At 46.0% G+C, this 228,482-nt stretch overlaps 5 protein-coding genes, 1 long non-coding RNA gene and 1 pseudogene across 8 annotated transcripts; 4 read left to right on the top strand and 3 right to left on the bottom strand.

Annotated features, from left to right (window-relative positions):
• Positions 1-72,084: 72,084 nt before the first annotated feature.
• Positions 72,085-83,606, bottom strand: LOC146178532 (uncharacterized). The gene is made up of 3 exons (XM_084578349.1): positions 83,350-83,606; positions 77,066-77,411; positions 72,085-73,322 (listed from the first exon to the last, which is right to left on the bottom strand). Exons 2-3 carry the CDS (start codon positions 77,357-77,359, stop codon positions 72,144-72,146), a joined length of 1,473 nt encoding a protein of 490 aa, XP_084434475.1. The 5' UTR covers positions 77,360-77,411; positions 83,350-83,606; the 3' UTR covers positions 72,085-72,143.
• A 3,168-nt stretch (positions 83,607-86,774) lies between these two features.
• Positions 86,775-116,216, bottom strand: LOC146178530 (histone deacetylase 1-like). Its single transcript, XM_084578351.1, has 13 exons — positions 116,134-116,216; positions 113,093-113,205; positions 110,274-110,391; positions 106,441-106,515; positions 105,724-105,862; positions 101,514-101,655; positions 99,201-99,293; positions 98,444-98,693; positions 96,479-96,587; positions 96,313-96,371; positions 95,252-95,623; positions 90,086-90,148; positions 86,775-87,190 (listed from the first exon to the last, which is right to left on the bottom strand). Exons 1-12 carry the CDS (start codon positions 116,180-116,182, stop codon positions 90,093-90,095), a joined length of 1,575 nt encoding a protein of 524 aa, XP_084434477.1. The 5' UTR covers positions 116,183-116,216; the 3' UTR covers positions 86,775-87,190; positions 90,086-90,092.
• On the top strand, positions 107,503-110,176 carry LOC146178531 (uncharacterized; annotated as a pseudogene).
• Positions 116,217-116,562: 346 nt separating the features above from the next.
• Src64B (Tyrosine-protein kinase Src64B) lies at positions 116,563-148,637 on the top strand. The gene is made up of 12 exons (XM_084578348.1): positions 116,563-116,881; positions 121,050-121,195; positions 126,665-126,982; positions 129,455-129,548; positions 129,718-129,816; positions 130,332-130,435; positions 133,164-133,313; positions 136,244-136,408; positions 137,606-137,865; positions 139,661-139,814; positions 141,463-141,594; positions 142,847-148,637. The coding sequence occupies exons 3-12, from the start codon at positions 126,712-126,714 to the stop codon at positions 143,059-143,061; spliced, it is 1,644 nt and encodes a 547-aa protein (XP_084434474.1). The 5' UTR covers positions 116,563-116,881; positions 121,050-121,195; positions 126,665-126,711; the 3' UTR covers positions 143,062-148,637.
• A 5,744-nt stretch (positions 148,638-154,381) lies between these two features.
• Positions 154,382-188,952, bottom strand: LOC146178528 (uncharacterized). Of its 3 annotated transcripts, none has more exons than XM_084579775.1 (10): positions 188,904-188,952; positions 181,157-181,255; positions 174,743-174,781; positions 173,701-173,941; positions 171,704-171,866; positions 169,092-169,237; positions 163,513-163,642; positions 160,252-160,407; positions 157,519-157,638; positions 154,382-154,698 (listed from the first exon to the last, which is right to left on the bottom strand). In XM_084579775.1, the coding sequence occupies exons 1-10, from the start codon at positions 188,917-188,919 to the stop codon at positions 154,540-154,542; spliced, it is 1,269 nt and encodes a 422-aa protein (XP_084435901.1). In that variant the 5' UTR covers positions 188,920-188,952; the 3' UTR covers positions 154,382-154,539. The 3 variants fall into 3 exon arrangements, with proteins under 3 accessions (XP_084435901.1, XP_084435900.1, XP_084435902.1); XM_084579774.1 differs by lacking the exon at positions 188,904-188,952 and adding an exon at positions 182,120-182,354; XM_084579776.1 differs by lacking the exon at positions 188,904-188,952 and adding an exon at positions 176,648-176,745 and having other exon boundaries at positions 181,157-181,256.
• Positions 188,953-204,311: 15,359 nt separating this feature from the next.
• LOC146178527 (uncharacterized) lies at positions 204,312-219,793 on the top strand. Its single transcript, XM_084579990.1, has 5 exons — positions 204,312-204,319; positions 205,263-206,093; positions 206,552-206,807; positions 214,923-215,266; positions 219,742-219,793. Exons 1-5 carry the CDS (start codon positions 204,312-204,314, stop codon positions 219,791-219,793), a joined length of 1,491 nt encoding a protein of 496 aa, XP_084436116.1.
• A 781-nt stretch (positions 219,794-220,574) lies between these two features.
• Positions 220,575-226,298, top strand: LOC146178526 (uncharacterized). Its single transcript, XR_014700868.1, has 3 exons — positions 220,575-220,667; positions 222,198-222,229; positions 226,143-226,298. It is a non-coding gene; the product is annotated as an uncharacterized LOC146178526 (long non-coding RNA).
• The last annotated feature ends 2,184 nt before the right edge of the window (positions 226,299-228,482 follow it).

Raw genomic sequence — 228,482 nt, 5'->3', positions numbered from 1 at the left:
TCAATCAAGAGCAGATAAAGTTGTAAAGGCATCGATTTCTTACCCCAGAATATGCGCCATTTCCGTGAAAATGCCGCGAATGCATCACCTGCTTCGCTCTGGCTGGCTTGCCAATCCGCTGTTCCTTCCCACAAAGTTATCTCCTCTTCGGGGGGCTGAAAGCAGAAAAGCAATGGAATAATAGCTCATTGCGTGTACACCACCTTTGCGGGCAAAACTCAGGTTGAGCAGTAAGGTCGAGCATTCTTTCTGTGGCAATGCTCCCGGGACAACCAACGAAAGTTCTTGATATGAAGCACTGAAAGGCCGCAGTGCGAATCTTTCGGACGAGTTCTCAGTCGAAGGGATCGCGGTGCGGACGCAGTGGACGTAAATGGCGCGAAAATTGCCAATTTGTTTTCAGTTTCATCGGAAAATTACAACAAATCTGTGTATGCCGACCACTCGCGAAAGAGCGCGGCTTCACGGCCTGGCAAACCTTCTTAGCTTAGTTCACAAACAGCCGCAGCAAGGCATTCACTTCGTTAAAATTGCCAATAGGTTCAACACTATATAGCCGTCGCAAAGGTTGTTCTTTTCCCTTGCTGTTAAACATAGGTTTACTTTCGATCACCATAAATCACACCGCCACTATCGATTCTGATGTACTGTCTATAGGTTCCACGAAGAGGCGTTGCGATTCCGCCTCCAGTTGCATGGCGGGTCAGTTCACGTGATCAGATAATCAGATATGGATAAAATATTTTCCGTTCAGTCTTTTCCCCAGCTCTTCGCAGTCCAATTCCATCCTCTTTAAATGTTTTGTGAATACGGGGTCAATAACCGAGGGCCGATTTTGTTTTTGTCACCGGCTTGATTGGCAGGCTTCCTGAAAGTTATCTTATTCTCCCCTGCGATTTGCTCGGTATAATAGTACTCACGAAGTAAAAGTTTGGCACCAATTTGGGCTTTATTTAGGCTGCCTAAAATTTTTTTGTGTACGGTGTTCTTGAGGTATGGATAATATAGGCCTGGTTAAGGAACGACGATGAAGTTGTAGTTCCTTGAGACCTACACTTCTCGCTTTTGAGGCTTTCACTTTGCAGGAGCTTCAGCCAACATATTGCTATAATGCTGCCACTTCCTATCCTGCGATGAAAAGCCGGCTTCCTTTTGTAGCTGGCGCATTCACTGATGCCAGAATTTCTAACACACGTCAAATGACGACTTATACTCATTGGTTGGCAGACCGGGTCCGTGTATGCTCCTACATTTTCTTTGATATTCGGCGAAGCTAAACTGTTGCCCAGGTTCAGGACAATGAAGAATCATTCATCGCTTTTTAGGTACGTTTGAGAAGCACCACAAATGCTTATTTCCGGTTAATACCGCGGCCATGGGGTACTTTGCAGCACGCCCAGAAATATACAAACTGACTTCGACACCGGATAATCAGAGCAGTGCCGGAGACCAATGTTTCGCTCGTGGTCCCAGAGTGGCATAGCCACTGCACCACCAGTGAGGCTACACAATGCGTGCAACATTCATACGGGCCTCGCACAGACGCTCTCTCTCTCACACACACACGTAACAGCACACACACACACACACGCGAACACGCAAGAAATTATTTCGTTGAACCGCGTTAGGGCAGAAAAACTGTGCTTAACGCAGTCCGGCCCCACTTTAGTCCGCGTTCCAGCCTCTAGCCGTGCTACTCTACTGGCCTCTGCGTGAGTGACACAGAGCGCAAGTAAGGCCAACACTGCATCGCACTTAGCGGAAACGAGAGCACCCAGGTAACGACTTAAATAAAAACGCGCAGTAAATGTCAGGTACAACATCTGCCCCCAAACATCTGCGAGCATTTAAGAAGAAGTAAGATTACAGAAAACCTCATTACGGTTTTCTGTAATCTTACTTCTTCTTAAATGCTCGGATGTTTGGGGGCAGATGCTGTAAAAACGAAAGAAAAAGGACGCCTGTCACAATAGCACAAGAACTATTTGAAATCGCGGATGCATTTAAAGGGAGGAATTAAGCAGAGCGTCACGCAGTCTTCGCGTAAACTCGACGCGATAAAACGTGCTTCGCAAAAGCAAATTAAAAGGATATAAAAAAAAAAGCAACAACGGGCACTCACGGATGACATCTTTCCGCGCTCTTTTTTTTTTCCTTGAATGTGCTTGCTTAAACAGAAATCAACGAAGCGCACACCGCTCCGTCCTCTGTATGCATATATAGATAGATAGGCACACACGCGGCACACATGGTCGCTGACACGGTTCTTTCCGCACCTTCCACGCGCACCACTGACGCAAGTCTGCGCTGCTGCCGAGCACGGTTCGGTGCGAAAACGGGTGCACTTCGGTACTCCGGCGTAGTTTACGGCAGCCGGCGTGTGCCAAGCACCCGCTTCTGCGCTACGAGGCAGAGCTGCAGGCAGCAGCTGAGGGTTAAAAGGAGTCCGTCTTCCATCAACCATGGAGAGCGTTGCGCATGTAAGGTTATAGGCGAGCAAAGAGGGGCGAGGTCGCAACAACAACAACAACGTGAAAAGAAGATACAACCAAATCCGGGAAATTAAAAGCGCGAGCGACTGCGACGCTGCAGTGGGCTAACCGCCCCATTCGAAGATGCTTTTTTATTTGTTTTTTTTTTCTTCCTCGGGGAGCTTCGCCATGCATGGAAAATGCTTTCTGCTCACTGTGCAGCCGGGCTTTTCCATGCGTTGCGCGCACTGCAATGCTGGCAGGTCTGAGGACGTTGTCCATTCGTCTATCTCGTGGTCCTCATATGACGACCCGTGGTGCGTGACCCATGGGTAGCCTGCGCCCTGCCCTTGAACGAGCGACGGTGTACGCGTCGCTAATTTGTGATCTCGTTTTCCTGGCCCACTTTTTTTATGGCGATGACCAGTTGGATTTCTACAAACGCTGTTTATCTTAAGGTGATAACGATAATGATTCGCTTCTTCCCGATGCAAGGTCGTTTAAACTGGTTCGTTATTCGTGGACTATACCAGTGCATGACCTGTTAGCAGTGATAACTGCGGGGGTCACTGGTGGGTCCCTATTCCGAGTATTTAGGTGGGGTTGAGTCTACATCCTTCGTGCGTGCTGTACGGTCAGCTGCAAAAACGCCGGCGCGCGGGACGCACGTGACCTCAAACGCAAGGTCGTCGGTTGTTGCTCCGGTGATTTTCGGGCCGTGAAAATTGACAATTATGCATGTAACCCACTTTTCATTTCCGTTATTAACTGGCCTGTAGCGGCACCGAGAGACGCGCGTGCATTAGTAGTAGCTTGCGCCCCTTTGGCAGCACCGTTCAAAATGTATACAGAAATTATATGTTTTAAATGCTTATTTCGCCTTCCAGCTTAATATCTGCTACGCTGTGTCATCATTTTATTGTACGCCCCTTCTTTATTTTTTTCTTTGTACGGTTCACGCTTCCTAAATTCCATTTGTCCTATGTTTCTTTTTTTGTTTGTCTAGAAAATACAAGCAATGAAGGTAGCGTTAGGTATTTCCATCCTGCCCCCTCGTCTCCTATTTGCGTACTCATTCTTTTTGAAGCTACAAAGCATACTTAATTTGGTTTCACCAAGAATGTAACCTAGAAAATGAGGAAAGTGCAAGAATATATGACTGAACAAAGAACAAACGGTTTCTCTGTGTCAGTCGGAAAAAACTACAGAAAATTTTGTGTTGTTACGACAGAATTTCTGTATGGTTTTTGACGGGAAACATGTTATGACATCAGAACGTTCTGTAGTAACATCAGAAATTTCTGTAGTTACAACAAAAAAGTGCTACAGAACTACAGACAACAGAAATATACTACAGAAAAACTACAGAATCACAGAAAAGCACTACGGAAGTACAGAATACTTTGTCGTATTTTTGACACGGTTCTGTAATTTTTTTTTTCGGCGTTTAAAAGTGCTTCAACAAAATCAAAACAAAAACGGCAGTGCAGAATGGTCGCCCGTGACTCGGTCACGAAATCTGCCCGGTATTTTCGTGCATAAATTAAAGTTTTGCGCGCACTCAGTGTACTCCACATTCAGGTGAGATGTTCATAGTTTTCGTAGCCGTGATATTCAGTGCGTTGCCTTCACCGATTGCTGGATTTAACGCTGTTTAATTATACGCAACCTTTTAATAACCACGCCTTCTGTAAATATTGACCATCCAATTCCAAGAGGAATAACTACAATGATTTTTCAAACGAAGAGAAATGAGTCATTCTTTATTCTGACCCGGCGTAGCCCTTCCGCCATAACGCGGTAGGATGATGCATGAAAATGAAATCATGGTTTCGTTTCGTTAAACGATGACCGATGTTATATAACTCGGACCGTAAGCTATAAATACAAGTAGCTGATTTCAAAAATTGCTAAGTCATCACGTTCAACTACTCAGTTGGTCAACTACGCAGTTAGTGACGTGCGTTGTAGTACTGAGTGTACCATTAAATCACTGAGTCCAATATGCTGCAGTACTTTTTTTCTGTTCTATTTACTCGTCAGCAGAGAACGCAATGATGAGTAACAGAGATATCAACTGCATAGCCTGATTGCCCACGGTGCATCGCATTTAGATTAAACTTCTTCAGGGAGGCGAGGGTATTTATGTGCTGTAGCTGGGGGCATCAACTTTCATCGTGAGTCAATTGAGGAATTGTGTAAGATACCGTTACGAACATAATAAAAGTTTTGTAACCTTCCGGTACGCAGCCAAGTGTTTCTTTTGAAGTTTTCCGTTCGCTCATATCTAGTAGTTCAGACTTCCATAAAAAGCGAATGACGAATGAAGGCTTTTGACGATAGAATATAAGTTAATAGCAAACTCTTATAGGCCTCTGCGGGTATACTGATTAGGGAGACCTACAGGTATATTGATTTTTTAGTGTTACCATTTGATAAGCGAAACACTTGCCATCATACGTAGCTTACCGTTGCAAAATTCTCTTGTTCAGAATTTATTCAAACGAAGCAACTGCCTGTTAAAATTTGGTTCTTAATGCAATGATAAACGAGCTGAATGCTTGGACGTAGCCTGTGCACTACGTCTGCGCATACTATCGTTGCAGTGTGCTTATGAGCAACCTTCCGCACACTGCCAGTAGAAGGGTTTTACATATAATACATCCAGATTCACCTGGTCATATAATGCGGCCTTCTCTCGGGAGTGATTCCTATAACGCTATGTACTTCCCTCCCAAACAATGACAGACTACAGTGTAAGAAAGGCTCTCAAGCATTCCTTCGATGTAGCGTGATAAAACAGTCCTTGAAGGCAAATAACTACTTGCAGTCGGCGGCGCTTACTCGTACCGGCCGGTATACACAATACGATTGTGCCATATACTCTCTGCAAGGAGCAGCTTTGAAAGTATAGGCGTATTTTAAATGACTCCAACAACCCTGTGCGAGGCACTAAATGGGTGCGCACTTTTGAGAGAGAGAGTACTTTCACTCGACGTTCTCAAATGAGATTCCTTGCACACCCTTTTACGAGTGGTTTCCATAGCCTCTTATTTGGAAGCGCGTTAGTTCTAGGCTATATTTCGCTGTAATCGTGGCACGCCTCATAAGGAATGAGCTGTAGGCTGGGAACATAGCGAGATAAATGAGGCATGAATGAGGCAACCATATTTTATCTGTCGACGTGTGCACTGTCAGGATAAGTATTGCTCATTGAATTCGGCAAGAATATGCTCTCTCTTCTAGAACAATATCGCAGCCTGTTCCCAGTACCAACGTACTCTACATGTAAACAAATTTCTCAGGCAGCTTCTTTGCATTGTTAGTTCACATAGTTGTAGAGGATGAGGTTTAATGGTTACTTCATAGACGGTGGCCGTTGCATGAGCATTAACGCTACATGTAGTTAATCACTGCGTTACTAGTTCCTCGCATAGTTTCGAAGTAAGTTCCCATACCACTAGTGACCGCAGACATAGTAGAGGACGGTCTAGTTGCGTAGCGTGTGCAATAATCTCCAGTAGAAAGTAAGCATGTGGAAAATGCTCGCTTGGGAAACCAGACATCTAGAACATTCGATATACAAGATACACATCATTAATAACTGAAAAGGATTGTCCCTGATGCACGAATGGAAGGTAAAGTTTAATTTATAGCAGCTCACGTTGAACATCATTAGTTACGAAATAGCCAACGTGCGCGCCCCTCGTTAAGAAGCTGAGGGAGTACTGCGGAACACATTAAAAGAAGTCTTGCCGGCAGGTGTCGGCAGTCCGTACGCTGAAGTCCTTGTTACAGTTTTGGTTGGAAAGGAGAGTTCAGTTAGTGTTCACTACTGTCAAGGGCGTCTGTGCAAATAAAATAAGGTTTTCTAAACGAAATAGGCATCCGCTAAGGGCTGCAGTGCGCTAAAAATCGATTTGCAAGTACTTCGTTTCTATGATATCAAATTAATCTGCCATCGATTCCACTTCATTCTTACTGTTCTCTGTGCGTGCAATTTGACGTCGTTTGAAGAAACTTCAGCAGAACTGGAAAAGAATTTCCATGTCTAGACGAACTCGATACACCTTCGCGCATATGACTACTCTCTGTAGTAATGGCTGCGCCTTTTAATTAATGGCTTTTAATCTTAAACGAAGAAAGCCTCTAAGCCTACCATTAACATTTGGTCCAAAATTTATATCCCCGAATGGTGAAGGAAAGGATTGCTTAAACCTAGAAAATAAAAGCAGGATACAAGTACACCTTTTGACAATGTTCAGTTGCTGTTTCTTCTCCGTTCTTTTTTTTTTTTCTCTTCATGGATGTAATTATATGCAAAGCAATATAGAAACCTTCTCTAATTTAGGAGCGTAGTCTCTTATACAATGGCCAGTTACATTCGTCATTGTAAGGAACTGCTGCAAGGGCAGGAAAAAGTTATAACGAGCACCCTACATGTGGAGCCAAACGAACATGAAGTCCCTTATTGTTGGCTGCTCAAAAGTATAATCCCGCCCAATGAGTTCAGTTTTGGTTTACAGGGTTTAATGTCTACATATCCCTCAACTTATGAGAAACGTCGTACTGGAGATCGCCGAAAATTTCGGCCATCTGGGGCACTTAACCTTGCCCTGACATCGCACAGTATGCACCTTTTCACCGGGGAAGGGGATCTGGAAACGCCTCCTCTCGGGACTGCAGTAAAACTGCAGTAAATCTGCTTCCATCCTGCTAGTGCAAAGCGCAAAATGCAGTCCGGTGAGCAATATGGCGACGCGCCCAGTGACCAATTATTGAAAAGGTGTATGCAAGCGCCTTGCTTTTCTCCTCCGCAGAAAAGAGGCCGCTGCGGTCGGAATTAGATCCCACGTCCGTGTGTTCAGCAGTCGAGCCCGCGGCCACCACAGTCGGGTCATAGAAGAACGTATAGGCGAGCGTACCTCTCGGAAAATTCTACCAAGGAACTGCATAATGTGAGTAAACAACCAACATTGATAGGCAATCACAGCCTAAATAAAGGATACCTATTTACACGTTGTATCTGGACTGCGTTGATTATCTTATTCGGCACGACCACTTTGCCAGGTGGTAGAAAACAGCATTTGGAGACACTTAAGCCCCGGTCTGTGCCAATGGCTTCAGTCTGAGGACTGCCTTGCGGATCCTGGTTCGAGTACATGAACTTTGCCAGCCTCCTAACCATCTAATCTCTTAATATCTGGCTATATTATCACACGAATGCTCATTAGCATACAGCTGTCAGCTACAACATTACGTAAAAGATGAGGCGACAATATATGCGTATGAAACCTCACTCTAACCATGTCACACGAACGTGCCTGTGCATGGCCTAGAGTAGATTGCCTGTCTGGCCATGTCACCCTGCGCTCTTTAACCACCAGGCCAAGTTGGCAGGTCCTACCAAGATGGTAATATGTCTTATGGGCCCGTGACGTCACGCAACTCGACGGCCAATAGGCTATTTCACCTGTCAACTACCAGCTGCCAGAGGCATGTTGGATATTCAAGAGGATGCAGCCTTTAAAGTTGCCGCGTCAAAATGGAAAAGACAACGGCTTAGCACTACCTGTGCCATGGCCAAGCTGCAAGCCATTTCTCGTGCAAGTACCTTCAGCGAAGACCCATAGAGCATCAAAATGAAAACATAGGGAAATGCGGGCAGCGACATCGTCTGTAAACTGGGAACTGCCTTTTCACCCGTGTATGTTCGCCAAATGTGCTGTCTATATTTAGGCGCCAGTTCTGGCAAACATTTCCCTTCCCGTAGTATTTAAAATACCCCCTTTGTCAACTTTCTCTCCCCAGATAAAAAACGTCGGTGATGACCATACAGCGCGCGCACGCACGCACGCACGCGGACACACACACACACACACACACACACACACACACACACACACACACACACACACACACACACACACACACACACACACACACACACACACACACACACACACACACACACACACACACACACACACACACACACACACACACACACACACACACACACACACACACACACACTGATATTGCAATTACTGGTGCAACTATGTTTCTCTGTCATTACTTCTGTTATTGCAGCTCTGATCCCCTTTTGAAAATATGACTTCTCTCACTTTTAAAACTACAGAGCCGATCAGCCTAGAGCGCTCGAGATTTTTGGTCTGTAGCAAATTAAGTCAAATCGTAAAGTAGAAGCTTTGTTAAGAACAGCCCACTGGGTGGTCGGACAAATTTACGGCTGCGCTTAAGCTCAATTATTAGGAGTTGACTACCTGGCTTAGGATTTCACCTTACTTCCAACACAGCATTGTTCGAGCGCTCTAGTGGTCGGCTCTGTACTATCTTCCTAATACTACTGCAAGCAACTAGCATTGTTTATGCTATCAAGCTACATCTGCCATTTGTTGTAGTGCTACCATAGCTGTGCGATGTCAGCGCACGTTAAAAAACCCCAGGTGGTGGAAATTACTCCGGAGCCCTCCACTACGGCATTTCTCATAACCTGAGTTGCTTTGGGACGTTCGTTAAACCTCAGAAACATACCAATCAACAACTAAAGCTGCATTAGTAGCGTAGTTATTTGTCGCCTAATTATGCGACTAGTAACTGCAACTACGTGCTTCGATAGCTCGTACCTTAGGTATACTGCAATTACTGCGGGCATAGCGCTATTACTGCGGCTACATGAAGGATAACGTCCTCAAACCTGCCTATAATGACCGTCGCTGAGGCAACTGTACTGCCGACGTTGAAGATAATGGTGCTAATACTCAACTTTCAAGCCTCTCAATTCGAAAAAATGTCTGCGACCGCAAAGGTGGCATTTGCTTGCCTTTTTCCTCCTCCATAGATGGCAAAAAAAAAAAAAAAAACACCGCCACGTTTCTTTGAAACATCGCGTACATTGCACCCTCCATTTCGCAGAGTGACGAACTAGGCAGGCGCGCACCTTTCAGGTCGTCAGCTCCTGAGCAGCGGTTCATTGCAATGAGTCACCTCACCCCATCGTGGCGTAGGCAGGAGGAGCAAAAAGGCACACACACCCAAAAACCGCACGCCGCACCGCTTAAGGCTCACAACATTAGACAAACAGGCGCCGGCACCCCGCAAAAATGTCATCGAAAGCCAGCGCGCCCAGACAACCGCTCAGCCCACTTTATTCCGTGCAGTGCAATTGATTGCAATACCAGCCGCCGCTCGAACAGTAAAACAGCGGAGTATACTTCAAGCACTACAATGCACTCAACTCTGATAACTGGACTTTGAGGCGACGATTATAGGCAGGTTCGCTTCGAGTTGCTTGGAAGTGCTACAGTGACGACGGGAATTGAGATTGAGATCCACCTCACAAGCTCAACAAGTAACAAATTCGGTTGCTTGGCACAAGGTTGCGGGTGCGAATTCCAGGACTGCAGGACAGCATTTCGCTGCAGCTGAGTTCCAGAAAAAGCATCCTCCTCCTCCTTAGTATTCCGCTTTCATCTTTTCCCTCAAGGCGTGGTTGAGGCACCTACTGGAAAGTGAGACAGTTACTACCGCCCTTTCCTTATGGAACACTTTCATGTGCCATGGCACAAGCATTCAATCGAAACAAGTGAGACTGTCACAGCAGTTAGAATTGCGTTGCCGACACCACGAATAAGGCCATTCATTTAAAGACGAAGTGCAGCTCCCTCGCAGCCCAGACACAAAGCGGCGTAAGCCACACCTCGGTCTTCACGATGGATGGATGGATGGATGGATGGATGGATGGATGGATGGATGGATGGATGGATGGACTAAACTTTAATGTACAACAGATAAGGTGATCTACCCACCCCCCGACACGCAGGTCAAGGGGCGGGTGCCGCCGCCTCAGAGGTAGGCCGGAAGGTCTTGGGTCCCAGCAGCCTCTTCAGCCAGTTGGACGAGTAGGAGCTGGAGCTCAGGGTCCGAGCTGCGCAGCAGGGTCTCCCAGGTGGCTCTACCGAAGAATATTCATACGTTTTGTGGAGCTGTGATGCATATGGCACCTTTTGCTTTTGTGTTAGCTTATCGGTTGTTCACAGTTAAATTACCCACGTTCTCGGTCACATCGATCATAGGTTGAAACCCAAGCACCAGCTGGCAGTAAAGTATTTTCTTCCTTAGGCATCCTTTTTTTTTTTTTTTTGCAACGCTGTACACAACTGAGCTGCTGCGACACACGTTGCCAACAAAAAAACAGCACTAAAAGAGAAGAGTATGAAGATGAACGAGCGCGTCCTCGAACGCCTGCATGCCTCTCAACAGTGGGGAACGGGATACAGGTCATTGTTCTTTCGCCACCGCGAGACGACGCGAGGAAGAATGTATTCACGGAGTGCGCTCTTCTGGAGAATCCTGGGGCCTGTAGCAAAGTTCGGTGTGGGCGACGTGTATATGGGCGCTTGACAGCAGTCGCGTGCGCCGTCTTATGCCGGTGGCCTTAATTTACTTCGGCCCGTCGCGTGTGGTGCCTCTTTCATCCGCTCGGTTGCGACATCATCACCCCCCCCCCTTTCCTCTTTACCCCCACATTCTCGGTGTGTGAGCCGGCTGTGTGTTTTCCCCATGGAGCGAATACGGTCTCCCAGCAAACACCGAGTTGTCCTTCGACATGGTTGGAGCACTACCGAGTCACCGTGCATATTAATGGACCTTTGCAGGCAGATGTCGTTTACTCGTTTAGGTCTGACTCATTGCTTCAGAATGTGTGTCTCAGGAGTTCATATACACGTACATGTACATTCTAGAATGTTTAAGTCAGGCGTCGGAACGCGCTTAAGTAAATTGGGATGACCTCCTCTCCGGGAAAACCCACGTGTAAGACGGCCTAACTTGTCATCAAAGCAAATAAGGTCAGCTCACACTTCACCCCCAGCCAGACAAAGGAAGATTACAACACGTAGGATTATGGAGCAGGAGCAGTTAGATATGTTGGCTGGAGTTTACAGTAGGGAGTGGATGTGAACAGGACTGACGAAAGCAAGACTGAAAGTTATCAGTTATCAGTCTTCGTCCGTCAGTGTGCTCAGCTCCGCCCACGACTACTGACCAAGGTAATGATGTTTTCAACGACAATGATGTCCTTAATTATGGCGGTTATCGCTTGTGAATCTTTTTCACGATTCTCGAAGCACGAGGCTTAGAACTATGAAAACTCCTTTTGGTATCCCCTTGCCTAAATCTTATTAGAGTCTCTGAATGCAAGCTTGTTACAGACATGGTCTCAGCTGCTCAGGGCTTTGTAAAAAGTATCTTAACAACACTACTCGTGGGGAGACAGATCTTGCTATGATCGACACGGCAGTGTGTACCGGAGATGCGTGGAGCGTCTCTAACATACTCACTTTCAAACACTGGCGTAATATTAGATAAAGGCGCTGTGTGGCATGGCTGACAAACACATTATAGATACATTGCCGTGTATTTGAGTCTTGTCAGTGCCTAACAAACCACGATAAGCCGTGTCATGAGTTATTGTGTTATATCGCTTTTTCAATAACCAATATGGGGTTTTTGACAGAAATCATTTCTTCTAACGAGCTTCTTGGTACCACCTTTAATCGAATGGACTCGCATATAAATAAATTTGTGTAATCCCCTTGCAGCAATTTGCTACAGAACGCTTGCACTTCGGCGGCCGCTACGTAAGGGGCGACTAGGAGATTGATCCGTCGATAGCGTCGATTAAAACGCTGGCCCTTCATCTTGCTTGTTTTCCCGTTTGTCGACCTTTCACACTTCTTGCAGCGGGAGAGCTATTATAGTGCTGCTGCTATTCACATAGCGGCATACCGATTAGCCCCAGCGAATAACCTTTGCACAAGTAGCGAGCGGTGGCCCTGGCCCCAAGACCTCCATCCCGTATACATCTATCCGTGACCGCTGCAAAGTTTCCTTTGGGGCGCGCGCGCAATCCACTCGCACACGGTCAGGCAAATGCCAACTTTATTATCGTCGCCAAGCAGAAAAATACCAGAAACGAAAAGTATTCAGTGGGGAAGATTCTTGAAGACGTCTGTGTAGACACGGATGTCGTTTTTTCAGTGGCGGCTCACACAAAGGACAAGCTGTAAAGAAAAGCCGGGGAACGACGTCATCACCCTGAGTGTTTTACGCGCAGCTTCGGCTTGCTATTTTTCTTTCTCGTAGAATGAACTGCCGAAAAGAGACAAATGTAAAGGGCACTATGCATTGCACGTAAGGAAACGCAGCCAAGACCCCCAGCCTCCGCTTCCTTGCCTTTCTTTCTTTCCGTTTTTTGAGATGCGCTCAAAGCGTGCGTCGTGGTGTTGCCTCAAAAGCAACGCCGACGTCATCGGCTAGCTTTAGAATAAAAGCTGCCGTCGCCTGTCGATCGGCAGACGCGGCCACAGAAATGCTTAGTCGGAGGGCTAAGCGTTTGTTGCTACGTTCAATAGTGGATCCACCTTATGGCCAGGTTGTGCAACGAAACATAGGCGCGTGGAACGGCAGAGAAATTAAATTATGCGTACGACAAAGCAACAATGTTAGTGAACGCGTTCACCCTGAGCGAGGAAGGGACTTTCACCTTCTAATCTCCGGCCATTGAAAGGAAACTAAAAATAAAATGACCATAAATGGAAACAGTAGCACTGCTGAAGACGGGCGAGGAGTAGATGACTCTATGAAGCTTTTGTGGATTGCATGCTGGGGCTTGGTCAATAAAATTTAACTGTGCAATCATTTCTCTACCAGTGATAGAAATATTGGCTTCTCTATTTTCACGTGAAAGGCCCGCGGAGCGCACGCCTCGTCTTGTAGTCTGCATCGACTCCTGTGTGTTTTCTGCATAACTAGAAGCTTGTCCTTACTACCTTCGCCGCATTTGTGTTTGGCAGTTTGTTGGGCATTATGTTAAAACAGCGCTCGAAACACGGGCAGATAGAAACACAAACACAAATTGCGCTGATGTGTGTTTGCCTGTCTATCTGTCCGTGTTTCTAGCACTGTTTTAACATAAGGTCTGGTTTAGTTTTTAGGTTTAACATCCCAAAGCGGCTCAGGCTATGAGAGACGCCGTAGTGGAGGGCTCCGGAATTTTCGACCACCTAGGGTTACGTGCACAGATATCGCACAGCACACGGGCGCCTAGCTTTGCGCCTCCGTCGAAAAGCGGTCGCCAAGGCCAGGATTAGATCTCCCGTCCTTGGGCTCAGTAGTCGAGCGCCCTAACCACTGCGCCACCCCGGCGTGGCCGTTTGTGTTTCATTTATCCGCGCCAATGCAATGACAGGGATATGTATGTATGTATGTATGTATGTATGTATGTATGTATGTATGTATGTATGTATGTATGTATGTATGTATGTATGTATGTATGTATGTATGTATGTATGTATGTATGTATGTATGTATGTATGTATGTATGTATGTATGTATGTATGTATGTATGTATGTATGTATGTATGTATGTATGTATGTATGTATGTATGTATGTATGTATGTATTTACAGAGTCGTCCACCTCTAGCTATAACACAGTTACTGCTTTCAAATCAAATCGCGTCCGACGCAAGCCCATATCGAAGCAAGGCGATACAAGCACAGAGGGACCAGGAGGTGACCCTTCGCATGGTCCGCCACTTAGCTTATGGCAGGGTTGGACGAAATGGCGCCCTGAAAGCAGGGATCATGTTATAGCTAGAAGTGGACTGCCATGCCGTACCATACCATACCATGTCTTACTCCACCATATCACAAAATTTATTTCCTTGTTTCTTATAGGTGTATGTGTTTAACGAGTTGGAGCGCCCAAATACACCCCGCAATAAGCGTTCATACACGCGATCCCTAAATTATTCATACGTGTAAATCTGCAACAAACGACTCGTAGTTGAACGGAACGTTTAACAATTTACTTGTACGTTTTGTGCAAATAGGACGAACATTTGGTGCAAATTCAATGAAGCTACGTCCATCAACTTTATGAAAAGCAAAATAAGTTCAGTATACTGAGATGTGATACTGAGATATGTGATACTGAGGACACTGAGAAGTGAGTATACTGAATGAAAAGCAAATAAGTGAGAAAAATTTTGGATCAATGCGCAATTGGCTACAAGATCCGCTCGCATGAGCAGGAAGCGATCATATCGAGGAAGAATTAGAGGCGAAGGTGGCACGACCGGAAAACCGCCGCGACGCGCTCTATACCTCCGGATTCCACCGGGGAAGGTGGCGGCTTCGGTGAGCGCATGCGCAATGCGCCGATGCCGGTTTCCTTTTCGAAAACCATCGCCTCGTCATGTGCTCCGACAGCAGTGGTCTCCAAGAAGGCGACCACAACGTTTAAAAAGCTGTACGTTTGCGCGTACGGATCTTGCAGAACGTTCATTTTAAAACGACGATTTGTTTGCTTGAATATGGTTTGCAAATAATTGGTAAGGGAAGAATAAACAAATCTGAATTTGTTACTCTTGTCTTTTTTCCTCTTGTTTTACTTGCTGTTTCTATTTTGTGTTTTTATCTTATCTTATCTTGTTATTTTCTATATATATATATATATATATATATATATATATATATATATTTTTTTTTTTTTTCTATACTTCTATATTACTTTTATATTTATGATCATGTATGACTGCTGAACAACCCTGTACCACCCCCCCCCCCCTTATGTAATGTCCCGAACGGGACCTTTAAGGGTTAATAAATGATGATGATGATGAAGAAGGCATGAAAATTATCCGGAAGAAACGTGAAAATGATGTGTTGGGTTGTAAAAATTCTATATGCATCCTCATGCAAGGCAGGTTAAAGGTATGCCTAACATAGTAATGTTCAGAGTAGAGATCGGCGACTAATGTGTGCTTGACCCCGATGCGGATACTTTGAAATACGCTAAGAAATTATATGATGCCCAGTGAATTATTTTCAGACTGTGTATATCAAGTGCAAGATGCTGAGAAAGATAAAAATTTGATCGCATGTCGAAGAACCCAGAAAGTAGGGCTATTTGATGCAAGCTCATTCTTAAAGCAGCTCCAAGGACGGGAAGTCCGCCCGGATTTTAAGCTGCTTTCTGAATTCAAGAGCTCTACATTATTTCCGAACAGGAGAATTGTTATCATTGCATTGTACGATGCACCCGTTTCTAGGGAAACAACCGTCTATACACGTTGGCGTCTATACAAAATTAGTCGAAGTTGTCACGAGATGAAATAAAAACGCAGAAAAGCAAGCAAACAAGCAATACATTCAAGAAATAAATGAAGAGAAAACAAAAGGAAAGCTAGGAAAAAAAAAAGAAACACGTTGGTGTAACAGTGGTAACGATGACTCACCTAATGCTGTTGCATCAGACCTACTAGGAAGGTACGCCGAAAGCACCCACTGTCGCGAGAGAAACAGCATTAAGCACACGTCGCTGCAATGGGAGCAGGAGCATTAACCACAACAGTTCACGCATACAGCTTTATACACCGAAGAGCACAGTGCCCTTGCAGGCCACGCTCCAAAGCACCGAGGCGCCCGTTACTGCGAGCGAACATTATACATTCATGCGTAACCCACACCCCGAAACCACCCGCTTAACACCACCACCACACCGCCCGAAGAGGTTGCTCATTAGGAACGCATCACTCGGTTATATAAACAGACGCAAGAGAAGCTCAGGTGGAGTTGGCAACCGGGTTGGTCGCGGTGAATCCCTTCACCTCTTTTTTTTTTTCTTCACATTATTTGGCTCTGAGTCGAGTACGTGCCCTGGCAGGATCTGCCGGAGCATGTAGGGGGTACATGTGCCCAAGTAGACGGAACTCACTCAGCGCGTGTAACGCGTCTCGCTCGGCGAAGCGACGGCGCCCGCAATTTCCATATGACGGGTCAAGTTCGCACGCGTTCGCTCGCGCCCCCGCGGCACTACCAAAGGCGCCGTCATCGTTGTCGCCACCGCCTTCGCCAAGACGAGAGTTGGCGTTCGCGTATCTTCCGTTTCTCTGTGTGTATGTAGTGTACGCCCGGTGTTTTCAGTTTTTGCTAAAACTTGTTCCGCACACATACTTGACGCGAAGCGTACTGCGCTCGTTACGCCGAAAAACCAACGCCGTACCATGACTGTACCCCTGTTTGAAAAGGAGCTTTCAAGGACGAGCCAAAGTGAGTGGCGCCGTCATGCAATGCGGCAGCCATCGGAACTATAAGTCTGATACGCATGTCGACTAAGGTAGATGGCGCCTTCGCGTTCTGGTGTATCATCCTCAAGCAGCGTCTCTTAATCAAGGTCAAGTCGAAAGAGAGGAGAGAAAAATGATAGACGCGTTTAACGAAACCAGCGTGGTGAAGACAAATGATCTCGTGTGCGTGTAGCTTAATTTGAACACGCGTGATGACCCGCGGCTGATAATACTGCGACAACATTGTCTAGTACTGTACCAGGCGCGTGTATAGTGCGGAGCTTCGTTTGAGAATGTGTCTTGTCGTAATGCTGTTGCTCGGTGACGACTCGTAAGACGGATACCGAGAAGGTGGAGAAGAACGGTTGGCGTGAGAGAGCTATATGGTTGACGCGAAGGCGGGATGCCGACGGTACGAACGTTGGAAATAGATTCGAAACGCGTTAAGTGTGCGAAAAGGCCGAGCTGGAACGACAGCCAGCTGCCGGAGATCAAACGCAGGGCTGAAGAATTGGTCCGTTAAGCCAAAGATGTTAAGCTGAAACGTGATCGTCGTTTAGAATAGGGGCATAAGCGGGTGTGATCGCAGTGTGACGTCAGGGCAGCCATAAAGGAGGCAATGAGTGCGTACGCTATCCCGTTTACCTTTAAGGCTAAACTTAGGCCTACATATCCTCCTATATAACCTATTCTAGTACTTGTCCCTTACCCTGTTTTTATTTCTCTAGGCCGCATTTTTTGTTGGTCTCGGCCTGGTGCAGGCGATGAGATTGTTGCACAGTGTTTTTTTTTTCTTTATATTGTTCATTTGTTTTCTTTGCGTTCCTCAATTCGTTAAAGTGGTCCCAATCATTTGGACGCTATAGAACCTGAGAAAAACTGCCTCAGAATTACGTAAGCCCGCTGAATAACTCTATTCATCGCACGCGTAAAACGACGATTCGTTCGCCGCAATGGTGTGCGATATCAAAATTAATCGCCATCGAAAAGAAGACCCTACTGTACGAGCAAGCCTCTGATCATTACTGATATCATCCCGGGAGTAGCAGCGACAACAGAAACGGGATTTAAAGCTACAAAGGATGGCGGCCTCTAGCATGACCTCCCTTTAGCCATTTTCTGAACAACCTGTCGTGCTATCAAAGCCGTCTCCCAACTACACCTCACACCCTTATACTTCCGAATATGTATATTTTTTCTTACTCTTCCCGTTAAGTCTTACTCTCTCAACTTTATCTGTTTTCCTTACGTTCATCCCGTTAAGAGCTGTTCCGTTGTCATTTGTACCCAAGATTATACTCTTTACCTTTTTTTGGTAGTGAATTCCTCTCTGTTATATTTAATTAGATTATTTCCATTAACTGCGTTACGTCAATGGAGCTACAGTGGTGTTCTTCTATCGACCTCTACTAGCAATGCGATTGATCGTAATACGATTTTGCTCATTACATTCAAGTCATGCCATGACCGCGCCAAAGGGAATGAGGTGCGGCGGTCGCCACGCCGAAACCCACCGAGCGTTTCCCCAGATATATTTTGATCACAATCACATATTCGAATTTTTTCGTTTGCGCAATCAACTGTGGGTTTCGTCGATCTTTACGAGGTACCATACGCGACGAATGTGCCAATACTTTTACAGCACGCCGCTACCCTCTTACGAGTATCCTAACGCCATTCCTGACCTCCTCCCTCGTATATTTCTTCGCGTTCGCTTCTGGGCCGCGCTCGTGACTCATCATGTATCCCCAGTGTGCAAAATGTCTTGAATGCGAAATATGTTCTCGTTCTTACCGTTTCGAAGCAATATGAGCTGTTGCAGACAGATATGGACATCCACGAGGGTGAACCCTCATGAGGACGTTCTCATCCTCACCTCATGAGAATTTGACTCTGTGAGGTAAGGTTGGGGGAGGTAAAAATACAGCGTTTGATGGCGAGGGCAAATGCTCCACAAGAGCCGTAGTTGTTGCAGCAACAACATGTACGCGATGAACACGAAAGGCACGGATGGCCAGCACTCTTTCTCCTCCAATGGGAAAGTGTTGCATAGAAAACAGATATAATGGAACGGGAAGCGCTACAGTTAGACAGCAGGGAAAAGAAATACACCAGAAACGACGAAGGAACAGGAACTAAAGTCATAAAACAACCCCTGCGCTCGTGGTGAAGAAAATCTTAATAACGACCGTTCTGATATACACCGACCCAACATTACAAAACAACACAACAAAAGATTCATAACCTGTATAAATATCGCTTGAATACCCGTGTTAAACTAGAAACACGTTAAAATGTAAGTTATATACGCAACCTTGCAGAACTGAACACCCGAGAAAAACGTTATGCGACAAGGCAATGCAGAGACTTGTATAGTGCCGACCCCGTGAACAAATTCAGGTACAAAACGCCTGAAATTGGCTCTTCCCTTTTGAACGAGTATGAATATAATAATTTTGACCTGTTTAGTTGTCCGAAATATCTTTGCGTGCTATGTACGTTAATATGTAGAATTTCTTCCTATCTCCTATCTTTATTTTTCCTTTTTGCTGCATCCGCATTTGTCCACTGTGATATCGTCTTAGTTTTGCATAACGTTGTTTCGTTTTCTTGCGCACATGTTCACAATTGCACATCTGTTTATTACGCTGTGCGATTGCCTATATGTTTTCTTAAGCCTTGTTGCAGGCCGCGTCTGACAGCTTTTTCTCCTTCTCCGCTGTCTGTAACTTTACAAAACAGAAATAAATGAATTTCAATTTGAATTTGAACATCGAGCTGCAGGGAGTGACCGAGAGCGATGTCGCTGTTTCCGGCCTCACGGAACACGACGGAAACGGCTAAGTATTGTCGTGACGCTGGGGCTATGGCGACCCGGCCTTCACTTGGTAGCGTGCAGAGACTCCGGGTTGAAGAAGGACTGAATCTTCGAAGTTGGTAAAATATGTACAAGCAGGTTTACTGGCACTTTGAGAAAACGTATTTACAAGAATATTTACATGAAGAAGAAGGGTACATCAGCAAAATGACAAGCGTTAAGAGTTCCTAGCGAGAAGCGACTGGATGAGCCGTTTACCCAGGGCCCAGAGCCATTTCGTGCTCTGCAGCGTCCTTAAAAACCCCCTATGTCCAGCCCCTCTCTGAAGATGCTGACCAACCAAATCCAGGGCACGCCCCTCAGGTATCGGCATCCAATCGAACACATCACTGCACTGATGGTCTGAAGCACTGACTGGTCCGGCATTCATTCGTTGGGCGTGATCACTTGTTGGCGGGAAAGCTTGGGAACGGCGAGGAGAGGAGGTACATTTCTATTCTTCAGCAAAGAAACCACAGGCTGGTTCTGGGGTTTTTACTTCTCAGAAACCCGAGTGCACGTGGCGCCGCATAGGGCTCCCAACATGGTCCCTTTTCGACAATTGCAAATCTTTCCTGCATTCCCGGGAAATCACTTAATGGCCGTATGAGTCATGCTCTTCTCTTGTCCTGCACGTCAGCGGACATGTCACTCTGTCGTCTCCTTTGGATAGGAGGCATTCATCACTGGAGGATAACACTTCTCGACTGGAAGGGTGAACAAAAGAAAGCACTTCCTGCTATTTCCCGCAGGGGGACGTTTCTTTGTGTTTTTCCAGACGTTCTCTTGACAGGGCCAATTTGGCATTTGCAGGTTGTCCACAAAGCAAAACATGCTTACAAAACAGGATTCCTGGAAACAGGCTCACTTAGAGCCAATGGACCATCACCACATATTCACAAAACTTTTCCATGCCCACAGGCGAACAATAGAGCGCGCAAATGCGGATGCTTGGTCGTAACAGCCTCCTCCCCCGCCAGAAGAGACTCGGAGGGCAGCAACCGCAGCTGCTGCATGAAGAGACGACTTAATGGCCTGCACGTGAACGCTTGAAGCTCGCTGTTGCATGTCGCGTTGTCTTGATTGTTGTAGGCCAAATTGCTTGAGCTATCTGAAACTCAACCACATGTCGAAGCAAGCACTCAGCTCCCGTCTGAAGAGACCAGGTCAAAAGAAAACTGCCATTGTTGTTCGAGAAAAGCCCACTCTCAAGACGTTCAGGACCCACGTATGCCTCGAAAACCAAACGTGCTGCTTTACATAGTCATCTATATTCAAGCGCACGAAAAAAAAAAAAAACCTGATTATCAATTTGGATACATGGTGAGGAACATCTCGGACCGCTTAGAAAGAGCGGCTAAGCGCGTCCGCATTCCCATTTAACTTCCCCTTTTTGTATCTTATTTCAAAATTGTACTGCTGTAAAATCAAGCTCCACCTAAGAAGGCGACTGTTCTTCGATGTCGCAGTTTGCAGCCAAGCCAGGGGACAATGGTCCGTCTCTACGGTGAATTTGGCCCCTCCAAGATAGCACTGCAATTTTTGAATGGCCCATACAATGCAAGCGCATTCCTTCTCTGACGCGCAATAAGCCCTCTCTCTAGAACTCAGTTTTCTGCTCAAGTAGAGCACGGGGTGCTCATTACCGTCGTCATCTCTCTGGCAGAGAACAGCACCTAACCCTCGATCACTGGCATCACACTGGACCGTGAATTCTCGGCCATAGTCTGGAGCTCGCAATACCGGACGGCTAATCAGCACAGCCTTCAGGTTTACGAAGGAGGCTTCCTTTTGTTCGTCCCAGACTACATTTGTCGGTTCTGTCTTGCGGAGAGCGTCGGTCAGAGGGCTAGCCAAAGCTGAATAGTTAGGGATGTAGTGATTGTAGTACCCAGTCAGACCCAGGAATGCTCGAATTTCCGTCTTCGTGCTCGGCCGCGGGTAGTCTGCTACCGCAGAAATCTTAATCTCGCTGGGTTTCCTGAAACCTTGACCTACATTGTGACCCAAGTAGTCCACGGTCGCCCTTGCCAGGCAACATTTCTCGGCCTTTACGGTTAGTCCAGCTTGACGCAAAAGGCTCAGTACAGCTCTTAGATGTACCATATGGTCCGCCCATGAGTCGGAAAAAACCGCAATGTCGTCTAAATAAGGCACCGCGAATGTTTCACACCCCTTTAAAACCCTATCCATGAGTCGGGAAAAACAAAATGGAGCATTTTTGAGCCCGAAACTCATCATTGTTGGCTGGTAGCTGCCCGTCGGAGTGACGAAAGCCGCGTATCTGCTGGCGCGTTCAGTGAGCGGTACTTGCCAGTATCCTCGAGTAAGGTCCAGCGTAGTCACATATGCCGCTCTACTGACCTGTTCTACTCTCTCCTCAATATTCGGAATAGGATACACTTGATCCCTGGTGAGAGAATTTAGCTTTCGGTAGTCTACCACAGGCCTAGGGTCTTTACCTGGAGCTTCTACTAAGATCATAGGCGAAGCATAATCGCTTTCCGAGGGTTTTATTACTCCCAATTCCAGCATGCGAGTTACTTCCCTATCCAGAATTTCTCTTTGCCTTGGAGAAAATCGGTAGCACCTTGATCGCACTGGCACGTCTGAAGTCAGCTCAATATCGTGCTCAGTCAAATCAGTTCTGCCTGGCCTGTCCACGAAGCAGGCCTCAAACTCTGTTATTATCTCGCCCAGATCGGACAGCTGGGATTTCTTTAGTTCTCCTCTCTGCTCCGTCTTTTTGAGAAGCTCCTGAGCGTTGCTTCCTTTTCCGCTGAGGCAAATCAAGTTGTCCCCCATCTCCTCGGGAAGGTTTAACGTTAGATTTACCACGGCTTCCCTCTGCACATAAGGCTTCATAAGATTGCAATGATAAATGCGCACTTCTTTACGCCTACCGGGAATTTTCACTGCGTAGTTAGTGTTAGAAAGCTTTGCAACGACTTCAGCCGGTCCTTCCCACTGTACTTCGAGCTTATTCTGCCTTGAACTTCTCAGCAACATCACCTGGTCCCCGATACAAAACGTCCTTTGACGGGCTGACTTATCATAGTACACCTTGGAACGAGCCTGGGCTGACTTCATGCTGGCCTCAACGAGTTCCTTAGTGTTATGTAAGCGATTCAAGAGGTTCAGAATGAATTCTACTACTGTTGGGTCTTCTCCGCGCCCCTCCCAGGCTTCGCGCACCATTCGCAAAGGTGAGCGCAGTGACCTTCCGTACACCAACTCGGCTGGGCTAAATCCAGTGGATTCGTGCGGCACTGACCGCAAAGCGAAAAGCGCTGCAGGCAGGCAGGTATCCCATTCGCGCTTGTTTTCATAGCACAGTCCCCTCAGGACTCGTTTGAGAACAGAGTGCCATCTTTCTACGCTGTTGCTCTGCGGATGATGGATCGAGCTATGCACTACCTTAATGCCGCATCGCTCGAGAAATGAGGTGGTGAGGACACTCGTGAAAACGCTACCCTGATCACTTTGTACCTCGGAAGGGAATCCAACTCGTGCAAACACTGACAGCAGCGAATCCACTACACTCTCGGACGTCACCTCGCGCAGCGGAACAGCCTCTGGAAACTTTGTGGCTGGGCATAACATAGTGAGGATATAACGGTACCCTGACTCGGTCACAGGAAGTGGCCCAACTATATCTATTACTAACCGGTGAAACGGCTCGGTAATGATTGGTACTAACACCATCGGAGCTTTCCACTTATCTTGCGCCTTTCCAACCCGCTGGCACGTGTCGCATGACCGTACAAAATTTTCCGTGTCCTTAAAACATCCAGGCCAATAGTATTCTTGCAACAGCCTCTGCTTTGTTTTCTTTATTCCAAGGTGACATGACCACGAGCTGCCATGGGAAAGTCGCAGTAAGTCTCCGCGGTACTTTTGGGGAACGACTAATTGGTCCCGCTCTACTCCGCGCTTATCCTTGAATAAGCGATACAGCACTCCCTTTCTCATCTCGAAAGAAATATTGTTTGCTGTCTTAGTGGCGCGGTGGCGCTCCCTTATCTCCTGTATATTGGGATCATTGGCTTGCTCTATAGCTAAGTCCTCTCGGGTTCCACTTAAAAGTCTCGTGAGATTACTAGACACTGGCGGCAAGAGGTTACTCTCAAGAACGTCCTCATTCCGCGTCTCATCAAGCTCACTTTCAAGTTGACTTATCTGAGATGCCTCGCTCTCAAAGTTTTCTGACCTGCTATCTTCCGCATTTACCATTGTTTTAACTGCCGTTTCCTCCGCTGTGGATTTTTCTGGAATGAGCAGTGTAGCTAGTTCTCGCGCCTTTGAACGTGTTAAGGCTTGCACAACTCTGTCTCCGAAAAGGATGCCCCTCTTTCGCAGCAGCATGTCCGATTTGTTGGAGAACAAATACGGATAGCACTTAGGAAGCTTTCCTGAAACGGCAGCCTCGGTTGTTAATTCGCCGAAAGGGCCCTCGATGACCACGTTCGCGATCGGCAAGCACACACTCTGTTCCTCAACTACCTGTCGGATCCATGCACACTGTCCTGTATAGTCGGAAGGCGATACATACGCCGGATGGACAACATCCATCGTTGCGGCCGAATCGCGCAGTACCTTGCAAGGCTTCCCGTTGACTACTAGGTCATGCAGGTAGGGTTCTAAAAGCTGCATATTTTCATCGCAGTCCCTGACATACGAGAAAGCAATCTTTTCTTTCCGGCAGTTGACGGCAATGTGACCCTGCTCATTACACCTAAAGCATGTGAGCGGCTTCCTAGCCTCAAGCTTATTCTTTGTGTTCTGCACGTTGGTCACTTCCCCACTTTTCTCACTGCCGTCCTTTCTAGGGAATTTGCCTGAAGAAACCTTCATTTCTTCGTTTCCAACTCTAGCAAAGTGCCTTTCCTGACGGTTTTTCATACTGAACTTGGGATTGCGGGGCCTATCCACTGCTGGGTTGCTGAATTGTCGGCGCGAAGCATACTCCTCAATAAGTTCGGCAGCTTCAGTTGCCGACTTAATTTCGCCTCGGTCCTGTAACCAATTTCTTTCTTTTTCTGGGAGGCAGTTATAAAACTGCTCCAAAAGAATTTGCTCGACTACAGCGTCCCTATCACTGTAGGAATCTGTGCTCTTTAGCCACTCGCCCAAATTAACTCTTAAATTGTACAGGAATTCAGGGTAACTCTCGTCCCTGGACTTAGTAGCTTTCCGAAAACGTTGTCTGAACGCCTCGGCGCTAAGCCTATACTTTCTCAGAAGGCAAGCTTTGACCTTCTCGTAGTTGTCCGCGTCCTCCTTGCTTAGCCGCGCGACAACCTCCGCTGCCTCGCAGGGCAGAACCGTCAATAATCTCTGAGACCAAGTGTCTCGCTGGAAGGACAGTTTTTCGCAGGTTCGCTCAAAGTTAGCCAGATACAGACCGATATCCCCTGATATCACATATGGCTGCATGTACTTTGACATCTTGAAATCTGCCTCCTTGTTGAGAAGAGGTACCGCTAGCTGGGGACAATTGCCCGACCTCTTGCTCAACTCTAGTTCTAATTTCCGGAGCTCAATTTCTTGGTCCAGCTTTTTTGCTTCTCTTTCACGCTTCTTTTCCTCTTTTTCCCACTCACGTTCGCGCTCCCTTTCCTCTTTTTCCCTCTCAAGTTCACGCTCACGCCTCTTTTCCTCTTTTTCCCGCTCTTTCTGCTCTTTTTCCCGCTCCTTCTGCTGTCTGAGCTGTTCCTTTTTTTGACCGATGAGGTTCCATGCTTCACTGAGCTCCTCATCATCGGCTCCCAAATCTGTGATTGCCTTTATAATCAAAGGTTTTCGTGCCAAACCACTTGTATCAATTCCCAATTCCTCACACAATTGCAACAGTTCCGGTTTCTGCAGCTTTTGTAGGTCCATGATCGCTCCGAGTGTCGGCTACTTCCAAAACAACAGTGCAAACTACCAAACCTAAAGGCGTTTCCACACTCTCTTTACCAGTTCTAAAATCTAACCCTGTTCTAGAACCTGGTCCACATCAGAAGAAAAGCCAAGCACTCACCCACACATGCGATCGATGTTCCGAGCTGCCCTCTTGTTGGCCGATTGTTGCTCCTGCTTGTTGCTTGAGATGCCACCTCCGATCACAAGGTGTTGTGGCTTGTAGCTTCAGATCCACCTCCAATCACCAGATGTTGTGGCTTGTAGATTCAGATCCCACCGCTGGTCACCAGTTGTCGTGACGCTGGGGCTATGGCGACCCGGCCTTCACTTGGTAGCGTGCAGAGACTCCGGGTTGAAGAAGGACTGAATCTTCGAAGTTGGTAAAATATGTACAAGCAGGTTTACTGGCACTTTGAGAAAACGTATTTACAAGAATATTTACATGAAGAAGAAGGGTACATCAGCAAAATGACAAGCGTTAAGAGTTCCTAGCGAGAAGCGACTGGATGAGCCGTTTACCCAGGGCCCAGAGCCATTTCGTGCTCTGCAGCGTCCTTAAAAACCCCCTATGTCCAGCCCCTCTCTGAAGATGCTGACCAACCAAATCCAGGGCACGCCCCTCAGGTATCGGCATCCAATCGAACACATCACTGCACTGATGGTCTGAAGCACTGACTGGTCCGGCATTCATTCGTTGGGCGTGATCACTTGTTGGCGGGAAAGCTTGGGAACGGCGAGGAGAGGAGGTACATTTCTATTCTTCAGCAAAGAAACCACAGGCTGGTTCTGGGGTTTTTACTTCTCAGAAACCCGAGTGCACGTGGCGCCGCATAGGGCTCCCAACATGGTCCCTTTTCGACAATTGCAAATCTTTCCTGCATTCCCGGGAAATCACTTAATGGCCGTATGAGTCATGCTCTTCTCTTGTCCTGCACGTCAGCGGACATGTCACTCTGTCGTCTCCTTTGGATAGGAGGCATTCATCACTGGAGGATAACACTTCTCGACTGGAAGGGTGAACAAAAGAAAGCACTTCCTGCTATTTCCCGCAGGGGGACGTTTCTTTGTGTTTTTCCAGACGTTCTCTTGACAGGGCCAATTTGGCATTTGCAGGTTGTCCACAAAGCAAAACATGCTTACAAAACAGGATTCCTGGAAACAGGCTCACTTAGAGCCAATGGACCATCACCACATATTCACAAAACTTTTCCATGCCCACAGGCGAACAATAGAGCGCGCAAATGCGGATGCTTGGTCGTAACAGTATAAATGACCTCTATTTCTGACCACCAGCGTTCCTTTGGCACTTATTGAAACAATGAATGCAGCAAGTTCAGCAAATAAAAAATAAAAAGCTCGCAAATAAAATAAACAAACTCGTCCAAAAGAGAGGGGACGCGCAAAAGAAACGTTGTACACAAAAGACGGAGGTCGCGTGATCTTATCTGCGGCGACCATGTCGGGCGTTTGTTTTGTTGTTTTTTTCCTCCCTCGTCGGGACTAGTAGTCGTGCATAATCGATGACGAACAAATGGAACTGCAGCGGCAAAGTCAAAGCAAAGTTTCTTCACACTTCTGTAATACACGTGTTCCTGTCCTGCCTAATAAGATGTTTCTCCCTCGTCTGGACTAGCTAGTCGTGCATAATCTATGACGAACAAATGGAACTGCAGCGGCATAGTCAAAGTTTGTTCACATCTTTATGATACACGTCCTGACCAGCCTAATAAGATGTTGCTTGACTGTCTGGGCAGCAAAGTGGTATATTTCTCTTACACTAGTTGTTTAAATCACAGTTCGCCGCAAAACCAATGAAAAATGAACAAACAGCAATGCACTTGGGCTGATAAAAGTATTATTAAAATGAACGACTGTTCAACCCCCGATGCAATCTTTGCCATATGTTTACAGAGATAAGCAGAATTTTGCATTTCTTTTGCTACTTTTCGCTTTGCTGTTAACTGGCAAAAAATAACGACGCTCACAAGGGCCACCTTAGCTTGCACAGCCGTACACGTGGAAATGAGTCGAAAACTCGCTGGACCAATCCATGAATGGCTCTGTTCAAAAAAAAAAATGCAATTGTGGCTCGACATAAAGATCAGTGTATTTGAGAGATAATCGAGGCTATAAAACCTGCTCGTGCAGGAGAAGGGTGTTTAAGCGTGCCGTCACTTATAATGAACTAGAAAGAGCTTACATGGTAGTCTTACATGGCTGGTGATTAGGACCCTGTTTCTATCATGTATGAACTGACATCTGTGTTGGTTTCTCGTTTTCCCAATTGGCTCTTCGTTTCGGTATAACTAAGCGTGGACTGGATTTGATACATTTATTTCGATAAAAAAGGCAAAATGCAGATGTTATGTGCTAAGTTGCCATCAGTCCACGGCTGACAGCGACCTGAGTAGCTCATTCATTGACCCGGATTTGAACTACCAGGTCTAAGCTGATTAACACGGCCTCCCATTGCTCGAAACTAGGAACTTGCATTAGATATTCCGAGGGCGGCTACTCTTTACAATTAAATCCACAATATGTGATCATAAGTGGCTATTTGGCCACACTGTGTATATTCCGGGTCGTAATATTACCACGGTAGAGTTTTGACAACGGGTAAGGAGTCATGAAGGATCGCGTCTGGAGTCGCCTCCAGGCGGTCTCCTGCTCCTCATCTAAGGCTTCAACTGGAGGTAGAAATATTCTCTTTTCAAGCCTTAAATGAATAGTAATGTCGTGAAATAATGTAGGCCGTCTTTCCAAAAACTCTCAGCAACTATCGCGTCCCCTGCCGCTTCGTTACCAGGGTTCCTCGAGTGAGCCGGGACCCATATCAATTCAATAGTTATGTCTAAGTGTTCGGTTTGACCCAATATGTTCACTGCTACCTGAGCAATTCTGCCCGTGGCATAGTTTCATTTGACGAATTTAGAGTCGCTGAGTATATAATTAGCGTCTATGTTAAAGATGGCACGTGCGATTGTCGCCTCTTCTGCCGTTTCCGAGGGTCTCGTTTTTGTAATGCCGGAGACTATCAGTCTAGCCTGCGTGTCCACCGCCGCTAGAGCGAAAACATTTTTCTGTGGATATAATGCGGCATGTACATATTCATAATGTTCATCTTGGCTGCATATGCTGTTTAGAGTTTTTCCCCTTGCTCTCCTTCTCCCCTCGTAGAGAGCAGGATGCGTGGCATCTTCAGCAAAATAAACGGTTGAAAATCAGCGCTCTTGTCCCTGGATCTTTGTTGCCTTCCTTTCGGTACTCAGTTCGCACTGCTACACAAGGTGCTTTTGGTCACTTCGTTTTCGACGAAGACTGTAGATATCCAAATGGTGCATGATTTTTGGTTTCGGCTGCCCTTGTAAGAGTTCTGAGCGCAGTTATGTAACGATTTCAAGCGGTGTTAGTTTGCGGATGCCGAACCCGTGACGGGATGCTTCCCCCTGGATGTTTGATCTCATCTCCGCAGTAAAAAAGATATTCACGGGTTGCTTGTTCCGACTTCACCGAGACGGCCAGTTTAACGGGCGACGGGGAGGATTCATGCGTGTCCATAATTCTGTTATTGCCGCCAGCATCGTAGAATAAATACCTAGGTATTGTGTGGCCATGGTATGATTTTCCTCATGCAGTAAGCAGTTCGAATGGGGCTACCAACACAGCGAACATTTTTACATCATAGGGGGAGCACAAATCTTGCATTTTTCTCACACCCGGCCCTATTGAAAACCTATATAATTATGTGCGATTTTATAGGTCCTTTATGAAATAATGTAGGAGTATATAGGAGCCGATGTGAAGCATAACGGACCCATAAAGAAACACGCAGGACTAATAGGAGTATGCACAGGATATGCGTATAGGCTCTGTGTTCTCCATAAGAGGCTCCTGGAACCCCTGTACATCGCGTGTTCAGTTCAGTTTATTACCTTAAAGGTAATAATGCGTCATCCAGTGAGTGTCTGGTCATGTCATGTGCAAGCTGCCTCTTTCCAGAGCCATGTTCGCGATGTTTTGCTCATAACGCCACATTTTCTTGAGAACGATACCTTTAACGCCATCGAATTAAAACAGTCAAACACTATTATAAACGTTAGGATCTACAAATATGTAGTCCTTACTGCTAACAAAGAAAGTCAGTCAGAACTATATGTATAGAATTAAAGCAGCCAGAGCCAAAACGCCCCACAAAGTCACGACGGCAGACTTGGCTGATATAACTGGCCAAAGCTGCACTGTATGCTCCTACGCTCATCGTCTGCTCGCCGAGGGTCGCAGACGACGCAGACGAAACCGGTTAGCAGCCGCAGACGCACGCAGTGCGTGTGCGTATTTTGGTTCGTGAAAGGGAACTGCCATAGCCCGCGCACGCGCTCTGTTGGTTCTGAAGCGCCTGCGACGCACAGAAGGTACCGTGACTAAAGTGAAAGGCTCCGCGGCAATGACGTCCGCTTGAGCCATTGACTGATGAGTGACAAGCGTTGAAGCTACCCGCCAAAACGCGCAAATTATTTCCTCGAATAAAATCCCGATGTATAGATTAGTTCCGCTGACCTTACCGCTGCAGTAGCGCCCGCCCGCTTCAAACTCTGACCGGATATACCGACGAATAATGGGCAACTAGCAGTCGCATTCGCCCTCTATAGAGGACTAAAAACAAAGTCCATAAACCTTTAACGTTACTTCTGGAATTATACGTTAAACGTCTTCATAAAGGCGACTAAAAAAAGTTCATTGAAAACTTCGCTGTTTTGGGCCAATTAGCGTCTTGATATTTTTGCGCATGCATTTACGGAATGGACAGGTTTTGGAATGAACAGGTTTTGCTGATTACGCAAGTAAGACAATTTTACTTTCGTCCAATGGCCCCCGCCATCTTGAAATGATCAGAAGAAATCTTTGCTACCTGTTGCCCATCAATGAGTAGCGCTGCAGGTAATCTAAAAAGAGCAAAATTATCTCACAGAATTGTTTGACCTGCGCAAACATGTCACGTTAGCGCGGTCCATTTAACCAGAGAGTTTTTGTTGCGGATGTTCAGCGTCTTGAAAAGGGCGACCCACGACCAATATTAAGATGGTTCACGAGCATGCGGTCATTGCGGAGCTGACGTCTCTGCTCAGACAGCGAGAATCATCTGCAACAGCTAGCGGAAGAGTTCCTCGAGTAAACAGACGATTGGATAGATAATAATCCCGAAAGCCGGAAGCGGGGGCGCATGGATGCCGGAAACAATAACTACTTTACGAACGGAGCCGACGACATTCGGAAATGGCTCCTTGTCTTCTCTGCCCATAAGAGGCGCGTGCATAAATGCAACCATTCGTGTCGGTAAGTAAATATGCGCAAACACGCGTTCCACACCAATGGATGTGCAGAAGAAAGTGTGTCATAGGACCCGCAAACGGAAATAAGGAGTGAATGGAGCGTGTGCCTAGCGAGGTCTTCCAGATCGACCCGTACCTCTTGCGTAATTGGCATCGGTGAGATAAACGGCAACTTCCGCGTCAAGCGCATGCATGTGGGGAAGCTGAGGACCTCCTTCCAGCGAAGACATTAAAGTGACTTATAGATGAGAAGATAAAGTGGGCCTTTTTAGACAAATATCAATATTGCCTTCACTGGAAGCTGTGTGTTTGTACACTAGAAAGCGCCTGATAATGAAATACAGGAAAGTATGGTGCGCCGACACAAATACTTAACCGAAGATCTCAGAGGCTGTGCTAAACAGTGATTCAATTTATGTTGGTTATCACGGAGTTCCTTGCAGCGTAGACGCCACGAGGTTGGTTCTAGTGGAGGTATTTTACTGCTCGAGAGGCATGAACATTTCTAAAAGAGCCACGCTATCACGTTTTACTAGAATTGAACACTTTAAACAAAAAACAGCGAGTCAGACAGACTGCTGGTAAGAGGTGTTGTGAAGAGTAGGCGACGTGGCAAGTATGCAGACTTAGAGGTTGCGGGGGTGATGCCCCCCCCCTCCGTCCCCCCCCCCCCCCCTGCTTTAACGTATCCTCCGCTATCACTGTGTACTCTAAGAAAGCAAGCTATTCTCATTTTCTTGTCAAGTTTTCTTGCGCTAAATTATATCAGTAGTCACTACCGGAGTTCTGTTTTAGAATTTGGGCTGAAAATTTCTTCGAACGCTGCACTGTGTCTGCTTCCAGTAAGCACACTTCTCACGGCCAGCATATGTTGCCATGCCTGCCGACTGGCTTTGTAGCATTCCTTTTCGCTGATGCTAGTAAAGTAAGGCGATGGACCCGGCTGCCCCACTAGCGACTCGATGGACTGGATACAAAAACAGAAAATATTCACTGTTGACGCTGGCACAAGTAATGCGCCGAATTGAATGCGTTGTGGCCGCACTTTGTACAAGAGCTGGAGCAACAGTTTTTGTCATACTCTTGGTTACTCCCGCTGACATGGTAATCACTTAGCCTAAAAACTATTATTTTAAAACAAAATTGGTAATTTAAAGTGTGTTGTGTGTCTCGCATAACTTCATCGACCAAAAGTCGTTATTCTTGACTACAGCTACAGGAACAGCAAGAGTTCAATGTTGTGTTCACTTTTGGAATTGTTGACATTGTACAAAATTGACATTGTCTCTATACCAGCACTTACTGTCTCAAATAATAGTCATAAAATTAAGATATGCAAATCAACACAAACATAGCTAAATAAAGGTAAACAAAGGACAGCAAGATAAAAACAAGCTAAACAAAGATAACCAAGCAAAGTGAAAACAAGTACAGCTAAAAAAGGATCACCAAAGCTAAACAGTGGACAAACATGCTACCGGGCCTAACTTGCACTAGTGTGGCAAAGCAGATCGGGAGCCATTTGTTTGCATTAAGATGGTATTATAATCCAGACAGTCTTCCCAGACTCGAGCCGAGCCGTGATATTACCCTACTTTATTGTGCACCGACCTTGGGTAAAAAATTTTCCTTTGGTACTATACTTAGTCGACTAGGCGCATGAGCGACCTCTATAGAGCGTATACAGCTTAGCATATCAGCTCAGGCAAAAGAAAAAGGCATGCATCTAGCTTAACTAACAGTTGACAGCGAACAGGATGTTATCAGGAGTATTCTTGCCATGGAGATCTATATGAATATAGGCTCCATGGTCTTCGGAAGGAATGGGGCTTTTCGAAAGAAGTTCTGCCTCTCCCCTGTCACCGATACAATCGCAAAATCTAGCTATTGATAGGTTTGTAACCACTGCTGTTATGGACGGTATTTTCTGGTAGCAGGAAATAAAAATGCAGCGGTGTTTTCTCAAATTAGCGCATAGCCATACCGGATGCCCTAGCGGTCAGCTTGATCTTCGCTTTAAGAGCACATGTGACAGCGCCTTTAAAACCGCCTTTTGATTCCGCAAATTTTGCTTATTTTAGCTCAAATTGACAGCGCCTTTAAAACCGCCTTTCGATTCCGCAAATTTTGTTTATTTTAGCTCAAATTATTTTCATTCTAAATTATTATTACTGTAAGGTATAGTACGCATCCCCGACACGTAAGCGACACGTGCCACAACGTGTGCACTAGGTGCCCCTGTAACCCGTTAGTTACCAAAGAGTCTTTGTGGACTAGAGAGAGATAAATAGAGGCCCTTTAATAAAAAGCAGATAATTTAGCCGGAAAGCAGATAATTTCGGAGGGAGCCTTGATCTTAGATGTAGGTCAATTGAGTAAATAAATTGATAGTGATTTGTTGAAAAGCTTCAAAGTAGATACTTTGCTTCGAAACCAAAATGTTTAGCCTGTTGGGATGCATCAGATTTCATAAAGAAGGCCTGAATGTATATTTGATGTTGGTGGCTTTTACGAGCCGCTTCATCTACTTAGAATGTATCTTTGATGTTGGTGGCCTTTACGAGCCGCTTCATCTACTTAGAATGTATCTTTGATGTTGGTGGCCTTTACGAGCCGCTTCATCTACTTAGAATGTATCTTTGATGTTGGTGGCCTTTACGAGCCGCTTCATCTACTTAGAATGTATCTTTGATGTGGGTGGCCTTTAAGAGCCGCTTCATCTACTTAGAATGTATCTTTGATGTTGGTGGCCTTTACGAGCCGCTTCATCTACTTAGAATGTATCTTTGATGTTGGTGGCCTTTACGAGCCGCTTCATCTACTTAGAATGTATATTTGATGTTGGTGGCCTTTACGAGCCGCTTCATCTACTTAGAATGTCAGGATAAGGAAAAAGTATGCTTCCACATTCCCATTGTTTCTCGACATTAGTTCTCCAGTTATTTAAAAATATTAACATAACAAATAAAGACAACAAAAGCTTAACCTTAATTCTCAACAGACAGAACTCGCTACCAAGGTTTTCGACGCCCTGGATCCTTCCAAGGCCGATTACCGAAATGCAGTCCGCGGGAACATCCCTCACCGTGTCACCGTTGCTTTACACCAGGCTCTGTTTGGAAGCCGATTGTTCCGATGACAAGTGAACGGGCACGTGCGCGCAGCATCCTGTCCGGCCTTTCGGGGTTCGCTGATCGGATCTTCCTCACAGCCTCGTTAACAACCAGCGCTGTCCCGATTGTCGTCGCTGCTCATTGTCCGCAGATGACTGAGCCCAGGCGCTGAAAAGAAAGCAACCGGTTTGTGACGACCGGTAAGCCTGGCGTGTATACGCACGCTCACATGCAAACACACCACGTGCGAATACACGGACAATATGTTCGGTCCTGGCGACTAAATAGCGTCATCCGAATATGAATGGCTGGCAGAGCATAAATATGGCCAGCTCTTATTGCGTGCGCACAAAGCTTCGTCTTCGGTTCATTACGTCAGAGCAAATGTACTAGTGTACATTGTGCTAAAGGGCACGGTTTGGATGTGCTGGTTCCGTTCCGGAGGCGAGGCGTGACCTTGCGATGGGAGAAAGAAGCAAAGAAAAATCAATGCGGGCAGGTTTGGCTAACATTCTAATAGCGAGCGAAAGCTCAAAGGTTTTGCTCTCTGTTGCCTAGCTTACTAAAGTTGGCTGGAATGAGACTACCATTTGTGAGTCATTAAATCTTTCCTTTAATTCATTCGCTGCGCAACTGCAGCGCCATAGTGCGGGGACTCGCCGTTGCCTCGGCAACGCGTTGCTATGCACCGTTGCTATGCACCTGCTTCAAATGGAAGATAAGACCTTGTTTTGGGTGTGTTCGCACCAGGATGATTGTTTTCGCACTAAAATTGAAAAAGTGAGCAGTAAAAAATTGCTAAAGGGGGCAACAAAGATCAAGAGAGAAAGAAGAAGAACAAGAATAAGAAAAACAAGAAGGAAGTAACGGACTGCATAAAAAAAAGTAGTAATATAAACTACTCTGGTGCCTCAGGTAAATTCCCCGTTGTGACTCATACAGTACACCATTGCTTTGCGGACACTTCTAGAGAACTAAACACGCACGAAAATATAGGTGTTTACTCCTTTAATTTACTAGTCCTCAAAACAACAGTTTACTGCCGTTGGGAATGCATTGTTCAAGTAATGAAGAATGTTTTGGAGTTTTCCAGCAAAGTCGCTAATCTTACTGCCAAGTAAAGAAAAAAAATTGCTGACGATTACGTTACTTTCTAATGCGAAATTTGACCACAGCTCATCGATAGATTTTTCGATAGACCTTTTCGATAGATTGAGGCAAATTTCGAGCAAGACACGTATGTACAATTACAGACAACTTTTTTTTAATTTTTCTCAGGTATTCTTTCAAGAAACACTCGACTAACAGTTCTTGGCTGTCATGAAAGGAGCTTTGTGGTCGGAGAAATGAAGAGAGGAATGAAGTTATCTGGAGGTTGCGGGAGGCAGCGCGTGGGCCCATAGGAACGTTGCGCGACGAACAGATAGCAGCGACTGACTGATGTCGCTGACACCGCTAGCGAGTAAAGAGAACGTAACTCTGCATTTCGGCTTGGGGTGCACGCACCGTGATCCGCTGATAGCGAGCCGGCGATTCGGCAACCGGAGAGCACCCTCGCCGCCAGGCAGGAAGAGGGGGGGGGGGGGGTATAAGCAGCGGCGAATGGGGGAGCGCGCACAGCAATCAGATACTAACCGTGTACAACCACGCTAAATCATGTAAAATCGTGTTTAACGGAGCTTTCGCTCGTATAGATAGATTCAAGCCACGCTTGACCCCACCCCTACTTTTTTTTTTTTCCTCACGAGCGCGTCCCATCAATTTCTTCGCCCAAATCCGACCTTGCTTCCTCCCTTAAAGCATCCGACATTATATTCAATATGAATCCCCGCAACTGCTCATATCAAAGAAATAATTCTGTTAAAAATCTGGACAGCGGACTATGCCTCCCACTGAGCTATTTTTGTTGACGTTTTTTTCTTCCAGTAGTATACACGTCGTTCTTTTTCCGCCGCAAGCTGCTGTGCCAGCGACAGCAGCAATGATAAACCACACTGTCTTTTCATTTACGATATTTCACTATTATATCGTCCCTACATCGCACTTTACTCAGCGCTCCCGCAACCTGCACAATGCCAAGGTTAGTACGATATGTGAGGCCAATCTGATTTATAATCTGCGCCTTAGGAATCTTCCGTGTCCATTTCCGGTTATCCGGTTATCCGGTTATGAATCACAAACCCTGAAAAATGTTTCGTTATCCCTACTCTACTAACAACCATCCACTTTCATATACCATGTTCCATGGACGCGCTCACTGCATGGTCTACTGCTTGCTTCCCGACTGCGTTAGCAACGTCCTCGCCCATCAATGAAGAACCTTGTATTGTTACTTTAATCAAGTGCTAAATAAACTACGTTAATTCTTGACGGTAGCAGAAAACAACCTCTCAAACGAAGGAAACTATACTGTCCCGAATACACCCCGTTGCCAAGAAAAAGGAAGAATACTACTGCCCTACTCTGGTCACGTAGGATTCCTGTTCCTACATATTTGATCCGCGCCTGTATCTAAGCGAGAACAACTTCGTTAACGAAGTTTGTAGTGAGTAGCATAAAAACCCTGGAGATTTTTTTCCACACAACTCAAAATAGTTCTACGAAGGAGAACTAATTGCCTGTACCGCAAATTCGCGATATACCGAATTTGGAAATTTCGGAGACGCTAATCTTTGATATAAACATTTAATTTCCGATGCAATGTTTGACAAGCTGTAGAGGTAGAAACGCTTTACTGCTTCATAATTTGTGTGACAAATAACCAGGATCAGCGTCAGATTTCCGAAATCAGCTGGCTGCTTCTTGTTTTTCTGCACTGCTGTACATTTATATATAATAGATGCACAGCCAGCATTTTTTGTTCCCGATTCTGAAGTTGTTTCTGTATGTGATTACGCTCAGTTTATTCGAACGGTGGCGTGCAGACATGATGTAATACACCAATGAGGCTCAAAGACGCTGCGCGTATTTCTCGTGATCATGTTGGTGCGACGAATTTGTCACAGCGCGTGTGTTGCTTCTGGAATTTTAGGTGACGCCAAGGGTTAATGGGCAAGAAAAGTTTCTCAGGTGGATTTTATCTTATGAATAGGCTACTGAACATCCGCATTTAGGTGTCCCGTACACTAGTAACCGTGACGGTAGCACATCACACTATCCTAAACATTTCTATTAAACCGTCGGGATTGCTCAGTGTCAGGAGATCAGCTGCTGGGATGACGCAGGCTGAATTCCGGCAGCGGCGAAAGCATTTCGGTGTGGGCGAAATGCAAGACACCCGTGTGATGAACGCCGCATCGTAAGTTCACATTAAGGAAGCTTAGATGATCTAAATATAAATCGGAACGCACAGAACTGTCGCGATTTCTACTTGCCCTTCGACCTACGTTCATGTTTACCTCACGTAGCGGTTCAAGAAAATGGCTTGGCGTGACCCTAACCCCTCCTACCGACAGATGCGACAAGCTCTCTACCGGCGCGGCTTGCTACTACTGCACCAATCCCGCTTCCGCATCGCTAGTGGCCTATATCCCCGGTAGGTGCCACCACAAATTCCACCCACTAGGCTTCATTTTTGTTTTTCAGTCTTAAAGAGATAGACAGAGAATAAAGTTTCATTCCAGGATTACAATGGCTTGGGCTGCCTCCCGTGCCCTGATGAGCAACTTGCGCTGCTCAGAGAGGCCCGTGTGGGCCAGCTGTGCCTCCGAAACCGTTTGGTTGAGTGCTCGAGGTCTATACTTCTGTCAGTGTTTGCAATTCCATATCATGTGAATGATCTCAAAGGCTTCTGGGAATTTTGGACCCAACTGAAACCTTCCGCACCACGCAGTAACGCTCTTACGGTTTGGTTTTAAGCGGGGCTTTATATATATGTCTGATGGTCTTCCACATAATGTGGTAGCTTCTGACTGCATGTTAATCAGATATGTGTGAGGTAATAGAGGTACAATTATTGGATTAGTGGTGAAGCGAGTGGCACAGTGCGCGTACGTCGACTAGGATCCGCAGGGGCAGCCACAGACAGGAACCATTAATGCTGTGACGTCATCTCTTGAGGCGAAGCTTAATTGTGCCCCTATATTGAAGATCCGTTTTATACGTCTCAAGTGTTTTCTGCCGCTCACCGTCCTCCGCAATTGTTTCGTTGTCATTGTCGCAATAATTTCTTCCTTAAAAACAAAATACCTTTTTCTTCTACTTCCTTTCATTTTCTGAAAAGTTTCTTGTCCCGCAGGTGTCCATTTCTGTTTTAAATTACTACTGAGTATCCCAAAAGCGATTTCAGTTCTATGGAAGGTTAGGAGACAACTTCCCGTCGATCTTTATTAGCTCTACGTGGGATATAAATTGATGAATTTAACTTTGAGTTTGTGCTCTTTTAAGCACACTTCAGTCACATATTTTCTTGAATCCCCATGCTTAGTCGAGCCCCCAAACTCCTAAGTTGCCACTGCGAAGGCAAGTAAGTAAACACGTCCTCCATTACTGGGCTTTAGTAATGGTCGTTTCCGAATCAAAGATTTGCAGCCCCTCGATAATCATCGCAAATTATGATTTTTCCGGCGTCGTTATGATCATCTACTAAGAAGCTGGCCACATATTCTGCTGCATGAGAAATACAGCGCTCCTATAGTTGCACCAGAGAACGCATCTCACGTGATATGGTATTTTTCAGGAAAGGGGAGGACACTGGAATGCTATTTATTAATCTCACTGCGATTTCAAGCACGTGCGAACATTTTTTGTATTGGGGCTGCACCTTCTTAAAGATGATACTGCACACTCTCGTTTAGTATAGCTTTTAAACGTACATGTACATTTACTATTCGTGACCGGACAATAAAATCTCACATCCCTGGTCACAAGAGCTCGCAAACTGGCAAAAGCCAGTGGTGCCCCGGACTGGGCGCGCCAACCGCTCGTCAGCCTCGGCTGAAGAGGCGAAGAAAAAGATCCCCGAGCAGTTAATAAAGTTCACTCACTCACTCACTCACTCACTCACTCACTCACTCACTCACTCACTCACTCACTCACTCACTCACTCACTCACTCACTCACTCACTCACTCACTCACTCACTCACTCACTCACTCTAAGATAATCATGCTCTCCTCGTCTGCTACACAGCTACTTAGCTACGGCTAGCATGACATCTTTATATGACCTCAAATAAAGCAAAAGAAGGTGGCTTAAACGGCCAAGCACTTCCTCAGTCTGTGGATGTACGGGCAAGCACTGTGGTGCGTCAAGCAATGAAAGAGAAGCAGCGAGCTGCACTATCTGCGCAGTACATCAAAATTTCTGGTGGCACGCACATGTAGCAAGCAAAAGCAGTGCAATAAGGGACCTTGCATAGGCGCTGAACATTCCAAAATGCCTGTCCTACAGAGCAGCAACACAGTAGGCGGATGCGGTGCACCACGTATCCTGCACACCAAAGCACACTGATTTGATTAGCGAGGTGGCTCAGCGTGGCGGTCTATCGCGTAGCTAGCTATTCCACAGGCTAAGCAGTCCCGTGAGCGCATCCTTCAATTGTAAGCAAAAATCTTAAGTACATTACATGATCTCGATGCCCTTTTGAAGAGTCCATTGAAGAATACCTTGAATTGCAGAGGTTTAGCGCAACTAAACGTAGTACAAATAGTGCTAAAACACTTGCTTAGCATTGCCAATATTGGTAGATTGTATATGTAGGTGGCATTGCCGTTCGTGGTCTTCTCTTCCGCTATTGTCCACGCCAATTGGCACGACGCATCGCAACATTCGGTAACCGCCACGAAAAACCAGGCTCCCTAGCCATTTGGAAGCGGGCCTAATTCGCCCTGCTCCTCATGCTAGTGCATAAGGGTTAACCAATGTGACGCACACGTCACTGCTGACGTCACACACACACATACAATGGGACCAAACACGGAGTCAGCTAACTTTAGGACAAGGGCCGTCACAGAAACCACCGACCAGTGAATGTACGGCCATGTCACCTGCCACGTAACACCTGCTAAGGCATTCCCGAAGGTCAAATTCAAGGCACCTAAAATTGCACCTTTTTTTTTTTCAGATTTACCATGTGAATTAGTGCTTCTGCACTAAAACACGCATCCCGGCCAAACACGAACCAATAATCGATGGATTTTGCTGCTGACACAATCCTCTTGTGCTGCCATCACAGCTTTATGTTGCGAAAGGCCGCGAAGCAATCCTCTCGTGTTTCAATCACGTAAAAAATGTATCTTTGGCAAAGGCTAAACCTAATGCAAAGAAAGTTTGTAAGAAACTTAACCTTGAAGCTCTAAGGAATTCACTCGGAAATAGTAAAGGTCTTAGTTCACAGTTATTCTTAAGCGCTAAGACCCATAAACCTGACTGTCCATTTCGAGTAATTGTTTTCGAAAAAGGCACGTGGCAAAGCTTTGTGGCAACTTATTTAAAGAAAATCTTAGATTCCTTAACCTTAGACGACCCTTTCCAGGTAAAGAATTCAGAGCAAATGTTAAAATATTTTGAAGTGCATAAATGGCTTGCTCGTTTGACGTGAAAGGTTTGTACTACTCGCTACCGCATGACGAGCTCCTTTCGTGCATAGAAGACTGTATTGACTGTCAAGGTGTCTTGGCGTTCCAGAACGAGACAGGCCTGCCTGTGGCAGGTTCTTTAGAACTATTACTAACTTATCAGACTTCCACCTTTGTCACCTGGCATAACGAAATCTACTTGCAAAAAACAAGGGGTATGCATTGACTCATGTATTGCACCTGTGCTAAGTGATCTTCTTTTAGCGCAAAACGGCAGGAAGTTGGGAAATCGTTTGGAAGGGTAGAAGGTTGTGCAGTGCTTCCGTTTCGTTGATGATTTTCTTTTCCTGATCGGCACTAACGTTAATGACTTCGAAATAATTTTGCCGGACATTAAATCTATTTTTGAAAAGTGTCTTTATCCGCTGACGTTAACCTGTGAGGTTCCTAAAGATAACGCGATCAGATTTCTTGACCTCAAGCTATCCTTTTTACCTAGTCATACATGCTGGATGTACGAAACCATTACTTTCATTTGCTTCATCCAATTCAAAACTAGTGAAAACAGCCGTTGTCAAGTCCTGTTATAGTAATGCACTTAAAAAGTCATGCTTTCATTCCATGAAAGACAGCTTCGATTATCAAACCCAACGACTAGTGAATGCCGGGCATCCCAAGCAGCTGCTTGTCACAGCAGCAGAATCAATTCTTTCAGGTTTAAGGTCGAAGAAAAAGAACGAGGACGAGGCTCCACCTGCACCGGTTCAGAAAAAAAAAAGAAAAAGTAAACAGCTCCGCCGGGGTTGCACAGTGGTAAGACGCCCGACTACTGTCCGGAATTCCCGGGTTCGAACCCGACCTCGGCGGCTGCGTTTCGATGGAGGCGAAACGAAGTGGCGTCCGTGTGCTGTGCGATGTCAGCGCACGTTAAAGATCCCCAGGTGGTCGAAATTACTCCGTAGCCCTCCACTATGGCTCCTCTTTCTCTCTTTCCACTTTAACTCCCAACTTCCTCCCTTCCTTCACGGCGCGGTTCAGGTGTCCACAGAAAACGAGTGAGACAGTTACAGCGCCTTTCCCTTCCAGTGAACCAATTATTATTATTATTAACAGTAGTTCCATATATCCACGGCCTTTCACACAGGTTGAAGAAAATAGGAAGCCGATTTAATATCAGAGTCGCCCTTTAGGCACCCAACAAGCTGGGGATTATTTGCAAGAAGGTTAACAACGCTGTGTTCGTTGCGCAACGCTGCTCGGTTAGACACAAAAAATCAATGTGCGCCCTGTCAGGAAGGTGTTTATTCCATTCCGCTTTCTTACGGAAAACAATATATCGGGCAGACGGGACGTTGCCTCAATGAGCGTCTCAAAGAGTACCACTACAATGTGCACGAAGCAGTGAAAGGGCACCTCGGCATTCACTACAGGAATTGTGTTAATTGCACGCCTCAATTTGAACAAACGAGAGTGGTAACGAAACACCGCAATCAGCTAACCTGTGAAATTCTGGAAGCCGTTGAAATCGCGAAGATAGATGATTGCGTTAGTAATGCTTTGGTACGCTTGTTTGTGCCCTACTTACGTACTCGTCTTTTTTGCGCTGTTTACCCTCAATGGATCACCAACTTGTCGAATCGTCTGTTTTACCCCGTCTGTTCCACCTCACCAGATTGTGCGCGCAGTGACCGAACGCTCCACGTGCGCTATCTCAGACGATAACGGCCAATCGCCCCACATCGGCCGTGAGCGAGTGTCAGTGCCATCGCTTATGTGAGGCCAGCACGCTGTACGGAGTGCTCCAGTGAACTGAGACAATTTACGGGTGGGCCTCAAGCATCCTACTACTGCCCTGTAACATAGTATGCATACCGTTTATTTTAACTACCCTGTCCTTTCTTCCTGTCAGTCGCCTCTGCTTTCCTCTCCCTCTTAGTTACTATTCCTTTACCTCCGCCGCCCAGTTCAGGCGCTTCTGATGATTAGATGGCAGATTCCGGGGCTGGCAAACAACTTTTTACTTCCGGTTTTTTGTTTTGTGAATAAAAAATCCCACTTACTACTACAACTTTCACAGAGCAGTGCGCCATCCGAGGAAATCGCATCATTATCATTTTTTATCAGCTTTAGCAATGCGAAATGACTGTATCGTGAAAAGTGATATAATAACTGACACGAAACTATATATGCAGATAGCTGAAAATCTTCCATTCTACTCAATACAGTTCCTGCACGTATAGGTGTTAACATTGTTTTTCGCATTTTCCTCGAATTTGGTGCACTGTGTATTCCAAGCAGCACGGAAATGAAGCGGCAAGCTGTACTACCAACTGCCCGGTCTCTTTTTACCCTGCACTTTGTCACCATTGTCTTCACATCAGGTGCCTCTTACACCGTGCCAAGCGACACTGAGGTTGCTGTGTTGATGAACTGCTCGGCAAACGAGTTCAAGTGCACTGGCGGGGACCAGTGCGTGCTCAATGTGTGGCGCTGTGACCTAACGCCGAACTGTATCGACGGGTCGGACGAAGATAACTGCAACTCCACCATGACGTGTTCTGACGACGAGTACAGATGCCCAAAAGGGGATCCTTGCATACCGGATATATGGCTATGCGACGGCCAGACGGACTGCGAAGACGGGTCAGACGAACGGGAGGACATTTGCAAGCGCGCCACTACTGCCTGCTCTGCCGACGACGTAAAATGTATTGGCCATGACGGGTATGCCACATGTTTAAGGACCACCTCGATATGCGACGGCAAGCGCGACTGTTCCGACGGGTTGGACGAGACGAACTGCACACTCGCTTTGCGGTGTTCGGACGGTAAGGTCTCATGCGGGGGAAATTCAGCTGTTGCATCTGGCTCTCATCATTTTGCAATGATTGGTGTGACTGCATTGATTGTTTGGACGAAAAGGATTACATCACTTTGAAGCCTTGTTTAGAAACTGAGTTCGCATCTATACACTTTGGCCGCTGCACCAAGAGTGCCTGCCTGCGCAACAGCGAGCGTGACTGCATGGACGGGTAGGACGAGTCTGACTGCGATCTTCGGAAGTGCCACGAGAGTGAGTTCAGCTGCGAAAGCGGACGGTGGTTACTGGCGGTGCGATGACCACAACGACTGCTCTGAGCCTGGTGAACATGGCTGCGCTCCTCGAATTCGCCACGACAATGAGTTTCGTTGCATTCTCAGTTCGGTGCTCTGTGATGATCAGGACTCGCCGGATTGCTCTGACGAAAAAGACTGCAACTTTTATTAACGATGTGATAGTGACTTTGGTTTAACATTAGCTGCTGAATTATGGGAACTTGGTGGTTCTCAAGTAATACGTCAATACTGCAACAGTTCTTACAGAATCAAATACTCAAGGCCCTTACATATTTATGATGTGTTTTGAAACCTTCGAAAAGAATAAGGCATGTGCTAATCCAGTTGGTTCTGTGTCTTGGTTGAGTGAAAGCATGTATTCATGTCTCTTCCCTGATATTGCAGCAAGAACGTAGAACCATGGTGATATCGTTGGCTAGTTTCTATTAGCTTCCCTTGCGCTTTCTAAGAGCTGCTATATATCTACAATGTATGAAAAGAGTCATTGGAAGAGGAATGTACTGGTGCCCACAAAATAAAACGGAGCACAGGTTGGGGGGAAAAAACGGTCTCCTTCATCCGGGCTACCAATGAGGTGAACACTAAAAGTGTGAAGCTGAACATCTAGGTAACCCACACGCATCTAAGCTATACACACACGCACCCGCTTGCAGGCGCGCCGCTAAACGAGTTCGAACATATCATTTCAGCTTATGTATATTTCGCCCACCGGGTTCAAATAGAAGGACGATTTTACCACATTTTGCCATATCAACAATAAGACGTAAGCTGGATCACAGCCAAGATTACTGACTCCTTGCATGAACTGCTAGTTTGCCAGAAGATAAAAATGAAGTTCCTTGGAAATAAAAAGCCACGCTTCCTTGACTTTGAACTGATTTAGGCGAGCAGCACATTCTGCTAGACACACGCAACCCAGATCGACCAAACTGCCTTCGACCAATCTACCGCACAGTGTAGGCTATAACAACACAAACCAGAAATGTCCAGCATCACAGAGCTGCCTCAAATTTGGTGGGAAGCTGCCCTGCTCGGCTAAAGTTCGGCCCGCTGCCTGGTTGAGTGGATTAGTTCATTGAGGTATTTTATACAGGCAAGCTTGCTCCGAGATGACGGGACAAAAGGTAATTCACTTTTGCCTGGCGAGGCCTCGTCAGCCATTACTTCGCTTAGCAGGATTATATTGCCGATTAACATAAATATAAGCCGCCAATGAAAACAAAATAACGCTACATAATACACAAAGGAAAAGCGAGCAACGAAACCACATACGTCTTTAGAAGATAACGGAAAAGCAACAGTTAATGACTCACAAATACGAGTAAAAAGGAAATGCGTATTATACACGACTGAAAATGAACACGTTATAGGGAAGACAAAGGCAGCAGGTAAGTTTTTAGTTTGGTCTTGAAATTATGACAGGCATGAGTTTGGAGATTAAGCAAGAATCTCGAGCCAATATGATCCTAACATAAGAGTCCCAACCACGAACCCATTCTTTTTGCTAAAAGTAAAACTTTCAACAGAGCTAGCCCTGGATCACGCGATGATACGCGAAGACTGGATGCGCATGAAGACCTCGTGCAGGGCACACTACTGACCAAACTCTAACCTCGCTACGGGGCTCACGTCATCTCTTTGAATGTGGGACTGTCGTGATCGCAGTGGACCTAGAGCGCGCCATATACTCTGGTGACGAAGTACGAGATATTTATTGGGTCATCAGCCGAATTGCAGGATTCTACAAGGATGGGGCTTAAGCCAAGTATTCAGGTCTTGGCAGTGTCTCTCGCCCACCACTTCCGATCACCTTTTATATTTTGGGCCCAAGAGCATACAGGAACCAGGTTATAATAAGCACCCATTTACAACCTCACAAAATGGTGCATGACGTTCAAAATTATTTTCCAAAACGCTGAAAAATACTACCGTGACTCTGGGCTGACCTGTTCATGTGAACATTTGGTATAGTTACCAAAGCCACGTCAAAAGACGTAAGCGTTAGCCTTGGGCCCAAATGGAAAACACTTTGCATCTATAAATGACAGAAGTTAACTGTCGTGTCGTGGTATAACGTGCTCAGGCACTGATCGTTCTTTTTAAGGCGAAAGCCTATAATGGCTCATGGCTCGCCAGCGTGTCCCTCTGTACGTGGGCCTATGAGAAATGTACTCCTCTTCGCGAGATTTTGCGGGATACCACGAGATTGTGATGTCATCCCCTGGTGGCCTCATTAGTCATGGCCAGATGTGACTTCATGTGATATCGTCGCGACGTCACATCAGGTCACGTATAGCAACCAGACTGACGTCATCATGACGTGATATCTGGTCATGGCGTAACTTCTGGTCGTTACCGATGACATTACCAGGAGATTCAGTCATACGAAGCTGACCCATCCGGGCGTCCGATCCAGGCGTTTGTGCTGCGCGGTTCACTTGGCGCTTCCTTGAACGCTGCACCACTCACCACACAGAAGCAGGCCCAGTAAAGCTGGAATCAGCGTCATTTCAAACATAGGCGATCGCTTCATCGCACTTTAGTTGTCCAAAGTTCCTACTTGAATTTTTATTCGTCACCTGACCACACTATAGGCGCAGCCCTAGGAATCATGCGGTTGTGATGTCTCCACCCTGTCGACCAGCATCCACTCTAACGTTCTCTCGTTAAAATGTTCTTGGAGGTGGATGGTAGAAGCGCGATGTGGACGGACACAAAAATACCTGCATTGTTAGCCAAACTGTTTATAAGATCTGTTTGTCCTGTCACTACATCAACATCGGCCAGAATAGCCGCTGCTTGAACGCAGGTTGGCGTACGCATGCCAGCTCCCTCAGTGCGCCGTCCATAGCCTCATGGCTGGCTGTTGTAGAAATGCATCGCAAGCAACTCATCTACATATGCTATGATACGATGCGATAACAAAAATCGTACAAAATGGCGCGTGAAATATCAATTCCAGGTCTCGATAAATGAAGATACAGGGACTGATTACGCGCGTGTCCATATCTTTTTGGGACAGTAAGAGCTTCAATGTTGGCAATTGTAGCTATTTCATTTTTTAGCCGAGTTCGCCCGCAAAACGCTGATGCCTTTCAAACTCATGCGGCTGATAGCTTGCGACGACCACGACGGAGGAGGGGGAGTCACGGCTGACCACATCTGCGCATCGGCCAGTATGCTATCTGGCGGTTGCTTCGCTTCGAATAATCGATGCAACAAGCGCGCACCGTCGCCATCGATTGGAGCTATACTGGAGCTGCTGATCTAAATCCGACATCGAAGAAGCCGCTCTCCTTCCCTTTGTCATCTGCAGAGGCGTCCCGCCCGACTGGTGCAATGGCAGCGAACTGAGCTAATGGTCTGAGGAGGGTGTAGCAGCCCCATGACCGTGACTGTCTGCAGAGGGCGCGTCCTGCACTTGTCAGGGTGACATCCGCCCAGATTAAAAACCTCCCCCAACATTTGAAGGGGGGGGGGGGGGGGGGACTTTGCCACGGTCGTCTGGTGGATTATAATTGGTTGATGGGTTACTTGTGCCATCTGCGCAAACTGCGCTTTCAGGTGCCAAGTCTGCTTCCTACCTAACAACGGCAATAAAAGCAAATAAACTGTCCCAACATGTGTCTAAAAACAGCTCTATAAAATAAATACTAAAGTAGAACTAGCCCCAAAGGGTTTCGCCTATCGCTTTTAAGGGACCTTAGTGCCTTCTAGAATTTTGCTCAGCATCAAGCTCTATTCTTCTATAGCGAATCAACGAATATATGTGATCCGGTTACGAAACCTTAAATGGCGCAGATCTACAGGGTGAGCACTTCAGCTGTCGTCGAGTGGTTTATCTCAAGTTCTGTGCCACCAGCTTCCCCGTATGGCCATGAGGGTCATGGCGTTGCAGCCGCATATCCTCCCGCGGATAATTCAAACGCCACACGATAACCACACTGCAGAGTAGAGCTAACGTCACTGCACAATTCCCCATTGGTAAATAAGGTCGTAACGACATTCCATCGCCATTAAATAGTCTGCCAGGAAAATGACATTTTCTGTAAACAAGGAAACGGTGGCCCTGCGGGAATCGAACCTATATTGCCTGCGGGCGCTGTCTCAACACTATAGACGTTCTTTCAGGACGATATAGTTTGATGCGACGACCTTATGCCACACAGTAGGCAATAATTACACTGCGGCAAAAGTGCACTGCAGCAAAGTTTGTGGGCATGGGAGAGCGGCTACCATGCGGTTGCTAAGTTCTCCATTCTGATTTCTTGTACAGCTTGCTGTTTATGGCTTCTGGCTCGCACCGACTGACATGTGTTATACGTCGACATCTGCATGCGAATTCAAGCTGGATCTATGACTACCAACAGCTGACAAGAGGCCTTATCTGAGCACGGAAGACATCATCACCTTCACGCCCGTGACTCGCGGAACATCGACACATCAGTCAACGGCAGCACTTCACCGCGCCTATTTAAGCAACTGAAATCTACGAGGTGCTTCCAGTGGGCATGGGAGAGCGGCTACAATGCGGTCGCTAAGTACTCCATTATGATTACTTGTGCTGGTCAGTCAATCTCAATCGCTATTTTGCAAACGTACAAACAATGTATGTTTGCTGCTCTTCCCTTGCCCACAGGTGCTTGCGGCGACGTTCAATGATTGTATATCTAATACAATGTTACTCTTACTTTCCGGCGATGTAGAACTAAATACTGGTCCTAAAAAGGAAGTGGACAGTCAGCATAGCAAATTTATGGCCATGGTAGCTGCTTTGTCATCCATGTTTGATACACGACATGAAGAAATGATGAATGGCATAGCAGAACTAAAGGTTAACCAGAAGCGCTATTTGAGACTGCTTCAAACCTCTCTAATGGGAACACTGCTGAGGAAGGCATGGTTGAGTGTCTCTAAAACAGGTCTTTTATTAGCGATCTTACTACAGCAGTCCAAGAGGTAGTTTCAAATGAGAGTGCTGCGCTCGTGTCCAGACTGGATGAGTTGGAGGACCAGTCAAGACGTGGCAATTTAATATTTTACGGCACCTATGACAATTCGTCAGAAACGTGGGCTCAATAGGAAGCTCATATCCATCATTTCCTTTCCAAGTGTCTCAATCTGAATTCCTCGGAAGTCGCAATTCATAGAGCTCATAGATTAGGCAGCTTTGGAAATGGCAAACACGACCTTAAAGTTAGCCATAACTACCTCATGATCGAAAGCAAATTTCTGAATATCAATTATTTTCACTAATATCCGAAGTGGCATCAACAAACGCAAATCACTGTTGTGATTGCGAAAAAAATACAACATTTACAGATGCGGCCATGATTTCCGTACAGGCGGAGGTGTACTGATTGCCGTGAACTCTGTTATCAATTCCTTTGCTATCTCTATCGATTCACGATTAGAAATAGTTTGCATTCACGTTACGTTTCCAACGGGCGACCTTATCTTTTTCGCGTGCTATAGGTCCCCATCCTCCTATTACTTTCTGCACTGACCTTCATGATGCCCTTAATAAAATAATTTTTCAATACAAAAATCATTTATTTCTACTGGGTGATTTCAATTTCGCAAATATAGCGTGGTAAAACGATGTTCCCTTCCTTATGCAACCATCCTCCGAGTGCAGTAAATTTTTAAATATCTGCGCCGATTTTAATCTAACCCAGCTAATCAATAAACCCCAACGCACCACCAGCACTTCGTCTAATATTTTAGACCTCTTTTTTACAACAGGTCCTGATTTGGTTTCTCCGCCAACATGTGTTGATCGACTGGGTGACCACTCAACAATTAAGAAAAATGTTCGTCCCAAGAAAGTTGTTAAGACCATATGTGACTACAAAGCCGTCGATGTCACGTCTATAATACTTGAACTAGAATCACTTATTGCCGAATACACTCTAAACTTTTCCGAACGTACCGTTGAAGAGCACTGGCCATTGTACAAAACTAAACTGCTAGAACTAATAGATCGCTACGTACCCGGAGCGATTGTCTTGACAGTATGACCAAGGCGGCAGAGTGTAAGCAATGGAGCTGAAGCGACATTTACCGTGCTCTGCTTGTCTCTCGGTGGTAAATGAGTCAAGTTACCGTATTACGTTGAGCGTACTCTTGCAGAACGGATATGGGTGTAAGACGAAAGAGACAGGTTACGGTGCGCATGGCCTCACGATTGATAGATTCAAGGGAGTCCCATTGACGACGGGTGAGGCGCTGAAATTGCGCCTGGTACACTTAGACTGCAATCAAGCAAAGGATCGAGCAGGGTTTCAGAAACGGTACTCTACTATCGATCATATCCATACCATCAATCAGGTGATAGAAAAATTCTCGTAATATAACCAGCCCTTATACATAGCATTCATTGATTACGAAAAAGCATTTGACTCAGTTGAAACCTCGGCGGTGATGGTGATGCAGGCATTGCGAAATCAGGGGGTAGACGAGCCGTACGTGAAAGTGCTAGAAGATATATATATATATATATATATATATATATATATATATATATATATATATATATATATATATAGTGGCTGCACAGCAACCATAGTCCTGCATAAAGAAAGTAACAAAATTCCCATAAAAAAGAAAGGTGTTAGGCAAGGAGACACAATCTCCCCAGTACTATTCACAGCTTGCTTAGAGGAAGTATTCAGAGACTTGGAATGGGAGCAGTTAGGGATAAGGGTAGATGGAGAATACCTCAGTAATCTGCGATTTGCCGATGACATTGCCTTGCTAAGCAACGCGGGAGATGAACTACAAATAATGATTGATGACCTAGACAGGAAAAGTAGAAAGGTAGGCTTGAAAATCAATATGCAGAAGACTAAGGTAATGTTCAACAGCCTCGGGAAGGAACAGCAGTTTACATTAGGTAGCGAAGTACTGGAAGTAGTAGGCGATTATGTCTACTTAGGACAGGTAGTAACCGCAGATCCGGACCATGAAAGGGAAATCACAAGAAGAATAAGATTGGGATGGAGCGCATTTGGCAAACACTCGCCGATTATGACTAGCAGCTTACCGGTATCGCTCAAGAGGAAAGTATACAACAGTTGCATCTTACCTGTACTCACCTATGGGGCTGCAACGTGGAGGCTAACCAACAGAGTTCTACTTAAGTTGAGGACAACCCAGAGGGCTACGGAACGAAAAATGGTAGGGGTAACATTAAGAGATAGGAAGCGTGCAGAGTGGGTCAGAGAAATAACTCGTTACCGACATTCTAGTGAAAATTAAGAAGAAGAAATGGACATGGGCGGGACATGTAGTGCGAAGAAAGGATAACCGATGGTCGCTTAGGGTAACAAACTGGATTCCATGGGAAGGAAAGCGTAGCAGGGGGCGGCAGAAAGTTAGGTGGGCGGATGAGATTAAGAAGTTCGCAGGTGTCAAGTGGATGCAGCTAGCACAGAACCGGGTTAACTGGAGAAATATGGGAGAGGCCTTTGCCCTGCAGTGGGTATAGTCAGGCTGATGATGATGATGATGACACTATCCACTGCTGAAGGATTGAGCGCACGAGTTAAAAGCAGTATCACAACTGTATACAGCGTAGTGCGTTGTGGTACTGCTTAACTACGGATCTAAGGCGGAAGTAAAATCACCGATCACTCTATCGTATGGTTCCCGGCACACATGGGCAGCTTAGGGGGCGGCCTGCGGAATCTCAATGAGATCGCACACGAGGCGGCGCGAGGACTTATCGACCGCGTCCCTCCGGTTTCCCCTGCTACTCCACATATCGAGTACAGAGATCAATTATTCACGTACAACGAGCTTACTAAGCACTTTTATCTAGGCAGACGAGCATTTCCCCTTCCGGATAAGAAATTAACCCGCAGCCAATCAGTCACGTTACGCTTGCTCCAAACGTACTCATACCCCAACCCCTGGCGCATGAAGCCCACCGACCCAGACTACGACGGACAACATATGTGTGAACGGTGCAGTGACCGTGTAGACTTAAACCATATGCTGTGTGGTTGTGCATGGAGCGACGCCTACGCCAAGAACAAGGAACCTTGGGACAAAGTGTTAAAAAGTGCTTCACTACATGATCAGCTTCGGGCTGTCCAAGAGGCCCGCGCGGCGGCGGAGAGCTTCGGGCTCTCTGTGCCGACGTGGGAGCTGCCCTCTACACCTGGCGTCTAGCCGAGTGTCCTTCAGGACCCCTACTGTGGGAAATAAAGTTTTACCAAACCAAACCAAACGCACTACGCTTGAGCGCATAGCTATGCGACGAATTTGACCAAGTGTATAGTGAGCCGATTTATCAGTAGCTAGTTTGTTTGTGAGGTTTAACGTCCCAAAGCGACTCAGGCTATGAGAGACGCCGTAGTGGAGGACTCCGGAAATTTCGACCACCTGGGGTTCTTCAACGTGCACTGACATCACACAGCACACGGGCACCTTGCTTTTCGCCTCCATCGAAAAGCGGCCACCGAGGCCAGGATTCGATCTCGCTTCCTTGGGCACAGTAGTCGAGCACCGTAACCACTGCACCACCCCGGCGGGGCGATTTATCAGTAGCGTTTAACCAGTGTTCCAGTCCCACATGTATGAAAGAGACCTAGAACACGAACGCTTTCCACTTGATGAATTTGCGAATTATCTACCGTAAAAGTAGAAGGGGCTGCTTTCTGTAAGCCAGATTTTTTTCCGATGCGAATGGAATATGATTTATTACACGATAAGGACACACCCAAAACGGGGATTTGAGATGTTAAAACATCCAGCGCATGCTGGAGCGCCGACTGTTGTAAGGACGCATCTGGATGACAGGACCACAAGGTCACGTCATCGGCATACGCATGAACGCATATAGAAAGCATGTTTTCTAGGGCTCGGACAAAAGAAATCAAAGCCACGTTAAATAATGTGAGGGCGAGGACGGAGCCTTGGGGAGCCGCATAGTTTGAGAAAGTTACCGAAAGGCTTCCCATGCACACGAATACTAAAGGTTCTGTTTGTTAAAAAGGATTGAATTGAGAGACGAAAGCGATTCGGGAGACCGAGATCCAGAAGGAAGCCAAGATTTGCAGAGTGAAGGACGTTGTTATATGCATTTGCGACAGTACGAACAAAATGACTCTGGGGAAAGTGTGATTAAGTACGTCAGCAGCGAAAACTGCAAGGCCGTCTTCCGTTCCAATTTGAGGACGGAACCAGATTTGAGCTTCTGAACGACAAGCATTTGATTCCAACCACAAGCGAGCTGCTAGAATGTGTTCGTAGAGTTTGCAGATAGTAGGCCTACGAAATAGGGGGCCGTTAGAGAAACTGATGGTTGAGCTGCTTTCTGTATTGGCACAATAGAATGTTTACACTCCTCTGGAATTATTCCAGAATACCACGCCTCATTGAATGTATCAAGCAGAGACTGTAAATTAGACCCTTCCAAGTTGCGAAACAAGGAATTAGGCGGCATGTCATCATGTCCGGGGGCAGTGTTCGTCTTGAGGCAGTCTATGAAGGCCAGCAATTTTGCCATAGTGAAGTCTGTAGTAACGTCATCAGCGGGTTCAGCCATTGATAACGCTGGAGCAGGAGTAGGAATACATCATGATTTGGGAAAAACTGGTGAGCTGCTTGTTGTGCAAATGAAGCTTCATCTACATACAGGGCCAGGTGAATGCTTTCGGTGTAATCAGCTACTTGAGAAGGGTGTTTCATGGCGTGGAATACCCGCCAAAGATGCCGATTGCCCTATGTACAAGAGAGGCGTGCACACCATGCTGCCCAGCGTTCCCTGCTAAGTCGCTTTGAGTAGCGCTGCGCTGGGAATAGTTGAAGAGTCATCAGGGTTACGAGAAGTGTAACGATCTGCCTGGCAACGAAGGGTCCAGACATTTAAAAGGTGCATGTCCGTGTTCGGATCATCCTCACTTACAGAGAGGAGAATGTGTGAGCTGTCAAAACAACCGAAAGTGTAGAGAGAGCGGTAGATGGATTCAGTGTAGACAACCGATTATCCGCGTGAACAGCATCCCAGGTTGTCAAACGAACGCTGCGGCGTACTTCCCGCAGACGCGAAGGTGTAATGAAGATTAAGGTAGGGCTGTGGTAGCTCCCTCAAGCATCTGGGTCAACATCCCCACGAGATTTGCCGGGGCCAAACCACCATGACAGGACAGGTGAAAACGGACCCCCCCCCCCCCCCCCCCCCCCCCCCCCCCCGTGGGCGCGTTGAAGTTTGTGGTTTATTTAGAAGATGAAATGAATAATCTAGAAAGGCGTCATGAATGTGAGCACCTCGGGAGAAATCCAGAGTAACCCCACGAAGTGTGAGCGCGATTGAAGTATCCGCCAAATAAAATGGGGGTACCCGAGTTGTTATTGCGGAGGAAACGAATCCAACCAAGGTTGGGAGATGCTGTTCCTGGACGACCATAAAAAGATAGTGCGAACAATGGTGTATGTGCAGGTTTAACGAGAAGGCCAACGACCTCTTGTCGAGTGTTGCGCCACTATGAAAGATCGATCGGTGTATGGGGGACACAATGATGAACATAAATTACAGCTTTACCTGGATGAAAGGTGGACGCGGTGCACCGGCGGTCAGGAATGGAAGGAGAATGGTACGCGCAGAAACCAAAGAGACGAGGAAGTGAATTCTGTTCTCGAAGAAGGAGTGCAAAGGCCTTGAGATTGCACTCGCGCAGGCGGATGTTCATTCTGGTGCCTTACTAGCAAAACTTCGGAAGTTATATTGCACCATCAGAGATGATGCACGGTCGGAGCGCTTATGTTATCAGGGGGTCAGCTGCTTCATGAGCACCAATATTTTATCTATTGCTGCGGTATGCACATAGATTGGAACATTGGTACCAAAATGTGGCTCATTGGTTTGCGGAGGTGCTTCGTTAGGTGTTAGCGCCGTTATATAACATTTCGAGTTGGCTGTGAGCGGCGTTGTTCTCAGTGATCAGTGAGTTCTTCTAAATGGCGACGAGCCTCTGGGATGGCATTATCACGAGCGGTATCGTCATCTGTGTTGTCTGTGGCTTTACGTGTTGGTGTGGCCTTTCTTGGTCGGCAGTCAGCAGCTTTCGCTTATGAATTTTGTTGAGAAGACACGTTGTGAGTTGTGGAGTCGAGGGTAGGATATTCAGGGAAGTCATTTGCATCTCAAGCGAGAGCATCGAAGCGACTGCTTGTGGTGACATCACTTTTCCCGGGCGCCTTGATAAACTTCTTTGCTCTCTTCTTTGGACAAGCGGAAGAACAAAAATCGTGACCTGGCGATTTGTAAAGGACACAAAGGACTGCTGACACGTCCATATCGACCACTCCTGCAAGATTCAAAGTGCAGCATGAACGATTGGCAGCTTAGCACTTGAAACAAATTGTCTGCAGAGATGGCGTCGAGTGATTTCTGAAAGCGTAGAAAAGGACACGGCTTTGGAGGTTCAGTTTGAAGAATGATCAAATTACCGCTATCATGCCATGAGAAAAACTTTAGACAACTTTTCGTTGCCGAAGTATCGAAAACTATAGACAACCTAAACTCTGGTAAATCACCAGCACCAGATGGATTACCTGTTGCCTTAAGCGTAAAAACAAATTAGCACCCGTTTTCATTAACGTTTTAAGAAAGCTTATGACGTGGAATTCCTTTCAATATTTTTATCTTCCCACAGTACTAATGCCTTGTACTGATGATCCTATCAAGCTAAGACAAGTTAGTCTAATGGAGGATTTCTGTTACGAATCCTGATTGCAATATTTTTATGCAATTATTGCGACAAGAGTTCAAAGTTTGATGTCAGATATTGTGGGTAGTCACCAGACTTAGGTATCGAAGAACACAACATTGTGATAAACATACACTAGGCGTGCAGTGGGCCGGAGGCATGTGAGGCTACAAAGGCACGTGATGTTGAACGTAGAATGGGAAAGGTGTTTGGCAGTGCCCTTCACCACGTTGTTCCTTCTTTGCTAGAGCATGTCAACGATGTCAACAATGGAAAGGTCATTCAGAATGGAGTGAAAATGGCTTACGGTGGTTGCAGAACACGACTTATTCAGTATAAGTAGGTTAAATGGCAACCAAATTTAGCCCGAATGGACTGTGAGCAAGAACGCCGTTTCGCCACGGTTGTCCTAAATCTACATCGAACCTTTGTACTTTGGCAAAATCGAAAACAATTGTCAGCTGCTTAGAGAAAGATCGCGTGTACAGACATACGCTCATAATGTTACTGTTTCCTGCTCTAATAACGAGAACATTTTTTTTTTATTTATTAAAAAAGGATTTAAGCTTTCCGTGAAGTGAATGACAGCTTTATTTATCTCCAAAAGTGAAGAAGCAGTAGAGGACGGAGGGAGGTCCTATGCTGCGCAGGCTTACTCTACCTCCTGAGCCCAATTCAGGATATTGCCCTGGAGATTAGGCGCTGGGCTGCGCAGGGCAGCTTCTCACGGCTCCTTTAAATGTATTTATTTTATTTAGCAATACTGCAGGCCAATATTTGGGTCCACGCAGGAGGGGCGTTACAAAAATATGAAAAAGTGAACAGGCTATACAACAATATGAACAAGAATCGACACAAGATGACAAAAAAGGGACACAAATCCAGAAGGTGTCGGAAACAATATACAAAGGCTATACAATGTACACTATACAAAGCTACACGATGAGAAAACAAAGATCTAGACTAAATTACGTTCTAGTTATCTTCCATTCTATTCATATTCCAAACTTCATTCCAGCAAAAAAATAAAGATCAATAACTAAGAACATGCTGCACCTCAGGGCAGCTGTGATACACTCAAAAGTCGTTCTAGTTCTTGTAGGAAATCGTTGGATTCAAAGACAATTGGAGGTAATTTCGTTCCATTTTTTCACTGTTTTATCATCTTTCCTTGGTCAGCAAGCTGGGGTACATTATACAAGCCCTACAATATTCCCGTATAAATGTGCATAAGATGAATAAGGTGTTTGCAGTATTTGTGTGGGATTCCTTTTAAATAGGGCATCTCTAACCGGCCTGTTTCGGAACGCACACGCGGATGTCTTGGTTACATATATGTACAACAGCTAGTTGGCCGCCTTATATTTCCTCTGGGGATGCTCAGGATCCCTTTCTACGTATTTGTATTCAGCTAGGAACGGGAAGGGTCTTGCTCGAATTGGCCGTTGCATTGCATTGTAATCAAGAAATTATTATTCGGCATTTGAACGGGGTTGTACGATCTTGTCATTTTCTTCAAGTGGTTTTCATTTGATTATCTTAGTCACTTGACGCGAAAAACATTGAGCAGATTGACATTATATTCTCAGCTATTCAATAAGACCATGTACAGTGCACGCCCTGGTCAGAACGCCCTAAAAAGTGTTAAAATTTTTGCCATTACATTTTCCCCCAAACACTTAATATTTCGACTACATGGCGAGACTCTGCCAGTTAAAGCCTGGCAGCAAGAGAAAAAAGTTTCTGTGCCTAGAGGACTGGAGTGTTTTCAGTACAAACAAAATAAATCCACTGAGCATGTTTTGCGCCCCTCGGATGTTGTTTTCTTTTTTTGGGGACATCCCCCAAACGAATTCTAAAATGATTTTCAGCTCGACCCCCATGGTACTTCCGATTTCGCCACAAGTGTCCGGGAACTCGCGTACGCAGTCGCATAGGTACACCTTCAAAGTGACTCGTCTACAGTGGTAACGAAACTGGCTGTGGTCGGAGGTTGCCAAGTGCGTACACCAGAGTCGTTCATGCAGACGCAATCACCATCCATTAAAACGCATTCGGATTGTATTGCCCGCAATTGCAACGGAACTAGTTCCGATTGTAGACTAGCTAAGAACAGTCATTTTCATCCCCTCCGTCGGAACAGTCACGGTCACCGTCGCATAGCCACCTATTCGGAATGCAGCTCCCGCTGTTACAACGGAACTCGTCCTGTGGGCAGGTTGAAGTAGCGCATTCAGTCTCATCATCGCCGTCCGGGCAGTCTCGATCGCCGTCGCATCTCCACCTTGCCTGAATGCACCGCCCGCTGTTACAACGGAACTGATCCTGATTGCAGGTGTGACGAGAGCAGTCACTTTCATCCTCGCCGCCGGGGCAGTCTCGATCGCGGTCGCACCTAAAACTTGCCGGAATGCACCGCCCGCTTTCACAATGGAACTGGTCCTGGTCGCAGGTATAACGAGAGCAGTCACTTTCATCATCGCCGCCGGGGCAGTCACGAAACCCGTCGCATCGCCATCTTCTCGGAATGCACCGCCCGTAGTCACAACGAAACTCGTTCTGTTGACATGTTCGAAGGCTGCAGTTAGTTTCATCCTCGTTGTCCAAGCAGTTTCGGTCGCCATCGCATAGCCTCCATGTTGGAATACACTGTCCGCTGTTGCAACGAAACTGCTCCTGGGTACAGGTGTTAAGATCGCAGTCAATTTCATCATCGCCATCCGGGCAATCGTGTTTGCCATTGCATTGAAGCTCCCTCGAAATGCATCGTCCGCTGTTGCAACGTAACTGGTGCGGCCAGCAGGTTTGAGGAGCGCAGTCATATTCATCAGCCCCGTCATCTAGGCAGTAAGTGCTGCCGTCGCATAGCCTACTCTTCGGAATGCATAGTCCGTTGTTACAACGAAACTGGTCCTAGTTGCAGGTGTTAAGATCGCAGTCAATTTCATCATCGTCGTTCGCGCAGTCAGGCTTGCCGTCGCATATCCACCATGACGGAATGCAGAGCCCGCTGCTGTTGCAGCGCACCTGGTAACTCAGGCAGGGTCGAAGACCGCAGTCGCTTTCATCATCGCCGTCCGGGCAGTCTCGGTGGCCGTCGCATATCTTCCGAGTATAAATGCATTGCCCGCTGATACAACGAAACTGGTAATGGTTGCAGGGAGCGCAGTGGAGTTCATCAGCGCCATCCGGGCAGTCGATATTACCGTTACATCGAAGCGCGCTCGATATGCATTGCCCTCCGTTACAACGAAACTGAAACCAACTGCAGGTCCGATTAGGGCAGTGTCTTTCATCAGCGCCGTCGGGGCAGTCAAGGTCGCCGTCACATAGCCACCTTGTTGGAATGCACCTCCCGCTGTTACAACGGAAGTGGTTCTGGTCACAGGTATGAAGAGCGCAGTCACTTTCATCAGCACCGTCCGGGCAGTCTCTTTCTCCATTGCATAGACACTCTTTCGGGATGCAGCGTCCTCTGTTACAATGAAATTGGTCCTCATTGCAGACGCCAAAATCGCAATTGGCTTCATCAGAGCCGTCCTCGCAGTCTAATCTTCTGTCGCAACGCTGAAACGAAGCCACGCAGAAGTCATTCGCGGTGCACTTGAAGAAGTCGTCGGGACATTGGAAGCTGCCGTTAGTGGCCCTTGGTGCACCGTAAGAGAGGCTGGATGAAAATGCGGCGACAATGAAGGCAACGGTGGGGAGAAACAGCAGGAAGGCTGGAATGAGCCACCGTTCAGTTCTCATACTCATTTGCGATACACCAGTAGTGCGCGAGAAACCAATTCTTTTCTCCACCGTGTCCAATACCCTCTTCATATCTCTTCCTACCGTGAATTATTGCATAAATATCGCAAGCCAGATTCTCGAGGGCGGGAACGCGAACTGTACTCACAGCGTGAAGGGTTGTCGGCTCTCTCTATATATATAGTGTATACACTATTGCCCCTCAGTGTGCCCTTCCCTGAGTAAGCTGCCACAACTGCGCATGAGTGATGTTGCTTAAAACTGAGTAATATACGCCTGTCTTAGAAAGATTGCTCTTGTGTTGCTGTGAAAGAAAAGATGTCCGACAGCTCCTTCGTGGCTATCTAAAATGCAACAGGAGTTGCCTTCTTCGGGGCTCACATTTTATCTCCTTGGTGATCAAATGTCACCAGCAATGGTTGTAAGTTGCGTATGCCTTCTCTAGAGTTTCAACTCAGCGAAGCCTGCGGACGGTAATGAGTCGGGGTAGCGGGCATGCGTCGTATACAGTAGACCGTGAATGTAAAGAGGCCGATTGTATAAATTCATTGGCTGCGTGGAACATGCCAAATATCGCCTTAAAAATGTGGTGTAATAGTAAAAAAAAAGCTGCAGAATATATCTATATGCAATTTCGGTGCCTTGCCATGTATCGAACACAACGCGCTCTTCAATAAATCCATCTATCTACAACGCACCCTGCGCTTCCAGGAAGTGAATCTTCTCTTCCAAGGACTTTACGGTGACATTTCTCGCCCTGCGCAGTTGTCGATATGATGCCAGTACCAGCGTTAACTAAACAACCTAATGACTATTTGAACGTGGGCTCAGCTGCTTCATGGCGGCCTTAGACTTTTGCTCATTTGCCACGCCGTATCTGTCATGCGGTGAGCAAGGAACTTTTGGAAAGCAATGGCAGCTAAAATTTAATAAGCGTGTATTAATAGCATTACCTGACTTCTAATGGCATGCGGTGTCTACTTTGAAAGGGCCGTCCCCTGTGGTTTCAACATGAAGCAGGCTATGCAGCGGTCTTAAATTCTTGAACTTAATCGCCCTGTTAGTTCCAGGAAGACATACGTCTTCGGCCATTTTAGGCGCTGGTTGCAAATCTTAGTGGCATTGGCTGAAGAACGCTGTTAGCTAGCGGTTCGTAACAGCATTCGTTCGAGTTGTACAATAATATTTCCATTACGTAGTAGTGATCCTGCGGCATGTTCTTTGCAATAAAGCTCAATTTATTCCTTGCCACCATAATGAGCTGGTCCAACTCCGAAATAGCGAGGGTTATGTAGTCTGGCTTTTCCACTCAGTGATCTGTGCATAAGTAATGAGATCGAAGGGAGGGAACTAGTGTCTGTGTTTGAGCCGCAATGGGCGCCTACGATATTCGTGAGGCGCAGCGCATGTAGCATGCTGAGATAACGTTACTGCGGATAAGCAATATCAGCTTTATAATTATATACATCCGTGGTATGCATTCCTTTTGTGCGATTCCGGAAAATAGTAGCGCAATCATCTTTATTGCACTTCGAGTCAAATACCGGCTATTGTTTGGCACCGTAGTGTAGCAAAGAGCAGTGCCGCGGCGTAGACGTTGCTGGTATTATGTGAGTCAAAGCACACCTCTAGCCAGGTAGGTCTTACTAAGCGAGATAAGCCTAACCTGGCCTTAGCGCCTGTCTCGCTCGGCCCATTTGTCAGAGAAAAAATATAGACAGACTCTGAGTGAATAAGAAACAACAAAGCCTGCGCAAATAGCGCGTTTCAAGCATGGCTGCTTTATTTAGAAGGTCGCACAAATTTGTCGCGATATTTTCTCAATACTGACTGAAAGTACGCTCGTAGTTTCAAACTCACGAGAAATTCATCTCCTTGAAGACAACTAGGAAGGAGAATTTCCGTTTTGAAAAACAAAATAAAAAAGATATAGCGTCTGCTCTACGGAGCATAAGGAAGTAATTACTCATTTGCATTAACCCAAGCGCAGCCATACGGCTACAAAGAAAAGCTGTGCAGCTTTCTCAAAAACGTCATAGTTAAAGAAAAATTCGTCCTGGTCCGGGGATCGAATCTAAGACCACTGCCTTTCCGAGGCAGTCGTTCTACCAACTGAGCTAACCTGGACGGTCAGCAGAGCAGATGCTAGGGCGAGAGTGAATTGATCAATAACTCGAAGTGGGAATGTTGGTCAAATATTTAGGGGAATCCCTAAAAGTGGAGTAGACTTGTAGTAAAGAAGTAATTACTCTTTTGCAACCACCTAAGAGCAGCTATACGGCTACAAAGGAAAGCTGTACAGCTTTCTCGGAAACTTCATAGTTAAAGAGCATTAAATATAATTTTCAGGCGCTGATTGCTGTTGTGCTCGGCAAAACCTTTATTGCCCAGTGGGTTCATGTGATGCTGGAAACCATCGAGCATCCATACACACGCACTGGATACAGAACAACACACCCTTATTGCGTTGCCATCTTGAGACATCATAAGCAGTTCCAAACTTTTATAGCCGAATACCACTCAGATCTTCTACCTATATTTGCCTGAAATTGACCTTGAAACATTTCTTAGTCACATAGCCCACGGTTGAGGACCCATCGGTTCAGACGGACACAATGCATATGAGCACGAAGTGGTACACGTGACAAGGCGGCGAGGAAACGCGGGAGTCGCAGACTTGACAGCACCATAATGAAAAATCAACTGGCACCCCCTTCAGGTTCTTTGTCGGACATCTCATTTTCGCTTTAGAAAAAATGAAACCGCCCTTTTGAACGCTATCATAGAGTATGCTAACATGGTAGCCTGCAAGCCACTTACTGCGAGGCGCAGATGATAAATATTATGTACAGCACTATTAGAATCCATACACACGCATTGGATACAGAACAACACACCCTTATTGCGTTGCCATCTTGAGACACCATAAGCAGTTCCAAACTTTTATAGCCGAATACCACTCAGATCTTCTACCTATATTTGCCTGAAATTGACCTTGAAACCCTAGCCTTGAACCGAAAGCGGTATTAAACCCGGTGTGTACCGTTGGTACACACCGGGTTTAATTCTAAAGTTAAAGCTCAGCTACTTTGGTCATCTGATGAGAAGAGAGGAGTCACTGGAGAAAGATTTGATGTTGGGAAAGGTTGAGGGTCGCCGGAGAAGGGGTAGGCAGCGAACGCGATGATTAGATGGCATCCTCGAGGCACTGCAGATGAAGTTATGTGATGTTAGGAAAATAGTGAGAGACCGGAAAGCGTCCATAGGGTCACGAAGAGTCGGACACGACTGAACGCCTGAACTGAACTGAACTGTACCGTTGGTGCCTATACATTGCATCCGTCAAAACAATCTACATTGCCAGCCATTTTTCTTGTGGTGTTTTTCGTGCTCGCGTCTGTTCTCGACGACGAAATAGGCTGTGTATAAATCATCTGACACGAACAATCTAGTTCTACGCAAATTCTTCCTCGATGTCAAAAGCAGAGCTCATGTGCTACAGCCCTTATCTCATCAACAATTTCAAGATTCCACAGGGCTGGCTGTCGTCCGAGGGAACCGCGTTATTATCACTTTTTCAGCAGCTTTAGCAATTCGAAATGACTGTATCGTGAACAGTGATAGATTAACTGTCGCGCAACTGTATATATAGACAGCTCAAAATCTTCCACTGTGCTCAATACATTTCTGACAAGTGCGCTACATCGCTTTCTGCATTCTCCTCACCTTTGGTGCGGTTTGCATTACAAGCAGCCCGGAAATGAAGTGGCGAGCTGTACAAACATCTCCCTGGTCTCTTTTTACCTTGCTGTTTGTCATCGTGGTCTTCACATCCGGTGCCTCTTACAGGAATGTCACATATTTAGGGGCCACTCCGACATGAGACGGCAAGCGCGACTGTCCCAACGGCTCGGACGAGGCAAACTGCACGTTCGCTTTGCGGTGCTCGGACTGTACGGTCTCGTGCGGGGACCACAACCGTTGCATCTCGCTCTCATCATTTTGTGATAGTTGGCAAGACTGCCTCGACGGCTCGGACGAAAAGGATTGCATCACTTTGAGGCCCTGTTTGGAAACTAAGAGTACGTGGGTGTGCGACGGCGATCGTGACTGCTTGGACGGGTCTGACGAAACCGACAGCGATCTTCGGAAATGCATCGAGAGTGAGTTCCGCTGCAAAAGCGGACGGTGTATTCCTGGTTACTGGCGGTGCGATCACCACGACGACTGCCCTGGTCGTGATGACGAATACGGCTGCGCTCTTTGAATTTGCCACGACAACGAGTTTCGCTGCAAGAACGAATTTCACTGCATTCGCAGTTCGATGCTCTGCGATGACCAGGACAACTGCCGCGATGGTTCTTATGAGAGGGTCTGCTATCTTGAGTAAAAAAAATGCTAGTGACTTACGTTTTAACAGTAGGCGCTGCGCTGAGGGGGGCTGATGGTTCTGAAGCAAACGGGACTTCAGGGGCGGTTCTGACAGCATTAAATAACCTAGGGTTTTCGTATTAGCGCTGTGCTTCTGAAACCTTCTAAAAGATCGAGGCAGTGCTGAGCCAGTTGGTTCTGCGTCTGATTTCTACTATTCCCGTATTAGCACGCAGAACCAGGGTGATACCTTTGGCCAGGTGATATGACTTTTATTTGCACTTGCGAACGGCTTTCTATAAATCTACAATGACTAAAAAAGACATCCATGGGAAGAACAGAACCAAGATAGTTCGAAGACTGCATTCCAGCTTATAAATGTTACGCCTAACCCTGTTCAGATATGAAGATTATCTCGTATTTTATTGTATCGACAATACGACCCAAGCCCGATCATGGCCAAGATTACTGACGCATTTCATGAACAGCTAGTCTGCCTGACGATAAGGCTGAACTTGCTTGAAAATAAAAAGTTGCGCTTCCTCGAGTCTGAAGAGCTTTTAGACGAACAGTGTGTCTGCTAGATGCGCACAACCCAGATAGACCACGTTGCGAGAAGAGCAACCTTTCTACCATATGATCTGGGCCTAATAAATCAATCTACAGATACCAGATATCGCGCAGACCTAACTCAAAATCCGTGGGAGCTCGCCGCCCTGCCCAACCTAAATCCGACTCGCCAAAAGGTGGCTGGTGAACTCAATCAAGCAAGGAGCTCAAGGCAATGAGCTGATGGGGCCCTTACATCATGAACCCCTTTTTTAACTAAAATATAGTTTCAACGTGGAGGCACAGCCCTGTTTGACTCGACGACACATGCTTTCAAGAGCACGTACCGCTTCAACCACTGATCCTGATACATCGGAACCCAATGTAATAGTCCGAAGACCTTACCCGCCGGTAGACTGCTCTCCAAGGCCTTACTGTTTAAAGAGGTCTCGCTGAGAGACCCAGTTTTCCCATATGATCTGCGAGTGCCGGACAAGAACGCGGATGATACAAATTCAAGGCCGCCGCCTCTGTAGGCGCCGCAGCTAAACGACGACTCTGGACTGCCAAACGAGGCGGCCGCATATACACGTTTGCGCTTTTATGTATCTTTAAAGTTTTCGCGACTGGGTGCTTGTCAATTCGCCGAAAGTGAATTCCAGCCTCAGGGCAAGACTGTTCTTCACATCTCGCGATGGCAGAGCCAAGCACAGCGTCTACAAGCGGAGAGGATGGTTTCGCTAAATGCATAGTGCCTTCGGGTGCAAACATATTGCTGCTGTGACTTTTTCACTTTGATTTGCACGCCCAATAACATGTCATCTGCATGTAGCACCGCTAAAACCGTTAACCAAGCAGTGTCATGATATTGTACCTACACGAAATATCCATGACCAGGGTCAGTCATGACTTGATCTTTGACCTGAACAATATGTTCTTTGACCTTGACCTCTGACACTGAGAGTTTGGAATTGCCTCCGATGTTAGCGTCGATGCTGAGCCAATGGCAAATGACGCAGTATAGCGCTGCAGGCGCGAAACCAATCAACAAAAGCAGATTTCATCGATGAAAAATGTCAGCCAACTAAACAAAGCTTAGTGACAGAAGAGGAAACGCGTGAAACACCGCTTTCGCAAGGTATTTAAATTTTACCAAAATCATCAGCATTTTTTTTTTCTTCTTTTTATAGCATGCGCTAAACATTTCATGCGCCTTACATTACGCATGGACTCTATAGCGCACAATCCATGGAACTGACAACGTGTGAATTACGTCATGCAACTAGATCTTCCGCGGCACGAAACGTGTTTTTCTTACGAACAGAACAGCAACTGCACTGGCTTCCGCTCCAAGCAAGGGGTATTGGTTGACGAGGCCACTGAATACGATGAACGGGGAGTGAAAGGCTGAGAGAAAACGGAGTAGATACAGTTCGCTCTTGAGTTGGCGCTTACGTATTTCAGGCAACTTTTAATCAGCACAGCTCGCCTCGTCAGAAACTGTCAGCGCATTTCGGTTCAGCGCGACAGATGAACGTTTATGGTCGTCACAAGACTTTTCAAGGCAATCCTATACCAAAGATTGCATTTCCTGCAAAAATTGCTCACTGCTTACTAGAACTTTATACAACGCGAGTTTATGCTTTCAACTTCGCCAATCATGGTTCGGAGCTCTGACGCGACAATGACGTCAATGAGAGGGAAAGAGCGTGGACAGCACCAGATACGGAACCGCATGTCTCGGGAGGCGAAATTGAAATACTCTGTTGTGCTGCGTGGGGTCACGTATGCTTCACTCTAAAGAACATCATTTGGTGGAAAGAAATGCGGAGTCTCTATACGACGGCATTTTTTTTTTTCCTTTTCCCTCGATGTGCTCCTCTTCAAACCCTTAGATAACGGCTCGTGCCCACCAGTGATAAGAAAGTTGCTGCTCCTTTCTTTATGACCACCACATCTCATATCATCGGATGCGTTATGGTCACCATACACTGCAATGCCATGGAATTAAAGCTTTTCACATACACGTATTACAACCTGATCTCCACCAGGGTGTGTTCATGCTGTTCTAGTATCCCTAGCAAGTTTTATAACACCGTCGCCAAAGCATGCTTAGCCTTCTTAATCATCGGCCGGCTATAAACAAACACTGTCGCACTTCCCAAATCTTAACGTCTGAAAAAAGTCTAGTTGCCACAAGTATAATTGTGCCCTAGCCCGCTCTTCCGAAAGTCCCGCATCATCACCTGCGCTTAGCCAGTCTTTAAAAAATGGAAAGCACAATTGGAGGTTCGGACAGCGTAAACGTCATTTTTGCTTTAAACTCTATACCCGTTTTACAACACTGAGTCATTTCCTTTAAGGCATCGTCAAGGTGTCGACGCGTTTACAGGTCTGGTACTGCACCTTTCAGGACCCCACAGCTATACAACCCCGATGGAGAGGTGCACTCTCTTTATTTTGTGGACTGCAATGACGCAAGTGCCTCGATCTACGATATCGTTTTCGTTTTTCTGAAACAAAGTACAAGTTGTGGCAGCAGCCATCTTCGCTTCATCTCGAAGGACGTCTGCAGAACACCAAGCTGGCATCAGAGGCCGCCTCTGGAGACCGGTCCGCACTCGAACTACACCCGACTGCGCAAGGAAGGTTCACTATCGATATAAATATGAGCGTGACACCATTCTCGCTCATTACTAAAGGCATTCCCATTGATTATCTGAAATAATATATTAAGTTATTAACCAGCATTGTCCTGCAGCCGCTTTCTGCAAGTGGCATCTATGATCTAGCAAATTTCAGGCATTTTTTAACACGATTGAGTTAAAGGCCCAATTTAGCAAAAACAAAATTCGTAATTGTGAGCGACAAATCGCGAGCATAGTTCTGCCAGGTGACGTAGCTGCCCAGTGATTGGTTGACGGGTTTTGTGACGTTACTAGACCACGTGACACGGCAGGCGCTGCCAATTTTGGCTTCTTATTTGAGATGGCAGGGCGAGATGGGACCCCAACATTCCGGGACTCTTGGGCGACGAGTAACACAATCTACTCCCTGGCCAAACAAGTACACCAGAACGCCTTGGTTAAATAAGGGCTTTTTTTTTTTAATAGGCTGTTTTGCAGGTATACAGTTTCGTAGGTATACACTATTGATTCTGGCTCCACGAAGCATAATGAGGCCGCCATTTGCTATGCTGCCGTCTGCAACTGCTCAGAACGATGTACAACTGCTTTGAATGTTACAAAAATGGGATTGGGCCTTTGCGACGGTGTTCTAAGTATTTCAACAATACACAAATTTGTATTAATACGACAAGCTATATTAAAATCGCTAAAATAGTTTCAGCATTTCATGTTATATGATGGCAAATATATTACTTATATCGGTTTGTAGTGCGCATATCTTAACTAGATGGCGCCACAAGGTTTACATTTCTTATTGGAGCATAATTTTAGTTAATGAAGCATTGGTTTGGCATATTGATGGTGGAAATGAGCGTTAGTGCATTAATTGAATCTGAAAGACTGTGATCTACAATATTTTGTATCTAAATAGCAGCAGCCACCACTGTTAAAGGGGGTATCGCCCCCGTGCAAAGTAGAACGCGTTTAACAGTTTAAGAACGCTATAGGCAACCTGCAATGGAGTTTGCTGAGACATGTGGCGCCACCTGGCGGCCGACGGGAGCTAATACTGAGTCGGCGCAGAAGCTGACGCCGTATATGTTGCGGCCGCTGTGTTCCTTCTGCGTTCGCGTTTTGTTATCCCAGTGAGTGTGATTTACTCATTTAGTGACTTCAGTGGTCTCGTGCGATGCTTAGACTGCTACGGATGTGAACAAGAATAAAAATAAGCGCAAGGGCGGCGAGAAAGACTGCCACAATCACGAAGGAAACTTAAGCGTACCGCTTGCTGGGAAAACCTGGGGAGAATGATGAGAGAAGGAGATAATGGCTGCGAGAGAGTAATGTAACTGAAATTCGTTTTGTTATGGAGCCATTGGCGTACAGACGCCAAGAAGCTAAAATAAGACGATTGCCCGTGAGCGGAGGAAACGGTATAAACTTCGGACTCGGTGAGTCGCACGCTGGTCGGGGCACGCTACTCAGTACGCGCTGTAAAATTTGGCGTGTACTGGTATATGCTGTGCAAGATCGAGTGGCATACGTCCAGAAAAGCAACAAAGCCGCGCAGCCGCAGCATCGTATTCCAGCCGCATTTCAACGGAGGCGAAATAAAAAAAAAAATGTTAGTGGATCTGTGAACCGGATTTCTAATGCGGTGTCTATTCGGAACCACAAAGCCAAAATATCTTCAAAACTTCCAATTACAGATTTCAATAAGCATATTTATCTGTAAATTAGTTCTTAAGGTGCTGAAATAGCTGAAGTGGCGGAGTGTAGAGGCCCGTGATACTGTGTACGCTGAGAATGGAACTTCGTTCTATTGTTCCGCGCCAAATATTTCTTGCACCGACTGCTCAAGCTACTCAAGAGTCTCTTGTCTCAGACGATAGAATATTTCATCATCAGTAACAACAGTAAAAAATTCTAACTCTTAACGACCTCCGTTACGAAAGCTTTGCCGTTGAGTGCCAGCATTTCCCGCCGGCTTTCCCCAAGCTTGAGGTACGGAGATACAAAATGCATGCCAGTTATTGTTGTTGTTAAGGGCTTTATTTTTCCAACGGTGTAGGAGGCCCCCTACTCCCCGCCCCCGGCACGCACAGTTTTCGTTGATGACGCACGCTACAACCGCACAGTGCTTGCAATCGCCACGACATCCGTAGCGGGCACCGCACCATGCCTCCTGTAACTTCCGCGGCACTGTCGAAAGGTCCACCACGAACAAAAGTGTTCGTCATGGTATTAAACTTTAAAGCAAAACCGCGAGGAAATTATTATGCTGCTGTAATCAAACAGCAAGAACAAAAAAAGAAGAAACTGCGATCAATCTCTTCTCAGGTTCTCTCTGCACTTTCAATGTTTGGGTATGAGGTGTGAACGCAATAGGTGAATGAAAAGCTACGTTTACAACATTTTTCATTCATTTAATTATTTCTTAATTCATCATCACATATCCGACTAATGCCCTGGGAGAATAAATTTCGTTAAAAAAAATTCCGTCTACTCACGCGACATTCAAAGCTGTGCGCGCGGGTGTTCCATCGCGAGCGGCGCGCACTTCGCGGTGACGTCGACACCGTTCACGTTTTAAACATGAGCATTCTCGAACAGGCGGTGTCCTTTCGTCAGTATTGGTTTTCGGAAGTAGCCCTCAAGACATTCGATTGCCTTAAAACTTCAGAAAATGAGAGCCGCGAGATGCTTCTAGCCGTACAACGCAAACGCAACCCGACCGCGCCAGCCTACTCAGATTACTCGGCGCCGCCGCTGGCGGCGCTGAACGCTGCGCTCCACTAGCGCCGCCTGGCCACTGCAGGTTGCCTATACTAAAGCTGTATTAAGGGATAAATTGTTTGCGGCGCGCTAAAGCAATTTTCTTTTTTCCTCTATCACGCTAAATTTATGTAGTAAACTCTAATAATAATAAGCGTTTGTCAGTGCGCTGCTGTATGGAAATGGGTGTCTCTTGTAAGCGCTGAACTGTTTCGCTGGCTCACAACGTTAACTAAACAGATCTACAACCTACTGCCATTCATAATCATTTTTTAGAATCTTCTAACCATTCAACTAAACTTGGCTGATAATATTTAGAGATCTGGTACTTACCACTTACCCCCATGCTAAAGTGCGCGCTAGGTGCAACTGGCAAGCAGAGCACTGCGTCCGTTAGTGGCAGCGCAAAGAAACAAGGAACCTAGAACAAGGAACGACACACAGCGCTACTATCAACAAATTTAATACGAAACCACGTGCCTTTTAATACACGCAGCACTGCAGTGACATCAGGAGACATGCTTGCAATCAACGGGAACTAAAATAATAGTTATTTTTTAACAGATTAACAGAAGGTGTGCTCACGCAAGCAGTTAGAGTTTGGCTATTTTCTAGTTCGTTAAATGGTCACATCTGGCGAGGCAGGGTTTGGCGCGCGAAGCAGCGGCAGCAACTGTGGCGCGTCACATGGTATGACGTTACGTTACGACACACCCCTGGTGTTCTTCTGGCTGAAGGTCAAATTATCATATCTGATGACCTTGGCGAAACATGGCGCTGTGGACCTTTCCGCTACAAAGCATTCTCAAACGCCGCGGCAAGCGAAGGAAACAAACAACCGCACACTGTATATCTATAGCAGGCTATGGCGCAGGTGATACCCACGGCCGCCTCCTGCACTGGAAAACCGCGAGCGGTACCAATGTGCAAACACGTTGGTTGTTTGCTATTGCGCACAGTGCGTTTATTGAGCTATTTGAGGAGTGTCTTCAATTTAAACATCTGTATCGCTTTAGCGTCAGCATTTGCTTGATAATGTAGCCTCACGAGAAGCTTGCGCAACTCGAAGATGAGCTCAGTGAATAATGAGCCTCTTGCAGGTATATCCACGTTCACAACAAACTATTATCATGGCGTTTTAAAAATAGATTACCTCCGAAATCAGCAGTATATGTTGTTTTTTTTTCAAACTCTCCCTCAATGCCATCGCCAACTATTAACTACCAGCCGCCCCCCTGGTGGCCTCCAAACCGGAATATCCCGGTAAATTTGGCATACATGTATGTATCTGCGTTGTGCTCCGGACAGATATCATCATACATTTCTTGCTTTTAAAGGTACTCCAACTTCAAAATGGAGTTTCACACCTCCACAATCTGCTCTATATGAATTATTAATTCATGGTTATTCATCACCAAAGAACGACGGCATAGGCACAATGCCGAATCAGAAAACTGCAATTAAAGTTGGCTGTCAATCGGCGCTAAGCCCACTTTTTCACCCCGTCTGCGTAACCAGGCGACAGAAGCGCCACCGCATCTTGCCTACGTCACAGATCGGCGTTGGATCCATAAAGAAGACGTCGACCGTTTATACTATCATTCGTGCTCATTTATGTTAACGTGTTTATTCCAAATGTAATAGCCAACGGACTCGTGAATACAAGAGAGATGGCTCCATGTATATATGTGCTTTTTGATCGGCATCAGGGGGGAGGGGGGCGTCAGATATACAGTCGTTGAACAGCCCAGACGGACAGCCTAATGCGGTTTAAGCGTAATCATACAGACATGAAAAGTAAGCAGTGGCATAGTGCTCTTGTGCTATAGTAAACAATTAAGACCTAATAAACATATATGTCGAAAGTAATCTCCCTTTTGGATTTTTTACCCATGTCAATCTTCAAAACATCGCGATTCTTAACCAAAGGGAACGCTGAAGGAACGAGATACCCAAAGCAGCAGGAGAGGTCGCGATAAATAAAAACCGACTTAAAGAACTGCTGAGAAACGACTCATGTACTCATATATTCAGGAAACTCACTCATTTCACGCCTGTTGATAGAGGCGACCTGTTGATCTTGATTACTTTTCGGAAGCTCCTGTATCCTTGCACTTGCATGCACGCAGTTTTGAGATTCGGAAGAAGCCGCAGTTTGACTGGCTTTCTTCAAATTATACTTCCTTCGGTTGTTACAGTCAAGGACTGCGCAGTGTACCATATTGCCAAAACAGAGCAAACAGAGTCGCGTACGTAGCCTACCTGCCGAGAGCCAGTTAGGACACCAATATGACGCGGAATCGACAATGTAATACACCGTCTCAGCTTGTAAGTAGTCCAAACGTCACAAAGAAGCAGTGGGAGGCAGCGCCATCTAGAACGCAACTGGAAGATCAATGTCGACTGGATCTGCGTCATCGACGCAGCGGCAGGGGGGTTTTGACACCACCGATCTCGCTGAGACCTCTGATGAGCAAAAGTTTCTCTTTATTCAACCTTTTGTTTGTTCTTGGTTTGCTCCTGTTTTCTTCCAGGAAACGTTGCGCAAAACCGTTCAAACATGAAACTGCACAAAATATGAAAAACTGGAATATGTCTACAATTACTGTCTGCATACTGATACCATGTCTACAATTGTTGTCTGCATACTGATACCATCGGTGCATTGTATAATTACTAAGTTGTGACCGCGAAATCTTTTTGTTATACAACTTGGCAGAGCAATTCATGTCACTGGATTTCGTACGCGCAATTAATGTAAAGAGACCAAAGAGATAACGTGTGAAAATGAGTGAACATCATAACGCCAGGATGAATCATCGGTGAAAAAAAAAAAAATCACGCAAAATGTTCTGGCACACAAAGGATTCGGTGCTATCGATGCTCAGCCTTGCTTTTCAACTAGCACTACACCTAATCTCAGTTCTCCGTCTTCAAGGAATCCCGCGTCGTTGAGCACTGTGAGTTCGGTTCGGAATAAACATGCAAAACGGTTCAAAACGCCGTCGACGCAGATGTCGGGCATCCTTGGAAGGACGCGGTTCTTCGTCGCCACCTTGTGCAGCAGCGTCACGCTGCAGTCTGGCGACAGCTGGCGAGGGACTTCCTGCAAAAAGCCGAAACACTTAAGACGTACCTCCAAGTAGGCGCACGGTTCGAATGAATTATCGCACGTTCCAACGGCTACTGTTACATAGCTGTCCCGCCTGTGCCACGCGGTCACTTCAGCGATAGTCCAGTACAACCCTCTCGGAGAGTTCATTATCTCGCCACCGTTGATTACGGTTACGAGGTATTCTATGGGAGAACTATCCGTCTGCCGAGGCGGCGTCCAAAGAGTTCTGTCCACCATGGGCAAGCCTCCCGAATAAGAAGAGACGCGCTCGCAGCGAGCGATGACCGGGCGGCGTGAGAGATGCGCCTGAACCTTCTGACGCAAGTGCTCCAATGCACTCAGCGAGACATCAGCAAAGCGCTCAAGCTTCCGAAGCACGAGTACTTCCTCCGAACGCCACGGTGACGTGGCCGTTCGGTTGGCTCTATCTCCCGAAGACTGCCCGTCATCTTGATTTGCCTCCGCCTTTGAAAGTCTTCTACTGCATCGAGAGCTCCGCGCCGCTGTCGAGAAATTGTCATGCTCCGTCGCCGTTCTTCCTGCCATCCCGTTCTGCGCGTGACCCTCAGATTCCCTCAGCAAACGGGTCACTTCCAGCAACTGCGCGCCTTGACTCTCCAAGCGTTGCGTTAGCTCGTTCATTTGGCTCTGAATGGACGCTAACTGGTCGTTGCAAGTTTGCGCGAGCACAGCTTTCAATTCGCCCAGCGTGTCACTCCAGTCATGACTACTCATCGGGGTGCCAGGCAAGGGCTGTCCTGTGTCTTCAGGCAGAGCACTGGCGATGCATCCGGCCAAGTAGTGTGCCGGGAGATCCCTGTGCAGGACACTGACCGCGCATCGTGGGCAGTCGAGCGCGTGGAAAGCGCACTCTTCCTCGTAGTGTTGCAGTACAGCTTCCACGTTGCCCACGAACTCGCAGCCCTGGGTTTCATTCCAGCAGTGAGCCTTCAGAAAAGGAGAAAGAAAGCAAAAATGAGAGGATAAAGCGGGTTTTCTGAACTGTTGGAACCATTTTTTAAAGACGGACACAAGTACAGTCTTTATCAAAAATATACGGCCCAAGGGGTTCGCTTCTAAGCACTCTAACTAAGCCCCTGTAAGCAAGGCTAGAATATATAGAAAGGTATAGAGAAGAATGGGGACTAGATTTGCCGTCTACAAGATTTCGAACGGTGCAGATGCGTATCAAGCCCCGTTATGGGACTTAGAAGCAAAACCCTTGGGCCATATATTTTTTAAAAAGACTGTAGGTGGCAGCACTGCCGAGCTCGCCTACAAATGGGAGCATGGCCACAAGTTCGTGTGCCAAACATTCAAGTAAACGATAGGCTGTTGCCTCATCCCTGTGAGAATACCATGCTATGTGGGGCGTTCGAAAATGGACGCCAGTTTTCTGTTCGGAAAACACGCCAGGTGAATCATTTATAATCGAACTTCTATTATGCTGTTTATGCCCAGGTTTCAACAGTCGAACAGCGGCTAAGGTCAGGTGAAGGCGGTCGTTAGCGGCTTTGACTTTCAAATACCGGCAGTGGAGGCGATATTTCGATGGAGGTGAAATACATAAACGTCCATTTGCTTTGTGAAGTAGGTGCATGTTAAAGAACTCCAGACGATATAACTTAATCCGGAGGCCCCCACACTGCAGAGTAGATACAAGCCACGTGTCCCTTCTCGACATTAACCTCCACCCCCACCCAACTTGCGATCTATAATCACTAATTCATCGTTCTAATTCATTAAAACTGTTATGTCGGACTGCCCCAAGAGAAAAAATGGCATGAAGACACAGATAGCACAGTGTACGCACTCTTCCCATTACCTGAACAGTTTACATCGAGCCAGAGTCTGACTGTTGCTGCCGAACAAGAAACACGAAAAGATGAACTTAATTGTAAACCCTACCGGGCGAGGACGAATTGTAATGAAAATGGCGCATGTATGCTCTAATGGTGTCTGGTGTACGCTTTGCTCCGACAAAGGTGGCACTGTATAAAAAAAAAAGCAAAAGACACCTTCGCCTCCCCCTTCATTCTTTCCGAACATTATTTTTGCTTAAACGAAGGCTGTTCCTTACCTTTGCACACTATGGTTATTAAAACAAAAAAAAACATTAAACGGACACTGACACACTAAGCATCCGTATTGTATGGTCTGAAATTCCAGGTAGATATGTTGTGCCTTGGCGCTCTTCGACCAATGATGCCTTTGCGCCATTCACCATCACCAAAGACCCTTTGAAAATGAGCAGAATTGTCAACTCAACCATTACTGAAGGGGCGGAGGGAGGAATCTGACTCGATCACGAGATAACTGATGACAAGGGTTTTCTGGAGATAAAAAATGTCAGTATATATGCTTAATTTGTATTAGTCAATGCATGCAGGCGTGAACTTTGCTGTGTGATTTACATTTCTATACGCAAGCTTCAATTGCATCAACGAATTACAGGCCGCGAGGAAATGCCACTTCTCTGTGGCTTCAGTGTGAACCCAAAACATGTGCACACGTGCCCCCAAAAATGGAAAAAAAAATGGCAGAAGTTTAACCTTACTTAAACCCGGTTATATTGAGCGAAAGCACCCACCACAATGGCTTAGTGTTTAGTGGACCATCATGAGAATTCGCGTTCAAACCAGACCGGTCTAAATCCGCTTCGCTGCGATGATTTGTTTTCTGAGGCGAAAGCCTTTATGGCTCATGAGTGAACAGGATTTGTGTGTCTGCGGAGGGTGTCACACTCATTGTCGAGAAATGAATTGATGAGTAAAAGAATGTTTGATTAGGTAGAGGGTGAAAAATGTATGAGTGCAAAATTTCGTTGGTATGGAGTAATTAGTTAATTAGGGCAGAAAAGTCAATTAGACATCAAAATAGTCGTAGACGTCGATATAGTGTGAAGACTTCAAAGAAGCCACGAACGTCGAAATTGTGCAAAACACGTCAAAGTTGTGCAAAGAAACGTGGGAATCTGAAAAAAGGACAAAAGGAGCAAAAAAAGCTGAGTGAAAAATCGGCATATGAGCGCAGAGTCGCAGGAAAGGCTTTCGCCCTACCACCCTCAAAAGGTTAAATCACCCCCAGAACGACTGTTCTGCTTTGACCTTGCCGGTCAATCGGCGACAACCGGCGAACTTGGGGTGTTAAGATGTCGAGCATTATGAAAAAAGATATCTCCACTCAGAGGCTCAAGGATTGGCGAGGTGGGGCGTCGCTAAGCGGTCAAGGTGATTCGTCCACACCCGGAAAACTTGGGAGTTACAGCTTAGATCTTAGATCTGCTCTAAGAACTTGTGTAGCTGTGATGCCGGTCCACGATTGGCAATCAAAACCTGGTTCCCCGACACTATAACCTACAGGTTAGCTTCGAGACTTTTGGGATGAAGCACCACGACAGTTTTGTTTAACTTGCCTAAGCCATGCCGCGTCGCCCAGTGTTAAAAGTCGTGTATGAGCATTTTGAGCGTCACCGCAAGAACTGACTGCGTCACGGCGATCAAGCTATCTTTATCACGCCAAATTGTTCGCATAGCTGGCCCCGTTTTTTGGAAGAATATTGTCGATGTAGTGTATGAGCATTTTGAGCGTCACCGCAAGAACTGACTGCGTCACGGCAATCAAGCTATCTTTATCACGGCAAAATGGTACGCACAGCTGGCCCCGTTTTTTGGAAGAATATTGTCGATGTCAAAGAAAAGTAAGGCGGGCCTTTAACTGAATTTGTGTACAAAGGCTTAGACATATTCGGTTCATTTCGAATAATTCTGAACACATACTAGTTGATTCGTTGTAATAGTCTAATGGGAAGATATTCAATTATATATTCACAAGTTTCAGATATTCCTACACCCATACAGTAAAATCGCAAACAAGGCTACAGCATCCGCTAGCACAACAAATCACGGGTGAGAAAGTCTACAAAACCTGGAAGGCCGACTGCTCCACATTGGCTCGACCCAACGAAGCCGGCTGCGGGACACCGGCAAATTCGCGATTGGGTTTTCATGTCCAGGTCCATTGTGCGCCAAGATGCCAGAGAGTTTAATTCCCGCGGCCAAAGATGGAAGCCAGCGTTGCAAAGAAGTAACTGTCCCATTGTTTGGAATTTGGAGTGGGTAATATGTGCGGGCAGATTAAACAAAGGGGTTCGTACACAACGCGCTTCTGATGCCAGCACCGCATATGCGTGTCGGAAGAAGCCCACACCAGGGAAAAAAATTGGCAGTGGTTTAACTCCGGTTGAACCTAGTTGAGTTACGAACGCAATAGCTGCTTGCATGGCTACGCTTAGGATAGCTTAGGCTACGCGCTGAGCAGCGGCCAGGCTCTCCTTCTCCATAGTTGGTCGATTCTGGCCGCGCACTCTTAGTTATCCGTATATACACCACACACACCTCTTCTCCGCACAACCAACAGAGAGAGTGATGCGCAGCTGGCGATGGCTTTGGTTGTGACGTCACCTCTCCGGCACCGGCGGAGCGCGGCCGCGACGGCAGCTCCAATACACCAGCTGCTGTCTCTGACGTCACGCGGCTCCTCGCGCATGCGCAGCCTGGCCCACGCTGTGCCACGCGAAATGGCTCGACGACTAGCGTAGTGTTACTTTCGCAACAAAAATACAAGCTTTATTACAGGCGACGCTCCAAGGCCCGATGTGCAAGGCCATCCCCGCCCCTAGAACCACTTACCGTCAAGCTGTTCGCTCTCCTGGCCGCCATCGAATTCCCGTGGCACTCGTCTTGCACAAAAGGCACCATGTCCAAGGGACAGACCCCGGTGCCCTCGTTGGTTATCGCTCTGTGGCAGGGCTCGCACAGCGCGTGCGCGCAGGGAAGCACCAGCGTCCGCTTGGGAATTACGCTGCACAGGCAACATACGAAGGTGGCGGGCACGCACTCGACAAAGCGTGTCAGTCGCCAGTTGACGCCCAAGGCGTAGTCGCGAAGCCGGTGTTGTACTCTTGGTCGTTCAGAGTCTGGCATCTTGGTACTTGAAGTGACCACGGGTCCCACAGCAAACGCTGTTGCAGTTCAGCTAGAGAGGATAAAAAGAGACGCTTAAGAGTTTGGTCTTTGCAAAATTCGATATTTTTAGGGGCTTAGATGAGCTTGCCTCAATACCACAAGACGCAATTATTGCTAATAATTTAATGGTGTCTTCATTTAAGGCGAAAGCCTTTTGTTTCATTCATGGATGGTGTTGGGAAAAATGTCCGCACGAACATATACTCAAAGAAAAAATATATCTCCAGCGGGAATCGAGCCACCATCCCAAGCTGAGGGGGCGAACCACCTCCACGCCCAGCTTCTTCAGACATGGTATTTATTACACTAAAGATGTGTATATTTACATGAACTATTTACAGATTTCATGAAATGCCACAAATGATACATCAATATACATGGTAAAAGCATATTAGATGTGAGGTACAGGGAGAGCACATCATCAATAGAGAATGCCGCTCCGAGCTCGTGAGAAACAGATCGCAATCCTTGTCTAGTGTGAGGATGACAGTAGCGATGACAATGACTGTGCAGTTAGCGATAATGATAATAGTAACGGTGACAATGACGATGCAATAGTGAAACAGTCCTGCAATGTGGCTTTCCCCATTTCCGCTCTTAAGAAAGCTTAAAGGGACAGAACACTAGACAAAATATGTTATGAGATATGGTGGAGGTGAAAAGGTCTTGCCTAATAGTACAGATCGAGTACTATAATATCAAAGAAAAGAGGCTAAATCGCTCATTGCTGACAATAAATGTTTTCCAATCAAAAAATTACAATATTAATTTGCCATTGAAAATCGCATGGATGAATGGATGGATGGATGGAATATAGGAGCGTCCCCTTTGAAACGGGGTGGTAGCAGTAGCTACCATGCTACTGCTACCACCCATATATCTTAATTATTGATTTAGATTGGTTAACTAAACCATCATTCTATTTATTAAATTTTTGTTTCTACATTACTAACATTATGTCACTTCTCTGTTTTTAAGCCACCAATCTTCCAGTCGTTTTTTGCTAGTTTCCACCACTGGTTTATTCACCCGGCCACATAAAAAGAATTAAGGCACTATCTAGCGGAGAAATCCTATTACTTTCAGTGCAGTACCCCACATGACTACATGTCAGCAAAATATTGCTGATTTTCTTAACTGCACACTTCTTTTTTTCATCGAAGAGTGCTTGTCATAACTTATATTTTGCACTCTCTCTAGTGCGTCTTTAAATAAAAATCATCTCCTTTCATTCATCCATTCATTCATTCATAAATCTATATTCATGAGGATAACCTGCATCTCCTTTTGCATCGCGAGAGGTATGCTTTCAGGCTTTACCGCTAGATGGCCCCACAGTGTTTGCAATTCCGTGAATGAAGCTGTGATAGTGCCCACTAAATCTTTCGTTAACGAGGCGTGCGTTTTTGTGCCGTAACAGCCATGAGTGTGAAACTGAAAAGGACGCTACTGTACACAAAATATGCCTGATTACTGTCTGGCGAGTGAAAGTTATACTTGTTTTCGGTACGTCTTTTTTGTCGACCGCCAGTCGTCATCGCGATCGCTGCTCATGCTTTCCAGCATCGGACAACCTAAAAACGGGCGCATGCATCACTGATCGAAAATTTCTCGGTAAAAATTTTCTACAGCGTTTCTAACAAAACCGGTATGGAATCGAACATTTTAGACATGAATGTTTTCATTGCGCCGAAAAAAAATCGAGATCTAAATTCCAGTGTTCTGTCTCCCAACATTGACAATGACGTTAAGTCAGTTATAGCTTATGTGATCTCCGGCTGAAAGCAGACTGCGGTAATGTCTAGTAGATTCTGAGGTCGGCGAGAACCACAGGAATATATTATCGCAATTGACCGGTTAAAACATCCGATAGGTGTCGCTATCTAATTTAATATTCATTTTTATAGTGGCATCAGTACTGTTTGTCACGTGAACACCGGTGAATAGATACGTATGTACTCATATTACGGCCGCACTTTTTTTCCGCGATTTTTACGGGGTGCGGCTCTTGCACGAGTCAGGCCTATATCTATTTGCAAGAAAGTCTTACCAATGCTGTGACTGTCCTAAATAATGACAAACACTGCTGAAGAACCACACTTTATTCAATGAACTTCTTCGTCGCTATCGCTTTAGCGGCTATCTGATGAGCTCGTGTCATCGGTGGCTTCCCATAGGTTTGACCCAGTCCAAAACGAGTTCATCACACATCTAACCTTTCTCGTGGACACGAACGACAATTTCGTCGGGAAACTTCTCTTTGGGCAGCGTCTTTCCTTTAAAGACCACGTATGGTGGCAGCTTGCCATCGTCAGTGATGCACAGCATTACCGTGCACCTTTGACGTTCAGCACCAGTTGTGCACACCGCGATGCTTTTCGCACCTTTAAGTCAACCGTACTATTTTCTGGCGTATCAAACCAGACAGGCGTCTGGTCAGCGTTCCCTATTTGTGAAAGGTCATAGCCGTGCTCCCTCCGAAGCCCGTTCACAAAACGGTGAAACTTTAACAGTTTGTTCTCATATTCATTGGGTAGCTTTTGACAGTGTTGTTCTGCGTCGAATGGAGAGAGCGTTCCGGTTCAAGAATCGCTGAAGCCATCCCCTACTTGCTTTAAAACTTGCAAACGAACTGTCCATGTGACGAGCGATGACACCAGCTTTCACGCGGATCATCTCCGTTGATACTGCATAGCCATTCTTTCTGGTCGTCGTGACGTACTCAAGAAGTTCCTTTTCAAGTTCAGGAAACTTGCACTGCTTCCCGCGGAATGCTTTGCGGTTGCGGTCCGTACCAGCGAGTTGTTTTTGCTTGCACCACCAACGCACACACTTCTCGTCGACTTCGAACTTGCGTCCAGCCGTCCGCCTGCCGTGTTCTTCATCGTAAGCTACGACTTTCAGCTTGAAGGCGGCGGTGTACGAAGCCAAATCCTTGCCCATAGTCACTGAGCAGTGAACACAAGCCACAGTGTAAAAAAACATTTGGTGAAAAGTACAGAATTTTTCTGGCAGCTGTCCCGCCAGAAATTTTCTGTTCTGCTATGTTCTGTGTTTTTATTCTTTTTATGATTTTAGTCTTTTTCTATTTGCAACAAAATTTTTTTTGTAAATTAACAGAAATTATTCTTTATGCTACGTTTTTCCTTTTTTTTTTTTGCTTTTCTGTCATTTCACAGGGGCTTTTTTTCTGCTGCAGGAACAGAGTGATGTATATCTGTATGTGTGTACATATACATATATATATTTGCTTCTTGTGTTATTTCGCGCATTTTTCTGCTTGTGAAAAACAATAAAATTGCGTAGAAGGCACCTTTCTATCAATGAACAGCATTTTTAAGGCGAAAAGCTTATTTCTCCCTTCACACGAATATATGTGTCGGCGCCGGCAATACTCAATGCCACCCATGAAGTTTGCCTCACAACCGCCGTTGTCTAACCACGGAAGCGGCCAGATACAAGTGCAGAAGGGAGACCATTTTTATTTTTGTTTGGCCACTATAGGGGGCTTTAACTTGACGTCATCCGCAAGGAGCGCTTGCCAATACTGGGCAGCCTACCATTGCCATGGTCGTCGTAGCAGACGCCGTAGTTGCCGCGTGGTAGCGCAACCGTGATATGCGATTGATAGCAAGTGTTGGCGTAAATATGCGGCTCAGTGGATACGCGCATGATCTACGTGGCGCAGAGAAGCTGCGGTATTATGAAAAGGTTCGGCTGTGCGGTGACATCGACTACGGTGACCCCGACGTGGTGAGGGACATACGACTGCTGCCGCGAGTTGACCGACATAAAAGACTACCTTGTGCACGGAACAAGTTTTGTGACGCGAGACCAGTTAAAAGCTTATCCTTCCATGGAAAAGACAATTTCCTGACGAGTGGCAAAAACCATGTGTCAGGATGCTTGCTGACGGCAGACGCGTCTTTCTCGGAAAGGTGCGGGATTTGCGGCGTGGCTGTTCATATAGCTAGCCTATAAATATTGCCACCCTGATTTGCTGTTAAGTAACGAGCTACAGATTGATCTAATGGAATCGCTGCGTACTGGTTTACCGAAGATCGATTTCTCGTCGCGTTCATTTGTAGCATAGTGCACGCAGAACGGAAAAGCGTTTACGCTGTGCCATTCGTCCTGTGAGGGCGGAAAGTTTTCTGTTTTACAGCTGAAATACTGCAGCGAAAGTGTTTTATTAATGTGCTGGACCAGTGTCGGTAAAGCTTGTGCAGCTAGTACACTACAGATACCAAAAATGTGTTTCCGCAGTCGAGTTTTTTCTTTTTTCCCTCTTAACTGGGCTGTCCAAGCCTTTGAGATTGATACGACGACGAAACCATTCCGCTCTCCGCGACTAGACCCAAACACAGCAGTTCACCATTGCTGGCACTCTGCAGCCGCGCTGGGCGACGCGGCGCAAAACACTGCCAACATGCTCAGCACAGAAAGCTCCACGTATGAAGGTGGTCGCGGACACAATTAACACCATGCAATTATCTTGCGAGTCACTTCCGATGGTGTCTGTGTTCCATGGTGAACTTGAGACTTCGAGCAGGAGCTTCGGGCGTGCGAACGACCGCGAAAATGGCGCTCTAGACCGCGCGACGCCTGGAAGCACGGCGTCAGTGAAGCCCCATTAGAGGACCCTAGCCCCACTATATGCTCATATGCATCAATAACCGACCTCAATGGGGCGCCACTAGTTACCTGTTTTCGTTTCAAAATTGTTACGCAGCCGCTCTTCAGACAGCGCCTTCTTGACAGTCATATCCACCGTGGTCATATCATTTCGCTTCCAATTTAACATCCATCTACTATTCAAGTAGGAATCAGCTTGCCATATAAAATTGAGTAGACATATGTACCTCCAATTTCTTACCTTCCAACGAAGCTATCGATAGAAAAAAATTACGATTTTCTTCGTGAACGTATTTCGGTGAATGGCGTATAACAGATATTCTCTGTACGGGAACAGAAAATTCCTTTAAAAATGCCTGCAATTTCACACATTCTTTTACAGTGCACGATCCACTGAATAACGCTGCAAGCAAAAACCACACTACCATCACAGCACCACACAAAGAAGAAATGGCGCTGGAGCAAAAACAGATGCCAAAATGGCCAAAATATGCTGTATTTGTTTCACACACTAATGAGCACTGTATTGTTAGCTACTCCAAGGTAGACCAAAAGCGAAGTGGCAGAATGCGTTCAGCCAACCACCTGCAGAGATTAAATCTCCCAGTAAATAATGAAGCACTTGAGCGGAGATCCTCACCCACTCCTAAGTTCAAGTTCAAGATAGCCTTATTGCCGTCGATGTAGAGGCCCCCTCCGCTCCCTAGGAAGACCCTGGGGCCTCCAAGGATATGCCAAGGGAGAGGGAGCCCCGCAGGGGGACGTCTTTTGCAAAGCGTCCTGTGCCAGACGGATTACTCGAGCTAAAGTATTCTAGTACACTGTACTCGAGCTTGCTGCTCCGGAGCTCGGTTCCGGAGGAGGGCATCCCAGGTTTCTTTCTCTCCGATTCCATCAATATGCTCATTAAGATCTTGCATCGGAGTTCAAATCATGCGCGCCGGCTGTAAGGTCACGTGGGAGAACGAAGTCACACTCTCGCTTTTTTTTTCGTCGTAACGAAGCCACCCCGGACGCGACCCGGACGGCAGCGAGGCTTATAAACATTGGGATTATAGTGGACGTTCGCAATTGTTCTGTATTGGCAGTCAAATTTCCTTTTTCTTCGTACGTAGCGCTTCTGACGTGTACGCTGTCTCGCGTATTTAACTCTTGCGCTTGTCGACAAAGCATGCATGTGTAATGTGGTTTAACCGTCGACAACTCACTGCATATATAAAGAGAATGTGTACGCATTTCATTTAACATCAATAAAAAGATGTTCACTCTCTCTGTGAACTTCCCCACAACCATTGTATTCACTGCTGCCTTACCTCCTTACGTAGCACACACGGTCACCGTTGCGATGAAACACGGAAAACAAAGAGGGCACAAGTCGCACGGATCAGCCAGTATCAGCACACTTCCACGCTTTGCCGCGCTGTTTTCAATTTGCCGAACACAAATTAGCTTTTGCTTAAACACTGGTTTGTCAGTACAGACCGTGGTACAGACGAACTATCTACACGACGCGCCGCGCAAGATCAAGCATGGTTCGAGTTCGAGCGTTTCGAGACGGAAACGGAAGTGGAATATTGTTGTCCGTTGCGCAGCGCTACGGCGCTACTCACAGCGGCCGGGGCTAGTTGAGGAAGGTCGTTTGATGACAGATCCATGACAGATCATTCACGACGTCCCTACACCACCGTGTTTATACCTAACCTAACACTAACCTACCAAGTTCCCACTGCTCTTTACAAGCCCATTCTCAATGACTTCTCCGTTAGCAGTGTCGCGAGTACGGGTACCCGCGATGTCCGAGGAAAGTTTACGACTCAGTGGACTGCGTTTTGTAGCGCAAGCTGCTCTCGATCCCGACAAAGCTATTGGTCGATGTCGTGGCTAGGGCTACGAGACTTAGGACAGCGAGGAGCTGTCACTGGCGTCTGCAGCAGCGACTCCGACGACGAGACTTAGGACAGCGGGGAGCTGTCGCTGGCGTCTTCGCCGACGGCTCGTTCGGGCGCTTCGGGAGGAGGTCAGGGTCAAACCAAGACTCTCACTCTCGAACGCTCCCGGACGAGGTTGCTCTGGCCTCGTTTTCTGGTTCTCTTTATACCCCCTTCAGTGCCGAGGGCGTGGGGAGGGGTACTCCCTGCAAAGCGAGGGACGCTGCTTCCTTGCGTAACCTTTCGTCCTTTCTACATTTTTGCTTCCCTTTCGACTGTCCTTGCCCCCTCTGTCGGGATGAGCAGCAAGCGCGTTTCTTTATTTCTTTCCACGACTCCCAGGTGGCGTGCGCCACGTTACAATCTTTCCCCCCTTCAGTGCCGAGGGCGTGGGGAGGGGTACTCCCTGCAAAGCGAGGGACGCTGCTTCCTTGCGTAACCTTTCGTCCTTTCTACATTTTTGCTTCCCTTTCGACTGTCCTTGCCCCCTCTGTCGGGATGAGCAGCAAGCGCGTTTCTTTATTTCTTTCCACGACTCCCAGGTGGCGTGCGCCACGTTACAGCAGCATTACCAAGGTCAATGTACGCATTACGTTGAAACGTAACATTAAAGGATACCTAATTGCAAATAATATTGAAATTTCTTCACTCTATTTATTCAAGCTTTCTGTTAAATGTATCTTGATCTTAACACGTTGGTTGAATTTTCTTAGTTGGGGCGATGGACCGCTAGTGTCAGCAGCTTATGACTGATTGGCCAGTTATGTTTCTATTGTGCATGTTTGTAACTGTTCTTTCTGTTTTCGCTGTGTACTTTTTGTGCTCCTATATACGGTTCTCGAGTTTGTAACAAACCTTTTGTGGCATATGCGTTTAATATCGTGTCAGGCTATGCATGCTTAGATTGACAATGTATTATTTCACAGGGTACCTAGTGGTTCGAGCACAGGTGGAAAGCAAAATAGAGGGAAAGAGAAAGTGGCTGATGGCCGGCCTCACCCATCATTTTGGGTAATTTTGGGGAAAGATCATTTTTCTCCTCAGGTTTTAGAAAACATGTTAATGACTTATTATAACTAAATGAGAAATTGCCGTAACAATAGAGAAGGAATGTTCCAACATCTGAGAAGAAAAATGACACGGGTGCAACGCTGCTGAACCGAGTGTGAAGCAAAAGCTTCGGCTGCGGGCGACTGAGCTTTGCATCGAACACAACCAGCATTCCGTTGAACGCATCAAAATTTATAGGCGTTTTAGGTGGTGCTGGTAAAGGTGTTTATTCCATCTAAACATGGGGAACACTTCAAAGAGTATAGACACTACGTTTTTGAGTTCATCTTCTGTAATGATGCGCAAGACACTACTGTACATGAATTTGCATGAAACACCTCATATTATTCGTCTCCGGGTGCTGAATAATTTATAATCAAATTTTTTTTTCTTGCCAGTTTTGAGTTTCAGCAGTCGAGCGATGGCTGTGACATCAGCCAAATCTACGCCATGTGAGAGATAAATAAAAGATACAATCGTTCCTGTGTCGTTTTAATTCACCAGAACACTAACGCCAGCTTGCCTCAAGGACAGGAATTGCAAAAGTGAAGATTCAGCGCTTGCACCGCTGCTTTTTCATGCCTAGCGTGACCTAGACTTGATTGTGACGTCACAAGCATATGCCAACTGCTGAAACCAAAACTGGCAAGAAAAGAAAATTAAAAATTACTTAGCAGTCGCAGGAAAAAACCGCCTGATGATCCATATACAGGAATGTCTCACGCACCATTAACAGAAAGAAAATGCCAACAAAGTTTAGCGTTTATAGTCCTTTAAGCTTCGCCTCTAAGGGCATGACCGATAGTGTAAGGTACCAGCCCAGATATAAAGCCCCACTTTAACCAAGCCATATGAACGTGTCTTAGTGGCCTATAGGGGTACGTGAATACCAGGATCCTGGCAGGCTGATTCTGACATAACTGTCCCATGTGAAACGAGAGATCCAAGTTGGCACCTCTTGCCAGGGTTCCACAGTGATGGCTTGAAAACCTAGCACAGTGTAGCTTTCACTAGAAGAAATAATTTAGCCCGCTTCATATTCATGCAGTCCTTCTACAATATTTGAGCACGGAGGTGTGTCAGATCCCTCTTAAATGCTGGTGGTGTCTCAGAACCCCCCCTTACTTTTAGCCCTGCAAGTTGTACAGAATTACCTTTCAGCCCCTGGATTTGAGTGAAATAAATCGCCACATAAAAAAGAGCTCACTAACAATTTGCACAAGATTCTGATGCTGGCTTCAGCTCCGCTTATGCTGGGCGTACCTATGCTTCTAAGCAGCACATCACATGACCAACAGTGTCAAACTCACCTTTAAGAAATTTTTGCTTCTTTTTGGTACTACAAGCACTTGTTTTTTATTTTTGAGAACTGCTGTTGCGATCTGCCTGCTAGTAGTAAAAGCATAACAGGCTCAGTTCCGCTGCGCACCTTAAGTTATCGGGATTTGAAATAAAACAAGAAAATATTTGCACGCATTAACAGCTTGCATCCCATAACCGCCAACTCAACATCTAGAAATAATCTGTATCACCACAATTCACTTGTGCATGTTTGAATGAGTAAATGACAAAAAAAGATCTGTCCCGAAAAGTTTTAATGAGCGTGAGAAACGGGGGAGGAACATCACTCACACAAGGCAGATCAAAAACCTTCGATCGTGCCGCATGCCCAGTTTGCAGTCGGTTACTCCGTTCAACCACAAGGACAAATGGGGTTTCAGTTAAGACCTCCATTAAAAATTCACAAAAACTGTTGCAGAAAAAAAAAAAAAGGAGAGAACAAAGCAGGACGCGTCCTAGAGACTCTTAGATGACGATTTGAACACTTTGTACACATGGGAAATGCTGTGGTTGAGAGAGCTGGAGCGCAAACAAGGAAGGAAATGCACTTTCAATGATACGCGACGAACACCAACAGACAACAGAGAAAAGAAAGAGGGGGTACACACAGTGGCTCTGGGGGGCACACAAGTGAGACAACAACTTTCTTTTTCTTCTCGTGAAGAGTCTGATAAATACAACTCTTTTTTCCACTGCGCTTACGACAACACCCTGGCTTGGTTGTGTCACTGGTTGAATTCTTATGATAGCTGTGATGTGTGATTAAAATGTCTCTTCTGTTCCCGCTCCCTCTCCTCCTCTTCCTTGCATGAAATGTGGGTAGGTGACGTGTTCCCTGCAGAAGTAAAGAACAATTTGCACATGTGCATATGACAGTGTCACAAGTTATAACAGAAACCGCATTACAACTGACTGCCTACAAAAGCCCCCCCCTCCATCATTCCCTCTTCCAAGCTGACCACCAACTGTGCAGAGTGTGCCATTGCTACCCAGGCGAGTTAGTACACTCAAATCTCGATATAACGAATAACACGGGACCGCAAGAAATCATTCGTTATTTTGAAATATCGCTGTAATGAAAAATCTGCGATTATAAGACAGTGGTCAAACCTAAGTGAAAATGACGTACCTTGGCAGTAGGCACGTGTGCAGACAAGCAAAATCTCAAATGAAAATGTTGCACTAATTTCAAAGCTGATTTATTTGAACAAATCAGTTATTTTCTTCCGCCGTGTGCGGCACATACGACCACACACTACACTAAACCACTACAGCATGTACACCTTCCACTTTGCACAACCCCTCACCAGGTATGTTATTGCACTGAGCGATGAAAGTACAGACTTTGTCCATGCACAAAAAAACACCAGAGCAGGGGGGTGGCATGTTACGAGTTCTGCGTCCGCGCCATAGAAGCTGCCACCGTCGGAACGATACCAGCGCACCGGTGGCAGAAGCGAAACGTAAGTTGCGCAGGGCCCAATGCAAATATAATTTCCACACTTACAGAAGCATGAGGCGCAGTACATTTATGTTCGCAGGTTAATTTTGAAACGAGCCACACGCAGCTGAAAGCGTTTTGTTGCAAGAAAATTATCTGCCCACGTGACATCCCCCTCCCACCCATTTGAATCGTCAGCTGAGAGTGCGGCGGCAGGCGCGGGCGGCCGCCGCAACTACCGCATGCCATTAGGAAGTTTTTTGAACGAGATGCTGTACAAAAGCACCGGCTACTAAGGACTGTGCGAATTCTACAGTTCCTGCTTACCCGAGGTATTTTTCGCACTTCATCTAAAATGTTAGCTGTGTTAGCGAAACCGTTTAGCTATCTTATGCCGGTGACAGTTGCTACTTGTAGCCGCTACGACAGAATATTCAGAAATGTTTTATTGTGCTTCATTGGATGAGTTCTTTTGTATAGTTATTTAATGAATTTGTTAACACGGTTACAGTGAAAATCCGGTCATGCTATAGTTTCGTTAGGTCAGAACTCTTCGTAGTCTATGCACAAAGTTTAGCCACTGCCGTCGTGATACTCATGTGCAAACGCGCCATGTTTGTATGTGCTATGTCGAGACTGGTGTTTTATTTGAATAAAGTTGGTAGGTTTGTGGGGCTTAACGTCCCAAAACGACTCGGGCTATGAGAGACACCGTAGTGGAGGACTCTGGAAATTTCGACCATCTAGGGTTCTTTAACGTGCACTAACATCGCACAGCACATGGGCGCCTTGCTCTTCGCCTCCATCGAAAAGCGGCCGCCGAGGCCGGGATTCCATCCCGTATCCTTGGGAACAGTAGTTGAGCGCCGTAACCACTGTGCCACCCCGGCGGGGTATTTGAATAAAGTATGCAATTTATCCATACTGAATAAAGTATGCAATTGATGTCGAGTATTTTGTGTTGCTACCTGGCTTGTGTGCAACCACTTTCGTAGGTGCGGCGCGCGCCGAGGCACATTCTGCTACACTTTTACTAATGCGCCTGAGGTGCTACAAGAGAAGAACCAATACACATGAGATGTGGGTGCTCAGCAAAATCTGCGGAAGCATTGGGTAAGAGCAGCACGTAACAAAACGTATGAAAAAATGAGCAGCAGTAGTACAACTGCGGTAGGCGCTTCCAACGTGCCTACTGCCATAACGAATTGGATTGCCTTGTTACGGCAAGAGGGGCTTGCACAATTTCGAAGTGAACATTAATGCGTTCCCACTGCAGGTAAAATCCGAGGTTTTTACCGATCGTACACGTTGCTAATAATTTCTTCAGTGCTAATAATGGCAAAATATAGCAATTTAACGCATTATATACCTTGTTCTACTCTCTGGTGGGTACAGTTGGGTACAAATGCATTTTAGCAATCCGAGTGTTTACCACCGAAAAAAAAAAGGAGCCGCTAGAGTCGCCAGCGATTTTTCCGCTCCATTGCTTCTATGGGAGTGTCACCCCACTGACCAGAGTTCAATATGACCTCATCTTCAGTTTTTGCCGAAGTTTGAAAATCCTGTCTCGGTATTTCAAAATGATTGCGGTGGTCGATCTGCACAGACCGATTCACTTTTTCCCTGTGTCAATTTCTTTCATCAAAAGCTGCTCTCTTTTATCTTCTTAACACCTTCGCTGACTGCAATCATTGTCAGATTTCGCAAAAACTTCGCAATGAGATAATCCGCGACAAAAAGAAAAACACCATCTCGCACGCATGAATGACACGAACGACAAACAGCACAATGAAAAGACGGCTAGGTTTGCTGGCTACTACATATTAAGCCACAGCTTTGTGGTGCCGCCAGGAGCTGGAACTTGATATGCTGATGATGATAGCTACAGCCCATAGACCCTACAGACAGAAACGGCGGTTTCTGTTTTTCGCGAGGGCTGCGAGGTGCGGCACTGTTAATTTTAGCCGTATACATGTTCCTTTATTATCGAAGAAAAAATGAAATGTGCACATTAACCTGAAATAATATACACTATATTGAAATTCGTAATTCTGAACAATTTTTACTTTGAAAAAATAAGAAATCTGTTGGGGATATTAAAAAAAATTTATTGATTTGAAAAATTCATTAATGTGGTGTTCGTAGTGATGAGACTTGACTGTAAACAGTTTGTAATTCACTGCAACAGAATGGCATGCCATTGAAATGCGTAGAGAAAAACGTTGCTTTAGCACAGGGGAAATGACAAGTCCTGAAATAACACAACAAAGCAAATGCACCTAGACCTACCTTTAATTCAAGGCTTTGTGTCTTTATCCACTGTTGAAGTGTCCATCTTTTTGTCTTCCTTATCTGCAAAAGAAGCAGACGCAGAGAGACAGCGAGTCAGCAGACACATCTCAGAATTTTAAATAACGAAGCTAGAATTATCAGCCCTAGAAATAGCAAGCCTTCTGCTTCAGCCATGCACAATAAAGAAGGGAAGTGACCTTTGAAAACCGAAAAATCGTGAAAGAGTCAATTTTGGAAGATTATATATTCCCGCAGTATATCTTACAATCTACCCTTTCTGTAGTTATCAATGCCAAACCTGTCACAGCAACATTGGAAATTAATTACACAACAAGCGGCAGCAGCCGTGGAACTGTGAGCAAGCGCCGAAAATTCCCAAACTTCGTGTGCGCCATTCCTCTCCCGCCAAACCGAACACCGCCATCTTGATTTTGTTTTGTTTGTGAATTCTTGCGCTTTCTTTTGTCACCCTCAGTGGCGGTGGCAGCACGGTCGAGGCGTGGCTTGCTTCCGATTGGGAAGATTGGGAGCCTCACGGCGCCTTTCGAATTCAAGGCTACCATTGGGCAAAGTGGGCACTCCGCGAGAATGCGGAGGATCGGGCGACTGCTACTGGCTGCTGAGCCCGCTGATGCAATGGTCTCTGCCGGCTGCCCCCGTGTGTCGTCTTCGTCTGCTCCCGCTCTTTGTTCTCGCTGTTGGCTTTCTTTGTGCTTCGTGCGTTCCCTTCGCCTTTCACCATTTTTGCGATCGCTGTCTTGGCTATCTCTCGTCTTGCCATCTGAACAGTTCCATGCTACATGTCAAGCATTGCGTGGTCGCTCATGATGGCTCGAGATACGATACGCGTTCAGTGCACGGAAGTGAAGTCCGTCCACATGGTGAAGCCCGGCATCAACGACTGCATTGATGCCTGCAGCGTCCTAGTATCTGTTACAGTGAAACTGAGTTACAGTGAAAAAAAGGGCCTTGTCTTGACCAGTCTACCCAGAAAAAACAATGCCAACACATTCTGCAAATTCTCCAGGGCGGGACACAAGCGACCCATTATATACTCCTGTAACTTGAGAACCAAAAAGTGCACAGCTTTATGAAACTTCGTAGCTATTGAAATGTCCATGCTATGAGCCTACCTCAAACATTTCATTGAGATATCTCGACAAACAAAAAAGTTAGCGCTCTCTCAACCTTATAGGGCCGTTTTCTCAGAATCCCTGTTTTGTCTAGTGCGGCTGCTTAGGACAGCCGTGTATTGGGAACCGCTTATTAGATTTTCATGAGGTTTCTTTTATTCCATACCTCAATAAATTTGAGGGCAAGACAATTTTCTTTCTTCATGATATTGTCAGAAATTATTGACAAATAATTAAAATTTGGTCTTACCCTGGGGTAACTATCCAGGAATGAACCTAACAAATTTCATAGTGCCAGCACATTTTGCAAACTCTGCACATCTATCCTAAGGAACATATATAAGCCATCGATATAACCCTCTAACTTGAGAACCGATAAGCCCAGCTCCATGAAGCTTGGTACAGTTGAATCCCACGACAATAAAATTCATGGTGCACGGAAAAAAAAAAAAAAAAGTTAGTTATCGCAGAACTTTGTCGCAAAAACTTGATATGAGAAGCAAAAAGAATTGCCCAAGCAAATACTTTATTGCTAAAAATCAGTAATCTTGGCTTGCTTGCACTTCCCGGCTAGCTATGCCACCATGCGATGTTCACATTCAGTCAGCAAGCCCATTGTAACGTTGTCATCACGAATAGCAACAGAACTCCTGATGACATTTAGAGGCGTGAGGCGGTTGTAGTAGCGGGCGCATCCTGCAGGTCATCTTCGTCATCGGAAGAGTCTTCCTCATTCTGGGTGGCTTTGATGATCTGCTCATCACTCAAATCTTTGTGAACATGCACACAAGCATCAGTGCCGATGTACTCGTCGAGCTCGAGGTTAGGTGGCACGTTTCCAATTTTTTTTCTGCGCTGTCCAGGTGGCCATGATGACCGGAGTTGGTGACGCCTATTCATCATTGTCGTCTAAACATCCAGTGCTTCCCCAGCAAAGTTTACTGGTCGAACTTCGGCAAATCCAGCGTGCCTGAAGCAGTTCGCTATTACTGAACGCCCCAGTGAGCTCCAGGCAGCAGACATCATTTGCAGCACCATGTACATATGCACCTTCATTTTTCGTCTGGTTTCAAAGTTGAAGAGCAGCCGCTCAATTAACCTCGTGCGATAAGCGCGCTTCAAGCTAAGAATCACACCCTAGTCGAGAAGTTGTAGAACAGAAGTGCAATTCGGAGGAAAAAAAGTTTGAGCTATATTATCTTGACTTCGTTGGAGTGATGCGCTGAACAATTGTCCTAGAAGAGAACAAACTTTCCGGCCCTGCCGCTTCATGTCACGGTCGAATAGCACCACTATTCGGTGAAAATAGAGCAGGTCATCCACGACGACTTTTTGTTTGCGACACACAGCACAGGTAGGCTACAGCTTCCCTTGAAACAGCGCGGCTTGGAACTTTTTCCGATAAATAATAATGGATGCTTATTCAAGCCATCCATGTTCGTGCAAAGCAGCACTCTGACACGCTTTTTACTATGTTTGCCACCGTGACAGTGCTGCCCCTTGAAGTCGAGCGTCCTGACTGGCAACATCTCATAGAACAGCCTGGTCTCATCGGCACTGTAGACGTCTGCCGGCGTGTAATCGTTTAAAATACCGGCCACATTGCTCCCCTTCCAAGCAGTTGCTCCGTCAACATCTGCTAACATCAATTAGCTGCACTGCATTTTTCTGCCAATTTTATGGCGGGCCTTAAAACAATTCAGCCAGCAAATGGTGCCTTTAATATCGTCAATGCCGAGTGGGCACGCATAGTTCATGGCTTTCTGCCGGACGATGCTTCCGCTTAAGGGGAAGTACTGGGCTCCTGCTTCTTCGAACTGCGCGTACACTGCTTTGCCCGGCTCTTCACAGCATGACTATGTAACCTTTCTGTGCTTCAAGGACGTGCCTGAAGCAAGTGCCTTCTTTATGTTTCCTTTATTTCTGAGTGTCGTGGATAGCGAACTTGCAGGAATTCCAAAGACTTCAGTGATGGCCGCTTTCTTCCTTCCACTTTCTGCTGAAATGAAAGGATATTGTGCTTCGCATGTGTTGACATTGTGTCTCGCAGATGAAAGCTGGTTGCCGTCGTAGACACAGGCAGTGAGTGACGAGACCACGAAACAAGGCCAAAATGGCGGAACTGGTGGAAATACAATCACATGATTATGTGATGACTGTAGCTTTGGATTTGACTTGGACTTTTCTCTAGCCAGTAAAACGAGTTTTCGTTTCGATTTTGCTCGTGAAAATGTCGCTGAAGTGGAAATGCGCTGCAAAAATGGTTCGTTCAGAAATATTAAGAGCATCCTATAAGATATTGACAGGGAATAAAAAATGCTTCGTTGTTGCGGTATTCAACTGTAGTTCTTCAAATGTTTGTACTATGTACAGAACATTTGTCCTGGATGGTTCCACAGAGCTGCTGGGTTTTTGACCTTGCAGTCAGAACATCAGCCCTGTTGGACTGCTAGTGCTGCAATCAGGGTTCTCCATTTTGAGAGGTAGACACTTGCTGACCGGGGGTAGGGGTAGGGGAGAAGCTGTATTATAAACCGAATAATAACGTAATGACAACACCACAGAGGTCATGAGGGAAAAAAAGTGACAGCAAAGATAGCTGTGCAGCTTTTCTTCTCAGACCTGTCTTGCAGCACACGGCATAACTCCAAACCATTTGTTGCCCTTTTCTATGCACCAATGGCCCACTAGTGCTAATGTGCACAGTGTTAGCCAAACAAGCAGCTACTGTAACTAGCGGTGATATTGCATGAAAAGCAGCTTTTCAGAAGCATAAACAATAATGAAAGCAAGTAAAAAAAGAAAGCGGCGGCCCACTCAGCCAACACAGTAAAATCCTGTTAATTTGACCTCTAGGAAAAATGAGCAAATTATGCAAAGTTCATCTTAATGAATGGACCGAAAGAATGATCGAAAACTGTATGCCATCCCGAAATAAACCTAAAAGGCAAGTGATGCACTTTACAGTCTGAAACCGCGTAACTGGCTGAACCACAGTCACAGAAAGTTGCTGGCAGTCAGCTTGAGAGGAGGGCGGCAAAACCACTGCCACCCATTTTGGGGAGAACCGTGGCTGCAATGTATTAAAAAAAAAAACTGCCGAGCTGTGATGCTGAACTGAAAAGTTACAGTAGAGCCAATTTCAACCGTAGTGCTTGCCGTGGTTTATTTTAACCGAGCCTTCCCACCACTGCTGCTCATTCCTATTCTTCTGAAATACTGCAGTCAGTTATTTCTAGTGTCTTTCAAGTTTCATACAATATAATCTCGGTGATACTAATCTCGCTGGCCCATAAAAATATTTGTACCATCAAAACAAACAAAATCTGCATGCAGAAGTATACGAAATGCATCCTAAAAATGCACACGGTGCTTTTGACAATCACAACATTGGCAAGGTGCAAGTCACGCACCGCACCACCGTAACCAGCTCCTGGTGCACAGAATGTGACTATCACAAAAGTCAATAATTTGTGGGCCCAGAGTAATGCTCAAGGTTGCAGCTGCAGCTTGCATGTTCATGTAATATGCAGTGATGCAGGCAAACGTTCGGAACATCCAAAATTTTGCGCATTGTCTGCATATGACCTCTGGCCAGGGAATTTTAAGAATGTTTCATCCCGAAATTTTTGTGAACCATGTCCGTATCAACAAGATTCTAGTGCATTTGCTAAAAGAAAAGGCTTTGAGGGCAGCTCAACTGAAGTTCATTTCATCTCTTGCATTACAGCTCGTGTCACCATTCCTGCCCTTGAAGCAACAAGAATTTGCAGTCACCCAGACATTCTCACTGGTGAAACTCAGTTATGATGTCTACCGTACAAGCTGCAAATAAGTCAAACTTTTCTTTTTCAAAAGTGGATATTCAAAATTAGACATGAGGAGCCGACCTAAGCTCTGGCCGAGCTGTGAATCCTGCACCCCCTTCGATTTCTTGGTGGTGCTTGTTCCTACCGGGATTTATGGAGCTTTAGGTTGCAAAAAGAAAAGCCAATACTCCCAACAAAAATTTCAGCTTTATAACACATACCATCGGCCTCTTTCTTCAAAGCCTGTGGACCATCCCCACCAGGAGGCACGGAGATTTTAACGTCCACAGCCGGCGACGTCCTGGCTTCGTCATCGCCCCCTGTGGGCGACGGAGTTACTGCGGCGCCACCAGTCGGAGTGGCAGCCGCGTTCGCGCCCGGAGTGGCTGCAGCTGACCCAGGAGCCGACCCCTTGCGCTGCTTCTTGGGCCGGTGTGAGCGGTTGTCACGGCGGTTGTCGCCCTCGTCTTCAGAGTCGGAGAACTCCTCGTCACAAGCCACGCGCTTCTCTGACGCCCGGATGCTGATGCGCTCGTCTGGGTTAACTTTGTCTTCGTCCTCGCTCTCTTGGTCCATGGCGTCTTCGGGGATGGCTGCATTATGTAGTAGATAGGTTGTGCAGTACTCCTTTTAGAATGTAGATTTTTTTTCCCCTTTTGCCAAAAACCACCCCATCAAAGGAACCATTTACAGGCCATTCTGACAGCTCTCTCATCAAGCAAAGCGTTCTTTTCTGCTTTGAGCCAGGTCACGCCATTTCACCATTCGATTAGGAACAGTTACCTGTGCGTGCCTGCCATCCTTCATGTTCTGTATTTCACAGTGCATTCCTTACGCCAACTACTCAAGAAACAACATCCCATCATGAGTGCTAGCCCCCGTTTTGTTTTGGTGCAGCCTTTATTCTACCTGACAGCTGTGCCCATACACTGAACTGAAAACATTAAGAAAGATGTCTACGCTGAACAGTGCTTGCAGCGAGGCAGCAAGAGCTAGATTTAGTGCACCTCACCCTCCAAGTAGCCGACGAAACTCGAGATAAAGGGGTTTGTTCAGAATCTTCCTGGCAGAGCCAATGGCCGTCAGAAAATTCTGCACATGCCTCATGCCACGATGTTGTGCGAATAACACCTTAGCTACTGCAGAATCTTATGTAAATAAAATGCTCCAGGGAGACAGGAAGAAAAAAAGAGAAGCGACTGGTCATTTCCAGCCAACTCCACTTTCTTTTCCCAACACAGCCCCAAGCACAAACCATACAAAACCATGAGCCAACACTTACGCTGCATCTGGACGCCTGGTGCATGGGGAAGCATACGAAGGTTCTCAAATAGCCTGGTCCTGAAACAGATAAGGCACAACAGGTTTCAGAAGACTAGATACAAAAAAATAAAACAAAAAGAAAACAGGGCAAGACAGGAAATGCTAATAAATCAAAGTAGTAGTACCTGATCTTTTCAAGGTATTCTGGTGTGTTCTGGTTGGCCATATTGGAAGGGCTGATGTGCAGCTTGAAGTCTGGCCCAAAGTACTCGAAGTAGTCATTGTATGGAAGCTCTGCACAGAAATACAAGAGCAGAGAAGCTCAAAAGTCACTAAGGACAATTCAGCTTAGTTAAGTATCAATTACTGACTTGCAAATACATATATACACATGACTCAATTCAGATAAGACCACACTGGTTGGGTTTCGTTTGATTTATGGGGTTTAATGTCCCAAAGCGACTCAGGCTATGGAGATGCCGTAGTGGAGGACTCCGGAAATTTACACGGCCTGGGTGACGGACATCGCACAGCACACGGGCACCTTGTTTCTCGGCTTTATCAAAAAGCGGCCATCGCGGCCGGGTCTATTTGGAATGATCAGAGTGGTAGTTCAAATAAACAAGAAGGTAAAATTAAGACTGAATTAACTAGGTTGCAATGCACAAAATAAATGATGTATATGGCAGCTTGCAACTACAGCATGAGATGACCGCAAATTTTCACATTACAAAGATCTGTCTGCGAAAAAAAGGAAAAAGTCACAAAAATCTGCTCACAGCTGGTGAGATTTCTTTGCAATCCTTTGCTGACCTCTCAAGAGTTCATGCCGCATACTGCATGGCAACCGGTGGCCAAGGCATTAACAGTGTGCAGTCGTCGCGCCATCCCGCTGTGTGTCATGATTGCCGAATATGACATTGGCAAAGTGAAAGAAGCACTCGACAGATGTGAGTGTATTCGAAGCTGGCAAATTTGCCCCCGACTTCCAAGAATACCCAAAATCGTGTAAACTGTACAAAAAGCAATTCGGCAGGAGAATGGACCTTTTTTTTAGCAGCACAGACCATCGAAGGTGAAGTACATTTTTCAGGCCTTGTTGCCAAGAATAGTACCTCACATATTTTTGGCGAAAAATAATTTACATATTTTGCAGCCAGTAGTCAAGAGCAGTGATGGCTTTGTCCAGCTAGCATGGAGAGGCATGATTCATCTGTAGACACACTTTCCATGCTCCGCTAGATTCGTCTGAATGGTGGCAAAAATGCACTGACAAACCTGGGGCTGTATCCAGCGGAGGTTCCTTTCGGGAACCATTCTCTTTCAAGATGACGTATTTGACGTCAGCAAGACAGCGGGCGCCACCTCGCGGGGAGGATGGGAAAGACAGCGGCCAATCAGCGATGGCGCCAGATCGTAGGCGTGTCCACCACGAGCATATGGCTTTTTCTGGTACCTTCGCAGGTACGTCGCACCTCAAAGCGACGCTGACACCAATGCAGCCTTCCAGGCTACTGACAAATGCGTGGTGCTTTCCAGCGAGCGAATGAAACGGCAATCCACCATTTGCGATCCTTTTAATTAAGTTTTTTCGTTCTTAAGCTCACTAATAAGTTCATTCAATAGGTTCATTCATTTAGGCAAAAATGAATGACTAAGCATTATTGAAACTTTCCTCACTGTTGCGTTTTCCTGGCTGCTATGTTTGTTTTCCCCGGTACGGTGAAAAAAGTATGAATGGGATTCCACTGTATCTGGGTTCAACTTGTAGTCAAATGTTGCAGTTTGCAAACAAAACTTGAGAAGCAGCAATGTTCCCAACTTTTGGAATGAAACTGAAGCAACTGGTCACAGCAGAGTGACTTTTTTTGCCGTTTCGAACAGTTAATTATTCGGACGATTTCCTACGTACCTACAAAAAACGCCATTCTAGGAACAGCATGTGGCGAGTTCCTCCTTCGTTTTTTACTGGCATGGCTGGGGAAAAAAGATGGCCGCTTCAGACGGCTTGGTGCATGCGCAAGTCGTTACTAGGAAAAGGTCCATCGCACAGATGCGTGTTGCATCAATATCCACATCAGCTGTCCAGTTTCTACGGCGTGAAGATGAAACCGGGTGTGGTGTCGATTGACGCTGTGCCCGGTGCTCACCATTTGCGATGTCAACGCCAAGTGCCACGGCCGTCTCGTAGGTCCAGCAGCGCGCCACGTTGCGAATGGTGTAGCCGCCGCCACCCAGCTGCAGCAGGGGCAGGTTGTAGCGGCGCACAAACTCGGCACACTTGCCGTGACCCTTGAGAGTCAGGTTGAAGCAGCCAAGCCGGTCGCCCGACAGGGAGTCAGCGCCACACTGAAGCACCACTGCACTTGGCTGGTACATCTCCATTACCTTAGAGATGAGCTGTGCACCGTGGGGAAAAAAAAAAAAAAGATTACACCCGTTACCACCACATGCCATCACTCTAGCTGCCTCACGAGCGCACAGAGTAGGAATGACTGAGACAATGACTGAGCTTGGTTCACACACTCATCCTAGTTATGTGCTGCTCTGATGCCTATAGCTCCCTCCTGCCTATGAATCTACACTGCAATAGTCAATATGAATGCCAAATGCCATGAGCGGTGTTCACAGTAATAGCAGCAGCACAAATTGGTCTGGCAAATAAGGTCTTCTGGAGACAAGTTCCCTGACTAATGTAATTCAGCTGCTAACAAGACATCAAAAGTGCTCACAAAGAACATGCAGCATGAGAATGGGTTGTCCAGTGAAACCTTATTAATGCAGATACCATTTCTGTCAGCTTTACAAGAACTGAACTGAAAAGTTTCACTGCTGAGCAAAACTGCAATGCACCCCAAGAAAACAGCCGAACTGCTGAACAGCTCAGCGCTTCTCAATGCCACTCACCGGCTGGAAGATGCTCTCATAAGACTCGTCGTCTATGCCGTCCCTGAGGGGGAAGTTGACGGCATAATACTTGCCCTTGCCTGCACCAATATCCTGGGGGAAAGAAGAAGTACTAGTGAAAATGCAGAACAAACCGAAGACCTGGGCAAGTTGGTGTGACACACTGCACCATAGCACAAAGTACATCGCTTCTTGCATCCCGTCTCCTTACCACCAACGCCCAATCGTGATGAAAAACGCAGCTCAACAGACAACGATGGAGAAGATGCACAGCATCGACCTTGTACTGTACGACTGGTAAAAGTGCTCCCACGTGCGGTCATAGCTCCTGTGTTCGTACCTTCTGCAGTGGTGAAGGAGAGTGCTCGAAACATCTAAACTTCTGAATGTTGTCTACAAGGCACTTCATGATGGCACCAGGTTCTTGAAGACCCGAAAATTGCAAAAAATAATAATAATAATAAATAAATAAAAAAAAGAAATTCATTATTTACGAAAACAATATTTTTGAACCATACAACCCATCTCCTACACATATACGAGCTAATTCATTCCCTGGAACATTCATGCCACTTTAAAAGACACAGGTGAGCGGAATAAATCTGTTTTTCCTCGTTTTCTCAAAACACAAATTTTTTACTCTCTACTAGCTTACAGGATTATTTTTGCATCTAGAGCAGACAAAGGAATAACTTTTATTACACCATGCTGCTATGTGACTAAAGTATACAATAGTGGGGACCAATGTTGCAATTTTCGCTTGCTAACTCTTGTGCACTCTAATTTAAACTGCCTGTCAACCAGTCCTATCTACACTGAACTTTAAGTTGTAACATATAACTAATCAAGAAATGCTTCTTACATTGTATTCCTTGTACTGTACACGGTCTAGCCACATGTTAATAACAGTTTTCTGATCAGTATATTTCTTTGTACAGTTTTTGTAAACAATGTTTAATATGCTTTTGAAAACTAACTGACATATCGGAAAAGTAGTCACATATTTGAAGTCAGTAAGAATTTGATCCAGTTTGCGCACTTTAATTAAATTTAGTTCAAAAATAAAGGAAAAGTTCGAACAGCCCTGTCCCAGCCCTACAGCCAGAAAAATTTTGCTAACTCCTATAGTAAAAGAAAAGAAAAAAAAAAAATCGTATCGTCCACGATCGTACCATTGAGACTATGCTATATAAAAACGTGCAGTTTAGCAACTGATGCCGGCAGCCAGACCTGCTAAACCAAACTGAACTAAGAATTAATAACTAAACAGAAACAGAACATTTCCCCCTTCAGGAAATGACCCAATGAAAGGAGTAGCACTCTCATGGACTGCCAATGATACCTGCCTTCCTCTTCAGAACCTTTTTATATTCACAGTTCACAACATGAGTTCCTATCACCCGCAAACAGAAATACTAGAAGAAACACAATCTCATTCTACACTGGAGTATGTTTGCCAGCTGTGTACGCTGATTTCCAACCCTTAGAAGCTAGATTAAATGTAACAAGCTGAAAAGAAGCTTGAGCACCTTCTTCAACATATCGGCGAGATCCTGTGGCTCCAGTCATATCAGTGGCACTTGCAATGTAGCCAAAAAGGTATATGTTCGTGCCCTAAGCATGCTGACCCCGAATAAGATTAAAACTCAGACAGCGTCAGACGTTTCTGTAAACTTAAGCCGGCTGCTACTGCTCATTAGTGCACTGGACGCCAAATATGCAAAAATGACCATGTCTGCAGGTGGAAATTTCGTGCCTGGCTTTATATGTGCCACACAATTAAAAGTAGCCTCTCGCATGTGTCGAGTTAGTGCTTATGCGGATCGTCCTCTTGCTTACAATGCGTAAAATCTTGCAACTGGCCTCAAAGCTTGGCCAGGCCAACGGTGACTGACAGATACTGCGTGGTGCACCGCAAAAGTTTACATCGCAACTGTTACCTACATTATGAGCAGCCCCCATAACGCAAAATACAGATATAATAAATTAAGAGCACACAATGGCCACGTTCATTGTAAGTCGGATCAACTGTACCGCGTAAACGACCGCCCTCACTGTCCACCACACTACAGATGGAAAAAATTAAAAAGAATACCACTATGATGTCTCATTGACAAAACCAAAAGTGCAACTGTAGAAGCCTCAAGAGCGCACGCATTTCAAGTGCTACTACAAAAATGTTGCCCAATTTCAATCCCGAAAGCTTGCAGGATGTCAACCCTAACCGTTTCGCCCTCAACGAGAGAGCTCCTAGAGTTCTCCCGACTCACTAAGTCTCACGCATGCAGTCTCTGCTTGACAAGGGACACCTACCCTGAGATCGCCCGTTCCAGGAAAGTACTCGCCGTACTTATGGAAAGAGCACGTCATGACCCTGTCCGTTGTGTAGAAGGCCTCCTCCACACCGTCCCCGTGGTGGATGTCAACGTCTATGTACAACACTCGTTGATGGTACCTGTGGGTTTCACCAGAAAAGCACTTAGCACAAAAACAAGCACCTAAGCATTACTGCGGCTTACTGAATTCTGCCTTCACACAAAAGTTATTTCGCACCATGACTCATCAAATCATTCTAGGAAACTGCCACGTCAGTCTTCATTCGTTCACGATAGCTTGATCAGCCCCCACTGAAGTCTATATATATTTCATGTTCGAAGACCTCCCTCATTTTTCAGAAAACTGTAAAAGCTGCTCCGTCCAAATTTAATTGTGAGAAAGCACTCACCATATGCAGTAACGAGCATATTGCCGCAAACCTTTCGAATCTTTATTTATTCTGTTTTCAACAACCCAATCCTCTTAGTTCTTTTGCGGGCACAAGTCAGCCAAATAAAGAGTTTAATTCGAGTGAAACACCAGTGTCTTCATTTGTGACTACCGGGCTTGTTACCACTACGTGACAATATATGCAAGAACCCTCAGTACACACTCACACAATCAGCAACATCGAACACAGCACAATGCTTTCCATATGTTCCAATGAACCGGAAAATTTGAGATTCCAAAAGTTCAAGTGGTTCAAATACCTGAAATAACAAAAGTGCACCGTGCGAATCGAACAGCAACTGCTACAAGCAAACAAACAATATATACCAGAGATCTTGAACACGCAGTCACAGCTCGCTTTCATTTTGATATCCAATGCCAGCTTCATGGGTCTACTTAATCACCAGACTCATTTTCTATCGAACAAAAGGTGGTATCCCCAGACAATACAAGTCCTTTGTGAAAATGAAAAGAGGCGTTGGAACTTCAATTTGCGTTAACGTAAGGGGGGAATGTGGGAATCGAACCACGAAAATCGAAAAAAAAAAAAAAGTTGATTTCAGAAAACTTAGCTTTTCGACATCTACAACACTCATTCTCTCGTCTGAAAATATTTCACCCAAAAACAAATTCTAAATGCTCCAAATAATTATATATAGACAACGTAATGTACATAATATGCAATGTATGCAAGTTTAGAATGCTAAGGCTTGTTTTCTGAAAAGTTTGTTTTGAGCATATCATCTTGCTCGCGGAGAGTGGAGAGTGAAGCGCCGCAGAAGATGCATAGATTTGAATGCAGTTTGTTTTGTTGTAATTGCTGACATATGCTTTGCATCAAGGCAGTCTCAGATTTACCCTCTAGGCTTACCATTTTATTATTAAATAACAAGAAATTAGGCCACGATGCATTCTAAACATGAGAAGGTACATATTGCATCTTTTAAGGGGGGCAAGGGTCTTTGGGACCAAAAAGTGACTGAAAAATAGAATTTTCGAAGATGACATTTTTGGAATCTACAACTATACATATTCTGAAAACAAATTCACCCCCAGTGTTGAATTATGCGTTTAGTGCAGTACCCGTACAGCTATAACACCGTGGGACGGAATGCGGCCGCAGTACCCATATGGCAAAAACAGTCAAAGGGTTATTCTCTAAGTCTACCAATCTTTGTCTCTCTGAAATCAATATTTCTGCCATAATGTTTAAATTAAATCATTGTGTCACCTTATTTTGCTTGTAAGCAGACGATAAAAACGGTACATTTTCAGCTCCACCGAACTCGCGTTTCACCGCGCCGATCACAGCCATCTTGGGCACGTTTGAAAGAGGTCCCTCTGGGCTTCAATTTCCCGCTACTTAAGCCTGCATGGCCTGAATGGCCACCGAGAAAAAAACACAAACAAAAAAAGCGCAGCCGAGGCGGGTGTGGACGCTTTCCCGGCGCCATTTTGTTGAAAAGCGAGCGACCGGCGCATAGCAATGCCTCCGAGTAAATTCCGTTTGAACCATAAGTTTGGTCAAAAGAAAAAAAATAAGCGAGTGAACAACCTTCCTACGCGTCCTGCATCATCGGAATGCTCCAATAATGTGCAAGAGGCAGCGGTTGGTGATGGAGTGCCAGTGGAGAACGAAGAAGGCCTAACGAGCTCGGCGACAGCCACGAGCAGCGGCCATGTACGCTGTGACACCGCAATGCTTCAGCATTCAGAATTGCTGGAGATCGAAGCAAAAGCGCAAGAACAACTACATGCTCTTGGCTCGAAAGCAGCACTGAAACGAAAATTTCATTTCATCACCAACTGTGACGAATGTCCACTTCAATACACCGCCAGCGGTATGGACGATACTGCATTCACTGTTGTGAATTTGGAATGTTTCAACAAGCTGTTGGAGTGTCATCAAATGCAAGGTTGCGGTGGGAATGTGAGTTTTTAAAGGAGACCTTGCATACGGTCTAGCTGCAAAGCTCTCTCTCTCGTGCACAGACTGCGGTGATATTTCATCGGCATGGAGATCGCCACACGCTCAAGCCAGCAAAAAAATAAGTCCATTCACTGTCAATATTCTTGCTGCACGGGCAATGCAAAGCAAGGGAAATCAACAAATTACACTAAATGATGTGTTTGCAGTAGTGAATATCTTGCATAAGGAACTTCATAATAAGAACTGGTAAGGTTACAAGGAGAATAAGTTGAAACCCGTGACAACACGCGCAGCAGAGAAAGTGTTGATGGACAGCGCCCGTTCAGTTCACGAGCTCTACCAAGAGTGCACCGGGCACTGAAGCAGCATTCCACCCACAAGCAGCAGTCAAACTACATGCCTGGCGCTTATTAGCTCTCAAAGGATGTAAATATGTACATATATCTTCAGTATTTTGTAAATTTTGGCCCATTTGGGTTTTTCTAATTTTTCTCAAATTGCTTTTTGGATATCCGGCTGGTTTGGTGTATCGATATGTCTGCACCTAGAGCAGATGCAGGTGTAATATCTTTTTTAGAAAAGGAAGCTAAAGGAGCAGCGGTTGCAATGTCTAAGGAAAAATTTTGCAAACTTTTGAACGCTTAAAAGCACGTACTGCATGTTAATGCTAAATGTTCCATTAAATTGCACACAAAGATAAAATAAAAAAAAAACTGCATTGAACATCCCATTTTCTCTGCATTAAACTATGTAGCCATTAAAAAAAAAAAAAGAATTTTACCCAGTCATTTTCTTTTCACTGAGGTACTAATTACTGACTAATTAAAACTGCGTAACATGAGTGCTAAATGGTTTGCAAGAAAAAGAAGGACATTTTTGAAATCAGCGCAGAAAACTGGGCAAGATGGTATAATTTTATTATTATTCGCTTAGAAATAAGAAAAACAGCTTTAAGACCAGTGTCCCCCCTTAATAGAGTAGGGAAGTTCAAAAAGAAATTAACACTTCCTTCAATTCAGACCCCACTTTCTATTAAATATCAAAGTCATTTACAGACCTATAGCCAATGTTGTACTCGTGCTGCCTTGGCATGATCAAGCAACACATGAACAACATGTAAACTATGATGAAACAAAAATTGCTGAGGATATCACAGTGAAGCTTTATATCTAACTGTTTGATACTATTTCAAGCCAGTGTACAAATTTGCATCCCTCTATGTCGGAAAATTAGTCTGCCTCCGATTCTCTCATCCCCTCCTTAAGAACCCCAAAATAACTAGCCCTCTCTTTCACCTAATAGTAGCATACATTTTCTTCTATGAGGATGACTGTTGTAATAATAAATACAACACAAAATACCTTTGTACCTTTTCATATGGTCACACAGCGAGATGTTTTGGTTGGTTTTTATTTGTTTATATGTTATTTTTACATTTATATTATACTTATAGTCTCTATACTTAAATTTTTTCATTTTTCTGGCTCTTGGCTCACGAAGGATGAGATTTTCTCAACTTGGCCCACACAGCAGTACAAGTTTGAGACCCCTACCAAGGACCTTGCCTGTGTACAGGCTAGGACTTCAGATAATTCGAACTTTTTCAGTACCGTGAAGTTCGAATTAATGAGCTTTTACTGTAAACAGCAAGTAGGGAAGATACAAAGAAGTCCTGTAGTCTTCTTTCGTCCAAACCCTAAAGCAGTTGCATGAGTGAATAAACAGTACAAATGAGGAAAAAAGGCGGGAAAACTTGCGCAAAACAAATGCAGAACTCTCAACAGCGTTCCCTGTTCCGTTAGCATGTGCACTAGACATTGCACTCACTTGAGCAGCTCAAGAATGGCCAAGACAATGTCGTTGACATAGCAGAATCCTGAAGCTTCAGACTTCTTGGCGTGATGGAGACCGCCTGCCCAGTTGATGGCAATATCGGTCGCCTGTTTGTTCAGTTTCACGGCACCAGCTGCCCACGGAGAAAACCAGTAAAACATTTTCAACTCGTGCCGAAACAAAGCACTAACACCAAAATAACTAGGCACTGCGCTGTCAGTGCAACTGGGTAACTAAAAGTAACAGCTTTTGCAAAAGACTCAAGGGAACTGAACCAATGTAATATAAGATCAGAATAATGCCAGTGAATGAAGCGCCACAGCTTGAAAAATACACAATGGGGGAAGGATTTAGTCAGTAGTATCCGATGCGACTGTTCACATCAATTGAAGCGGCAGAATTGTACAGCTCGCACTTCATCCCTACTTGGCATTCTTTCCTGGCCAAGCTTTTCTCTATGGCCAGCACCAAAGCAAGCACGCTTTTACAGGCCAGAAATTGGCCAATTTCCCACTAGATAGCATCATGTTTAATAATAATAACAACAACAATATTAATAATATTAAATAAATAAATTATGGAGACTACTACTGCTACCTAAGAAAGAAATTTAGGCACTGGATGAATGGACCCCTTTCTATAAAACAAAAAAAGAAAATAAAGAAGTAAGGGTCACAAATGAATAATGGCAATGTCGCAAGCTCAACTTACCTACAGAGCCACCTGTTGAGAGCTGGCAGAACTCGTACAGACCATCGAAAACAGGGCAATCTTCGCCAACATTAACTGCGAAAGAAGAGACCGGAGTAGTGCGTCAGCCCAGCTTGCAACTGGACCGCACAAAGAGAAAGCGGCAGCCGAGGTCCCACGCAACCACACTCCACTGCTCTGTAGAACTTGAGCTTGGTTTTATGAAACATAATTCATGAGAAGTAGCCAACAACAGCTTCCAGCTAGGTGTGATTTTCCAGGTTCTGGCTCCACCTCCATTTCCCTTGACTCAAGAGAAATTTTTTTCCTAGTAGTTTTCCTTAACTTCTCCAAAATTTAACCACCGAGCTGTCGCCGGCCAGAAATTCAGACAAGCTTTTTCTGGACATGCTCGATTATTCAGACTTTTGCATGGCATTGCAACATACCCCACTAAAACCAATGTAAGAGTTCCTGATACTTCGAACACATAAAAACGGATTTATCTATTTTCCACAACCTCATTTACATTCACGACAGAACCGTAGCAAACAGACCGGCCGCCATATACTAATGTACAACCTCGTTACTCCTACAGCTGAAACGGGGCCGAAAACCTTACAGAATAATGCTGAATTTAACATAAGAGGAAGCCTCCCAAGTGTATGGGCTGATAATCTTTTTGGGCTGACACACCACACAAGCATGATTACAAGCTCATACCATTCCCGGACTAGTCTGCTGCACAAATCTGAATTACACTTATAGCTTGCAGGATTTATCTGTGCTAAGCCCTCTCACCTCGAATGCAAGAAGAAGCAGTGAAGTGTGTGGGAGTCACATAGCTTCGCAAAGACAGCGAAAGGAAGAAAATTACAAAGTTTTGTAAGGCAAGCAGCTCACACCAGCGACAAAATGCACTGCAACCCCAAATTCTCTATCGCGGCACGGACAGACCAGGCATTGCCGAGACAGGCTGAAGGCTTCCCATTATATGCAAGCAAGCAATTGCACAGTGCATGCTATGACATACCAACAGTTCATAGATTTAGGTCTAGTCACAAGGCCTAATTACAAAGGGCAATGCCGGCAGAATGCTTGCTTCGGCCATTGGTCAGTCTTTACTTTTGCCTCTGGACACTTACCCAATCCACACGTTAATCCTTGACATGCTAGCAGCTGTGCAGCCATCGGACGACAAGCTCACAAAGCCTAAATTATTTTTGACACCACTACCACGAAAGTAGTCACTGCCTATCACATCGGTACACTATGTGTCGCAATAATGAGATCGTTTATGGGGTTTAACAACCCAAGGTGACTCGGGCTATTACTGGTGCTGTAATAGAGAGCTCCGATAATTTTGACTATTTGGGGTTCTCCAACATGTACCAACACTGAAAAGTACACGGGCACTTTGTGTTTTACCTCTGTTGAAATGTGGATGGTGTGGCCGGGTTCTAACTTAATCTCACGGCTCAGTGGTCAAGCGTCTTAACCACAGAGTCATCGCTTCAAGACCTGAGCTACGCGATGCTTTGGTATATACACGAAATGACTGACCCCTTCAACTGAAGTAAAGCAATGTTTTATAAGAAATTTATTTATTATTATTTTTTTTTTTTTCACCATTCTAATGTTTCCATAGGAGTCCAAACTACCAGTCAGCAACTATAGATCTAACTAGTACACAGTGGGCTCTTGGTAATTCAAACATCACAAAGCTCCAACCAACTTTTGGCTGCCTCTTAGTTCGAACTGCCAAGACTCAACTGTATTAAGTGTTGAACCTGCCGTGGGAGGAAAGACTGCCGAGCCACCCCAGATGATCCTGGCCAACTTGAGCTCAACCAATTGCGGAGCTAGGACCTACGTGTATCTAAGAGATTTCCTCTCTAAACGCCAGGCCTTTCTTCAGATTGAGGACGAGGAGTATGGCCCTTACGTCATGGGAACACGGGGAACCCCTCAGGGAACGGTACTATCACCACTTCTGTTCAACATAGCTATGATGCACCTCCCAAGCCAACTGGCACGGGTGGAAGGAATTCAACATACATTATATTGTCACAGACAACAGGGCTAGACTTGACTAAAACGCCGGGACGAAGCTGTACCAGCAGGCGAAGTTCGGCACACAGCACGCGAGAGTCAACTTCAGTGTCCTCTTCTTTCAGGTGCAGCAAGAACATGGGGACACCAGGTGGCAATATGCAGATGACATTACTATCTGGACCACCGACGGGAGCCTTGGGGAAATGGAGGAGCACCTTCAGCGGGCCGCTTCCATAGTCGATGCGTATGCTATCGACTGTGGGCTCCAATGTGCTCCAGCCAAATCAGAGCTTCTGCATGTTAGAACGAACCCAAAGGATAACACAGCAATACACATCTCTTTGTCGGGAGGTCCTATCAGAGAGGTGGAGGAGCTCCGGATTCTGGGCCAGTTCATTCACCACAGACTCAGACCGGACTCCACTATTGCAAAACTCAAGAAGGTAGGCGAACAGGTAGGGCGCATGATTCACCACGTCTCCAACAAGCGGGGCGGTCTGCGGGGCAGGAACGCGCTTCGGCTCGTCCATGCTTTCGTGACTAGCCGGATCCTCTACGCCGTGCCATACCTTCGCACTACTAAGCAAAACGATGAGCAAATAGACGCCATCATCCGCAAGGCAACTAAGCGAGCCCTGGATCTCCCGGTGGCTACCTCTAATGCAAAACTCAAGGCGTTGGGGGTGCTCAACTCCTACCAGGAGCTGCGGGAGGCCCATCTCGTGAACCAGTATACGCGGCTCATGCAGACGGCACCCGGGCGCCGCCTACTTAGCCGCTTACGTATCCAACATGATTGCACTTCAGAGGAGTCGAGGCGTATCCCAGATCTGTGGCGCGATATCCTCTGGGTATCTCCGCTACCCCGTAACATGGACACCGACACGCACGAAAGCAGACGACAAGCGCGGGCTCGGGCGCTTGAGGGGCAGTACGGCTCCCGACCCGGTGTATATTATGTAGACATAGCAGGGCCGTCGCCGACGGGATTTTACACGGCCGCTGTTGTTCACCGGGAAATGCGCTTTGATGGACTCTCCTTCCGAGCACAAAATTCAGCAAGAGCCGAGGAAGTAGCGATAGCGCTTGCTGCCGCGGACCCGAATTCAAGGATGATCATAACGGACTCCCGAAAAGCGTGTGTTCATTACTTAGAAGGGGAGATCTCCCCCTTAGCGAGTCGAATTCTAAGGCGGACTGCCCCAGCTGCAACGTCAAAGAAAATAATTTGGGCTCCTGGCCACCAGGGCTTACGAGGTAACGAAACCGCTGACGCGGCTGCCCGAGCGCTTACTCACCGGGCTCCTCATCAAAGCTCTTCTGACTCGGAGACAAACCAGCCGCTTCTGCGAGAAATCATAAAGTATTATAGCGACAACCACCGCCTTTTCCCGGCTCCTGCAAAGGGGCTAAGGCGGAGGAACGAACTTTAAGGCGCCTGCAAACAGGCACTCTACTCTGCCCTGCAATCTTAAAGCATTATGATCCTAACACGGACAGGCGATGCCCGCACTGTGGAGAGACTTGTAATGTCTTCCACATGGTGTGGGCATGTACTCGAAATCCTCACCTCCCCCCTTCCCATACCCCTTCCCGAGAGGCATGGGAGACTGCCCTCCTCAACTGCTCCACACTGGAGTCTCAACGGGCTCTGGTGAAACGGGCGCGAGACGGGGCCTCGTCATGCGGTGTCCCGGACTAGGGACACCGACCATTTAGCGGGGCCACTCTGTGGTTCCCAAACTCCAATTAACCAATAAACGTTTCCACCACCACCCCAGATGAAAGAGGAAACTCACATCTCTGCATCTGCTTGTTGTACTCGGACATGTTGTCGGGCCGGATGCTGCGCAGGAAGCGGATGTAGTCGTCACTGTGGTACTTGGTCATCTCCTCCTGGGTCGCCTTGTGTGGCCGCTGGACAGCAGGCAAAGCCACAAGGGTAAATCAAAAGTCCCAAGCCCGCAACAGATACCCACACAATAAAAAGTCCCTCCTTTCCTCTCAGCTAAACAAACAACAACGAAATTAGTGTAAAAATTTTAGATACGCCTCTTCACAGGCGAGCTTTAGCCGCAAAAACTTAAAAAAAAAAAAGAAAAAAAAAAGGACGCTACACTGGTGGACTAGAACATGTATTTTCAGAATTGTGCTCCACAGCCCCTTGGCTTCTCCTCGAGGTGCTTTCTGGTTTCTTTGAGCATCTAAACCCAAGCATTCCACAAACTCCCCACCACTGTCCTTTCACTTTCTCTATTTTGCAACCGAGATTTTTATGTTCCCCTCTAAAATAATGCTGACTGGGCACTGTAGGCACCTCAATATGAACTAAATAAATAAATTAACAGACTGTTAAGTTATACAGCCAGTCATTAACAGGACTAGGCCATATTTTGAGAAGCTGTGCACCTGTGCATATGAGACATGGGAAGGAGTGCAAGCCAACAGACGCAAGGTTCTTCCCCCATTTTGAGAGCCGAAGGTGCTACCCAAGACTCATGCAGAAGTCTCAGGTGTTGTTGCCACTCTCCTGTGAGGAATGCAGGGTTCTCACCCCAATTGTAGAGTTCAATGCTCTACCTAGATTTGACCCACTTTTAAACAATGTCTGCAGATGCACTGTAGCACAAAATACCACTGATGCTTAGCAGATGTTAAAAGCCAACAATTCCTTAGAAATTAAGTAACTAATAGGTCAGAGATTATCACCAGCCCATGTACAACGCTTTGGAAGCTAAACACGAAATTGAAAGCGCCATTAGGGCTCATACTTCGCTTCACAAGCTGTTCAGAGCATTACAAAAAGCAAGGAAGCTGTGGGCCCATCAGGACAACACGCCAATTGGCCAAGGTCGTCCATACCTCCCGTAGTGCTGCAAAGCAGCTCATGAAGCGGAGTGTACACACCCCAAAAGCAAGCACTAGCACACACAATAAATTAAAATACTGGAGAGACTCTACAGAAAAATGCGTTTAAAAAGACATAACCGTAAATTTGATCTGTCTGATCAAAAATTTGGAGGACGCTTAAGCTTTGCCTTCAAGAGTGGAACGCGATAGCGTTATTACATCGCAGGGGACGCTTTCCCAGCAGAAGCGCTACGGCGCAGCGGTCACGTTAGAGGCGTCCGGCATCAGACGCTGCACCTAGCAATCGCGCTGTGAGTGGAAAGAGGAGCCGCGTCGCCTAAACACCACTGGTCGAGTGACGCACGCTGGATGTTGGAAGGGGAGAGAGCGAGAAAACTTATTAAACGCAAGGGTATTGGGGCATCCTCGCACTGGTACCCGCGCGGCCCGAAGGGGAGAAGCGGGTGAGCGAAGATAGTGATCTAAAGAAAGGAAAGACGCTTGATTTTACAACCCGTGAGGGTGCACGGCGAAACGTCAGGGGCGAGTGGCGCGCCACGTGTCGGGGCAGCGCCGCACATGGAAGTTGCTTTTTATTTATGAAGTGCATGCCGGGATTTATCGCTCACGGCCAACGACGCCGACGACACCGGCTTTTCTGCGACACGAGCTCCTTAACGCTACCGCGTTAAAAAGTGTTTTACAGAGAATACAGAAAAAAAAAAAGGATGGACAGACAGTGTGCCAGGAGGAAATGGCTCTTTTGACGTAAATAGGTTAAGAAAAATTAGGCACCACAGCAACTCACTTGGCTGGAATCAGTGCTCCAGACCCACCTCTATGACATAAGCCGAGAGGGAGTCCAGCATGTGTTGGACATTATGGTGCATATGCAACTGAGGCTGTCATGCGCCAAGCACGACGTTAAAAGTCTGTTTGTGATATGTGTGGATATTATTTATTCCAATAAATACTTTAAGACATTTGCTTCTTTTAAAAACCTAAAAATATAGGAAAGATCAATAGGGGCATTTTCACTTAAAAGCAACACTGGACAAAAGGAATGTGTTCACTGTAGAACATCACGGAACATTTATTTTTATTTTTTCCCGGTGTTTCAAGTTGCGGGCATGAGAGTAAAATGTGGTTTACTGGTAGCTCATCTCGACATTCACCACACTGCGGCTTTTCCTTTTCGTTGGTACAAAGTTATGCGTTGTGTGTGCATCCTCAAAAACCACTACCTCGAAACGTTCCTGATGCGTACGTGACTTTTATTCTTCTATCACAGTCTTTGCAGCTTGTAGCTTAATTATTTATTTCATCTTTCCAAGCGCACTACCACTATTTACTAATTTATAATGCACCGATACCATGCAACCTTACCAATAAGTAAACATACCATGCAACATATTGTATGCATGAACATAGGTTCTTCAACTTTCAAGAGGCGCGGCTCATTTGTTTCTACAAGCAGGCTGGCTATAGGCTACGTTCTGCATGTTCTACACGAGACGCGCGGTCCTTTTCCCCACACACGATGATGCCAGACATGGCTAAACATGAGTGCATGGGATCCGTGGTGTCGCACAGTATGCCACACATCTGCTTTAACATATGCCCCCTGCGTGGGAAATATTAAGTCCGGCACAGCTAATAGCAATGCGCCCTGAGGAAAGTGCTGTCTTTGCAGTAAAAAACTGCTACTGGATGAGCAACGCACTCCAATATCAAATGAAGATAAAGCCATAACAGAGAAATGTCTCACATAGATTTCCATCTTCCGGTACAGCCCATAGTTGAGAATAAGATTATGCGTCATCCGCATACGGTGAGGTTTCATCGGATGTCCTTGGCCATAGTAGTAGTTCCCTATGTCGCCTGAAATTTTTAAAAGAAAGCAACATCATTAAACTGCCCTTGAGTCCACTTCTGAAAAAGCTTTCATACACGGCCTTAAACTAAATGAAAGCACACCACTGATTTTAGGAGCACAATAATCACGTGATGTCTTTTCAAACCAACTACCATGCAAATATTAAACCTTGGTAGCACATTCTTGTTCAAGTTCCCCACATCAATAATGATGTCTTCTTGATGTCGTTCATCAGGTCTAGGTAGGACAGCATGGCTGAGTCAGTAATTGTTGAGTAGCATGAATGTACAGCCAAGACTTGATTTGAAAAACCTGATTTAAAGAATGTCTTGAATATCTCAGTTACCCCTCAGACACCCATGATATCCAATAGTTTGACTAACTCGAAATAATGAAATCAATTTAGTGATCTGTCCTAATTTAATGAACCTCTAAAAAAATAGGTAAAAAAGTTTTATTTCTGGTTTATTCTGTACAGAACACCCCAAGATTTATAGACTGCGAGCGAATGGTATTACTGCGAAGCAGCTCTGCCTCGCTTTTACGAAACTGCATGCCAGCAAATGAGAGTTGCAATTTTCAGATGAATTCACCAAACAGCGTCAGAGGGCTTTTGAAAAATTTTGTGTCGCATGCCACGAAAAAATCTTAGCGAGCAGGAAGGCATAGCGGTGCTGAAGACATTGAAGATATTGAAGTTCCCATGCAGACACCATGAGTCAAGTGATGAAGGGTCTTTCAGCATGGGAAGGCAACAGGAGTTTATGAGTGAGTTAATGCAAGTAGTTCTGTGCAGCAGTTTGCCGGAACATGAGGGAACAGAACACACATTGAATGCACTTCCGACTTACACTTCAAAACAACATAAAATGTCACCCAAATGATTCAAGTTCTTTCAGTGCCCAAAGGAACCAAACCTGCAACAAAATGTAAAACCTAGGCCTCAATCACTGTGGGGATGCTGAACACGAAATCAGTGAGGCTGTTGCTTACAAAGCGATGCAAGCAAAGTTCACTAACTGCTTTGTGGGGAAATAAATTTGTAGTATATTATTATAATTATTTTTGTTGTTTCAATTCGTGTTAGCGGTGTTGGCTGTTTCTGCAGGCCTCAATTTCATTTTCCGCGGAGTTACGTTTTGCAAATATGATGCCACGCTAGCTTTCTAATTTCACTATGCCGTACAATCAAATGAATCAAAATAAGTGACCGAGAAATGCTTCACTCGAACTAATAATGTTCCCCCAACTTAATGAAATAATCCATGGCTCCTTACAGAAATATAAATGTAGGTGACGTATCTGAGGAACCAAAGTAAGCAGCGCAAACACATGGGATCACAATGCTGGTGAGCACCCACCACCACTGGTCTGCCACTTTTTTGCTATCTCTGCCCGTGACCATCTAACGTAGCTGGTCATTATTATCTAAATCTGTCATGGGCAGCTAAAGGCCAGCATCAAGAGGTCCCCTGTCCATGCAAACTCATCACTAAAGGCAGTTATTGCTCCAGCAGTACCCAAGCCCAGGACCACTTCAGTGTATGGAGCTGACCTACTGAACAAGACTTGTATGCCCAGTTCCGACAGGTCCATGCAAGTGGCTGACGTACTATAAACTCGATGCTCTAACTTGGTTTCACAAGCCACTAATGGAGGTGCTGCAGATGAAGTTATGTGATGTTAGGAAGATAGTGAGAGACCGGAAAGCATGGCGTGATATGGTCCATAGGGTCACGAAGAGTCGGACACGACTGAACGACTGAACTGAACTGAATATTCACCCCCCTCCCCCCTTCCAAAAAAAAAAAAGAGAATGAATTTCAGGTTGGAGCTTCATATCTCTAAGCTTGTAAACTGTGAGCACCACCAATCAGGTTTGAAAATAAACTCCTCCCGAGCGAAGTAAAAAAAAAAAAAAAAGTTCATCACCCTGTATAATTTGCAGCTTTCATTTTAAGCCTAACTACCCAATAATTTTGAATTATCGGCAGAAATGGATAGCGCAATCATTATGCCGCATTGCAGTTTCCTAATTACGCGGAGAGCTAAAATAAAAGCACCGAGTCGGCGCGTTTCCAAGGGCCATTTGTAGCATGAAATGCATGTCGCGTTAGTTTAGAACAGTTGACTGCACCAAAGCGTGCATTAAAGCACCACTAATTGTTGCGCTGTCAGAACGGAGCGATATAGCCGGTCCGAATATTCGATTTACGTAAATCTTCGGATTATCTATTCGGTAGTTACTAGAAATTTCGAATTTAGAAATTTGCAAGAGCTTAGCACATCGATGTCGTCAAACATACATTGCAGAAACAAAAACTTTCTAGTGCTGCATATATCTGCAAAGTTTGTTTCGATCAAGTTCGAAAATAACTGCTAAACGAACCCAGTTTCGCTAAGGTAGCCAAGGCACCAAGCACACCTTGTAAGCAAGAAGCGCGACTAGCCACTGCTAGAATTCTTAACCATAAATGCAAGGCTTAAAAAAAAAATAACTGCTCTATATAACCAGGTAGAAAATTTTACCGAGATAAAATTTTGCAGTTAATGCTCCAACCGAACACATCCTAAGCGAATATTTCCGAACTATGCGCTCCGAAATTTCGCCGCAGTAGCGTCTTTCTTAAATCGGCTGGGTGTTTGCAAAACTGCCAATCATGGTGCAAAAAGAGGGTCACACATAGCATTTCCAGTTACCCTCTGTGCAAACTGAGGCAATCAGCTTCCCAACGCCAACAACCGCCTCGTAGACGCGAACAAAGCGAAATGTTTGTCAAAGCTGCCGAAGCTTGCTGAAGATAACTTCGACCGGCTTACGAAAAAATAGCGATTTATACAAGACAACAGCAGTGCGCGCATATAAATGTGAATACCGCGGCTTTCGAAGGTTACTGGAAGCGTTAATGTTAACAAAAATTAATTAAACTTACCGTCGTAATAGTAACAAACCCGCTTTTTTGAGTGCATTGTGGAGGCCATATTTGTTAGAGGTCACGTGGTAAATAGCCTCGTTACAAAAGGACAAAAGCCATGCAAACGCTTCATTTGGCCATTTCATAAAAACACTAATTATAACTTAAGTTGCAACAAAACTTATGTTTAATATAATTTTGTGCAATAAAATAGGCATTTTGTGGTGGGTATGTAAGTCTTAAAAGTTTAAAAATATATCTTCTGTTAACCGCAAAAAGTTAACGTTACAAGAAGTAAAATGACTACTTTTTAAAACATTTTTTTTAATAACTTCTGCGTGCAGAAGCAATAAAACCTTTGTTCAGTTTTAAATCAAACTTTATAAACAAAAAAATAACAAAAATAACCTTGCTTGTTTAGTGGCGACATCTATTCAACAATCAAATGGCATGAATGGTTGACGGTCGCTTTATGAGAGGTCTGCAGACATTAAAGGTGGCCGCTTGTGTCGATGCCCTGTCAAGATGTCTCCCGCGAGCTGCTCTCGCCGTAGCGTACTCGCTTAGCATGTAGGTCCCGCCGCGAAGTGCGAGGGGAAACTAAACAACAGGAAAAGAAAGCGAAGAGCCGGAATCGCCGCAAAGCTACCTCCCACCCCCCACCGCCACCACCACCCGTGTTCCTGTGATCTCCGCCGGCCCGACACTTCGCTGCAGACGACAGTGGATATTTTTCTCGGCACAATCATGAGCTGATCTCAGCGAGGTGAGCGTTTTAATTCGTGTAGTAAGCCTCACTGCACAGGCACGGCTGGCATTGTGACCAACTACTCAGAGCCCTGTCTTGCCTTGGGAAGAACGAGACCTGCGGCAGCCCGTTATAAAAATGACATCGCGCACGACTGGGTCACGAAGATGCGTTCGCCTGTTCTCGCGCTCGCCCGGGCCTTCGCCCTGTCGTCGCAACCTGTGCGAGCACGTCTTCGTGACATCCTCGGGTTGCCTCTGTCCTCGCGGTATTGCCGAGTCTTGTTCTCGTAGTAGTACTGGTAGTACACCCTGGCCGCCGCCGCTGGCCTCGTCGCGGCTGAGCAACTTTCGAAAAGACGAGTTTCTGCTTCGCCTTTTCTTTTCTTTCAAAGCGCCGCAAGAGCTATTTTTAGAGAACGCGTCGACCCGAATGTGCGAACCGCAGCTGCATGGCATGAACAATAGGCTGGTCACGTCGGCCAGTTAAATAACGGCCGATATGCCTTTGCCGCGAGGAAGAGAAAATGAATAGGACGAGCGTCATTTAATTCCCGTCCCTAATCCTTTGAACGGGCGTTTGTCTGGCATAGTATAATCGAAAGCTGTTAATCCGTGCGTGGGGTTTTGGTCTTACGGTTGTGGCCTGTCTGTGCAGACGACGCGCTTAGTCAAATCATCGGTGTCGTCTCCGACGGCGTCGCGCCGATAAAGTGTTCTGTAACGTTACGGCCCGTTGATACAAGGTTGCGTAACGGACGCTATTGTTGCGGTTTGGGCGCGGACGGACGGCTCCGCATTTTATAAACTGGCCAGACGACTATGCGTCGAGGCGAGAGGAGATGAAACGGCGGCGGTTCGTTCTTGGAAAAACGCCAGGTCACGGTTAGCGCGAAGAAGTTCGCGCGCCTCCAGGGAGGGCTGATCATTTTGTAACCCCCCACCGCAGCCTCTGCACTTTTTACTTTTCCACCCCCTCCACTTCTTTCGCGTTCTTTCGTTTACGGCCCACTCCGCCAACCGCTTGCTGACGGACCTTTTTAGTCATCGCCTGTTTTGATTTGTTTCTGTTTAAATGGCTTTCCAGCGGAGTCCAGCCTTCCGTTTTTCCATTAAGAGACCGGCGCCGGGGAAGGTCGGTTACTTTCCTTCGTGTTTCGGTGTCAGAGATTGCTACCTTGAAAGAAGTGCGGGTATCGTTCTTGTGCACCATATATACGTGGAGCATAAATGCAACCTGAAACAAATTAGACTGAGTGAATGCATCGTACGCGTTAACTTTGTATGGTTTCCTCCCACATGTAGTTCGCTTGCCACTCTGTTTATTGCAATTGAACATTGCCACCAGATTTAACAAGAAATGGCAATCTTCTGTTTTTGTGCTAAGAATGCAGTCGGATACATGAAGCAGGAGTGGATATACATACATTGTCAAAATGGTTAAAAAAAAACAGCGTAAAGCAGTTGTGCAGTGGAAAAAGTGGCACTTCAGTACAAAATTATGCAACAAAATACTCACTGTTGAGGGGGTGGAAGAGAGAATTTGTGTTTCACAATTTGAGGGAACAACAAAAATCATTTCTTGAAGCTAAAAACTCAACTACCCTAGCTAGTAGGGACTGCGTAGCAGCATCCAGACTCTGCAGTTCCACAGCTTATATTGACTTGCTTTTTAGGTTAGCAATTCTTTTCCTAAAACAGTACAGTACCAAATTTATAGCTATCTGTTTATGTTTGAATGCTGTGTCTTCTGTCAAAGGCGCGTACAGGTTCCAAGTTTTTACTGCATGTTTTTATCTTTGACTTGGCTCATACAACATTATTACACATGGATCAGTGTATGAAAGTTGCCTGTGCCCTGAAAATAATTTGCTTTTTTTCTCTAGCACTCATGTTTGGTTAAAGTTGCGAAGTGCTCACATACACAAGGAAGGTAATGGGGCAAGAAAGGTGTCTGTGTGTGTTTCGTGCATTTAACTGAAAATGAACTGTCACCAACAAGCCCGTAAACGCACTTTTTTAAATTCTCTTGTGCTGTACCTGCTTTGCTTGTACTAATACATCGCTGATGAAAAAGTATGTTGTCATACCCGCTTTCAGGCAGAAGTGAGCAAGAACTATCATTTCACATTTCTTTATACCTTGCATAACCTGAAGTTAACTTCGTCATAGCCACTAGAACAGCAGAACAAAAGAAATTTAATTTTAAGTTATTTGCTATTCATTTATACTTGTTCCTGTCTCATGAAAACAGTGAATGCACACTTTTTTTTTTTTTTTCCTAATTGCAGGCAACTTGCAGTTTCTAAACAAAATCGATTGAAACAGTTTAAATACAAATTTGTGAATTGCTTCATTGCTGCTCTTTGCTGCAGATTTGCAGAAATCACCAGACTGTAATTTTTAAGCTGTTGGATAAAACAAATTGGGGCTATTGAATTTGGCCATTCACTATGGCTTAGTATGTATAGTGAAAGTCAGGAAGGCCAAGCTTTGTATGTTTGGCCCGACTCTCTGTTATCATTAATTTGAATATATACTGTCATTTATTTATATTAGTCTTTATCATTTTATGTATTTTTATAATAGTTTTGTTTATATTTATTTAAATGTGTTCATATATATATATATATTTTTTTTTCATTCCTGTTCTCTTGCATCTCTTCCAGAAGACTCTAAAACTTCTCTCGGAGGTGTTTGTTGTCTCCCTGTGATTATAAACAAACCTTTCTGTACTTACATTGTTGAGTTACTTCCTCAGTTCTCTTGGTATTTGCATAACAAAACCCACTCATGTGCGAGCTTTTCTTTTTAATGCTGTAACATTAAAGTTCTCATTGTACCATAACCCAGGTCACGTGATTTAGAAAAACCAATTACAAAGCAGCAGCCAGGGGAGTAAAATTTAAGAAAAAAAATATGGCCTTTTGGGGCACCCAAAAAGTTTGGGGTCTTACCATAAGCACTGATTGGTGCGGGACGTGCTGACGAATGTAGCAACAAAACTGACACAAGCGCACAAAGGAGGTGCAACCGAGAAATTGAATGCAAACCCACTTGCTTGTTCATTTCTGCATTTCAAAATAGGAGTGAGATTGTGCTAGCTTGGCCTGCTGCTTCCTTTATTCTTAGAATCATATAATTTAGGACGTGTAAATAAAAAAGTGTTCAACGCTGCTGAACCGAATATGTAGCGAAAGCATTAGCTGTGGGTGAGCGAGCGTTTCTCTTCTTCTTTGCAGTTAGATGCGGCTCTCGGGGATGCGCATAACGGTCGAAGCATACACACGCAAATCTCTGCTCCGACCCGCATAGTGTAGTTTTAACCTACAAAAGACAGTGCGACCAAAAGAATGCAAGTAATGATTCTCACTTGGCATTGAATATGCTTAAAAGAAACAAACACAATGCTTTTTATTTTTGTTAAAGACGGCTGTTTCACTTATTTTTGCACAAAAAGAGTTTTGGTGGCTTTAATGAAAAACATGAAGGATGACTTTATTTTGTTTAGTCGGTGCTTATCAAGCAGTTAAGAAAAATGCATGGAAGGCAAAAGCCTTCCTACCCTTGACTTAGGCTCAGATGATTTGACGTCCTCTCTTCATATCAATGTCCTGCTTCCTCAGTGAACATTTTCACTCGGATGATCTGCTATAATGGGCTACACATTGTTGTGTTACTATTGTGTCATTGAACTGCTTTTGCTTATGACAAGAACCTGTCATGTCAGTGCTTTTCCTACTGAGGAAATGGGTCTTGCGCTTCTCTGTGATGTCTTCAGTCGACACATGCGCCCAGAATTCCCCTGGTGATCTCAGCTCATGCGTATCAAGCAGCAAAAGCAAAAAGACTGAGAGATAGCGAGCTTCAAAGTTTCCGTTTTCGATCCTTTGTATAAACCCGGTCGACTTCACATCTTTTTCTTAGGCGATCGCACTGCTTGCCCTGTGACAGTTTGCACACAGAGGATCCTTGATGTTTTTGTCTGCAGAGGAAACGGGTCTTGCATGGTGTGGTGACATCTTGACACACACTGCATGCAAGCAGCAGCAGGGGGCGCACTTCTTGGCCTTTACGCCACCAAGGGGAGGTGGCAGGAAGCAGGCCGCTTCCTCTCTTGTTGCGATTGTACTTCCTCGTTTGAGAGACGGGGGCGGCTGCCGCCATCTTCCCCCCTGCCTTCGCAGTGCGCGGTGCTTCACAGCGGGGTGCATCGGCGCGGTGTCCCGTGAGCAGGGTTGGCAGCCCGAGCTTTGTGGAGAGCAGAGGGCATGGATGGGAACTGGCCTGTAGCCGCCTGTCACACCAACCACCAGCACTTCCAAGCGGCCCGGTGAGTGAAGTTTTGGGCGGGTCGGCCTTCCTTCAGGGGTGCCGCGGATTGGTCAAAGGACGCATGCTGCAGGTGTCACAGTGAAAGTGTATCTCTTCTAATAAGCGCTCTCCTGTCTTGTGTAACCAAGCAAGCTAATCAGGCTAGAAGTGCTAAATATGCTTTTTCTGCTGTTCTCTCACTTGTGACATGATAGAACTGACAGAGGTTACATTCAGAAATTTGGAGTGTTCCCTTTCACAGCAAAGCACCGTTTCACTATAATGGTGAAAATTTAATGAAGCATGGGAAGAACTTAGTCTGTACCAAATAATTGTTTCTTAAAAGCTTGTGAGATGCAAAGAAACTGGCAGTATGTAATGTGTTTTGTACAGCCTTCTGGGCTGTATATTATTTATTAAGGGGCATAATTGAAACATGTTATGTTGAAATGGAAGATTTGGGTGTGCTCTTTTTCGTCTGTCTACATAACATTTTTATTTTGTTCAATAGCGTCATTGTGCCTTTGTTCATATAGCCTATCCCTTGAGTGAAGGCAGTTGTTGGCAGCCCTAGTAGGTGCTCTGCATTTTACATGTTCTGTCTCTCGCCCTTAAAAATCTGGATTTTCCTGAATGTGTCATGAAAAACATAAGAAACAGCAGAAGGGTACTCACTTCACGCCTGATAAAAATGTCACCGGTGCATTGTGTCATCATGGTTGTTAACAGCCACCTCGTTTCTTCTACAACACTCATTGCATGCACACTTTTAAGGATGCGAAATACAAGGATGCTTGTGTACAGAGGGCTGGATTCAGGTTGAACGAGCCCTGGTGATCAAATTTAATATTAAGCAATATATTAAGGCATCCGAATGTAATGTCAAAATTTAAGTTGGTCATGATTATCTGTAAACAATCTCGGCATGCTTGGGCTGGAGGCATTTCACAAACGTATCCTGTGCACATGCATAATTTGGGTCGAAGTTACAAAAACTTGAAAACTTTGTATTTTCGGTCAATGCCGGCAATTTGAGACATGTTTTTCTGCGTGGCAGTGACCATAGCTCAGGGCATGCACAACCAGATGCAGTGAAGCTGCACTATTTAACTCGAACTAGATTATCTTAAGTCGCATTTATTGTAAAGATGTTGGGAATGCTTCAACAGTGCAGAGCAGAGGGCCACCCTCAGTAATTTAGGTTTGTCAAGTTGTTGCCAGTAATTATCTTGCCATGCATCATAATGCAGTGACTACTCCATTGAATGCTGATAAATTTTCTTCATTCTGTCTTTATAACCTTAGCCAAAGTGTTTAAGCAGTAGAAATGGATAGCTCTGCTTGAATGAATAGCAGGCTGTTAAGGATGTAGCTGAGTCAGACGGGAGGAATAATCATTCTATGACATCACCAGACACATTCTCCGCTACAAACAAAAGGGGCAGTAGAAATTATGCCCTTTGAACAGCCTGGGAGAAATATTTTCATTGTGGATCACATGCAAATTTAGCTACTGTACTTTGGGCAAACGTCCTTGGTCACAATGTTTGAAGTGACTTGAGCCTATTAAGCACGCAAGTCTAGCTATGGAGATATATTTTTTTTATGCACTCCTCACATGCTTGCTGTCTAAGAGCCAGGCCCTTATCTGTATAAGCAAAACCTTTTTTTTTGGTGTTCAGAATGTCGAAAATGTGTACAGATTGGTTTTGCACATCACACAGTAGCTTGTGAATTGACTGCATATGTTATTGTTGTCACGTGCGTTATGTCAAAAAGGCAGAGTGAAAGGACGTTTCAGCAGGAAACGCTAGCTTAACAAATTTGTCATCTGCAAGGCTGTTATGCACTACTGCTCTCTCTTAGTGCATGCATTGGTTTGAAAAGAAAACTACAAATTCGGTCTTGGGTTGGGTTGCATTCAGGGGCGATGACCAAGAACTGACATGTCCAGTCTGTTGCATCAGTTACGTCACAGTTTGATCATCTAGAAAAAGAACTGTTGCGAATTCACCTCTGCTTGTCCCATTACACAAGCATAACAGATAAATTTTGAGCTGGGGTTGTATCCAAAAATGCCAGTGAAGATTACTTTGGGTGTCTTCGCAGACTAGAGGATTTTCTTTGGTCACCGCAGAGTGACGACATAGTTTTGCAAAAGCAAAGAGTATGGGCGTATTTTTTATTGGTGGTGACTTACGACTACCTTTCCTGCGACTAAAGCTATTTATTCATGGGAACCCAGAAAACCGAAATAGAAGCGAAAACAAATTTCAGAACGTTCTTTAGTGCACCTTTAAGCCGCGCTACGACAGCTCGGTGGTTAGGGCGTTTGACTACTGAGCCGGGAGCCTTTTGTTCAATTCTAACTGCGGCAGGCATGTTTCATGGCAGCCGTGAGATGTCAATGCGTGTTAAAGAATGCCAGATAGTTAAAATTGTCTGGAGCCCTTCACTGCAGTGTCCCACATAACCTCGGTCATTTTGAGCTGTTTAAACCATGAATCTAACTAAAGCAAAATATCAGAAGTTTCAGATTTATTAGTTGTCTGGGGATGTGCCCAGGTGTGCAGCTTAATCATCAGACTTGTATGTGAATGACTAACATTGTTTGTTTTCTTTCCTCTAAACCATCAAATGCAGTGTCTTATGCAATTGTACGCTGCTGTATATTTATTTTATTTTATGTCAAGGTCATTCTGCATAGCTGGTAGGGGTGGTGAATAGATACGGCTCGAAAGTAATCTGCCGGGAATTTTAAGCTGCGTGATACACAAGTGCAGGCTTGAAAGCTTCAGACTCTGAAATGGCAACTGTGCCAGCAAATGGGCTATTCTAGTTCATTTTGATACTCGTATTTTCATCTGATGATCATTGCAAGAGGGAGAATATGGAGAGAGTAATGAAAGTGAATATGCAATTCATTGATGCGATAAGTTTAACTAAGCTATATTTAACTTTTCTTTCCTTATACTGCTCCTTGCTCAGCAGACAGGGCATTAGCTTGGTGCTCTGTAATGAATTCCGTTGTCTTTCATGGTGCTCTAACCCTGTGTGAAGTCCACGGAAGTTCCGTGACCAGTAAGGAGGCTATCAAAGGGCACTGATTACCTTACCACTTGTAGATAATGTTGCTCCATGTCAGCATTGGTTCCCCTTGCCATTATTACGTTTTCCCGCTGAAATGCATTCAGACTGACCCTGATGACTAACATCAAGTGAGGACGTGCTGCACCTCATAATGTAGCGGAGATATCTTATCTCTCCTGGCATGCAGCAATACCCTCCTATCATATATTGTTGTTTAGTGTGACAGCGCGTGGGACCCCACATCCTCGTACCATTGAGAGCACTTCGGTTGATTCTGCCCACGGCGAATCTTTAAAGCAAACTGCCGCATCGTTAACACCCACAGAGTTGTAATTTTTGTTTGTTTGTGGTATGGCATCAATTATGGCCTGTGTGTTCGGAGGGCTGAACAGAAGTAGAACTATCGGACAAAGAACTTGTGGAGAGGTGTGGTGAAATTCTCCTGCGGCTTCAAAAGGTTCGTCGGGCTTCCGGTCTCGCCTTTCGTGGGATACGCTTTTGCTACTGTTTTGGCAGAGATGGTTTATTATGCTGGTTTATTGTGGTCGTGTAGCACCTTCAAATATGGCTTGGAATCAAGCTTAGGGTAAGTGTTGTCTATTTTTGTAGAAATGCAGACATTAATACGCTTGGTATTCAAGGAAGTTATTTGAAAAATAACTGTTGGCTCTCTGCATGCATCAGTACATAAGAACAATGACAGTGCATCTGTATGCCGTTCTGAGAGCTTTGCTGAGAAGAGAAGCTGGGAAAATAAAAAAGGAATCAAGTTCCAGCTAACTACTTCAATGAAAGACACTTTGGCAACAGATTGAAATCGCAGCAGTAACTGATGGAAAAACTGGGTGCACTTTTTTTTTAATCAGAACTTGCTGAAATGATACCCTTACTTTAATGGAAACTCTGATGCTGTTTGGTCTAATTGAATTCTAAAAGCTGAACTGCCTTCTACTTCTCGATAACCAGAATAGGGCATAGAATTTGGACTGGCAGCCATTTTAACACGGAATTAACACAGCCAGACTGTATAAATATAGAGCATTCATTTGTTCCTAATAGCACTGACAATAAGTTTATCATTTGAATCATGGTGTCTTATTATGTCAGCATTTTAATGAGAATTGCAGATACAGGCTCCAGTTTGTGAACGAGTGATTATTAAGACTCTTGTCCCCATTTGATAAGCTCACATCCTATCCGGTGTGGCATGTGATATCGCATGAAGCGGTGGCTGGCGTGGCACTTTGAACCTGTGGTGTTTTGAAACAGGCAAACAGAGAGTTTGTATTCTAGAATTACTTTGCTGTGCTTCTCAGTGTTGCGGTTGTTGCCGCTGGATACTAAGCATACACGAAATACAAGGAATTGAGTATTCGGGTATTTCATAGGACGAAAAATAGTGATTCCCTGTGGCTTCTTATTTTCACCACAAGGACTATGGCACTTTGTAGGCTCACTCCATTACAGAACTGCCATCAATAGCAGCAGCTTGAGATTAAAATGTTGTTTAACAGAGGTGTGCTAATACTGAAATTTTTTAATGCGAGCCGAGTATGAATCTGACAAAAAAAATTGCTTCGAATAATGAATAGAGTATCTAGTGACTGTTCAGTTTAAGCAGAAAACAAAAGAAGTTCAGAAAAAGATATATAGGCAAATTTTGTTGTCATTTGTTGTATTATACAATTGTGCATGTATGCAGCTTGATTAGACTGCATAACAGTTTTCAACCTGTAATGTGGTTAGCAGAATGTGTAAAAAGAAAAAAAAAGAAAAAAATTTGTTATTGTACTCTAAAAATAATGGGATTTGTGTGTAAAATTTCATTATATTGGACTTCAGACCACCAGAAGAAATGCATGAATTATGCAAAGACCAAGTAATAAAGTTCGTTCCTAGACCACTAAAAGAAAAAAATATCTGTCAACAATGCAGTCAAGCCTTGTGAGGAGGCTGTGATAATTGTGCAGTTTCTCTGCGCCTAACCTTGCTGTAAGAGTAATGGGGATGTAAGAAATGGGAAATGCTCATTAGTGCCAAAACAGCAAAACTGCTTCTAAATAAAAGCTAAATGAACAGCAATGTGTTTGTCAGTGCCCAAAATCAGTGCTCAGCCTTTGTTCTAAGGGCTGTCGATTGCAGTGCCATGGTCAAAAAGAAGGGCAGATTGTGGTTGATTAAAAGAATACTGTGTTGCAAAAGGATGGATTACTGTAGACTGAAAGTATTCGATGCTTTCGCTTTCACAGCATGTAGTCTTGCATGTTCTACCTGATTTCCTACTATGAAATGATAATACAAGCTTTTAGTTGTTTTTCCGCATACCAACAAGGGAAGGAGGGACCTTGTTTTTATAGTTTTCTTAAGTATTTGTTGTATGTCTACTCCCCAACTTCAGACACGCCAGCTGAGTGACAGCGGAGCGGCCCAGAGTGTGTTGCCAGGATGGGCAACCTCAACTGCCTCGCGGCATCGGCGTCAGGGGCCCGAGTGTCGCACGACGCCGACGACCACGACAAAACTGGCGGTGGTGTGGACGGCAATGCGCTGCACCAGACCTCTGGCGCCGGCGGCGACAACAATGGCGGCCTGCGGCACCATGATAAGCGCTACACAGAGGCCCCCGGCGCAGTCAAAGTGCTGCCTACAAACGGGCCGCACCCGCTCCACGAGGGGCAGCCTTCCAGGGCGCTCAACATCCCTGGCTCGGCCCAGGGTGAGTTGGTGCCGATGTAGCATGTTGTAACCAAAAACACAAGTCCACCGGCTGCCAGGTAGAGTATTTAAAAGTAGGATTGCTTGACCGGTTTCTAACTTTAAAATGCCATATTGCCTGTACTCACCTAAGGGGTTGAAACGTGGAGGCTGGCGAAAAGGGTTCTGCTTAAGTTGAGGACAACGCAGAGAGCTATGGAATGGAAAATGGTAGCTGTTAACATTAAGAGGAAGCTTACAGAGCGGGTCAAAGAAATAGCTCGAGTTAATGACAACCTAGTGGAAATCAAAAAGAAATGAGCATTGGCAGGGCATGTAGTAGCGAAGAGAGAATAACCCATGGTCGCTTAGGGTAACAATTTTGATTTCAAGGGAAGAAAATCGTAGCAGGGAGCGGCAGAAAGTCAGCTGGGTGGATGAGGTTAAGAAGTTTGCAGGGGTCAAGTGGACGCAGCTAGTGTAGTGCTTGGCTAATTAGAGTAGTATGGGAGAGGCCTTCGCCCTGCAGTGCGTATGTCCGGCTCATGATGTTTTCCAGAACAAGGAAGCAGCACAGGCAATAACAGACAGTCTAGGCACTGCACTTGTAGAAACAGTTTAAATTTTTCCTCTTTGGCGATGTTCTGATTTTTGATGGACCTTTTTGAGAACTAATGTGCATGTGTTGTTGCGAAAGAGGGCATGGTGGCCGCGCTTAAAGAAAAAAAAAACCTGCCATTCATGGTAATGCAGCATCAAATTTTTGCGATCAAAAGACTTCAAGCAAGTCAAATGTCGAATCATATTGTCAGTTTTGTTGACAGTGTCGAGTGGTGATAATCACCCAAAAATGTCGCCAGCTATTCACTAGTGAGCTTTGACTCGGAGTCTGGGTGGTTTTAGTCCACGAAAATGCATTCCTGAAGGTCCGCCGCATGTCCAACATGTATACCCAGCCTTTACAGCCAGTTTGCAGCAGTTTTGATGTGGTGCCTCACGAAATATGGGAACTGCTTCATCGCATAGCACGAGAAATGAGGCTGTTTCCACCTGTAGCTTTTTTATGTGGCTGAATAATGGTGCTGTACAGACGGTTTATTTTTTTACACACTGTTTCTGGGTCATTGATCTTCACAATATATATTCTAAATTTTCTTTGTTAATAATACGTCTGATAATAATATGTCACATTCCATTGACTATGTTATTGGTATAGCAATCACAAGACCAAAAATAAATCTCTCTACTCTTTCCTTGATATGCTCGTTCCCTGTAACCAAGCCGACACTGGAGGTATGTCATGGCCGGAAACACACAACAGCGAAAGGGTTAAATATAGATGCTTGTTTTGTCAGTGTACTGCCATATCCCATTTTGATAGTAGCGGCATGTTCTCTTAGGCAGACATTAGGCATTAGTACAAAGCATATATGTCGTAGACAAGAATGGTGTGACATGCATGAGCACACCATCAATGTCGCTATCAATAGCGCTAACGACACAAGAAATTGGATATGTGGAAACCGATGACAGCAAGATGCAATAACAGGAACTTTTCCTCGCTTTCCCTTTGTTTTTGGTTTTGTTTTTGGGTTTGTCTTCTGGCTGTTTTCTCTTTTCTTTTTCTTTGTCTCCTTCTTTCTTCTGGTTTCGTTGTTCTGATTGAAGAGATAGAAGATACAACAGAACTTTCAGCTGTTAGTCAGTGCGTTGTGTATGTGTGCATGTCTTCTATTCCCTGTCCTGTTCGTGACACACTGTTTTCGTTGAAGTCACATACTAACTGGCCCAGCACCTTTCCATACCACACTTGGCAGGTAAAGATCTGGGCATTGTGCTCATGCCTTCTTGCGTCTGCTGCATTTCGGAATGTGTTGAACTGAAACTACGTGAAGTAAGCATCTCGCAAGCGTTCTTCGCTCGAGACAAATATAGAATGATTCGAATGCCAAAAAATTCGACTCAATTCAAATGTCCAAAAGCAGCCCTTGGACTACATGTATTCATTGGAGCATGGGTAGGTAATGTGCTACCGCTTTTTTGATGTGCAGCACGGTCACAATTCTGAACATTTTTTTTTTTTCCGTATAAGTATCATTTACATTCCTTGTGATTTTTCAGAATTCCTTCATTTTATTAAGTGCCCTGAGTAGTACCTGATTAGGGAAGGAAGTGGCTCATAATTGTATGCATTCTACTGTTAACGCAGAATTACTTGGCACATTTCTTTTTTATATCTCAATTAAGGTATGCAGGAAGCATGAAGAGCTTTTAAAACTAGGAGCGCTGACAGTGCTGAGTTCTTCTAGCGATGCATTTATCGACATTGTTGTCATACCAGTGCATTATTCCTAATGGAAATCTGTGATTGTGAATCAAGTTTTTGAAAGGGAGATGAGAACCACGTGAATGTAGAACTTTTTTTGGGGGGGTTCTTCTTTTGGCATGTTACCACCACACATATTCATTACGGCACTGTCGCCACCGTGTGCAGGCAAAGTGGTGGTGGCCCTTTACACCTACAATGCGAGGGACGATGGTGATCTCAGCTTCAGGAAGGGAGACCGGCTTCAGATTCTGAACGACAGGTGAGCAGAACTTCACGATTGCTCTCATTCGTTTCCTCTGAGCACTGGCTCCTGTGTTCTGTTGTCAAGGTGGTGGCGTGCCTTTTAGCTCAAAGAGCAATCCAGTGACTGGGTGGAGAAAATGAGTCGAATTGAAATTGGAAGGAGTAATGGGTATTTGTGGTTTCAGTGATCCTGACTGGTGGCACGCAAAGCAGCTCAACGGACTACAGACTGGCTACATTCCACAGAACTATGTGGCATTTGAGAAGACTGTGGAGAGCGAAGAGTGAGTCTCGATTATTTGTCACCTCCTGCTGTGCCACAGTGCAAGCCCTTTCTTCCCCATTTTTATTTATTCCCGCCTCGCTGATTGTGGGGCATTGCAGTTTCTATTCTTATCTATTACAGTGCACACAGTGAGATATTAAAGAAGATGTGAAAACTGACGTAAGTTGACCCGGTGAAACGTGGTGCTTGAGCAGTTAAGCATTTAATAAGTAGAGGTACATGCAGCTGTAGTTAAGGTCAGCAGCTGGCAGGAGCACTTTATGCGTACCTAAACAAAAAAAATGCATGCACGTTGAGAATGATTGAACCGGGCTGGCGATTCAGCCTCTCGTTCATTCTTTCATATATCTGTCTCTCGCTCTACCCAGCCTGCAATGATGGTGGGGATCTGTTCAGTGTGCCAGCAGTCTTGCTGAACTAACAGTGTGCTGTCTTTGTGGTCAAGTGTTACTTGCTGGAACCTGTTTGTTCTTGTCATAAGAGCATTGTCCTCTTTTTTTTTTTTCCCCCCAGCTGGTTCTTTGGCAAAGTGTCCCGCAAGGACGCCGAGAAGATGCTGATGCTTGCTTCCAACCCCCGCGGCACATTCCTCATCCGCAACAGTGAGCAGACAACAGGTACGTGTCCCCCGTCGGTTACGTGTCCCCCGTCGGTTACGTGTCCCCCGTCGGTTACGTGTCCCCCGTCGGTTACGTGTCCCCCGTCGGTTACGCGTCCCCCGTCGGTTACGCGTCCCCCGTCGGTTGCGCGTCCCCCGTCGGTTGCGCGTCCCCCGTCGGTTGCGCGTCCCCCGTCGGTTGCACGTCCCCCGTCGGTTACGCGTCCCCTGTCAGTGCACTGCCCCTCTTTTCGTGAGGTGCTCATTGACATAATGAGCGCACAAAGATGTTAGCTCAGAATCGTTCTCGAGTTGTTGGGTGTGAGCTGTTTATATATATGCAAATATTCTACCGATTTGGAAGGGGGTTGGGTTGACACTCTTGCCTGATCATTGGCTTTTTTTTCACGTCACGAGTGGTCATGTTTTGTTCCACCTGCAGTGTCGCAGCACAGTCATTGAATACTTGGCGAATAAGCAACTCCTACACTACTGATCAATTGTGCTTGTTGCATGTACACTTAGCGCTAGCAAGCAACTCTGTTTCGGTGTCTGGAGGAACTGTGCTAAGCACGAGAGGGCTTTAGCTAGAAGTACCTGTTGAACAGTTGTGAGAATCCTCGGGATTCTTTTGGCCTTCAAAGGTCTTGTTCTTTTCTTCCGCTGGCCAGTGTTAATAAAAAGGGCTCCAAGGAGCTTAGGGTGTTGAAATGCGCATGCATAGAAAACGTAAGGCGTCCCTTAGGTCTTGGGTTAATGTTAGGGGCAAACCCACTTTTTGCAAAATAATAGTAGTAGCAGTGGAGGATTTTAACACTTCGGCGCCTATAGTACATTGATGGCCTGTTAGACGAGTAGAAAGTAGCGTTCGCCTCAAGCCGCCTTGGGTTACGGCAACGTGGCAGCATCCGGTGAAGCCTCGGCACTGATTCATCGTTATCGCTGCATAGTGCTGCATGTTCACAGAAAATAAAAGCCGTACGAAGCTTGTGGTATGTCTAAATATGTCCGCATTGCAATTTTAGCGAGAGAACACATATTTTCTGATTGCTTCCGGATTAACTGAGCTGTTAAGCTTAGCGAGTTTTCTTTGTTTGATTACCATGAAAACAAGACATCAGAAAGCGCTGAAGGTTCAAGTGACATATCCTAGTTCAACCTGGATTAGCTATGATTGGCTGATTTGGTCCTGTCGGAAGAAAACAAATTATGTCACTTGTATTCTAAATTGATTTTGTACAATAACATATCGGATTTTTGTAAATGAAATGGCATTGTTAAGCCTGTATGTATTTCAGTGCACTTCCTTTGTTAACCGTAGTGGCACTGCAATCGATGAAAGCATGCTCAGCTTTGTTGCTTCGGGAAAGCCCCTATTCTAAAACTCCCCAGTCAGCTCTTGTGTTGCGCACTGGAATGCTAGTTTCTTGAGTCTTGGGGCCCCCTGTTCTAAATCTCCCTAATATTGCATGGCTAGCATTGAGCATATGCTGGCATGTGGCTGCTTCTTTATGAATGTGCCACGCATGACTGCATGGTCCAGGCCAGCCTGGATGTCATCATTATTGTCATCATCAGCCGGACTCTACCCACTGCAGGGCGAAAGCCTTTCCCATATTCCTCAAATTAACCCGGTCCTGTGCTAGCTGCATCCACTTGACCCCTGTGAGCTTCTCAACCTCATCCACACAGCTGACTTTCTGCCTCCCCCTGCTACACTTTCCTTCCCTTGGAATCTAATCTGTTACCATAGCGACCATCGCCTGGATAGTGCATCTTAAAAAGGGTAGCATATACTGCTGCTGTTCGCTTGCTTCAGGGAAGGCTAGGAAATGGCTTTATACCCCAGTCACACGGTCATTTTCAAAGGCGATTGAATCGATAGCTTTCAAGATTTTCATTCGCGACCGAACTCGAAGGAATTGTGTTGTTGCTACACGGCAAAACTCGAAGGCTATTGAAATAGTTCTGTTGTTTGTTGGCAAACTTTTGTGGCACCACTATCGTTGCTTTCAGTTTTGATTAAAGAACTAAAATGTCTCTATAAATGTAAAATAAAATATAGCTGCTACCGTTTCTTTCTTAAGTAACTGCAGGTGTTTAGTTGTTATTCGAGGACGACTTTGTTTTTGTTTTTTAATGCGTTGACGTTCATACGGCTGTGCTTTTCATTGTGCTTGCTTTTCTCGGCAGCACATGTTACAGTCGTAGAGAGTACATAAACAGTGTGTCTCAAAAAAGAGCGATGCTAATTTAAAATTATTACGGATATTAATATTCTACTGCATAAATTAAAGATATAAAATAATAACGCTTGTTCACATTTTTGTATCATAAACACGCTGTGCACGTGTGTGCGTGACGCTCCTCGGGTCAACACTAGCAACCTTGCGCGACGTTCGAAGGCCTACGAGATCTCGATAGAGTTCTGAGCTGTTCTGTTGACTTGATAGAATATGGACTCAATGTTGTTTTTTTTTCTTGTAGAGAGCACATGTTTGAAGCTAAATTATTTGCTTGTAATGACCTTCTACTTTGATTAGCATGGGGATGAATCCATCGCCGCCTTTGCAACTACAGCCTAGTGAAACCGCCATGATATGGGGTTACCAGTGTTACAGCAGGGGCACTGTTTAGCCTCCGATCTTGGTGGAATTTGATACCGGCATTAATTTAATGCTGTTGGGCCTCATACGCTTTTTGTTTTGCTTCAAAATAGTCCATCACTGTGTGTGTCTCTGATGCAGGGGCGTTCTCGCTGTCGATCCGTGACTTTGAGCCGACCAAAGGGGACCACGTGAAGCACTACAAGGTGAAGACCATGGACAATGGGGGCTTCTTTGTCACCACTAAGAAAACCTTCTCCACCCTCCAAGAGCTCATCTCCTACTACATGGGTGCGTGGCGACATTGTTGTAAATTACCAGTCAGTTTCCAACTTGTTACTGCAAGCCAGATTTCTTTGGACAGTCACATGACATTCGAGTTGGTCTGAAGGTCACCACTGTTCATGCTTTCGGGGTGCTGAAAAATAATGGAACGATTTAAAGCTTGATTTTTCCATACAGTAGCCTCATTCCTTTTTTTTTTTTTTCATTGTAGACGGCATCTGCAAACCTTGACGTCAAGGCTTAATATGTTGTTAGTGTAGTAACTCTATGATATAGGTACTGCTGTGCCGCCTAAGCGACGTGCAAGGCCAATATTGAGTATGAAATTAACCAAGGCGCAGAGATTTTACTAAACCTTTTAATTCAGAGTGGTAAGATAGTTCTAAATAAAATAATCTCCGAAGCAGTGATTCCTTAAATTGTGCCTGTGTTGTCTCGCACAAACTTTCTAACACACAGTCTTATGTGAATGATCACATAAAGCCCCACTTAACCAGGCCACAGGAACATTTGTGCCTGGCCTAGGGGTGGATCTGAAGGGTTCCATTCATCTTTAACCTCCAATCTCAAAGGAGAAGCCAGAGTTGGCAGCTCCTGCCAATGGGTGAAGGCCTCGTTACGTCACAGAACTCGACAAGCAATAAGAAGCGTGACCATGACGTTTTCTGTGTTGCCAATAAGCGGAATGGAGTGCACGGACAGAGAGGCAGTCAGTGCCACTTTTCTCTGTTCTGCAAGTGCTGATTCACATAGCAAAACAGCTCTGAGACATCAGAAAAAGTAGTCTTCTTTCTTTTTTTTTTTTTTCTTTTTTTTTTTTTTGTAGTGATAGCTACACTGCGCTAGGTTTTCAACCTGTCGGCACCTGCCCCTTGGCCTGCGTGTCAGGGGGTGCACCTTATCCGTTGGACATTAAAGTTTAGTCTATCTATCTATCAAGCCGTCGGCGTGGCACCGTAGAAGCCAAAGAAGGAAAAGAAAAATTAGAAGGCGAAGAAAAATTAAAAGAAGGAGAAGAAAATTTAGAAAAAGAAGAGAAGGAAAAACAGAAAAAAAGGAATAGAAGGAATAGAAGAGGAAGAAAAAGAAAAAATGAAGGAAAAGAAGAATAAGAAGTAGAAGAAGACACATAACTCGGTAGTTGGTAGAGGCGAACGACAACAGCGAGTTGATAGGACAGAAGGTTCGTTCGCACATTGTGACGATGGCGCATTAAGTCCAGGTGTCCACAGGAAAATTTGCTGTAACACTCGCAGCTTTCGTTTAAACTAGGTTCAAGCCATGCTTCAACCCCCCCCCCCCCCCCCCCCCCCCCATTTTTTTCTTTATCGGTTGTTTGGTTTGGTCTGTGGGGTTCTACGTCCCAGTTGGGTAGTTTTACCCATGTGTATTCTGTTATGGTAGAAGCCCACTTTTATGTTCTTGGGTGCTGCATTTTTCCGGCTTCTACATTTTCATGAGCCAGCGCCGTCCAAATTTCACAAAAGCATCCTGCCCTTACTTAAAAGGTAGGTCGCAAACAAGCAAATTGCAGACAGCATATTTATTAATTTTTCATGCATGCTTTCTTCCACAGCCCCATAATAAAACATAACAGTGGGGTTTTTCTTTTTTTTTTTGCTTTTCTGAGCAGCATTGCCAATTCAAAAATAGAAAACCTGCCAGAGGAAGCCCCAAAACCTCTGAATTCAGTATCTAGACCAAAAGTTAAATTTATTATTTAACGAATGTTACAAATATTACTCTCAAAAAGACGCCTGCTGCACCTTGGTTGCCGAGCGTTGTGCGGATGATTGTCCGCTCGTATCACCGGCTCCAGCCAGAATTCCGACACTGCTGTCAACATACAGCTTCATATTGTGTCGTTATTTTTTATTATTATTATTTTTGCGAGTAGTTTGTAGTTTGTGCAGCATTTACTCTGCCTTAGGAGTCCGGCTCGTATAATTTCAGTACCCAGTCTCGAATCTTAGGGTCTCGCAGCCACTCTTTCCTAAAACATCTGCACGTACTTGACAGATATGAGTTTGCCGGAGTGCACGCTCAGCAGCATCAGACTAGGTGACCGCATTGACAAATGTCGACACGAAGAAACTTTGCTGTGCCGCCTGTGGGTTGGTGTAGCATTCACAAACTCTTATTCTTTTATGATAGGCATGGCAAACGGCCCTACATGTACAAACTGTGGATGTGACGAGTCTATAGGCCACATTCTTTGTGAGTGCCCGATATACAGTAAAGAAAGGAAGTGTCTGTACCGTTCGCTGGAGCATTTAGATGGGCGCCCATTGAGTGAAACTAAGATTTTAGGTCCCTGGCCACGGCGATCGTCTGCGGCGAAGGCCTCCCAGGCTCTGCTCCGCTTTATGAGAAGCACAGGCCCAATCGAAAGACTATGAGTTTGCTATGACATGACTGTAACATGATGTGATGTGGCGTGTCTGTTATGTGACGGTATTAACTTCAACTATCCCTCTCACAACTTCTATATCCACTCATCCCCTTCCCCCAGTGCAGGGTAGCAAGCCGGTTGCTTTTACTGGTTAACCTCCCTGCCTTTCCTCCTCATCTTCCTCCTCCTTAACAAATGCCACATAAATCGATTCAAAGTGTATTGGGCGTGTTCCACTATTCGCTGCCCTTGGCATCTCATTGACGTCATGTGCTCATAGCGACTTTCTTTTATGAAAATTTAAATAATTTTGAGGAACTATGGCTTTCCTTAACGCACATATAAGGCCACAGGAAACCACCAAAAGAAACACTAATAGCACCTAAGAATGGCTAAAAATTCTGCCTCCCGCAACACAAAATGTTTGCCTGCTAAACAGAGTAAAAACCTGCTAAATTTAGTAGGAAAGTCGTTAAATTTGCAACGCTGTTTCTGACTCTACTTGTAATCCTTGCGTTTTCTTGTCCCTGCTGGTGTCGCGCAGAAGGTGCAAATGGCTTGTGCCACAAGCTCACCATCGCGTGCCCCAAGCCCAAGCCGGTCGTCTGGGACCTGTCTCCCGAGACACGCGACGAGTGGGAGATCCCCCGCAACTCGGTCCAGCTTCTCCGCAAGCTGGGTAGCGGAAACTTTGGCGAGGTCTGGTACGGTGAGTGTCATCACTGCACGTTGCCTGGCCTTCTTGTGTTCGGTTCAGTTTCCTTTTCTCTTCTGCTTGACGCGACTGCAAACTTCACATTGTCAAATGACTTTCATTACGTCAGTCCGTCATACTGATTGACTGTTTTCTGACGAAAGCATCGGAAACCTCTGGACAGTGTCGGTCTAAACCACATTTTGGTCCATTACATGAGAAGTTGTGACAGTAATTTTTGCACGAAACTGCATGAACTGTGCAAGGCTGTGCGAGAGCTTGACTCTTAACAGGAAGGCATTGAAAGTTTAAACCTTCGGTGGCAGTCAGTCACTTGTGCTGGGAGTAAAGGGAAGAACATTGTTACACTCACCAATTTCAATGCATGTTCATGAGTTAGGCTAGGTTCACTACATTCATCCTGAAAAAAGGGCTGGTGATTCTTTGAGCGTAACACAGTGTAATTTGATTGCACTTGATGCACGTTATGCTGGCACAAATTCTTTGAGCGAACAGTTTTGTGCAAATAGTGAATTTTCAGTTCAAAGGAAACAAGGAAATGCGAAGTGAATGGTTTTGTGAAAATCCAAACGAATTTCAAAGTGAACAGTTTGTGACTGAGAATATAGTAACAAAAAGTAGTAGTCGATGTCTGCAGACTTCACCAAGGCAATTGAAATAAAACTGAAACAAAGTGGAAATAAATATTTCCAAAACTTGCATTAGGCAACATTCAAACAGCAGTCACCAAAATGAACTAAATATAACACTATCAAGCCGTTACCGTCCAATCCTTTGCATGCTTTTGATTTTAAACTTAAAAAGTGCTAGCATATTTTTTGGACAAGATTTATGATTCGAACTTGCGCAGCACGAAGTCACGCATCCCGCAGAGTTGAGTGTATAAGTGCGATTGAAATTTCGGGTACATTGCATCTGACGCTGCAGTTGCTCCAACCTAATTTGTGTTGCTCGCAGTCGCATGACGGCACTGCACACGCATAATCGCGCTTTTATGCCACCCACGGAGGGAGGAGCCTTTGGCCTGTGTTGTGCTGTCCGTCACCCAAAAATTTAAGGGTGTCAGCGAAGGTGGCCTTTGTTTTACCCATTGCTAGAGATGCCAACATGCTTGTGCACACGAGGGAGGTCTCATAGTTTTCAGCCAGATGGTTGTCCTAATCGATGGAGGGGCGCCGGTAATCATTGCAGGGCTGTGGAAAGGTAGTACAGAGGTGGCCATCAAGACGCTGAAGCCGGGCACTATGGACCCGGCAGCCTTCCTTCAAGAGGCAGCCATCATGAAGAAGTTCCGGCACGAGAAGCTGGTCTCCCTGTACGCCGTCTGCTCCAAGGAGGAGCCCATCTACATCGTCACAGAGTACATGGCCCATGGCTCGCTGCTCGAGTACCTTCGCAGTCGAGACGGGCGCGCGCTCAAGCTGCCCACCCTCATTGACATGGCTGCCCAGGTTAGCATTCTGTCTCTGTGTGCTTGCATTTGTACCTAATGGTGAATTCTGTTTGTATATCCAGAGCATTTCTAGATCCGCTTGTTCTTTTAAAAGCGAGACTATTCAAATCAGGATTTGCTTGTATGTTTGTTACATTGTTAATACATTGTTTTTATTTACCCAGACCCAGATAGGGGTAGGCATAGAAACAAGCAATGAGAAGAAAAAGTACGCTCAAAAGTGCACATCTTGGAATCTGGTGTGTTGCTTTGAGCGAAGTATGACACACAAGAAATCGGTGACAAAAGTCACATCGCAGCAGCAGCATCTTTAGCTTCATTATGGCACGCATCTTCTCAACTCTTTGCTCCCCTACTTTAATTGACGCTCGAACAAAGGTATTGTACTACGGGCCCTAGCTTTCTGCGATCTAGTCATTCCATGGACAACTGTGTAGCTTGAGCAGTCTTGATGGAGTTGCGTAATAGCAATAGTTTTTCCTTTTCGTCACATTATTATCACTGCAGATGCCAGCAGGAACAATGGAAGAACAGGATTTTCACTAAAATAGTTGCCCTGTTGAGCTTGCAATGCACTGTACACATTACAGATGAAACTGAGCAGATGAACGGACACACAGCTGTCTCCCATTCTCATGCCAATAATCACTGATATTTCTTTAAAGGGAGAGAACTTTGGCCAAAATATGTCATGAGATTATAGTGGAGATAAAAAGACCTTGTCCCATATAGTACAGACTGGGCACTACAATATCAAAGAAAAGAGGCTTTATAATTTTAATTTGGCAATGAAAATCGCATAAAAACAACTGAGGCGCTATCTAGCAGAGAAACCCCATTACTTTCACTGTAGTACCCCATGTGATTACATGTCGGCAAATTATCGCTGATTTTCTTAAGTGCACACTGTTCTTTTTTGCTCCTAGGAGTGCTTGTCATAGTTTATTATATTTTGCGCTCTCTCCACTGTGTCTTTAAATGAAAACCACCCCTCCTTTCGCACCGCAAGAGGAATGCTTTCAGTTTTTGCCTCTAGGTGGCGCAACAGTGTTTGGAATTTCATGATTGAAGCGATGATAGTGCCCACTAAAACATTCGTCGACAAGGTGTGCATTATTGTGCCGTGACAGCCTTGAGTGTGAAACTGAAAAGGACGTTACTCTAAGCAAAATGTCTAATTACTGTCTGGCGAGAGAAATTTATAAATTTGTTTTTGGTACGTCCTTGTCGACCACCAGTCGTCATTGTGGTCGCTGATCATGGTTTCCAGCATCGGACTACGTAAAAACGGACGCACACACTGATCGGAAAATTCTTGGTAAAAATGTTTTACAGTGTTTCTACCAAAACCACTGTGGAATTGAACATCTCAGACATCAATCCTTCCATTGCGCCGAAAAAAAAAATTGAGAATCTTCCAGTATCGACTCCAGTAATGACTGCTCCCTCACCAGCTCGAGCAAGCTAGTGCGTCAAGCAGAACACATTGAAAAGTTTGCACCTTTTTGTCGGGGAGAGTTGTAACACTCGCATCTTCTGATAGCGGTATTAACCATAATCCTGGAGGACGTTTTTTTTATTTTCAGTTTGTGTCTGTGACTATTGCAGTAAAAGCTCGTCAGATCGAACTACACAGTGAGGTCAGTCCAGTTAATCTGAATGCATGGAATTTACGAATTTGCTTCAAGGCAAATTGGGTTCCGTAGCTATTACAGCTGTTAATGGTGAAAGGGGTGTAATCACGCCTCCAGGTGAGTGTCACGGCCTTCGTTAACTTTGTGCGCCTGATGCAGATTGCGAGCGGCATGGCCTACCTAGAGAGCAAGCAGTTGATCCACCGCGACCTGGCCGCACGCAACATTCTGGTCGGCGAGAACAACATCGTCAAGGTTGCGGACTTTGGGCTGGCGAGGATCATCGAAGACTCCGAGTACACCGCAAGGCAAGGTCAGTGTTGCCATCCTGGCCAAGCCGTTCTCGAAAAAAAAAAAAAAGAGAGAACTTTCTTTTTATTTTTTTAATCAGTCCAACAGGCTGGTGTTCAGAGGAGCAGCACGGGGAAACTTTGGCAACTTGGCAACTTTAGGCCTTCTTTTCACCGAGCTTCACCACAGTCTCCTTTGTTCTCATCTCGTAATGTAGTTACTGGTCTTAAGCATGTTTTGCCCCATCTCAGTTTATCTCTTGTCCTATTGGCTATGGTAATGGTTAAAATGAAGACAACAGCACCTGTAACCTTTATAGAGCTTATGTTTATGTAGAGTATATCGCTCATAGAGCGCAGCTCACATGCTTGTTCCTGACTCGAGCTTTGTCGCCGTCGGCTTAACAAACGGACAGCTGTAGGATGGCTACTCTGTTATAGTTAGCACTGGCCAAACTGGAGTACGATATTCTACTCGGCCACCTGCAACCTGCCACAGTCATGGGAACACAGGCATCTCAGGCGGTCTGGTGAATAGCAGTGTTGAGATTCTGAAAGGTCCCCATTCGCCGCCATATTTATCATCACCATTGAGTCCTCTTAATACAAAACGGTCAGATGTATCTTGGGGTAATTTTGGCTAGTTGTGCTTTTATAATAACCTTACATAGTACCTGTTTCTCAATTTTGAATTGTTGCCCTAAGTTAAAGCTGAGCCAGCTAGCAACAGAAATTTCTTGCAGTGGACTCAATACAAACAAAATTTTCGTAAGCGAGGGAAGTGTGGAACTATCTGCTCTCGTTTCTGGACAGTGCGGTGGGCAGCTAGTGAAGAGGGGGAGAAGGAAGTGTAAGGTGGAAAGCGGAGGAGGAGGTTAAGTGGCTGGTTGTAGTGCGGCTACATGTTGCTCTGTTCTAGAGCGCAATAAAGCATCAAAGTTCGATGTGACATCCTCTGTGTTCAGTGAAGTTTGACTTTCTTTACTCCATCTTTCGAAATGGACACTGCAGTCGATGCAGCAATGCTACGCAGTTCAATTTTCCTTTTCTCTGCGTCGATTTCTTACAATACGTCCACTTTTTTTGGAAGTAAAAACTGCTTTCTCTTCATCTTGGCATTGTTGCTGACTACATTCCTTGTCAGATCTCGAATGAACTTCGGAGTAAGGTCACCTGCAACAAAAAAAAGAGTGGTGAAAACACACAACTTGGAGAAAAAGGCAGGTGACTAGGCCTACTTGGCTACTGCATATTAGACCACAGCTTTGTGGTGCCGCTAGGAGTGATGAGGACAATGATGATAGCTACTGCCCACTGGGCATGCACACAGAAGCAGCGGTTTGCATTTCACGCAAGAGTTGGATGTCATTAAATTTAGCTGAAGTCATAGTGGTGACGTTCCTCGATTATAGGAGAAAGTATAAATTGCGTACATTATTCTGAAATATGTGCTATATTGAAATTGTTAGCCCTGAAAAATTTTTTTTCATTGAAAACGCCGAAAATCTGGTGGGGATGTTCTGAAGTATTCATGAATTGAAAAATTCGTTTGGTCGTAGTAATGGGATTTGACTCTACCTGTTAGAGCTGTGCTCCTTTGCCTTATTGAGTATGTATCATAATTATCGGCCTTGTGTATATATATATTTTTTATTTCTGTCCAACGTGCAGGTGCAAAGTTCCCCATCAAGTGGACGGCCCCCGAGGCGGCCCTGTACGGCAAGTTTTCCATAAAGTCCGACGTGTGGTCCTACGGCATCTTGCTTTACGAACTCATCACCCATGGGCAGATTCCTTACCCAGGTACGTTTGAACCTACAGTACAGTCCACTTATAACGATGCCAGATATAGCGATACATCGCTTTAACGATCAAATTCTTGAGATTTATCATTTTTCCCATTGCCCCTGTGTAAAAATAAACTAGATATATAACGATCGATTATCGGCAGTACATAGGATACAACGATAGCTTTATCGCCGTCCTGTAGGTGTTTACCACGAAAATTTGGCTGAATATTCAATAAAGATAAAATATTAAGAAGACAATGACCTAAAAACTCGACATATGCGGCGAAAATGGAAGAAAATGAGCACTATCATCATTGCAATCGCAGCTGCGCAAAGGGTGCTGCTGCAGCCGAATCGTCATCGCCGTCGCCGATTCTGCGTCCGTGGAACATGGTGGCGACCACATTGACTGATGGCACGATAGCTCACGACATGAAACGGCAGACTCATCGGGATTTTTTTGCAGGGTTTCAAGGTTGGAAGCCTCGTGAAAAAATATAGACATTCGCACTCTACGATTTTAATGATCATCAAGGCTGGGGATGACCTTCAGTTCATCCAGTTGCTAATCGGTTTCGTGCACGCAAAAAGGACTGCTGCCAGTGTACACGCTACTGGAAGCGATGCTCACAGCGATTGTCAAGCTTCAGCTGCTGCTCAAGCGAGCGCGAATTTCTAACTTCTTTAAGTATGCTTAAGTTATTTTATGGCTATTGATGTATACTGTGTTTAGTGCTCTTTATGATGATTAGCGTTGTTCAACCTTAATTACTCATCGCTAGTAATTAGGCAAGCCTACATGCATGGGAAAATATGTGTATGTGGTTTTCTTCTTGTTTTCCCTCTTTTTTTTTTTTTGCTGGTCCAGATATATAATGATAATTGGTTATAACGATCGGATTTTCAGGTTTTCTCAATAAGTGGACTGCTTTGTACCAGCATCAACCAGCCTATCTCCACCAATCACATCAAATACTACAATCATTGTCCTCACAACTTGCATTGCTTCTTCTATCCCCTCCGCTTACCTCTGGTGCTCTGAATTACACAGAAGCTTACCTATGATGGTTTTAGTGCACAAGTAGTGGTGTTTTTTTTTTTTATTTAGCTCTTTCGTACTTTGATGATAGGAAAGAGGCTGTCTTAATTTCTAGAAATTGTGAAAGTGCATACCAAGTGAGCAGTACATTTGGGGCTTTTTATAAAAAGCTTTGTAAAAGCTGGATTCAATTAGGCGTGCAACATGGTGCTTTTCAATGTTTCAGCGATGCCCAACCGGCAGGTGATTGAGGTCGTGGACCGGGGTTACCGGATGCCTAAGCCGGCCAACTGCGAGTGCCCTGAGTCGGTCTACAACATCATGCTCAACTGCTGGGAGGCCGATCCCGAGAAGCGGCCCACCTTCGAGTACCTCTTTGGTTTCTTCGACGACTACTTTGTCTCCACAGAGCCTAGCTACAGGGATGCCGAGGACTTCTGAGCAATACGAACAAGGCCTACGAAACATCCAAGACAAGTCTCAGGCTTTCGGAGGCTCAGAAAGAAATGCTAAGTGCCCCGAGAGCAGAGAGCAGCAACGCAAGTCTTGTGGTGTGCCGAGGAAGTTCACACACCCCATAGTGTGAGCGTGAAAGAGACGAGTGCATTGTCCGGCAATTTTTGAACCGCAAAGTCTACTGGACCTTACGAAAATCTTCCTTTACATCATTATAGCCTTGTGTACACTCTCACGGTCCTGTTCATTCAAGGAAGTATTAAGAATTGACATATTCACCTTGAATGCAGCAACACAGCTAGAAAATCATGTAACACAGGTTTCTGAAGTAACCTAGTGAACGTCACCGAAGAGGCTTTGGTGAAGGAGCTTCTGGGATCTTTGTTTGGCACCTCTGAATCTCGTGATGACTGCATCAAGTCTTCCACTGAGCTGATCTGCAGAATATTTCATGCGGTGCATAGGTTGCCTGCCTAGTTTTCCTTGTCAGCTTGCTGTCGCAGTGAATGTGCGCATGCAAGCTTTGCTGCTAGCTGTATAATGGTGCACTTGAGAACTTAGCCAACAAACTTTTCGCCGACAGTGTGGAAAGTGGCAGGATACAGCGTCTGGCTGTCTCACGCTGGCAATTTCAGACCATCACAACTTCTCTTCTACGCTGTACTTTCCCCCTTTTCTTGGCTGTCGTATTTACTAGTGGTACTGAGGCTGCTGCCAGAAATTGCCGAAACGTCTTGTTCACTATCCAAAGCCGCGAGAACCCTCGCGCCATGAGCTGTTCCCAGGAAGCCCAGCTAGCAGAAATAGCCTTCATGCATATCAACTCTCAAGCAGGGTTAGTTGTACTATGGTCTGTTGTGTTGTTGTGACACAGGGTGCCAAGCGGGTCCATATTCTCTGCACGAAAAAAAAAAAAACAGATACAAAATGGGCTAGAACCCACTCCAGTATTAAGCCAAGCCCTTTTTTTCTTCCTCTGCTGGATCTGTGGCCATGATTGCCAGAGGTTGTGCTGCTGCTGAAGGCATCATGAGATTTCTCTCAGAACATTGCGAATGTCTTCATCACTAAGTTTGCCAAGGCTATTGGCTAGTTAAGAAACTATGTTACATGGGCCCTTCTTGCCATTTATGGCATCACGTACCTCACATATATATAGTAGCGCTTTCTACTTTTCTTTTGCTAATTGAAAGATGATAGTGAAATCACATGAAGCAAGTTGCCCTATTCCTGACCTATGGGCACCAAATAGTACAGCATATTTTATTTCAAGTTGTGCTCTTGTAAAAGTACTTTATTAACAAAGGCAGTTTGACATGGCTAACTTGCAACACCTCATCACTACTGGTGCTCGCCGTGAAAGTCCTTGAAGACACTATTGTACGTAGAGTTTACCTTTTACTTTTTCTGACCTTCAGTGACCTGTTCTATCTGCGTGTGTGTGTGTAAAGTCTTGAATCCTCTTTAGGTAAAAAAAAGAGGGGACCAAGATAAGTTCTGTAATGCCATGTAGGAGACGTGGCCTTTGCTCATCCAATCACTGTCACCACATCCTGTGTACCAGACTTCATCTCGATGGTTCTCAGTCTTTTTCAGCCCGGGGAAACCCCATGGCCTTCGTAATCTCCTGAGGAACCCTGTGTGTCTTGGCTTCCATCCCTGTCTACCTGACTTTCATGTAATAAGGAATGTGCAGACACATGACTCTTCAAGGAAACTGACAGGTTCTCATGAACCTAGCTTAAGAACTCTATAAAAGGGGTGTTATTCTTCAAATGAATCTTTGTGTTTCCGACTTGGCTCTGAAAGATTGTTGTGTACATTATTTCCAGTTTTTGGGGAATGCAGCTTGAAAGACTATGTATCAGTGCCTGCCTTTAATTCTTTCTTTTTCATTCTGAGATGTTGTTTTGTACATTCTCATTGCCCATTTTGGGGGGTGTGGCTTTAGAAGCAAAATACCTGTGTTTCTTTTTTGTTTTTTTAACAGCGTGCAGTATTTAAATAAGGACATCCGTCAAGCGATGCATCGTGGTCACACAAGTAGGCTTTCATTGAAGCCATTCAAGCACCATTGATTTCTCATTTTCGCTTTGTTCTTAAGCACTGGTTTGTTTGTCTTTACTGTTCGTATTTATATGTTGTTTTGACCAGCATGCAATTTTCTTTCCTTTTTTTTTTTTCAGTGCCTTTTTTTTTTTTTTTTGTATTGTGAATAGTGTCACAGTTTGATAACTTAAATGCTGTGCTACTTTATATATGCTGAATTCAGGTGCATTGCAGTGAATTTGGCATCTACAATTGCTCAAAATTGAAACTGGAACGTTTAGTTTCCTTGGCGTTTTTGGCAAGCTTTATGTATACATCATACTTTTCTTAAGAAGAAGAAGAAGTTTGTTTATTCATGAAACAGGTATTACATAAATACTTTAGCTTTGTACAATCCTTAGCAAGCTTTGCGGTGAGAAAAATGAGCAGCCCTGGTTCTTTTCTGCCTCTAAAAAACGATGCTATAGATATAGCTTAGTTTTCACAAGCCCATTTGATGTTTGTAAAAAAATAATATTGCTCAAGGAAATGATTTACAGTTTGTCGCACAGCTTCCACGTCATCAACATCAGCGCTTACCTTATAAAAAATGCTTGGCTAGCACAGGGAAAGTTGCTTGCAGTACTTGATATGCGGAGGTCAGGAATATTGAGCATATCATTTTTTGGTGTCAGGTTCCCTGCATACCCAACAGGGCATTGTCAGTTTAGGCCTAACATAACAATCTCCTTTAAATTCCCTGTTGGTTCATAACAAAAGCTCGGCATATTTATTTCCGGTCTCGTTGTAATCAGTATTATGCGATAAATTTACCTAAAATTGGGGGTGTGCGTGGAAGTTTCAAATACAAATCGAATATGCTCGTTATTCGATTTGCATTCGTATTCGAAAAACTAGTAGTATTCAGAATTTTCAAATAGTATTCGAAAATTACTGAATACTACAATGAAAATGTTCGAATTCACCGCAGTTTCACTGCACTGCACGCTCCACTGCAATGCTTGCACTGGACTTTTTCATAGGGTACACACTTAGTGTAGTTATCTTAATTTTATTTGCAAATATACTAAAGTTCTGACATAAGCAGGACCAAAAGTGCTTGCTATTTTTTTTTTGTCATTTTTTTTTTTTGATATTTGAAGGAATTTTTCCCTGTATTCATATTCAATTTGTATTTGAAAATTTCTATAGTCACTCACCCCTACTTTTAAACTGCGGTGTCCATTGGTTCGGAATTTTGTCAGTGTGGCTTAACTAGGAGATCTCTAGTAATATCTTTATTATGTCAGTTATGCTATATCACGAGTACAGCAGCTACTTGCGCTGTAAGCCACACTTGGTGTATATCTGGTATGCAACGTCATGAGCACCCTGAATGGTTCAGCTCACTCCAGGAGTAAGCTTGCTTATGGCTTGTAAATAAGGAATATGCAGGACGCATTGAATGAGCCCTTGTTCAGAATGCATACTGTATTGAAGCAAATAATCAGACATGCAGTGCTCGCACCTTTGTTCAGATTGCCGTACCGTTTTTAAGTAAATAACGAGGTATGTAGTGCACGAGCCCTCGTTCAAAATGTGAATAGTTTTAATGTGAACCTTGAAGTCCACAGGCCCTCGTTTAAACATGAATACTGATTCAAAGAAAACAATGAGGATAAAATGCGTGACTGTTCATTCAAACTACATGCTGTTTTTCTTTGTTGTTCAAGTGATACTGTCAAGTTTGAGTTGGTACTTAATTTCAGGTTAACGCAGTGAGTGATTAACCCTATTTGCTCAAATGCTACATGAAGAAAGCAATAGGGCTTGGAAAAGGCTAAACTGTTGCTCAATTTTGTGTGTGGTACGGAACAAGCTCTGTGAACAAATGACGCTGGTTGTGGAAAATTCTTTTTTTCTCGTTCGTCGTATCGCGCAGATTTTTTCCTCTTTGTACCTCTGTGTGAATGCAAAACATGAACGATTTCGGCTTTGGAGCAGCAAGCAAAGAAGTCTGTTTTCATTTAATCTGAATTTTGTGATTCTTTTTACTTTGACGCACACTATGAGCACCTGCACCAAGCCTGTCTGATGTATCCAGTGTACTTGAAGTGGCATTTTTATGTTGACTGCAAGAGCACTCGCATAAGAAGATAAGCACCTAGCGCTTTTTATCTGAGCCGTATGAGTTGCCACGCTATTTCTTTCTGCCAATGCTTTGCAGAGCGCATAACACCAAAGTCCTTGCGGAGTCATTTCTCTCTTGTAGTTGTGAGGCATCTACTGCCGTCTGATCCTCTAATTCTAAAGTAAAATGGCTGTGCAAAGGGCACTGTAGTAGAGTGCTGTATTTTCGTACGCCATTATTTTTCTAACGTCTCGGGCAATCCTACTGCCATTTTGTATCGTAGCCGCACCATTCATCCACTTGTTGAGACTGAAGTAAGCAGCCTCGTTTCTGCCCAGTTTCTGCCTATGTCCTCACTTCGGTATCTAATAGAATGTCTAGTGTACAAGTTGTCCAGTAGGGAAGGTGTTCAAATGTTGACCTAGGCCTGTCACTTTTTTTTTTTTTTTTTTTGTATACACATATTAGTACTTGTGCTTGTACGATGCACCAGCTGTGCAGGAGCAGTGGAAGAGGAGGAAAGTCCTTCCCGTAACCTTTAGTGTTTTGTGTCTTTCCATATCACGTCAGACTTACTTTTCCGTGCAGTTTTTCTTGGTGCTATTTTTTCTCGCATTAGACTGTGATTATCGCTTAAGTACTTGACATGTAGTGACGCTGTTGGCGTTTTGTTGTCATGTTAGTTTGGTATGCTGGTTTATAACCAGCACGTTGGATTTGCACTGTAGTAGGTAAATGGCAGGTGGTGTGAAGGCCCACCGCTCAACCGTGAAATAGCATTAACCAAGAAATGGTATTTTTAGCCAAGAAACATGATTCACTTGTAGAAGCAATGAACCTCTGAAGGTGCGAAAACCGGTCATTTGAAAGTCCCACTTTAGGGTCCACGGAAGCATTTTCAACGAACGCAAGCCCCCTTTAATGTGATTTTGTTGTCGCAATGCAACGGTCGAGTACTTTTTTGGTCTATGACCTGTGTCGTCAAGGTGAGCCAAAAACAGAAACCACGTGTTCGTCTGAAGACTGCTGAGCATGTCATATTTATATTTATCCCTAGCAGTTGAAATTTTATACGTGTATGTACATAAGCTGCAAATAGGTCCTTAGTCTTTATATACGTGCTTGTCTTCGTTTAAGTGTTTATTTTTTAATTTTATTGCCTAAGCCTAGCTCAAACTGATCAATCGAATAAGCTGTGACCAATCCTTTATTGGGTATTGTTATGTTGTCTTGTTTTCTGCAAGGGGCGGATATGCTGGCCAAATGAAGCTTAATTTGTGTATTTTTCTATATTTCACTGTGGTCGTATTTTTTTATACCTGCCAATGATGTAGCTGTATTATGTGTTGCATTCAGTGGTTAGCAGTCTTGTGTAATAAAGGAAATGCTTCTATAAACTTGACGCTTGGGTTTGCCTTGAACTACTACAGTGCTTGTAGGCTACGGATGCAAGCATTGATGAATTCAGCCCATTTACTTTTGTTTGCTGTGTCTTTCCTTCAAGCTGTGCAGCTAGAATGGAGGCAGCACTGCAGTAACTGCACTGTTAATATAACAGACAAGGGATATGATTTGTTATAATGGCACTGACTACACACAGACTTCACTTTGCTTGCATAGTTATACTTCTGCTAGTTGCTTTTGTTTTTGGAAGGTCCTTTGGGGTTTCAAAAATAAATGAATAAATGATATTAAGAACCCAAGCTTTGCACATGAAGATGAAAGGAAACCGTTTTGTCAGATTACCCGTAGAAATTCTCGTTTTAAAATTTATTCTGGTTTGGTTTTCAGCCAACTATTGCATAGAGCATGATCTTGAAAGCTGCTGTCAAACCTCTCCTCAGCTCTGAACTATTGGTAGCACTGTTGCTCCATTTCATAATAGGCAACTAAACGGGCTCACAGCACAAACAGGAGACTCCTGCCGCCTGCGTCCATGCCGCAGCCGAGCTTGATGACTAAAATGTACGAGATGTTCACATGTGAGCTGCCCATGCAACTCAGTTTCTGCCACTGGCACTGCAGTAAGACTGCCTGAATGAGGGTGCATAAACGTGGTTTCTGTCACTTCAATGGGAGGTAAAGCGCGGCGAGGAGGTCGCGCCCTAGTTGTGCTACACTCATGCAGCGTCGTCATGGTACCGCAATAGTAGCCTAGTACTCATTGCTGCGTTTTTGGTTTACTCGCACGAAAGACTGAAATTACGCCTATATAACAATAAAGTGCAGAAAAAAAGTTTTCACATTGCATTGATATAAAGGTCTCGTGATAGTTTCGTATCATTTCGTCTATGTATGTTGCAGTGTTTGACTACATGTAGCATTTACTGTGCGAGTTGTTTCCTGTGCGCACTATGGTTGATATTATTTCTAGTGCTCGCGTCGGTCAATCGCACGCGAGAGAGTCAATTCTGGGAGCCGTCGGAAGTTTAGCGGCCCGTTCCTGATGTCCAAGCGCACACCCTAAAGCGCCAGAGAAGCCATCTCGTGCGAGAGCCAGTGGGCCATGCGAGAGCGGGCTTACTTGAAAGCTAAACGCAACTAATACAAACGTCCACTCCACTTTTATGTCGGCCATGACTCCTTCGGTTATTTTGCCCAGTGCACTAATTAAGTATGCAGCGCACTGCAGCTCTGCGCCACGCAATCTGCTGTAGAATGCTTCTGCCAGCCAAACCGCGGAGTCTTCGCAGCTCAAATTTCACGCAGAAATGGCATATTGTCATTATTTATTTATTTATTTATTTATTTATTTATTTATTTATTTATTTATTTATTTATTTATTTATTTATTTATTTATTTATTGATACTGCAATCCCAGTGTTGGGATTTTAGCAGGGTGGGAATACAAACTATGTAGTATAACAAAACAGGCAAAAAAATAAACAATAATTACAGTGCAAGTTGAAGCTCTTCTGAACAATTAATAATAAAACCAAACATATACAACACAGCAGTGAAATAACAAAAGCAATAAAAAGAAACTAGGTTATATGTTGCGAGAACAAAGTCAGTGATGGCTGCAGCACTTCATTGTTAGTGAGGTTATTCCAATCGGAAATAGTTCGTGGAAGGAATGAGTATTTAAAGCAGTTATTTCGAACGCGAAAAGGAGTTAAAGTTAGCTGGTGTCGTTGTCGGGTTACGTATCCGGACGAAAAAACAAGCAAATCGGTATTTTTTATTACCAAATTTGTTTGGGGTACTTGCCTGATTCAATAAGAAGAATTAAGCCAGATGCTCGTGCCGTAATCGGCGGCGGTAGAGCAAGACAAGCCGCTGCCCAACGCTGCCACCGGAGGCGCCATCTTTTTCTGTTTCCCCCAACTCTTTAACAGCAGATTCATTCATTCATAAACCTTTATTCATGGGGATGACCTGAGGCCTAGAGGGGAAGGGGGTGGGTTAGGTGAGGTTGAGGGCGCCAGACTCCGACATGAAGTCTAGCTGGGCACGATTGCGCTTGGCGTGGTATTGGGGCGCTGTCCAGTCTTCGTAACTCTGAATGTGGTGAGCAGATGTGTAGCGTGCCCGGAGGCTAGCCGTGCCAGGACAGGTCCGATCAAGTGCTGCAGGCCAACGGAGTCAGGAAGGCAGTTGGGGCAGCTGATCTTGGTTCGGCGCCATTGACTCAGGATGTCCGGTGTGTACGCTGCACCGGCTCGTGCCTTGCGAGTTAGAACTTGGGCAGGACGAGAGAGGCCGGTGGGGATCGGAGGAGTAATATCGGGGACAAGGTTCCGCGACAAACCCCTCCGCTCATGTTTAAGCCGCGTAATTACAGAGTCCGCGGTATGATGAAGGAGACGGGAGAACTGTAAGGGTGGTCCGAGTTGACGGGCCACATCAAGACTGCTGGCGGTCTTCCTCTAGCTGCGCGCCAGCGGCCTCGTGGGCCGTTCTGTTCCCAGTTCCTTGTGTGTGATGTCCAGCCCAGTAAAAAAAAAAAAAAAAATCAGTGGATCCAATTGGGAAGACAAGTCAGGTTGAATCGGTTCTGCCAATCCCAAATGGTTTGTCCAATGGGTACTGTCCAACCCAACTGGTTTCTTCACTCCCAATTGGGAAGCCCAATAGGTTTCTTCAATCGCAATTGGGGTGCCCAGTCTCAATTGGGAGTGAAGAAACCAACGGGGCATCCCAATTGGGATTGAAGAAACCCATTGGGCTAATTAGGAAGCCCAATGCGTTATTTCAATCCCAATTGGGATTCCTTCACTGCCAATTGGGACGCCCAATTTAAACCAAAAGGGCTTCCAACTGGGCTTCCCATTGGTTCTAATTGGTCCTAGGACACACTCCCAGTTGGGAAAGCCAAGTCAGTGATATCCTTGACTGAGATGTGCACATATATACATACCTCTATAAAGAGACAACAGTGAAAAATTTAAGTTCTTATAAAAAGTATACGCCGCTTAATCTTATATTTATTGATTTTATCATGTCCACTGTAAGTACAGGCATAATTAAATAAGTTAACTCTGAATAACAGATTTATCACTGGTCCCAGCAGCGCTGTTCAAAGAATGGAGTATATAAGTCTGCAAAGTATCCTGTGGATATATACATTGAATCTGTGTTAGTTCTGTGTTTGTGATGTATGCTTGTCTTTCGTGATTTCTGTAAAAACTTGTAATTTCATTACACTTGTATAAAAGTCGGCTCCCCTGTAAGTTCTGGGCAGAAAAAATTGAAAATTCATCTCCATTTTTTTTTTTTTCAGCTATGTGAGCTCAAACCATTTGGGCTCAATGGGTATGCCATTTGAGTTCAATTGGTGAACCATTTGGTCTTCATGGGTGACCAATTGTTTCCCATTGGAAGCACCATTTCATATCAAATGGTCAGGCCCAATGGGTGGCAAAAACACAGTTGGTTTTTGACCAATTCATTTCAATTGGGAAATTCCCAATTGGACCCATTGAACTTTTTTTGACTGGGAGGTGTCCAATCAATTGTACCGAGGCTTGTGAGGTCTCGCGCAGGTAGCGACAGCGCTGTTTGATGCGGTGTTGTACTGGGGTATTGTAAGAACGGGCTTACAGCGTTTTTATATCCTCTTGACTGTCGGTGTAAATGTGCATGAAACGATCTGTTCCTTTGGTGCAGTGTTGAAGGGCCTCGTCGATGGCTGTTAATTCGAGTTCAGTTGGGGACCAGTACCTGCGACCACTGAGGTTAGTAGCGTGCAGCTGTGAACCCTCCCGGTAGTAAGCGGTGGTTGCAAACGTGATGCCGGTGTCATCGTCATGATATAGGGCGGAGACCGATGTGCTGGTCTTGTGTATCAATTATGTGGCGTTGTGAGTGATCTCTTCCTGGCCTTTTGGTGTTGGTTGGAAGGGGTTTTGGATCCGTTACCAATGTTTCTGTCCATGGTGCTGTAAGGTGGTTCAATATGGGCAAGTGTAGGTTTGCTTCGTCAAAGATTCGAGTGAGGAGGCGATGCCCGTTGGGATGCACTTATGCGTAGCAATAAGTGTATCCACTGGTGGGAGTTGAGCGAAGCTGTGAAGCTCCGTGATGGGCGTGTGTACGGGTAGACCAGTTATAACCTCAAGGTAGAGTTATAAAGTAAGCCAAGTGTCTTGTAATTGGCTGCGGTCAAGTCAAAGTAAGGGGCGTACGTCGTAGCGGAGCTTAGCGAGCAGAATAGCGACGGTGAGGCGACGCGCTACCTCCGTCCCTGCGCCTTCACTCTTGCTGCTGAGCCGTTTGATTAAGTGGAGCGTTGGCTTCCATTGATATTTTAGCTGTTGGATCTAATCTTAAGCAGTACCATGTTGATTGATGGGAATGCCAAGTATCCGGAGATGACCTTCCGGGGGTTGTTCGATGTTTTGACCGCCGAAGTGAAGGTTGACGTCCACGCCGCGAGGCGGTGGATGTATGACAAGAAATTTAGTTTTCTTTTTTTTTTTTTTTCCGGGGATGGACGCATGCCTGTAGAATGAAGTTAAATGTCGATTGTGCTAGTTGCAGCGTCTCCGTTTGTTCTCGAGCCGTATTACTGTCCCATATTCAGTTTGTTCCACGGCTTTCGGAAGAGTGCGGGCAACCCGTACCAGCTAGCTCTCCATCACACCAGCGCGTGTGCCACATGGGTTCTGAATCGCATCAGTAACCACTCCTACGCTAAATTAAGCCTCGTTTCTCTTGCTCGTTTCCGAGGCGGTTTGTCATTTGTCCTTGCATTGTTTATTTTAGCTATCTCTGCGTTCCCGAGTTGAAATGTCTATACAACAAACATAATAGCTTCAATCACCTTCAATTAGCGTTCCCTATAGACAGGTGTGCACAGTACATCTGAACCCTCTAGCGCGATGCCACATATATGACTTCGTACTGACACGGAGTAAGCCGGTAAGATCTGGACAAAAGTCGCCAAGAAAGGACCACAGAGTGACAGCGTGCCCGGGAAGGACAGCATCTCAAACTAAGCTGCCCTACCGAAGAACTTCAGTTTACTCGCATCGAGGAGACACGCGCTCGCGATCATGAAGACAGAGCGAAGACACTTTGTCATTACTCGATTTTTATCTTCGTTCTGCGCTGTCACAAGCGCATGTCTCTTTGAGGCGAGAAAATTACACTACCGATGCTTTTTACACTACAATGCGCTAAGACCAGTTGGGGATCTAGCCTACGAGGTCGTTCCTGATGCCATCGCTTTCAAAAGTCGCGACGCTCCGCGCTCCCGAGGGTCCACGTGGCCTGCCTGAAACCTTATTACTACACTCTTAATCTGGTTCCGCATACATTCCGCTTATAAGTGGAACTTTTAAAAAAGTTCCACTTAATATGCAGAATTTTTTTGAAAGTTTCACTTATAACTGGAACCTATGTGGAACGAGATTAAGAGTGTACAGATAGATTTTCTGTGCACCGAGCTACTACCCTCCCTAATATATATATTTTTTCTTCGACTTTTCCAGTCGGCACGATGCTTATTTTGCCCGGCCAGATATCAATCGATACGGTGCATTCCTCGTCTTCGCCCTATGCCGATCGCGAGCGTGTCTCTCCTCGAGGCAAGAAGACTGAAGTTCTTCGGTTTGGCAGCTGACGTTGATCCGCTGGCCTTCCCAAAGCCGCTACCACTCTGTAGTCCTTGGTGAACTTTGTCGAGACCTTATCACGTGACAATACAATAAACATGCGCCGAAGAATTGCAAATAAATCCGACGCAATGTAGTAAGGTACAAAAGTACGAATTGAGGAAGATATTTGAGCATGATGCGATCAGTCTACTATATGAACGTCCAGTGTGGCCGACGCTCGCGTGCTCCGTAGATATTCGCCATCAGGGCAGCTCGACGTTGCGTCCAGGTCTGCTCCAGGCCATGGCCCAGGCAAATGGGGACGCCTTGCGTCTGCAGTCCTTCGGAGAGGCGTCGTACTCGATGTCGTCCATGACCCAGCCCAGGCGCTTACCACTGTAGGCTTTGAGCGAGATCCTCATCTGAAGTGTTAAAACAGTTGGGTAAAGACATTTAGGAGTGATTAGATGTGGTAATGCGAACGCATGAGCAAGACTGCAAATGCCACGGGAGCCTCTTCACTCAAAGGACGCACACGTTTCTTCAAAACATCACACATCTCGACCATGCTTTGTGGATTTGACGCGCCGCAGCGCGCGGAAGAAGCGCCATGGCCTGCAGAGAACGTGGGGAAGAGGCCCGCTAGGAGATCCGAGTCAACCGGCTTCTCCCAGCTACGCGCCGCTCGTTCGTCAGACACACGAGGCTCCACATGCCCTCGCATGCATCTTTTTAGGGGCTGCATCTTTCCCTTTCCATATGCTCCCGCTCTCTTTATACTGCTGCCGACGAACAGCTGGGTAATTGGCACCTTGAAACTGGCAGAAGATCTTTCATCAATGGGCTCATATAGCTCTCAGAAGCTCTCGCTTCAATAGACTAAATTAAAGCAACAATGCGGGATATGGAACATGCTATAGAGGAGAATCCCAAGGTAAATTTTCAGCTTATCTAAGCTGAATGGAATCGAGAGATTTTTAAAACGTACTCTAAAGCTGCGATCTATCTCTTCGCTGAAACGCTTTGCATGAAGGACTGGCGTAGCATATTTCACAAAAACTATACTGCTATATAAGCGCGCGTAAAACTGTCTTCTTGTCATCCAGGTCACGATGAAGTAACACCTATAGCCTGCTTTATATGTTAGAGCATAAGGGCTGCAGTGAGCCTTACGATACGTGAATGGTGGTGTCCGGTGTTGCACCAAAGTTTGCGAAATATGAAACTTATTTGGCGTGTTGGAACCAGATAGTAAAAAAATTTATCAAATATGTTAATGCATATGAAGTGAAAGGTAATTGCATTGTAATTAAAAAGGTAAGGATCTCATTTTCTGAAACAATGCCTTCTCTCGGAGAGCATGCTCAGAGCTACACAGGTTCACTCGTAAGCAATTGTAAAGAACGTGGTGCAGGTACGGAGACAGGGGAGAGGTTTTTCTCTTATGCAGCATGTTGCACAATTACATCTGTGCCGTACAATGCTTTTCCAAGTTAAACCGCGGAATTATTGCAGCTCAGGTTTCGCACGAAAATGACATTTGGTCGTAATCATCACCAGCCGGGCTATACCCACTGCAGGGCGAAGGCCTCTCCCATTTTCCTGCAATTAATCCGGTCCGGTGCTATCCAATTGACACCTGCGTACTTCTTAACCTTATTCACCCACCTAATTTTCTGCCACCTCCTGCTACGCTTTCCTTATTTCCCTTGGAATCCGTTTACTTTTAAGACCATCGGTTATCCTATCTTCGCGCTACATGTCTTGCTCATGCCCACTTCTTTTTAATTTAGACTAGAATGTCAGTCTTCCTATTTCTTAACGTTACACGCACAATTTCCCGTTCCATAGCCCTCTGTGCTGTCCTCAACTTAAGTAGAACTCTTTCCGTGAACCTCAATGTTTCAGCCCCCTAGGTGAGTAGCGGTAGGATGCAACAGTTATACACCTTCCTCTTTAGCGATACCGATAAGCTGCTACTGATAACGTGTGATATTTACCTTCCGTGGTCCGAATCTGCGGTTACTACCTGTCCTAAGTAGACATATTCGCCTACCACTTCCAGGCTTTCCTATCTATTGTAAACAGCTTTCTTTTCCCAGGCTGTTCAACATTACCTTAGTCTTCTGAATATTAATCTTTAGGCCTATCTTTCTGGTTTCTTGTCTAGTTAATAATTCACTAGTTGCAGTTGTTTCCCTGACTGACTTAACAAGGCAATGCCATCGACGAATTGCGATTACTGAGATATTGTCCATCGATCCTGATGCCTAACTGCTCCCATTCCATGTCTTTGAATACACCCTCTAAGCAAGCTGTAAATAGTACTTGAGAGATGGTGTCTCCTTGCCTAACACGTTTCTTAATTGGAATTTTACCACTTTCTTTGTGCAGAAGTATGATTGTTGTGCAGCCACTATAGATATCTTCCAGTACTTTCACATATGGCTCACCTACACCTCGATCTCGCAATGCTTGCATGACTGCTGAGGTTTCGACCAAGTCAAATGCTTTCTCTTGGTCAATGAATTCTATGCATAGCGGCTGGTTATATTCCGAGCACTTTTCTATCACCTGGTCGATAGTGTGGATATTATCGATAGTAGAGTACCCTTTCCGAAATCCTGCTTGATCCCTTGGTTGATTAAAATCTAATGTTCTCCTGATCCTGTTAGCGATTACCTTAGTAGATATCTTGTCTTTTGTTTGAGACGCTGCCTCATTTGTTTGGGTTACTGCCTCATTCGATCAGAAGTCGGATGCTCGCATCGTCTGTAAAGGCCAGAAGTCGGATGTTCGCATCGTCTGTAGCGGCGGCGAAGCAAAACAAGCTGCTGTCCCAGATTTTTCACCGGTGGCGCAACCTCGTTGCGTTCCGATCTCGAAAACATTTATTACGATACACAAACAAAACTTTTCAAATTTGATTCAGTATTGGCCAGATGCTGATTATTATTGATGATGTAGTTGATAAAGCTCTTCAAACCTTCTGCTAAACGACTTTGCCCGCCTACCTTCCTTCGCCGATTCTCTATGGCAGTGCGGCGGCTCCAAAGAAATTTAAAAGGCACCACCAAAAGGCGAAACGGAAGAGGCCAGTATTTTAAAAAACCGGTTACGACAATCATTTTATTTCAGTTCGGCAGAATGCTCGATTTCTCTTTTTAAATCTTCATAAATTTTAGCTCTTACACCGTGCATACAAATGGTCGTATATCGACGTCGTATTCATACAAGCTCACCTTTCTTTTGACTGTGGAATTATCGTCGTAAGTGGACACCTTCCACGTAGAGTAGGTGTCTTTGTTCACAGAAGACACCATCTCCGTCCCGAGAATTTTCGGGTCATATGACCGGCAATACTGGTAGGAGAAAAAGGGGAAAAAATGTAATTCGCTTTGATAGCCTTCCGATTCTCGCCAAATACGTTGCCCAGCCATATATGTCTTATGACAGTGCTAAATTCTCTGGACTGTTTACTTTCTGTGTAGTAGTATATAACGTTTATTTAACTGTTTAGGGATCGTTATTTCAAACCCTGCGAAAGATACGCCGGTGCGGTCTGCCCAGGTCGATTTTGATGAAACGATTAGTTAACTATAACTAATAAACTTTTTTAGTTTTTATTTGAAGGGAAAACGGTAATTAAAGCTTTAGGGCTGTTAACATGGGAACTGAGTCCAGGTTTTAAATTTTCTTCAATCAGCAATGGATTTCGAAACATTTAACGTCAAAGATACACATGTTTTAGCTCGTGATGGCGTCTCGCAATGCACCTATCTTCCCGTCCTTGATTCCTGTCCCTACGGGGATGGGACATCGAGGGCGGCGCTGGTATCGAGGCACCCTAGATGGGACGGCAGGTCAGCGCCGCTTGCGGCGGGGGCTAGCCAGCCACCGAATTTTTATCTGTTGTAGACCGTCATTGCATCCGCCACCGCTTAGGTGGTGGACGACGGCTATTGAGGCGCGTCTTTCTCTCCCTCTTCTTTTTCATTTTTCTCTACTTTCTCTCTTCTGTCTGCACGAGGTAGCGAAGGTGGCTCAGCTACAGCGCCAGTAGCAGGCTCGTGCATTTTCTTTTCCTTCTTCCTACAGCCACAACAACAACTTCAATATCTCGACTTAGGTTTTACACCATGGCATCGCGTTCACCGAACCTTTTCCTTTTCCCTGACTGCGGAACTGCTGATCGCATCCCTGTGTCTCTCTGTACCTGCCGTAGTGACTTCTTCCAGATCGACCCCTCCTTCTGCCATGATATGTCCACGGATTTACCACCTGACCAAGCCGGCGCATTCTTCGACTTTTTGGTTTCGTACAGGGTCAAGCATTCGTCGTCACCCATCACATCAATACTGGTGATTCAAGCCCCATGCACCAGCGGCTTTATCATGTATTTCTTGTTGATTTCGGCGTCATTCAGAAGGAGATCAACGAGAGGATGGCGAGCAACATTATCGAGCCTTCCTGCAGTCCCGGCTTGCCTTGTTCTAGACAAAAGGAAGACCATAGTTGGAGATTCTGTGTCGATTACCGCCACTAAAATTTAGGAAAGGCTTAATCCGGTTACGCTAATGGCAGCGTGCTGAGATTTATTGCTTTGGCTCATTAGGTCAAGTCATGGTCAAAGGTCAGGCCATGTTGAGTCATTGGTCAGTCATAGGCGAAGATACCCCGGCCTTATTATTCACGCGAGTCTATGTAGTTGTGACGTCATGGAACAGCTTAGCCAATGAGAGCGACGGCACATGACGTTATGGTGCCCAGTTCTCATATCGCCCTTTTATGTGGAAGGAGTTGCCGGAGCTCGATCATGCCATCTGCTCTCGTGTCGCCTCACAACCTGCCAACAAGACAGTGCCGTCACCTGGCACTGGTGTACACGTAGTGCCTGTTTTGACCAGCGGCGGCGTGGTAATCATTTCTAGTGCAAACGCTGCGCACAAACTCGTAACAGCATAAAAAAAAAGGGGCACCTTGTCGGCGCCGACTCGCCAGGATTGGCAACTTTCCGAAGATTGGCGGAGGGTGCCCGATGACCAACGCGATTGAGACAGCCGATGCAAGTGCGCTGGAGAGCAGATGACCAGTGTCTAGGCGGGAGCTGACGCCGAAATGAAATAAGGCAGACGCTCGCGCACAGCGAGAAAACGTCGGCGGCGGCAGCGCGTCGATCATTTAACGCTCTCTACTGCCCTTTACTCTTTGCTCGAAGGAATGTTTTTTGTCGCCATATTGAATTTCAGCGCGCCATTCCTCGAAAACGCAAACTCCTCCCCCCTCCTCTTACTTTGCCGGCCCTCCGTAAAGGGGTTATTGTTATGGCTGTAGGAAGAAAGAAAAGAAAATGCACGGGCCTGCTACTGGCTCTGTAGCTGAGCCACCTGCGCTGCCTCGTGCAGACAGAAGAGAAAATAGACAAGAAAGAAAAAAGAACAGGGAGAGATAGACGCGCGCCACAACAACAGCCGTCGTCCACCCCCACCGAAGCGGTGGCGGGTGCAATAACGGCCTACAACAGACAAAAATTCAGTGGCAGGCCAGACCCCGCCGCAAGCGGCGGTGACCCACCTGTCCCAGGCCCATCAGGGGAAGTCCGTAAAGGGGAGCGTTTGTTCGGATTTTTACAGCCCGTATCCGACCCCTTCCACTGACGTCAACTGGGCGTTCTGGACGCGCTCTCTCATTGGGTGCTCTCAAGTGAAGCGGGAAGGACGGGGCGCGGGAGGGCTCCATCGTCACCTGTTCTGTATATTTTTTTGCGCAGCGGTATGTGTTTAGGTGACGGGATAAAATATATAATAGACATGCCATTTTTTCACCACCGATATCTTGGCTATTAGTGAAGCTAGCTATACATAAATTTGCTTGCGAAGAGGGCTGATGAAATCCTGAAATTTCGCGCTCGTTTTATAGCTTTAGTATCTTTCCACGGTTCCTTTAACTATAAGAAACTGGTATAGGAAGCAAACCATGTCGTAGCCCTTTGCGCTGTCCATGCTGCTGCAGGGCTCTCCGGCAGTCCACGACTGCGGAACGTCGAAGCGCAAGTACCGCGCGGTGAACGAGATCAGCAGGGTCAGGTTCTCAGGCAGGTTTGCAAGGGAGGCCATGGCTAGTGACTCGTTCTGCGCATGTCCGCGAGGGGAACGTCGTCAACCACATATAAATGCGCACGACAGAGAACGGAGACTGAGCACTGCCTTCCTACATAGTCATGAAGATTTTTCTTGAGCCTTTTATTTCCTACGATAACTCTGTGGGACATCTCGGAATCACTGGTTAGTTGTGGAAAACTTCCAACTTCGCCTGCTGACTTATGATTTGAATAATAGAGATTTCTGTTTTTTTAGCCCACACCCCGTGCATATAGCCTGCATGGCTCAATTCGGCTAAAAAAATACCATTGTCGCGGGTACGACTAACAAACACTTCAATGGACCCTATTGATCCTATAGCGACCGGTATTGACCGATTGCCATGTTGATCCTCATATAATGCCGTGCACCTGCTCTCAATGACGAGAATGGCTTGATCCATCCAACTGCTGTTTTTTGTCGTCTCTCTCGTGTTACAATTATTTCCAAGGGGATTAACCGTGACGCCATGAGACTAAATCGACGCAATTAGATAGACGCGGCCCTTTTGACGCGCATTCGCCGCTGCGTTGTTGAGTTGTATCCCACTCTTGCCCGCATCACAACGCCGCGTGGTCCACCTGTAATGCGTTAGCGTTAGTCCTAAAAAGGCAAGTGCGTTGTGAAAGTTCTCCAGGCACATTGCGACAGTTACTCTACACGCATGTGTGTTCAGCTATACGTTCCAGTCTGCGAGAAGCACATGTCATATGTGTTACGAAAGGTAGGTGCGCATAAGGTAGCTCTCTACAATATATCCTTACTTTAGCGACAAATCGAATGAACAGTACATTCTTGCAACCTTTTGGATGCCAGTAGGTCCTCGCAAAGCCGGTCAGTGCGCCGGTACCGGAAGCACGTGGAAGTTTTATGGTAGAAAAAGAAAAGATAGTCCGTGTGCTGTGCGATGTCAGCGCACGTTAAAGATCCTCATGTGGTCGAAATTACTCCGTAACCCTCCACTACGGCTCCTCTTTCTCTCTTTCCACTTTCACTCCCACCTTCTTCCCTTCCCTAATGGCCGGTTCAGGTGTCCACAGAGCAAACGTGACAGACACAGCGCCTTACCCTTCCTGTGAACCAATTATTATATTATTATTATTATTATTATTATTATTATTATTATTATTATTATTATTATTATTATTATTATTATTATTATTATCGCGTAGAACAGTACTAAACGAGATTTGTTACAGTATGAAAGTCTCCAAAACCAAACATCTGCAGTTCACACTTCCGCATGACCCGCAGATTGAACATTACCGCGGACTGAGTACCGGAAATTGTGGTACATGAGGCTCAATGGAAGAGCGCTCACAAAAAATGTTCAAAATTAAGACAAAGCGTCCCTCAACTGCATGGCCAAGCTTTGAAAAGTCTATAATCTTCTGACTCGCTGTTTCAATAAGTTCTTTTTCGTCCTCCTCACACTCCTCACCTTATCATGTATGTAGACCGCATTTGATTCCTCATCCTCTATCGAGGCTTTCAAGGGGCGGCGGTTGTCACAAATTCACAGCAAAGCGCGCCGTTTGAGCACGCTCTAGACGTGGACGACTCTAGTACATACGCGGCTACTTGTTCAAAATTTATTCCTCCTGTACCCACAACAATCTAACGAGACCGCACGGGAAGGAAACTTTATTGTTATTATTATTCTATTCTGCATACAGTGCTGAGGAAGGGCTTACTCCTTTCTGCCTCCTTGTAGTTTTGCTCTTCCCTCTCCTCATCTTCCTGACGACAGGTTAAAGGCACAGATGACAAACAAGTGAAATGTAATTCGATAGAAAAGGAGCCGTCTCTAGACCTATATGGAAACTGGAAAAGGCAAATTAATAAGGAAGCTTTCTATGACAATTCAAGAGGCAGCGGCCTTGTCTTTGAAGCCATATCAGGGGTGAATTATAACGCGAAGCTTAAAATAAGAGTGTAATCAAGATAAACCTATGATAGACGCGTAGAATCAGTTGAATATCTTATGCTCTTAAGAGGCCATAAATATCCCTCCAGATATCGATGCGGGCATAATCACTCTCGCCGAGGCCCTAGGATGTAGAGTTATGAAATGAAACGGGAATGAATCTGCAGTAGAAGGTAGCAAGAAGCGTTTGGATTATTGGTGGTTAAATAGTATAGGAGGGGATGTAAGAATGCGAAAGCAGAATTAAGAACGGTATTTGAAATAATGGCGAGTCTATTACTATATTAGTTAATATTGGGGGATTGTTTATAATAATATAAAAAGAAAGACTGAGCATGGCGCCCACTGTCATCGCCCCATTTAAAGGGTACGCTCCTATAACACCCACACATCCGGCAACCCACCCACCCGGCCGTCCGCTCGTACGTCCTGTAAGGTGCCTACATGTAGCACTCATTGAAAAATGTATCACCACCCTTGTGAGAACGCAATTAAGACGGTCACAAACGGAGTGTGCGTTTTTAAAGTGTCGTCTTTATAGCTATAAAGTTGGGCTTCGATTAAAACTGTTCACTGGCAATACGTACTGTGCGCTTGCAGACCAAGCTCTAAAAAGAATCTCCGTGTTAACAAATAAAAAATTACTGCCTCACCCGTAATCGAGAGGAGACTTAAGATGTATGAATGGTTACGGGCTCCGTGGAGGCCTTGTCATCTTCATGAGGGACCACATTATCATGTGCTGTCGGCAGATGCAAGCAGTCTTCTGCTATGGCGTATAACTCACAAACTAACCGTTTTCCATAAGACGCTGCCTACATCTTTCATCAGAGTCCCCCTCTTCCCCTCTCCCCCTCCTCTACGCGAGACGAATGCGTAAGCATACCAAGTTTTGAGGGTAGCCAACCTAAATTAAGAAGACACTACTGTGTAAGCATTAGGCAAATTAGTTTGGGCACCAATTTTGGCCAAATTTTGAACGAAATCAAATTTCTGGGATTCTGTGGGTCAACGTTTGGTGTGGTCCACCTAAATTTGGAAGCCACCACTGAGTTGGCCTTTACAGTGTTACCTTTACAGCCATGGTCATAATTCGAGCACTATGGCCATGGCTGTAAAGGTAACACTGAATGTTTCAGTGATGCATAAGGAGCCCCAACCGGACTGACCATGATGGGAACGTCCACGGAGGACATCAGCTTCGTACGGTAGGTGGTCGTCGGCCCCAGTACCAGGCACGGCTGGGTGCCCTCTTCCGGAAGGTGCGTCCGCAGAAGCAGCAGGTCCACAGGCAGCTCGCTGTTAAAGAATTAAGGGCGCCAGTAGTGGATTTAAGGTGACGGGTGGCAGAACGCGAATGTTTGCAAAAACTGCCGGTTACAAGGCACATATTCAATTTAAACGCTGTAACAAGTCGGCCGCTGTGCTTTTCTGCTTCCTGAACCTTCTTCCGTTGGCACTGAAGAAAATCCGTGTTTGAGCTAGTGCGCAAGCAGAAGAGCACCATAAAAAGAAAAATGCTAGCCTGTGTCCCTAGGGGGCTGTTAGTTACGCCTCTACCCCCAGAACAGTACAAAGAGCAGTTTTTGGCAACCATCCTCACCTCGATACTGTAGGTATACGGGTTGCCCGTCCCCCTACCACCACCCTCGAATATCCTTCGAGCAAAGCTTGAAATGAAAAAAGAAAAAAAAATCTGCGCTGCCGACGCTCCTATGACGGTGCTTCAAAGCGGCCGCGTGCGCCTGGATCTCCAATGAGAGGAAGCAGGCACAGTCTTCGTCAATTAGTTACTCTATCGAAGACAGACGCCTGGAGCCAATGTCGATCCAGAAGGCGCTCGCTGTCCTCAATCGCGCTTCGAGCAGTAACGGCTTCGTAGCCGCCAACAGCATCGTTGACAATCGGCGAACTTGTCGGCGTGTGTGTTTGCACGGCCGCTAAGTGAAGCCTCTGCACTCCTCAGTTCAGTTCAGTCGTGTCCGACTCTTCGTGACCCTATGGACCATGTCACGCCACGCTTTCCGGTCTCTCACTATCTTCCTAACATCACTTAACTTCATCTGCAGTGCCTCGAGGATGCCATCTAACCATCGCGTTCGCTGCCTACCCCTTCTCCGGCGACCCTCAACCTTCATCAAATCTTTCTCCAGCGACTCCTCTCTTCTCATCAGATGACCAAAGTAGCTGAGCTTTAACTTTAGAATTTGACCCTCCAATGAGCAGTCAGGGTTTATGGTCGACAATATCGACTGATTTGATCTTCTGGCAGTCCAAGGAACTCTCAAGAGTCTCCGCCAGCACCACAATTCAAACGCGTCAATTCTTCGGCGGTCAGCCTTTTTCACAGTCCAACTCTCGCATCCATACATCACAACTGGAAATACCATAGCACGAGTTATACGGATCTTGTTTGGCAGACTAATGTCTCTGCTCTTTACTAGGCGGTCAAGGCTAACCATTGCTCTCTTTCCCAGAAGCAGGCGTCTCCTAATTTCATGGCTGCAGTCTCCTTCCGAGGTAATCTTGGAGCCCAAGAAGAGAAAATCTGTGGCACTCCTAGCTGGCCACAAATCAACCGCCACTCTCGACCCAAACCCGAGCAGCGCGAGAACCAGCCCGGCATCAAGTGCGAAAACGCCAATATAAAAGCGCATTACGCTTAAGCGGTTTATCATATCACATCATATGGACATACGTCCGCCAGATGGTCCACTCCCGAGCCCTTACCGCATTATTTACATTATCTACGCAATTCTATTTCTCTTCCACTCTCGCCAAGATAACCTGAACAGTCTATACCCCTAAGCGTTATGCATCATTTTGTTGGCGTTTATGCCATGCCCGCTTTAAAGTTGCTGTCATCTCAAAAGTATTGTTGAAAGTAGGCTTAGCGGCCGAAACCATTTACACACACATACATACACACAGACACACACATACACACACACACCAGTAAAAAAAAAAATCAATGGGTCCAGTTGGGACGACCAGACAGATTGAATTGGTTCTGCCAATCCCAAATGGTTTGTCCAATGGGTACTGTCCAACCCAATTGGTTTCTTCACTCCGAATTGGGAAGCCCAATGGGTTTCTCCAATCCCAATTGGCATGCCCAGTTGGTTTCTTTGCTCCCAATTGGGACGCCCAGTTAGTCTCGTGACTCCCATTTGAGATTGTAGAAACCAACGGGGCATCCCAATTGGGATGCCTTCACTCGCAATCGGGAGGCCCAGTTGAAACCAATTGGGCTTCAAACTGGGCTTCCCATTGGTTCTAACTGGGTCTAAGGAAACATTCCCAGTTGGGAAAGTCAAGTCAGTGATATCCTTGACTGAGATGTGTACATATATATATATATATACTTACCTCTATAAAGAGGCAACAGTGAAAAATTTAAGTTCTTATAAAAAGTATAAGCCGCATAATCTTATTAATTGATTTCATCGTGTCCACTGTAAGTGCAGGCATAATTAAATATGCATTTATATTGCGTGGATATTGTAGTGCTTGATCTATATTTTATAAGATGCAAAATCTTTTCATTTCCACAACAATCCAATTGCATATTTTGGTCACTGTTCTGTCTTTTTAACGTACCAGTACAAACGTTGTTGTGTGGCTTAGGGGTAGCCTGTCTGACTCGGAATGCGAGGGTGCAGGGTTCGATTCCAGTCTCACCTTCCCAAGGCACAGGGGTTTCTCGAGTTGGCAGCTTCTTTAACAAAGCAATGTCACGTGGGCTCGTGACGAAACATAGCTTACTGACCAATCAGTGCTCGGTCATACTACGCGCATGTCAGCAAGCAACCTCGGAATTTTCCGCTTGCGACACCATTCCGACGCTGGCCTTTAAGGCATCGCGTTTGAATGGTGAATTCTCATAAAAGTGCATTTTATCGGCCACAAACGGGCCAGGTTGTACACAATGCGCCAATTGCAAAGCGAAAGGGGGTTGCTAAGCAAGCACGGGTCCAACAGGTGCCTGAAGGAGGCCCAGGTCTTTCACGAAATCCAACACCCTCCGCTCTATAGCAGCCTTGGTTGTGTGCTTGCTTGGGAGGTTTACCCTTTCCCCCGCATTCAGTACACAAAACAAATTCGGTGGGCACGAACGAGTGCTTGCGCGCTGAAGGCGAAAACCTGAACATGTTTTGTTTACTTTAACTGTATTCGTTTTTGTTTACTTATTTTCACTAGTAGGCGAATATATCTACTTAGGACGGGTAGTAACCGCAGATCCGAATCATGAAAAGGAAATAACAAGATTGGGATGGAGCGCATTTGGCAAGCACTCGCAGATTATGACTAGCAGCTTACCGGTATCGCTCAAGAGGAAAGTATACAACAGTTGCATCTTGCCTGTACTCACCTATGGGGCTGAAACGTGGAGGCTAACCAAGAGAGTTCTACTTAAGTTAAGGACAACCCAGAGGGCTATGGAACGAAAAATGGTAGGGGTAACATTAAGAGATAGAAAGCGTGCAGAGTGGGTCAGAGAAATAACTCAAGTTAACGACATTCTAGTGGAAATTAAGAAGAAGAAATGGACATGGGCAGGACATGTAGTGCGAAGAGAGGATAACCGATGGTCGCTGAGGGTAACAAACTGGATTCCAAGGGAAGGAAAGCGTAGCAGGGGGCGGCAGAAAGTTAGGTGGGCGGATGAGATTAAGAAGTTCGCAGGGGTCAAGTGGATGCAGCTAGCACAGAACCGGGTTAAGTGGAGAGATATGGGAGAGGCCTTCGCCCTGCAGTGGGTATAATCAGGCTGATGATGATGATGATGATGATTTTCACTTCGCGCATGCGCTCTAGTTCTTTATTTTTTTATACATTGTTGCACTGTGCATTCTCTTTAGAGATCGTTGCGGACGCGACAAGCATGCATATAAACCCTGCTCGTTCTCAAGCCTTGTAAGCTTGCGTTGAGTGCACTGTTTGGTAACGTGCGTGGCTTGCAACGCAAAGGCGATGGGTTCGAATCCTATCTATCACCCATGATTCTTCATATGAGGCCAATTACTTCATAAAGTTGAATAATTTTTTGGACATGCAACTAGGTTCTATACAATGCTTTAATAACGTTCATGCCTTGTGTGAAGTCAGGGGGTCAAAGTCCTTTCAAATTTAGCGCCAGTTGCTAATTGGGCTCGCGGGATTATAAAGTCACAGTGCTGCTTGACTTATTCTGAGGTTCTTTTTTTATAACGGAAGCCGGGTTGCGTTCCTATGGGGCATATACGACTAAAAGGCTATGATCGTTCGCCCACGGCCCTTGAAAAAATTCTAGGAGGCATTTAGGACCACTGAAGTGTTGTTGTTGTTGCTGTAGGAAGAAGGAAAAGAAATGCACAGGCCTGCTACTGGCTCTGTAGCTGAGCCACCTCCGCTGCCTCGTGCGGACAGAAGAGAAAAAGTAAAGAAGAAAAATAAGAGGGAGAGAAAGACGCGCCGCAACAGCCGTCGTCCACCACCTAAGCGGTGGCGGATGCAATGACGGCCTACAACAGATAAAAATTCGGTAGCAGGCTAACCCCCGCCGCAAGCGGCGTTGACCTACCAGCGGCCAGGAACAGCCACCCTTCACCCCTCCTTCACCTCCGCTGATTTTTATTTATAGGAAGGGAAAGGCGCGTTACCTGTCTCACTTGTTTTCTGTGGACACCACAACCGCGCCGTAAGGGAAGGGAGGGAGATGGGAGTGAAAGTAGAAAGGGAGAAAGAGGAGCCGTAGTGGAGGGCTACGGATTAATTTCGACCACCTGGGGATCTTTAACGTGCGCTGACATCGCACAGCACACGGACGCTACTTCGTTTCGCCTCCATTGAAATGCAGCCGCCGCGGTCGGGATCGAACCCGGGTGCTCCGGCACAGTAGTCGGGCGTCTTACCACTGCACCACCCCGGCGGGGCCACCTCCGCTGTCTCGTGCGTACAGAATAGAAAATAGTCCACCACCTAAGTGGTGGCGGGTGCAATAGGACCACTAAAGTGCGATGAGGCGAAAGCCTTTGTTTGAAACGCACTGATTCCTTCTTTACTGCGTCTGCTTCTGTATGCTGAGCGGTGCAGCGTTCAAGGAAGCGCCAAGTGAAAGGCGCAGCACAGACGCCAGGATCGGATGCCCGCGGGAGTCAGCTTCGTATGTCTGAATCGCCTGGTGATGTCACCGGTCATAACCAGATGTGACGTCACAATGACGTCACATTCGATCATGACCGATGATGTCACCAGGCGATGACGTCACAATCTAATAGTATCCCGCGGAATCTCGCGAAGCAGTGGGACACCTCTCGCGTACGCCATGTGCGGACGGACACGCTGGTGCATCATAAGCCGAAAGCCTTAGAAAGCGACGTGTTGTTGTTGTGGCTGTATGAAGAAGGAAACGAAAATGCACGGGCCTGCTACTGGCTCTGTTGCTGAGCCACCTCCGCTGCCTCGTGCAGACAGAAGAGAAAACAGAGAAGAAAGAAAAGGAAGAGGGAGAGAACGACGCGCGCATCAACAACAGCCGTCGTCCACCATCGAAACGGCGGCGGGTGCAATGACGGCCTACAACAGATAAAAATTCTGGGCCAGGCTAGTCCCCGCCGCAAGCGGCGGTGACCCACCTGTCCCAGCCCCATCAGGGCAGTACCAGTTTCTGAAACCGACGTGCTTGCCGCTATAGGGCATGCGTCTCCCTTTGTAGCTGAAGCGGCAGTGCGCGGGGGGGAGGGTTGTTGCAAACAAAGGGGCTCACGTGGAGAGGGCGTTGAGCACCATGGCCAGGGCCATGAGGTCGGAGTCGGGGTTGGTGTACGAGGTACGCACGTCCAGCATCAGGTAGCGCCTCACGACTTGCTGGCCCGTCAGATCGTTGAGCAGCAGCTGCAGCTCGCGAATACGCTGCACGCAGCGCCACAGACAGGATTAACTTGTGAGGAAAGGAAATGGTTTGATTTGAGGAGGTTTAACGTCCCAATCCGATGAGGAGACGCTGTAGAGGCGGGCTCCGGAAGTTTCGACCACCTGGGGTTCTTTAACGTGCACTGATATCGCACCAAGCCACGGCCGCCTTGCTATTTCGCCTCCATCGAAAAGCGGCCGCCGCGGCGGGGATTCGATCCCGCATCCTTGGGCACAGTAGTCGAGCGCCCTAACCATTGCACCACAACGGCGGGGCAGAAAGGAAATGCGCGTTGTATATATGCGTCTGGCTATGGGTACCACGCAGTGAGCACTTGAACAGCGCCACGGAATGTTTGTGCGGCAACAGTGTTGACCTTATTCCTGATATACGAGTAATATGGGTGTTATTGACCACATTCATAAGTTTCGAAGCTTTTTCATAAAGCCCGATTTATGAGCAAACATAAATGTAGCCATTATCATCAATCTAATTAGACCAGATGGAAGTCACACTCTTTTTTATCTCATTAACCCAGTTATCTACTATTTGCGGCTACGTTATTCCCGCAATGTACCCAACCCCATCCATCCATCTAACAATTTTCGCCGCCGTTTGCTACGGTTTGCTTTTCTCTGAAACCACTTTGTAGCGACCATCGGTCATTTCGCCTCCGCCTTATATGTCCAACCCATGGACATTTATTCTTGATTTCGACATAGGATATCATTCCCACTAGTTTGCTCCCTGAAGAACTGCGCTCTCCCTCTCTGTCTGTTAAGGTTACACCTCTTATTTCACGTCCCATAGTTCACTGCGTGGCTCAGAATTTAAACTGAGCCACTTCCGTTATAGCCTCCATGCATCTACCCTATAGCCGAGTACCAGTAACGCAGAGCTGTTATATGCTTTCTGTCGTGGAGTACCGGTAAGCTGCCAGTCATTATAGGCGAGTACCTGCCAAGGTGCGCTTCACCACATTTTTATTCTTCTAGTTGTTTCCTTCTGATCCGGATCTGTGGTCACTACTTGCACTAAGTAGACGCGTTAAAACTTCCAGCACATCGCTGCCTTTCGTAAACTGATGTTCATTTTAAAACTGCTGAACATTACTTTTCTGCCTATTAATTATCAGACCTATATAGTCTGCTTTCTCTGCCAAAGTCTTTCATCATGCATTAAACTTCGCGTAGCTACTTCGAAAGACAATGGCAACAGAGAATCGAGGGTTACTAAGGTATTCTTCATTAGCTCGTACCCCCCCCCCCCCCCCCACACACACACACTTTCTAGGAAACACGCGGTGCATAGCACTAGAAAAATCGTGCCTCTGTATACCTGGCGCCTTTCCTTATTAGAATTTTATTACTTTTTTATTGGAGAACCAGGAAGCTTTGCAGTCATTATAGATATCCATACTAGGGAACAGCGCATCGAAGAAGGCAGGACAAGAATGAGGCATGCTTGTCCCGCCTTTGTTGTACTATTCCCTAGTATGAATGCATACAACTCGCCCAGGTTTCAGCCTTACTCATTATTATAGATATCCTATGGTACTTCTATTGACTTTCTAAACCCTCGTTCCGAAATGCCTGTGTTGTTGTTTACGCTTCGAATAAATCAAATGCTTTTTCCCATTTGATTAAGCTACTAGTGCCCCCCCAAAAAAAACAGAGCAGACGAACGAACAAAACTTCGTTTCGCGGCGCGCCCCGCAAACGTGTGCGTATGTGTATAGAGAGATTTAGCTTACCGCAATCCGCTACCGTGATCCGCCACCGCGCGTTCCACTGCGCATGCCCAGATCCCCTTGACGCCGATAGATGGCGCCACATACTTGATGTCGGCACATAGACCTGCCGCGTCGGGACCAATCAGCTTCCCGCCCACGCGCGGTAAATGGTCACGGTGGCGGATCGCGAATCACGGTAAGCTAAATCTCTCATATCTTGGGCACGTGTGGGTCACCCGGATGTTCAGGTTCACACTTTTAGTGTTCGCCTCATCAGCAGCCCGGATGAAGGAGACCGCATTTTCCCCGAACCCGTGCTCCGCTTTATTTTGTGGACACTAGTACACGTAGGACTGCATTATGTTTTACACATTTTTCTGTCACCTGATAGTGGGACTGTAATCGGCGTCCAGTAGACTCTACGAAAGCTTGCCAGGTCCTTTTGTTTATTGAAACTCAACGTTGTATTGACTGTATTAGCGATGGCTTACGCAAATATCTAGCAAAAACGGCCACTATAGGCTGGTCAGATTAATGTTTCAAGTTTTTGATGTCCTCTTTCTCATCGCTTAAGATAATGCTCGCCAAGATCTTCGAAGATTCCGGTACGCGCTCGAGGTCGTGATGCATTGCGTATAGAGGGTGAAATGTCTCATCTCATTTTAACAGATGGTTTATAAATGAAAGCCAACAAGCCAACCGTAGTCGTATTGTGGCACCGCATTAGTCGTACTTCCAGCAGGGGCCGGTAGAGTGATCTGAAGCCTTCCGAAGAGCTGGACGGGTTGAAGTCGAGGTTGGCCAAGCCGTGGTTCCTGATCCTGTTACCCCACAACACCACGAACTTGAACATGCCGATGTCACCCTTCAGATTCCAGAAGCTGGCATTGCTCTGCCTGCGCAGTGGTACGTGGTCGCTTAAATATAATATATTTTTTATTATTATAAATTGCAAAATATCCTATATACGAGCAGGTTTACGAGTCCTGTTAAGGCACGCTCACACTAGCGGGAAAACGCGCAACGCTGGACGTTCTCCGCGCGCCGCTTCCCGCAGAAGCCGTTTTTTTTTCCGCAGGCTGACTTGTTTGACGTTCCGCGAAGCGATGGGGTTGGGAGCTATTTTTCCCGTCCCGCAGAACGGAGTAGCCAATCGGAGTGGAGCGCAGACCGTGACGTCAGTCCAAGTTCAATGGCTCCCGGCGGCGGCTGCGCGGGCGACGGGAGCATCGCTGGTGACGCTCACTTGTGCACGAAAAAAGCGCGTGCTTTCCCTTCTCTCTTGTCACATGACTACTCTTTTTCGCTCCGCTCGCCTTCGCCTCCTCTACATTCCACGACAAACGCAGCGGGAAAACGGGCGTAGTGTCCTTCCACGGCGCTACGACGCAGCGGCGCCATGAACGTTGCGCCGCTGCGGGAAATTTCCCGCTAGTGTGAGCCGGGCTAGGCTACTCGCGCGTTTGCCAGTCGCCGCCTGAAAAAGGCTTCCGAGTCGGAAAAAAAAAATGTGAATGTCATTTCGGAACTCGGGCAAGTTCCTGGACGACGATGAGGTGGGTGAGATGAACAATGAATTCTCAAGGCCTAATTATGAGATGTAATGACAGTGTTCAGACTATAGATTTTTTAGCGTGCTTCGTGCGTACGGTTTATGGTCTCGGTCGTCGTTGGAAGAAGGATGTGATCCCGGGAAAAGCCGGATTGTCAGGTATCGCTCTTCGGCTGAAATTTCCACGTTGTCCTACTAAATCTGATATCCTAACTTGTACGTGCTGGTGCTCCTTGAATTTCAGAACCGTAAGCTTGTACTGGTACGAGCTCGGGAACAAGGCGAATTCGTCTTCAAATACGAAGTTTATGTGACAGTTTTACAGGTTTCATTTAGAGCCGTTTCGCTGCGCTTTTGTGAATGCTAATGCATATTTATATCCTTATTTGAAATTCTATTCAACCTTGGTATATTTCCCTAACAATATATCGACACTCCTCCATCGTGTCTTAAACGATTGGTTAGATTAATAAACACCTGGTATGTAAAGACATTCATCGAATATGCGCACTATGTGTCAAAAAGAAAGGACAACAATCGAATATGCGTGAGTCCCAAACGATACGGAGAAAAAAATCCGAATCTCTCAGCTAAACAAACAAACAAACAAAAAACATGGGTGCCACTCTTCCAGCAACCAGCCATTTTGTTGTGGTTGTGCTACACATCGTAAAGCTAAAACGTTTGCATGCATCGGTCTTCTCTTCGGTGTTTGCCCTGTATATTCGTAAAATTGGCATTTAAAACACTTGCAGCAAAGTGCTGCCTCACTTGTATAACTTCGCTGCTTGCCTTAACGGAGCTCCTATGAAGACCTAGGTATTCACGGAAGCTATCAGTTATCCTTGAGTTCCTTAGCTATCGATAAATGATCCAAGAACTGCGCTGTTCAGGCGACTTCGGCTGAAGACCATGCATTACAGCGTCAGTCCTCTATATAAGGGATGTTGCCCGTTTCACGAGGTTTTGCATAGACACAGGCCTACCTGTGTGCCGCGATGGGCACGCGTGATAAGTTAGTTCTGATTAGCATTTCATTTTAGCGTCTAAATGGACAGGCTAGAGGCCAAGTACGAGCAAACAAGGGGAAAGCATATCTCGGGAGGCCGGACCCGATAAAGTCAAGACGCAACAGCTTTGTTCATTTCATGCATTAAACGAGTGCAGTGCGTTTATACCGGTGATCGACGAGGATCCCGAAACGCGTGGCGGCGGCGCTGTTGGCTGCGCCGCGGAAGGACTCGTCGCAGGGCGAAGCCTCCGCATCGGTCAGCGTCAGGTCCGGCGGCAGTGCCTGGTAGAGTAGGTCGCACAGACCGTCCGTCGGCAAGTGATAGCGCTCCTGTCGACGGCGCACGGCGCAGCGATGGATGCATACCAGAGGCTGCCACAGAATCGACTCCAGGTCCACAATGGGCGCTGGAACGACAATTTGACGCTCCATATAGAGGAGCCCCCCTCCCCCGTTCTTCCTAGTCACTAACACATTTTCATTGAAAGACCAGTCCTATCCAATCCAAGAATGAAGTGGAATTCACCGGAGAGAAATGTATCCAAGCAATGCCTTTGACCGGTTGTCATATGACGTCACAGTCAACAACTGTTTTGCACTCGCTAGCAAGGCATTGGAAAGGGCGGGGGGGGGGGGGGGGGGGGGGGAGATTTGATAGACTACACCTTCTAAAGGGGCATATCTGCCACTTTTTTTCTCTCTCGGGTCGTATCTACTCCACCTTGGGGGTTTCCCCTAAATATTGGACCAACACTATTCCCACTACGAGTTGTAGATCATCTCGCTCTCGCCCTACCATCTAATATGCTGGCCGTACTGGTTAGCTCAGTCGGTAGAGCGACTGCCCCGGACAGGCGGTGGTGCCGGGTTCAATCCCCGGATCAGGACGAATTTTTCTTTAACTACGAAGTTTCTGAGAAAGCTGTATAGCTTTCCTTTGTAGCCGTATGGCTGCGCTCGGGTGGATGACATTGAGTAATTACTCCCTTATTAGAAATCTTCAATGCCTATTCGCCTTCGCTGTGATTTCTTTCGAAAATTATAACCATGACGAACTTAGCGGAAGTTGTGACGCTTTTATTCGACTCACGAGCGTGTAAGCGGTAAGATATGTAGATATGTTTTTCTTTTTACTTATGACTGCTCTAAAGCATTCCTCAAAAGCGGCCACCTTAAGAAAGAATGAAACACAGCTGCCGACGACTTACGTGGTATGGTCTCGAGAGTTGTGATCTTTACTTTCTTCCCTGCAAGATAAATCAGCTTGGTTAACGCTATCCCTAGGAAAGCTAGAATTTTCAGAGTGATGTGCGCATAAATTTGTGAACGCTTAATTTTTTCTTTTATTATCTCACACATACTGATTAGCATACATCTGAAAGCTACAACGCTATATGATAAGGCCCCGCTTTAACCTCACCGTATGAACGTGCATACGGGGCCTAAGGGTCGCGAGTCAAGGTCCGGAAGGATTCAATTCCTATCACACACTCCCATATAACATATACTGTCTAAGTTGGCTCTATGGTCCTGAGACTTCATAAAGCCATGCTACCTGCAACGCCACCTGCCATTCCACCTGCCAAGATCATGAGCGTAATACTGCGCTCACAGCGCGGACATTGCCAGCGTCGATGCCTAATGATCTGGAGAAGGGGAGTTTAAGCACTCTCGAGTTAATATAATAAATATGTTCTATTAAAAATAGGCTAATAAAAAGCATATAACATACGTTTTATGGTACATAAATGTTGCGTTATACTGCCGCGTAATTTCGTTCTGCCCATTTGATCACGCTTAGTGCGCCGGTCGAACTTACCACTTTCTCAGTGCGCAAGATTCGTCTAGATTTTTCTTGAAGTATGGGCGCCACGATCGATAGCTTTCATATTGTTCCAGATAATCCTAGCACGTTTCAGAGGCCCTGGTTTCATATCCCACTGATGTCATGTAGTTGTTCTCTACTTTCTAGCTCCTCATTTTCATTGCATTATTATGTCATATTAATAAAAAAAATTGCTTTACTCGGTGTCAGTGGATGTCGCCTCTCCTTTCTATGTATGTCATAACGAAGCTTTCATTTGTTTGGTTGTTTGTCAAACGAAGGCTTCGATACTGGCTGCTTTAATGTCATAAGTAGCGAAGAGGGTTGTCATACTGATCCTGCCCGCCCCGTTAGATCACGTTCCACGTGACACTCGTGCTACTAAGGGACGTTCTACGTCCATCACTAAAGAAAAGAGTGGCGCTGGCGAATGCTGAAGGATATAGGTTACACTCAAGGTTACACGCCTAAGAAAGTAGAAGACTGAACAGCCGTAGTCGTAGCTTAGCAGGTAGAGCATCGGGTGCGAAATTCGGAGGTTCTGGGTGCGGGTAGCACTTAACTTATGGAATGTTACTGCGCTACAACAGACAAATACGAACCCAAACTGGGCATGATCAATCATAATACCAACCCTTCCAACTTGCTGCTTTACTACGGCTACCACTAGCGGTCGGTGCTTGTTTTTTCTTCCACTTTGTACTTAATTATCTCCATGATCACACTGCTGTTTCACACTGACGACCCCAAAATATTTGTAAAGGTTTAGCGCAGGTAAACCAAGCACAATATGCGAAAGCACTCCCAGTCGAATAAAAACTACAGATCTTTGTCAAAAATACGACAAAATATCCTGTAGTTCTGTCGTAACCATCAAATTTTTCAGTAGTTCTGCAGTACTTTTCTGTAGTATATTTCTGTTGTCTGTAGTTCTGTAGCACTTTTCTGTTGTAACTACAGAAATTTCTGATATTACTACAGGATGTTCTGTTGTCACAACAGGTTTCCCGTCAAAAACCGCACAGAAATTCTGTCGTAACATCAGAAAATTTTCTGTAGTTTTTCCGACTTGGCTAGTTTTGCGTGGTTGGTATTGACTGGTGTAGATGATATTGCCGCTATCCTATCGCCTCCTGCTCCAGCCGCCTGCAGCGGCGCATCTTTTCTCCGACAACTGCCCCGAAGAACCAAGCTCTCTTTGAATTTCAAATCCGACTCGATTCAGCCTACTCATCCCGCTACGCTTGCCGCGCTTGTACCGCTTTACACAAGGCACAAAGGTGCGCACCTCGGCTGATAAAGTCCAAGTAGAGCACGATGAACACGTTGAGTATCAGCATAGTGAGGAAGAGGATGATCAAGCACCACGTGTAGCCCTCCATGAAACTGCACGAGAGTAGATGAAATAAAACCAGTTGTGGTCAAGGTTTCTTTTCGGCCTAGAATGTACAGTTGTTGGCAGTCATTCGATCTGTATCGGGCGACGGTAGACACCTAATAACCGACCTGTTTTCTTAAAATTCTTTGTTTAACCTTTTTTCACTCTTCATCCTATGAAATCAGTGTTATCCTCGATTGATTAGAATTGTAATATCTTGTTGCAAATTTTGACCTGCAAGATATTTATTTCTCTCCCGGTGACCCCGTCGGAGTGGCGCAGACGTTAGAGCGCTCGACTACTGTGCCCAAGGATGTGGGATCGAATCCCGGCCTCGGCGGCCGCTTTTCTATGAATTCGAAAAGCAAAGCGCCCGTGTGGTGTGCGATGTCAGTGGACGTTGTAAAACCTCAGGAAAGCTAAATTTCCGGATTCATCCACTACGGCATCTCAGTCACTTTTGGGACGTACCCCACGAATCAAACCATCTCCCTGGTTGTTTTCTAACCTGATAGTGTTTCGCATCTCTGCCGTGGTATCGCAAACTGAGATTGCAGGGCTTTGAGTGGAAAACGATATACTTCATTGTTTTTCTACCTAGCACGAGCGAGAACTACATCTGTGGCGTTGAAGTTTCGCCAGTAAAATTTCTCTGCCGAGCTTGAATCTATAGTCTTTTAGAGCTCCCGAATGCCAATGCATAATACTAGCGTGGTGACATGCTGACTGCGTGTACATTGAATCATCTGAGAGGCTTTCCCGCAGCCGTTCTGAAGTCTAGACTACGCAGTGTGCATGCTCGCTTGCACTGTTGAGGTATCGCTAGAAAAGCATGTAGCAGTCAGTAATTTAAATTGGGAACCAAGAAAGAGCCAAGAAATTGGTTATGTAAAAGTAAAACTAAACTGCCCATATAGTCTTGGTGGCGGGCTAGGCCCGACTAAGCTGATTAATATACGAGAGACGTGACTTGGGAAAGGCGTCCGATTGTAATTTGTGACTCCCTTCTTTCATGCAAGTGCCATGCGCAGTAATGTGAAATTACTGCGAAATTACTGTGAAATTACGTAAATGAAATGAATTTTTCCGCTTATCTGCGTACCTTTCTGCGGCCTGCTTTCTTTTCTGATAAAATAAAAGAACATTTATTTACGGCCCATGAGAAAAGTAAACAAATTGCCTTTACCGATTTTAAGGCTATTAGAACAGACATCATCCAGAGGAGGCCGTTGTTAGCACAGATTCAAGGCCTGGAAGTTATGCTCGTAAGCAACAGCGCCACCTCAGGCTTGTTTGTGTGGTAACCCAAGCGGAGCTTATTTGTGTGGTAACCCCAGCGGAGCTTAATTTTCAGTTTTAATGTAAAATTTAGTTTTGATGCCTATTTTCAAACCATCCAGGGCTAAGTGAAGTTGGTCAGTAAAGCCGCCTGGAAGAAAACAAATTATTTCTGACGACATATGAGAGCACACCCAAGAGTGATCGACTCCGTTGCTTCTGTGGCGCGATTCATCCACTTTCTGCTTTCAAACGCGGGAAGCCGCAGTTCGGACCTCATTTTTGCTTTAACGGTTTTGAGTCGTTTGTCCTCTTTTAGGAATTTGCGCCAAAAACACTACCTTCCTATTTCCACGACGATGTGGATTTTTTCATAAAAAAAAATTCCTGTTGTAGCCATTCAGTATAACCTCTTTCGTTTCCTTTAATTCAGAACACAATTAGCGGAATGTATCTTTTTTACATTTCCTCATTTCTCTGCACTTACCCTTTAGGTTACATCCTGGGATGCAATCCCACGAAAAAATAATTTTGACAACTTTTATATGAGTCACACTGCCTTTTACGAAACTTAACTACAAAAATTCACTTTTTACACAGTACAGTAATATTAGAGCTCTCCTTTCAATCAAGAAGAACAGATTCGATCCTTTATAAACCACTGTTTCGCTTCTGAGCAGTGAAAACTCCTTTCATATGTCACACGCTTTCTTCTCACGTAGCTTTCTCCTCATAATAATATATCGCATTGCATGTACAATCGAAGTAAAGCGAAATATTTTGCACAAAAAAGAATGAACACCAGCGATTCACTTTCTCGAGCGAGTTATAAAATTATGCTTACACGGGATGGCGTGCTGAAATGTGAGATTGAGAAAGGTAAAACCAGAAGCATTAGTAACACTAATCCATTATACACTATGAGGTATAAGTATAACCCCATAACTCTAAAGGACAAAACAAAAAAGAAGCAGACTCCCACAGAAAGAGTCCCTCACACTTTGAATCACAGTCGACTCTTTGTACATTCGAAATATAGCATTAAAAAACTAACGCGTTCAAATCGCAGCAGCATTGTGGCGTGGATATTACGCTTTGTTTCTCAGTAAAGATCTTAATTTGTTGTTATTTAGTGTTTTTTTTTTTCATAAGGGGCACATGGTAAATCTGACCCCGTGAATGGCGTTAGGGACTAGCACAACCCTGTCATTTTACCTGCCATAAAGTTCGCGGCTTGGTAGAGTTGGATGGCGTCACAAGGTTATGTGATCGGGTGAAGTGCTGATTGGTCGGCGGAGTGTGTGACGCTTCGAGACCGCGTGCCCTGTCTCTGCCAATCGGCTGATTTTGTGACACACAAATGTGGCACCTTTTTCTCCGGGCGTGGTTTCTAATATTTTAATAACATCAAAAAATAGATCGCAGGTCCAATTCCATCTCTTCCTTCTAAAATAATGTCGCGCTATACAATGCGTTCGGGGGAAAATTTAAACACTGAAGAAAAGGTTTAATATATTTATCCAAGCCGCAAACTTCCAGGTAAATAAGCATATATGCTTGCATTTGAAACGTGCACGTGTAAATGCTGTGAAACGGGCTGTTCAAGAGGATTATTTTCCTGAAACGAGGGGGGAGGGGGGGGGTGAGGGGGGGACATAGCAATTGTGCTTATCACAGATTAAGGCTGCGCAGTTATATGCAATTTAGATGGCAAAAACTAAAACCCTTCACGTCGATGTCACTTGATGCCACCTCCTATTAAAACCCCACACAAGTGCACGCAAGGCTCTTATAGGAGCTTTATTCGTGCAACCCTCCACAGTCCAATAGGCGTACCGGCCTTTGAAAAAACACGTCGAAGGGCGCCGCCACGTTAGATATTGGGCTTTTATCCACGGTACAGGAAACGCTGACAGTCAAGTGGCCCCATATCCCACCAACTGTCAAAAACCCATGTTCACCCGAGGTTCATGAAAAGATGTAACCTCCTTCATAGAACTTGAAAGGAGGCATGACAACTTATTCCAGTAATTGTTTTGAATAAAATTCGATCAGTTATTACTTATGGCGCCGCTTACATTAGTTTGTTCCTGAGAAATTCCTATAGTTGAAAATGGCACATTCCTGCCCACTGCTCGCTCCAAACATACGAAATTCGTGGTGACGTCAAAACAATACCGTAGAAAGTAATTGGTAACTCGAAATAGACGGAGCTGTTGCCTGGCCACGAAGATCCGAATACAAAAAGGAAACAGTCAAACAAGTTCTGCAGCGCACTCAGACCTTTTATCCTCTTCCTCTTATACCTTACAAAAACTGGGTTTTCAGTTAAATTGTTTTTTTGTTTGTTTGCTGTAATATATTTATAGATGCAAGCATCAGCTTTTCCTTATTGTCATTTCCAGGTGCACATTAGTAAGCCTAGCACAGGCGTATGCAACACCTGCATTATAAGTCACAGCAAAGAGAGCAGAACGCAACAGCGCACGCAATGATTAGATGAAACAGAAAAATTACGAGACACTTAAGGTCCGCTTTAAGGGTATGGCGCGGTCGAAGCTTTTGGCTATCTGGGGTGTTCCTGAACTGAGAAATTGACGTAGACGCGCAGTTTGTACAAGAACGAGAAGGCGCCATCTGTCTTGGCAACGACATATCTGGGGTGTTCCTGAACTGAGAAATTGACGTAGACGCGCAGTTTGTACAAGAACGAGAAGGCGCCATCTGTCTTGGCAACGACATATCTGGGGTGTTCCTGAACTGAGAAATTGACGTAGACGCGCAGTTTGTACAAGAACGAGAAGGCGCCATCTGTCTTGGCAACGACATATCTGGGGTGTTCCTGAACTGAGAAATTGACGTAGACGCGCAGTTTGCACAAGAACGAGAAGGCGCCATCTGTCTTGGCAACGACATATCAGGTCTCGAAGTTCCGGTGGCCGCCGCATAAGGCGTCACCTGCTTTGACCTGGTTTGACTCGTCCTTGAAAGCTCCTTTTTAAACTGGGGCATGGTGACGGCGATGACTTTTATGCACAAGAAGTTCAGTACGCTCTCGCGGAAATATAGGTGGAACGGCGTCAGTGGGCATCATATGTTTTGTATAGCGACATGAAGCCGCCACTGCTCTGAGCCCTTTACCTGTGGTGTAGAGTGGTTCTCCCAGCGCGGTCTCAGCAGGTAGTGATTGCCGACGAGGGGAAATGCTGGTGTTAAAGCTTGCGTTGGGCGACAGGATATCTGCATTGACAGAACAGATATTGTTAACAAAATCATGAGAGTAACCGCGCGTACAATACAAGTTTGAGTAAATATGGTTGACAGGCAAAAAAAGTAAGTTCGCGACCTGCAGGTTGCAAGACTGTTGAGAGCACTACTAGTACTACCACAAGCAATACTAGAAAGTACCACGCTTTGCTGTGCCTCTCGCACCCCTTGCACCACATCTGGTGTTGAAGAAAAGGAGCACCCCAGGTGAAAACGAGAACACTGAGATTATCCTTCTCGTCATCATCATCATCGTGCAAGCATCTAGTCCAGACGAGGGGACATGCACCATCTTTCGAAAGAACCACTCACAGCCATTTCCCTACGGTACCCCGGACATAGCGAACTGTCCACCCACCCACCGCTACCCTGGACGTTACGCCTTTCTTCACCCTTTAGAAACATCATCTGCGCCCCATCCTAGGCGCCCGCCTTTCCATCCACACCCAACTACTATTTAGAAGCACCAGAGACTGTCGGCAAGATAGCTAATAGAATAGCCAGAATGAGTATCAGTTTCAGTTTAGTCGTTCAGTCGTGTCCGACTCTTCGTGACCCTATGGACCATGTCACGCCACGCTTTCCGGTCTCTCACTATCTTCCTAACATCACATAACTGCATCTGCAGCGCCTCGAGGATGTCATCTAACCAACGCGTTCGCTGCCTACCCCTTCTCCAATGAGTATAAAGCACATCAAATCGTGCAGTGTGCGTTAACAGATAGCATAAATACACTCTCGCATTTGACACAGGCTCACTATAGCATAGAGGACTGTCAAGAATGTCGAACATGTCATTATAGCGCGTTATCTCCGAAAAACCTGTCGTAAGTATACCATCGTATCTTGGAGAGCCGTGGCTTTCAAAACCCTTTTGGGGGGACATCACGCTTTCTTTCGGTGGCATCGCGCCTTCTTTGGGGGACATCACGTCGTCCCTGGGGGACAATGCGTCCTCTTCAGGGAACATTAGCGTTGATGGGTCGCCCAGCGCAGTCGTAGCCTCGGGCTCAGTAGTAGCCTCGAGCTCAGTAGTGGCCGTAGACATTGAAGGCTGAATCTCGGTTACCAGCGGGCCACTCTCCCCTGCAAACATATGTGTGGCGAATCGACTTCGATGCATTATCATAAGTTGGCATACGCGTCTAATGCCATTTCAAGGTTCTTGGCCTGTCGTTTGAGCTGAACCGCAGCAATGATTAGGGTAAAATCATTATATATTCCATAACAACGGAACCTGGCGGCGTCTGTCTTAAGCCCAAAGGAAGTTGTCCAGAAAATCTTAGATTGGTCAAGCAACTCTGTGACTGCATCAACTCAGAACCCAATCACCATCCGGTGCCAAATTTCAAAGCATCTCTTTGGACGCGAGATGTCACGAGTGTAGTGAAAATGATCAAACAAAATATTGCATGCAATACAAAATAAAAGCCGCCGTATGCCTGAAATGGACAAATCAATGTTAGGCGGGATTAGAGAACACGACCTTTGGGTTGCAAGCCAAACACGTACACAACCGACTAGGTGACCCTAAGTAGGCTTGCACAGTTTGCGAGCAAGCGGAGCTTAGATGTATATCCACTTGTCGATGAACCTTGCAATACAGCTCAAGATAGAAAAACAAACTAAAAATTCAGAGAAATAAGAATAAAGAAAAATAAAGCACATAATTAAAATAGTCGAAATATGAAATAAATACAAATAAAATGAACACAGCGAAACACACAATGAGAGACTCATGCTTTCACTTCCAATGCACGTAAGCACTGTAGTCTTGAGTGTCCACTGACCATTTCTCCTAGTGGGACGGCCGCACTTCCAATAACAATGAGCGGCAGGATAGGGAAATCACGCGGCTAACTGAAGTCAATTTTGTTCATCTTTGTTGGCGACAAGAATGGTATTGGAAGAGTTTCGTTCAGTGCCGGGTAAGCTGAAAATGATCACAGTTCGCATCGTGTCAGCCTCCGTGTCCTCTACCCACAGAATGCGTTAATTCACGGACAAAGCTTCAGAGGCTAACAAGTGAGACAGTCACCGGGCCTTTCCCTTCCTATAACCATCAGTTAGGCTTCAGAGGCTACGTACAATGCATCTGCCAACGTTGAGACGAATAAATTACTTCCGCACCGTTCGCTGTCCTCCAGAGAGAAACAGTGATAGTGACAACTGCATATAACTACGCTTCCCCCCACTCCCTCCTTTTTTTGGCGCCAGGACTATCCAGATCAACTCCGCCATGGCGACTCAGTAATTAAGGCTCTCCTATACTTCGTCTCACAAGATATCTGCAGCACTGCTAAAGGCAGAGGAGCCCTTGCAATTGTGCTGTGCCTCCCGCCCCTGTGCACTATAATAGAGAATTGTGCTCCTACTTGTGGGGCGAGAGGCGCGTAGGAGCACAATTGCCTATACTGCGCGTGATCCTGATTGAACGGGGTGCCTCTGCCTTACGCAGTGCTGCAAACATCTTGTGAGACGAAGTATAGATTCTGTAGCACAAGCTACATTGGCCACGAACTTGCGATTTTGCCATGGCGGTGCTCCGCGGAGGCACAGAATGACCTTGAGCCGTGTCCGCCGCAGTTGTGAGTGGTTGAGAAGTGGTTTGGTTTGGTTTGTGGGGTTTAAGGTCCCAAAGCGACTCAGGCTATGAGAGACGCCGCAGTGGAGGACTCCGGAAATTTCGGCCACCTGGGGATCTTTAACGTGCGCTGACATCGCACAGCACACGGACGCCTTGCTTTTCGCCTCCATCGAAAAGCGGCCGCCGAGGCCGGGATTCAATCCCGCGTCCCTGGGAACAGTAGTCGAGCGCCATAACCACTGCGCCACCCCGGCGGGGTGTGGTTGAGGAGGTTTAGAGGGTGACGTAATGTTGCGTCCGGAAAAGTAATAAGGACAAGAAGTTAAGTAATTAATAATAATAACTGGTTCACAGGGAAGGAAAGGCGCAGTATCTGTCACTTGTTCCGTGGGCACCTGATTTTTTTTTCTGATTAATTTATAGGAAGGGAAAGGCGCGGTAACTGTCTCACTTGTTTTCTGTGGACAGATTTAAAACTGATTTATTTATAGGAAGGGAAAGGCGCGGCAACTGTCTCACTTGTTTTCTGTGGACACCGCAACCGCGCCGTAAGGGAAGGGAGGAAGATGGGAGTGAAAGTGGAAAGAGAGAAAGAGGAGCCGTAGTGGAGGGCTACGGAGTAATTTCGACCACCTGGGGATCTTTAACGTGCGCTGACATCGCACAGCACACGGACGCCTCTTCGTTTCGCCTCCATCGAAACGCAGCCGCCGAGGTCGGGTTCGAACCTGGGTACTCCGGCACAGTAGTCGGGCGTCTTACCACTGCGCCACCCCGGCGGGGATGTGGGCACCTGAACCGCGCCGTAAAGGAAGGAAAGAGAGAAAGGGGTGCCATAGTGGAGGGCTCCGGAGTAATTTCGACCACCTGGGGATCTTTAACGTGCACTGATATCGCACAGCACACGGGCACAACTTCGTTTCGGCACCATCAAAATGCAGCCGTCGGCGGTCGGGATCGGCGGCTGCATTTCGATGGAGGCGAAACGAAGTGGCGTCCGTGTGCTGTGCGATGTCAGACGATAATGGTCTAATTAGCCAATTGCTTGGCGCCACATTTGAATGTATCGAATATTAAAATAGTTAATTAAGTCAGTCAATAAGGGTGACGTCAAGATGTATCAAATACTAAATAGTTAATTAAAACAGTCAATTAAGTTTACGTCAAGGATGCAATGTCCCGCAACCTGAAGTTAAGACAAAAAAGGGCATAGGAAAGGATTGGCGCAAAATTTGAAAGTATCAAAGACTAAAATAGTGAGAATTGGAGGGCGGGTGCAAAACTAAAAAATGGAACAGAAATCTCAGAACGGGGTTGCTAAGCTCAATAAGAAAATTGAGCGGTACGCAGCCAATCTGTCCGAAAAGAGCTGGGCCGAGGTGTGTGAGGAGATGAGCTTCACACGAGCCTTCCCAAGGCCTGGGCTATCCTCCGCTACCTCATCGATCCCAATAACACTAAGAGACGGACCAGACTAGACCAGATTAAGATCAAGCAAAAGTTCCAAGGGGGAAACGAGGAGCTGCTAGATACAATCAGGACAACATATACGTCAGGATCCCAGCCCCCCTCTACCTTGCTATACCGGGTCCGAGAATAAGGCCATAGATGCTCCAATTGGCAAAAATTAGGGCGGTCCTGCAGGATTAAAAAAAAAAAGATCTGCTCCAGGGTTCGACAATATCACAAACACTATGCTTAAAAATCTGAACGAATTGACTCTTTACACTTCATTTGTGAAGTAATGAATAAAATTTGGAAATGGGACGAAATTTCAGAGCAGTGGAAAATCTCCAGATTGGTCCTTATTCCTAAACTGGGCAAGAAACGTGAACTATCCAACATGGGGCCCATATCTCTCACCTCTTGTCTGGGAAAGCTCATAAAAAAAGTGGTCAGAATCTCTAGGCACATGGCAACCAAGGAACTCTGACCAGTGGAGATGGTGGGATACAGGCCGAGATTAAGCGCACAGGATGTCATGATCAGGTTAGAGCACGACACCATGGACGCTCCCGATGATGATGCATCATATAGAGCCATCCTGGGACTTGATCTCACTAAGGCGTTTGATAATGTTGAGCATAGAGCAGTTCTCGAAGGCCTCAACTCGGCTGGAGTGGGAAGCAAGTGCTTCAACTATGTCAAAGATTTCCTCACCTGCAGGAAAACTGAAGTTAGCTTCGCGGGACTTAGGTCCGAGCCCATCAGAACCGGGGGCAGAGGGACGGACCAGGGATCTGTCCTCTCCCCGGTACTTTTCAATTTTGCAATGTAAGATCTCTCGTGCCATCTTGATAAGATAGAAGATATCAAACATTGTATCTATGCAGGCGATACCACAGTCTGGACCGATCGAGGCTCCAGCGCCGATATATCGCATAGGCTGCAAGAAGCGGCGTATATAGTTGAAAACTACGCCCTAGATAGAGGACTATCTTTCTCTCCTCAAAAATCTGAACTATTCTCAATGTGCAGCAAAGCACAATCAACCCGAGAATCCCAAGTAAGGTCCGAGAGCCAGCACCATTAGGATTCTGGGGTGTTTCCTACAGCAGAATAGGAAAAACACCACCATCCTTAAAAAGCTTCAGACGTATGTCGACCAGGTAACGGGGGTATTCAGGCGAATTTCTCTCAGGAACACAAGCCTCAGGGAACACTGCCTAATAAGACTGATTCGTCCCTTCATAATCAGCAGGATAGCTTATGCCACCCCCTTTCTCGATCTCAATCCTGGTCAAGTAGAGAAGTTAGAGAAAATGATCAGAACGTCATTCAAAAGGGCTTCAAGCACCCCCCTCCCCCCCCCCCCCTTCAAATCGTCGACAGAGAAGCTTCTAGCGATGGGAATGCATACTACCTGGAAAGAGATTGCAAAAGCGGTCAGGGAGGCACAGATCTGGCTGCTCAACTCCATTATAGTGGGCCGAAAAATACCACAAAAACTAGAGTTTCAGTCAGGTGAGCCACCCTATGTCGCTGAACTCCTAGAGCTTGGAACGCGGAAACTATTCAAAATTGCACCGATCCCTAAGAATATGCACCCGATTCATGACAAGGAACGAAGACAGCATAGAGCAAAATTTAGTCAAAGCAAACTAATAAGCGACCCTCCTAAGGAATCAGCCTATTGCGATGCGGCCTGTGGGCTAGAATAGCAGTGGTAGATGGGAACCACTCCCAGAAAGTAATTGGATCCATCAATACGCGTAACCTTTTTATAGCTGAAGATTCTGCGATAGCGCTAGCATGTACAGGTACTAGAGCCTAAACTATCCTATCAGATAATAAAGCGGCTGTTAGGAACTTCGGTAAAGGCCTAATTTCCAAGCAGGCGGCCAGTCTACTGAGAAAGCACCCGCTAAACCGGGATGTTTGTCATCTGGGTTCCAGCTCACGAGGGTCTACCAGGCAATGAGGCTACCCATCGCCTCGCTTGAGATGTATACACCCGAGCGGCCGTAGACCCCGCTACCCGGAGTCAAAGGCCTCCTCATTACCTACAAGGAGCTCTCTGAGACTCACAGACTAAGCAGAAGGATTTATCCACTACCAGACAGGTCCCCAATACCCTCAGAATACAGAGCCTGGCGAAAAATTCAGGTCAATCGTTTCTTTCCTTATGTTACTCTACACAATGAGTTGACAGGTGACTCAGAGGCTTGCAATCTCTGCAACGTACCTCCGAGTCAAAATCACCTAATCTGGCAACTTGAGCGCCCAGAATCTCCGGGAGCTAAAGATACTGATCCCATTGTTCAAATTACCTGGGAGTCCTACATCCGCAGCCCAAATGCGAATGTACAAAAGATCGTCCTACGCCTGGCGGAGGAGGCTTACTCTCTGCGGCCACGGCGCAGGAGAGCCGGCAAGGAGGAGACCCTCTCCCTGGCTGAGCCCCTGCCCCGAGATCCATGACGGTGTAAATAAAATCTTCCCTCCCTCTGTCTCTCTTAACAAAGTCAGTCAATTAGGTTGACGTCAAGGATGTGGCTCCACGCAACCGGAAGTAGAGCCGAAAAATGGAATAGGAAGGGATTGGCGCGCAATTTGAAAGTGCCAAAAACTAAAATGGGTAAACAAGAAGTGACTTAATTCGACGTCAAGGGTATGACGTCATGCAACCGGAAGTGGAGCCGAAAAAAGGCATAGGAAGGGATTGGCGCACAATTTGAATGAACCAAAGGCTCAACAAGAAGTGAATTAATGTAACGTAGAGGATGTGACGTCCTGTAACCGGAAGTAGAGCCAAAAAGGGGGCTTAGGAAGGATTGGCGCGCAATTTGAAAGTACCAAAGACTAAAATGGGTAAACAAGAAGTGAGTTAAGCCACAGAAGCAACGAAGCAACCAACAGCAATATCCGTGCTTTCACAATACTCCAATGCAGATTCTTCAGTGCTCTTTAATCTTTCCCGCTCATGGCCAGGAGAGCTCTAAGTTTTTGGTCACAACATACTACGCTCTTTGTCAGAAGCCGTGTTGATCGCCCCCCTCCCCCCCCCCCCCCCCCCCCCTCAAATAAAGGGTCCACTAGGGGCTAAAGAACTAGATCCCAAGAAAACGCACGCGTAGCAGAAGAGAGCAGGTTTAGCGAAGCAACACGAGATTTCGTGGACCGCGTTACTGCGCTTCGTAGTACCAATAGCGAATATGGTTGTCAAATGAGCAAGCTGTAAACAGCGGTTGAGAGAGCTAGACGTTGCAAAAGCGACCGCCGTAAATATGCCTTGCATTTAATTGCGACAGCTCCACGGAGGTGAATGGGGTCGCCATCTGCGTCGCACATTGTGACTGAAGAATGTTTCTCTCTCCCCATGTACGCAGTTACCTTAAACATTTAAAGAAGATGGGGTCATGCACATGAATCCGCTGTCTATAGCCATAGCATGCATGGGCATGTATGCCCGCTGCAGGTGTTATCGCACCTTCCCGTCATAAAGGAGAAAGCCTCATAACTACAACTCAAGGACACTAGTCAGCGGCAAAATGACTTTCACTACAAACCAGTTAGCATTTGTTATGCACTTACAGCTTTCCGGCTGCATGGCCTCCAGAGAACTTCCGACCAGTGCTTCGAGCGTGTCTGAAATATAAGCAAGAATACACGACCTTAGGCTTCAGTCCAGATTACTCCCTCTGCTCTGATATGTAATAATCAGTGCAATCAGTTTGCCTTACCCGGCGAAATATAACTGCAAGAGCTGATCGATTCAGGAGCCTACTGCACCCCACGCGCTTCTTCGTCTTCTTCTACCTCAGTCTCCTAAGAAACAAAAAATCGGGTGTACAATAAAAAATTGCAGTCTCCAACGGCATTGTAATCATTGGCCCACAAATCCACAAAGAGAGAAAGAAAAAAAAACTAAATTAAGGAGCAGAAGAATAAAACAAAAAGCAATTGAGAAAGTGCTGACAACAAAGACAAGAGGGAGAGGATGAGAATGAGAATGAATTATAAAACCTAGACAAAACAAAAGAGAAAGAAAAAAACCAAGTATATCTAGTCTGATGCGAAAGACGTCCGTCACTAAAACATATTATATTAACCGCAAAACGCTCGGTAAGAAAAACGATGGAGGAAAGTACATAAAAAAATAACTACTGCACCACTAACCGAACTCGTCCGACAACCGCAGCAGAAAAGGCAAAAAGAATCATGTAACAGTGGAATAAAAATAAAAATAATAATTCCACTCATTTCATATCAGTATGCATGCTGTCCATGCGGACCTGGCTCTGTAGGCAAGAGTGACTGCAGTTACGGGCGCATCCAGAAAAACTGAAAGGCATGCCTTAAGCACTCTGCTCAACACAGGAGCACGGAGCCCTCCCCTGTGCAGAGCGTGGTAGGGGGTCTGCAGGACTCTCCGACGAGACCCTCGCCCCAACCACCGTCAGGCTCAAGCACAGGAACAGCGGGTCATCCGCTGGTGCTTGTAAAAACGAAGACGGAGAGTTGGTGACATCGAAGGACACGCCATGACGAAATACAAATGGACACGTAAACATGGTCCAGTAGGCATAAGTGACCTGCGCACTACAGCCATAGGCGCCTACATGCAAGCAAGTGGGCGTGTCCGAATCAGACAGGCTGAAATGAAGAGTATTCTTCCTCCTCTGTACAGAGCGCGGTTGGGGATCGGCAGGACACTCCGATGCTTGTAAAGCCAAGGATGGACTGTTGGCAGCAGCAGCGTGCACGCCACAACAGGAAACAGGTCGAAAATGCACCCAAGTATTATAGTGCCTAGTATATTCTAGGCACTATACAAGTATTAAGGTAGGCCCCGCCGGGGTGGTGCAGTGGTCAGATGCCCGACTACTGTGCCGGAGTACCCAGGTTCGATCCCGACCTCGGCGGCTGCGTTTCGGTGCAGGCTAAACGAAAAGGCGCGTCCGTGTGCTGTGCGATGTCAGCATTGTTGTTGTTGTGGCTGTGGCTGTAGGGAGAAGGAAAAGAAAATGCATGGCCCACTACTGGCTCTGTAGCTGAGCCACCTCCGCTGCCTCGTGTGGACAGAAGAGTTGGTTGGTTGGTTCACAGGAAGGGAAAGGCGCAGTATCTGTCACACTTTCTCTGTGGACTTTTTATTGATTTATTTATAGGAAGGGAAAGGCACGGTAACTGTCTCACTTGTTTTCTGTGGACACCGCAACCGCGCCGTAAGGGAAGGGAGGAAGGCGGGAGTGAAAGTGGAAAGAGAGAAAGAGGAGCCGTAGTGGAAGGCTACGGAGTAATTTCGACCACCTGGGGATCTTTAACGTGCGCTGACATCGCACAGCACACGGACGCCTCTTCGTTTCGCCTCCATCGAAACGCAGCCGCCGAGGTCGGGTTCGAACCCGGGTACTCCGGCACAGTAGTCGGGCATCTTACCACTGCACCACCCCGGCTTTTTTTTTCTCTGTGGACACCTGAACCGCACCATAAGGGAAGGGAGGAAGGTGGGAGTGAAAGTGGAAAGAGAGAAAGGGGAGCCGTAGTGGAGGGCTACGGAGTAATTTCGACCACCTGGGGATCTTTAACGTGCGCTGACATCGCACAGTACACGGACGCCACTTCGTTTCGCCTCCATCGAAACGCAGCCGCCGAGGTCGGGTTCGAACCCGGGAACTCCGGCACAGTAGTCGGGCGTCTTACCACTACGCCACCCCGGCGGGGCTGGACAGAAGAGAAAATAGATAAGAAAAAGAAGAGGGAGAGAAAGACGCGCGCCGCAACAGCCGTCGTCCACCACCGAAGCGGTGGCGGGTGCATTGACGGCCTACAACAGATAAAAATTCGGTGGCAGGCCAGCCCCCGCAAGCGGCGGTGACCCACCTGTCCCAGCCCCAGCCCTATCAGGGGAGTTGGTCGAAATTACTCCGCAGCCCTCCACTACGGCTCCTCTTTCTCTCTATCCCCTTTCACTCCCACCTTCCTCCCTTCCCTTACGGCGCGGTTCAGGTGTCCACAGAAACAAGTGTGACAGATACTGCGCCTTTCCGTTCCTGTGAACCAATGCCAGAAAAAAAAAGAGAAAGGATACCTGAGGAAAACAATGGACTCACAGAAAAAAATTAGAGGGTCTCTTAGATGGCGAAAGCCTACCTTTAATCTCCTATCATTTGCCTCCCATCGTAAGCTTCTTGTCGGCATTCGTTGTAGTGCTACATATAACTATAATTGGTTTACAGGAAAGGAAAGGCGCAGTATCTGTCACACTTTTTCCGGCAAGTGTGAGTTTGACCCACGGTGTGTATTATTGCACCGTGGTTTGGACGTTACACCATCGCTCCTGTCACGTGGCGTTCCTTGGCGCGCGTTCAAGTGTGACATTGCAGATGGCAGGAACGCATCCCGCCTCGGCCAATCAGAACGCCGCAAAAACGGGACACACTTTTTCCACGACAGCATGAGCCATTAAATGCTTTCGCCTTAATATTAGAGAGAAAAGAAAATGTTTGGTTTGGTTTGTGGGGTTTAACGTCCCAAAGCGCCTCAGGCTATGAGAGACGCCGTAGTGGAGGACTCCGGAAATTTCGACCACCTGGGGTTCTTTAACGTGCACTGACATCGCACAGCATACGGACGCCGCTCCGTTTCGCCTCCATCGAAATGCAGCTGCCGAGGCCGGGATTCCATCCCGCTTCCTTGGGCACAGTAGTCGAGCGACGTAACCGCTGCGCCACCCCGGCGGGGCAGAAAAAGAAAAGGAAATCAACTCTGAATGATTACGTACATAATTGGAACGCATATTTCGAGAAAAAAAATATGCAATGGATTAGGGCAAAAGAAAAAAATATAAGTACCTTTCAGAGAAGATATGTAGGGGAAAAAAGAACACCTGCTGCATATGCTGAATTTTAACCGTGTTATACTTTCCTATATCGGCCACTTTGCGCTTGTTGATTAGCTTTGATATCTCTGCCCTGGTCTGTTGGATTGAAAACTTTCATACTTTGGAGTCTCTTCATCACATTTTTCATCTCCTTAGACAGCTTACCGGTATCCTCTCTATCTATCCCACCACCTACTTCTACAGCACACAGTAATGATGTCTCTGAAATTATCGTTCATTGCTTCTAGGCTAATGTCGTCATACTCGGTTATAGCTGATTATCTATTCTGTAGCGAGATCCTGAACTATTCTTCCCTCCACCTCATCGCTAATTTGTTGATGGATTTCTTTCTTACTAATCTGTTCTATTATCTCTTCAGATTTAGACTAATTCGAGACCTTACATCCTGTGGTCGCTGCATCGCAATTTCCCGATTACTTTTACATTCTGCATAATGGCGGGGTTAGAACACAGTACGAAGTCAATTTTATTTTTAGTCTCCCCATTAGGACTTCTCCATGTCCACTTCCAGTTCTTCCGTTTGCTGAAGAAGGTATTCATGATTATTAAGTTATTGCGTTCTGCAAACACTAGTAACTCCCCCCTGCTATTCCTAGAACCAATGCCATCACCCACTGCATGGTTTCCTGCCTGCGGAAACGAACAACGCTTATGCCGCGCTGCCTTTGTCAAAACCACGCGGGTCACATGGTGATTTGCGGAGTGGTCACAGTGCAGTTGCAGTGGCTCCTTCCGGAGAGATCAGGGAGGCTGTTGGTTCAGCTTTAGCCCCCAACCTTTAACTTCACGAGAGGACTGGGAGGCGGTCCTGCTTGGTTGCTCAGACCTTCAAGCCCAAAAGGCCTTGGTCCAGAGAGCCAGGACGGCGGCTTCAACCAATGGGGTCTCGGACTAGGGACACCACCTAGTACGTGGGCCCATAATGACGCCCACTGAAAAAGCATGAGCCGTGAATCGCTAGGCTGCTCAGCTCCTTATTATTATTATTATTATTATTATTATTATTATTATTATTATTATTATTATTATTATTATTATTATTATTATTATTATTATTATTATTATTATTATTATTATTATTATTATTATTATTATTAATTGGTTCACAGGAAGGTAAAGGCGCAGTATCTGTCACACTTGTTTCTCTGGACCCCTGAACCGCTTGCGCTGCTTTTGGTGGCGATAGATGCTAGTCGGAACAGCCCGCTTTCTTCGTCTTTTCCGTCGTTTTCTCTCTTGCAGAGCCGCAGTACCGAGCAAACCCAAATACGCGGCCGGGGTCTCCACGACTAAAGACAGGTGAATCGACAGTTTCTTTGCGGCTTCAGCCGCCAGGCGAATAGCTTGCGGGGCGGGGATTTTCCAGTGACTCTAGTGGGGATAGTTGGCGGGGGACTCGCTCCGCAGTAGCAGTTCCCAGGCCTCTATACTATTTATGTTTTTTTTTTGCACCAGGGGAATCAAGGCATTGTCATATTATATGATCCAGAGTACCCATTTCTCCGCAGGTTTCGCATCTATCGTCCGCCTTTTTCCTCCTACCCCGCCGGGGTGGCGCAGTGGTTACGGCGCTCGACTACTGTTCCCAAGGACGCGGGATCGAATCCCGGCCTCGGCGGCAGCTTTTCGATGGAGGCGAAAAGCAAGGCGCCCGTGTGCTGTGCGATGTCAGTGCACGTTAAAGAACCCCAGGTGGTCGAAATTTCCGGAGTCCTCCACTACGGCGTCTCTCATAGCCTGAGTTGCTTTGGGACGTTAAACCCCACCAACCAACCAACCAGCCTTTTCCTCCACTTGCGTGTGGAAAAGCCTTCAAGTTGGAAATTTTCCAAGTCTCGTACATGTGTGTGTGTGTGTGTGTGTGTGTGTGTGTGTGTGTGTGTGTGTGTGTGTGTGTGTGTGTGTGTGTGTGTGTGTGTGTGTGTGTGTGTGTGTGTGTGTGTGTGTGTGTGTGTGTGTGTGTGTGTGTGTGTGTGTGTGTGTGTGTGTGTGTGTGTGTGTGTGTGTGTGTGTGTGTGTGTGTGTGTGTGTGTGAAAAACTATGTCAGGGAGGAAGCTTCAGGTAGCCGGGGCAACCTCTCGCAATCACTAGGTGGGCTTCTAATTACAGGAGCCCATTGGCGACCGCCGCGGCTCGGGCTCGGTGAACCAGGACTTGGTAGCTTGCCAGGTCGGAGCAGCCGAGCATAGCTGCCTCCCTGTCCTCCCGGGTGGATGGGTTTGGGGGCGAGGTTCGGGGTTGACTGGCATGCCCACACCATGTGGAAGATGTCCGAAGACTTCTCCGCACAGAGCGGGCATTTTCCGGGCGCCGATTATTAAGGCGAAAGCCTTTAACGCCTCATACGGTCGTCCGCAAATGTGTCCGCGTTTTGGGTGCGTGCCTTATATGGGCATATGCCAACCACCATTGAATCGATACTTAATTAATAGCAATCGGATGATATCGGAACATGATTTAGGGCATTTCCTGATAATTTCATGATAATTTACTACTACTAATAAAATAGCTCAGCAGATGCCCGTAGGAACCCATGCATTGGAGGTCATCGTAACAATCACTAACCATCACTTACTAGTTAAGGGGTGTTTAAAACTACCACTACTCAGACAATTACTAGTACTAAGAAAGTGGGAATCATGGTTAACTATCACTAACTGATAGTAATTGTTAGAAGTTTCGAGACTTCCATAGCCATCACATGGTGACGTCATCGGCCGTGGCATGATGACTGGTGATGTCACCAGGAGATTCACGCATGTACGAACAGACGCGTGCGAGCCGCCTGATTGCGAGAACATGGACGAACGTTTATTAAATTACACAGAAATAGTCGAAACATTTAGACAAAGCAGAAAACTGGTGCCACCAACAGATAAGCGTCTGAACAATAAAGAGGCGACCGCATGCCGGCGTCTACAGGCAGGGAATTACATCCACACGGTCTGGGCCTATCACGTCCAGAAACGTGAGCGACAGGACGATAAATGGAAGCAGTGTGGGGAGAGAGGGACCCTCGACCACGTAATTTGGGAATGCGCTAGCTCTCCAGGGGCTAAGACAAAAATACTCAGTAGAGAAGCCTGGGAAACCCTTCTGCGGAGCGAGGACCCAACTTTTCAAAAGCCATTCGCCTGGCGGAAGAGGCCGCAAGGAACCAAGACCTCTTTGCCTGCCTCTAATCGCGGAGGTCCCGGCCCCCGTCCCCTAGGCCTGCGTGCCGGGGGCGGGGAATAGGGAGCCTCCCTTCTGGTGGAAATAAAAGTTGTTCACACACACACACACACACACACACACACACACACACACACACACACACACACACACACACACACACACACACACACACACACACACACACACACACACACACACACACACACACACACACACACACACACACACACGCACGCACACACACACGCACACACACACACACACACACACACACACACACACACACACACACACACACAAACACACACACACACACACACACACACACACAAGACGAGCGTCAAGGCGCCGCGGCGGCGTCGCGCCTGACGAGCGCTTCTGAATTTCGCCGCCTGGGGAGGAGTGCGCGCTGGAGTTGTGGCTGTAGGAAAAAGGAAAAGAAAATGCACGGGCCTGCTACTGGCTCTGTAGCTGAGCCACCTCCGCTGCCTCGTGCGGACAGAAGAGAAACTAGAGAAGTAAGAAAGGGAAGAGGGGGAGAAAGACGCGCGCCGCAAACAACAGCCGTCGTCCGCCGTCGAAGCAGTGGCGGGTGCAATGACGGCCTACAACAGATACAAATTCGGTGGCAGGCAAGCCCCCGCCGCAAGCGGCGGTGAGCGTGAATAAAGTTTTTCACTCCACTCACTCAGGCAAACTTGGGGGGTTGGGTTCCCTAAATCGTCGCAAAATTGAAAAGAAAATGAAGTGTTTTATTAAAATAGCTTACTGCTTTATTAAAACCCATTCGCAGCACGAATAAAACAACGACATGAAGAAAACACGCACGACAGGACGAATGCTGCATCGTGCGTGTTTTCTTCATGTCGTTGTTTTATTCGTGCTGCGAATGGGTTTCAATATGGATCATTACCAACTGGCCCAAACATCGGTGTTATTGCTTTATTAAAACAAAGTAAATATTTATTATTCTCGTGTTGGTTCCATATCTTTTTAATATGTAGTTTTATAATTCTGTTAGTTGCGTATTTTGCCGCCCGACCTGTATTGTGCTGCAGTCGCACTAGGGCTACTCCGTTAGACCGCTCAGACTTCGACAGCAATGAGGTAAGCAGAATTTTACATTTTTATTCGACTGTATGGCGTCGTTCTAAGCTGGCAATTACTGCGGCGACTTAGCGCCGGCACGGTTTGCTTACTGAGTGGAGCAGGAAATCGTCTGCCGGCATCGCATGCTCCCGGCGTAAAAGTGGATTGTGCCTAGAACGCCTGTGAACTTCGGTGCGTTCAACTGAACGCTGGTTGTGTTCGATGCAACGCTCGGTAGCCCGCACCGCCCGAGCCGAAATGCATAGCCGCTGCCGTTCGGCACTGCGAACCACTTTCCTATATAAATAAATAATTCAATATCTGCCATCTCTTTCTAAGCCATGAGCGAGGCAACCGGTGGAAGCCCTTGTATGCGGCTGCGTGCACAGTTACTCCGTTAGTGCCGCCGCCGCATTTCCTGTTGTAGCGCAGACCACATATGGGCTTGTGTTTCTTGAAGAAAGAATCTGCAATTGTACAATCCTGTCTTGCTCTAATTCTTTGCCTCAAACTATCGAAAAGCTGAAAGAGCTGATTAGCTGCGCTCAAATTTTGCACTAGGAAGTAAGGTAATCACCGGAAATTTTCTTTTACGGTCGTCTTTATCAAAGGTAGGGCGCGGGAACTGGCCTATCTTTGTTCCCTCTCACAAATTATACATCATTTAAAGCGCCTTTAGAAATGATTGCTTGGTTTGGTTTGTGGGGTTTAACGTCCCAAAGTGACTTAGGCTATGAGAGACGCCGTAGTGGAGGACTCGGGAAATTTCGACCACCTGGTGTTCTTTAACGTGCACTGACATCGCACAGCACACGGGCGCCTTGCTTTTCGCCTCGATCGAAAAGCGGCCGCGAGGCCGAGATTCGATCCCGCGTCCTTGGAAACAGTAGTCGAGCGCCGTAACCACTGCGCCACACACGCTGTACTGCGCAGCGTTCAATGCACCAGCTTGGTCGCACTTCGTTCGATCAGCTGCTTAACAGCGCAGCTCTGGTCCTTTCACGTATTCCCGTTTATAACGCGTCCTTGAGCTGCCACTGTCAGGATTTCGTTTCACTTACGATTCTTTCCAGGAACGCCAGACAGAGTACACGGGTTCGAACCCGACCTGGCAGCTGCGTTTCAAATTAGACGAAACGGAGCGGCGTGCTGCGCGTTTTCATTGCGCGATAAGAACTCCAGGAGGGTCGATATTGGCGTCTCTCAGCTCCAGTCGCTTTGGGCCGTTAAACACTTCTAACCAAACCAACCAAACCATACCGTCGTCCGCAAATGTGTCCACGTTTCGGGTGCATGTTTTATATGGGCATATGCCAATCACCATTTAATCGATACCTAAACAATAGCAATCGGATGATATCGGAACATGATTTAAGGCATTTTCAAGATAATTTCATAATTTACAACTAATAGGGGGTATTCACATGACGCCACAGCTGACGTCAGTATGCAGCCGACGCCATCTTTGCGTCCTGTTTTGACTAATACTAGTACGGGGCGGTGGTTAGGTTAGCTGTTCGTGCGCGTCCGTTTGCTCTCTCACTCTGCCTTATGCCAGCACCGTTGTTATGAAAACTCAATCGGTATCATAAGTGACAGTTCGATTTATCAGCAAAGTGGGCGCGATGCGGACAGAGACCTGTACGAAACAAACTTTGGTACCAACCCGTGTGCAGTCGATATGCGCAACTGCACGGTAAGCCTGTGCCCACACATGGGTATGTGCGACATTCATGAACTTCTTGTCCTACAGACGAGCTTCATCACAAGAAACCAGTCGCAAGTCTACTGGCCACTCGAATAAAGGCCCGTTCACACTTGCGACTAGCAGCGGTCGCGCGACCGTTTTGGTCGAAAAGCGACAGTCGCAAATGGTCGCATCGGTCGAAAAGCGACTGCCGCGGGCCGATCGGGCACTGCTCGAATTTTCAGTCGCGCGACTACTAGTCGCAAACCATTTCACCAATCAGCGGGGTCCAAGGAGTACTCGATCGAGCACCTTCTCAATGCAATTAAAGAATACCCCTACCTTTTCAACAAACGGCACCCGGAATTCAAAGGCAGGGAGAAGGATATGGCCTGGGAGGAGATTGGAAAGATATTCGGACTATCCGGTAAGTACCATGAACTTTTGAGAAATGGGTTTTTCACGCAGGCGCAACATTTTATATTGACAACACGGTGATTGACACAGAGCGCGGCATGCGCACGGGCTCGCCTGAAAAAGCTGAAGTGTCTGGCAAGCGGCCGCTACCGACGTTCGCTGTCATCGCTCCCAACTGTGCCTGACCAACGAGAAGGCGACAGTCGCAAGTGTGAACATCGGTAGTGGCGAGCTCCTCTGCTCTGGTCGCGCGACTGGTAGACGCGCGACCTCATCTAGTCGCAAGTGTGAAACGCAACGTTACAAGCGGCTGGGTTAAAAGCCGCGGTTGAAGCAGACGAACTCGCTTTTTGTGCAATTACGTGCGTGCCGTCCAACGTTTATACCAACTAAACTGAGTTTTTGTAGCTGATATTCTGCATAGAAATGGCGTTTAGTAGTCAGCACCTTTTATACAAAACGTGTGTGGTGTACTTGCCTCAATCGATTAGAAGAAGTCGGATGTTTGCATCGTCTGTGGCGGTAAGGAAGCAAAAGAAACCGCTGCCACACAGCCATGACACCGGTAGCGCCACCTCGTTGACTTGCGGGCTCGAAATAACTTTTTGCAACAAAACTCTTGAAATACAGCGCAGGTTTGGCCAAGCTAAACTTAATTTGTTATTAGAGATAAATTTGGTTATAAAGTTCATCAAACCTTCTGCAAAACAATTCTGCCCGCCTACGTTCCTTCGCCGAAACTGCATGCGGTCTGCTTTGGTTAGCAGCCGACAGACGATGCGAACATCCGACTTCTTCTGATCGAATGAGGCAAGTACGGCAACACAAAGTTTAGCTAGTCCTCGTTGAAGGATTTTATTGCAACAAAACACGACGAGGAGGTGTTGGTGGCGCGCTGCATGCATGCGCATAACTGGAAGCGATACATTGCCGCGCTGCTCTTTTACCGGGAATGTGTCTTCCGAGTGCGTGAAGAACAGTTGTGCACAGATAGTGACAAGAGCTGGCTGCTAGGGCACATCCGGAAGATTTCAGTCCAGCCCATTTTGACATACATTTCTCATATACCATGGTAATTGTGCGGTTGTGCCGTGCCAGCCATACGTGGCGTCGCATCTCGGGGAAGTGTCTCGTTCGGGTGGAGTTGTTCGTGTGTACTTTCGGAATCTTAAAATGCCGAGGTCTTTCGCGCAGCTCTTCAGCTTCCGTTGTTTACACTGTGCACGCGTCTATTACAGTCTACGATAGCTCAATAAACAACATATAGCTGCGGGTGCAACTGCTTGTAGAACCGCACGACAGCACTTGATACGTACGTTCGCCCTGTTCGTTCCGTGGACAAAAATGGCCGACTGCGCCTCAGTTACCCACAATGCACCCCGCACAGCGCGTCAGTGAATACCCCCTATAAGTTCCTTGAATTGCGAGGATGTCGATCCTTTTGGCGCGGGCTATGTCTATTACTTCAGATACTGCGCCTTTTCTTTGCTGTCAATTTTCAACGCCGCTGATGCCTGCTGTACCAATGTGCTGTGGTGCGTATATTTCTGTATATGCTCTGTGGTGCGGCGTTCGAGGAAGCGCTAAATAAAGTCGCCGCACGGACGCCTGGATCGAACGCCCGGCGGGGTCAGCTTCGTATATGCGTGATCTCTTGGCGACGTCATCACCAGCCATTATGTCATGACCGAATGTGGCGTCATTATCACTTCTGATTTAGAAATGATCGGATGTGACGTCACGATGGCGTCACATCCTGTCATGACGTCACCATGTGACGGCTATGAACATCTCGAAACGTCTACTATTGATTAGTAATTGCATTGAAAAACTCTGGAGATAACCATGACCTGAACTTTCTGAGTACAATTTAATGTCTGTTTAGTGTTAGTTAAACACCCTTTAATCAGTAGGTGATGCTTAGATAAACACCCCCTTTTCTTATTTTACCGTAACAACTTGGTGGAAGGTGCTCCGTTCGATCCCTACCTACGGCGCAGCAAGACCAACTAGAGTTTCGACGTAGCCGCCTTGTCCCGCTGCAACAGCACTGTAAATAAACACCCCCTTTTCTTATTTTAGCGTAACAATATTTACAATGACCCCCCGCCGGGGTGGTGCAGTGGTTACGGCGCTCGACTACTGTGCCCAAGGACGCGGGATCGAATCCCGGCCTCGGTGGCCGCTTTTCGATCGAGGCGAAAGCAAGGTGCCGGTGTGCTGTGCAATGTCAGTGCACGTTAAAGAACCCCAGGTAGTCGAAATTTCCGGAGTCTTCCACTACGGCGTTTCTCATAGCCTGAGTCACTTTGGGACGTTAAACCCCACAAACCAAACGAAACCAATTTACAATGACCTCCAAATGCATGCGTTAATTCCTATGGGCTTCTGCTTAAGTATTTTATTATTAGTCGTAAATTATAATGAAATTATCTTGCAAATGCCTTAAATCATGTTCTGATATCATCCGATTGCTATTAAGTATCGATTCAATAGTGACTGGAATATGCCGATATAAGGCATGACCCGAAACGCGGACACATTTGCTGCTTAAAAATCCCACACTTCTCGGTGGATACCTGAACCGCGTTGTAAGAGAACGAAGGGAGGTGGGATTCAATGAAGAAAGTGTTGCCGTAGTGGAGGGCTCCGAAATAATTTCAACCACCTGGGGATCTTTAGCACACCGACGACTTTGCGTTTCGCCTACATCGAAACGCGGCCGCCGCGATCGGAATCGAATCCGCTACTCCGGTTCTGTAGACGAAGCTTTTAAAAGAATTCAAAGAGCACTGCAGAACCTGAACTGGAGAAATGCAGTAGCCTGAGCTTTGCTGCTGCACACGGTATATCGCGCACCCCGTGTAGAGCTTTTGCTGGCAAGGACCGGGCTCGTGCCGCAAAGTGGAAATTTCTATTCCTTAAAGGCGCGTTAGTTGCAGTGTTATAGGTAGTTATAATTGGTTTACAGGAAAGGAAAGGTGCTGTATCTGTCCCACTTTCTCCGGCAAGCATGAGATTGAACGGTACAACGTCGCTCCTGTCGCGTGGCGTTTCCTTAGCGCGCGTTCATGTGTGAGACTGGCAGTCCGGCCCACTAGTGCTTATTATGGGTGAAGTAGCGAAAAAAGCGCTCAGTGATGGACAGTCACGTTTTTAGCGCTCGTAGAGAGCTGCCGACCGATATGGAATTTTGAAGATGCTTGCAATAGAGAACACTTGCAATAAATGAACGCTTTTTCGTTTCCTCGTCGTCCTCGCACACTTCACATAGAAAAGCCAGAGCAGCGAGAGGACGGTTTCGCTCGGCGTCCATGTTGAAACTCTCGGTAGAAAGGCTTTCGGCAGCGCGCACGAACAGCGGGGGAGGAGGGTACACGCGGGTGGTCCGCTGGCTTCGTGTGAATGCTCGACGGCCGGATGGACACGGTGACGCGTGGTCACGTGGCAGCAGGTCCGTGCTGACGCGCGCGGACCGTCCGCGCTCCGGTCCTTTCGTCTGAACCCACCTTTAGGGTAATGAACTTGGATTCCAAGAGAAGGAAAGCGTAGCAGGGGGCGGCAGAAAGTTAGGTGGGCAGATGAGGTTAAGAAGTTCGCAGGGGTCGAGTGGATGCAGCTTGCACAGAACCGGGTTAATTGGAGAAATATGGGAGAGGCCTTCGCCCTGCAGTGGGTATAGTCAGGCTAGTCAGGCTGATGATGATGATGAATTGTCGCGCTATCTGGAAGCGCTCAGTGCAAGTTTTTTGCTATTGCCGCCATTGCCTTTTGGAAATCAAATTTTTCTCTCCTCTTTTCCATCTTAACTATATGGCTGTTATCCTAATAATGTTTGCCGCTGCAAGCCTTCAACTAATTTTATTTTCCATAATGTATGTGCATTTATCAACAATCAGAAAGTTTGGAGTATAGACGCCGTTTCCTTTAATAGCCGCGGATGCCGCCACCATTCGTAAACACCCGAATTTTGACCAATCAAAACCGCCGTTTTTTTATACATGGGCCCTATGGGAAGTTTTGATACTAGTAGTATTGAGGAGCTCTGGCGCTGTAGAGTTATTAATGCGTAAGCATTGTATGACTATGTAGGAGGGTTTCGCGTGGGCATGACTGTCGGCGCTGTAAAAGAGGAACTAGGAAAGGTGTGCGACAAAATGGTCGATGCGGTTTAATTACGTATTTAATTAGGGACATTAACAACTGGTTCACGAAAAGGAAAAGCGCAATGCTTGCCACACTTGTTCAATATAGACACCTTAACCGCGCCGTAAGGAAGGGTGGAAGATGGGAGTGAAAGCAGAAAAATTGAAAGGAGTGCAGTAGTCGAGGGCTCCGTAGTAATTTCGATCACCTGGGATTATCTAATGTACACTGACGTCGCACAGCACACGGACGCCTCTACAAGTGGTCGAAATTACTACGGAGCTCTCCACTACGCGGCACAACAGGCGTCCGTGTGCTGTGCGATGTCAGCGCACGTTAAAGATCCCCAGGTGGTGGAAATTACTTCGTAGCCCTCCACTACGGCTCCTCTTTTTCTCTTTCCACTTTCACTCTCACCTTCATTCCTTCCCTTACGGCGCGGTTGCGGTGTCCACAGAAAACAAGTGAGACAGTTACCGCGCCTTTCCCTTCCTATAAATCCATCAATCAGTCCGCAAAACAATTGTTCTATAATTGGTCTACAGCAAAGGAAAGGCGCTGTATCTGCTACTCGCGTGGCAGATATTGTACTTATCCTTTTCTATGAACAAAGTTTAATTGTTATTGGCTCTAATTACCTAATTAAACCATCTCAACTATTTTCTCGCTTGTACATCTTTCCTTGACTCGCTATCCTACGGTACCATCCTATTTCCAATATACCAACTAGTTCCTCTATTACAGCGCCGACATGTTATGCCCACGCGAAGCCCGCCTATATATAATGATGCAATGCTTAAGCATTAAAATTTTCCGAGATCACTGCAGAACCTGCACTGGAGAATTGCGTAAGCCTAAACGTTACTTTTCTGTCTACGAGATTTTTCAGGGCCGTTTCTTTTCTGTAAACCACTTACCTCTAGTTAATTACCTAAGGCCGTTTCTTTTCTGTAAACAACTTACCTCTAGTTTTTTGCCTAAGGCCGTTTCTTTTCTGTAAACCACTTACCTCTAGTTAATTACCTAAGGCCGTGTCTTTTCTGTAAACCACTTACCTCTAGTTAATTACCTAAGGCCGTGTCTTTACTGTAAACCACTTACCTCTAGTTAATTACCTAAGGCCGTTTCTTTTCTGTAAACAACTTACCTCTAGTTAATTACCTAAGGCCGTTTCTTTACTGTAAACCACTTACCTCTTGTTAATTACCTAAGGCCGTTTCTTTTCTGTAAACCACTTACCTCTAGTTAATTACCTAAAGCCGTTTCTTTTCTGTAAACCACTTACCTCTTGTTAATTACCTAATTAACCGAAACGTATTTTGCCACTTACTCGTCTTTACTTGATGCTCTTTACGATGGTACCATTCTTTTTTTTTTCGATATACTAACCAGTTCCCCTTCCGCGCGTGACAGATACTAGGCCTTTCTTTTCCTGTAAACCACTTCAGTAGCTCTAGTTAAGTTTCGACGGAGGCGAGTTGAGTGGTTCACAGGAAAGAAAGGGCCTAGTCGCGAAATACGAACTAGTTGGTATATCGAAAAAAGAATCGTACCGTCGGATTGAGCATCAAGGAAAGATGTGCAAGTAAGTGACAAAGGGGTTGATGTGGGTTAATTAGGTAATTAGAGTCAACTGAGTGGTTTACAGGAAAGGACAAGCCCTGCATCTCTCTATCACTCGCGGAATCCCCGCTGACACATCTCGCGGACAACAAAGCAACGCTTCGGCTTACGCACTTCTCCAATGCAGATTCTGCAGTGAGATTCGGTCAGTTGTTCGTGCTCAGTAAACCAGTTCCGTTTTGAGACAGGCGATGTGCGTGCAAGCAACAGCACGTAGTGCGTATGTTAGTGATGAAGTGCTTTATTTATATATGTGTACTGGATAGTTTTCAGTTGCTGTGATTTTTTAACATTAATGTATACAGCAGGCGTGAACGCTGCCTTATTCGCAGACATGGCAGTAATTGAATTACAGTACTGAAATTACTGTGATTTAATTACTTTTTTCGGTAATTTGTAATGTAATGAATTACTTTTTCGAATTGGTAATTTAGTAATGTAGTGAATTTCTTTTTGGTAGTAATTTCGCTGCAAAGTAATTAATTCCTCTCGTAATTACTTTTACCAGAGTGCGCCATCACTCCTTCAATAGACAACAAAGTAGAGTGCGCGAAAGCAGGAACGACGCGCTGCAATCCGAAGCCAGCGTAACGGATTGGCAAAAGGAGACAGAATTGAGCAGAACTATTGTCAACTAGAATACTCTGGAGAACAAGTTGTTTTGTTTATAGCTTTGTTTAGTTTTTGCATTTATGAACACTAAAAAGTAATTTCAAAGTAATTAACTTACTCAGTAGAATTAATTGTAATGCAATTTCATTACTTTTGGGGAGCCGTAATGAGTAATGTAATTTAATTACTTTTCTGCGATTTTCAGCAAAGTAATTAGTAATGTAATTTAATTCCTTTTCAAAAGTAATTTTGCCATGTATGCTTATTCGCATTCCTTTTCCCTCTCTCTTTAGTGACGAGTCGTACCTCTCGGACAGCGACATGGCGGCGCTGTCACTGGAGACCGACGAGTTCGCATCATATTTAAAGATATCAGGGGAGCGAGGGGTTTTCGTTGATCACTCGGCGCATGTCGGCATTGTGTTCTGCTTCGAACGCGAAGCCGTGGTGCGCGTCCCCCTCAGGGTGGTCTATTGCTCGGGGAGAAGAATCCGCTCGTTCGAAGACCTTCACCAAAACTCTGATTTTTCTGATCCAGTGGATGTGTCTGTGGACGCGGTCCGTATTGGTGACGACATTTGGGTGGCAACGCTGATGTGGACCGGAAAGCGGCCATCTAGGCCCCACGTGAATGACAGTGAATGTGTGTTCCGCGATGTTGTCAGTCTTGTCACAGGCGACGCATTTGAAGAAATCCCGGACTCTGCTGGCTTGCAGAACGACGTCGCCGCGTCTGACAAGCCTTGCTCTCCTTCCGGCACAGCGCCGCCCGTCGAAGTTAACTCCTACAGCAAGGGCGTTGTGGTCAGCGTGGGGGAGCGCAGTGCGCTGTGCGAAGTACAGGAACTGAACGGCTTCAGAAAAGTGGAGTTCACTACCTTTTATAGAGACGGCGAAGTGCAAATAAGGCCCTTGAATGAAATGCTTCGCGAAAATGACATTGTTCATGTCGACTACATGGTTGGCACAACAAGCTTGGGCAAGGAAGAGGTGTTTTGTCGTGTCGCATGGCAAGGGCAGAAACCTTACCTGCCTGCACCCCTGCTTGCTCCTGAAGAATTCAACCGACAGCTCAGGGCGAAGGAGGCGCAGGCGAGGAATTCCTACAAGCCCATCGTTCCTTCGTAAGTTGAGCACATTTGAACTTTTTTTTTTCTCACAGCGACGAGGTTTAAACGTAGGATTCACTAAAGTAAAAAGCACGGCATCCGTGCCTTAAAACACAGCAGAGTTCATGCATAGTAAAATTGAAATAAATATTCTTTGATCATAGAAGTATCAGTGCTGATGCTGGCAGACTGTATTAGTTTTGAGATCTACTTTGAACCCTAACTGCAAGGCATGCCCCTAAGAGATAATAGGGCGACATGAGTGCTGAAGATAGTGCTGTATAGTAAATTATCGTGGACAGAGTGCTCGCACTCCTTGCACTATTTTCGCCTACAATTTAGACCAGCCAGTGTAAATTTTACTTTGCGCTCTGTATTTAAGCATGCATTTGCGCTCTATGCTGAAAGTGTGTGTCACTGAACATCTCACTAGCATTATCTTGCTCATTATTACATACTGTTTCTCTGTGCAGTAAGCCCGCCCATTCTCCCAGTCTGACTGAGTATCTCAATGACCTTAACAGAAGCGTCATGGCAGAAATCGCTACCACGGCGGAGCTGACAACCACATGTAGCCTGCCTTCAGAAGCCAGCTACTCCGGGCAGCGGACACCTCCCTTTAGCAGTGACGCGACCGGCTTGTCAGAGGGTGAGCTCAAGAGTAGCCAGTTGATGATACATCGCACGCCTATTGGTGAAAACAACCAGCGTTCCGTTGAACGCATCAAAGTTCGCCGCTGTTCTTTAATTTGTCTACAGGAAAGAAATGGCGCTATATCTGTCACTCGCGGATTCCCGTTACTATCATCCTCACTGTAGACAAGGGGAATTATGATCATGATACCGGGTGTGGCGCAGTTGGTTAAAGCGTTAGGCTAGGGATCCGAGGTATGGGAACAGGTTCACAAACTGGATGGTACCTACTCCCCCAACACAGTCCCTCTCCTAACGCCTCCAGGTGTGCAAACTAGTTGGAGAAGCAGGCAGATAGATATACTCGGTGAACATTTCTGCAGAGTGTCTAGCTCTAACCACTACACAGAATCATTCTTAAGATATCAAATCACAGCTGAAAAACAAGCGGTGCAGCAATGAACTGATTAACAGTTTAATCACAATACAAGAAATTCATAGAGCTCTATCTACTGGCAAAACGAGTGCCCCAGGCACCGACGAGATACATTACGACATGCTGTCCCACCTCTCTGAGCCATCTGTATAAGCACCTCTAAAGTTTTTCAACATGATATGGGTAGTAGGACAGATACCGGAGGCGTGGAAAAAAGCTCTTGTTGTACCATTCTTGAAGCCTGGCAAGCCGCCAACTTCGGCCAGCAGTTATAGGCCAATATCATTAACTAGCTGTCTGGCTAAATCATTTGAGAGTGTTCCTAATATTAGATTAATGTTTATCCTAGAATCCCAAGAGCTTCTTCACATTCATCAGTGTAGTTTTAAGAAGGCATGTTGTACAACTGACCATCTTGTTCGTCTGGAAAATACCGTCAGAGAAGCATTCATACACAGACAGCACTGTTTAGCGGCCTTCTTCGACCTCAAAAAGACATACGACACAACTTGGAGGTTCGGAATATTGCGTGACCTTGCCGACTTCGGCATCCGTGGGAGAATGCTAAACATCTCGAGTGACTTCCTCTCAACCGCTCATTTAATGTTCGTCTAGGCACAACTATGCCAAAAACATTTATCCAAGAGAATGGCGTATCACAGGGATGTGTTTTAAGCACTACATTGTTTGTTGTGAAAATGAATAGTATATAAGTAAAGCAATCCCAAAGTCTGTTATGTATTCGCTTTACGTTGATGACTTGCAAATTGCCTGTACATCATCCAGCATATCATTCTGAGAGAGGCAAATACAGATAACATTGAATAAGTTAGCTACATGGGCAGACAGGAATGGGTTTAAATTCTCCCCTCAAAAAAACAGTGGCTGTTCTTTTTTTTTTTTCACTTGAGAGGCTTACAGACGGATCCAACTTTATACCTAAGTGAAGCTGGACTGCCAGTAAAACGAGAGCACAAATTTCTTGGTATAACATTTGAAAGAAAGCTTACGTTCTTTCCGCACATAAACCAGCTAAAAAAAAAAAAAGGCCTCTCAAGCCCTCAACATTCTAAAAATACTCTCAAGAAAACGCTGGGGCTCTGATAGGACTTGCCTTTTGCATATATACCGCTCTGTAGTGCGCTCCTGTTAAGATTATCGATGCATTCTCTATGGCTCCACTAGACCATCATATTTAAAAAGACTGGACCAAGTACATAACATAGGCCTTCGACTGTCAGCCGGGGCATACAGAACGTCCGCCATAAGTAGTCTGTATGTGGAAACTTATGAGCCGCCCCTTGAAGATAGAAGGATGCTTACCTGCGCGTTCGTATTTAAAAAAAATGTCCCTCCCTAAACACCTCTGTTACACTGTCGTTACAACAGCACCATCCAGAACGCTGTTCAGCAACAAACCTCATGCTACCGAACCACTAATCCTTCTCTTTGAAGAAATATGCAGAGATTTTAACAAACTGAATGCTCTTATGTTGCACAGACACCTAACCCCCTTCCGCCATGGTACAGTTTTCCCGATGTATGCACCTTCACGCTAACACGCTTCCATAAAAAGCAAACCCCACGTGAACACATATTACAGGAGTTTTTCGCAGTAGATGAAACATACAAGTAATATACAGCATTTTATACTGATGGTTCTAAAACAAACAAAATCTGTTGGAAGTGCAACATGTCAGTGCACGTTAGAGAACCCCAGGTGGCCGAAATTTCCGGAGTCCTCCACTACGGAGTCTCTCATAGCCTTAGTCGCTTTGGGACGTTAAACTCCACAAACCAACCAGTTCACGACAAATGGGAACAAACAGTGCGACTACCTGAATGTTCATAAATTTTCACTGTGGAATGTTATGCAATTTCTGTCGCGGTTAAAAAATTATGAAAGAAAACATAACAAAATTACAAGAGTTCAACGGAGCGGGAGTTAGGCGGCGTTGGTGTGCACCGCCTCGCATGGCTGACGGCGCGCGTTGGGCCCCAGGTTTTTGCGGCAGATGGCATGACGTCACACCAGGGGTGATGCTAAAGGTCAATGGTATGCACCGGAGCCCTTCAATGCAATGGTATGCAATGCAATGCAACGGAGCCCTTAATTGGAGATATCATCCACAATGTCGTAAATGCCAATAAAAAAGGACAGATTATAAAAATGTGCTGGGTCCCCAGCCACGTGGGGATCAGGGGGAATTAAAAAGCGGACGAATGTGCATCCCGCGCACATGACACTGAAATAAATCACGTCAACATACCCCGTAAAGACTGCACAAAATTTATAATAATTAAACTAAGAGCTAAATGGCAGGCTTCATGCGATAATGAAACAAATAACACGCTACACTTAGTAAAGCCTATAGTTCAAGAATGGAAGTCATCGAGTCATAAAGAGCGCTTTTTTGAAGAAGTGATCCTGTGTCGCCTCCGCAATGGACATACACATCTCACACACTTCATACTCCTCGGACAAGAAAAACCTACATGTGAGGCATGCAATAAACTGACAATAAACCACATTTTAATATCATGCTCGAAATATGAGGAAATCGGGAGGAAACGTTTTATGTGTTTCTATAATAAGCACATTCCATTTCATCCAAGTCTTTTGCTAGGAGAGAATGCCATTGTCGAAATTTCTTCTATTTGTGATTTTTTAAAAGAAGTAAAGCTACTAAACTCAGAGTTATTTTTAACAATAACTGCTTTACCCTTTGAGTTTGGCGCTGATGCTCTTAGTTGTCTATAAGCCATAAAACTCAACACAACCCAACCCAAAGAACACGTCCGCGGAAAAATGTCCCCGGAAGAAAACTTCCCCATTTGCGAAATGAAATAAATGGGCGGGGGAGGGGAGGGGGGTGTTAAGAATGGCTTGTACAATTTTGCCACGTCTGGGCCTTTAGCGTGCGCGGACATCGCACAACCAAGGGCTGCCTCTTCGTTTAAGGTGGCTGTTCCTGGCCCTACGGGGCCTTCCACTACGGGACCTCTTTCTCTCCGCTTCCAACTCCACCTTCCTTCTCTCTAGTCTGGCAGATACGTACTGCGTCTTTCCTTTCTTATAAACCAATGTACAATACACAGGAAAAAATATGAAATACAATATATAGGAAAAAATATGGCTACGTGTACGCGTCCACAGTTTCGTGGCATATCCACTCAAAAGTATGGCTCCCCAAAACCTAATCTGTATAGAAATTATGAAAAAAGAAAAAAAGAAACCGTGGATTGAAAAGCGGGTGTTAAAGAGGCTATCGCTGTAACGCTCACAGCGTACCTTCTATCACTAGGTGCAAGCCATTCTTAACACCCCCCCTCCCCCCTCCCCTCCCCTGCCCATTTATTAAATGTGGCAGTTCCTGGCCCTACGGGGCTGGGACGGAAGGTCAACGCCGCTTGCGGCGGGGGCTAGCTAGCCACCGAAATTTTATCTGCTGTAGGCAGTCATTGCACCCGCCACCGCTTAGGTGGTGGACGACGGCTGTTGCGGCACGCGTCTTTCTCTCCCTCTTCTTTTTCTTTCTTCTCTATTTTCTCTCCTGTCCGCACGAGGCAGCGGAGGTGGCTCAGCTACAAAGCCAGTAGCAGGCCCGTGCATTTTCTATTGCTTCTTCCTACAGACACAACAACAACAATGAAGCCTTCGCTTCCATTGTAAAGTGGTTTATAAGAAAGGAAAGACGCAGTATCCGTTAAGGTCACTTGAATGTTTTCGGGACGCTGACAGCGCGAAAAGCTGGCGTAGTGAAGTTTTCGCTTCAAAATGTCCCCAATTCGGTGCAGTCAAACTGGCTGCAACGTCAAGCTTCGCCTCACCTGGTCTACGGCTTACCAGAGATGAATTTCCTTTACCATCACCGACTTCTACTGATCCTACTTTGCATCTTCTATGATTTTTGTTTGAACCTAGTTGTATTTGTTCCCATAGCTTTTTTTTTTTTTATTTCCACTTTCTAAAGGCGCAGAATGCGCGCCCCCTGAGGTGCTGCAATATTGTATGGTATAGCTAAGCGTGATTTGAAGGTTATCGCGTGAGCGTCGACCGAGAACGTGAAGACCCCCTGGTCGAGAATCCTCTGTCGTAAGCGAGGCAGATATCAGGCTGACTTCCCTCACTCTCTTTGCTGTTTCTGAAGCGGGCGCCACCTCCTTCTGGGCAGGTATATATATATATTTTTTTTTAAATTTTTGCTTCAACTAAGAAACAGCGATCGCATTGCACGGGACGAATTCTCCGGTATTATCTGGAATGAATCTTTTCGAATCTGTGTCTGGTGTGTGTAACGTCACTGCGGCTGAGGCAGGAATTATGGCCCCTAAACAGTATTCTGAAGAACATTAGATTAAACCCGCTAAGCACTCTTTACCAGATCTTTCCCACAAATTCAGTTATTGTCCGCGAAGATGAGAGGTAACGAAGTCCCACTCTATCGCAACGAATGTAAAGCTTTAGAATAGAGAGAAAGGGTGGTGAGTTCGTCGCGGGTGTAATGGTTGTAGCAGAGAACAGCGAACGAAGGGGAGAATAATATGAAATCACGATTTTCATTTTTCAAAATCCGGTCGCTAAGCCTCTGGACGGCTGGTCGTCGGCCGCGCGATAACCTTCGAATCGTACTAAATTGTGCATCGCATTCACCCGGCGGGTTTAAAGCGGCCAAACGGCAAAGTACACATACTGATGCGGGACATTCATAGGAAAAATAATTATGGCAAAGGAAAACTATTGGCAGAGGGCAAGTGCTAATCTGGATAATCAGCTGTTCAACGGCGTCACTGTAGGTCGAATTGTTTTGTAGTATGATGTTTCATGACATGACACATGCTGCACTGTCGTGGCGTGACAGGGTCTTCCAGTGATCTTGGGTGCCGTGGGCGTTTCTCGACAACCAGCAGTACAATCCGCCGATTCTTAATGAGCAGTAGTGCCCAGGTGGCGAACCTGTCTTATTGAGCGTTTAAAGAGCTAGGAAACTGGGGACCGATATTTATTTTTAGTTTCCTTTCTCTTATGCCAAGACTGGATGACGAAACAAAGAAAAAAAAAACGTTTAGAGGCGCTCGGAAACTGGGGACCGATATTTATTTTTGCGAAATGAGTTCCGGAACAACTCATATGTATGGGAAATGTTTGGCTTGGTGACGTTTTTTTCCCAGGGACCTTTTCTTCCGGAGGCGTTTTCTCCGGGGATATATTTCTGGGGACGTTTTTATCTACACCCGAGTAGGCGTAGCGCAGCGGCCGAGATTGTATAATAGGCAGCTCTTCTTTGGCTGGGCTTTTGGCCCTTCTATCGGCGCAGGTTTCTCCGGTGAGCGCGCTTCAACGTTTGAAAGCGGACCACCAAGTCCTTGCACGTGGTATCTATGTGCCGCTAACCTTTCTTTTTTCTATTCAAACTAGAACACTCATTTAGTGTTCTAGTTTCAGAATTTCAGTATGGTTGAGTCAATATTTCAGTGCGAAATCCTGGTTCACTGTAGGCTAGCCAAGGAAGGCGCATTCTCTTTTGAACTTGTGATTTTCTTGTGGTTAGTTTGCTCTCGCCTAGCCCTGTTTCGAAAGCAAATACTCTGCAACGTTTTAGAAGCAAATTTAATCGCCTTGTTGGTTCATTCCAGCTCGTGGTGCACCTATGACTATGGACGCAATGCCTTTACACGTGAGTGTCTACTTCAGTTAAAATGCATGTGCTACACCCTCTCTTCTATGAGTGAATTCAATAAAGCGAAACCGATTGCACTGTATAAAACTCGGCTCACATATTGCTGTGGCAGGGGCCCAACAAATGCCCATCCTTCACCATTGCGCTTGCTTTGGGGCCCAGTTAATTGTTTGTGCCAAAAAGAACAACTATCGTCCACTCTTGTCCCTTTAAGGAGGGTCGCTTTGGGATGTTAAACCCCACAAATCAAAACAAACCAAACCTTCAAGGAGGGAGAGATGTTCCAGCTTAACTTTGTTTCGAAAGCAGCTTGCACGTCTTCCTCAGACATTCAAGTTGACACGCACCAAAACACATTCAAGCTGTGCTTATACTCAGATTTGCCGTGCGCTGTGGAGAAATTAAGATTTTGAAGGTTAACCGGATTTCGTAGTGCGTGCTGATTTCTGCAGGTTTGGTTAGGTGGAAGCAGAAATTTTGTATTATGCATGCTCGTAATTTATGTGCGACGAGCTCACAAAAAAAAAAGAAAAAAAAAAAACGTCTTCTTTTAGTGCATGAATGCCGTTTCAAGGTCGCGCTGTCTGCGTTGTCACAACTAGCTAGCAGCCTGCTGAAGGAGGCAGATTATTTAACCCACTTACATGGCATCGCACGTCAAAGACCACTAGGTTCCTTAATCAACCTGAGCTGTCCACTAAGCCACTCCTGACGGGAAACATTCAAAAGTTGGTCTAGCACATACGAACCTATATTTCCTATATATTTCCTTGGATTAGTGACAATTTATAACCAAGTTCATTACATGCAGCTGTAATAAGCCACCGTTACACTAAGTATTCATTTACACCTATGCTTTGGTCTTCATTCTTGTGTTTCTTAAAATTATCGAAACGGGAAAAGAAGACTCCCTGTTTAAATGCACACGCGAGATTTTACAATGTTACTTAATGCATCGCGGGAACGCCCATATGTGGCCGCTTCATATTTTTTATTTCGTTTTTGTTTCAAACTTTGTTTTGATGTCGCAGCTCCGCTCTAATATTTTCCTTCGTGTTCGGGTTAAATTCTATTGATGGCGAGTTTTTAACCCGTTCTCCTAAATCAAAGCCCGTTCTTCTAACTTAATGCGAGCGACCACTTTGGCCATGGGATCCCTTGGGAAACTGCAAGCAGGTCTGCGTTTAAGAATTTTGAATTATTTTCATAGAATCCGCAGTATATGACGGTCAATAGAGAAGACAGGTGCGAAGTGATTTCCTCTTACATTCCCGCGCCTAACCACGGTGGCCAAATGTTGTGAAGCACGTCGAAGCAATTTCGAAGAACTAGCCTTTATGACCCAGGGTGCTTGGTCAGGCTATGAAATTTTGGGTCAGGTCGTCGGGTACAGCAGTCAGCTCAGGAAACGCAATCTTTGGGGGGTTTTTTAAGAAGCATGTAGCTGTGGAGATGAAAGTCGAATTCATTTGCGGTGTCTATAGTAAAAAGCCTCAAGGAAGTCGTTTTTTGGAGTAGCAACCGTGCGTCTAAACTGCCGTTCGCATGTCTGGACGACTAGTATTGAAATGTATGTTTCACCACGGCAGATAACTCGTCACAGTCCAAATGCTACATCACCGAGTCTCCTCACTGAGTGGCTGATTGGCCATTTGTTGTCGTTCGCATGCTGTGCAGCTTGACACGCCTAGATTGACGATGACAGCGTAGGACTGCAATGTTCCGTGTCATTTAAGTGGATATTATGGAACCCAAGACGGTCAGAATTATTCACGAGACCTCCAAGTCCGCAGCTCTCTCTCACCCCCTCTTTCCCCCCTTCTCTCACAATACTTCTAAGGAGTGCATCTATAACTGAGACTATTGCTGAGTGTTTCCTGAAGAACAGATATTACTGCGATCACTACATTGGTGTTTTATGTTACAAACAGTACGTAAACAATTGCCCGATGAAAAGAGTAAATGAGCGTGGCGAGGGGACACTGTATATTCTCTCTGACAACAATCTGCCCCAGCTTTGGAGACTCTTGAAGAACCAGTTTTTTACAGGAAGCTGCTGCTTGGGAGGCTCCTTGCACTGAACCTGTGGTACAGCCCTACTACAATGTCGAAGGAACCATCTTAGAGGTTCTCGAGTCTGCGGCGGTGGTCGAGGTGATGGAGGGGCAGATGTCACGCCTCATGGAATTTACCAGCGACCTGTTCTACAAGAACGGAAGGGGCGTCGTTGGCGACCTCAGACGTCTGCTTCGTTGCGGTGACCACGTGGCGGTCGACTACGTGTTCGGCAAAGTGGGCCATGATGAGATGGTCCATTGCGACGTTGTCTGGCAAGGCCGCCGACCAGTAGTGCCTCACATCAACCTATACGAATTTTCACAGAGACTCTGCAGTCTCAACTGCAGTGGTGAAGAGGCTGCTGCTCCCGAGTTTGACAGGTATGTTTTGAGTTTATGTTCCCTGTTCGTCTTTTCTTGTGCTCGGGAATTCCTTTGATTTGCACATTGAGTACTGAAATTGTAAAGAATAATGGCTGAGCATTGCGAAGCCCTTCATGTTCGCACGCCAACATTTCTTCATTTTGGACTCTTTCTCTGTTCTTTTTTGTTCGAAATATCTTTATTTTGGCTAGATTTCTAGCATGTTTCGGCTTGCAGGAGATGGGCTTTGGATTCGTGCTAAAAACTATAAGGTAACAAGTTTCCCTTTGGCTTAGTGTGGAATCCGATTAATGACGCTCTCTGGAATAGACGGTCACGAGGGGCAGAAGCAATGCGACAGAAGTGTGCCCGAGACGCGCATTATCGGTGCTGTGTAATGAGTTACACCGCAGTGCTGCTTAAGTGCAGGAGCAACGAAATGGAATGGAATGCGAGCGAAGTTCGCTAACGTTATCGCGTGCCACTCCGAAAGGCGGAGCTTAAGCGTCCTACCAGTTTTTTGCTGTGCCAGCCGAATCGCCCACTTTGCAATGGGAGCCATCGGTGCACCTCACTTTAATGAGTTGCTGCATGTGGCGCTACCGCTAGGTTATAGTACTAGGGTGGTCCAATGCCAAGACGCCACCGAAGGGTTCCTTGCGTCATGTTGCGACCGGGCGCGGGGGGTTGGCGTTCTGGTTATCACTTGCTCCCACTCATTCACCGCTCGACTGCCAGATTCTCGCTTCATATTCCTTGTAGTGTAACTTTCGCTTCATCCGTGGCGTGGCGCTTTCTCAAATGCCATATCGGCTGGAGCGGCAACTTTGCTCGCCGTTTGCAGAGGCGGGTGCGGAGTCTGCTCGGCTTATCGCGTGAGCATCGCGGCTGATATACTTGAGGCGTTGATTAAAGCGTTTACGTCGCTCATTGCTCCTCCTTGCGGGACGAATAGAGTTTTAAGTTGTTGGTTTCGTTCGTTCCACCCATAAAAGCGTCTCGCTCGCGCAGTTATTCCTTCGCGTATATTACGAACCAAACAGCCGGACCTGACCGCAAATGAATACCCTCAGCGCAGCAGTCACAGAAAAAGATGCCAAGCCGGTAAGATAATTGGCAGCCAGTAAGTGCTTTGGCATAAACCGCAACGCGATGCATTCGACTATCTAATACATTTTTCCGTTTCTTGAAACAATTTTAGCGGTGGGCCGCCGAGGACAGAGACAAAGCTTTGCCGCCGTAACTAGCAGTGTATCTTGGCAAAAGCAGAGCTGCGACTTGAAAGCTATTGGACACTTGATAGTTTCAAAAATGCCTTGTCAGGGAAGATTTACAATGCCTTATATTTTCTTCACTTGACATAAATGAATCGAAAATAAATATAGCTAAATTTAATAATATATTTACCCTCTGTTTTCATATTTATGCCCAGCAGTTTCAGGGTTACCGCTGAAATGTTTCAAGGACATGATTCCAACAAGCCACTGCGCTCCCCTCTATCTGTGCTCCTTTTAAAACCAGCGCTTGTTGCAGCTCGGCGATAACCAGCCCACGAAGAACGGAAGAACGTTGTGAAAAAAAAATTTGCTGGGGCTTAGCTCGGTTAAGCCCGGATATCAGAAGCGAAAAGTTACGGCGATGTCATGGCTTCGTAGACGTCACAACCATGACCGAACGGATAGTCCTTAAACTCAGTCTTAACCATCTTTGTAGCACCAGCACTTTCACGCACTTTCAATGTGTAGTCTCTACACCGGCGACTGTTCAGTTCGTCGTCGATGGCCTCGTCACTTTCACTCTGCTCGCTGTTAAAACTGGTGGTAGTTGAAAGCCGTCTTTGAGCCTCTTGTCGTCGTCGTTTCGCCAGGCGCTCCTCTCTTTGTTTAGTGGTCTCCACTGCTCGTTTGTCTCGACGCCTCTCATTATATCGTTCTTTTCTGCGTTCGGAATCTTCGTTAGTTGTCGTGCACTCAAACGACACTCAGCATCTCTTTGTCGCCGTGTAACAAGGCGAGCCTCCCGCTCTTCCGGCGTTTCAGCAGCTTGTTGAGCCCTACATCTGGCATTTCTCCGCTCCTTCTCGACCAATTTCCACGCCACCACTTCAGCATCCTCTTCTTCCGTGGCCGCCTCCCCTTAGAGAGCTCCTAGATATATACCGACCGCTCCGACCACAGCCGCGTATCTGCCGCAGCGCGCGGCAGCAGCTAAAGGTCAACCGGCAGAGCCAGCATGCGCCTCTCATCTGACTTCGGCGGCTCGACCACCTGCGCCTATCCTCTGACGTCACGCAGTTTCGCGCATGCGCAGCTGTGGCTTTTTCTGATGACGATGCCACGCTCACCCTGGTGTTGGACACAGTTCCCAGTTCAATTGACTGGCCTAGTGAATCTTTTCGCTTCAAAATTCCTTCTCTCACTTTTCGAATGAAGGGGGTGGGGGAGGGGGGGGGGAGTAAGAAAGGTGGAGAGGGCCGTGACGGTCGGATCGGCCATATTCGGCAGGTATTATAAAATAAAGAGGCGCTTTCCAGGTGATCGAAATTACTGCAGCCTGTACATTTCTCTAACCCGCCAAGGTGGTGTAGTGGCTAAGATGCCCGACTACTGCGCAGGAGTACCCGGGTTCGATCCTGACCGCCAGCAACTGCGTTTCGATTGAGAAAATAGTGAGGCGTCTGTGTGCTGTGCGATGTCGGTGCACGTTAATGAACCCCAGATGTTCGAGATTTCCGGAGTCCTCCACTACGGCTTTAGTCATTGCCTGAGTCGCTTTAGGATGTTAAACCCTGCAAACCAAACATCTTCCTCTATTTCTCCTTTCCCTCTCATCTTTTTCTTAAGGCACAGTTCAGGCGTCCACAGACCGTCTGACGGATATTTGCACCATTCGTTTCCTATAAACCGATTTGTCTCAGTTATGTTTTCGAGGCGCCAAAACCCCCATTTTTCGGTGGACACCTCAAACGCTACGTGAGAGGAGACGCGTGAGGTAACAGAAATGAAACGCCCTTGATGACGGTATGCGATTAGCCCAGCGCTGCCATCTCTGCCACACTCTCCGAGTTTTGAACGTATTTTATTGACTAGGAAAGCTCATAGCCATGGTTGGGGGTAACGGGGCTGTCTCAGCAGGTGGGACGTCCACATTTACTTCCCCATCCACCTTGCTTACTCAGTCTTGGGCGAGCAACGCACCTCTTCTCTTGCCCTTATGAGCTATACAAGGAGCAGTTTTCGTAGCCTTAGTCAGCATCGCATGCTGGTGGCCAGACCGATGCTAACCCGATCTAATAAATACTGAAAGCTAAGCGCCGCCGCCAGTGGTCGGGATCGAACCCAGGTACTTCGGTACAATAGTCGGGCATCTTAAGCACTGCGCCACCGTGGTGGCGTATTACGTCTATAGCCCGTTTCACCTGCTGCGACGCGCACGGCAAAATTCGGTCCGGTCGCACTGTCGTTGCGACGGCAATCGCATCAGCACGTTTCACATGCTTGACAGCGCCGCCCTGCGATTTATGTCGGTGCGACGCGAGCGGCCGATGATTCCGAAGAAATTATTTTCAAAAAATAAATGCCAAACGTGATATAGTGTCTTTATGTTATTGCGCGAGAGTACACAGTATTATATATATATATATATATATATATATATATATATATATATATATATATCACGATTTCTCTGAAGGGCACTGCAGTCTTGTGCGTTTTAGCGGCAAAGAACACCGACAAACCGTTAGTGCTGATTACGCGTGACAGCGTATCGAGTCGAAGCGCTTTACATAATTTGACCATTTTTTTTTCTTTACACGTATATTTTTGACAGGAGGCACTCGTTTGAAGATCTAGAGAACAGCCGCTGTTGCTTTTTCGCCCGAGTTTCGTCGGCTTCGACAGCTTCCGCTCCGTCGTTTCCTGTGACGTATGCCTCGGAATCCTATTGGTTGACGACTGGCCCCGTCGCAGCGGTCGCACCGGCCGTGCGGTAATGCGACCAACTCGTTGGAAGCCCGTCGCAGTGGCTCTGCGACGAGAGCGGCGAGCATTTCTGTCGCATTGCGGCTGAAATCGCACTCTGCTGCGCAAGAATCGCATCATGTGGAACGGACTTATGATGTCGTTTTAGAGTTCGGTCTGCTACAGTACCTGCCGCGATGGCTCTTTGGCTAAGATACTCGAGTACAGTGCCAGAGTTCCCATGTTCAAACCCAAGCGTCGGCGGCTGCGTTTGAATGGACGCGAAACGGAGAGGCGTCCATGTACTGTGTGATGTCAGTGCACGTTAAAGATCTGCAGGTGGGCGAAATTACTCTGTACCCCTTCACTACTGCTGCTCGCAGGTGGGCGAAATTACTCTGTACCTCTGCACTACTGCTGCTCTTTTCGCTTTTACTGCCATCTTCCTTTCTTTCCTTATGACGCGATTCAGGTATGTACGGAAAAAAGTGTGAAAGAGACTGCATTTACTTTGCTGTAAACCAATTTAAGGTGCGCCGCGGTGCATGGGGAAGATGAGCCCGCGCTCATCGTATCCATCTAGGCGTTCCCCCATATAACCACTTGCAGACGTGTCAGTGCGGTGGGGCTCGTTTTAATATAAGCCGCAAAACATCGAGCCTAACAAGTGACATCACTCTCACAACGGCGAGCAACGGAGCCAGACGACAGGATAGCGCCTGTAATAAACCACGTTAAAGAACCCCAGGTGGTCGAAATTTCCGGAGTCCTCCACTACGGCGTCTCTCATAGCCTGAGTTGCTTTGGGACGTTAAACCCCACAAACCAACCAACCAACCTTTTCTTGCTTGCGTCTACTATCGACAAGCGCATGTGCGAAAGAGAATATTTGTGCGAAGGAGTTTGAGCAGATTCAACCTGTCGTTTCTGTTGCTCCATTTTCATCTGTTTTCACCGTTGCTGAACCAGCGATCGCTACCAGTTCTGGCTGGAAACAAGCCTTGGAAGAAAAAAACTGGTAGTTGATGAATTATACCATTGCGCCTACGAAGAGCACACCATTGCAATCCGGCGAATGCACTATACCGTCACGCATGCGCAGAGCACTAGATCGTGCACCAGCCGAGCTTCAGTGCCTCTGTGACTCATTTATTGACCCAAGAGAACTCTCCTAAAGCCTAAGCGATGCAGCTCGCGCACCAAAAATCTCGCCAATAAGTGCCATTACATTTGCATTGAGTTGTGCTTCTTCAGTTGTGCTTATGAGGCTCTGACCCTCCAATATATTCTCGCACTACAGGCGGTGTTTGGCATGCGTTAATAATTACGTTATTTTGATGTGTGCCTTGCTCTCTTCCTCCTCAGTTCCGAGCTCCAGCAGCTGGATGCCATCGCCGGCGACCCTTCCACGCCGTTGGTACAGGACGTATTTGCAGCTGCCTTATCTGTAGCAGGCGGTGAGGCTTACTTTGCACATTATTTTACTGCACTAGCAGTGCCGCATTCCTTCCCTCAAAGTGAGGTGTGTGCAGGCTCATAGCTGGGTCGTCCATTTTTACTGCCCCCCGCTCCCTCTAACGTACAAAAAAAAAGGGGGGGGGAGAGGGGGGCTGCAAAAGTGCACAACATAGCATCGAGTCTGCACTCACCAGCCACCACAACGTTGAAAATGTCTGTCCACTGCCTTAGCCTCTACCACCGGAATTGAAAAATTCGCTGGCTGATTATGTGTTGGCAGTGTGGTCGTGTCTTCATGACATGCTTCCGTGGTTGCGTTTGCATAACTATACAGAGAACACACCCATCTGTACGCAACCAGGCATCTCTTTAGGTCACCAGTCCCAAAGCGACTCAGGCTATGAGAGACACCGTAGTGGAGGACTCCGGAAATTTCGACCACCTGGGATTCTCTAACGTGCATTGACATCGCGCAGCACACGGGCGCCTTGCTTTTCGCCTTCATAGAATCCCGACCTCGGCGGCCGCTTTTCGCTGCAGCAAGGCGCCCGTGTGCTGTGCGATGTCAGTGCACGTTAAAGAACCCCAGGTGGTCGCAATTTCCGGAGTCCTCCACTACGGCGTCTCTCATAGCCTGAGTCGCTTTGGGACGTTAAACCCCACAAACCAAACCAAACCAGGCCACCAGTAGTCGGATACAGATCCGTTAAAGTGCTTCAGATGCTCCTCAAAGAAGGCCGTTGAGACAAAGACGTCTACATGCTTTAATGAGGCCACAGTTATTACGCAGTGGTGAGCGACCTTTCATCTCCCAAAATCTTTATTACCATATTACCTGATCAAAGGGGAATACCTAGTTGACAAGCCATTGGCATCAACGAGATCGTTTGGGAGGGGGGGGGGGGGGGACAGAACACAGTTTCAGGTGAAAACTTTTCTAGGGTCATGAGCTGCAGAAATTGGAAGAATTTGGGAAAATCCTTCACCCTACAGTGGGTGTACTCCGGCTGATGATGATGTAAATGATGAGCAAGCATAATAAAAAATCGGTCAGTGTGAACCGTGCGTATCATGATCCACTGGCCTTCGTGGAAACAACTGTCATTCTCGATCTAATGACTCGAGGAGTTTAAATCAGTCTGTCCATTAGATCACGTTTTCTTGCTTCGTACAAGTGGTCAACACATTTGGGCATGCTGCCTACGCCATGTATTTATGGTCTATGTAGTTTTTGCTAGGGCGCTATAGTTGATCTCAGGAAATATATATACGTCCACGTTTTGTATTTGCGAAGCAAAATAGCTTTGCTCAAGTGTGCAAACTACATCGCGTGTTTGTTTTCGGGTAAATTGTGATACTTTTGGTGGGCTTCACTGAAAGCGGATAGCTTGCACATACGTTCTATTCCCCGTTTGCAGACGCATGAACAAAATATATATTTAATTTAATGTCTAGCAGTTTTTGTAAGGATTAGCGTCTTCTGAAGTTGTGGGTGTTTTTTAATTCCCACTGCTTTGCTTTCTACATAGGCGAAAGGGGTGCCGGTGACTCGACTTGGACGGTAAGTACAATAGCGTTGTAAAGCTCATCATTTTAATATTGCATTGTAGTTCCATTTTTAGCTAGCGTCCACCAGTCTTTCCTGAACCTATCTGCTTTGTCACAAATCGTTTATATCAAGTAAACAGTGAATACGTAATCTCTTTGCTTATAAACAATGAATCCATAACAGCTTTTGTCAAAAGTTAAGAAATACAGTGTCGCGAATTTTGTTCCTCCTCAGTTCTTTTTTTTTTTTTTTTTAATTTATAGCCTCGTTACAAAAGTATATAGAACATGGAGTTCTGTAATTGCACATTTTCTAGAGTGCTCAGAGCAGGTCAACTAAATATGTTAATCGCATTACATTTAGAAATTTTACATCACTTATGGGAGCTTTAGCAAAGGTCTCATTTATGTAAAGCAGCTGCGGACTGCGCAATCAATTTTGAGGCATCAGTTATGTTAGGTATAAAGAGTCCCAGAAGTAGTTTATCGAGTTGCGATGTTTATGTTACAGGCTTATGGGTTACAGTCCAACCCGGATATATCGACTTCGAAGGGAACCTAAGTAGCACACAATACAGAGCCCCCCTGGGGCTCGTATGGGCAAGCTGGGCTGGGGCAACAACAATGATACCCATGAGGGCCCCTTTAGGTATCAAATGAGCGAGCCCAAATCGGGCCTGCCCGTGCTTTTCCCATTTTGGCATCATATAGGCGTGATGAGGGCTCAATTACAGGCCTATTTTCCTAAAATCCCTACCTTGTAAAATTATGGAGCACATTATATACACACATCCTTGTTAACTTTCTCGAAAATAACTTTTTTTCAAGTGCACAGCATGGATTCCGTAAACTATTCTCATGTGAAACTCAGCTTGTCTCCTTCATTAATGATTTGCATGCCTATTTAGATTCTGGCTTTTCAACTGACTGTATATTTCTTGATTTCTCTAAAGCTTTTGACAAGGTAAGCCACGCACTACTCCTTCATAAACTAAGCTTTCTAAACATCGACCCTGCTGTAATTACTTGAATCCACGCTTTCCTCACGTCCCGCGTACAATTTGTAAATGCTAATGAAATCAATTCACCTTCTGTCCCAGTCCGGTCCGGCATTCCGCAAGGGTCGGTTCTGGGACTGCTCTTAATTATTATTTATATAAATGACTTGCCTTCCTGTGTTTCTTCGAAAATTTGCCTTTTTGCTGATGACTGTGTCTTGTACCGTAAACTTGCTGATATTCTGATGTCCTATTAATCCAAAATGACCTTAATAATATTAGCGAATGGGGCAGTAAATGGTGCATGCAATTAAACATTAACACATTCAAATCAATGAGGGTATCTCGAACTAATGTAACAAGTCCTATGTATATGCTTAATAATGTCCCATTAGAATCTGTAAAGTCATACCGTTAGCTTGGTGTAATAATCTTCCCTGCGGAGTAAGCAGGGAGGGGTGGCTGCGATCCTACGGGACTGGGACTGGTATAGGAAACCGCCGTTTGCGGCGGGTACTAGCTGCCACCAGATTTCTATCTGTTGAAGGCCGTCATTGCACCCACTGCCGTTTCGGTGGTGGACGACGGCTGTTGCGACGCGCGCCTTTCTCTCCCTTTTTCTTTCTTCTCCTTTCTGAGGCAGTGGTGTGGCTCAGCTACAGAGCAAGTAGCAGGTCTGTGCATTTTCTTTTCCTTCTTCCTTCAGTACTAACAAAACAACGTGTCAATGTGGGTACAGACTACAGGGCCACTAGCAGGCCCGTGTACTTTCTCTTCCTTCTTCCGACAGTCGCAACAACATTATTCGACACACAGCACCAAAATAATATTTAGACCAACATTTGGGGGGCAATGTAGGCCAGCTCACGTTATTATACTATTCGGAATAAATTTCTAATATGTTGTTGAGTATAGAATGCAAGGAAAAAATTTCTGCTCAGTATTTTACACTAGATGGTAAATAGAACTTGGGCAGCCCAGAAAACGCCACATTCAACCCATCAGAGCAACACGTGGGCCAGCCCAAATCAGGCTAGCCTCCATAATTCGGGTATGGGAGGTATTAACAGACATGAAAATTAAAACGTCGATTAATATGGCGCCACTCGCGTGTACAAAAGTAGGGCCAATTAGTGATTTTGGTATGCTGCCTACATTCGGCTATTTGGGCTGCCAACATGGATGCCAGTTGGGACCGATCGTTGAAAAATTTGGCAGCCCACGTACGCGGGGCCCCTGTGGGTGCAAACTGCGTAACCCGCATGGGGCCCGTATGGGCTGCACCCAGGGGTTCAGTGCGGGCACCCACACCATATCCGACTTTGTGCTACTTGGGAATATCGAGATAAATCGATAGCATGTGCCAACAAATGAACTCTGCGACAAAAAAACGTGAATTCAATGTACCCACACTGCGTGATTCCGTTATCTCAAGGGTATGGATGAATGGATGGAATATAGGAGCGTCCCCTTTGAAAAAAGAATAAGCTATTAAGATCATTTAAAGGGCTCTTTCCCCTTTAGGTTGCATTATGCGATGTTTTTAATTCTTAATAGCCGCAAAACCAGCCGTGAACAGAACCACGAGGTGACGGCATCATAACGATAACACTATTCAATTACCTTCACCGTAATAATTTCTTGCCTTCAGTGAGTGTATGTGACCTTTAAGTTGCATTCAGACACACCTCTCGGTAGCAATTGCCGTTTAACCCGCTCGGAGGCAACCAGTGAGGAGAAAGAAGTTGCGCGAGCCCACAGTTGAGGGGTCGGAATTACGCACACATACTAGGCACTCTGCTCCTCTCCTCCTGCAGTGACGTGCTTCACACCGGCACATTGGCAGCACACTTCTCGCAGCGAGTGCGCTGACCCGCAAGGCACAAGCGCGCGCATTCGCGTACCGCGCAGCGTCAAAAAAATGGAGGGAGCTCGGGGCGCGCTTTCATGCGTGTGTGGCTCCGTGAACCAGACCGGAGTGTTGGACCTCGCGCGTCTTGCGTGTTGCGACGCGTTGCAGATGTGCCGTTGCAGTTGGGGCTCACATCAAAGCTGTAGTGGATGGTGGTTTGGGAAACGCTACCGCCGGTTATAAAAGGTCTAACTAAGCTATAAAAGCAAATATGTCAACTAAATAATCTAAAATGCGGTATATAGCTGATTTCTTTGTTGCCTCCATCAACTAAGTAAGCCACGTTAGAGCCACCGGTCAGCTAGGCTGTACCACCGTGCGACGAAAGATGCTCCGAACCCGGTCTTCCTTTCAAGACAGCGTTGTTATTGTTCGTTCTTTTTTTTTTTTCAAAATAAGCCCGCCTGTATGAAGGTAACTTTGAAGTGGACTCGCCGTTCGCCTCATTACTGTTTTAAAGCGTTAGTGCCGCTAGCTAAGGACAATCGGCCTCCATAAGCGCAGTAATCGCAGGGAGCGTCGTTGGTAAGAGTTCCTCTCTGAGGCCCGGCGCGCTGTTTGATATATCGAATGCTTCGTGAGCGGGAGTCGATAAACGTGCATAGCACTGCTATACTATTGCATGGGATGTCCGGGGGGGGGGGGGGGGTAGTAATATATAATGCAATATATCCGAGTTCGACTGCATCGAAATTCTAAAATGTTTGACAGTTCATAAAAAAGGGAATCTGAGAAAGTTGCGCTTTAGTTTATCTGTGGAGTTGGAGTTTTTATTGAAATACAAAAATTTGACATGTAAAAGCATTATTCCTGCAGAGAATATAACTTTCTCTCTGTTCATATCCTTAGAAAAGATGCATTTTAAGCTTATTGTACGTATTTGCGGTTTGTGCGTCGTCAAAGTAAACATGACTGATGAAGTGGTCAAATGGTGCTATCTAGCTTTAAAACGTCATTTGTCTTTGTGCGAAGGCTTTGTTTGTTTCTCGGTAACACCATTGTTCCATTATGTCTAGGACGAGGACCTGCGTCAGCTTGTAAAACCCCTCGTCGACAGTCTCAAGCCAACCATTCGAGAAAAAATTAGGCAGTTTGCGGAAGAGTGTTATGAAGGAGCCACCCAGCGATCGCACAGTGATGTATCTAAATAAAAGAACTTGTTTATATGTGAAATCATTGGTGTGTGAAAAAATCTTAAATTGCATTAAATGTTTAGAAATGTTCACCAAATAAATGTTCACCCAATTGTGAAGGCCAAACACCTTCCTTCCCCGTGGCCTGAACGCGTTTCAGTACATTGTTGTGCCCTTTGGGCTACTTAGAAGTACTACTGCCTACATGTGGTGACCAGGCCTGCCAGAAGTACTACTGCCTACATGTGGTGACCAGGCCTGCCAGAAGTACTACTGCCTACATGTGGTGACCAGGCCTGCCAGAAGTACTACTGCCTACATGTGGTGACCAGGCCTGCCAGAAGTACTACTGCCTACATGTGGTGACCAGGCCTGCCAGAAGTACTACTGCCTACATGTGGTGACCAGGCCTGCCAGAAGTACTACTGCCTACATGTGGTGACCAGGCCTGCCAGGTTTCTTGAGTTGTGGCCCCGGTGGCGTCTTCGACGACGTCGGTGGAGCGGAACGCTTTGAGGGGCGACAAAGCGCCGGCCGGCCGGCCTGCAGTAGCAAGGAGCTGTCGTTGTGCTGTTTCCGTTCTTGAAACAAAATGCCACACAAGCCGCTGAAGAGGACTGCGGTGCTCACTACGTGTTGGCCAGAGGCGAGTCCCGGCAACAAGATACTGCCGCTCCACAGAGGAAGGTGGCGACAGATTCTGATAAGGGAGACGACGTGGCCGCCTCCGAAGCACGGGAGAAGACACAAGGAGAGTACAAGCTCCAGGGGGGTACATGAAGGATTCGGGAACCCGATTTAATAACCGTGGCGATGAGGATCAGACTACACCAGGTGGCAGGAAAGGCAAACCAGAACCGTGACGCGTTCAGCCGCTCTGCATTAATCCACACGTAACGAAGTCCCCCCCCCCCCCCCCTGTTGTGCAGGCCCATTTGTACAATGAACAGGGAAAGGACCCATAAATTAGGAAGATTCCTTCCGAGTGCTGACAATTGTCAGCACTCGGAAGGAAAAGAAGCTGACCAATATCTAGACTAAAAGGCCATTTTAATACATTTCCCCCCCTAACTTTCGAGCTACCTTCAGGCACCACCCCTGAGGAAGCCGAGGAGACCGCTATAGCTATTGCTCTGGCATACACAGATGCCAGCTACCCACTTAGTGATTCAAAAACTGCCATTTTAAATTATGCCAAGGGCCGGGTTCATCCTCCGGCGCACCGCCTGCTGCACATGAACACCCCCCACCTCCCCCGACGTGTTAAGCTCATCTTGGTGCCTGCGCACTCGGGATATCCCGGCAATGAGGCCGCCGACTCCTTAGCCCGAGGTTCTAGAAACCGGGCACATGCGGACTTCGTGGGGGATTTCTCGAAGGAGCGTATACACTCGTTTGCTGAGTTCACTGCAAACTCTCGCGCTGAGCGCCTCATCTATCCATTACCCCACCCATCCCTCAATACCAGAGAACAGTCAATCTGGCGTCGCCTGCAGACACAAACGCTGCCGACACCGGCTCTACTTTCCAAAGTTAAGCCGGTATCCCCCATATGCACTTTGTGTTCCCACCCCAAGGCCACCCTTACATTCTTTTATCCTGCCTGGCGTCTCCTCCCCCCGCCGGGCCGGTGCCTCTCCGAACCTGGGAGGACTGGGAGACCAGAAGATCGTCGTCAGCCGGGCCGCATACGTCATGCATCAACATCACGTTTAGATCGCGAGTGGGGTCGTGCAAAGACCCAGGAGGCCTGCGTGCCTCGAATTTTTCGCAGAATAAAGTTTTTCCTCTTCTTCCTCAAATAACATGCACACGACACGGGTCAGAGCGTTGTTCCGCCGTCGATGAGAGGGGCAATCCTGCGGCTCCTCCACGATATACCCAGCGCGGGACACCTACGGTTCCGGAAACCCCGCCATAAGGTCCGTAAAGGGTATATCGCCTGGAATGAAAAGAGGCATCACCGAGAGTAGCAGGAACTGTGAATCCTTGAATCCTGCATACTTCAAAGAAATACCGAAGGGAAGGAAGCCCGCTCCCTTGAGGGTTTTTCAGGATGTAAACAGGCCATTCGAAAGGAGAGTCATGGATATAGTAGGGCCTTTGCAGATCATGACCTCGGGCAAGCTCCACGTTCTTGTATTCGTGGATCACTTAACGCGATACGCAGAAACGGTCGTGCTGGAAGATCAAAGGGCCGAAACTGTTGTCAGGGCATTTGTC

This window comes from Amblyomma maculatum, chromosome 9 (assembly GCF_055883805.1).
Source record: "Amblyomma maculatum isolate TAMU_Amacu chromosome 9, ASM5588380v1, whole genome shotgun sequence".
Lineage (NCBI taxonomy): Eukaryota > Metazoa > Arthropoda > Arachnida > Ixodida > Ixodidae > Amblyomma > Amblyomma maculatum.
This window is presented reverse-complemented; position numbering and strand designations above follow the sequence as displayed.

Bases quoted from the DNA above. Each gene is read 5' to 3' on its own strand.
- LOC146178532 (XM_084578349.1), bottom strand. From the start codon at position 77,359: ATGCCAGACTCTGAACGACCAAGAGTACAACACCGGCTTCGCGACTAC. The intron at 73,323-77,065 runs GTAAGTGGTTCT...CCTTTTCTGAAG, and splicing joins GGAGAGCGAACAGCTTGACG to GCTCACTGCTGGAATGAAAC.
- LOC146178530 (XM_084578351.1), bottom strand. From the start codon at position 116,182: ATGGCCTCCACAATGCACTCAAAAAAGCGGGTTTGTTACTATTACGAC. The intron at 110,392-113,092 runs GTGAGACATTTC...CCTGCTGTCCAG, and splicing joins ACCGGAAGATGGAAATCTAT to CGGCCACACAAGGCGACCCA. The intron at 106,516-110,273 runs GTGAGTTTCCTC...CTTCTTTCGCAG, and splicing joins CAACAAGCAGATGCAGAGAT to TTAATGTTGGCGAAGATTGC.
- Src64B (XM_084578348.1), top strand. From the start codon at position 126,712: ATGGGCAACCTCAACTGCCTCGCGGCATCGGCGTCAGGGGCCCGAGTG. The intron at 126,983-129,454 runs GTGAGTTGGTGC...CACCGTGTGCAG, and splicing joins CATCCCTGGCTCGGCCCAGG to GCAAAGTGGTGGTGGCCCTT. The intron at 141,595-142,846 runs GTACGTTTGAAC...TCAATGTTTCAG, and splicing joins TGGGCAGATTCCTTACCCAG to CGATGCCCAACCGGCAGGTG.
- LOC146178528 (XM_084579774.1), bottom strand. From the start codon at position 182,330: ATGTCTACGGCCACTACTGAGCTCGAGGCTACTACTGAGCCCGAGGCT. The intron at 181,256-182,119 runs GTATACTTACGA...CTGTCAATGCAG, and splicing joins CGGCTCTCCAAGATACGATG to ATATCCTGTCGCCCAACGCA. The intron at 174,782-181,156 runs GTAAAGGGCTCA...TTTATCTTGCAG, and splicing joins AGAACCACTCTACACCACAG to GGAAGAAAGTAAAGATCACA.
- LOC146178527 (XM_084579990.1), top strand. The intron at 206,094-206,551 runs GTAAGTTGAGCA...TTCTCTGTGCAG, and splicing joins TACAAGCCCATCGTTCCTTC to TAAGCCCGCCCATTCTCCCA. The intron at 206,808-214,922 runs GTTCGCCGCTGT...CCTGTGGTACAG, and splicing joins GTTCCGTTGAACGCATCAAA to CCCTACTACAATGTCGAAGG.